This window comes from Felis catus, chromosome E1 (genome assembly GCF_018350175.1).
Source record: "Felis catus isolate Fca126 chromosome E1, F.catus_Fca126_mat1.0, whole genome shotgun sequence".
NCBI classification, from domain to species: Eukaryota; Metazoa; Chordata; class Mammalia; order Carnivora; family Felidae; genus Felis; species Felis catus.
Genome location: NC_058381.1, coordinates 47,967,946 through 48,195,566, shown reverse-complemented (window position 1 = coordinate 48,195,566; position 227,621 = coordinate 47,967,946). Strand labels below are relative to the sequence as shown.

Sequence of the window (227,621 nt, the reverse complement as noted above, 5' to 3'; positions counted from 1 at the left end):
CAGGGGCTCTGCTGCTCCTCCTGGAGCCTGGAGGCACCAAACTCTGAACATCCAGAAGGTCTTTCCTGGTCCCGGCAAAGGGAGGCCGAGTGAGCCACGTCCCCGCTCTGGTGGCTGCAGGAACCACTCCCCGCATGCCTGAACTTTCTCCCCTGGCTTTTTTCAACGTTTATTTATTTTTGGGACAGAGAGAGACAGAGCATGAACGGGGGAGGGGCAGAGAGAGAGAGGGAGACACAGAATCGGAAACAGGCTCCAGGCTCTGAGCCATCAGCCCAGAGCCTGACGCGGGGCTCGAACTCACCGACCGCGAAATCGTGACCTGGCTGAAGTCGGACGCTCAACCGACTGCGCCACCCAGGCGCCCCCTCCCCTGGCTTTTTAACCCTCTTTCCTACCACCTGAGATGGGCCTGTGGGGAAAGTGATGTCCCAGATGCGCTGAGCCACCGGGTCCCAGGGCCCAGCGAGCTCAGCTCCACAGCCCCACCCACTGACCCCCTGCTCCAGCCTGAGCCGTTGCCACCCAGCACCAGCCCCGCGTGCCAGAGGGACTCTGCCTCCTGTTTGTTCTCAGCCCTCAGGAAACTCTGGCTCAGCACAAGCTTTGCAGCCGTTCTGGGGGGGGATCCCGTGGCAGTCCGAATTTAGGGGCAGGGTACGGCCTCCAACGTGGGGTTCACGTGGTCCCGAATTTCCGTCAAATAAAAAACTCGGTCTCCCTAGTTTGCAGAGTTAGATCCACAAGAACTGACACAGAACCGGATGTTCTCATTCCCTAACCAAAATGCCCCCCCCCCGAGCCCCGCTCCGGCCCGGGAGCCCCCATCCTTGCCTTCACTTACGCTACTCAGAGTAGGCGAACGGCATTACCAGCAACGCCCAGTCCTAGAGTGGCTTAATGCAACGGAAGTTTACTTCTCACTCATGTAAAGTCCAATCGACTGGGTGCGGGACGGTGGGGGGGGGGGGAGGGTGGCGGGGGGTCCTGTGCTCCACAGCGTCATTCAGAGTTACAGGCCCGAGCCATGGGAGCTCATTCATCTTCAATATCGGCTGCCAAGGTTGCCCTGGCATTGACATCCAGGGGGCCGAGGGGGAAGACAGAGGGCAGGCAATTGATCATGAGAGTAGGGGAGTCTTGTGGGGAGTTTTAAGTGACTTTCCCTCCTGCTCATATGCCGTTGGCCAGAATCCAATAACACGGTCACATCTCTAAGAGCCGGGGAAGATACGAAATGTGGCCTGGCCCAGGAGGAAAGGAAAACAGTTTAGGGAACAGCTGGCCAGTCTCAGTTCCCTGGTCTATGCCTTTCAGCACCGTCCTCTTTTCCCTCCCCCATCACCCACCAATGTTCTGGGGAGTGCCTACGTGAAACCGGGACTCTGTCTGGGACTGCATCTACCTGTGTGGCCTGAGCCCTCCTTCAGCTCCTGCGGGATGCCCAGCCTCTTCTCTGCTCCGGATGCGCCATCCGCAAAACGCGTCTACGCTCCCTTCTCTGTGGACTTGGAAGAACGGGCTTGAGCTTGTGCCTTGACCCCAACAAGAACCAGAATCACTGGACCAGAATCAGCAGGAGCGGTAGGTGCCGTAAGAATCATCCCATTTGCTGGACTCATCCTCGAAGAGGGATAAGCCAAAAGAGGGAGGAAGGGATTAAGGAAGAATAAAAAGGGAGGAAATATTTTCTGAGGATGTTCACAGCAATCATGAAAGGGAGATGCCACTAGCCCAGGGGCGATTTTGTTCTCCAAGGGCCACTTGCCAAGGTCTAGAGACATTTTTGGTTGTCACACTCGGAAGGGGGTTGCTCTTGGCATCTAGCGGGTGGAGGCTAGGGATGCTGCCGAACATACTCCACCCGCCAAGAACGATCTGGCCCCAAATGTCACTAATGCCGAGGCTGAAAAACCGTGCATTGGCCTGACTTTACGGTGAGGGAGACGAAGGCACAGTGAGGTCACTGGTGCGGGGTCACACCCGGGCTTCTGACACTTGCACCTAGGCTGTGGACATGTTAGGAACACCCAACTGTTTATTCCCAGGATTGCCTGTCCCTGCAACTCTTTCTGATTTTTGCCTTTTTCCTCTGCTTTTGAGCCAACAGTTTTGGAAAGAGAAATTTGTCACTGCAAGAGGAAACGGGAAAATGGCCACCTGGCCTGGGTGGGCGCAGGGGTGCCTGGGTTTGGGGGCAAAAGGCTGACTGAGTTCAACCGAACGGGTAACGGGAGATCAAGCCCAGAAACCTGGCCCAGCTTGAGGCCGGGGCTCCACACCTGGGGCGTCCTCCTCTGCCCGTGCCCCTGTCGGCAGCTGCAGGGACACGGCCCGGAGCCAGAAACACCGATTCATGAGCCAGCAGCACTGGGCAAGCCCCCCAACCTCTCGGAGCCCCCGTTCCCTCCTCAGTCAGATGAGGAGGTAGCACTTCCCCAACCCCCAGGGCTGTTGGGAGAATGAATGAAACTTGAACTTGAAGGAAATGTTCGTAAATACCTGAGCTCAGCAACGAGCATGAAGAGTGAACTTTCGGGAGTGTTCGCTGACCAGCAACACGTAAGGAGTTTCCAGATGGATGGTTCTAGAACAGCCTTGGGAGGTGGCACGCTGAGGGTGTGGTTTGGGAGAAACCTGTCATCCCGCGGATCCAACACGGGGCAGTGCTCCCCAGGGAGGGCTCCTGCCCCAGCTGCTTCTCTGGCTGAAGCCCATTCGTTTCCACCCTCTGGTCTCCAGGACACCGGGTGGCAGTGGTCACGGCTGCCCCTGTGGCTCCTGCCTTCTTAGCAGGTCTTGCAGTCCCGCGAACCTTCTTCAGGCTGGAAAGGCTGCAAGAGCCCAGTCCTGACCACTTTCAGGTGCCCTGGGAGCTGGGCTGCACGGGAAGGTCTGCGTCCCTAGCGTGCGGCTGGCACAGAGGAGAGGCCTGGGGGGCGGGGAAGGGAGGGAGCTCCCTGCAGGGAGCTCAGAGGCAGCACGTGACTTCAGCTCCCTGCACTGGTTCCTAATATAGCACCCCTGGCCGCCCAGCCCTAGACCTGAGGGGTGGGGCGAGGGACGGAGGGTAGGAGAGGTGCTCAGGGAGCTCAGAATCCAAAAGGGGAGATGATGCAGGTTCACCCGATACAGGTATTTTTAAACTTGCAGCTCCCAACAAAATTGCCAGTACAACCTCAACCTCGGGAGAAGTCTGTGATGACAGAGGGTTACAGGTGCTTTTTTTTTTTTTCCCTTGTGCTCACAACTGCAGGAAAGGGTCCCTGGAAGGACCTATTTCCTGACCTTTGTCCCCTGATAAGTTTTCTGAGACACACTAACCCCCGAGGGGGTCTCCAAAATCCACCAATTAAATTGCAAATAGCCAGGTCCTTTTTAAAACAAATAATACTACATTTTCCTAATTCTAAGAGTATTCCATTTTGCCTTTTTTTAAAAAAAAATCTAAAAATACAGAGAAATTAAAGAAGAAAACACTATCAGCCAAAAGTCCTACCGCCCAAGACATAAACCCAGGTATAACATTTCGGGGTACCCCAGTGTAGGTTAATCCCCTGCCTCTGGTCACCACTTTCATCATGCCAATCTTCCCATGTCTGTACATATTTCTCAAAGGCACAATCTGTAATGGCTGCATAAAACAGAGATGTGGCCATTTATCTAACCAATGTCCCCTGGCTGCACAGAGTCTATTTGCTCCCTAGATCTTCAGTGGTGTCTGAATGGGGCCAAAGGGCTGGGAATCTCAGGATGCGTTTGGTTAAGATCCAGTGACTTCTCACCGTGAACTTCTGGCTCAGCTCTATCCTAGAGGCCGATGAAAAGATAAGTTCCTTGTCCACCCTGAAACGCACTCAGGATCTTGTCTACATGCACACCTGGGTGTCTGGGCTGGGGCGAGAACAGCTCCCCTCCCCAGGAGCTAGTAAGCAGCTCCGTGCCAAGTTCCTCTTGAAAGGCTGGGGCTGCTTCATCCCACCAGGCTTCACGGCTAGCCGCCCTCCGCCAAGCTAAATGGAATCCCTTCCACTTTCTGAGTGTATCAGCTAGGAGGGCTGTGTAACAAATTACACCAGAACTTAGTGGCATTAAACGACTGTTAGACATGATCGTGGATTCTTATCTCTGCTTGACAGAGACAGGATCGGGATGGCTTATCTTGGCTCCACAGCATCTGTCTGGGGCCTTGGCTGGAAGACCCAAGTGGGGGGTGGGGGCTGGAATCATCTGGAGGCTAATCTGCTCGTGTCTGGCAGTCGATGTGGGCTATTGGCAAAGACTGTAGCTGCAGTTTGCAGCCTGAATGTCTACACACGGCTTCTCTGGGTGGCCTGAGGCTCCTCACAGCATGGTGGCTAGGTCCAAGGGCCAGTGTCCCCAGAGCAAGAGGGAAAGGTAGAAGCCTTAGAAGTCACATAGCATTACTTCAGCTGCACTCTGAGGGTGAAGACAGTCAAAAACCTGCTTGAGTTCAAGGAGAGAGGAAAGAGACTGCACTTGTTGATGGGGAGTGACAAGGTTCTGGAAGTATATGGGGACACAGAAATGCTTCTGTGGCCACTTTTGGAAGATGCAATCTCCCCTCCCCCACTTCCAGCCCCTCCCCACCCCACCCAGTCTCTCCAGTACCTTGTGGGGCTCTCAGCTTCTTCTCCACCCACCAATCCTCTCTTCCGTCCTCTGTATCCACGGTGCCTTCTGGAACTCCCCGAATCTCCACCTCCTGGGACACGTGAAACCATCCTCTCTCCTAAGGACACACCTTTCCCTGGTCCTCCTGGTGAAAGCTGTCCCTTCGTCCACTGGGGTTCCCTGCCCAGGTTCCCAACAAAACATTCCTGGCTGTTCAGCCCCATGACCCGTCCTGAGAGGTGTGGGGCTGCAGAGAAAAAGGGATCCAAGACACCTCAGGGTCCAGAGGAGGGTTGGGGCAGGTACACTGGATACTTGCAGCTTCCAACAAAACTGCCAGTACAACCTCAGGAACAGAAGTCTGTGATCAGAGAAGATTATGAACGCATGTCCTTGGACTTGTCATAGCAAGGCGGGGGGCGGGGGGGGTGGCGGTGCTGACACCTGCAAACCATTATTCCTCCACTCTCCTGGGGAGGAGCCTTCTCTGAGGGCCAGGGGTCAATCACCCCAACTCCCTGTCCTCACAGCTCCCCTGCCTTCTTGCCTCCGTTGACCTTTGTCTCCAACCTGGATATTGGCATCACCCTGGTCTGCCCCCACTGTCATCTTCAGGGACAGCGTCCTCCTCTCTGACCACAGCCGCCAGTGGTCCAGCCCCTTCGCTGCCTTACCACCACTCCACCTGTTCTCAAACCTCACCAAGTCCCCCAGGGCCTTGACCTCTCCAAATTCTCCCAATACATCGACCTTCCCGGTTGTAGGACCCTCGAGAGTCATCATTTAAGCTCATCCTTGCCAATGTCTCCATTGCCTTGGTCCCTCTGCTTTCTAGCTTTTTCCTCCTGGGAGAACCCAACCCTCCTAATCTCACCTTCCATCTTCTCCTGAACCTGAGCTGCAGGATGATGCCAGAGAAAACCAAATTGGAAATCAATGTATAATGTAGGCGGATAGTGGCCTCCAAGGATGCCCAAGTCCTAATCCCTGGAACCTGTGAGTATGTCACTTTACGTGGCAAAAGGGACTTTGCAGCTGTAGTTAAAGTAAGGATCTTGAGATGGGGAGCTCTTCCTGGATTATCGGGGTGGGCCCAGAGTCATCACAAGTGTCCATAAAAAGGAAAGAGGGAGGTAGGAGAGTCAGAGAAGGAGACACGATGACAGAAGCAGAGGTCAGAATGGAGCAATCGTAGGCCTTGAAGGCAGCAGAGTTCGGGGTCCCCTGGGCTCACAGGATGGAATTGGGAGCAGCAAGCCTGATGCAACAAAGGGTCTGAGTTGAATGGCACAGGGAGGCAGATGAAGTGGGTGTAAAGAGGTTGGACCCACTGGGTGGCACCGTGCTTTTTTTTATAGTATCTTAAGATGAAACGCCCAAGGCCATTGCGCAGCCTAATTAAGGCTGCGCTCAAAATTAGATCAGCATGTTGCCAAAGAGGACTTATTCAGCCCCTCCCAGGCGTGCCCTGGCCCCAGCTCCGAATGAGGTCCACCTCTGGGGGATGTTTCCCTTCCCCTAGTCATGTCTGGTCCTTCTTGGGAAAACAGCAGTCACTTGGGACAAATGAAAACTGGTTCATCTGGACGAGTAAAAATATAGACAAAACTCCCAATTAGCTGAGTGCGGCATATCTAAGGAGTGTGGAAAATGTTGGCTTCAGGATGCTGCTTCCCTTTGAACTTGACTGCAGAGGTAGTGATGATGCCCTCCCGGGGTGTCCCTCAGCAGCTTGAGGTAAATTAGCCATTGCTCTCAGCTGTCCTGGGTCTGCCCCAGCTGCCATTTCTAATGTCCCTGTGGCCTCGAGCCACACAGAAAAGTCCTTTGGATCATCTGGTGGGGCAAGGTATTTGAGCTTCTGTCCCTTTCTTCTTTCAGTCCATCTGTCCATCCAGCCAGCCATCAGTCATTCAACAAACATCTATGAAGATCCCACTCTGGGCTCAGATCTAGGGGTGTCCTCTGAGGGCACCCAGGACGAGTACATAATAGTCTCACTGTCTCTACCCTCCAGAAGTTTATAGCCCATAAGAGAAAGCTGGTCCATCTGTGCTCTGTAAATAATCATAACAGCACTAGCCTCCCCGAATCCATTGCCTACTGTTAGCTCAGGCCACCATAACAAAATCCCATAGACTGACTTAAACAACAGAAATTTATTTTTGCAGGGTGCCTGGGTGCCAGTTAGTTGGGCGTCTGACTTCGGCTCAGGTCACGATCTCACTGTCTGTGGGTTCGAGCCCCGAGTCGGGCATTGTGCTGACAGCTTGGAGCCTGCTTTGGATTCTGTGTCTCCTTCTCTCTCTGCCCCTCCCCTGCTTCTGTGTGCGCCGTCTCTCTTTCTCTCTCAAAAACAAATAAGCATGAAAAAACAAAAACAAAAAAAGAACTTTATTTTCACCTGGCTCTGGAGGCTGAAAGACTTAGAACAGGGGACTGCACGGTTGGCTTCTGGTAACAGCCCTCTTCCCGGGTTTTACCTTCTCGCTGGGTCCTCACGTGGCAGGGAAAAAGAACAAGCCTTCTGGTATCCCTTCTTTGAAGGATGCTAATCCCATCAATCCCATCACGGGGGCCCCCTTCTCATGACCTCATCTAACCTAATCACTGCCCAAAGGTCCCACCTCCAAATGCCGTCACATTGGGTGATGCGTCGACATGTGAATTTAGGGGGGACATAATCCTGTCCACAGCACCTAACACGGGCTAAGCTGGTAAAGAGCATTATCTCTGATGCCTGCCAGCTCCCCAGCCAGCCGGCGTTGCCCTCATTGATAGATGCAGCGGGGCGGCTTAGAGAGGCTGATGACTCCCGGGAAGCCGGGCTCAGCAGAGCAGGCTCTGAGCCTGGGCTGGCCGCTCCATCCCTGGCAGGCTGGTGCCCGCTCCCAGGAGACCCTCCTTCCCCACGCCCTGGGGAGGGGAGGGCCCGCCAAGAGGGCGCAGGTGTCTCCCAGCCCTGGCTCCCCAGCAGACACCGGCATCCACGGAGCCCCTTCCCTGGCACCGTGAGGGTTCCCGAGAGCCACACAGGCAGCGTGACTGTGGCCCCAATGAGCAGAAAACGTCTGAAGGAGCTTGGAGGCAAGGCGATGGGACCGGGAGACTCGCCCGCAAACCCCTGGAGTCGCCCACATCGTGGCAGATTTACACAAAGAGGACTTCAAAAGGAAGAGGCCATCCATCTTTCGTGCTCTGAGGCCGGTGGAGGACTCAGGGCCCCCCGCCCCCCGGCTGCCCAACCCCCTCCTGCCTCCCCCGTCCCCGCCGAGGGAAGGTGCAGCCCGGCCTCCGTGATGGGCCTGCTGTGTGGTCCGCGGTTGCCGGTGATGCTGAGCGTACCCCACGGGCCAGGCCCCACTCAGCACCCTTCCCAAGACCTTCGGCGGCTCCCGCACCGGAGAGCTCAGGAGGCCCACCCCCACCGCACCCGGAGATTCAAAGTACACCTCTGTTTCTTCAAATGACTTCCTATCTACCTGTAGTGCTGAAATTAAGTTGTAATATAGTGCTTCTTTCTAGATATTCTGTCCTAAACCACCGGAACCTTCTTCTCGCCCCCTGACTGCCGCTTTGCGGGTGTGCCTGGCACACGGTGAGTCTGCCTCGGGCTACCCCACGTCCCTCCGAGGACCCCGGGCACCTGGCACTTGAAGCTGGGCCCACGGGCCGTGCGAGGGGCTGGGGTCCTGGGCCAGGCCTCTGCTCCGGGGAGCTCCCCCTGGAGAGGGCCCACCTGCCCGGACACAGAAAGGCACTCTCAGGGGGCCAGTCCCCTGCGGGAACACAAGCAGGGGGCAGGGAGAGAAAGGGAGCACAGATGAGGGGGGATCTCTCGGGAGGTTATAACCGGAAGGGGAGGCTGGTTTGCAACACAGAGGTGAGCTCTAACTGCCCAGGCGCCCCTGTATGTGTTTCTCTTGTTACGGGAGCCCGAGCCAAGAACTTGGAAGGGTAGAGGAAAAGGAAACTTGTGCTCACCAGTAGTCACAACAGATCTTGGCCATTCCTCCTGGCTCCGACCATGGCTTCGGAGGTTGGGCTCTGGGTTTTGAAGCTCAAAAGCCCGCTCGGCTCAGGGGTCTATTCCCGGCCACACATCAGGCTCTTGGATCGGCCCCAAAAGGGGCAACTGGTAAACCCGGAAAGGGAGAGAGGTGCACAATGCGGGAGGGGGGTGGGGGCTCACGGGCAGGCAGGACTCTCCGAAGGCCGGCCGGCTTTCCTCTGTCCCCTGCTGTATCCACGCACCCATCAGCCTCTTCGTAGTCACCTGTGGAACAACCTACTTCTGTCCTTTTTTACTGAAATGCATTTGTCTCGTCAATGAAAACGTACGTGGCAAATCTTTAATAGAAGTAAAATGAAACCCGTAAGATAAAAGCAGAACTACAGTCAGGTCCCGCCGGATTCTTTGCCCTCTCTGGGCTTTTCTTTGGTTTGCAAGCATCAGAAAGGTGTTCGAGACTCGCCAACCCCAAACAGAGCTTTTCTTCTGGACCCAGCTGGGGGGATGGGAGGAGAACCGAAAGGGAAATAGTGTTCTCACCCCGGGCACGGTGCTGGGCAATGCCAGGCCCAGGAAACACCTGAAATCTTCCTGCAGTTTGGGGATGGGCTAGGGCTTGAGGCTAATGCCTGGGAGGGCGGATCCCCAAGATGTCCCTGGGCAGGATCCTGGGTCCCCCAGACTCCCAGGACAAGGACCCATTCATCCCTTCCACTGGTGACTGGTCTGCACGGTGTGAGAGCACAAGGGTCCCCTGTGTCCCCAGGGTCCCCTGCCCTTACCCAGCAGTGTCCCCTTATCCTGCAGCCCAGAGCAAGCAGGTGCCCCCTGTGGCCTGCCCCTCACTACCTCCAACTCAGGTGTTCGGAGCTGCCAATCGTGGCGATCTCTAGTCACCATCTAGAGCCTTCTTTCCTCGCCTCTCCCAAAGGTATTTCTGGTCCCAAGAGGGAAAGAAAGCCCTGAAACCTGAGCAGAAGTTATCCTTAGTGACACGCCTGAGCAGTGCATTAATAGAAGCCTCCCTCAGGCCCCTGACACGTCTGGGCAGCTGCTCAGTCCCGTCTGGTGTCCCTCAGCCCCAAGGCCAGCCCCCTCTGGCTCAGCCGGACACACTAAACTTAGCTTCCACCCCCAGCTCATAACCGCTGCCACCTCCCAGCCTGGCTGCCACCTGCCCGGGAGCCACCGCCACCAGACCGCGCCGAAGGCGCCCGCTCCTCCGCCACCAACATGTCCCAGACCAAAGCGCCCAAGGTCCGCGCGACCCTCTTCTGCATCCTGGCGGGCATCGTGCTGGCCATGGTGGCCGTGGTGACCGACCACTGGGCGGTGCTGAGCCCCGAGGTGGAGCACCACAACGCCACCTGCGAGGCGGCCCACTTCGGCCTCTGGCGGATTTGCATCAAGCGTATTGTCACGAGTGACGGCAAGGACAAGACCTGCGGACCCATCTCCCTGCCTGGGGGTAACGTACCCACTCTCTGATCCCGTGCCCGCCTCCTGCCCTCCCTCATCCCCCTGGAAAAGGTGCCTGTGGGAAAGACCAGGAATAGCGCCCAGCCCCCTGTGCCCAGGGAGGAGGATCTGGATTGCATGTGTCATCCCGGAGGCCGGAGCTGCCGGCTTGTAAAATGAGGGCGTCTGTCTCTAGCTATTTCTGTCTTGCTGGGGCCTCGGGCCGTGCGCCCAGAGCAGAGGGCTGCGCAGGTGGGACCAGAGGCTCACGAAAGAATCCGTGGATCCATCAGACTAGAGGCTCCCAGCCCAGCAGCGGCCACTCTTCTGGGTGTGCCCGGCCCCACTCTCCCCCCCGCACAGACAGGCTAAGCGGCCCTACATCCTCGGGCCGAAGGGACACGTGCGGCCGGCACGGTCGCTCCCCAGCCTCCAGGTTGGGTGTGCGACGGGATCGGCCGCGACACGTAAGGGGCGTAGCGCAGAAGGAAAACGCGGGGCTCCTTGCCATTGTCTTTAAGAATTTCACGACGGGGACAGCGAGGCCTGGAGCCAAGCGGGGGTCCCTTCTGTGTGCAGGGCCTTGGCCGACCGCGTCGGTCACACGTCCGTAAAGCGGGACCCGGGTGTAGGTGAACCACCCACTTGGTACATCCCCTCTGAGCTCAGACCCCTTCAGAGCCGGGAAGCGGCTCCTCCTGCTGCGACTTAAGCGCACTCCTCAATCTCCCACCATGTGACTGAGCCGCACGTCAAAGGCGAGCTCCTTGTGAGGATACCTGGTAGCAGGGTGACCGGTCCATTCTGCAAACGTGGAGCCTTCCACGCCCGTGGCAAACAGCACACGCCGAGGAAAGAGCCCTGTGTGCAGAATCGAAGGTCTGGGCTCCAGTCACGCGTTGCCCACGACGCCCCGGTGACCCTGGGGGCGACAAAGGATATTGTGACTTCTGCTTGGCGCTCGGGTTCAGCAACGTGAGTCCCTCCCGGGGCTCACGAACAGCACTCTGAGGTGGCAGTGGACCGGGCCGAGGGCGGTCTCCCACCTGGTTTTCTGAGGCTTTCCCTCTGCTATCAGACTGGGGGTTCCCTGCACCCTGCCCTTCAGAGAAGTCAGTGCTAAGTCCCTGGAGACCTCGCAGTCTGTGTGTGGGACAGAGGAGCCCAAAGCCCATTGCCCCCACTTCTCTTTTTCCTCCTCCTTCCCCTCCCGCTGGCTCTAGGAAGCCCCTGCCTTGCTCACACCCCCCTTGAAATGCGGAAGACTTGTCGATACCCAGCTGTCCTGGAAACACCGAGTCCTGGGGCTTTAACAGACGTGGACATGTGCTTGAAGGGTATCACATGCCCACGTTCCTCAGCCACGGCCGAGCACACCCGTAAACAGATGCCTCATGCAGCCAATTCCCCCCGGCAGGGCAGGGCAGGGCAGGGCAGGGCGAGGCCGATTCTCTACGGACCGTGCATGGGAATGCACGTTACGGTCCCGTCCATCTGTCCTCAGAGGCCCTACCTTTTAAAGTCTGGGGAGTTTACAGAGCAGATGAGCGGGGAGGCGAGGCAAGTCCATACAAGGAAGAGACAAACTAGCAGAGGACCAGCAGGCATGGATTGGCCTCGAGCCCGACAAGACAGTCCATGTGTATGTCTCCTTGCTCTGGCCCGGAGGGACTCCTGCCTCCCACCCTTGCGAGCCGGGCCCTACCCCAACAAGCTTCTAAAGTATGTTCCTGCCTCCTCCTCTCTCCTTTCTCCGCAGATGCACGCACCTTTTGCCTTCCCCAGCCACCTTTCCTGTGCTCTGTGGGATTACTCTTTTCTAGAGGGAGGAACAGAGCTCATCTATGTTCTCTCATTTATTATGAATGGCAATAATAACCACCACAAACACAAACGTAGTACCATCCGCCAAGTATTGTTTCAAGTCCCTTCCCTATTTTAACTTTGTAAAAAAAAAAAAATGTTATGTTGATATTTGAGAGAGAGAGAGAGAGAGAGAGAGGCAAATGCGAGCGGGGGAGGGGCAGAGAGCGAGAGGGAGACACAGAATCTGAAACAGGCTCCAGGCTCTGAGCTGTGAGCACAGAGCCTGACGTGGGGCTCGAACCCACAAGATGTGAGACCATGACCTGAGCCGAAGTCGGACGCTTAACCGACTGAGCCACCCAGGCGCCCCCCCCCCACCGCCCATAGTTTAATTTTGAATGACATCAGAAGAAATTACAGACCAAGAATCTCCAAAAATCCTCTTCTCCTTAAATACAATGACAGCTCGAGGATGGTGAGCTTTGTGGCACTTTAACTTGCTCTACTCCTGTTCCCCACTCCCCAACTCTGTCATAGCCTTGAAACCCAACAGCCTGCAAATAGTGAAAATTTAGCAGCCTGGACAGGCTGGGCTGGGTCTCTTTCACAGCCTCATTCCCAGAGAACTGTCATTATTTGATCTGTCTGGTGGTTCCCTGGAAGCCCCCACTCGCAAGGCTGTCTTTATTTGACCCGACGCTGAGCTCATCCGGCGGACACGGTCTTTTTCCAAGGGGACACTTGCCAAAAACAATTAGAAACAATTGTTTAATAGCGGAACTTCCCGAGGCAGTGGACCACGGCGAGGCAGACGATAGGCAAACCAGAAAGCTGGAGTATGAGACATCCACAGGGGGCTTGGAAAAGCTCCATCATAATCCCGAGAATTTAGAAGGCCGCGTGCATGCGTAGTGCCGCAGAGTACAGAGGAAATCCCTGAAGAGGTCCTAAGCTCTCACCTCGGGCTGCTCTTGAGGCTGTGGGCAAGCAGAAAGTCAAGGCTAAGGCAGAAACGTAGGCTGCTTCGTGGAGCACTTAGCTCTCTCTGCTCAGCCCCTCAGTAAAGGCTGGGAGGCGTAGGAGTTCCCAGCATTTTGCCAAATGTGAGCTGACTGCCGAGCTACCTGAGCGGAGATTTCAGTGTCGACACGTGACAAAGAGTGCAGCCTTTCCACAATTAATTAAGAGAAGTCGCTAAGCAAACAACAACAAGCAGCGACAGGAGCAAACCCTGGGGAAACGGGAGGACTCTGATTTCCAGAGGCGTTCATTGTATGATGCACATTTTCCAGCTTTAAGTTTAAATTAAAAAAAAAAATTTTTTTTTAATGTTTATTTATTTCTGAGACAGAGAGGAACAGAGCATGAGTGGGGGAGGGGCAGAGAGACAGGGAGACACAGAATGGGAAGCAGGCTCCAGGCTCCGAGCCGTCAGCGCGGAGCCCGACGCGGGGCTCGAACTCCCGGACCGCGAGATCGTGACCTGAGCCGAAGTCGGACGCTCAACCGACTGAGCCACCCAGGCGCCCCTTATTTTATTTTTTTGATGCTTATTTATTTATTTTGGGAAAGAGAGAGAGAGGGAGAGGGAGAGCACAAGCAGGAACAGGGGAGGGACAGAGAGAGAGGGAGAGGGAGAGAGAGAGAGAGAGAGAGAGAGCATCCCAAGCAGACTCCTGCACTGTCAGCGCAGAGCCCAACGTGGGGCTGGAACTCACAAATCAAAGAGTTGTTGAGCTGGAATCAAGAGTTGGTCGCTTAACTGACTGAACCACCCCGGTGCCCCTAAATTTAAATTCTAAATTAAAAAAAAAAATCATAAGACATGTAAAGAAATAAAAAAGTATGGCCCATACATAAGGGAGATAAAACCAGTCAAGAGATCTTTAAGAAAGCCAGATATTGGACTTAAAGACTTTAAATTAGCTATTTTAGATACGAAGAACAACAAACAACAAAGCCTAAAGGGCTAAAGATGAAAACGATGTCTCATGAAATAGAGAATATCAATAATGAGATAGAAATTATTTTAAAAGGACCCAGTAGAAATTCTGGAGTTGAGAACTACGATAATTGAAATGGAAAACTCAATAGCAGATCTGAGAAGGGACAAAAAGGAGTAAGTGAACTTGAAGATAGACGAATTGAGATTAGCTAACGTGAGGAATAAACGGGGGGAAAAAAGAATGAAGAAAAATGAACAGAGCCTCAGAGACATGTGGGATAGTAGCAAATGAAGCAATATACACATAATGCTGGTGTATATTAAGAAGGAGAGGAGACAGAAAGAGAGAGGAAGGAGCAGAAAGGATGGGTGAAAAATAATAGCTGAAAAGTTTCCAAATTTGACGAAAAACAATTAATCTACAAATCCATGAAGCTTCAGGAATTCCAGTAGGATAAATCCACCCCGAGACGCATCATAATCAGAACGGCTAAAAGATAAAGACACAGAACCTTGGAAGCAGCAAGAAATGACTCATCACATACAAGAGATCCTTAATAAGATTGACAGCTGATATTTCTCCAGAAACCATGGAGGCCAGAAGGCAGTGGGACAACAAATATAAATATATATACAGTCATCTAATTCTCACAAAATCCTCTATAAGGTCCATACTATTGTCATCTTGGCTTACAGATAAAGAAAATGAGGCACAGAGAGGTTAAGTAACTTGACCAAGGTCACACAATTACCATGGGAGAGCAGTCAGAGGTCATACCCCTAAAAGTCACCTTCTTGGTCACTACATTATACTACTTTATACCTGTCATTCTTCAGGTGATTCGCATCCTACACGTGGGAAAACTGAGGCTCAGAGTGGCCTTCCCAACGCTAACCATCTCACAAGGAGAGCTTCAACACCCAAGCCTCAAATCCAGACCCCCCTTCCTCTCCAGTCCACTCCCATAGGATGCCCCCCACCGTGCGTACAAACACAGCCCCTAAAAGATGCTGATCCAGGCAAACACAGAAGAGGCCAACTTTTGACACGGCATGGTTTAGTAGAAGCTGGACCAGGAGCTGGTTCAAGAGAGACTTTTCAAGGTCCCACGCAGCCATATAGATTGCTGATGGCTCTAAAGATCGTAAATTGTCTAATTTGGTTTTTCTACTGACCCAAAGAGTTCTAGAAGGACTGTCATGCACAAGACTGACATCTGAGGTCAATTCCAATGCCTTTAGAATGAGAGTAAGGTCTTCTTCCTTTGTGAGGAGAGGCCGACTGCCTGAAATCCCAAGTGAGTCATCCCAGAGGGGTGATCCCCTGCCCCTGGGCTAGGGAGAATGTTATTTCTCTCGGGCTCTGTCTCTTTAGGCTAAGGTAACAGACTGCCCCAGGACCCCACTGCCCTTATGGCCCATCTTCTCTTCCAGTGCTCGGTGCAGGGACTGGAACCACATGAAAGAACATGATGGTACAGACCCCAAGAATTTCAGGGGCTTTCTTTCTCCTCCACATGAGCCCATGCTGGAGACCCAGGCTATAACTAGCCTTCCCCCACCCCCCACCATAGAACAGCAATGCTCTGACACTCTGGGGTTGGGTCTTGAGGATTTCTCCAACCCAACTGTCAAAAGTCTTCCATCAGAGGGGCGGGTACTCCATCAGAGCACAGAGAAACCACTGCCAGGAGCACCAAGAACTTCTTTTACAAAAAAGGGTCAAGACAACCCTGGCATTGATGCAAGTAACAAGTAAGTGAAATATTTTTTCCGACCCCTAAATCGCTAGTTCCCTTGGTTTTGTATCAATTAACAAGGTATTTTTTAAAATATATTAAAGTCTACATCAACCAGTAATGGGTACGCTGAGACATTCTGGGTGAGAACCCAGAAGCATCCCCTAATCGTGTAAGTTAGAGAATCAGAGAAATAAATACCTGCATTAACTCAAGTTCAGGTTGGAGTTAAATGTGACTTCTGTTCCAGTTCTTTGAAATCGGCACAATTAGATATGGTTCTGTGTAGTCACTCGTTTAACCAGAGTGCTTGGTGAGCCAGAATATTCCAACCCCGGTCAAGTTCAATAGCTGAGTTCACCATATTTTTTAAGGAACAGCCCACTCAACTTTTTAGACCCACTGAGTCTTATGACTGTTCATGACAAGACATTTCTGAAGGACAGAAAAACAGAAATACAGTATTTTTTCAGCTTATTTTTGAGAGAGAGAGAGAGAGAGACAGAGTAAGAGAGACCGTGCGCGGGAGAGGGGCAGAGAGACAGGGAGAGAGAGAATCCCAAGCAGTTTCCGTACTGTCAGCACAGAGCCCGATGTGGGGCTCGAACCCACGAACCGAGAGATCATGACCTGGCCGGAATCAAGAGTCACTCTCTTAACTGAGCCACCCAGGCACCCCCAGAAATACAAATACTAACATCACCACGAGCCATTTGCAGAGACAAAGGAGGCTGGAGGACCTCAGAGTTCTTAATGATCGGTTCCGGATCATCACCCTGACACTGGATCCAAAGCACTTGCTTCTTCTGCCCCGTGAAGGGCCGTAGTCCTTCAAGACGAAGCTATAAGCCCTGAGCTTTGTGTCGTTGGGATGGGAGCCGGGGAAAAGGCAGGCAGATGCCCGGCTTGGTTTTTCCTGAACGAGCGTCTTGTTGGTGCTGGACGTGTCCGGAGTGACGCTTGGGTCTCATGGTGCCCCCACCCCTGCTGGAGTCATCAGGGACCACAAGGGGGCTCGTTGTCCTCCATAGACAGCCAAGGGGTCCCAGAGCGGACGTTACTCCCGGGTTCAGGGCAGAAGACGTTGGCCTTCCTCGCGTGCTACGTTCAAGAGAGGGGACAAGGCCGGCCCATCCGTTCTCAAGCCCTCGGCTCCACGATATCAGAGAGAAGTTGACACTTCCAGACGCCCTGAGTGGGAACCCCACTCCCTGGGGAACCTCCATCCCCCGCACGTGACATCATTTAATGGAGGAGGAGAGGGAATAGGGCGGGGTACCTGGGCCACTGAACGGGAAAATCTCCCCCAGAAAATCCACAGGCTGGCTTCCCCAGACAGACAGCATCCCACTATGGGGCTGAGCTAAGACGGGTTTTACGCAGGCAGCGGTCTGTCCGGAACGGAGCCTGTTGTTGACCTGGCAGAGGCTGACACACAAACACTACCTGCGTGTAAGAGTGGCCTCAGCAGCCCAAAACGGCCAAAGAGCTACGCTTTGGCCGGGCTCTGATGGGCCTTCATCTCACGGCCCTCTACTCCGAAGGCTTTTAACTCACAGATTGCGAGCAGTCAGGGAAGCAGCTGAAATACACTTGAATTCAGTCGATTCTTTTCAGGGGGTTTTCAGTGACAACCGAAATTGGCCCTTAAGGAATGAAACAGAAATGTTCCTTTGTCCAGAGGGAGACACGCGGAGCCTTACGACATAGCCCGAGCCATTCTGAAGCGGTGATTCAAGAGAATCTATAGCTAATAATCTAAGAAATCGAAGAGGGTTGCACTGTGCTTTAAAATAGCACCGGAAGCCGTGAGAGAGAAGACAGCGGCATTACTTCTGACATCACCTCCAGCAGTCAGACACCCCAGGTAACTCCGCTCGAAAGGAAAGTGATTTAAATATAGAAGCTCAAAGAGGAGGCTGTTGACTGCTCAGAACATTTACTGCTGCTAAACCAGGCGCATCTCCAGGGGTCACTTCCTTTCTCAGCCAGGGAGCAGCCGTAACACTGACATCGGGGGAGGGGAAAAGAGTGCCAGGCCATGGGCTTAAGTGGCAATAAGATGATTTAGGTCAGACAGAAGAAAGCCTGAATCCCAATGAAAGCTATGACTTTGGAAACACCTCAGGTCCACTCCCACAAGAAACCAGACGCCAGTAATCATCTTCTCATAATTTACAGGTAGCCCGAAAGTGAAAAATTGAATGCACACCAGTAGATGCCATCTAAGCTAGGAGTGGAGGGGTCACGGACCCACAGGAAAAAGAAATCATTGAAGGGCACCCCACAAGTAAAAAGCAACCTAATTTGATTTTTTTTTAAGAAACAAACGATTTAAAAAAAAAAAAACCATTCACCTACTTCCTAAAGGAGTAAAGAATATTAAACTGTATTCAATAAGCAATAAGAACTCGTTTGATTTTAAAGAATGTCAAGTTACAAGAGAAACTGAAGGAGAAAAATGGAAGAGGAATTATGCCTGAAATTATATTTAAAACCAGCACGAATTTCTTTGTTCTGAGTCCTTCCACTGCCCCGCCATCAAATCCAGATTTTTGGTCCCGTTGTCCACAAATCTTCCGTGGCTTTTCTAATGCTTATGATGTAGAACACATAGCTCACCACGGAGGTTTTTCTGGGCTGCCTCTTTGGTCACAGGTGCCAAGGGTCCAATGAAATGACATGATAGTCACATTTGGCCCTTGAATGGAGGTGCTCTACCCTGCACCCAAGTCCTTCCAGATGACCTACTCAGAAGAGCTCTTTGTGGGGCATTTTAAGGGAGCAGGGCTTCCCAAAGTGGCTGAGCATCAGAGTGTTCTGGAAAGCTTTTGAAAAACATCCTTCCCCATCAGTCCCAGTGCATCAGGATGGACGTAGATATTGATAGAAAACACAGCCCTAGATTTTGGTGTGACCAGGCTTTCTCCACCTCAGCCCTACTGGTACATTGGGGCGGGTCAATCCTGTGTTGTGCATGGCTGTCCGTAGCCGTAGGATGTTTAGCGGTATTCCCGGCCTCTCTCTACCCACTAGATGCCAATAACACGCCTGCCAGTTGTAACACCAAAAATGTCTCCAGACTTTGCCCAACGTCTCCTGGGGGGGGGGGGGGCGCAGAATGAGCCCCAGTTGAGAACAACCATTTGGCCCTTTGTTGATGGTGTTCCCTGCACCCCCTGACAAACCGGGTGCTCAGCCTCAGTTATCCCATCTGCCTAATGGGCTCAGTACCCACAGTACTATGGTGCCTGCTTGACAAGATCAGCCTTTGCTTCCTGAAGAACTCTTGGCTTCTTAAAAAAAAAAAAAATGTAAGTTTATTTATTTATTTTAAGAGAGAGAGAGAGAGAGAGAGACCACACGAGCAGGGAAGGAGCAGAGAGAAAGGGAGAGAGAGAATCCCAAGCAGGCTCTGTGCTGTCCCAGGGGCTTGAATTCACCAACCGTGACATCATGACCTGAGCAGAAACCCAGAGTTGGACGCTTAACCAATTGTGCCACCCAGGGGCCCCAGATGGCTTCTTAACCCCCTTATCCTCACATTTTGGTCTAAGGGTCCGAGAAAGACGTTCGTTTCAGCCCCGATTCAGGGTTTAGGGAGATGAGGGCCGGCCAGACCAGCGGGGTCACACCCACCCTCTTTGCCTGGAGCCTCTGACCAGGCTGCAGGCCCCGTCTCTCAACTCACAGGCTGCCTCCCTCCTTTGCAGAGAAAAACTGTTCCTACTTCAGGCATTTTAACCCAGGCGAGACCTCCGAGATCTTCGAAGTCACTACTCAGAAAGGTGAGCCCCTGGTGGAAAGCAGGGAGGGTCGGGGAGAGCGACCACTGTCACAGGCTGCTGAGCCAGAAAACCATCTGGCACGAACGACGCCCCTGCTTGTGCTGGAAGGGAGCTCGTCCTGGTCCTGATGCGTCGGAGCCGCGGCCTCCTCACCCTCCGGGAGCGCAGCACCCGGGCGGCCACCCTGAGCTTCCATCATCAGGGCTGGGGAGCGCTTGCAAAGACGCGGTCCCCGGTAGGCGCCACACCTGCAGAAGGAATGCGTCTTCCCACGAGGCCGAGGGTGACCGAGGGCGGCCGCAGCGACGGGAAACAGAACAAGTCCTCGGAACCCCTGCGCTGGTTTTCAGGGCTGGTGGGTCAGCCGATACCCTCCGTGACCCCGCTGTCACCCCCAGGGAATCAGGAGAGCAGGGACGCGGTGCGGGGGAGAGGGGTGCAGGAGAAGGGGGCGCAGGAGCACGTGCGCCGGGTGGGGCCTTCCCGGAAGCACATAGGCACGTGTGCGAAGGACCCCCGTACGGGGTGTGAGCTCGCACGCTGGCTCTGAGAGATCCTCACGTGCCACACACGCACCCACACGCACACGATCACGCGCGCGGCCCTGCAACAAGCCACCCTTCCAGCGCCGCTTGGCGTCCCCGGACAGACCGCCCTCCGCCCTCTGGCCCGTGGCTCGCAGGAAGCTTTCCGTTTCAGAAAGTTCTCCGGCCACACGGCTCCGGCGGGCGTCGCAGGCCTCTGCCCCCCCCCCCCATCCCGGGGTTAGGGCCCCACGCGGGGCGTGGGAAGGGCAGGTCTGTTGCCATCCCGGCCCCACCCCTGACCCGCCACGTGACTCCGGGAGAGGGGCTTCAGCTCGGACCCTCAGTGTGCTCCGCAGTGAAATGGGTACAAGGACGCGCGGCCCTGCCCCCCCACCCCCGCTCTCCCTCGCCCCCGCCGCCGCTGAGCCGCTGCACCGCACCTGCCCTCCCGTCCCGCAGAGTACAGCATCTCGGCCGCCGCCATCGCCATCTTCAGCCTCGGCTTCATCATCATGGGGACCATCTGCGCGCTTCTGTCCTTCAGGAAGAAGCGGGATTACCTGCTGAGGCCGGCGTCCATGTTCTATGCGTTCGCAGGTAGCGGCTGGGGCTGGGGGCCCGGCCCGCGTATCTGGCACAGGGGTGGGGGCACCGGCGACCACGCCCTTTACTAAACACCGCGAGCGAGGGAAGAGGCGTGGCCGGCGGGGGGAGGGGGGGCGGGCCCGGGAAGGGGGCGGTCTGGGCAGAGGGCCCTGACGGCCCCCGCTCGGCCCGCAGGTCTGTGCATCTTCGTGTCGGTGGAGGTCACGCGGCAGTCGGTGAAGCGCATGATCGGCAGCGAGCACACCGTCTGGATCGAGTACTACTACTCCTGGTCCTTCGCCTGCGCCTGCGCCGCCTTCGTCCTCCTCTTCCTCGGCGGCCTCGCCCTCCTGCTCTTCTCCCTGCCTCGAATGCCCCAGAACCCCTGGGAGTCCTGCATGGACGCCGAGCCCGAGCACTAGCCCTCCGGGGGCCCCCGGCCACCCTCAGGAAGCCGAGCCTGGCCCAGAACGTTCTAGAGAGGAGGCGGGAGCTTTACCTCTCCCCGGTGCCACCTACCCCACGACAACCGCTGCTGCTTCCCTCTCTGAGCCCTTCTTTGGGCTGTGACAGGCTCCCCCTGGGAATCCAGCAAGTGGACCTGATCCAGACTTGCCCAGGTGGGAGGGAGGCAGGCAAGGCGAGCAGGTGCACAGGTGTTTGGTGAGGGAGACCTTCCCCTGGAGGTCAGAGTTGTCCCGACCGAGCCAGTTGTCTTTGATAAACTGGGTCCAGTTGTCCTCTGTTAGCCCCGTAGGGACGCCCTGTGCTCATATACCAATTCTGGGCATCTGCCAGAGCCAGTAGCCAACCACTCCCACCTTCTCCTGGACAAGATACACCCTTTCCAGTGAACTGAACGTTCCCTCCTTGGTTTCCAAGATGCCTGAGGAGCACTTTTTTTTAACTGGGTAGAACCTGACTGTGGTTTGAAATAAAAGCTCTTTGAAAACTTCTTTTTTCCTTGCACCTTGCACAGAAATTGCTTGGATTCCTGGCCACGCCCCAGGGGCCCCATGACCCTGAAGAAGGAAGAATGTCCCTCCCATCACCCCCTCCCCACCGGGAGGGGGGTGAATGTTTAGGACTTTTGTAGAGAGCTGTAGGGAAGAGGGGGTGATGAGGTCCTGTTTACCAATAAAACTTACCAATAAAGGCTGAATTCCAGCTTGGATCTCTGGGCCCTGGGATCTTCTTTGGGAGAAAGCAGAGACCATCTGACTAGGCAAGGGGTTCAAAATAAAGAGGAGTTATTTCCAGAGCCCCAGCTAGCACAGCACTCGAGCTCCACAGCCACACGTGTCTGGTTTCAGATGCTGGATTTTTGTTACAAGGAACATCAGGAAGCAGGGCTTAGCAGTTAGACACTTAGGGCCACGCGGAATGTCATAATTTACACTCTTCTGCCTTCCAGAATCCCACCATGTCTACCCAGCCCTCAGAAACGTTAAGTCAGACACAGTCGGCAGAGAGATTCTGCGCGCTCCGTGCCCCAAACACACACCAGAAGGGCCGTGTAGCGTTAATTCTTCTGCAGCAGGGCTTGCAAACTACAGCCTGCGGGCCAGACCCCGCCCACCGCCCGTTGCACAGCCCGCAGGCTAAGAATGGCTTTTTAACAATTTGAAATGGCTTTTAAAAATCAAAAGAAGACGAATATTTTATGACATTTGACAAGTATTCCAATTTCAGTGTCCATAAAGAAAGGCTTACGGGAACCGGCGAAGAAAAGCAAAGTGACTCAAGTGGCCGGGGCAGATTTTAATCAGTAATCTACTTTTTCAATAGGGGAGAGTCCAGTATGAACTGTGACAGACTGGCTCGCACTACCTGGCCCTTTGTGGCAAAAGTTGGCGGAGCCCTGTTCCGGAGGAGTTGTACGCTCATCAGGCAGACTGTTAACCCCACTCTGTTCCCACTTGTAATGTGAGAGAAGAGAGACTCGTTCGTTCTATTTAGAACAATGTAAAAGGAAGACGTGTGAGTCTGGGGGCATCTGGGTGGTGGCTGTAAGTGGGACTTGTCAAGATTCTTCTCAGGGGCACCTGGGTGGCTCCGTCGGCGGATCGACTGACTTCAGCTCAGGTCATGGTCTCACAGTTTCTGGGTTCGAGCCCCGTGTTAGGCTCTGTGCTGACAGCTCAGAGCCTGGAGCCTGCTTCAGATTCTGCGTCTCCCTCTCTCTCTGCCCCTTCCCCACTTGTTCTCTGTCTCTCTCTCTCTCTCAAAAATAAATAAAACATTTTTTAAAATTAAAAAAAAAAAGGTTCTTCTCTGGCATCTCAGGGGTTTGGGCTGGATTTGCAGGCGTGGCTGAGGAACCCGGGGGACAGAGAGCACAGCCCAGCCTGCTTTCCAGCCAGGAAGAGTGCAAATGTCTGGCATGTGGTTATGAAAGCAAAAGGGTCAAAGAGAGCTGGTGACATAAATGTCATGAACCCAAAGTCTGGGAGCTGCAGAGAAGGGAGGCTGGCAGGTGACCTCATCCCCCAAACTCCATGTTGGAAGTCAGTGCTATTGTTTATTATTATTATTATTATTACTTTGACCAGAATTAGGCTGGTATGCATTGCATATTCCCACATGGGTGCCTGTGTTTGCTGCACCAAAGACCACCTCTGAGTGCAGCAGAATCCATTTGGTTTCCCAGAGTTTGAACCCTTTCGAGAGAGGTGGGCCCGAAACTGTTTTGAAGACCAAAGGGTCGGAGGGAAGCTGCCGGAGGACCCGCTCATGATCTGTGCCCGCTTCTGCTGTGGAGAAAAACACACCACCATAAAGCAAAACAGAGCTTAATGCCAAAAGAGAAACACATCAACCAAACCAGTGAAGGAAAATACCTTTTTTTCCTCAGCCCACTCGCCTCCGCTTGCCAGGAAGGCCGTCCGGAATGGGCACTTAGTCAGTCTTGCTCTGCTTGGGTGGTAGGCATTCGAGGCGTCCACCGGACCTCGGCACCGGGCTCAGCCAGGCCACCCTCCGAGGGCCCGAAAATGAAACAACCACGCAGGGCTCCTGACTCCTTGCCTGGGTGGGTGTGAACTTAACGGCCATCGGACCAAGATTTCCCAACACCTTCACTGTCGCAGCTTTTTAGAAATTGCTGGATTCCACGAGGAGCCAGGGCTAGCAATTCAGTCATCCAGATAGATATTTGAGTGTGAGATTTTTTTTTTAATTGTGGTGAAATAGACACAGCATGAAATTTACCATCTTAACCATTTTTTTTAAATTTTTTTAACGTTTATTTATTTTTGAGACAGAGACAGAGCATGAACAGGGGAGGGGCAGAGAGAGAGGGAGACACAGAACCGGAAGCAGGCTCCAGGCTCTGAGCCATCAGCCCAGAGCCCGACGCAGGGCTCAAACTCACGGACGGTGAGATGGTGACCTGAGCTGAAGTCGGACGCTTAACTGACTGAGCCACCCAGGCGCCCCACATCTTAACCATTTTTACGGTCGATAACGTTGAGTACATTCGCCGTGTTATGCAGCCCATCTATGGATTTGGCTACTCTAGGGACCTCGTGTAAGTGGAATCTTACAGTACCTGTCCTTTTCTTTTTTTCTTTTAATTTTTTTTAACGTTTATTTATTTTTGAGACAGAGAGAGGCAGAGCATGAAGAGGGGAGGGGCAGAGAGAGAGGGAGACGCAGAATCCGAAACAGGCTCCAGGCTCCGCGCTGTCAGCCCAGAGCCCGACGCGGGGCTCGAACTCACGAACCACGAGATCGTGACCTGAGCTGGAATCGAGTCGGATGCTTAACCAACTGAGCCACTCAGGCGCCCCGAGTGTGACATTTTCTAAATCAAAATTATTGCAAAATATCCGCGATGAGCACAGTACCAAAATTTTACATGAAGACAGGATCTGTATTATTGATTTTTCCTATTGTGTCATGCTCCCATGGCTTGGCATGGTGGCGGAAAGTAACCACGACCATCCCCAGGGTACAAAGAAACCTGAAGGGGAGGGAAAGGCTTGCTTCCTGCGACCTTGTTCCCTGGCACCAGAGCAGGACTGAGAACCAAGACTGTCTAACCAGGGGGACCTTTACCAGTCAGTCCCCCCACTTGACCTCTGCCCAGTGACTACGGGGGCAGGGGGGCAAAGACACATCTCACCCTGTCTTTGGCTGACACACAGTGAGTAGGTCCTAGCCAATGGTTTGGTTCTTACTGGCCCCTCCTTGAGACCAAAACTTTCAAGGATCTCTGTGTAACTCCATTTTTCCTGGCTGCTTCAATAAAGATAGGTTTTCGTCACATGCCTACGGCAATATTTCCCCCACCAGTGTGACTCGTCCCATTTTGATCAAATATTTTATTTACAAATTCATTTCTAATGTATTCCCTGCCCACTTTCAGAAAAGATCTGGAGCAGAGACAAGGTATTCATAAACCCCGTGACGTGGGACATATCTATCACACCAGTGACCGGTGATCGGGATGCAGCTGCCCACGGTCCCCTCTAGCCCACATTTCGTGGTGTCACTCCTTTGCAGCCGCCGAGGCCATAAATTAATCCCCCCAACGAGGCACGATTCCTGCATGGTGAGGAAGGTTGAGATCATTGCCATCACAAGGGCTGATACTCTCTCCTTTGGCCTGAACAGGAAAGACCCGACAACCTCTTGGAGATGTTTGTTGATTTGGGTTTAGGCTCGCCCACCAGTGGCGTCACCAGTGGCCCTGGTAACTCCACGAAGGAATGGAGGGTGGGGGATTTGCAACCATTTGCAGCTGAGAGTTCTGGGCTCTGAGCCTAGGGAGCTCAAAACTAAATTCCCAAGTCACTGCCTAAACAGCGGACACCCTTCCCACCCCACTGCCCCGGGGTGCTATGGCTGCAAGCAAATGCAGGCTGTATTTCGGAGGGTCTCAGGGCCACCAAGCTCTACGTGTTTCAAAGCCCTAATGAAGCTGATGAAGTCAAGGATGCAGTTGACCTGAAGTGTTCGAGAGGCAGGGAGGCGCCGGTGTATATATAATCCCCTCGGTCTAATGGGGAGGAAACTGGAGAAGGGCTCCAGGAACACCAGAGAACCACAGCTGTGTGGGTTTCACAGAAGTGAAATTTACCTCTGCGGGCAGACGCGGGAAAGAACACGGTTGAAAGAAGCTTCTCCTTCTCACCTTCTTCAGATAGAGGACATCTCGAGACCAGAAAGACCTGGCTCCATCCCTTCGCCCAAGGAGCCCCCGTGGCCTCGATGGCAAAGGCTCTGTTGACACACGTCACTCTTTGTCATTTCCCCGTTCAAGATCTGCTTCCAACACAGGCTGAAAGCTTGCGAAGAGCAGAGCTGGCCAGGGTACCCATTGCTGCACCGGAGGCCCAGTGCACAGTAGGCTCCTTAAAGGAGGCAGCAAGGAGGGAAGAAGGGACAATAAATTGCTTTGACAGAAGCAATGCAGGTTTGCGAGTGGGGTAAAGAACACGGGGGGGGGGGTTGCCATTTGAATCAATTCCATTTGAATCAATGAGGGCGCTGAGCCAGTTTCCCACACTGAGGTATACCCTCAATTACCTTCATCGTTGAGGCCCTACTATGTGCCAGACCTGGGGTGTGATGGTGAGTTCTAGACCAGGGAAGCTGTGAACTTTCTCAGGGCCTCAGTTTCCTCACCAGCAAACAGTTAGACTAGCTCATGTTGGACCAGAGTCCCCTCCGGTTCTACTGTTCCCTGGGGCTACACATTATATGGTCCCTCACCTCAGGAAACATGACTTACACATTTAAAAATTCACTGTAAGGGCGCCTGGGTGGCTCAGTCGGTTAAGCTTCCATCTTCAGCTCAGGTCATGATCTCGCAGTTCTTGAGTTCGAGCCCCGCATCGGGCCCTGTGCCGACAGCTCACAGCCCAGAGCCTGCTTCCGATTCTGTGTCTCCTTTCTCTCTGCCCCTCGTCCACTAGCACTCAGTCTCTCTCTCTCTCTCAAAAATAAACATTAAAAATAATAAATAAATAAATAAATAAATAAATAAATAAATAACTAGGGTTCTATTTAGATATGAGACCGTACCTTTCATACATTCTAATTTCAAAGGCCCGTGTTCCTCAGAATGTCATGATTGCTCTAATGAATTGATTTTACAAGAAGACGCCATTGTAAATTGTATTGACAAAAGGAATTCATAAAAGTAAAATGCGGACTTTACATGTTACATATATATTCAGGTTCAACTGTAGACTGTTCGAGAAAAGGATTCTGTTGCTTAAAATGTTTGGAAACCTTCATTAGAGGATCTTTACGATTCCTTCCAACTACATTCAATGAAGCGAATCATGCATCCATACCTGGGAAAAGTTCAAGAAAGAAAGAAAGATCTCCTTAAAATAAAGTTTCCCTGGCTCATCTTCTGGACGGCCAGGGAGCGTTTTTGAGGAAGGACGTGCTAACGAAGGCAAACCCCTAGGGGCCCCGAGGAGAGATGTCTGAAGGGCAGGGATTGCAGACGGGGGGAGAGACAGCGTTAGGACAGCAAGCGTCCCTCCTTCCGGAATCTTCCACACCACCTTCCATCTCCTGTCAGCTCACACGTGTCCTGAAACAATTCTTCATGCGTCACTTCTCCAGCCATGGCGTCCGTCTTGCATCCTGGAGGCCACCCGTGACCTCCCCATCGCCAACCACATCCTACTAGACCCTTTCCATAGCATTTTGTACTTCGGGTCTCTGTTCCCTCGTAAAATTCCCCATATTTTCCCTTCGTTCTCTTTCTTTTTACAACGTTCCTGTTTTTACCTGCCCCTTAAGCTTGGGTGTCTCCAAGTTCCCCCATCTTTGGTTCCTCCGTCTCACATCACGGTTTCTAAGACATATCACTCCGGGGGCGCCTGGGTGGCTCATGCGGTTAAGCGTCCGACTCCTGGTTTGGGCTCAGGTCGTGATCTCACGTTTCATGAGTTCCAGCCCCACGCTGGCTCTGTGCTGACCGTGCGGAGCCTGCCTGGGATTCTCTCTCTCCCTCTCTCTCTCTCCCTCTCTCTCTCTGCACCTCCCCTGCTCGCTTTTTCTCTCTCTTTCTCAAATAACAAATCAATCAATAAATAAACATAAAAAATAGTTTAAAAAAAAAAAGAGAGAAGAAAAGAAGTGTCCCTCTTTTCCAGGGCTTCGGCTCCCTGTGACTCCCATCCCAGCCCATGTCTCCAGCCCGTCTCCCCTTGCAGGTGGCAGTTCCCACAGGCACCTGCACCCGGGGTGTCCCAGGGCACCCCAGACACCTAAGTCCAGACCCGACCAACCTCTGGCTGCTTACCCAAACCTGTTCCCTCCTTTTGATGGGACCTTATCTGTCCATTCGCTCAAGCCGTAAGTTGCTGTAGGTTGGTTGACGGACCCCTCGCTTGCTCACCGAGCCCGACCTCACAGATTCTGCCTCTGAAATGACTCCCAAACCCGCGCCCTTGTCTTGCTCCCCTGCCGCCCCCTGCGCTGCCCGAGGCCAGCCTCTCTGCCACTTGTGTCCTGCTCACCGGCCACCGAGAGAAAAGGTTTTCCAAACACAACTAGCCGGTTCCCATCTTTCCCACAAGGGGTGTCCTTCGCCTAAGCAGATACGTGCTTTTGATTACATTTATTTCCTTTGGACGTAACAAATCACACAGACTTAGTGGCTAAAACTAACACAGATTTATTCCCTTACAGATCTGGAGGTCAGAGGTTTGAAATGATTCTTATAAGGCTAAGATCAAGGCGCCGATGGCTCCTCCTGGCGGCTCCAGATGCGAATTTCCCAGCTCCTAGAGACCGCCTACCTTCCCGGTTCGTGTGTCCTCTGACCTCTCCTTCCTTCATCACATCTATTTCTCTGACCCTCCTGCCTGCCTCTTATTAGGACCTTTGTGATGACATTGGGCTCATCCAGATAATCTGAGATAATCTCCTCATCTCAAGACCCTTAACTTAATCACATCTGCAAAGTCCCTCTTTCCACAAAAAGTATCAGGTCCCGGGGATTCGGATGTGGGCATATTTCACAGGCTCTGAGAATGTGGACACCTTTGGGGGACCATTATTCCTTCTGCCTCACTGAGGATCAGCACTGCATCCCGGACACTGTGCTAAACCAGGGCATAACGAGGCCCTGTCCCTCAGGGACTTGCAGTTCTGTGGCGGATGATTTACCACTGAAGTGCTGTGTTGGGAGCCTGGGTGGCTCAGTCGGTTAATTGTCCGACTTTGGCTCAGGTCACGCACTTGCCTTTTGTGAGTTCGAGCCCCTCGTCGGGCTCCGGGCAGACAGCTCGGAACGTGGAGGCTGCTTCGGGTTCTGCATCTCCCTCTCTGTCTGCCCCTCTCCTGCTCGCACTCTGTCTCTCTCTCAAAAATAAAGATTAAAAAAAAAAAAACCCAAAAAACTGAAGTGCTGTGGGGTCTGGGTGGATCTTGGCATCACAGAGGGGCATGTGACCTGCCCCCTTGCCCGAACCTGCTGAAGTCCGACTTATTCCTAGTGGAATAGTGGGGCCCAGCTCAGACATCACAAGGCGACATGTCCTCCAACCCCTCATGCAAAATTCATGCTTCCCTCCTTCCTGTGCCCTTGACGCTGGGCTCACGTTCCCGCTACTTACCCCACTGGGAGCAATTCATCATGTCTTCGTGCCTTGCTGGATTATAAACTCTTGGGAGGGAAGGGCTGCATTTTCTTCAGAATTATCCCAGCAGCTAGAACCTTCCCCACACCAGCCTCCTTTTTCCAAACTCTCCGCACAGCAGCCCGCACACAGTGCCCCGGGGACCCGCTGGCGCGTTGAGCAGGTGCACGAGCTAGAAGGAGGTGGAGGCAGGAGATGGGCGGGGAACGACCGGGGAGAGCAGTGAGGCCTCTAGAAGCGAGAGGGGGGCTTGAAAGGGCTCTTCGGCGAGCCGGCGCCCTGGCCTTGGGTGTCCGCAGCCAGAGGGGCTCGTCCCTGCACTCGGCCTGATTCGTGAGACCCAGCGAGCTGGGCTCGCTCTAACAGAGCACGTGGTGGCAGGTCTTCCGGGTGGGGTGACTTTCGGGGCTGGAGCACACCAGCTGACAGGCCGTAAGAACAGATTTCCAGGAGTGTTTTGCTGGAAGGCTCAAAACTACTCTCAAGTGTGCTAGATCACAATGTCCCCCCCCCCAAATAGTTTTACCTTCCCCCCTGTTACGGAACCAGTCCAGGAGGAATCACGTGGGTCCTCAGAGGCCCAAGGAGTCGTCCTGAGGAGGGTTGATCCATCAGATCAAGACTGTTTGCTTACCCACCTTCTAACGATCCCCCCGTTCTGTCTCGGGGTTACGTAACCAGCTTGAAGCCTGGTCACGCAGCTCAAAGGATTGCATCCTCAAAACTTTCTCTTAGAAGAAGAGCCTCAGCCTAGAGCAGCCGTTCAGCTTCGTGAAAACCCGGGCCCGTCTAGCTTCCAAACGGATGAAAGACCTGACTGGCGAGTAGGTGAGAAGAACAGGCACAGAGACAAAGCACCCACTCGGCGACTCCAGCCCCTTCCCTTGCGGCTCCCTTGCGCTTCTGTACATCAAGGGGACAAAACGCTAAACACTAATTAGAACATTTCCGAGCTTCCCTCGCAAGGTCCCCAAACTTCCAGGCAGTGGGCTCACACCCAGAAGGCTGATCATCAGACGCCTCCGATTACGTTTCTGTTCAATTCGTGAGCAAACAGCACCACACCACTGGTTTCCTCTGCAGGGGAGCCTGGAGCGTGCACCCTGCCCCCGCCAGCCACACCCACCTTCCAGAGTCCTTTGCTGGCTCCTCTGAGCACCTCACCAGAGCCACTTTCTTCTGGGGGATTAGCGGCTTCCTGAAACAGTGCTTCCAATCAATTTGCAGAGCACCCGTTTTAATGAGCTAAGGAGTGAGATAATACCACGGATTTTGCAGGCTACAGCTTCTGTTCAATTTAATTACCTCCCTCCGTGGATTTCCAATCAACCAGAGCTGGCTTCAGACAAAGGGGCATTTCATCACTTTCCCGAAACGCTGCGTGGTAGGTATGTGCCTACAGACCGGGACGTGCTGAAGTAGGCAGCATCCATCAAAATTGACATAACCATGGTGAAACTGTCAAACCACGGGCTCCAGCAGTAACACCTGGCGAGACACAAAATACCAGTAAATGCTAATGCTCTGTCACAGCTCAGGGAGCTGTGTGGAGCGGGTGGGGGCGTCACCGCACAGAACTTGCTCCTCCTGGGGCGCAAGGCCATCACACCCGCCCAGTTGCCGTCCGGCCACACTGCACTGGCAAAGGACGGCAGTGGGAGGAGAAGGTGAAGTTTGAAGTTCCTCTCTCAACCCAAGCTTGAGAACCGGCCAGTTCAGCAAGCGTCCGGGGGCCTGCTATGCAAAAGGCATAGGGCCAGTAGGTTTAGAGGTCGTAGGACATGATCTCTGCCACCCAGAAACTCACAAACTCCTACCTGTAATACACAGTATGCTGAAGGCATACTCCAAAAAAGTCAAGGACTCATCCAGGGAAGGAAGGGCGAGCGGCCTGATTTAGTCTGCTGTGTGCAGTACTTGGGGATAAGACTTGCAGGGGGTAAGAGGGGTGCCTCCAAAGTCCAGCTAAGAAATTCAGGATGTGATGGGAAAGCACTGGGGGTGTCTCAGAAAAAAAAAAAAGTGACATGGGGGCGCCTGGGTGGCTCAGTCGGTTAAGCGCCCGACTTCGGCTCAGGTCATGATCTCCCGGTTTGTGAGTTCGAGCCCCGCATCGAGCTCTGTGCTGCTGACAGCTCAGAGCCTGGAGCCTGTCTCGGATTCCGTATCTCCCTCTCTCTCCACCCCTCCCCCGCTCGCACGCGCGGGCGCACCCGCTCTCTCCCTCTCCCCCTCAAAAATAAACATTAAAAAAATTAAAAAATAAAATGATGGGGTTCCTCAAACCTGAAGAAAGGGATTTCCATCCACTAGGGAAGTGCTTTGTTTGGACAACACGAAATCAAGCGGCAGAGTCCATTTCAGAAGGAGGGACCTTCAGCTGCTTAAAACCAACCACAGGGGTATTTGGATGCTGAAGTGTAACCAGCCCATTCCAGCTCTCCCTCCACCAAGCCAACTTTCCATCTTTGTGCCTGACCTGCACTCCACACACAACGGCCCCACCTTGCAGTTTGGATGAAATTACATGTTCTCACCAACTTTCCTATCATTCTCAGAAAAATGCTTTGGGGAGCACCGATGTGGCATAGGGATTCACACCTGAGAGTCGTTTCCATTTCCCCAGTGAAGATGGAGCCTGGGTTACTTCATCTAGAGCAGACAGCAGCTCAGGGAGTCCTCCCAATCCATTTGATTTATATGTAAAGAAGCGTTTCTCTTTCCCAAACCCAGAGATGATGTATGTCATATCGTATCAATCCAACTCAAAGAAACACGATCCCTAGCTTAAAAACTGACTCGCTGCTATGAGGAAGGATTATGCATTGTCCTTAGGAAAGGATGATGGCCCTATCCACTTACATTTACAAACTTCAGGCACAGTATATTCGTTAGATTTATGGTGCCACATTAACAGGATGTTAAAAATAAAATAGCCAGGGCACACAAAACATTCTGTGACCTGCTAATGCTTCTCAAAATCACATCATGGCAAATGCAAAGAATTATTTCCCCAACAAAACTAAGACCCTGACTCAGGGCAATTTTCTGCACAGCCAGCATTTTGGGGTTGGGGGTGGGTTGAATTAATGCCTGTCACACCACTGTGGGGTGTGTTATTATACCCACACAGTGTACTGACATAAATTAGGTTTACGAGTTCCGAAATAAATTCTGGGCTGCACAAACCCAGCAATAACAAGTGACTTTGGTGATTTTTTTCCCCGATTACTTAAGTCTGTGTTGACCTGCAACTCGAGAAGGGCACGTTTTCTCATCGATCCCTTGCAGGTAACACCTTAAGCCTTTAGGCCTTTACTACTGCTGGGGTTCAGAGATTTAAGTGAAGTTGCAAATTTCTAGAAACTAGTTTGAATTTTACAAATTAACACTGAGTTGTTACTCTGGGCTAGTTTCACTGATTAGTATCGTAGATAAAGGCAGAGTGCTGCGCCTAACTGCAGTCAGACCTTTGATCATAAAAGTAAAAGGAAGCATGGGGCGCCTGGGTGGCGCAGTCGGTTAAGCGTCCGACTTCAGCCAGGTCACGATCTCGCGGTCCGGGAGTTCGAGCCCCGCGTCAGGCTCTGGGCTGATGGCTCGGAGCCTGGAGCCTGTTTCCGATTCTGTGTCTCCCTCTCTCTCTGCCCCTCCCCCGTTCATGCTCTGTCTCTCTCTGTCCCAAAAATAAATAAACGTTGAAAAAAAAAAAGTAAAAGGAAGCAGAGAAGTGCAATTCACATGTAATAAACAAATCTCCAAATTATTAAAAAGGCATTTTATTATAAATACATTTTAGTTGTAGCAGTAAAATACATTTTGTTACCATGAATCTTTTAAGACAAAAGAACTTCACTGAGACAATGATCACAATGTAAGAACTGTAGCCCCCCCCCCACCCCGCCCCCAAATGGAAAACTTGTTCTAAGGAACCAAAGTAGCTAAAGTAATTCCAAAACCTGGTTAGAAAAGAAAACGATTGGGAAAAAAAAAAAAAGAAGAAAGAAGAAGAAGAAAGTAAAGACCCTAGAGAGTGGGTTTGGGGTTATTTTATGGTACAAAGTCATTTTTACTTTTAAGGATAAACTCTTTAGGTATTAGAACCTCTCAGATGTGAGGTATTGTTAACTGCGAAGAAAAAAAAATAATTGTTATAATTTTTCCAGAAATTATGATTATTCGACAGTTGCACAACTGGTCCTTGGAAGAGGTGGAAACAGACCATCTCATATCTAGCCTCCCTTCTGGAAGACCTGACAAAGTAAGACCCGGTATGAATTTGCTAAGTAATTGATTGTATGAAGTTAGCTGAACAAGAACTGTATTTTTGAAGCATTAAAAAAAAAAAAAAAACCCACCTGTCACTAATAACAGGACCCATTTAATAAAATGCAAAACCCATTACCTTTATAATTTAGAGGAGAGGTATTTTAATCACCATCTTTACCTAGGATACAACTACTACATATAACCAGTACCTTCATGGGTTCCAAAGAATCAGGTCAGATGACTGGCACAGAAAGCGAATACAGTACAATGTCATATACATGGATTGACAGGAAGCAGGCATGGTCTGGATATATGGAAATCCAAGACCTTCCTCCATATGGTGGCGGGGGGGGGGGGGGAGACTGAGAAACATGTTCAGGTGGAGCCCACACGTTGGGACTTCAACCTGGACACAAGAGCCCTCTGACCTACTGAAAGACAGAAAGAGGTCTTTGTAGACAAGGCATCGTGCAAAGCAAAATGTAAATAAACCGAAGCTCCCTGTGAGTTGGAAATGGACAGAGTAACCTGTGCTGAACGTAGAAACAATCCCCACTGAAGGTAATCGAGCCTTTCAAGGAGGAAGTGCTGTGTTTGAAGAATTCCAAAGCTGTGCGCTCTGGGAAGCTTATCATGTGCGCTTCTACGTCTAAGCCATTCTATAATTGCCTTAAAATATCTTTTCTCTTTCTAGTATCTCAGTTAATTCAAAGCCAAACTAAAAACCAGAGGCAGAGCCCGATACCCCTCAAGCTGCAGTCCAGGGGGAATATTAACAACAACGACAGTAATATATGAATTTTAGAAAGACTTGTCAGATTTATTGTATCATAGACAGTTTCTTTCTCAAAAAAACTTGTTCATACATGTGCACCTATGGTTTATGACTAACTCATGCTGTGTAGCTGGTAGATTCCCCTAGACTGTTTTTGCAAACATATATGGATTTTTTTTTTTTAAGTAGCAAAGTAATCAGAAACAATCATCAATTTTCTGCCATATACAACACTTCAGGCTCCCCTAACACCTGCCGGCATGGCAGAGAATCCAAAATAACTTTGTTAACCTGAGAAACACATAATTTGAAACGCAAACCCTTTACCTTCATCCCCCCGCCCCCAACCAAAAAAGCCATAAAAACTACGAACCTATTATTTGGGGATTATCTATTGCTTCCCATGCTCCATGTCACTGCCATCCTAAGACAGGGCCTCCTGTACTCGGTGCTTCTTGTGACGTTCTGATGGCTTCCTTTTACAATTCTCATCTCCACATGTACGATCAAGAACAAGTCTAAGCACACCAAACAAATGCACAGCTTCTAGAACAAAGCCCAGGCTGCAGGGTGCACAAGACCAAACTCGCCCCAGAAATGAATGAGGGCCTGCACCCTGACGTGGACAAGTATGCACAGACCTTCAGCGGGGTCGGCAGTGGTGGGGGGGGGGGGGGGGAGGTGGTGACAGCCACTCCAGAGGCTCTCCTCTCTCCTTAGAAATCTTTCTCCATGAATGTTCCACTCACGGCATCAGAATTATTAAAATGTCTCAAGTGATCGGTTGTTTACGTCGAGGAAAGAAACGCATGGTTGGAAAGACCTTCGGGCTTTCTCTAGACCAGCGACTCTCAAACTATGTGGTTCTTGGACCAGCAGCATTGCCTGAAGATTTGTTGAAAATGCAAATGATCAGGCTTCAGCCTGGGATCAGAAGCTCTGGGGTGGGGTCCAGCGATCTGGATTCCAGCAAGACCTCCAGGTAATTCTGATGCCGGCTGAAGTTTGAGAATCACTGCTCTCCCCTGCTCAAACTTCTAAAATCTTAAAATAGGATAGATATTTAAACAGATGCTATTGGGTGACTTCTGTGTTGAAACTATGTAACTTGCTACCCCCTTTTACTTCTCAAACATCAAAAAAAGTAGTAATGAAAAAATTCATTTCAAAAACCCCATTTTTTTAAAAAGTAATATTGATTTCCCCTCCTAGACATAGTTCTAAGGCAGGCAGTCACATGCTAGTATGCAAAATAAAATACAGAAGAGGCCTCCTATATGAGGTGTAGAAATAGCTAAAAAGACACCCCAAGAACATAATGAAAATTCCATAATATTGTTTAATGAACTCATAGAATTATATAAAACTTACTATGCTTTATGCTTAATATTTGTATCAAAATAAAATCTCTCTGTTGAACAAATTGCAAATAAAGTCTGGTCTAATACTCTGATTACTGAAACTATACGTATATGAATGTCTCTGGGTTTTCTTCATGCTTCAGTTTTAGAAGCTTTAGACTACTGTATAACTGGGTTTGGGATTTAACCACAGCTCACATTACTAAGTCTAGATTCTTCTATCAGGTACCTCCCTTCAAAAAAATTTAAGAAACTCCTGTGACTGTTTCCTGAAAGTTTATTCCAAAGTAGATATTTCCCATCATTTCTAAAATTTTAAATGTTACACTAAAAATGTCTCCTTTTTAATGTCTGGTATTCTAGTTTAAAGTAGTAACATTTGCTGAATGTGTCTTAGAAGAATGTTTAACGTTAGTAAGATTCACTCCTTTTAACAATGGTCTTGAAATTGCTAATTAAGCAGATGTATGAAAGTAGTAAGTGTGAAGTTAGCAGCTTTACAATAAAATCTCAGCAAATAAATATCCAACTTCAAGTAGAAGGGAAATTCGAGACGCCTAATATAATGAGCACTTTGAAGACGAGCATGTCACTTACTCTTTCATGGCGGCCCGTATCTTTATAAAAAGACGACATCACCATGTGATATTCTGAACAAGAAATTGTAGAACATTATCCATTATTTCTAACGATTGTGGCAAAGAAGGGAGAGAAAAATCAGATCTATTAACACATTTACTTTGAGATTTAGGAAGACACATATGGCGGTGGTAGAAATTAAGGGTTTTCGTATGTTAGGGGGATGGCTCACAAGAAATAATTATAAATCATGGTAAATCATAAAGGACAAATCACTACCTTTGTGGGGCTAGAAGAAAGCAAGAAGTGGATGGTAGCCTAAACAACACTTTAAGGCAGCAATCTGTATCTATCAATATATTTAAGGTTTCAATCATGTATTCTTAAACTTTTTCTGGGATTACCTTTTTAAGGACAACTCCAATATGAAACGTTATCCAAGTATAACAGGTGTCTTTTTAAACAACTAGTTCAGTCAATCTAATTTTCTCTTTATCTTGAAATTGTTTGTTCACACCCTGGATCTCAGGCATGGGTGGCTCTCTCTAGCCAAAGTAGCTAGAGATACATTCTTATATGCTTATAGTTTCGTTGCTCTCGAGATGTATATACATGAAAAATATTAAACACGTAAAGTAACTACACTAGAACAAGATACTACTACTACATGTTACCTATCTCAAAGCGAGGAAATTCAGTTAGCTTTCTCAGCAATTTCAATGCCTCCATCAACAAGGAAACTATTTTTTACAAATAGGTCTTGGAGATTGCTATGTTGAATCAGATAATGCTTATTCAGTGGGAATTCTGCGTGTTTTACTTATTCTGCAATTCTTTGAACTGAAAAGACCAATTGATGTTTACACTCAACCTGAACTTATTCTAGGATCTCTCATGAAAAAAACCACACAAAGCAGTTTGTTATTTCGCATATACAAAATGACCTGGATAGAAAGCGTATCTGTCTGAGGAAAGGAACATTAAGGTCATGTTAGTTTAAATGGTCAATAATTAACTACTGATTAATCACAAACAAAGCTCTGCTATAACAGTTGGGCAAAGCATGTACCAAAATGTCAACCAAAGCCCCTTTTAAAAGCAACACCAGAAAATATCCACATTACACTGAATCATGAGGTTTTTCAAATCTTAAATAAAATCATCGTTAGATCAGGAAAGGAAAAAAAAAAAAAACTTCAGCACAGACACTCTACAAATTCTATCAGCCAAAAGAATTTCTTTAAGGTAAAAAAAAAAAAGAAAAGAAAAGAAAATCTCAAGCAGCACTGAAATGAAAAAGCAAGATGAATTAAAAAAAAAAAAAAGTTCTGGCAAGAAAAAGGAAACACCTCAGAGTGATACAAAGAACAAAGAAGTAGAAAGACATCATGTGAACAATTAACTTCACTTAAAAGAAATCAGAACTAGAAGAAAAGGAAGCTGGTAATACTTGGTATCATCCAAGAGCTAACATCAGGGTTTCTTCAAAAAAAAAAAAAAAAAAAAAAAGTTCCGTCTGAACACTAAGGATGAAACTAGCACTTAAGCTCTTTTCTCAGTCTGCTTTGTGTGCATTTGCTAACTACTACCCAGGCAGCATGAGCCACGCCTCGTTTCTACAGAAACTTACAAGGATTCCCCAGGTAAGACTCAATCAGGACCATTGCAACACTTTACTCGCGTGTAAATGACAGATTCAAAGCTCAGCTGGAGAGATGGCGTGTAAATGACAGATTCAAAGCTCAGCTGGAGAGATGGCAGTAAGTAACACTGAGGAAGAGTAAATGTGTTAGAAGACACATTCAAAACTGAATCTACGAGGGCAGTAGATGGAAACAATATCCAAATACTTGACCGGTTGTCAAGAACTATCAGGAAAGGAGGAACACTGGGACACAGCAGAGCAAGGAACTAATAAGTAGCTATTGTTTTTAGTTTTTTGGAAGTAACTTCTTAGAACAGGGGTGTCACGACAACTCAGCAGCTTCCTTATCCCAAGCTTCCAACATCAGTATATGTATATAAAGTGGTGGGGTGTGCACCTGACCTCTTTAAATATAAATACAAATAAGTTAAAACTGATATTTTTTAAAGGTTCAAGTATGGAAAACAGAAAATTCAGCAATGACTCCATGACAAGGGATTAACTCAAAGCCCTGACATGCCAGTTCTGTCTTCGTAATTATCAAAGTGCTCTGACACATTTATCTGACTTGCATTGTGGGGGAGAATCACGGATGAAAAAATTATTGTTCAGAGACATCCTCCCGTCAGGAAGATCTGATTTTAATTTGGGCTCTATCTTGCCTTTCGTCACTGAGTCGAAATACAAAAACTTCTTGTGACTAAAGTTCCGTTGAGCAAAATGTGACACGGTTAAAGGTGGCGGTCTGACATCAGCCAGAGAAAACGTGGTGCTGTAAGTTGCTGGCTCTGTTTTCCAACTGTGATTTATACTAACCATTAACACGTCTACAGTCCACAGGTCTCCATCCACTGCCTCACATGGAGACTCACAGCCCATAAACGGAAGCCGCAGACAAATGATGTGCACCCACTCGGAGCAGAAAGAGCTGAAGGAAACAGGTGTTCTCCTTTTCCTGCAGGCTCACTAACCCTTAACTAAAGGCGTTCTCTTCTCCTAAATTGTCTAAGGATTACAGGGAGTTGGAGCTGGCCAACACCAATAAAACTCCAGTCATAGAGGAGATGTGAGGAGTTTTCTTTAACCCTGCCACCACTTTTCAACCCCATTTCAAAAATTGTACTGTGAATACAGGATGGCCTATTCAAAAGTAGTCCTCCAAAAAAACTATTTTTGAATGGATCATCAGGATTCACTGGTTCATCAGCAATGTTTCTGAACCTTACGTTATTTAAAAACGAAACCAAAACCAAACAAAACAAAAAGAACAACAACAAAAAAGTTATGTTGTAGTTTCAAGATTTCTCTGAAGTATAAAAAGTAGGACTACCCAATCAGGAAAACAAGAAGGACATGCATTGTTTTCAAGGGTTGTTAGAAGACCACAAGTTTTAAGAGGGTAAATGTTTTGCTTTGGATTTTACCCAAGTTCACTGAAAACAATTTTTAGACTGTAGAATATTTAAGATGGCTAGTTAAATTTTATGTTTTTATACAAGTTCAGTGGGATTATAAGAATCGAAAGACATGAAAAACAAGGGTAGTTTTTTGCCCCAGATTTCGATGAATTTTGATACATGTTGGACAAATATCAGATTTCTTTTTAATGATGTTCCTCAAACAAAACAGTTAGAAAATATTTGAATTGCCATGAATAATGTCACATTTTAATGTAAACATCAAATAAGGTACCAAAATTTTTACTGGAGGGGGGAAAGAAAAAAACAAACCTTAAAGCGGCACAATTCTTTATACCACTGGGGGAGGGGGGGGAGAAAGCCAGATTACAAACATTTACACATGCATAGTGAGAAAAAAAGGATTTTACTAAATTCACGCATTTTTAAAATAGTTATCAAGTCTACTAAGCACCAACAATCCTAAAAATTTTTCAGCTTCATGATTTGTTTAAAAAAAAAAACACACACACACACACACACACACACACACTATCAAATTAACGTTAAAAACAAGCTTGAAGTACAGCTTGTCCAAAAAATAACTAACTATGCCAATGTTTTTTCATGTTACAAAAAACAGTGGCATACAAGATACATTTGCAAAGAATGCCTTTAACTCTATCCTACAGTGGATGGAGATTACAACAGCACATCATACAGAGTCTAAAACTATAAAAGTTTTAGAATGCAGCATCTTGTCACAAAAAAAAAAAAAAAACTGATAAAACTTAAAGTATTTAGAAGATGCTGCCCCTTTATTTTAAAAAATTTTAAATGAATTTAAGCAAAAATAACATACATTTGTACATCAACTGGCCATTTCTGGTACAGAAACCCAGCATATGGTAATATTATTGAATAAATGTAAATGCTACTTACAATTTTTTTTCTTTTTAAATACATTTTAGACAAAGTTTTTTTTTCTTTTTTTTTTTATAGTTGCACAATTAACTCTTAGCTGCTAGCTTGATGCAAACATATGTAACAATACACAAATTTAAAAATATTTTTTATTCTACATAAAAGCTGTCAAAAGACACGTCAAAAATGCAAAATAATGGAATATACTTTTAAAAAATTAGTTGCAAGTCTAGCAGCAAAGCAATTAAGTGAGAACATATTTAATATTAAAACAAAGGGAACTGTGCATCTATAGAGGAAGTCCAACTATCTTAATTCTATTGATATAAACAGAAATCAAAACATTCGCCCTGGAGGGGGAAAAAAAAGTGATTATTTAAAATAGGAGTAAAAGCCATTGCTGCCTGATGAGCTCCCCAGGCTGAGTTCCTGGAACAGAGACAGAGGGTCGCTACTCTTCTTGGCCTGCTCAGGCTGGGGCCTGGGCTTGGGAGGGGCCCGCAAAGCGCTGGCGTAGGACATGGCGGGCTTGCTGCCCCCCGAGCTCTGCTGGCTACTGCTGCTGGCCGACTCCGCGATCTGCTTGTTGGGCATGAGTGGGGGGAACTGGCCGAGATGCTGCAGCACATTATAGTTGAAGGAACTGGACACCTCGAGGCTCTCGGACTTCAGCTGATCCTCAGGGGGTTTGACGGTCTTGGGTGGTGGAACTAGAAGCGGAGAAGAGCGACACGGCTTTAAGGGCACGCCTGGCAATGCTGACGCATCTCGTTAGCTCGGCGTGTCACAACTGGCTCTCGTCCCCAGGAGCTCCGTGACGGTACAGCCCTGGGGACAGTCAAGTTCTGCCACAGAACGCTGAAGTCACAACACATCGAATCAAACTTCGGAATCTTATCAACGCTTGCAAAAGAACTGACTACGTGAACTGGAGTAGCTAACGTATAAAAACGGAAGGTCAAACCTGAAGATCTGCTTCGCAAAACTAATTTCATAATGGCACACCTCGACACTTAATATGTTAACTGCTCAACTTTGAATATGGGAACTTACACGTTCTTTCTTAAATAAAAAGGAGCTGTGTATGCTGACTCCTGGTCAAAATACCTTTTATTTTTAACCTAGGTAATCGTAACACTCGATTCCATTTCTCAAAAATGCTCTCTTTTCTTGTAATATATAAATAAACACAGGGTAAGGTAGGGGAGAAACAACTGTAAATTTTACTTCACGTTTCCTATATGTAATCTAATTTTTAACATCCTTTAAAACTTGACCCCACTCAAACAGAACTACCCTGCGACCCAGCAACTAAAACTACTAGGTATTTATCCAAGGGATACAAGAGTGCTTTTTCAAAGGGGGACATGTACTCCAATGTTTATAGCAGCCCTATCGGCAATAGCCAAATTATGGAAAGAGCCCAAACGTCCACTGACTGATGAATGGATAAAGAAGACGTGGTATCTCTACAATGGAGTATTACTTGGCAATCAAAAAGAATGGAACCTTGCCATCTGCAACAACGTGGATGGAACTGGAGTATATTATGCTAAGTGAAATAAGTCAGTCAGAGAAAGATAAGTATCATATGACTTCACTCATATGTGGAATTTAAGATACAAAACAGATGAACATAAAGGAAGGGAAACAAAAATAATATAAAAACAGGGAGGGAGATAAACCATAAGAGACTCTTAAATACAGAGAACAAACTGAGAGTTGCTGGAGGGGTTGTGGGTGGGGGGATGGGCCAAATGGGCAAGGGGCATTAAGGAGGACACTTGTTGGGATGAGCATTAGGTGTTATATGTGAGTGATGAATCACTAAATTCTATTCCTGAAATCATTATTACACTTTATGTTAACAACTTGGATGTAAATTAAAAAAAACAATAATGGCGCCTGGGTGGCTTAGTCGGTTGAGCGTCTGACTTCGGCTCAGGTCAGGATCTCGCGGTCCGTGGGTTCGAGCCCCGCGTCGGGCTCTGTGCTGACAGCTCAGAGCCTGGAACCTGCTTCGGATTCTGTGTCTCCCTCTCTCTCTGCCCCTGCCCTGCTTGTGCTCAGTCTCTCAAAAAGTAAATAAACATTAAAAAAATAAAATAAAATTTGACCCCACTCTTCCTAATTTTATTGTCCACTAAACCATGACTTAACTCTCAAACACTGCCTTTTCCAATCCTTTAAATGTTTAAATAATTTTCCCTCTACTCTTCTAGGTTCTTGTCTGAGACAGTCCCTACAGTAAGACAGCTGAACAGGAGAAAAACAAACGTTTAATAAACATGTATACCTTCTGTATACATGAGGGAGATCCAGGAAAACCGAATAGCTCCCTGAAATGGCCCAAACCAGAACTAAAATGACATGTCCAGCTAAAGACAAAAGATCTTGGGTGTGTGAGGCAGTTACGTGAGGATACCAGGAAAAGCACAGTGAACAAGGTTGTTATGCAGGGTAAGTTAACTTAAGGGTAAATTGTTTTCTCCATTGATAGTTTCTAGAAATTTAGAACGATCCTCTTCCTGGTGCAGAGAGGGAGACATTCTTACAAATAGAGACCTCCCTTGTAAATGTAAAATGTCTCTTACCAAACGGTAACTTTCACCCAGTTTTCAGAGCTTCTGTGTCTGTAGTTTCTTAAAAATAATCATCCTGAAATAATCTTTATGCCAAAGAGCATGTTTGGGGACGGTAAATTCTGTTCTCCCTAACTGACATTGTACTGGATTGTAATCATAATACGCATTCACTGAGGATAATTTGAAAGTTACAGAAAAGGCCAAAGAGGAAAAGAAGTCAGTTATACCAGAGATAAGCCTTAAGTTGGTGTTTTTTCCTAACCACATCATATAACACAGATACTTCATAACTTATTTAAGTAACCTCTCATTTTTATTTTTTATTTTTAAATGTGTATTTATTTATTTTGAGAGAGAGAGAGAGAGAGAGAGTGAGTGAGAGAGACCAAGCAAGCATGTGTGAGCAGAGGAGAGACAGAGAGAGGGGGAGAGACAGAATCCCAAGCAGGTTTCATGCTGTCAGCACAGAGCCTGACATGGGGCTGGAACCCACAAAACTGTGAGATCGTGACCTGAGCTGAAATCGAGAGTCAGATGCTTAACCAACTAAGCCACCCAAGTGCCCCAAAGTAACCACTGTGGAGCCTGCTTGGGATTCTGTCTCCTCTCTCTCTGCTCCTCCCCTGCTCGTGCTGTCTCTGTCTCTCTCAAAATGAATAACTGAAAACACAACAAAAAACAAAACAAAAAAACCTTTAAAAATTCATAAAATTCTTCAAAATTAGTTTAAACTACCTAACATCTTTCTAGAACATTTACCACTTCTCCATCTAAATGTCATTGATTTTTGTGGGGGAAAAATGCTTTTAAAAGCACTCGTTTAACAAACATACCATGATGAATCATTAAATTCTACTCCTGAAATGTACATTACACTGTATGTTAACTACCTAGAATTTAAATAAAAACTTAAAACTTAAAAAAAGAAAAACCTCACCAAATATTTCAATATAACAGCAGACTGTACTGTCTAACACAATACATAAAATAAACATCTTATCGATTGTTCAAGAACTTACTATTTTTACTTACTTTACTAAGATTTATTACTTAACCATGTTCTCATTTTCATAACAAGTAAATATTTTCAACTAAATAATCCATACAAAACAGTTCTAACTTAATGCCTACATTCTTATTTAACCATGAGTTCAAGATTTTTATTAATATGACTTACCACATATATTCCAGATAAGAGAAACTATTCTTTAAAACTATTACTAATCTAAAAAAAAAAAAAACAAAAAAAAAAAAACTATTACTAATCTGACAACCAATGATGTTATTCAATGTTGTCTATCTCATCTTAAATTTTCATCTGTACGTTAATAGGGAATGTCTGATAGAGTACTACGTACGGTCCCCAAGATAAGTGAAAAGAACTCAAACACATCCGTATGTTGGGAGAAGTGAAGCCTATCCGGCGGCCCGGTTGACATCACCAGGTGTAAAGGCTGAGCCGTGTGACTGGACCACCCACAACCTCATGGGCACAAGACCTATTTTCATTATCTCCTTAGTCAGCAGGCATTCACTGAGAACTTGGAGGTGCGATCAGTGACAAGATGGGAAATCCAACGTTCAAGAAGGTCAAAGACGTGGTTCTTTGCTCTCGGGATGAAAATTGAGAAAATATGGCCATATCGGACACAATGACCACTTTTAAATTCCTAATCAAAATGACAAAACAGTTTTCTTCAGGAAGTCTCAAGTCTCAAACTTCAGAAAAAAATTTCCCATGTGGTAATTATTCCCCTTCTGAGCCACGACAGGCAATGGCTGCACTCCTCTAAAAATGAATCGATAAATGAATACTGATAGTTGTGCTTCAGAAGACTTGTGGTCTTGAGCTCATTTTTTAATACTTTGTTACTTTCAACAAAAGAATACTACAATTTGTCTACCAGTAATGACAAAATAGTAATTGTATATTTGTGGAAAAGATACCATAAAATGACATGCACTTTGGACAGTTATTTAGGAACTTTCTACCTTATCAGCTCAAGTCAGGTTTTCATTGATTTTGGCCAAAAGTTATCCTAAAATTTAGGTGGAAAAAAAAAAAAGAGAGAGAGAGAAAGGATGTTGTCTTTAAAGTAAGTTATAATAGGGGCGCCTGGGTGGCTCAGTTGGTTGAGCATCCGACTCAGCTCAGGTCACGATCTCAGGGTTCATGGGTCTGAGCCCCATGTCGGGATCTGTGCTGACAGCTCGGAGCCCGGAGCCTGCTTCCGATTCTGTGTCTCCCTCTCTCTCAGCCCCTCCTCTGCTCACACTCTGTCAGTCTCTCTCTCTCAAAAGTAAGTAAACATTCAAAAAAACTTTTTTAATAAATAAATACAACAAAGTTATAACAAAACAACCAAAAAGTAACAAGGGCCACCTGGGTGGCTCGGTCAGTTAAACTTCAGACTTCATCTTAGCTCCGGTCAGGATCTTGTGGTTCGTGGGATCCAGCATGGAGCCTACTTGGGACTCTCTCCCTCTCTCTGGCTCTCCTCTCCCCCACTTGTGCACATGCGTACACACTTTCACTCTCAAAATAAATAAATAAAACTTCAAAAAAAATTCCTTATTACTGATTTTGTAAATGAGATGTTTCTCAATAAATACACGGCAGGTATTAATGAATGTCTTAACAATTAAAATCACAATGTGTCTTGCCAGGAAACAAAACCAAAATCTTTTTAATGCTTTTGTCCTACCAAGTCTATTGTTCTAAAAATATGTTTGTATGGTACATACTCAAAAATGGGCCAGCTGCAGAAACAATAGATTCACACGCTAAGAATGAACAAAATTAAATCCCAATACAAAGATTAAGGCTACCAGGGCAGAAATTCACCCAACAAAGATCACAGGCTTATTCACAAAGATCAATGTCTACAGCCTACAAAGAGAAGGCTACAGGTTAGAGAACCCAAACAGTATCATTTGTTTCCGTACATTTCTTTTAAAAAAGAGGGAACAGAGAAAGGATAAAAGTGCATTTATCTGCATTCAAGGCTAAAGACTTTAGACTTCCTACCCAACAACATAAGAGCCTTGTCCATTCCAATGCCTTTCTATGCCTTTTTTTTTTTCCCCTCTTGAAGCTTTAGATTTCTCAGTTCATTAGAATATAAGGAGATAACACAGGATTTCTAAATCTCAACATGCTGGACTTTATTGGTTTCTCTCGTGGCCAAACTCTATTGTATAGCAAACTGTCAATGACTTTACTGACAATAAATCCTTGGAAACTGATGTTGACCCAACCAACTCCCGCCCCTAATCCTGGGGAGAAAACAAGCAAGCAAACAAAAAACAAAATCCAGAAAACAAACTTTTCCCAAGCAAAGGTGATTCTATTTAGAAATTTAAATTTAGAATTTAGATTAAATTAGAATTAGAATTAAATTTAGAAATTCAAATTCCATTACTTCTTTCATTTATGCGCACAGGTAAAAATGATCCAATCGATGAGCTCCCCAGAGACAGATCTACTTCCCTCTCAGACCATAAATATGGACAACACTGTATGGCCTGAGACACACCTACGAACTCTGAGCATTAAATATGATTCAAAGATAATAATATAAATGGGGGGGGGGGGGGGGCGCGGGAAGAAGAAGAAAAACTCCATAAATATCCAGGAGCCAAGTAGTCAAAAACTGCAAGTTTTAACAAGGCACCAATTCTGTCTTACCTATCAACTCTCTGGGTTGAGCTGTCCTGCTGGGTCCATTACACGGAATGTTCTGATAGGGGGTAGATGAGGTGGTGTTTACCCAGGACTCCGGGGATGAAAAGTTGAAAGAAGATTGGCTACTATGGTCCTGAAGCTCTTTATACTGAGCAAGACTGTCTTGAGGAGTGCTTACTTCTTCAGAACAAGGCTGGACTGAGCTAGATGAGATTCTTCTTTGGTACAAGGGCCGACCAGGTCCTCTGGGTTCATACTACACAAAGAAAAAGGAGAGTTCATGAAATAGTGGAACTTACACCTCCTCCCCCTTCAGTACACAGCAATCCCACCGTATGAAACAGCAGTTCTCAAAGTACTCTCTTCCGTCACTATCACCCCTCCCCACCACCCTGCCCCAAAAAGCCGCCTGCACTCTGGACACAGTGTTCAGGAGACCTGGGTTTAAAACTCAGTTCGGGGGGCGCCTAGGTGGCGCAGTCGGTTAAGCGTCCGACTTCAGCCAGGTCGCGATCTCGCGGTCCGTGAGTTCGAGCCCCGCATCAGGCTCTGGGCTGATGGCTCAGAGCCTGGAGCCTGTTTCTGATTCTGTGTCTCCCTCTCTCTCTGCCCCTCCCCCGTTCATGCTCTGTCTCTCTCTCTCTCTCCCAAAAATAAATAAACGTTGAAAAAAAAAATTTTTTTAATAAATAAATAAATAAATAAAAAATAAAACTCAGTTCGGGCCTTTAGCAGGTAGTCCTATGATAACACACATCTAATTTCTGGTTCTGGGGGCACCTGGGTGACTCAGTCGGGTAAGCATCTGACTTTGGCTCGAGTCATGATCTCACGGTTCGTGGGTTCGAGCCCCACGTCAGGCTCGGTGCTAACCGCTAAGAGCCTGAAGCCTGCTTCCGATTCTGTCTCTGTGTCTCTCTGCCTCTCCCCTGCCCCAAATAAATACCTATTTTAAAAAATTAAAATAATAATTTCTGGTCTGTAAAATACGGAGCTGAACTACCTGTCCTCAGTTCTAAAACTCTATTACCGTCTTAGGGAACATTAGATTAAGAATGAAGAAACGTATCTACTCAATATTAAATGGGGGAAATTACAGTCACAGTCAATTAAACCACGGCCACCTTGAATGGCAACCCATTCTAGATTTCTCTCTTGTGCCAAATCTTCACAGCCTCCCGATTTATTATTCCTCAGACTTAATGGCAAGACAGGACTCCTCAAGCCCAACGTGAAGTACTCCTGATCTGGCTCACTGCGTGTGTGTCCTTTCAACACAGTCTTCAATGGACACAGAACATTACTTTCTTCAAAGCAATCCTTTATAGGTTTGAAACCCAATTAACTGACTGCTGGTATTTTCTCCTCCCTGAACCGCACAACCCAGATCCCTTTAACCCTCTCAACAAGACCCACTGCCAGCCATTTCAAGACTGTTGACTGTTCCCCATGCCCTCCGACCGCTGTGACCGATATTCAATCTCCATTCTGGTGGCAAGGCTGTATGAGTGGCAGTTTTAGGTATGCAGCCTCAGCCTAGAGCCAGACTATCTGGGTTAGACCTCAGGCTGCATTTACCAGCCAGGCGTCGCCTGGGCAATTGACCTTAACTCCTGGGAGCTTTGTCTGTAAACATGGCTTTGTTACCCACAGGACCTGCCTCTCAGGATTGTGGTTAAGAATTAAATGAGTTCAGCATGTACAGTATTGAGAACTGTTCCTGGCACCCAGGAAGGGCTTGCTGTCATACAAGTGCTTTAATGTAACTTATAAAGATAAGATTCCACGTAGATCTTAAATGACAGAATGAGATGGACTTTTTATTGCCCCCTCCCCCTCCTTCTCAATAGTAATAATTTATTAAGTTTGTGATCATTATAATTCTGATGAACCTTTTTTATTTTTTTATGTTTGTTTATTTAAAAAAAATTTTTTTTTCAACGTTTTTATTTATTTTTGGGACAGAGAGAGACAGAGCATGAACGGGGGAGGGGCAGAGAGAGAGAGGGAGACACAGAATCGGAAACAGGCTCCAGGCTCCGAGCCATCAGCCCAGAGCCCGACGCGGGGCTCGAACCCACGGACCACGAGATCGTGACCTGGCTGAAGTCGGACGCTTAACCGACTGCGCCACCCAGGCGCCCCTATGTTTGTTTATTTTTGACAGAGAGAGAGACAGAGCATGAACAGGGGAAGGGCAGAGAGAGAGGGAGACACAGAATCCGAAGCAGACTCCAGGTTCCGAGCTGTCAGCACAGAGCCCGATGCAGGGCTCAAACTCACAGACCGTGAGATCCTGACCTGAGCTGAATGAAGTCGGACGCTCAACTGACTGAGCCACCCAGGCGCCCCTGAATCTTTCTTTTACCATTACTGTTAGCAATAACTGGAAATCAGGAACTGAAAATGAGATTACAAAGAAGAGAAAGAGATGAATTAGCACAGTAATAGCAGTTTGTTTGTTGGGAATATAAACACAAACAGATATTGTCGGGCCAGTTAAACGCAGGAAGGTGTGGATATAAGCACTGTGAGGAGAAAGTCTTCCTAGATGAACCACTAGAATATAAAGCAAGGGAGGGAAGGGGTCTGGACTGGCTGCCATTATTCAGAAGGGTAGGAAAGGACGGGAGGAGAGCAATTTTCTCACTATTAAACAATGAGCACCCAAGTCATTTCTTCATTTCCAAAGTTTTAGCTACTGAATAGAAAGGAAAGAGATCCATCTAGTTAATTCTTTTCATATATTTTTATTCTTCTTCTGTCTGTAAGCATAATATTGAAATTCACCTTCAATTTTGCTCTGCCTTAAAAGCAATTTTTTCAGGGGCACCTGGGGGGCTTAGTTAAGTGTCCAACTCTTGATTTTGGCTCAGGTCATGGTCTCATGCCCCAGCTGACAGCATGGAGTCGGCCTGGGATTCTCTGTCTCCCCCTCTTTCTGCTCCTCCTGTGTGCTCTTTCTTTCTCTCTCAAAATTAAACAAATATTTATGAATGAATGAATGAATGAATGAATGAATGAATGAATGAAACTTGTATCAATGATCATTCTGAATTTGATTCTGGTTTTTCTAGAATATTAGCCATCCTGTCAACTGTGAGTTTAATCAGCACATTTGAAATTTCTTTGTCTAGGTCATTGAATTACGATGCTGAGTAGAATAACCTTTCTAAACTGCTTTATGTTCTCTAAGGCTAGGCAATCCCTGAATGATTGATCATTCATTGATCATGATTGATCACAACAGCGTGTGCAGTATGTCTTTTTTATCAAGGTTTGTTACGAAGATCATCAGCTCCTAGAATCAAAATGAAGTGTTTCTTTGTGTTACCATGCCTTGAGTGTTTAGTAAACAGAGCCACAATGTGTGGGAAATCACATTCTAAAGTATTTACGTGTGAATATGAAAGTAAAAACAACTAACATCTGTTATGGGCTCAGAAAGAACAGGTTATAATAAATTCCCTGGGGATACACAACATTAAGGATATTCATATGAACTTCAGGCATTAACTTTATAAGCCTTTTTTCATTAAATAATAAACATACGTGCACTGGTAGTATAAACAATACCTTTTTACAATGAATAGACACATAGACCACAAGGGGTGCCCAGGTAGCTCGGTCGGTTAAGCGTCTGACTCTTGATTTCAGCTCAGGTCTTGAGCTTGTGGTTCTTGAGTTCGAACCCCGTATCGGGCTCCCCGCTAACAGCGTGAAGCCTGCTTGGGATTCTCTCTCTCTGCCCCTCCCCCACTGTGCTGGCTCTCTTTCTCTCAAAATAAATAAACTTTAAAAATCTTAAAATAAAATGAGGAAAACTAAAAATCGCAAACCAACAGAAAGGGTGATATGAAAGGAGGCAATATTCAATTAAGGTTTTTAAAAGATCTGTATCATTTGTATCTTTCGACTGAAATTCAAAAATCAATCACACAGTTGACACGCAGAGCAGGAGTTGTGCAAGTACTGGGTAACATATTTATAATGGTTCCTAAGCGGCTATTGACAAAGATAAATGTGCAGATGGAATATGAAATTCAATTTCAAATCACATCATGAATGTGATTGATCCTTGATGTCAGAAAAAGAACAAAAACTTAAAATTATTTTTAAAAAGGCTACTGGTACATCTATTTCATACAACATGGATGAAGGTAATGTACGAAAATATGATTTGCTTCTTTGGATCTGTCCTGAAAGGAATTTGATTAAAGGCAGAGAAATCTTGAAGACAACTGAAAATAAATGGCTTATATACCAAACAAATTACATTTTAGCGGTTCTGCAGTTTTCAGCATACGAATCCTGTACACGTTTTGTTAGCTTTAAACTTATTTCATTTTTCTTTGGGCTATTTGTAAATGGTATTGGCTTGTACATTTTGGTTCCCAATTATACATTGCTAATATACAGAAATGACATCGATTTGTGGGTGTTGGCTGTATATCCTGTAACCTTGCTATATTCATGTTAGTCACGGGATTTTTGTTGGTTTGTTTTCTGGATAGATTCCTTGGGTCTTCCTACATTGACAATCATGTCATCTTTAAACAGGGACAGTTTTATTTCTTCCTTTCTAATCCTTTTGTCTTTTATTTCTTTTTCTTGCCTTACTGCTTTGGTTAAGATTTCCAGTACAATGTTAAATAGGAGTGTTGAGAGCAAACATTTTACCTTGTTCCTAGTTTTTTTTATTTATTTATTTATTTATTTATTTATTTATTTATTTATTTATTTTAGATGTTTATTTATTTTTGAAAGAGAGACACAGCGTGACCAGGGGAGGGGCAAAGAGAGAGGACACAGGGACACAGGATCCGAAGCAGGCTCCAGGCTATGAGCTGTCAGCACAGAGCCTGACGGGGGGCCCAAACTCACCAACCATGAGATCACGACCTGAGCCGAAGTCAGATGCTTAACCAACTGAGCTACCCAGGCGCCCCTCTTGCTCCTAGTTTTAAAGAGAAAGCATTCATCTCTGCCATTAAATATGATGGTAGCTGTGGGATTTTTTCAGGTGCTCTTTAACAGGTTGAGGAATTTCCCTTCAATTTCCAGTTTGCTAAGAGCTTTTATGCATCACGGACAAATGTATGTGGCTTTCTGGGTTTTTTTCGGGGGGAGGAGGGGCATGCATCTCTTGATATAATCATGTGATTTTTTGCTTTACACAGTATGGTGGATTATACTTATTTATTTTCAAATACTGAACCAGTTTTGCATTCTGGGAATAAGCCCTGAAATGGTCATACTGCATTATTCTTTTTTATTATTTTTTTATTAAAAAAATTTTTTTAATGTTTATTTTTGAGAAAGAAAGAGATACAGAGTGTGAGCGGGGGAGGGTCAGAGAGGGAGACACAGAATCTGAAGCAGGCTCCAGGCTCTGTGCTGTCAGCACAGAGCCCAACGTGGGGCTTAAACTCACAGACCACTATATCATGACCTAAGCCGAAGTCAGATGTTTAACGGACTGGGCCACCCAGGCTCCCCTGTATTATTCTTTTTTATATACTGAATTCAATACACTGAAGTTTCGTTGAGGATTATCTGCATCAGTGTTCACAAATATAAGTCTAAAGTGATGCCTGGGTGGCTCAGTCTGTTGAGTGTCTGACTTCGGTGACTTCAGCCCAGGTCAAGATCTTGTGGGTCATGGGTTCAAGCCCCACATCGGGCTCTGTGCTGACAGCTCAGAGTCTGGAGCCTGCTTTGGATTCTGTGTCTCCCTCTCTCTCTGCTCCTCTCCTGCTTGTGCTCGGTCTGTCTGTCTCTCTCAAAAATAAAAAAAAATTTAAGTTACATATATATATATATATATGTGTATGTTTGTATATATGTATATATCTGTAGTTCTTCCCTATATGTACTGGATTTGTCTAGTTCTGGTATCAAAGTAATGCTGGCCATATAGAAGTATTTCCTTCTCTTCCATTCTCTGGAGAAGACTGCGTAAATTGGTGGTATTTCTTAACATGTTTGGAGGAATTCAAATAGTAAGCTATCTGGGCCTGAAGAATTCTTCTTTGGTAGGTTTTTAAACTACAAATTCAGGGTCTTTGATAGTCAATAAATATTTAACAAAAGAATTAAAATGTTGAAAGTTGAATACCGTATTTTCTATTTAATTTTCCCAAGATTTGAGGAAGAAATTCTGGACTTTGCACTCTTAATGAGGCACTACTTACTTCAAATTAGGTCCTCATAAGGTTATCATCTTTTGTTTAAAGCAATGTGCTATTAGTTTCATAGAGAGGTACAGAGTAACCCAGAAAGAAAGAAACTAGAAAAGAGGGAGGGGAGGAGTATCCCTGCTTCAGTATCCCTGAAAACAATCAATATTGGGACGCCTGGGTGGCTCAGTCGGTTCAGCATGGGACTCTTGGTTTCGGCTCAGGTCATGATCTCACAGCTCGTGAGTTTGGGCTCTGTGCTGGCGGTGCGGAGCCTGCTTGGGATTCTCTCTCATATTCTCTCTCTCCCCTCCCCCCCTTACTTGGGTACACATGCTCTCTCTCAAAGTAAATAAATAAACATTTAAAGGAAGAAAACAATCAATATTAGCAAGCCGGGAAAAATGTGAGGGATACGCTGTAGTTTGCAACAATGTCTATGGGTTCGTGTGATGTAAGCTATAGAAAAGTACTTGATAACTTACAAAACAGTATTTTTTTAAAAGGCATGATGTCCAGTTAGTGGTGGAAACTGGCCCGAGACCCCTCAGAAATAATAATAATAAATGAATATAAAAGATCTACAACAATCAAGACTGATGACTGGTCATCAATAAAAGACCCATTTCTGGAATATATGGAGAGACTCAATGGAGGAATGGTGTCTGTGGAAGAAGGACGGAGTTGCAGGACCAACTAAGATGGGAACCAATCAGCCCTGCAGACTGAGCCCTGAGGCTCAAGCCTCAGCAACACCAGCCACAATGGCAAGCGAAGCGATAAAATTGGGGGGTTAAATGAAAGTCTATGCAGGGAACAGCTGGTCTCTCCCTGTATTCCCCCCAACAACCAGAGGAATTCAAGCATTAAAAGGTCCCCAGGGAAAAAGCCTGCCAGGCAGTAAAGTCCTGGGATACATACAAAACTCCCCAGTTGCTTTTTAGTGATACAGATAACTGAAGGTTACTAGGCATTTAAAAAGAATCTCCACCATAAAAGTTGCTCACAGGTAAACAAACAGGAAGGGGGGGTAACAATAATGTTTTAAAAATATTTTAAAAAATTTAAAACATTGTTTTAGTTCCTACAGAAATACTAAACCTATTAGATCAAACCCTCAACTGGTTTCCTTGGGGGGTGGGGAGGGTATGTTACATTTATAAAAATAAAAATAATCAGTTATGAAAAAGGAAAAATTTGAGAATAAAGAACTCTTGGAAATTAAGTATTTGTGGCCTCAAATCTAAAATGCAACAGAGGGGCGCCTGGGTGGCGCAGTCAGTTAAGCGTCCGACTTCAGCCAGGTCACGATCTCGCGGTCCGTGAGTTCGAGCCCTGCGTCAGGCTCTGGGCTGATGGCTCAGAGCCTGGAGCCTGTTTCCGATTCTGTGTCTCCCTCTCTCTCTGCCCCTCCCCTGTTCATGCTCTGTCTCCCTCTCTCTCTGCCCCTCCCCTGTTCATGCTCTGTCTCTCTCTGTCCCAAAAATAAATAAACGTTGAAAAAAAAATGTATTAAAAAAAATAAATAAATAAAATAAAATGCAACAGAAGGGTTTGTAGGCAAAAAAAAAAAAAAAAAAATCTTTCAGAAAGTAGGAAAATACACAAAGATATCAAAATCTGACAGGACCAAAAAGATTTGGAGAATCCAGGAGGTCTAACAACTTATCAACAAAAGCTTTAGGAAGAGAGAAACACAGAAGAGAGATGGTAGAACAGAATCAAAGAAATAATGTAAGACAATTTCAAAGAGCTAAAGGGTAGGAGGCTTTCTCTAGAGAAATGCTACCTCAAAGATCTTTCTGTGATGATGGAGATGTTCTGTACCTTCACTGTCCAAATGAAATGTGGCTAGTGGAAATAAGAAACAGTATTTTATCTCATTTCAATTATTTTTAAAATAAAATGCATGATCTTAGGCAGAACTTTAAAGATGACTTTAACGTCACATTAGGTTCAACAGATTCAATCATAATGATAGGTAAATAAGAATTGGCCTTAATTTCCAAAACCGTGGTACATTTATTTCTGGGTTTTGTTATTGTTTTTCTTAAAAGAAGGGTATACTGAAATGAATGTGACTTTGCAGCACAGTGTATTAAAATCAATTTAGTTCTAAATAAAGAAAAATACCATTTGAAGCAGCTCATAGGCAGGGGCACTTGCAATTTGCAAATAGTATTTTTCCCACTGAGCAATATTATTTTCCTACATCCAAACACAAGGTAATAGAGGAGATACTAGAATGAATGCAGTATTATATCTAAGAGAGAAATGTCAGATTCACTGCTGTGACATTTTGAGCTACCCTGAATCTATCTGGCTCTCGTTTACTCTTCTTGAATGTGAAACAGCCCAGCTCCATTAGAGACCACAAAGCCTCTTACAATGAGAAAACGTCAGTTTGGGTAGAAAAGAAATATTACATGGAAGTTTGCCCTCAAGCTCCTAACGATTTGCATTCTCTCTGAAGAATCATAATTATCATAATTAAATAAATTTCCCAGCTTTAAAACACAGGTAGTGCCAGAGAATCTTTGTTTTATTTTTAAAGAACATTGAGAAATGAAGTACATTCCTTATAGTTAATTTTCTGGTGTCTGAGATCTCTAAATTAATCATTTGAACAGTCGAACATTTAGCAGCTGGAACTAGACAGCTTTTAAGAATGAAGAATTCTAAAATGAACCATCAACCCCCCAGCCTCCCCGCCAGAAAGGAAAACTTTATACATCTGAAGACCTCTTTGGTCCCAGGAATATAATTTGGTTTCCCCCAATCTCCACCCCCATATCTACTTCACGCCAACTGCCATCGCTTCTTGGTTTGCAGGAAGAAACCTTACTTGAGGCATAAAGAGCTGAGCAGTGTGAAACAGCGTAGGGCTGGGAGTCCGGAGTCTCAGCTCCACCTTGATTAGTAAAACTGTGTTAAGCTGCAAGTCTCTCAACATCTTGGTGCCTCAGGCTCCTTTAAAAAGGAGGAGTGAGGATAAATGATCTTCAAGGCCTCGACTACCTCCAAAGTTCTCGGTTTTTTAAAAGAGCCTTCAATAAATCAAAGTCTTTGTCAATGAGAATATATTTAAACTCTGTTTTATTAAAATATCCAAATATGGGAAGGGAATAGAGGGAAAGTGCGAATAGCAATACAGAGAAATATATGGGGGTAGTAGAAATGTCCAGTGTGTAGATAATGGTTATGTTTTCATGGATTTCTTCCATGACCAAAACCAATATATTGTACAATTTAAATATTAATTTCAATAAAGTAGTAAAAAACTTTAAGTTAATGCTAAAAAAAATAAATAAAAAATAAAATAAAATATCCAAATATAATCCATTAACAACTTTAACAATCATCAACAATTTGCTGTATCTGCTAAAATAATTCAAATATGATACAAACCTATTTAAGTCATTTAAATTCAAAACCTATACAGCATGCTGACTACAATAAAATGCGTTTCAGACAATGAGTTTAAAATTTCAGATTTTTCTTCCCACAGAGGGAAATTTCTATGAAATTTACACTGAAAGACAAGGGCCTGCAACTATAAATTTCAGAAGGTAATAAATTTCAGAAGAAGATCCCTCGATGCAAAAGAAAGCTATTTCCAACAAAGAATGCCCTTTGTATTTCTACCTATACTTCAGCACTATGGACCCCTATGCTGTTTAAAAGTATCAACTAGGGGCGCCTGGGTGGCGCAGTCGGTTAAGCGTCCGACTTCAGCCAGGTCACGATCTTGCGGTCCGTGAGTTCGAGCCCTGCGTCAGGCTCTGGGCTGATGGCTCAGAGCCTGGAGCCTGTTTCCGATTCTGTGTCTCCCTCTCTGCCCCTCCCCCGTTCATGCTCTGTCTCTCTCTGTCCCAAAAATAAATAAACGTTGAAAAGAAAAATAAATAAATAAAAGTATCAACTATACTTTTTTTTTTCGACGTTTATTTATTTTTGAGACAGAGAGAGACAGAGCATGAACGGGGGAGGAGCAGAGAGAGAGGGAGACACAGAATCAGAAACAGGCTCCAGGCTCTGAGCCATCAGCCCAGAGCCGGACGCGGGGCTCGAACTCACGGACCGCGAGATCGTGACCTGGCTGAAGTCGGACGCTTAACCGACTGCGCCACCCAGGCGCCCCTCAACTATACTTTTCTTCCCTTGTTTCCTGACCATGTTTTGTTTCCTGTTACTTTACACAGTTCTCACTTTCTTTCACGAAGAGACTATTCCTTCCACATCTGTCTCCTGCCAATCAGATTGTCCCTTTACTTTTAGACAGCAGCCCATCAGTGTTTGACTCTCCAGTTTCATTTTGGAGTCCCCGGGTCTAAAATCATTTCATTATTTATTGCTTAACAGCTCATTTTACTCTGTGAGAGATCCTTACTTCTAGGTTCAGTATCAACTCCACGCATGTTTGTGTGTTTATAAATATTCATTATGTTGCTAAACATACGCTCATTTTCCAAGAAATCAAGGGCTGTCTTTCTAAATATCAAAATAGAATACTAAAATTTCAAAAGCCATTTCAGGAAAAACTAATTGACTAAGTTCACATATAAATTTGTATTTGTTAAAGATGGGTTGTCAGTGTAAGTAAAAAATTCATCATCTGCTTACCATTACCATTGTCTTATAAAGTATACCTCTGATGTATGAGGTTACCAAGCCATTTTACATGTATACGTATAAATAAGTAACTGGGGGAAAGGTCAGAAACTAAGTTAATTAGGGCTCTATTTATAATTATACTATCAAATCTAATCACTAAGGAAGAGCTAAATGCTCTACTAGAAATTCCAAGTCTCATTAACTACGGTGCCAGAAATTTTCATTAAAATAGAACACCTCATTTAAATGATTAGCTTTGACACTTTGAGCATGAACGGAGGTGCAATTTATTAATCTGTTGATCACGATCTCCGTTATGTGCATCAGATGGTTTATTAGATACCATACATCAACCATCCCTCTGCGAAGACCACCTGGCTGTACAACGTAAGTCACAAGCTCTCCTCACCCTCTTCTAAAGTAGGACAGACAGAACATGTCAAGCAGCCCAGAATATACTCTTCAAGTTACACTCGTACAATACTTTGCATCCAAGAAGGGAACTTGGGGGCGTGGGGTAATTAGACAAGACTCAAATCAAAACTACCAACTAACTTCAAAACTAGAGTCCTTTGAAGGGAAAAATGAAAACTAACAGATGAGTCCAAAGTGTCTTTGTTCAAAAACCAACACGTAAGACCTATTTCAAAGCGGCTTCACCACAGAGGCGTCTCTAAGATGCCGTCAGCAAGTGCTGCTTTGCTGAAAGCCCCTCAAATTTTTTTTTTTTCAACTTTTATTTATTTTTGGGACAGAGAGAGACAGAGCATGAATGGGGGAGGGGCAGAGAGGGAGACACAGAATCGGAAACAGGCTCCAGGCTCTGAGCCATCAGCCCAGACCCGACGCGGGGCTCGAACTCATGGACCGCGAGATCGTGACCTGGCTGAAGTCGGACGCTTAACCGACTGCGCCACCCAGGCGCCCCATGAAAGCCCCTCAAGATGAGTGACTTACGGGCACCCACTCCCCCTGGAAGGCCATTGCCACAACACCACCGCTGCGACACAAGAACGTGTAGCTTCAAATTCTGAGGCTTTTCCAGTGGAGCTTTTAAAAAACAATTTGCCGTGTATTACTCATAAGCACTTTTAATCAAACTGTTTTACGGTGAAATACATCTTAAATGGCAAAGGCTTTGTTCTGTACTAACTAGTGTCAGAATTGCTGGCTCTATGGTAACGTTTTTAACGTGGTGAAACTATGCCCACTTCAGAAGAATGAGGATTTGTCTCTCAAGATAAAATAACTGGAAAATATAATGGGAAAAGAAGGCCCCATTCAGAACAGAAAAAAAACAAGGGAAAAATCAACGTAAGAGGAAATTGAACCAGTAATAAAGCTGCTACAGAATTTTACAGAGGAACATTCAGACAATAAAAAAGGGAAGGAGGGAGAGAGGCGGGGGTGGGGGGGAAGAATGAAAATCTTTGCACCAATAAAAGATCGTACCGGTTCCTAAATCGAGGTTTAATATATTGGCAAAGACAAAGTTTCTCCCAATTTAAGGTATATGTTTGATGTAATTAAAAAAAAACAAACAAGAAAGGCTTTTCTTTGGGAGTGGGGGACGGTGTGGGAGGGGGAAGAGTTCACAAAGGTATTCTAAACTTATAGTAGAAAAACCCAATGACTTTTTCCCTCGACCTCTACAAGGAGAAAAAAAGCAGTAAGGAAGACTTTATACTATCAAATTAGAACACTACAAAGGCCTCAAAAATTAAAACAGTGCAATTCTGGTACAGGAACTATACAGACAGAGGAGGAGAAAAATAGAAAGTCTGGAAACAGATCCAAGTTTACACCAAAGAACAGCATCTCACTCAGAAGTTAAATTATAAAGTTGTCATACAAAGTGGAAAATCTCATACAGGAAAAATTACCCGTGAAAAATTGCGAATCATGCCAAAATTACCAGAAACTGAGCCCTCGGAAGCTCTGAGGCCAAGAATTAACTTCTACTGTTTCTCTTCACGCTTCCTCGCTCCCCACTCCCGCAGCAGTCGTTGGAATGCAAGTATGAGACAGTGCTGCTGTAAAGAATTTAGCATTTTCGTAAGAAAGCTACTATTCTGTATGGTGATAATGCAATAATTTAGTGAGTATGAAGACAACTGGCTAAATATTTAGAGAAAAATTACATCATAATCCCAAGCTTACCCTGAAATTTAAAATCCAATTGGAGCAACTGGTCGATCTATTTCCAATCAGGAACGGTCCGTAATGTGGCCCAGGGCAAGGATGGCACCTGTGCCATCGGCTCCCCTCCTTGCCCCGCCATCAAAAAGAACTAGAAGTGGAAGGAGGGTGCTGGCACCACGGCCAGACCACAGTGCCCCGGCCTCATCCCAGCAGCTGAGGGCCAGGGCTTTTGCTACATTTAAGGTAGGGTAAGGAAACCCCATGGACTTACGCCTTAAACAGCTAAATGAGAATACTCTGAACATGTTAAGTAGCAAAAAATGTTACAGAATAGGATCAAGATCCCATTTAGGTTCCGTGACTGGTGGAAAGAAAGGTTTGATGGGGTGATATAACTGAGCACAGCAATTCGGGGTGGGGGGGGGGGGGCTGGGAGTGGGGGGTGGGGAACGGTTTCAAGTTTTCCCAACAAGTAATGAACCAAATGTTCCTATTTAAGAATGCTATAAAACCACATGTTCATCTCTATGAACGCTATGAAGAGCCAAGTGTTGCAGTAGCTATCTTGGTATCGTGAAATTAGAAATAATTTCTCTAACTGCTACATTTTCCATGCTGACGGTGTACTTCATTTGTCAAAAGGAAACCAAAATTATAAAAAAAGAAAATACTAATGAAACAATATGAAAAACCATCTCTGTTCAAGTTAACTGTTAAGCTAACACCTAGATGTTTTCACCTCACGTAAGATTAATCTACCAAGGTTTCTCACAATAAAAGAATTCATAGTACGGAAGGAAACAAGACACTTTTCTGTATTGTTAATGTTAAAGAAACTATTTTAAAAGGCTGGAAAGAAACGGCAAACACAAACTATTCATTCCATGAGATGATTCATATAAAAATCATTTTGTACCACATAATGCACAAACACTATTATCCCAATGCACTGAAAATGTCAAATCTGCAATGCGGTAAAAACAAGATTTTCCCTGTCGAGGTATTTTTTCCGTGTCGCAAGACAGTCATCATTAGTGAATCTCGTGCTTCGAGATAAAGGTGACTAAAAGTCTCTGCAAGAGTAATTTCATTCTAAGGACCCACTGACAATCGAGGGCACTTACACACAGCTTAACAGTACTGTCAAACATTAAGAGCTTGAAGGTGCAAAGAATTTAAATTCCAAGACCTAGGGATATTTAAAGGACATGAATCACTATTTGGAACTATTTAGTAAAGTATAACTCTTCAAAGAAGCTGGTAAAACCTTCGGCACACTGGTCTGTCCACATGTTATGAACTCGTGTGGCAGGTTAAATCAAAAACATCACAAGAGGTATCAGTAAAGACAGTGGAGTCCATCGCTCCACAAACGCAATGAAAATACTGCCGAAAACCGTCACCATCAGCTTTCTTGAAATTCGGGAGACTAACGCCTACAGCAACCAGGGGAGCATTTCATCAAGAAAAAGAGGGAAACTTCAGCAAGGATAGTGAGCTCTGCAGTATTTTAACTTACTCTATCTAGTCCCAACACCCTCCTCTCTCGGGCTCGGTGCCTCAGTGCATTTCCAGCACCAGCACCAGAGGGAGCAGAACAGGCCCCGTTCTCAAAGAACTGTAATTACTTGTTGTGACCTGTCTGGTAGTCCCAGGAGGAGTGGCTCAACAACAAACAAACAAAAACACCTGCCTTATCTTGTCTAATTCAGAACTTAACCAGTAATAATAAGGCCGTATCAAAAACATTCGAAGGCAACTGTTTTTTAGTCACTGCTACCTGAACCAAACAGCAGACTAACCAAAAGCTTTGGAGGCAAGTCTGAGAAAGGAGATGCTCTGCGAAATAAGGGCTTTGAGGAGCCACTGCGGGCTGATCCGGAAGTTGTGCGGCAGCAGGAAGTGAGGGCTAAGGCAGAGATGTCAACTGCCTGGCTGAGCACGGAAGGGGTGCCCAAAAGCACAAAAACTGAGCCTCTGAAAAAACTGGGCCGTGGTTTTAGTCCCAGGCGTTTAAGGAAATCTCCATGCAATGATTAGCTAACAACATAAAGACTTCAGAGGTGACACATCACAACCACAGACTTTAAAAAATTAATTCAGCATTTTACAATTAGTTTAAAATTATTTTTTAGCTGATCAGAAAAGTCACTAAACAAACGACAACAAAATAAAAAAGCAAAAGGATGAGAAAAGAGATTCCATGCAAACCGTAGTGAAGAGAGAGCTGTGGTGGCTGCACAAAGATCAGGGAAAAGAAAAAAAATATTTGAAGATAACAACTGTTATGAGAGAAAAAGAACATTATATAATGGTGAAAAGGTCAATCTGTCAAGAAGATATAACAATTATAAACATACATAAACCTAACAGCAAAGCCCCAAAGTGCATGAAGCATCAACTGAAGGGTCAGAAGATTCAACATTAATAGTTGAGAGATTGCATTCAATACCGTACCTTCACTAAGGGATATAAAACCTAGACAGATACCTAAAGGAAACCAAAAATTTGAACAACATATAAACCAAATAGACCTAACACTCCACCCAACAAGAACAAAGTATTCATTCTTCTCCAGTGCACTTGAAACATTCTCGAGAAAAGACCAATGTTAGGCGGCAAAACAAATCTGAGTAAATTTTAACAGATTAAAATTATACAAAGTATATTCTCTAACCACGATAGAATGGCATTAGAAATCAAAAACAAGGAAATTTTAAAAACTCACCCTAGATACACTTGCTTTTCTCTAATTTGCCAAATATTCACCTTAAACGTCATACTAGGGGTTCTGACCAGGGCAATTAGGCAAGAAAAAGAAATAAAAGGTATCCAGGGGCACCCAGGTGGCTCTGTCGGTTGAGCGACTCTTGGTTTCAGCTTGGGTCACAATCTCGAAGTTTGTGAGTTCAAGCCCAACACTGAACAGAATCCCCTGCTTGGGATTTCTACCCCCCCCCCACGCCCTCCCCTGCCGCCTCTCCCCAGCTTCTTCCCTCCTTCTCTCCCCCCACCCCCGCCCTCTCTCTCAAAAAATAAACACACACACACACACACACACACACACACACACACACACACACACACACAGATTTTAAAAGGCATCCAGATTGGAAAGGAGGAACAAAAATATATTTGTAGATGGCATTTTCTTCTATATAAAAAACCGCAAGGTATCCACAAAAAATCTATTAGAGCCAATTAAGAGTTCAGTAAACTTGCAGATATATAATCACTATATTACTAACTGTATTTCCACACACTATTAATAAACAATCCAAAAATGAATTAAGAAAACAATTCCATTTACAACAGCAGGAAAAAGAATAAAATACCTTCAGGACAAATTCAACAAAAGAAGTGTGAGATTTATACCTGGAAAACTACAAAATGCTGTTGAAGAAAAATTTCAAAGGACCTACACAAAAAGAAAGATATCCCATGTTCAGGGCCAGAGGGCTTAATACTGTTAAGATAACAATACTTAACAATACCCCAATTAATCGGATTTAAAGCAATCCCTTTTAAAATCCCAGCTGACATTTTTTTTTTTTTTTTGCAGAAATTGACAAACTGATCCTAAATTTCATATGGAAATTCAGAGACCTAGAGGAGGCAAAACAATCTTGAAAAAGAAAAACAAAGTACAAAACTCACTACAAAGACACAGTGTATACAAGACAGTGTGGTAGAGACAGAGATCGTAATGAATAGAATTGAAAGCCTACAAGTAATCCCATACATCTATGGTCAATTGATTTTTGACAAGGTTGCCAAGACCATTCAATGGAGAAAGAAGTCTTTTCAACAAATGGTACTGAGAAAACTGGATAACCACAGGCAAAATAATGAATTTGACATCGCTGCATGTAATACACACAAATTAACCTAAAATGGATCAAAGAACTCAATGTAAAAACTAAAGCTCTTAAACTAGGATAAGTAGATATAAATCTCCATGACTTTGGATTAGACAACAGTTTCTTAGGTAGGACATCAAAAGCACAGCAACAGGAACAACAATAACAACAAAGAACAGAAAAATCGGACTTTTTCCAAATTAAATTGAAATTCCAATTTCATGCATCAAAGATACTATTAAAGTAAAAAGACACAGAAGGAGAAAATATGGCAAATCATATATGTGAAAGGAATCTAGTATCCAGAATATATGTAAACACTTTTTTAAAGTTTATTTATTTTGAGAGAGAGAGACAGAGAGGGCACAAGTGGGGGAGGGGCAGAGAGAGAGGGAGGGAGAGAATCCCAAGCAGGCCCTACCCTGTCAGAGTAGAGCCTGACCCAGGGCTCAAGCCCGTGAACTGTGAGATCATGACCTGAGCTGAAATGGAGAGCTGGACGCTTAACTGACTGAGCCACCCAAGGGCCCCCAGAATGTATTTAAAAACTCTTACAGCTCCACAACAAAAAGGTAACCAACCATGTTTCAAACTAGGCAAAGGATCTGAATGGACATTTCTCCAAAGAAGATACACAAATGGCCAATAACCACATGAAGCGATGCTCAACATCGTTAGTCATTAGAGAAATGCATGGCAAAACTACAAAGAGATGCCACTAGATACCCACTAAATGGCTATTTATATTTTTTTTTAACAAAGGAGATACTGGAGCCCTCATACAACAGTACTGGGAATGTAAAATAGTACAAGGCACTGGGGCAAACAGTTTAGCAGCTCCTCAAAAAGTCAAACCTAGAGTTACTAGAATGACCCAGGAATGCCAGGTACATAACTAACCAAGAGAACAAAAAATATGCTTTCACGCGAAAACTCGTTTGGCAGAATTATTCATAATAGCAAAATAAAAGGACACAAACCCAAATGTCCACCAGTTGAGGAAGAAATCAACAAATTGTGGCATAGCCATACGATGGAATATTACTCAGCCATAAAAAGGAATGAAATACTGACACATGCTACAAAGTGCATGCACTTCGAAAACATGACACTAACAGAAAGAAGCCAGGCCACATTCAGTATGATTCCATTTATATGAAATGTCTCCACGGAGGCAGAAAGTAGATTAGTAGTTACTAGAGACTGGAGGCATGAGGTGAGTAGGGAGCAACTACTTAATGGTTATGGGGGGGGGGGGGGTCTCTTAGGGTGACAACAATGTGCTGGAACTGGAGAGTGGGGGTGGCTACATGATATTGTACATATGTTAGAATCTACTAAATTGTAGTTTAAAATGATTAAAAGAGAATTTTTTGTTATATGAATTTTATCAGAAATAAATACAGGGGTGCCTGGGTGGCTCAGTCGGTTAAGCATCCGACTTCAGCTCAGGTCATATCTCAGGGCTCGTTGAGTTTGAGCCCCACATCCAGCTCTGTGCTGACAGCACGGAGCCTGCTTGGGATTCTCTCCCTCCCTCTCTTTCTGACCCTTCTCCACTCTCTCTCTCTTCCAAAATAAACTTAAAAAAAAAAAGAGAGAAATACATACATAAGTACATAAAACATCACATAACTGAAAATGACATTACTGCACAGTTGTTAAGCCTTTCCATTACATTTTGAAATAATGTCAGATATGTGTCAATTCTTTAAAGGTATGGTTCCAAATTTCTAGATCCTCACAATACATATATACAGATACCAATTCATCCTATGCTTATAATTTATATTAGGAACCTGCGATAGCAATTAAGTTGTTTTCATCACAATAATTATATGACACTAGCCAATCAATGTATACTGGAATGATCTGAACAAATTACATCCAAAACTCTACAAATTAGATATAGAACCATGCCTATGAAACTGGACTTTATAATCAGCATACACAGCAGAAAATTGGCAAAACATCTGAATTAATTTCAAAGCCCTTAGAAGTCACCAAGGATGGGGTGCCTGGGTGGCTCAGTCGGTTGAGCGTCCGACTTCGGCTCAGGTCATGATCTCACGGTTCCTGAGTTTGAGCCCCGCGTCAGGCTCTGTGCCGACAGCTCGGAGCCTGCAGCCTGCTTCGGATTCTGTATCTCCCTCTCTCTCTGCCCCTCCCCTGCTCCCGCTCTGTCTCTGTCTCTGTCTCTCAAAAAAATTAAAAGAAAATCACTGAGGAACTGCCAAAATGAAGCTATTGTCAAAAAAATATGTTTTCAGATATTAAAATAGGAAATGTTTACCCTGTTTTAATAAAAAGACATCTGTGATTGATAATGACCACAACCAGCTTTGTAAATTCTTACCTTTAATTCCCACAAGCTTAAAGAGAACAGCTAGACAACGTTTTTATAGTCTACACCAATGGTACCATTTTGTAAGTTTCATAACCCGGAATTACTAAGATTTTCGTATCAGTGAAGGTCCGCAGAGATTCTTTTTGGAGATACCTAAGTATCTTAAGACAAAAGCCCAGTTTGCCATAAAATGTTCAGCACTGCAGAGTCAATCCTGTACTACACGCACAGCCCAGTGACACCCGGGAACGAGTACTGCCACGGGTCAACCGCCCCCACCCACGAAAGCACCAGGAAGGGTGACAAGAGACGGCACAGCGCTAGGAATTCACCGCTGGCTGCAAAAGCCATCATCTATGGAAAGCTTAATTAACAAATTCATAACTGACACACGTAACGTAAGTGAAAAGATGAATCACTGGAAACCATTTCCCCAGATTAGACAGAACAAAGCTGCTTGAAGGAAGGGCCTCCTCAGGTCAGTCGGGTGTGAAATGTTCCGAAACAGCAGTAACAGACTCTAAGGGCATGTTTCAACAATAACGGACATTCTACAAAGCCTGAAATAGCACATAAGAGGGGAAATTAAAAGTACATTCCAGGAAAAGATTATCTTTAATGACTACTAAATTCACGAAGATCTGTCCACCGCTCTCATCAAATCAATAAATACTAGCATTTTCCACAAAACTTTAATCCCAAAAGCAAAAAAAGGAAAAGAAAGACATTTACCTCTTCTAAGCTAGGGAGCGAAGAAGAAGATACTGTTCGAGATGACAGTGGGTGAAATGGCTCTTGACCAATAGCGTGTTGATGATTCTGTATTTGTACAAAAGGGTTCTGCGGTGGTCTGTGAGGCAAGGGAGGTAGGCCGTAGGGAAAACCCGGCCCCATTAGGTGACTCTGTTGTAAGTTAGCAAAAGTCCACGCTCCGTCAGGCGCCAGGTATTTCAAGGGAGGAGGGGCAAGGTGTTCGGATGGCAATGAGAACGGTGAGCTGAAGAGCTGGGGCGGCAGGCGCTGCGGAAATGCTGGGTTGTTGGCTACTTCGATGTCTCTGCTACTGTCATTAAAGTTAGAAAAGTGGCCACTGTGGTCCGTGCTGGACGGGGGAGGCGGGGCTGCTGGCGGGCTCCTGCTCTGAACTTGTCTATATTGCAAAAGTCTTGATTGAGGTGGTGGCATTTCAGCCAGTTCCCGTGTTTCACTTTGATCACGATTAGACAGTTCTCTGATTAAGTCTTGAAACCTACATAAAGACGATGAAATACGAGGACAAGAAAACAAAGGAAAAGTTCCATCACATCGAGGAGAGCTTAGTCAACTACATGGGTTAATTTTTACAGACAAAAATGAGAATACTTCATTAGAACTCACGGTAATTCATCTCAAAGGTGAGCATTAACACTCAACAGATGTGGAATCGAAGACACTAAATATGCCCCAAGTATCTGATTTCTTTCTTTTCCCTTGGCATTAAAACCAACTGTCCTGTCTCTACGTGTCTTCGATAACTGGCAGTTATAAAAGGTCACCTCCCCCCCCGGGGGGGGGGGGCCTGGTGGCTCAGTCGGTTAAGTGTCTGACTTCAGCTCAGGTCGTGATCTCACGGTTCGTGGGTTCGAGCCCTGCATCAGGCTCCATGCTGACAGCTCGGAGCCTGGAGCCTGCTTCAGATTCTGTGTCTTCCTCTCTCTCTCTCTGCCCCTCCCCTGCTCACACTCTGTCAATCTCTCTCTCAAAAAGTAGATAAACATTAAAAAAAAAAAAAAAAATTTTTTTTTTTTTTAAAAAGGTCACCATAATGGTGGACCTTTTATTCAGAGGGATTAGGAAACACTTTGTTGCATCCACATGACACTGGCCATAAAAACAAGTTTAGAAGGAGGACTGAACCTGCATCAAGGTCCGTAGTTCAAAGCAGATAGAATTCTGTGCGGCTAGGAAAATAAACTGATGATAAATTTATAAACTTTAACTTTCCACCTAATTTACTTCTGTATTCATTCATTTCTTGCATTACTACTGAGTACGAAAAGGTGCTCACAGTGATGGTACATTTCTTTTTCAGGAGAGCCACAAAGCATGGGGCCACATTAATTTTCAATCCCCAACACAGTCCCCACCCAGACGTGCACTTCTAAATGGATTCTCTCTAGCATCTTCTAAAGTTACTTCTAAATGGATTCTCTAGATTGTAGAGTCAATCCTAGCACCGTGAAGCACGTGCCTAGAAGGCCAGTATCCAATTTCTTTGGGACAACACCGCAACTTGAGGCTAAAAGGGCGGTATCCAAGAGAGAAGGCTGCGTGGGGGAAGGGGAGCGGTCCCGGTGCGAGGCTATTCGTATTCCGCAGGGATACCTGGAGTCTGCGGTTTCCGCTTCGTCCTCCGCGCTGCTGGGGAGCTTCCAGTCTGCTCTCACTGGCGGCTGAGGAAGATGCTGGAGGTGAGGATGAGGATGGTGGTGAGGGTACGGAATACTGCCCTGACTCAGATAGGCGTGATGCTCATTCCACTGCTGGAGCCGCACCTGCTGCTGCCTCAGTGTTTCCAGAGCTACACTCCCATGCATACGATCTGCAAAATATTTGGGAGAAGATTCAGTTTTCACGCATCTGGGGTTTCAAGTTAACTCTTCCAAGAATCTCTGCAACCAGATTTTCTTCACAAAAACAAAGAAATGCCTACGCTTTGGGGTTTGGAGAAGGCAAATGTCTTCTAAATTTGCCAGTAACTAAAGTTACGGTAACGGTGCTGATGACTGTTCCTACGTCATCATGTAAAGTGGCACCAACGGGACGCTTAACATTACAGAGCATTTGGAACAAGATTCTGACTGTTACACTAAGTGACTGATGTCTGCTGCCATCACTTGAAGAAATGAATCGATCCTGACCCAAAAGAACGCTGCACAGGACATGTCGATTTAAGGAAATAATCTCTGAATTTGTCACACCCAGCAGTGACAGGAGAACTTACCTAAAGCCTCCCCGATTGGCAATCCCGGGGGAGTCTCATCAGTGAAGTTATTCAGATGGGAAGGAAGGAGGGGGCCGGGCTGTGCGATGGCCCGGAGAGGGCTGTGGCCTTCCTGCAGCATGGGAGGGGGCTGCTGCTCAGGAATCACAGCCTCTGCAGGAGGGGACTGGGGCCGGTGAGAGACCGCACTATTAAAGAAAGCGCTGTTGGGCCCTGCCTGATAGGCAGGGGAAAGTTGAGGAGGTGGCTGCTGAGTCAGCTGATTCAACGGATTCTGTGGCGGGACTACCTGGTTTGGTTGGGGCGGCAACTGATTTGGTTGTTCAGGCAAATTATTCTGCTGCTGATTTAACAAGGCGTGCTGCTGCGGAATTGGAAATGGTGGTCTTGGTAGCTGGGGAAGGGGATGAAAATGACGATTGGGGATTGCATACTGTGCGTGGGGAGCAGGGAGAGGAAGATTTATATGCCTCGGGTTGAGATTATCTTTGCGATGAAATTTGGTATTGGGATAAACAACACCAGGACGCGACTCAGGACTTCTGTTCTGTGGATTTGATTCCAAATCAATCTAGAAAAAAATAAGAAGTCTTTCTTAACTGCGGACGATCTGGGTCCTGTGGCTCTCCACCTTTTCCCACCCCTAGCACATCTGAAGGATATGATACATTCTTATCAGTAACAGCCAATGCTACGTGCCCAATCACTTTCTGACAATCAAATGAGGGAATAAACATTTTTTAGACCAGGAAAGATGAAATAGAAAAACCCGTACTATATTTGAGTCATAAGAAGACATATTGCCATTTTATTAACACATCCACTTTAGTTCCTTTAAAAGCATGATTTTTAATTTCACACTTTCTTCCTCAGAAAGACAACCATTTATTTCCTTCTGATATAAATCATTATAATGTGTCCTTTCCTACCAATTTTATTGTTTTTTATACATCTCTTTCTTCAAACATATCGATATTAATTTAAAAATACTTGTCTCAATTTAAACAACTTTGAAGTGGACAAATAAATACTTTATCACCTTTGTATAACCAGTTTCGTTGTCAATTTTTGCCATTAGGTATTGGTATTTCTTCTCTCAACAAACATTTACTGAGAACCTACCAGGGGTAGTGCCGGAGATTAAAGGACAGTGAGAAGACCGAGTCTGCACCCTCAAGAGCTTACAGCAAGGGCTGGCAAACTACGGTTCCCAGGCCATTTCCAGCCCACCAAACTTTGACAAATAGTTTTCCTGGAACACAGCCACCCTCATTCGTTTACGTATTGTCCACGGCTGCTTTCTGACCACAGTGGCAGAGTTGAGAGACTCCAACACAAACCATATGGCCCATTAAGCCTGAAGATTTACCATGTGACCTCTGACCTTTTGCATAAAAGGTCTGCTTAGAGGAGGCTTCAAGTCCAGCAGAAGACACAAACAAGGAAACATAAAATTAGGTGCTGTAAAAGGATGTGATAGAAGGTCCTAGTGCCTGACAAAATTAAAGGTGGCTTCACAGAGGCTAGGACATTTGAATTGAGTCTGGCACAAAGATCTGGAATTTTCCAGTGAGGGAAGGACATTCTAAGTAAACGTAACAGCCTAACCAAGGAGGGACAGGCGGGGAGAGGAGAAAGAGTAAGGCAGATTTGAGGAGCAGGAGAAGTTCTGTGTACATACAGCTACAACATCACTTGTTTATATGTTCGTTTTCCCCTTCTTGACATCAGATAACACTGCGAGAGCCCAATTATACAAGACCCAGGATGATTCAATACTGAGTATAAACATTTTTAATCCTGTAAACTGTGGTAAGCTACCGAAGGTTTGTAAGCTATGGAGTGCTGGCATCCTTCTGCAACCTATGTTTGATCACAAATGGTGACAATGTGAAAAATGAAAGACAACGTGGAAAGAAGCTATCTTTCTTTCCCCTCTCTGTCAAAACACTCAATAAGCTGCTTCGGTACATCAATCTCCTGTTAAGTTTCAATGTGGAAATAGTCACGGAGTACTGCAAAGTACTCGCCTCACCAAAGGCTCTCAAGCTAAACACAGAACCGACCACTCTTGAGAACCCAGAACAAACAGCCTCTTCCTGAAATGAAGCCGTGGGACTCCTGGCGACCAAGCTGTTGCGACAATGTTTGTTTGCAATGTACCAATCGGGCCTCAAGTACCTTTTCACCTCTAATCACCAGTTTAAATGGATTGCCACTTGAATTTGGCCAGTAATGTCCCTAAGATTACTGGGCGTTTATAAATCATCTATAAAATGAATGAGAAGAATGACACCTCCATCCCAGTCTCCCAGCAGCTGCAATGCCTGCTCTTCAAATGTCCCAGAACCTGTTACCCAAAACGGCATTACAAATATGGGCGGTCTTCAATAAAGAGTTGTCATTAACTGTCTAAATCATTCGACTTTATCTGCAAAATAAAAGTTTCAGAACCTGATAAAGGCTCTTTATAAACAAACATGGTCCCCCATGAATCTTCATCTTTCTGAGACTGATGTCACATTCAGCTGGGATATACTTTTTTCCATAAGACTTGATATTCACACACAGATCGCATGAGGGAGGCCGTGATTAGGTGTCAAGGTTGTTTGTGGATAAGCTGCCTCCTTCACTTCTGACTTTGACATGGAAAGGAAGCTAGGCCAGTCATAGGAGCCTAATCAATACAGTGCTACTCTTTGACACTACAGTGGGCTAAGCAGGATAGAGGGAGCCGGAGAATACTATTATCAGAATGTGATCATCCCACGTCACTCTCCTCTTCATACTGAGGCACTGAATCAAGGACAGCCAGGAAATGGTTTTCCGCGAGGCCCCAGGACAAAGCATCAGAGTGGAAAGAAATGAAACGTGTCTATTAGGTTGCCTAGTTCCTGGACAGGGAAAGAACAAAAGAGAAATTTAAAAACAACTCGAGAGAGGCTTCACTCTCTCAGCTTCGGTTGCTCCCATAGCACCCAAGGCTCTTGCGGACGTTTTGTCCTGTGCTGCCTGTGACTGCACGGGCTGCCACGGCATCGTAGCGTGCCATTTGTTCCCTCTCGCACCCCTTTCCAAACACACAGAACTCCTGTTTGCACTGCAGCTCCCTCCAGACTCAATCAGGAAGTTCCACTGGCGGCCTCATTTGCACTCCTCCAGTTGGTAGTAAGTCCTTTCAGTTGTAGAAACCGTGAGTCAGAGCTGCTTATGGAACATAAGTCACTGAGTACGGAGAACAGTTGCTTAAAGCAAGCTGAGGTTGGGAATACAGATTTGGAAGTCATTATCATGCAGCAGAGATTGAAAACGATGGAACTGACCTAGTTTGTACTAAGAAATCACAGGATGCTGAGAGGTGTAGGACAGTGACAGAACCCTGGGAAACCCCAACATTAGGACGAGGGACAGATGGGAAGGGGGGGGGGCACGAACTCATAAAAGAGGCAGGTCACGTTAGACGGGGTTGTGAAAAGTAGGAATGTGGGGCAAAGAAACCAGAAGAACAAGATGGTCAAGAAAAATGAAGTAGAAAATAGAGCCAAATACCAGAGAAAAGACAAGTCGGACTACAACTGAAGTGTGCTCGTAAAATCTGCTCACTTGAAGTGCGACGGTTTTCAGTGAATGTCAAAGTCGAATACGAGGCTGCATTGGTTCGGGGCCAAATAAGAGATGAGGTGGAAAGGTGAACTTGGGGAAACTATAAAGGAGACGAGGGTTAAAAAGAAAATGTCTTTAAAAAAAAAAACGGTCGATTGGTCAATTTATTTACTGGCTGAGAAGGAAGAACTAGCAGCTGGAAAGAATTTAAAGAATTTAAAGATGACTGAGGAGAACGGACTAGGCCTATGAGGTGACCAGAAGAGGAGAAAGTAGTCTCAAAGGAAACTCCTTCTCTTCTGCCAGACTCTTATGTGGTAATAAGAAAACAGGGTTGTTAAAGGAGAAAGGGGCAAGTCTAAGGTCTTAAGTTAACAGGGTGAAATCCTGATGTGGCAACTCTAAAGCAAGGTCATCTCCTGAGCATAAGGATAACTGTAGGTGGAAGGTATCAGGCACGAGAAGAGCTGCTGAGAAATCGGGCAAAGGGAGCCAGGTACATGTAACGAAAGGCAGAGGAGCCCCCTGGGTTCCCTGAGATTAGAAAATATTAATTTCCACTGGCACTAATTCAACCAATGATTTGATTTTCCCTAACTGGTCCACAACCACAGAAGCAAATAAAGGAGAAGAACGGGTGAGTTAAGAGTTCAGCATTAGTTACGAAATGAATAAATCATGGGGATAAAAGGCACAGCACAGAGAATACAGTCAATGGTATTGTAATAGCCTAGTACGGTGGAAGATAGTAACCGCACTGTGATAAGCATAGAACAGACAGACTCATTGAATCACTATGTTGTATACCTGAAATTAATGTAACATTGTGTGTCAACTACACTTCGATCTTAAAAAAAAGTTAAGGACTTACACAGTAGATGTGATGAGAGAACAAGGTGAGCGACATAAGGAAGTTAAGTCTTCCCTATTCACGAGAACAGTTCTTTCCATTCTGAGATGATTTTCAATGACACGTCTATATATGTGTCTCACTTACTACTTTATCATACAAAGATTCTAAATTCAAGTCTATCACTGACCAACAATTTGAGAAAAGTATATGGATAAAGCAAACAATAGCCAAAGAAAAGGTGAAGGGGATAACACGACCCAACAGGTCCCCATGAAACAATCAGCATAAAAGATATACATAAAAAGAGAAAATTTTCTTTAAAACATCATCATTCCAAGGTGATCAATCAGACTAAAATCCATTAGGATAATGCATTCACTACATGTAAGCAGCATACCTGTTTGGATTCCATAGGCTTTTTCTCTGGTGTTCGAATCTTACTAATTTCAGGTCCAGGATTATTTGTATCACTTTTACCTAAGAAAATATTTTTTAATTCTTATAAATTGTCTCCAATGGATGTTACATTTCCAATGACTAACCATTATTAGACAGAGCAGAATAATTTGAACATTTTTCATCTATTGTATCAATTTATATTACTGCTGGGGTTTTGTTTTTAATAAAGTTTGAGGGTTGTAGTTTCCCTGCAAGAAAGAAAATTTATAATTAAAGCAAACCTCATTATCAATAAAAAAGATTAATAAAGGAATAACCTTAAAACATGAAATAATTTCAAAGATAATTGCCCATTCTCCAGGAATTTGTAGCCTCGTTTTTCCTAAACCAGTCACAGAAAAGGTACTTAAATTCTTACTACTTATAAAGGCTCAATGTTTTGGCCATTTACAAATATAATTAAGCAAAAATGCAAATAATATATCAATCCAAATTAATAAAGAAATCTAAACTGAATAAAGATATTTTGAAAGGGGTGTACTTATACTCCTTAAAAGTAACAGAGAGCAAACTAAATGTAAGTGAATGAGGAATAGCAAAGGAAACAAAATTAAAGTGTTTTTAAAAATCACAATTATAACAGAATTAAAAGATGCTATTTCACACATGTGAAAGGATTTTAATCTATAAGAATTAACTGCTGGATATTTTAAATTCCTTGAAAAAAATCCTTGATTTGGGTTCTTGTTTGAAAACACTCTTTTAGGAAAGCCACTGGAACTCTCTCTGTAAAATGAATTCTCATGCCAAAATAGCCTTACTACTAAACTTCAAGAAATGAAAACTACAATGTCTGAGGATGAAAAATACACTAGGTAGAACTAACAGATTAGACACTGCAGTATGAAAACTTAATGAATTGGAGGCATAGCAATAGAAATTACACAAAATGAAATGCAAAAAGAACAAAAGAATTTAAAAAAGGAAGTGCATCCATCAACTGTGGGAAAAATTAAATCAGCCTAATATTTGGGTTGTTGGAATTCCTGAAGAGAGGAGAGGCAAGACATAAAAATATCTTAAGAAATAAAGGTCAAAAGTTTCCAAACTTGATGAAAACTATAAAACCACAGAGATCCAAGAAGCTCAACAAACTTCAAACACCAGAGGCATGAAGACAACTACACCAAGGAACAGCATAATCAATCTACTAAAACCAGCAAAAAAGAAACTCATAAAAGCAGTCGGGGGGGGGGGGGGGGGGGAGGCACATTACATATAGAAAAAACAAAGACAGGATGACATCAGATTTCTCACTAGAAATAATGCAAGCAAGAAAACAGGAGAGTAACATCATTAAAATGCTTAAAGATAAAAATTGTCAACCTTGAATTCTATACCTTGCAAAAATATCTTCTTTCAAAAATGAAAGTGAAACAAAAATATATTCAGGCATACAGATGCTGAAATAATTCATCACCAGTAGATCTACACTATGAGGAATGTTAGAACTTCTTCAGGCAGAAGGAAAATTGTATCAGATGGAAACATGAATATACAGAAAGAAATAAAGACTACCAGAAATGCTACCTACATGGATAGATCAAAAAATTATTTTTCTTATTATTTAAAACTCTTTTATTTATTTATTTTGAAAGAGACAGAGTGCGAGCAGGGGAGGCGCAGAAAAAGAGGGAGAATCACAAGCAGGTTCCACGAAGTCAGTGACGAGCCCATACAAGGCTCAAACTCACAAAACCATGAGATCATGACCTGAACGGAAATCGAGTGTCAGACGCTTAACTGACAGAGCCATCCAGATGCCCCTAAACCTCTTTAAAAAATTATTTGGTTGTGTAAATAATAACAATGTTTGGCCTTATATGTAAAAGTAATATGTATGGCAATAATATCATAAAGGCCAGAAGAGGATAAATTGAAATACTGTAAGGTTCTTTGTACATGAAATGGTAAAATATAAATTGGAAAGGAGTCTGTGATAAAGATATATACTATAAACTCTAAAGCAAACACTAAAATAATAAAGAGTTATAGCTAATAATCAAAAAAGGAGATAAACTGGAATCATAAAAAATATTCAACGAATCCAAAAGAAGACAGGAAAAAAAGGCAAGGGGAAACAAAAGAAGATTGGACAAATTCGAAATAGATAGCAAGATGATAAAATCAAGCCTAATTTATATAATTAATTATAAATGCTCTAAACACCTCAATGAAAAGGCAGAGATTGTCACACTGGATTAAAAAAAACATCAAGGGGTGCCTGGGTGGCTCATTTGACTCTTGATTTCCATCCAACTCTTGATTTTGGCTCAGGTCATGATCTCACAGTTTGTGGGATCGAGCCCCACGTCGAGCTCCGTGCTGGCAGCACAGAGCCTGCTTAGGATATATTCTCTCCCTCTCTCCCTCTCTCTCTCTGCCTCCCACGCCCCCCGCTGGCTCTCTCAAAATAAATAAACTTTTTTTTTTTTTTAATTTTTTTTTTCAACGATTATTTATTTTTGGGACAGAGAGAGACAGCGCATGAACGGGGGAGGGGCAGAGAGAGAGGGAGACACAGAATCGGAACCAGGCTCCAGGCTCTGAGCCATCAGCCCAGGGCCTGACGCGGGGCTCGAACTCCCGGACCGCGAGATCGTGACCTGGCTGAAGTCGGATGCTTAACCGACTGCGCCACCCAGGCGCCCCATCAAAATAAATAAACTTTTTAAAAAAATCAAGAGCCAACCATATGCCATCTAAAGGAAATGTGCTTTAGGGTCGCCTGGGTGGCTCAGTCGGTTGAGTGTCTGACTTCAGTTCAGGTCGTGATCTCACGGTTCATGGGTTCGAGCCCTGCGTCAGGCTCTGTGCTGACAGCTCAGGGCCTGGAGCCCGCTTTGGATGCTGTGTCTACATCTCTCTCTCTACCCCTCCCCCTTCCTCCCTCCCTCCTTCTCTCTCTCTTTCTCTCAAATAAACAAACAAAAATTTAGAAAGAAATGCACTTTAAATATAAAGACACAAATCAAGGAACCTGGGTGGCTCAGTTGGTTAAGCATCCAACTTCATCTTGGGTCATGATCTCACAGTTCAAAAGTTCATGCCCCGCATCGCGCTCTGTGCTGACAGCTTGGAGCCTGGAGCCTGCTTTGGATTCTGTGTCTCCCTCTCTATCTACCCCTCTCCCTACCCCCACCTCAAAAATAAACAAACATTAAAAAAAAATTTTTTTAATAAATAAAGACACAAAAAGATTAAAAGTAATAGATCAAAAAGGAAAGAAAAAGGTCAAAACAGATATACCATGCTACCACTAGTGAAAATACAGTTAAAGTGGTTACATTAGATATTAACAAAGTAGACCTCTGAGCAAAGACTATATTACCGGGGATAAAGAATGTCATTCAAAAAAAGACAGCAGAGTTAATTAATCAAAAGCACATAATCCTAAATGTTTATACTCCTAACAAGAGAACTTCAAAATTAACCAAGCAAAATTTAAAGGAAAAATAGACAAATACCAATTGTACTTGGAGATTTCAATATTCTCCTCCCAATACATATTTCTTTAAAAGAAGACAGAAAATCGGCAAGAATATAGTACACGTGAACAATTCTATCAATCAACTTGACCTAAGTAACATTGATAGAGTACTCCATTCTTCTCAAGTGCACATGGAACATTCACAAAGATACACCATATCCTGGACTGTAAAACAAATCTCAGGAAGTTCAAAAGAAAAGAGTTTGAGTCATACAAAATACGTTTTCTTGCCACAGTGGAATCAAAGTAGAAATCCACAACATAAAAATTCTTAGAAAATCCTCAATAACTGGAAACTAAAACTCACCTTTCTAAATATTCCATGGATCCAATTTCAAGTGAAATTAGCAAGTGTACTTAAGGGGTGCCTAGGTGGCCCAGTCGGTTAAGTGTTTGACTCTTGGCTTCAGCTCAGATCATGATCACAGTTTGTGGGTTCGAGGCCTGCACTGGGCTCTGCACTGACAGCATGAAGCCGGCTCAGGATTCTCTCTCCCTCTCTTTGCCCCTCCTTGGCTCTCTTTCTCTCTCTCTCACAGAAACATAAGTAAATAAACTTTAAAAAAAAAAAAGTGTACTCAACTAAATGAAACAAAAATACATCAGAATGTGTGGCATGCACTACTGAGGAGGAAAATCATAAAACTAAGTAAGAGAAACTGAGAAATAGGGTGTCTGGGTGGTTCAGTCAGTTGAGCCTGCAACTCTTGGTTTCAGCTCAGGTCATGATCTCAGAGTTCATGGGTTCAAGCCCCGCACAGGGCTCTGTGCTGACAGCATGGAGCCTGCTTGGGATTTCTTTCTTTCTCTCTCAAAAACTAAACAAACATTAAAAACAATTTTTTTGAAGTGTGTCCTTAAAACAAAAAGAAACTGAGAGAGATATCCTGTTCATATAACAGAAGACTCAATATTGTTGTCAATCCTCCCCACATCGGCCTGTAGATTCAACACAATCCCAATCAAAATCCCAGCAGGATTTTTTGTAGAAACGGACAAGCCGATTTGTAAAATGCATGTGGAAAATGCAAAGGACTTGGAATAGACAGTTTTGAAAAAGAAAAACAACCTTGTACTCATAGTACCTGACGTCTAGACTTTCATGAAGCTACAGGAATCAAGACAGCACATTTGGCACACATATGAACGTGTGCATCAACAGAACAGAACACAGACTTCATGTATGTGGTCAACTGATTTTCAACAAAGGTACCGAGTTAGCTTAATTCAGGAAGGACAGTGTTTTCAAGAAATAGTGCTAAAACAAATGAACATACATAAGCGAAAAGAAAACAAAAACATTCTTACCTCATAACACATATAAAACTTAACTCAAAAAGGACCTAATGTGAGAGCTAAAAACACGACACTCCTGGGGAAAAAAAAACACAGATCCTTGTGATCTTGGATCAGACAAAAATTTCGCCAACACCAAAAACATGGCTCAAAAAAGAAAAAAAAAAAAGGGTAAACTGAATTTTATCAAAAGTAGAAACTTCTAGGGGCACCGTAAGCACCTGACTTAACTCAGGTCATGATCTCACAGTTCAAGTGCCAGGTTGGGCTCTGTGCTGACAGCTCAAAGTCTGGAGTCTGCTTCAGATTCTGTGATCCCTCTCTCTCTCTCTCTCTCTCTCTCAAAAACAAACATTACAAAAGAGAGACAGAGAGAGAGAGAGAGAGAGAGAGAGAGAGAGAGAGAGAGAGAGAGAGAGAAGAGAGAGAGAGAGGGCAAATGACCCCATGAAAAGATATTCAACATTATTAATCATTAGGAACATGCAAACTAACACCACAATCAGATTCTATCAGATACCTCCTAGCAAAGGTAAAAGTAAAAAGACTAACAATACTAAGTGTTGATGACAATGTGCAACAGCTAGAGATCTCATACATTACTAGCTGATGAGAAAAACGCATTAGCCACTTTGGAAAACAGCACGGCAATTTATTATAAAGTTAGCTATGTATTTACAACATACTCAGTAATCTTACTCCTGGGTATACACCCAAGAGAAATGAAAACATATGTTCACAGCTGCTTTACTCATAAGAGCCAAAAACCAGAAATAACTAAGGTGCCCGTCAACTGATGGATAGATACAAACACTGCAGTGCAACCATATAATAGAATACTAATCAACAGTCAAAAGGCATAAACTACTGACATAGACCACATAAATGAATCTCAAAAGCATTAAGTGAATGAAGCTGGACACAAGGAAGCCATATACTCTGATTCCATTTATATGACGTACTAAGTATAAAGACAAGAGTACAGAGGCAAAACGCAGATCGGTGGTTGCCCAGGGCTGGGGGTTGGAGAAGACAGACTACAAAGGACTATGAGAGAATATTTTGAGTTACGTAAACACCCTGTGTCTTGATTCTGGTGGTGGTTAACAACTCTGTTCATTTGTCAAAATATGTCAGCTGTACATTTTAAAAGTAAATTTTACGTTATATAAATTATACCTCAGTAAACCTGACTTTAAAAACCAGACTGAGTGCTGGGGCGCCTCATGGCTCAGTCGGTTGAGCATCTGGCTTTAGCTCAGGTCATGACCTCACAGTTCGTGGGTTCGAGCCCCGCGATGGGCTCCGGGCTGACAGCTCAGAGCCTGGAGCCTGCTTCTGATTCTGTGTCTCCCTCTCTCTCTGCCCCTCCCCTGCTCACACTCTCTCAAAAGTAAAAAAAATGTAAAAAAAAAGAAAAAAAAAGTTTTTTTTTTTTCTTTTGAAAAAAACAGACTGAGTGGGGCGCCTGGGTGGCTCAGTCAGTTAAGGGTCCAACTCTTGATTTTGGTTCAGGTCATGATCTCATGGTTTGTGGGTTTGAGCCCCAAATCGAGCTCTGTGCTAATAGCACAGAGCCTACTTGGAATATTCTCTCTCTCTCTCTCTCTCTCTCTCTCTCTCTCTCTCTCTCTCTCTCTTTCTCTCTCTCTCCCCCCCAACCCCTCCCACTTGCACACACGTGCTCGCTTACTCACTTACTCTCTCACTCTTACTCTCTCAAAAACAAATAAATAAGGGCACGTGGCTCAGTCAGTTAAGCGTCCAACTTTGGTCACGATTTCATGGCTCATGAGTTGAAGCCCCTCATCCGGCTCTGTGCTGTTAGCAATTCTCCCTCTCCCTCCCTCTCTGTTCCTGTCCCGCTTGCGCACACGCATGCTCTCTCTCTCTCTCTCACTCAAAACAAATAAAACCCAAGAATCTTTAAAATATATAATAAAAAATAAAATAAACAAACAAACTTTTTCCTTCAATTACACAGGAGATTATGATTCACAGAAGATGTAACTACTTTAGGTCAACTATTGCCACATTAGCATCTACATTTAGTGTACCACAAAAATAATTTTGGTCAATAAATATATTTAACAGGAGAGGATTTTCTGTCTCGATTTTAAATAACTATCGTTTAAAAACACTCTAAATATTAAAATTTGGTGTTCTGTCAGAAAATTGGTAATATTGATTATACCATGCATTTTCATTTGTGCACATACTTGTGTCTTCTGGAGAGAAGATCCATAGTTTTTGCATCAGATTCTTTCTCAAAGGGGTCTATAATCCACGAACAATTTAACAATCATATTGTTAAAAGATACAAGCAGGTGTATCAACATTTTAGGATCTTGATAACGGCAAAGCAGCTCACCATTTCGACTTGGCTCATGTTGATCCTTCTCCTGATGCTGGCTTTGTGGCTGCCCTATGCTGACGGGTGGGTGGTGCCCAAGGCCATACGGTAGGGGAGACCCCCGTCCGTGTGTCTGTAAGAGGTTCATGTTGTAGGCCATCGCTGCTTGGTGTGTAAGGATCCGAGGATCGACTGCGAACCTGCCCTGGTACCCTGTCCATGGTACCTACGTTATCACAAGAAATGGAGTAACTGCATTAAATACATTTTAAAATGCAAACTGCTATAGTGCTACTGAACAGGAAAAAGCAAACACACACATGTCAATTTTATCAAAATCAGTAACTACAAAGTCAATGCTAGTTATAACAACTGGTAGAATTATTGCTAGAACTGAACTAGTCAAGAATTGGCTTCCAAAAGAAAAACTGGCTTCCTGAATCTTTAGTGTGTAGGGAAAATTGGTCATTTTTCAGGTTAGGAAGAAACTGAGGACATAAAATTGGTAATTATTCCTTGACGCATCAACTTATTTTATAATCCTAAATCACTTCCCTTTAATATGAATGTATATATGTCATAGATTATCAAGAAAGTTACCCTTTAAAGTTATAACTGCATAGTTACATAGTTTAATAGACTAAATGAGAGAACAAGTGAAAAAATTAAAGAATTTAGTCTAAGGAGTCTCAACATAAAATATACACACTCCAGGGTGCCTGGGTGTCTCAGCTGGTTAAGCATCTGACTTAGACTCAGGTCATGACCTCACAGTTGGTAGGTTCGAGCCCCGCATCGGGCTCTGTGCTGACAGTTCAGAGCCTGGAGCCTGCTTTCGATTCTGTGTCTCCCTCTGTCTCTGCCCCTCCCCTGCTCATGCGTTCTCTCTCTCTCTCTCTCTCTCTCTCTCTCTCTCTCTCTCTCTCTCTTACTCAAAAATAAACATTAAAGTCCCTCTCTCTCTGACCCTCCCCGCTCATGCTCTGTCTTTGTCTCTCTCTCTCAAGAATAAATAAACATTAAAAAAAAAATTTTTAAACGGTGGGTGGCGGAGGGGCCTGGGTGGCTCAGTCAGTTAAGCGTCTGACTTCGGCTTGGGTCATGATCTCATGGTTCATGATTTTGAGCCCCACATCAGGCTCTGTGCTGACAGCTCAGAGCCTGGAACCTGCTTCAGATTCTGTGTGTGTGTGTGTGTGTGTGTGTGTGTGTGTGTGTGTGTGTGTCTGACCCTCCCCCACTAACTCTCTGTCTCCGTCTCAAGAATAAACATTAAAAAAGTTAAAAAAAAAAAAAAAAAGAAATACACACACTCCAAATTTACATGAATAACCAAATCACTTAATGTTCATTGATTGTAGGCAAAATTCAGATAGGTCATTAGTTTAAATTAACTCTTTTGATTAATTCAACTCTTCCCTTAAACCACAGAAAAAAAATATTTCTTTAGGTATGTCTAAATACATAATCTCTGCATACTGACATAAAAGGATAAATACTATGACATCTGAGCTACTGCCCCTATTATCTTATTATAGTGTAACTGTTAAATGCAGACTCTTAAAAATCTTATATAATAAAAGCCTCTCTGACCTAGTAAAATGAAATATAAATCCTAAGGGACTTCCTATTTAAAGAAAATGATGTATGATGTTGCCAGGCTGTCTGGGAAGAAATAAGTCAGCTAAAATTGAAAGTCTTTTGGGGAGTGGGCATGAATCACATATTTCTTACCAACAGCTATTGGCTGTTGTAACTGTAAACTCTCATGAGCAATATGGCTGAGCAAGGTGTACAGCTGGGCATTTTTCCATCTTGGGGTGTGGAGGTGCCAAAACCCCTGGCAGTAATCACCTCTGCCTGAAATTACAGTATTTGCCTTAAATGCAAGAAATATTTTCTAGGATAAAATTTCCGAATTTGGAAATATTAGTAAAAAAAAAAATTTTTTTTTTACCAAAATAGTAAAAAATCTTAAAGGAACAAAAGTGGGTTTTACACAAGATGGAAACCCTCTAAATATCTATAGTCTCAGAAAACATTTAATAATGATTTTAAGTGCCAGTAAGATTATGAAAGGATTGAAATTTCTCAGATAAATTCAGATCCAGAGAGCTAGACTAATCCAAGCTTCTTTGCCTCCTCCAAAAAACTGTATTTCCTAGGAAGGGTTAGTGAATTATGTAAGAATAAAAAAGTAACAGATAAAATAAAAGTATCACTTTACAAAACAAGAGACCAATTTACTAGCTCTGTTTAATGTTCAGGCCAGTTTTCCCCAGCAAAAATATTTTTAAGGGAATACAAAGTCTTCTCAATCAAAACATCCAATATACAAATTTCTTCATAACAACTGACAATAAACAACAATTCATATTTCTCTGGTCATTTCACATTTTGAAGGTTAAGGAAAGAGCTGCTTTAAAAGAAGCGTACAGGCATTGAAAAGTAAAACAACAACAACAACACTACTTGGGACAGTTACTAATTTAGTGAAGCCTATTTTATCTTATTCAATAAACGGTATTTCAAATGTCCACTTACAGGTAAAGGCACCGACATAACTACATTCCCTCCATAGACAGCAGGTACATAAAGAATACTTGTCCCAGTGTGAGGATCTATTCTTTGAACAGGGCTTGGAGATTTCCCCAAATTTGGGTGAGGTCCAAGGGGGGGTGGAGGAGTATATGCTCTAATAGGATTGCCAATAAGTACAGAAGGATTGGGCTGAACTGAAAAATAAACAGAGAAAGGACTCAACTTAGTAACTGTACACATTCCCCTGGACAAAAATGATTTAAATCACCAACAGCAAAACACATTTCCCAGGTTTGCCATGAGATAAGAATTATCAATGTGGAAGAGTAAAGCACATTAAAAAACCACAACCATCTTACAACCTTCCCTAAAATTATTTTGAGTTATACAAAGTATTCTCTCTGTAAACTAGTATAATTTTAAATGTCTTCCAAGGAGGTAAAGATGTGTCTTTCGAGACAGAAAATCATACACACTCAATAAACATTCTTCTGAGACTAGGAAAATATACACAATATTTTTTCACAATAAAGTTTTGGCTTGCAAGATAGTCACAGACAAAATGAAGGTTAAACAATTAATATTTTAAAAGCATAATTCTGCAACATTTTAAATCATTGAAGTAAACTTTATCTTGACATTTCAATGATCCAATATTTGTAGGACATAAATATGTTCCCAAAACTTCTGTGGCATATGCTTAAATGGTTTTTCTTCATAACTTATAAATACATAAACCTTGGTACCTACAAAACCATCTGTTTTCAGAAATGTCATAACAAAGCATTCACAAGACCAGATGTGCTGAATAAAAGAGGTTAAGTGAGTTCCAAAGTGTGTGTGTATCCCTCTCCCCATCTTCTAGTGATGAAATTTAGAGTAAACCTCTTATACCCTAAAAGCAAGTTATCACAGGGCTGATTTTCCACTTACCAATTCCATCATTCTGGAAATGATCATTCTGGGTATGATGGAGGCTTTTCCCCTTTATAGAAAAAAACAAACGTATAATACTATAAATACATTTAATATGAGGAAAATATTACTTCCCTAATCCTATGCAAATTAAATATATTCAGCAACAATTACAACTTAAAGACTGCAAGTGTGTAATTAATAACCATTAGACTGCTTTGAGCCAACTTTCTTTTTAAATATTAAGTCATGGTGCTAGGCCTCCATTTTTCTCAGCCTCAAATTAAGAGTATGTAAAATTCTTTGTTTAAGTGATTTTTTAGGGGAGCCTGGGTGGCTCAGTCGGTTAAGCATCTGACTCTGGATTTTGGCTCAGGTCATGGTCTCACAGTTCATGGGATCGAGCCCCACACTGGGCTCTACACTAACAGTGCAGAGCCTGCTTGGGATTCTCTCTCTCTCTCTCTCTCTCTCTCTCTCTCTCTCTCTCTCTCTCTCTCTCCCCCTCCCTCCCTCCCTCCCTCTCCCTCTCTCCCTCTCCCTCTCCCTCCCCTCTTCCCCCCTCTGCTCCTCCCCTGCTCACGCTGTCACACTCTCACGTGTACACTCTCTCTCAAAATAAACAAACATTTTAAAATATAAATAAATGATCAAAAAAATACATAATCAATGTGACTGGACCCTAAATTCTATTCCTTTGCAGCTTCTCTACACATTTTCTATTAATTAAATGACAAAATGAAAAGTTGTTTTTCAAGGGAAAAACATCAGTCTTGACGGAAGTGCAGTTCCTGAGGACGAGGACTTTAAAACAATAATATGGATGTAAATATGGTTTGAGATTTATGTTATTTTGGGCATCTTTAACATGTAAAATTTACTGGAGGAACAAGAAAAGACACTGACTGTCATAATCTGCTTCAGAAAACGTACAAATTGGGAAGCCTGGGTGACTCCGTCGGTTAAGCATCCAACTCTTGGCTTTGGCTCAGGTCATGATCTTGCAGTTTGTGCAATAGAGCCCTGAGTCTGCTCTGTGCCGACAGTGCGGAGCCTGCTTGGGATTCTCTCTGTATCTCTCTCAGCTCCTTCCCTACTAGTGCCCTTTCTCTCAAAATAAATAAATAAATAAATATTTGTTTAAAAAAGCCTGTCTCTAAAAAAAAGAAAAACGTACGCACTTTCTAGAAAGCAATTTGGCAATACTATCAAAAGCATCAAAAATGTACATACACTTTAACCCAATAATTACACTTCCAGGAATTAATCGAAATGAAGTAATAATGGACTTGGGCACAGATGTTCATCACAGCATTGTTTATACATGTGTTAAATGTTAACAACCTCAATGTTCATCAAATGAAGATTTATTAAATAAACAATGCCAGATTCATATACCATTAAATGGGATGACTTTAGCACTGAAACAATATTTTAAGAGACAATGGTTCTGAATTTCTGGACTTCGAAAAATGTCTCTCTCTTTCTATTGGCTAAATGGTAACACAAAGCCATGATACAATACAAGTAGCACATTATACAACTTACCCTTAGACACACACAAATCTGTTGTTTGTACATAATATCTGAAAATTACAGGGGGGGAGGGGATGATATCTACAGCAGAAAGAAAGATTTATTCTTGACCAAACCGAAAGTACAGTGATGCTTCATTTACGTCCCTGTCAGCAAGGTCACACACTCAGGTCGGCGCTAAACATCAAAGGCATGTGGTCAGGTTAGCCGTGAGCAGGCAAGGGCAACGAAGCTCCAACTCTTAAAAAGTCAGAAAAAATAGCCAAAAATGAATCGCAGTTGGTCCATTAACCAGAAGAGAATGTTCCCAGTGATTGGCACTAGCTATAAAAAACAAACTTCCGAGGAACAGAGAAGTGGTAAGGAAGGCAGGGCACAAGAAGAAAGAGCGAAACGGTGACAATGGTAGAGGGCAGAGACGCCAGAAGTGGGTGGGAAGATGAGAAGCAGAAGTAATCAGAAGTGACCAGAGCGGCCGGGACACGTACACTGACGGAAGAAAGGAGAGCCAGTGACTCGGACAGAAGATAAGATCGTTCCAAGAGGGCAGCAAACTCTTTAGATTTCTTAGCCTCGAACGAGCCGTCAACCAGAGGCAATCGTGCAGAATGAGGAGAAAACAGTGATGTGGTCAGACTATGGTACGAAGAACAGCCCCTGAGAGATGTCCACACCCTGATCCCTGGAATCTGTGACTATGTCATGTTATGTGGCAAAAGGGTCTCTGCAAAATATAATCAAAGTTGTGTTTAAAATAAAGAGGTTATCCTGGATTATCGGGGTGACCCACTCTAATCACATGAGCCCTCAAAGCAGAAAAGTTTCCCCAGCTGGAGTCAAACAGATGTGGCAAAAGAGGAAGTCAGACACTCCATGGGAGAGAAGGATTCACTGTACTGTTGGTGGTTCTGAGACATAAAGGTCAAGTGCAAGAATGGAAGAGAAGCCTCCAGAAGCTAAGAACGCTACCCGCTGACAGCAGTCTAGGAAACAAGGACGTCGATCCTGCAACCACAGGGAACTGGATTCTGCATGAACTCAAAAGCAGATTCCTCCCAAGCTTCCAGAGAGGAGGCCAGTCAGCCAACACCCTGATTCAGGCCTTGTGAAACCCAAAGCTGACAAACCAACCGAGGCAACCTGGACGTCTGACCCAAAGAAAGATGAGATAATAAATTTGTGTTGTTTAAGTCACTATGTTTGTCCCAATTTATTGCAGCAACAATAGGAAACCAATCCAAAGAGTAATCACAGTCTAGGGTAATCCAATACTGTAAAGCTGGAAGCATGCCAGGCAATGACATCAACCCTCTGGGTTGTGGGATATGCTAAACCGAAAAGCAACTTGGGACCTATCATGTGAAAATATGGCACTTCTATAAGCGTAATTCAGCACACTGTACAGTTCAATATAGGAAACACTTTTCCAGGATGCTTGCACTTAGCATGCAGCTGTGGAGCAGTAAGGGTACTTGGTCCATACAAAATCATACAGCGTTTGGTAGCTTATAAACAAAATAATAATGTAGCCGTAAGCTAGCGCTATGCATAAAAGTCATTCCATAGTGACAAATCCCAAAGTTTGCTAATAAATCTCAGAAAGGATGTACACCTTTGGTAGAATACCAAAGGTATTTTTATAAGCAAATAGAGTTCATAACACCTTTCTTTTTTAATTTGAGAGACAGAGTGAAAGGGTGAAGGCGGGGGGGGAGAGAGAGCAAGTGAGTGAAAGCACGCGCAAGCGGGGGAAAGGGGCAGAGGGAGACAGAGAGAATCTTAAGTGGGTTTCATTCATGCTCAGTGTGGAGTCTCATGTGGGGCGCAATCCTACGACCCTGGGATCATGACCTGAGCCAAAACCAAGAGCGAGACATTGAACCAACTGAGCCAAACAGGTGCCCCATATCACATATTTTGTAAGGACTATTTTTTTTACTCCACTATTTGTTTCTTCAAATATTTATTTTTTCACTCATTCTTTGTTTTCCATTTACTCATTCAACAAATGTTAACGAGGCCCAACACCTGTCCACCCCTAGCTGGGCACTGAGGCTACCAAAGGACAAAGACGGACACGTTTTCTGATGTCTGGACAGTGAGACACAACACAAGCAGCAGGAGACAGATGATGAAGACAACTCACAAACTAAATGCTACAAGATAATACTACGGTCTTTCCAGAGAATCCGTTTCTGAATATTATCTATCCTCTGACCAGTCTCTATAGTGCGTAATGTGTGTAAATGACTTTGTTCCATGTTAGCAAAGCTTCCAAATGTTGCTCCCAGCAAATGCCCTAGGAGGAAGCAGAATGAAGACAGGCAAACGGCTTTTCTACATGCTAATCCTGCAGGTGCCCACAAAACAGGCCCTTTGCTATAAATGATGCTTGCAGAAAATGAGGCAATGGCGGGCCAACCAGGACCACCAGCTCCTGGACCCCCTAACGCTCTGTACCTTCTCTAACACCAGCACAGAAGTGACCTGTTCAGAGAATAAAGTTATATGACTGCTAAACGGCACAGGGTGTTTTGTTGCCAAACACAGCCCTGAGCAAGCAGGATATAAAGTACTTTTAACTGTCGTCCAGTCTTCTGATGCTTTTATCCACAAGAAATCTCATTGGGGTTTAAATTGTAGTCTAACATTAACAATACTAATTTTTAATATTTCTTATGCACAGAATTGTGTTACAAGTTAAACAGTAAGGAAAACTCTAGGAGAAATTGTACGGTTCAGTATCACATTTTCAGAAATAGTATTCTTTTCTGGCAATAAACCCCACTTCATCCAAAGGCTCTAGCACATGATATAAAATATCTGTGATTTGTTTCAAAATTTTTCAGTGTGCATATCTGGTGGGGGGCAGGTGTGGTCTGTAGATGAGACATGATTAAGATTAAGTTGCTAACTGGGGCACCTGCGTGGCTCAGTCGGTTGAGCATCCGACTCTTGGTTTCAGCTAAGGTCATGATCTCTCGGTTCATGGGATGGAGCCCTGCGTTGAGCCCTGCCCCAATTCTCTCTCCCTCTCGCTCTGTATCTCCCCCGCTCAAGATCTCCCCCTCTCTCAAAATAAGTAAATACATATTTAAAAGAAAGAAAGAAAGAAAGAAAGAAAGAAAGAAAGAAAGAAAGAAAGAAAGAAAGAAAGAAAGAAAGAAAGAAAGAAAGAAAGAGAAAGAAAAAGAAAGAAAGAAAGAAAGAAAGAAAGAAAGAAAGAAAGAAAGAAAGAAAGAAAGAAAGAAAGAAAGACAGACCAGGAAGATGGCTGCTTTGGCCTTTACACAATCCTCTCAATTATAAGAAAAAAGCCATGCTACACTCTACTGGATGCATCATAACCATTATTGATTTCTCAGATACTTACTGAGCACCCACTATATGCAAAGAGTGGGGTAGGCACTAGGGGCCATAAAAAGTATATAGAACAGGATTTTTGTCTTCAGGGAGTTTATGGTTTTAGAAGAGCAAGTGGAATAAACATGTATTTTCTTCACCTTTCAAACGAAAACAAAAAGCAAACTGCAGGGTCTTGCTTAGGGTCGATACACATGCGGTTCCATGGCTTCAATTTAGCTGCACCTGCCGTACATAAGTTGATTCCTACATTCCCAAGTCAGTAAGAAGAGTTTACTCTACTGTAGTTAGGAATGTGCAAAGGGTATAATGATTTTGCAATGTTTTAATTAAAAAGAAAAAGAAAAAAAAAACCCGGAAAATGTAAAAGTTTCGACCTGGGTTCCCTACTCCCCACACACCCTATACTCCTTGCTGGTCCCTATAGAACCTGTTCTCTCATACCTCTGGTCTTTTCTATCAGCTCTTTCTTAAGCTTTATTAATTCATCCAAAAAATACTTATAAGCCACCTATGAGGAGCCAGATGTTGTTGCAGCACAGAGGCTAGAGCAGTAAATAATCCAGGCAAAAATCTCTGCCGTAATGGAGCTTATATTCTAGTTCTTGAAATGTCTCCCCAGTGGAGCACTACCCCCATCCACTCGGTGGATTCCTAAAAACAAGATCTCTGTGGTGGAAAATGCCTTGAATCCACCCCTCTCCTCTGACCACTACCCACCAACATCTTCTCCAAGAGGACTCGGGGGCTTATGTGCTTATCTATGCTTCTCCAGTACTGAATATACCAGCTGGCGCACAGAAGAAACTTAACTATTTGATAAGTAAGTTGATTATTAATTTATTATAGTTTAAGCTTTAGAAACCTAGAAGATTCATTTATGCAAAATGCTTAATCCCCTGGAAATCCCAAATCGCTAAAGCATTATTGCACCATAGGTCCATTTTCATTAAATTAATAATAATCAAAGTATAGTAACACAGAAGTTCTCTTCTCAGCTTAATACCTATTTAACCAAGAGAGTTTCAAGATATTAAAACATTAACTATTGTTTACTTAATTACTGTTTACATTAGGATTTACTTTTTAATTTTAAGTTTATTTATTTGAGAGCGAGCACACATGTGAGTGGGAGCAGGAGGAGGAGCAGAGAGAGGAGAGAGAGAATCCCAAGCAGTTTCTGTGCTAAAACTCACAAGCCGTGAAATCATGACCTGAGCCAAAATCAAGAGTCAGACGCTTAAATGACTGAGCCACCCAAGCGCCCCAAGGTTTTACGCTTTTAAAATGAAGCCCCAAACTGACATGTTCTTTTAATTCATGTCAATAAATTTAATACCATGCTGATGACTGTGAATATAGCAAAACAACAGAACAAATACTAAACGTGCCATTCTCATAACTTTCTTTTCTATGGTAAGTGCAAGCATTTTTTTTTCAGGCACTGTAGCAAATAAACCAGCTGTCTCTGCCCAAAATAGCTATGGTTCAAAAGTAGAAATGGCCCTGGCTGACCCACCTCCATTCCCTCTGATGGACTACTTCTTACACAACAATACGGGTCAGCAGATCAGTTAAAGTAATCTTCAAGAGGCCAACCAAATCTTCTCACTGTGTCAAATAGCACTTGAACTGGTCACCAACAAAGGATTAGAACTATTTGCTTTCTACAAACAATGTTATATAATAATATTCCTCATAAATAATATGCCCTAAGGGCATGCTTTTAATGAGCGAGATAGTCCTTTAAACTGCTTTGTTTTATTCACATCTTACTAAAATCAGCCTACCAGCAGGGAGGACCGGGAGGCTCTATTATGCACAGGACTCCAGAAGCAATGAAGTTCTTGAAAACTTTTTGAGAAGCACGATGACATTAAGCACGGCTAACGGCCACATGTTCCCTTACGTGTCCAAACTAGACAAGTTCCTTGCAGAAACTACTTGCTACCAAATATAACCTTCGTTTCCAGTACTTGAAGTAACTTGCAGCCCAACAAACCTTTACCCTTCTGTGCTGTTCTCTCCCTTTAACCTCTTCAAGTCCATTAACAGGCTTTACCTTGGGGGGTGACTGCTGCAGTTTGTTGGTATTTCCTGAATGCTGCAGTCTTAGAGCCCGGGGGATAAATTCAGGTGCCAGTGGATTCAACACATACGTCTTCTTGAGTTCTAGAGCCTCTAGCTGAGCTTTGATCTGTTCAAAAGTGATTCCGTGCAGGCTATTATTTTCATGACACAGGGCAATAAACCGCTCCCAAAATTTCCTACAGAAAAGATTTACAAGATCATTTTACAATTTCGGCGGATGAGATCACAGAAATGAACATAAGCAACTAAAGAGAGCTTCAAATTCCCTCTTCCCACCCCAAATCCTCAGATCCAACGTTCATCTGGCTACGATTCAGGTATAACCTTTCCACCAGATCACAAGACTCCAGAAGTTTGATTGCACAACTACAGTCATGTCTAATATCGTGGAAAATACAAATTATGCTCCCAATTAATTTTGGCCGATCAATGCAAGTAATGTGGTCAATGCTCAATTATCCACACTAATCCAAAATGACAGTCTTGTTATCCACATAATAACTAGGGATTTCAAAACTGACGCCAGCTCATTTCACAGATGATTTGTACTTCTAGACATAGTCATGCATTATACACATACACAAATTCAGACACATACATAAATTAGACTAATTTGAATTATGGGGACAAAGCAGCCTGGTGTTGGATGACTAAGAAAAGCCAACTCAGGACATAAATCTGAGCCACAAAGTAGATATTCCTCATGAAGATTCTTAAGAAATAACTAGCTATTCCTATATTTTTCTCTTACTCAACAGATGCTTGTCACAAGCACAACTTACAACATTGACTACGAGAGTTAAATTAAGTATGAAAAACAGAGGAAGTTGGAATGCTAATTTTAATATTGATGATTCATTTCCGAATCACATTAATAAATACTAAAGGAGAAAAATACACTCAAAACTTGTTGCAACTGTGTGACTATTTTCCTACAGGTTGGCAATCTGATCTCTGAATATTAAAAATAATAAATACATATTACAAAAGACAACATAATTTTTAAACTTTAAATGACTATAAATATGCATACCTATCTTTAATATGAGGTTCAAATAATGTGTTATTATGCTATGAAAGATATATGATACGGTTTCTTCCCAAGCTGGTATCCTTGTGGACAGAAGTAATCAAGATGGCTTCAAGAAGCACAGATGAAAAGGTTTATATTATAAAAGTCAGTATGTGAACGGGAATTGGGTTATTAATATATTCACAAAACTTTGCAGAGTTTAATTCTGGACTATGTTTCTCTTACGTATGCCCTTTCTACTTTTTTAAAGGTAAGTTTAAGAAATGGGTCCAGAAAAATTTCAGGCCTGCATGCCAACAACAGAAAAAGTACAAGTGCCACAAAATATGAAGTATATATTTTTGACAGTAAGACATAAAGGTTAAAAGACAGTCATTCATTTGCAGGAAGTATGTGTTGCTAAGAAATGCAAACCAAAAGCTACCCTTTATTTTTATTCCTAAGAACACCTCTGAAGGAATCAGAAGGCTTTTTTCTCACAGTCTAATAGCTAAGGAAGGATCTTTAACATAGCCCTCAGGACCTAAAAACCCAGGAGCTAAAATCCATAAACTTTCCCACCCTTTCGATTTAAAAAGCCACAATATTCAACTCTATGAATACTTTCAACATGATTCTACATGCTACATTCAAAAGAAGTTTCTCTGATCTAATTGATAAAGTATCCGTTTCATAAAATGGCATTTCGTCTTGGGTTGCAATTCAACACAGAGCAAAACAAGGAGTGAATGGATTGGCTTTTGCTCTCAGTTTTTAATACCAATTTTTTATAACAATCGCCATTTCCAGCTTATGTACCCAAGATGCTAGAACTCGCTCTATGTTTCAGCTCCTTTTTAAACTCCATACCCTGTTCCTTGACCACTGTCACTGACCTCAACTGCACTGAACAGGAGCTGAATTAACACTGAGTTGAGCAGAACCTTCAAATGACCCCACAGTTCACGAGAAACTAGTAGCTCAGTGAGTCTTTGCCTACAAGATCCCAGAGATCTCAAAGAAACAGTCTGAGAGCTAAAGGATACCATTTCAGAATCCTAAACACTTACAATAAGCTAATCAAGTCAAAGCAGCTCCAAAAGCAGCCCGAAATCTCCATTTTAAATCTCATTCATCCTTTGACTGACATGGCAAAGTGGTCAAGCGCATGGATTCCAGAGCTAGACAGCTGGGCTTTCAGTCACGGCTCTGTCATTCAGGAAATCAAATAACTTAATCTCTTTGTAGCTCAGATTCCTCATGTGTAAAACAGGGCACCAATAGAATTTATACTTCCTTCAGTTTCTCACTTTTAAACTTTGAGAGTATTTCTTCCTTCAAAAACTCTTAAAGTTAAAAAGTTTCCTTTCCTGTCTTCATGAAGGCTCTTTCAAAGACTATTGACACAGCCCTTGAACTCCCAATACTTCAGCAAAATACGAAGTATGGACGTATGAACACCTAAGTGAAAGATCACCTGAGAACTTCCAACTACTCTCAGAATGAAGATAGAGGCTCTTGTTATTTACAGATTCCACTGATTCTTAGGCGCCTCCCTAAAATTTTCACATATTATTAACAATTTGGGTTAGAAAACCCAAATATGTCTCTATATTGTTATATAATTACAAGTATTTCAAAGAACATAACCTTACTTTAATCACTGCATGAACAAAGTATGGTTTTGTTTTTATGCTAACTTTGCTTCTAGGATCACTGATAAAAAAACACTGAAAAACCACTTGATATCCTCAGGTTATACAGTATGTGTACATGCATGTGTACATACACCTCTACATAAATATGAAATATGTTTCCATCTCACTGAGTAAATGGAATTTGTTAACGAAGTAATTTGGTTCAAAGGAAGACCTTCTCTGAACACCATGGTTTGGAGAAATGTACAAATCTTCTCTGGCTCTCCCCACTCAGTGTAGATTTATACAAGCATATTCATCACTTTCTGGGAAAGGCAGGGTAACCTACCAAGAAGAGCTTGGGTTTTGAAGTCAATGCGACATCTGTTTGAGTGAACCATTTAACAGCTATACGACCTTGGGCAGTAATTTAAACTCTGAATCAGGCAGCCCATTTAAAATGCAAATAAAATTCCCACATTGCAGGGTTGCTGGGATGACTGAACAAGGCTAAGTGTGCAAAGCACTTGACCTAGCACCTGGCAAGAGAAAGCTGTCAATAAACAGCAGCTACTATACTAACACTCATTGGTTTGGCGAGTTGGGGAAAGGGTAGTTCACTACCTTCATTTCAGGTTAATAGAGAAACTCTATTTAAAAATACAACAAAAAGGGCACTGGGGTGGCTCAGTCGGTTGAGCCTCAGATTTCAACTCAGGTCATGATCTCATGGTTCGTGGGTTCAAGCCCCAAATCGGGCTTTGTGCTGACAGTGCAGAGCCTGCTTTGAATTCTCTCTCCCTGTCTCTCCCCTCTCATGCTCTCTCTCTCTCAAAAATAAACATTAAAAAAATTTGTTAATAATTAAACAAAAATAAAAATACAACAAAAAAGATTATATAATGGTTGCCTTCTAAACTCGTATACTACACGCAATAATCAATCCTTGGAAGCTTAATCAATATTTGGAAATATCATTAGTTTTTCACAAATACTGAGTGGGACGGGGTAGGGGAAGGGAGTCCTGATTAACATAAACTACAAAGAATTCACTCCTCTGTGGTCATAGAACCTAAGAATCATCTATGTCCTCCAAGTTTACTTGTATTGTGAGATTAAATTAATTTCTAATGAAATTAGAAAGATTAAAGCTCAAATACCCATGCACTTCAACTATTAGCTCTTGGACTAGAACCGTGATTAAACTGTCCAAATAACACAGATAATCAGCAGTCCAAATTAAGTCACATGATTTTTGTCTCCCTAAACAATATACTTAACCTCTCTGAAAATATTCTGCCTAGCTTACAAATAATTTACAGTCCTTAATACACTCCAGTTGAGTAGTAAGAAATAAGCAACCAGAAGGCCTGGCTTCAAGTTAAAAACTATCTATCCCTAGATTATTCTGACAGCCTGGCCTCAGAAAGAATTATTTACCTATCTGCTCTGAGAAAATAACAATTTATGTCAGAGAAGGGGTGAAAAATGCTGATGTCATGCAATTCACAGCATAATACAACTCTACAGAAATGGATAATGGCTTTAAAAAAATAACACTCACACTGGTAAAGGTTTGGAGGTATTTATAAAGAGAGCCCAAAACAAGTTTGGCTCAAGACTATTTTTATACCTATTTATTCCCCAACACAGTGTTTTCTTAAATACATGTTACCTTATTTTATATGTGTTTTAATCTATTAAATTCCAATCAAACTGTATGTGATTTTTTCACATCTTTCAAATGATAAATATAAACAAAAATGGTAAAATATCACAGCAATATTCTAGCCAAATACGCTTTTAACAAATTATAAAGTAACTAAAATTCTCAGGAAAGAAGTCAAATTATTATACCCAGTTTGTTCACTTGTAACTTGGAATTCATATATTATTCCCTTATCCAGCTTTTTAGTGGTTAAAAATGGATGTCAATCAAATTTTTAAATATGAAATTAAAGATACTTTACAACAGGACTGTTTAGCTATGCATAAGTAAGTCATGGACCATTCAAGTTTTGTGCCTTTTTGTAAAATAAAAGGTTATTCTTTATAACCTAACCATAAATTAAAACTACTCGATTCCTTTGTTAATAGCTTTCCCCTAGGGGCGCCTGGGTGGCGCAGTCGGTTAAGCATCCGACTTCAGCCAAGTCACGATCTCGCGGTCCGTGAGTTCGAGCCCCGCGTCAGGCTCTGGGCTGATGGCTCGGAGCCTGGAGCCTGTTTCCGATTCCGTGCCTCCCTCTCTCTCTGCCCCTCCCCCGTTCATGCTCTGTCTCTCTCTGTCCCAAAACTAAATAAACGTTGAAAAAAAAAAAAATAGCTTTCCCCTATAAAGTATATTAACTTCTTTGGAAGTCTTAAACTTGAATACATGCACATGATGATTATGGTTATGATTATGATTATGATTATGATTATGATTATGATTATGATTATGATTAAAGGTCCCAATGGTCTCCCTTCCTATAGAGAATCCTTTTTGTTCTTTCCTGTTTGCTGAAACAGGAAAACAGACAATAAAATGCTGCCATGTCTATATCGCAATAGAAAAGTTGGTTTAAAAAGGCCACTGCCGGGGCGCCTGGGTGGCACAGTCGGTTAAGCGTCCGACTTCAGCCAGGTCACGATCTCGCGGTCCGTGGGTTCGAGCCCCGCGTCAGGCTCTGGGCTGATGGCTCAGAGCCTGGAGCCTGTTTCCGATTCTGTGTCTCCCTCTCTCTCTGCCCCTCCGCGGTTCATGCTCTGTCTCTCACTGTCCCCAAAATAAATAAACGTTGAAAAAAAAAAAATTAAAAAGGCCACTGCCTAACAGCTCTGTCTACTTTAATTCTAACGTATCAAAGAGAAATAATGACCCAGGGCATAATCAGCACTGTCTATATCTCTATTGTCTGAATTCACTGTGACAGATCCCAGAGTACTTACACAACTTTAAATAATCCCCAGTGTATTTCTTTTTCATAAAGTATATATTAATTTCTGTTCAACTGTCTGTTAATAGTAACATAATTTTCAATACTACAATGACAAAAGTCTTCTATTACCAGCTTCAAACAGTTAAAATTCCTATTAACTGGTATATAACTTTTAGTTTTAGTAGAAATAGTTCCTTATGACTATAAGCTAAGGACTACTAGCAACACTATCTAAAAAACAAGTTATAACCACTCCTAACCCCTCTAAATTTTAAGATCCTCTGGATTAACCAGACACAAAGAACATTTATACTTAGAAGGCCCGAGAGAAAATAAGTAGAGAAGGAAAATCATCAAAAAAAGTTAACACAATAACCAAGGGAAAAAAATGAAGTAGCAATTTTATAAAATTCAGTTTCCATCAAAGATACATACGTACACAAAACCACCTCAGGACCCTTGCACAAGCTGCTCCCTCTTCCTGGGGCATTTTCACCCCAGATATCCCACAGAGCTCACTCCTTCACTTCAAAGTCAGCTTCTCAGTGAGGGGTGCTCTGACCATGCCGTGTACAATCACAACCCAGCCCACCGTGGCACCCTTCTGATTTCTCTATTTTTCTTCCACTGAACTTACCATGTAAAAAACGACATGGTATTCTTACTTTATTCTCATTCTTCCTCTCCTCCCTAATGAAATGTAAGCCCCATAAAAGCCAAGATTTTTATTCATTTCGTTCACTGAATCCTCAGTGGCTAGAAGAGTGCTTAGAACATAGTAGGCGCTCAGGAAACATCTGCCGAATGACGACTAAATGAACGAATACGTAATTATGAGTACAATGAATAGACCCAGAACAATATATGTTTGTATTCCCACTGGGTATGAGGTAAGACTGAACTTGATTTTAATTAGCCAAGAGGTCAGATAAATAAATGTACACATAGGAATGCAAATCACTCTACATTTGCCCCCTTTAATGTCTTAATCAGGAACACATAATTACCTGCATCTTCCGATAGAGCACAGGGCGATGGGATCACCCACCACAGCAACCAGAGATTGTGCTCTTGTGATGGCAGTATTGAGAAGCTTGTAGTTAGATAAAAAACCATAATCTAAATCCTCTGTGGAATCTTCCAGCAGTTGCTCTTTCTTTTTAATTGGTGTCTGTTTGTGTTTACAAGTATGCCTTGTACGTACTGTGCTAAGAAACAAAACTCTGAACTGCTTTCCTATAAAAAATAAATAAATAAGACGCTTAAGATTGTTATTTTGAGCCACTGATATAATAAAAGCATTTTAGTTTCTAAACGTTATTGCTAAATAACAGGTGTCGGTGAAGATGTGGAAAAACTGGAACTCTCGTGTCCTGCAGGTGAGAATATAAAATGGCATGTAAAACACTACGGAAACCAGTACGGCAGCTCCTAAAAAAAATTAAACATAAAATTAAAACACAGAATTAAAATTAAACATAGAATTAACATATGATCCAACAACTCCTCTTCTGGGTATATACCCAAAAGAACTGAAAGCAGGATCTCGAAGAGATATTTCCTAACAGCATTAGTCACGGGGGCAAAAGGTAGCAGCAACCCAGGTGTCTGGCAACAGACGAATGGATAAACAAAACGTAGTATATACGGACCATGAAACACTATTCAGCCTTAAAAAGGGCGGGAATTCTGACACATGCTCCAACATGGATGAACCCTGAAGACACGACGCTAAATGAGACAGGCCGGTCACAAAAGGCCAAATACCATATGGCCACACTTATAGAAGGTACCTGGTGTAGTCAAATTCATAGACAAAGTGGAATGATGGTTGCCAGGGGCTCGAGGGAGGAGGGAGGTAGAATAGGGAGAAGGAAATAGGCCAGAATTTCAGTTTTACAAGATGAGAAGAGTTCTGGAGACGACGGCACGGATGCCATTCACAACAATGTGAATGTACTTAATAGCAATGAACTGTGGCATTTTATGTATTTTTAAACTGGAGAGACACTTTCAGAATGAACACATAAAACATAGTTAAAATGGTACATTTTATTGAAATTTAATAAAATATTATTGCTGGAGCCAGCCTTAGGGACGATCTCATCGAAGGTGCCATTCAATACAAGGATCGTTCTTTGAAGCGGGGTCATCTAGCCTCTCACAGACCAAGGCAGACACAGCTGATGCCATAAGGAAGCCCTGTTGAGTCTAGTTTGCACAGCATTTTTTATTATGCTCTTTCTTATAGCAACGCATCTATTCCCTCATTCTGTGACAAATCTCCAAATCTCCGAATACAGATTTAATACCAATCTGTACTCTTCTCTTCTCTGGGCCAAACAACCCTAGTTCTTTCAACCATTTCTGACTCCTAAGTGGCAGTTTTTAGACCATTACCTATCCTAAGTCTCCTCTGGGTGCATCCTAGCTTACTGGTAATACTCCTAAATGCACACCCAAATTCTGTGGGATTTGGACAACACATGGTATAGTGGAGCTATTTTGTCCCTAGACTCTAAAAACTGTTATTCCCATGAAACCTAAAACTAATTGTACTGACCTTTTCCAGCACCCATCTGATACTATTGCTTCGTATATTTCAAAGCAGAAACTCTACAGCAAATGATTACATGAAGACAATTTAAATGAGCTGCTGGTAACTATTCACTTAGGAAAGTCTATGGATAAAAACGAACTGTGCCTTGGGGCGCCCGGGGGGCTCAGAAGGTAAAGCATCCGACTTCAGCTCAGGTCATGACCTCACCACTGGTGAGTTCAAGCCCCACGTCAGGCTGTTCTGACAGTTCAGAGCCTGGGGCCGGCTTCCGATTCTGTGTTTCCCTCTCTCTGTCCCTCTCCTGCTCATCCTCTGTCTCTTTCTCTCAAAAATAAATAAATGTTTACAAAAAAACAAAAACTGGATTTAAAAATGGATGTATACAGAATGTGCTTGATGGGTACACGTTTTCAAAAATCTTTACGAACAAATCAGTCCTCCGCTACAGTATAAAGACAGTAGGTGCCATACGCTCCTGTGACTGTGACGATCACATACAGATATAGCGGGTGGCATTCACACAACTATGGCCACTGGAAATCCCATTTGTTCCTACTTCTTTTATTTGGATATGAAAATGTAATAAACACGTAAATGAGCTTGACCTTTAACTGTCAAATTTGGCATTAAAGAACTCGGTATGAAATAAATACAGTTGCTTGTCCAGAAAAGAGATCTTGGGGATTAAAAATCAAATGTGTACACACTTTGGGATTTAAGCATCTGAATAACTTAATTCATTTCAATTAATCCTTACCTTGAACATTTAGCACCCTTTCTACATTAACATCAGATAATCTCTTTTTCCGAAGTTCAGCACGTATCCTAAACACTTGATCAGCGTACGGAGTCACCACGCCAATACTGCCATCATCCAACTTCCCCCATGCTACCGGCCACTTCCGTCTCAACTCTTCCACACGTTCCACCACTTCGAAGACCTTTAAAGAAACACACAGATGCATCTAAAGCTATGAAGTGTTTGGAGGAAAGAATACAGTAACTGAAACAGGTGTATAAAGGATGCCATTTTAGCCAATGTCATTTAAAAACTACCTCTAAACAGGAGTAATGCTTTGCTGATACAAACACAGAAAGAAAATTTTTATGTACATTTCAAACAGTAAAATTCTACAATAATGCACCCAGTGAAAACATGAATATCAGAGACAATGTAATGGATATGTGGCCCTCACCCTTCAGTCTCCATTCTTTTTTTTTTTTTAAGGTTTATTTTTTATTTATTTGGCGAGAGAGAAAGAGTGAGGGCACAGAGACAAGGAGATGGAGAATCTCAAGTAGGCTCCGCACTGTCAGTGCAGAGCCCAAAGCGGGGCTCAATCCTATGAACTGTGAGATCATGACCTGAGCCGAAATCAAGAGCTGGACGCTTAACCAACTGAGCCACCCAGGTGCTCTTAGCCTCCAATCTTAAATGGGGACAGGTTCTATTTCCTATGTAAACAGGAGGACAGGGATAGGGCCATGAAACTAGCAACCCATCTAGGGAATCAGAGAACCAAGTCCCAGTATTTCTCAGTCCATTCACTCCAGGTCAGGTCAGTGAAATTAACAGCCAACCAGAAGATTCCTAGAGTCAGCACCACCATTAATTCTCAGCAGTACAAGACCTAGCACTGTCCCCTTCCCCCACTGATACGACTAAGCAAAGCAGCCAACAGCTAACATCAAACCACAGCTGGGACTAAGACAAATCTGGATTGAAGAGACACTTTGACAACTCACTGCCTTCCAGTAGTACAAGTTTGCCCAAGCCATTTCCTTAACCTTGCAATAAAGTAACACCACATTTTACCCAACTGAATTTTCTGGACTCTACTTATTGGATTATTAGTATGATTTTTAGTGTAATTCAATGTATTTTAATACAACAAATTGATCAGACACATTCAATGCTTGGCAAAGTGGGAGATACCATGATTAATAAAACATGTTCCCTGCCTGCTAAGAGATTATTGTATATTTAGAAAACAGACTCTTAAAAAATATCATATGTGTGTGTGTGTGTGTGTGTGTGTGTATATATGCGTGTGTGCGTGCGCACGCATGTATATGTGTACGTAAATGGTAAGCTCAACAGAGGGTAATGCAAGACTCTAGGGGCATAGAGAAGAAAGTTTTTTAATTGCCTTTTAAATACATTATTTATTTACTATTTGGCAACAATATCTATTTAAATTTACAATGTGAAATGTGCCAAATAAAATTTGACAGTTTTTACTCAAGAATTTGAGGGTATCAGCCAGGAGGCAGTCCACACTGCCGCATACAAAGTCAATGAATGCCAGAGATAGAGACTAGAGTCTCCCATTGTGACAACGATTTAATAGCAAGTGCTTCAGATGTGCAGATGGTCCAAGGTTTCTGAAAAGTAAACTAGACTGAAGACCTAGACTAGACTCACTACAAGGAGTAAGAAAGGCGGGCCGGAGTCTACCGCAATAAGGAATAAGGAAAACCTAGGTTTACCCATTTGGTTAAATACGGGGGTAGATGAAAGCTGCGGAGACACGTCTACCACCCACTGCCAACCCCAAACACATACACAGAGTTCCTACCGCTGAGCAATACAGAACCATTTCCCCACTTCATCCCTCTGTGAAGGGATGCATAAAACTGCAGTCAAAATACACAGACTTGGAACGGTGATATGAGGAGCTGGGGAAACTTCTATCCCAGACAGACAGCTGTTAAGCTGGTCAAAATTAGCAGACAATCATTCATAGTCTCTGGAGACTGATTAACGAGTTTATAAGAAATTAATTGAGAAGCCTTTATTCAACAAAGTCTACAGACACTAAGAGGGAGGCCAGGGCATTCAAGCTAGGGACTGCACCCAGCCTCCCACAGCTCCGTGTCACAGAAAAGGCTGTCTTAGCAGCTGAGGGGCAGTTCCCATCTCCTCTATCGAGCTCCCTGGTATGAAAAAGTTAGTCTAGGCGGTTTTGGAGCTGGTGACCATCAGATCCCATTTGCCACAGCTCCATGCTGCAGAAGGCCTACACTGAACAGTTAACAGCAGTTGACTTTCTTGTACTGACTTCTAACTATAGACCTATGATCAATTTTTAAAAGGAAAGATGAATTACTATTACATAGTAAGACCCATTTCTGTGTAAATAAAATGAGTAAAGCATGGGACTCAACAGAAGAAAGGGAAATGGAGATCATAGACCAGAAACCTTTCTTCTAATGACCAACAAGCATATGCCCTCCTCTGGGTTTCCTGAAGTCCAAGACCCTACTCCCTCGTGACAACCAGAACCTAACCCAAGGGTCCCTGGCCTGCTGGCCCTAAAAGTCTTCACCAGGTTTTAGTCTGCTGCCTGATCTGACCATATTACCCACATTCTCTCTGCACCTAAAAAGTCAGAAACTGTAAGAGAACCATACAAGTTACATAGCACCTAATAGCTTAGCAACACTGTCATCGGGGCCTGTGTGATCTCCCTGGAGATCCTGGAGCACATGACTCTGCAATTCAAGTCTGACTTGTTATTATTATTATTTTTTAAGTTTATTCATTTATTTTGAAAGAGAGATTGTGTGCAGGCACACGAGTCAGGGAGGGGCAGAGAGAGGAGGAAAGAGAATCCTAAGCAAGCACCAAGCTCAAGGCAGAGCCTGAGGCAGGGCTCAGTCTCACAACCTCGAGATCACAACCTGAGCCATTATCAAGAGTCAGATGCTTTTGGGGTGCCTGGGTGACTCAATCCGTTGGGTGCCCAACTTTGGCTCAGGTCATGATCTCATGGCTTGTGAGTTCGAGTCCCGTGTTAGGCTCTGCGCTAATAGCTCAGAGCCTGGAGCCTGCTTCAGATTCTGTGTCTCCCTCTCTCTCTGCCCTTCCCTGGCTTGTGCTCTGTATCTCTCTCTATCTCTCTCTCTCTCTATCTCTCTCTCTCTCTCTCTCTCTCTCTCTCTCTCTCAAAAATAAATAAACATTAAAAAAAAAATTTTTTTTTAAGTCAGACGCTTAACTGATTGAGCCACCCAGCCACCCCCAAAATGATAACTCATTTGAGGAGCAAATGGATAGCTCAGTCAGTTGAGCATCTGACTCTTGACTTCAGCTCAAGTCATGATCCCAGAATCGTGGGATCGAGCCCCAAGTCAGGCTTTGCGCTGACAGCACAGAGCCTGCTTTGTTTGGATTCTGTCTCCCTTTCTCTCTGCTCCTCCCCCTGCTCGTGCTCTCTCTCTCTCTCTCTCTCTCTTTCTCTCTGCCCTTCTGCCCTGCTTGCACTTACCCTCTTTCTAAAATTAAAAAATAAATAAAAAATAACAATGACTCATCTGAGTATGTACTATGAAATATAATCATAGTCTATTTGAGATGGCTAACTAATAATTATATGAAAATAATATTGGCTTTTCTTTTAAACAAAGTCATATATTTTGTATTTTGTCATAAGAAATGTAAATCAAAGGGCGCCTGGCTGGCTCAGTCAGTGGGGTACGTGAGTCTCAATCTTGATCTCTGGGTTGTGAGTTTAAGCCCCACATTGGGTATAGAGATCGCTTAAAAATAAAATCTTAAAAGAAATGTAAATCAAATGTAATCAAAATGTAAATCAGTTTTTGTTTCCCACAGGGGGTTCATCATGAACAAATCAATGTTATACAGAAAGAATAAACGTCCCATACTACTTTCATGCAAATAACACACAATAAGATGTCAACCCCAAATCTTAAACACTCAACAAGAACAAACTATGTAATTAAGAAAATGTTAACAATCTGCAGAAGAACTTAGGTACCTCTGCATTATTATAAAAAGCTGTGCTATTTTTTTCTTGTACATCTTCCCCTCGTGCTGTAAAGAAAGTTAGTGGGTAGAAATCCTTGTGTGCTGGTTGCTTTCCACTGGCCATCAGTTTGCCCTCATAGAAGAGCTCAGAGGTGTAACTGCGAAAAAAAAAAAAAAAAAAAAAAAGACCAAAATAAATACATACATACATACATTCATAGTAATTTATCATCAAAATTAATTCCACCCATAAAAAAAATTATCAGTCAATTCTAATAATTTTGCTTTATGTCCATAATTAATTTAACACTTATGAGGGCAAGATTTTCTCCAAAAGTAACCACAGCAGTAACAACAGGGTAGGCTCCTGGTATACCATTGCTAAATGAATTGATCTGGCAAGGTATGAAGCCAGGATACAGAAAGAAAAGGAAGAAATGACAATAGTTCAATACTAGATGAAAAGCTTGCTCTATGAGGAAATTGCAAGCTAGTTTATTTTCTTGGTTAATACGTATTTTTATTTATATGGTTCATTTACTTACACATGCAAACACAAAGACACATAGACCCCGAAACACAGAATTGAAGGACACTCAAGTCTTCAAATGTAAAATGAATACTTTTTCCTGCTGAAGATAGCAAGTATTTGATTTATTACTGACTGAAGAAAATGACTGGCAATAATAAAAAGAGAATCACATTTTAAGACATTGATAAAAGATATACTCAAGTCTAAATTTACTTTTATATCTTATTGTTTTCAGAGAATCCTAAAAATTGTTTTCACTGACTCAAATAATTTTATTAAACTTTAAAACACAAGGTTTTGGGTGGGGTTAATGACTGAAAAGGAACACAAAGGAGCCTTCCAGATATTCTGTTTCTTGATCTGGATGCCGGTTACATGGGTGTGTTCAGTTTGTGACTGTTCACTGAGCTGTCACTTATGATATTTTTAGTTTTATAGATGCATACTACATTTAATAGAAAACCTTTAAAAACTTTATGACTAAGTTTCATGGTTTTTCCTTCCTTCCTTCCTTTTTATAACAGATTCCTTGTATAACATAACCAGACATAAAAGCAAATCAGTATGTCAATATATCTGTTTACTACATGACATAGTTTTACATACGTATTACATATTTAGTCACAGAAAAATATCATAACTGGTAGAATTTAAAGTTGTAGTTTCCAATAAGAGACTCTTAAAAACTGAGAACAGGGGCGCCTGGGTGGCGCAGTCGGCTAAGCGTCCGACTTCAGCCAGGTCACGATCTCGCGGGTCCGTGGGTTTGAGCCCCGCGTCAGGCTCTGGGCTGATGGCTCAGAGCCTGGAGCCTGTTTCCGATTCTGTGTCTCCCTCTCTCTCTGCCCCTCCCTCGTTCATGCTCTGTCTCTCTCTGTCCCAAAAATAAATAAACGTTGAAAAAAAAGAAAAAAAGAAAAAACTGAGAACAAACTGAGGGTTGATGGGGGGGTGGGAAGGAGGGGAGGGTGGGTGATGGGTATTGAGGAGGGCACCTGTTGGAATGAACACTGGGTGTTGTATGGAAACCAATTTGACAATAAATTTCATATTTAAAAAAGAAAGAAAGAAAAGAAAAGAAAAGAAAAGAAAAGAAAAGAAAAGAAAAGAAAAGAAAAGAAAAGAAAAGAAAAGAAAAGAAAAATAAATAAATAAAGTTGTAGTTTCCAGGACTGCCCTACTTTGTGAAAAATTGCAGCTGACTTTTGAGGTATTCTGGTACAGAAATAAAATTTAACATAATTTCCAACACTGGGGACACCATATAACTGTGCTGGGAATAGACTGTCCCTAGTAACGGTGCCATTTTGAGTTCTCCTCTACTACACCACAAGAAGGGTGACACAGAAGGGGCAGTTCACACCTACTTGATGATAGCTTCATGGGAGCGGTAATTCTCACACAGGAGGATCCTACACGGAAACTCGGCAGGGTAATGCTCATAGAGTCGATCAAGTAATGACACATGAAGGTTTCTCTCCCTGGCAAACTCGCTGTAAACAAAAGGACTGAGCTGTAACAGACAAACATACAGAGAAAATTTAACTAAATACACAAGTAGTATTTGTATAACCTACTTATAAAAAGTCCATTATGCTGAAACTTCTGATGTATTACATCTCAATGCTGGAATAAGCAGAATCAAAAATATTTTCTCTAAACAATTTTACTACTGTACAGAACTTGGCTAAAATTTCTAACTTTTCACTTCATTCTATCAACAGTAGCCTATAGTCAACAAAGGGCTCCTCCAACATAATAATAAACAGCTACTACTTCTGGAACTTCAGGGATACAACCCATTGCATCACTGGGGGGAGTCAATGAGTTATTTCACTAAAATTGATCAGCTATTTAAAATGGTGAGCTGAGGGGCGCCTGGGTGGCTCAGTCGGTTAAGCGGCCGACTTTGGCTCAGGTCATGATCTCGCGGTCCATGAGTTCGAGCCCCACGTCAGGCTCTGTGCTGATGGCTCAGACCCTGGAGCCTGTTTCAGATTCTGTGTCTCCCTCTCTCTCTGACCCTCCCCTGTTCATGCTCTGTCTCTCTCTGTCTCAAAAATAAATAAACGTTAAAAAAAAAAAAATTTAAATGGTGAGCTGGAAGGATACACAGCCTCTGACTAAAAGATTTTTAATAATTAGTGAAATAACATTTTTTTCTCTCATAAAGTATAAGGTTAGTCACTCTTGATCATCCCTTTGATCGCTAAAGAACAAAATTAAACTACTTTTGGCAAAGAAACAAAACAGAATTTCTTCCTCCACATTCAACTCTTTCCTGGATGTCTTCATGGCTACACCACTATATTGGTTCAATTTCAACTGCGGCAGAAGAGAAAGAACTTCAAACTGCAACTTTGTAAAACAGGTATTAATAGAAAAAGTGTACTTCTCTTTCATATATAGGTATTGAAAATTAGTCACATTCTTTGAGATTGGGACTATTATTTTGAATTAGGTGTACTTTGTTCCCTATGATGGCGGAAAAAAAAAATCAACCCTTCATGAAAACAAATGTTAGGGACAAGAATTGGGGAACTGTAGGAAGAATCATTAAAATTTATTTTATAAAGAAAAGAATTCTATTCTATTCTATTCTATTCTATTCTATTCTATTCTACTCTATTCTATTCACCCTATAGAAATCTGAACTTTAAATTCAAAACATGAAAATTATAAACATTGATAGACTCCTCCATTCCACTCCAGATCCAAAACAGTGGGATGAAGTACTTAAACTGTAATGGATGGCACAATTTCAAGGGATGTTTTAGAAAACAGAATATTAAACAGGAAATTGTAATTAGAAGTCCCTTCACGACGATGACGCAGAGGGCACGCACCTGCATGTGGTCACCAGCCAAGACAATCCGCGTATTTTTAGCTGCTAACGCTAGAGGCATAATGGTTTCACACTCCATGGCCTGGGCAGCTTCATCTAACAGAATGTGTGTAAAAAACCCTACAAAGTACAGTATAAACACAGTAAAGCAGATTTAAAACAGCAATAAAGGTAGCAGGAGTTCTGTTCTTTTCTGCTAAGGAAAGACTTCAGTGTGCTGATTTCAGAATCAGGGGTACTTTTAAGCCAATCCTGAATTTAGAAAATCGTCAATTTAAATCATTATTTAAAGAACAGAGAGGACAGGAAATAACCATTTTACCCAATAATAGATATGAAATGGTATTTGATGCTAAGGGCCCCAAGATTAACAGTTGATGGAGTATATATAAAAAAGATGTTTAAAGTACAAGACAGCAGCTTTTCACCAAAAAGAAGGACCAGCAACTAAACACTGATAGTCTTCTCACTATTTATGTGGTGAAACATCGAAACTAAAATAATGGTAGTTTATAAGTAATTCTAGCTTTACCATGCATATTAAACATTAAAATAAAGAAATCATACCTAAAATCTAATATAAGGGAGAAAGTTATAATCTAACCTTTACTGAAACAAAGGGGAGGGGGTAACTGATTAGCAGATTCACTAATTTGATTATTTAGGTTTGTTTCATGTGTTTATATATGTGGCTAGACAGACTGATAAAATTGTTTAGTCTTAAGAGCCTACCCTGGCTGGGGAGGGGGAATCACTAGTGTGCAAAAAGTGAAAGGTGAATGTCAAAAACATATGTTATCTAATGTCCCCCAGATGCAAACCCCACAGTAGGAGACATCCCACGTCTTGACTGCCACCGCCACTCACACTGGGGCACAGGATTCCAGCACAGAAAGGAAGAGAAGTCCTGTTGCCCCTAAGGACGGAAAGAGGCAAAAATCTCCTCACGGTCTTAACGTGGAGAAGGAAAATGTTCTGCCCTACTGTCAACACACCGAGGCAGGAAGAAGGGGGTCTTCTTTTTATTAGCATAGCAAAGAAACAAAATGGTTTCTCAACAAGATGACAAGTTATAAAACTTGCTGGGTTAATTAGCTAGCTGCCTATGAGGAGGGCCCAAGAACCTAACCTCTATTTCTATGTACACCAGCAAGTTCCAAACTATCTTTTTATGCAACTTTCTAACGCAACTTGCTTTTAGGTTGGGAACTTTCTAAATCGTACTGACCGGCAGTAATAGCCACCCATATCATCCACTCATACAAATGGCTATGGTTGATAGTGTATGTATCAATCACTGTTGTCTATTTCCTGACAGTGGCCTAAACATGATACAGGGCCCTGTTAAGGAGACTGTGCTTTTTTGTCCTACAAAACTAATTACTTGAAAACTACTGTTTTCATTAGATAACGTTTTAATTAAACAGAGGTAGGCTTGAATCAGCAACGGGATAAATCATGAAACTGTTATAGCTATTGCTAAAAGCTAGTAGAGGTAACTTGAATTAATCAAATTAATTGAGCCAGAGCCTTATCTATAGAAGAACCCACCCTCCACAGGGCTGAATGAAATGAAATCAGGTATAAACACCCAGAACAAAGCACACAGGCAACCTGTAAGTGTTCTTCTACATTCTGGCTCTTCAAAGCCTTTCTTAACTTTCTCACAAAACTCTACTGCCTCGGAGGTTTGGGCATTTCATCTAAGCGGCACACAGGCAGAGTAGAACCATAAAGTAATGAGACTGATTGTTAAATAAACATACCAAAATTTACATTTCAAATAAGTGTTGTTCCATTCAAAGAAGTCAGTTGGGAGGAAAGAGAACTCATTCCAATGATGCAGTCACTTTTCAAAACATTTTTGAAACTCTGCTTTTGTAACTGCCCTCACCAGCCAGCTATGAGCTGCGTGCACAAGAAAATAAGTCTCATTACATGAGAGGCACGTCTCTCTCTCTCTCTCTCTTTTTTTTTTTTTTACCCCTAATGGTATTGCTCAGTTTGATCACCTACCTTATTTACCAAACATGTCTCAGAAAGGTTTTGAAGCTCTTCTAAAATTAAATCTACCCTCAAAAAAAAAAAAAAAAAAAAAAAAAAGTCTGGCCACCATTCATTCACTTTAGATAAACAGAGGTTTATCAAGGGCCTCCAGGTGTCTATACCCTGGGCCAGATGCCAGGGATTCAAGGTGAAGAGAACAGTATCTACTTTCCAGGGACTTGAAGGTTCATAAGAATCTGTCACTGGCTCTGAAAGCAATTCCAAAAGGAGAGAGCAAAAAAGTGTTGAGCAATGTCGACCATGATAATATGGCAGCAATAAATGAATATCCTTCCAAAGCAAATACCTTAAGGTGGTACCACTTTTTGATGGTTAAGTTCTGCCATATGTATCGGAATTACTTGTCACCTTGTATCTGTACTTCATATAATATTAGCTTGACTTTACAGATTCCTGTACTTCAATATAATCTTAATGGTATGTCTAAAAAAAAAATCTATCATGATTGCTGTCTCTACACTATGAAAGTATTTTACAACAAAAACTTGAGAAAATTGTAAAAAGCACTACTATCCAAGTTTGAATTTTTCACATGACTGGAAGTAAGTAAATCCCATCTGATCAGAAAACAAATAAAACAGTAGTCACTCAAAAGTCTAAACTAGGGGTTGACTTTTTTTTTTTCCTTTGTAAAGGGCCAAACAGTATATATTTTAGGTTTTGTTGGCCATACAATCTGTTTCATCTACTCAATTCAGCTGCTGTGGCACAAAGGCACCCATACGTAATACACAGTTAAACAGGCATGGCTGTGTTCCATCCAATGAAACTTTATTTATAAAAACAGACAACAGGCCAGATTTGGCCCACAGGCTATCGTCTGCCAACCCCTGGTCTAAACTGAATGCAGAGGCCCCACGCATTCAGGGACACCTTATCTGTGTCTGGAGTCAGCATACCAGGTTCAAGGTCCAACTGACAGAGGTACTGGGAAGTATTCAATGTAACAACCACCACTCGGTGTTTAAGAATATCTTCTTTCTGTGGCATCTGAAAGGTGGAATGTGCGCTTGAGATCAAACAGTACTGATGCACAACTGGGTGGACAGTCTTAACCCAGCGATTTCTGAAATATACCCTATAAAAGAAGACAATATTTCCTATTTATATTTATTAATATCTTACCAGCATTATAAAAAAAAATGACATTATCATGTGAAGACTATGGTATCTGGAAATTCACAAATAAATCCGATAACCATTAACACTCTACCGAATTAAAATTTAACATACAACTGTGACTTTGTCCTACCAAAAAAGGATTCAAGAAGAAAGCATATGCACGATCACAAAATAAGTATTTATTTTTAAGCGCTCAGATTAACCTTACAGCAGAATGATACACAGTTTCATAAGCACTATAGTTTTTAAAATTCGAAACATTCCGCCTTGGGAGTTATTCTTCTAGAATATTCTTATAAAAATATACTTAACTCATATTACAATTATCTATGCTAACAAAAAACAGTGAGCTGTGCACCTACAGTTATCTGCGTTTCCCATCAGAATATATTCTTACACCTATATGTAAACAGACCTCTATAAAGTTCTAAAGGACATTTAAAAATAAATTTAAATTATGGACAACCGGAAAACCTTAAGAAAGATTATCTCGGGGCACCTGGGTGGCTCAGCTCAGGTCATGTCTCAGTTTGTGAGTTTGAGCCCTACATTGGGCTCTGTGCTGACAGCATGAAGCCTGCTTGGGTTCCTCTCTCCCTCTCTCTCTGCCCCTCCCCCTGCTCCCTCTCTCAAAATAATAAAACATTAAAAAAAAAAAAAGAGTATCTCTTCCATTAATTGCAAAAGAAAAATAATGGGCCTCATGCAACAGACTACTTAAATGGTACAGAAACGACTCATCCATCCATCCATCCACCCACCTCCCACCACCCATCTCTAACCGACTCACATACAACAAAGATCTATTGGTGTCTACCATGCTGGAAGCACAGAGGCAAATCACATGATTTGCAAGCTTTCATAAAAGCTTTGATTTACTGTGATTTTAATGGAAAGCTATCAGAGAGTTCTGACAGGGCAGTCACATAATCTGACTTATGTTGTTAAAGGACCACTCTATTGCTCTATACAGAATATGTTGTTTGGGGAGGTAGTTTGTAGGCCAGACAGTGGGGTGCTCATAAACGCTGAACAGCCAGCTTGGAGGGTGGGGGTGGAGCTGACGTGTAGTGTTTGCTGACTTTTGTGGTATAAAATCTACTACCAGGGCCAATTTCAAGCTAGCAACATGATGTCACTGAACATGAACTTGGGAAGGCACGTACATGACTGGCTCTCACAAGCCACTACAAGCGGGCTGCAATACACCACTGACCGGGGCAGAGGCACCGGCAGGGGAGAGAATCAGGGAGACCAGTTAGGAGGTTGTTGCAAGGGTCCGGAAGAGAAAAGAGGGCAGCCTGGCCCACGATGATAACAGTGAAGATGTGAAAATGGCTGGATTCACTATACACTTTGAAGGTAATGCTGACAGGACTTGACTGGTGAACCAGATGTGCAATTTAAAAGACAGTATGATTCTGTGCCTTTGAAACTGGATGAATGACAGTGGTGTTTACAAAGATGGTGAAAGTTGAGGAACAGATTTGAAGTGGGAACTGAGAATTTGGTTTTGGACAAATTCAGTAGCAGACATCCACAGGGGATGTCCAATAAGCAGGGGGATATAGAAGTCTGAAGTTCAGAAGAATATCTGGGACAAGACCTATACAATTGGGATACTATTTCAACCACGGAACTACATGAGATCAGTTGGAGAGGAAGTGTAGCTAAAAAAGAAACTAGTTGGGAGAATTACTGATGGGAAAAGGAGAGGGATACGGCAAAGGAAACTGGCAAGAAGCAGTCAAAGAAGTAGGAAAGAACTCAGGAGAGTGTGGGGTCTGATCACGGGACATAAACGTCCATGTCACTAAATCTTCCGGACACTCTCCAGGCCCATCAAGGTACTTGATGTGTTAGCAGCAGCCAGCTCTGTGCTCGTTCCCTCCCCACAACACTCTCTTCCCTCAGCTTCCATGACTCAACCTTTCCTTGCCTTCCTTCTTCCTCTCCGGGTTAGGGCTCCTCCAGGCTTAGTCTTCACATACTCCTCTTCTTGGCCTCTGTTCTCCCCCTGACGATCTCAGGCCAATGGTTTTGATCACCACCAATAAATACTCTAATAACTCACATTTTTCTCTCTCCAGCCACGACCTCATCTCTGAGCTCCAGGATGCTATCCAACATTTTATTTAACACTTGTCTCCTTTAGGATATTTCAAAGGCAGCTCAAATGTAATATGCACAAATCCTAATCTCAGGATCTTCTAAAAGGTGTTCTTTATGAAACACTTAGAACTGGTTATTGCTTTTAAGCAAAGCAAAGCCCCCCCCCCTAAAAAAAAAGGTATTTAATAAATATCCTAAGTATAAATTATAAGAGAAAAGTAAAGAAATATATTTTGGGACGCCTGAGTAGCTCAGTCAGTTGTGCATCTGACTTGATTCTGGATCAGGTCATGACCCCAGGGTCATGGGCTCGAGCCCCACACTGAGCTCCACGCTGAGCATGGAGCCTGCTTAAGATCCTCTCTCTCCCACTGCCCCCCTCCCCTGCTCATGTGCTATAAATGAAATATATATTCATTATATATATATATATATATATATATATATATATATATATATAAATGAAATATATAAATATTTCTATAAATTAAAAAAAAGAAATGTATTTTAAAAACATTACTCTGGGGGCACCTGGGTAGTTCAGTCAGTTAAGCATCAACTCTTGGTTTTATTTAGCTCAGGTCATCATCTCACAGTTCATGGGTTCAAGCCTCACATCAGGCTCTGCAATGACAGTGCAGAACTTGCTAGAGATTTTCTCTCTCTCTCCCTCTCCCTCTCTCTCTCTCTCTCTCTGCCCCACCCCAACGCACGTGCGTTCTCGCTCTCAAAATAAATAAATAAACTTAAAACAACAACACATTACTTGGATAGGAAGGACTATAAACTGGGTAAGAGTAACCAATATCACTTCTAAAATATGCAAAAATGTTCAACAACATATTTTAGGTTTTAATAAAAAATGTTTAATCAGATGAACAAAGCAGAATTTACTTTTAAATATATGAAAAATCTCATTTTACAAATTATATAAAAAATCATTTACAAATTCTGATTCCATTAATATTAACTAAAATACGTGTTTAAACACATAAATTACTAGAAACTAAACTCCAAAATGTTATTAGTATTTATCTCTGTGTGGTGAGATTATAGATAATTTTTATTTTCTTCCTTATTTTCTAAATTTTCCATACTTTCCATGGTAAAATTGGAAAAATGGTTTTTCAAATTATTCATCAAAACTCATACCAAGTACCACTTCTCCCTCAAAGAAAAAATAAAAATTGAAGTTCTAAGTCTCACTACTGACTTTTTTTGCAGTTACCTTGGAAAGCCACCTCATGTTGAAGCTAATAAAAAGACCAAGTTTGATCATGAGGCCTGTATTTCCTTAAAAGTACAATATTCTAGTGCTGACTTCAAAACGATTTAAACATTTTCTTGGTACTTTTATTTTGCGCAACAGTTAAGGTGGACACTGTCTATAGGATTATCTAAAACACACCTAACAGGGGCGCCCAGGTGGCTCAGCTGGTTAAGCATATGACTCTTGGTTTCAGCTTAGGTCATGATCTCACGGTTTGTGAGTTCGAGGCCCGCGTCGGGCTCCACACTGACAGTGCAGCACCTGCTTGGGATTCTCTCTCTCTCTCTGCCCCTTGCCTGCTTGCATCCTCTGTCTCTCTCTCTCTCTCTCTCAAAATGACTAAACAAACTTTAAAAAAATACACCCAACATTTTCAAAACTGGAGAATAGTGACAAGTGACATATTCAAGCTCACAGGATGCAATATGACACCAATTAAGTAATTTACAGACTTCTAGAAACAAACCATCTAGAGATCCCACATGAATTATGTGCAGCAGGAGACTGTCTGGTAATACATAATCTTAATTCACTGAAATTTTATTCATGGTTTAAATTCATATGCAATAAACAACCCAGCAAAATGTTATTACTCAAGACACTACAGAATCAGAAAGACTTGATCCCAGAATAAATCTATTACTTTGAAAATCTATATAAAACAATAAATACCTTCCACTTGCCCAGAAAGCAATAAATATACACTTTCCATAGAGGACCTCGATCTACTAAGTAATCTGCCAGAACCAGATACTGATCAGCAGAACCACACACAGATACCGTGTTTTCCTCTCTCTTCCATCTTAAAGTCTATTAATTCTAATGAAGTAGGAAATAAAAACAAAATGTAATCTAAAATGGTTTCTAAAACCTCCATCCCCAAATATCTTAAGCTCAACTCCTGGCACGTAATACTGAATTTTATACATTTCAACCATAAAAGTGTGTTATATTTAAACATACTGACTGAGGGGCGCCTGAGTGGCGCAGTCGGTTAAGCGGCCGACTTCAGCCAGGTCACGATCTCGCGGTCCGTGAGTTCGAGCCCCGCGTCGGGCTCTGGGCTGATGGCTCAGAGCCTGGAGCCTGCTTCCGATTCTGTGTCTCCCTCTCTCTCTGCCCCTCCCCCGTTCATGCTCTGTCTCTCTCTGTCCCAGAAATAAATAAACGTTGAAAAAAAAAAAATTTAAACGTACTGACTGAATTAAACGATTTAATGCTTATGACTATTTCCACACGTTATGGCATTTACCAGGGCCCGCTCTAGACTACGCAGTGCAGAAGACAAACTCTTACATCATAGAGACAGCACATCTTCCAAGTCACACACAGACACTTGGTGCCCTCTTGTGTTCTTTCCCCTGCATCCTGGGACAATTCAGATAAAGCTAATCTCCCCAGAGCGCTCAGCCATTCTAATGCCCTCTATCCCATCTCCCAAAGCTCTCGTGTTTGAGGTCTAGCAGGGCAATTGTAAACTAATCTGAGTTAATGTAGTAACAGATGGCACTAATAAATTTTAATTATTCAATGCATTATCCTCCTAGGAACTACATTTACAAGTTAACACCATTCCCAAAGAGAAAAACTATGGTGAACATGTAGGGCCACAAAAAGAAACTATTAGGAAAGTCAAGACTTTTCTTATTTTATCCCATTTACTAAATAAAATAATTTGAAATTTATATTTAGATATTTTTCAAGCTTTTTGACTGAACCACTCTTGAGATGTGTGTGGAGAGGTGAGATTTTCTGCTAGAGGCAAGTTTCTGTTTGTGGACCACTACAACTATACAGACCCTATTGAAACAGAACCTCTTATTCTACATATTTCAATGTACTATGTGGATTATAACCTCCAAAACATTACTTTACATGAGAAAAGCTAAACACAATGCTAGTCACATGGTGGGGCTCTTCTGCCCCAAATATCAAATGACCTATCCTAGGTCAATCAAGATTCCAGGGGGCTTTCCTCCACTGTTTCTAAGTCAAGTACACCATGATAATTGAGGTTGTCACCATCCCCATATAACACATACATACACAAACATAAACAGACACACACACCAACAATAAAAGCAAACAAAACAAACACCTCCATTAAAGTAAGGACACTCAGAGCAAAACTGCTACTCACTACTGAGTTTTCACTTATGACTAAAAAAGATTCAAATCTGAAACAAAATAGGTACTGATGAACTTATCCACTGATAAATACCACATTTTCATTTTCATTTAGAGTGATTATATATAGGCGATGTTTTCTTATTAAATACAACCGGGTTCTACTGGATTATTTCTACTCTAATTTATCTTCCAGAGTTGAAACAAAGTATGGCATAAAACCCTGTGTTAGCAGGTCACACCACATTTTTCTCTTTTGTTCTTTTTTATGCAATTGTAAAATCTTTCAAATGGCTTTGGTTGTGCTTATTAAGAATTAAATAGCATAATCTCATTTTTCCATGCCTGGACTCAACTAGAAATAAAAAGTTAGTGGATTATGATTCAAAAGTGTGGTTAGAAATTAACTGATAAACAATAATTGTATTCAAACAACACAGGGCATGACATATTAGTTTGTAAAATGGCAAAACTAAACATTAATTCATATAACAATGAAAGCAAATGGTGTAATAAACAACCATTTAATGATTCTTTATTGTTTTCTGAAGAAAAGGATTTTATTCCCCCACAATCTGTGTTTAAGTACATTTTATATCCATATACACTCAAAAGGACCTTTCTATATCAACGTGAACGTTTCTTCTACACTTTGTCTCTTACATGATAGCAAAAAGTTGTAAATACCAGTTACATTTTGTTACAGAGATCATTTCAGTATTTCATGCGTCTCTAATGGGTAGTTCCTATGAAATTACCTGCATGATCACAGTCAAAATCTTATGACCACTGCATGACTACTGCCATGCAAACTATGCTAGAATTTTAATTAAATTTGATTTAAACAAATCATATTTATATTATTTCATCATAGTAGCTTTTAGAGGTACACATCAAAATCTGCTCAACATTTTTACATACAAAACTTAAAAAAGGATGTCTTTCTCTTTGCTTAATGTTTACGAAATGAATGGTCGAAGATTTTTAAATTTTTCCTTAATTTTAAATGGCTTCTTCAAAAGGCATAACCTCCAAATGCCAATACACAGTTCAAGATTTTGTATTCTCGAAGTTACTAAAATCTTTACAGACACCTTTTCTTAAGAATAACAAAGTATGATACAGATACATAATAAGCCTTAAAAAAATACCTGAGAGGTCTTGCCTGGGGATTGCCTGCTTCTACATATGGATGTAAATAATCCTTTATGTAGAGATCAGCAGCACTATTAGAATGGGTGCAAATGAGAATCCTGCTGAAATAAACGGTGCAAATAAAAAGAATGATAAAACACAAAGCTATTCAAGCAGTAGAATACCAAACAAAAGCAGCGGCCATCTTAACATTACACATTCCCCTCAGCCTACTCAGTCTTGTCTACATATCATTCAGTGATGTTTTTAGGAAACTGTACTACTCTTTAAGCTGTCAAGGAAACTGGTTCCCCCAAATCATTTTTTAAATCTATGACACAAAATGTTTTTTGTATGCCCAACTCTTCTGGCTCCAACATATATCACAATTCCTTAGCAATCTTGGAGCTTTGATGGCTATTTAAAAGCTATCATTCTCTACATTGCCAATTTTTTAAAACAGTGTATTTTGAAAGAATTCAAATTTTAGTCCTTTGGGGTTTTGGTGTGGGTCTTTCTTTCTTTTTTTTTTTTTTTTTTTTTTTTTAATTGTCTTAGCTTTGCATTCACAACAAGAACAGAGGTCGTGCCCTCCTAATGAAATCGGAGCACACATAGCACCATCTCACCTCGTCTCCTGCTGCTGGAGTATGTGCTTGACGGCCTGAGCTAGAGTGAACGTTTTGCCTGTCCCATAGGGTCCGATGATGAGGACGGGAGGCAGCTGGATTGAAAGAGGAGTTGTGATGGCCAGAACAGCCTCTTTCTGTTTTGCATTCAGCCGAGGATCCAACTGTTCGTCCCACTGTCTATAGGAAATAAAAATTTATTTTAAACACATGCATCTTTTAATAAACAAAACACAAGAGGATGCTTAATTTTATGGAACCACTAAAAATACTAAAGAAACAGGGGCGCCTGGGTGGCTCAGTCAGTGAAGTGTCCAACTGCAACTCAGGTCACGATCTCACGGTCCGTGAGTTGGGAGCCCCGCATCGGGCTCTGTGGTGACAGATCAGAGCCTGGAGCCTGCTTTGGGTGTGTGTGTGTGTGTGTGTGTGTGTGTGTGTGTGTGTGTGTCCCTCTCTCTGCCCCTCTCCCACACATGCTCTGTCTCTCAAAAATAAACATTAAAAAAACAACAACTTTTTTTTAATACTCAAGAAACAGTGTCTGTAACAACAAATGCTTATTCTATAACTTCTTTTTAGAAAATTACCCAACAGAGTTGGCACAGGCTGTTGATCAAAACTCACTTTAATTACTTTGTCCTATTCCAAGTGCAGAAAGATTCTGATAACTTTAGAAAGCACACAAGTCTAGCTGCTGCCATGTCTATAAATAGTAATGGCAATGAATCAAAAATGTAATTTCCCTGTTACATAAAGGTATCCGAAAACTTTTCTGGTAATAAAGAAGTATTAGTTTCTTCACATTAGCAAGTAAAATGCAAAAAGGAGACGAACCGAATTTCAAATTCTAGTTCACGGAAAGATTTCTTTAGTGAAGTTTAAAACAAGAGGCAAAGAAAAAACTTCTATGTCCTTGGTTGAGAGATACTCAAATGTCACAAAGTTCTGAATTCAGAAAATAGCAGTTTTTTAAAAAAAGATATCAAAAGCCAAACAATACGAATTGTTTTCTAATATTTTCCCACATAATGTACATATGTCCTACTTTGCAGGGTAGAGAACACCTGTCATGGTAGCACAAATGGCTGCTGTAATGAGATCCATCTTATGAGCGTCCCTTCTACGACTTGGCTAAGTTTCGAAGATTTAAATGGACAGCAGATGCTGAAAGGGATCAAACCAAGTAGAGAATCAACAGCATTCTTTCTCACAACTACAATTAAAATACTAAATATTGCAACAACTATGGTAAAAATGCTAGGGATGTGAACCAAAATAGGACGGGCATGTAAAGAGACTCTTAGAAAATTTACAATCAAAGTGCCTACAAAATAATCCTGCAATAGGAGACCATGGTTTAGAGGAAAATTCCTTCTCTCAGAGGCTATACTCTACTTATATCAGAACCGAGTTATTCATGGAAAATCTTAATACTTTCAGTTTTAAAAAATTGTAACTGATGATGTATTCGACAGATTATTTCAAACAAATGAAGGTCTCCTAGGAAATGTAAAACCTTAGGAAATAAACGTTGACTATATGAACACATCACTACTTACTTTTCCGGAATTTAAAATTTTTAAGTAAAAAACAAAAGAACTCTGACCAGTGGCACTAGTTTTCCTGGCAACTGTCCACTAAAGCTCAAGCTTTTTACTCCAAAGAATCTCTCATCATTAAAACAGCTTAGTGACTCATAATTCTGCCAGAACATAGCAGTGTTCCATTTTCTGTAAAGAGGAAATTACTTTTGGTGATCACTAAGCCCAGATCCAATCTAGAGAGAGAACTGTGCAATGGTTACCCCAAACCATCCATGGCATCCCCTCTGCCTTCCTCTACTGCTGAGCCTAGACAGCTAGGACACTCCATTCCTCAGCCTCCTCTGCTAAATATCCAATTCTGCCCAATGAGATAGAGGAAGAGGTACCTCAGAAGGGCTTCTGTACTCAATAGAACACAAACAAAGCCTCACCAGAAGAAAGCCCTTCTTGCTCCTCTGCCTTCCTCCTTCACCTGGCTGGAATGAGCTCGTGGTAAGTAAAACTGTAGCTGCCATCTCATAATCAAGAGGTAATGGACATCAAGAAGGAAACCAACATGCTCTATGGTGCAGAGGAGGTGAGACCTGGGTCCCTGACGGTACTGCAGAGTCCTTGCAAGTCCTAGACCACCTACCTCTGGGCCTCTATCTCTACTTGTTTAAGCCACGGTTAGTTCAGTAAGCTGTTACTTGCATTCATACCTGACCCCAATGGCTCCGTTATCTATACAGGGAAATAATGACATGTGCATCAGATGGTCATTCTAAGATCAAATGAGAATACGTGCAAGCTGTTTAGGGAAATAACTGAGCAATGAGTGCTCAATTAACGTTAGCTTCTATTACTACGTTTACTGAGAGATGTTACTTGGCTAATACACACTTTCAAAACCAAACAAAAATTTTAAAAACACCCTCCAGTTCTTCATATCTGATGACTTCAATGACCTTATAAATAAGACAAACAGTAGGTTAAATAAAAAAGTATAAATCTGAGGGATTAATGACAGATTTATGGGTACAGTTCTCAAATACAATTCCTCTGTTTTTTATTTATATAGCCCATTCTACTCATCAACTGCTTTAGTGTAAACAAATGCTTCGTGTCAGATGAGAAACCATCAATGTCAGTCCCTTCTACAGTTTCTGGTCATGAATGAAGAAGGCCCATGAGTCCAACAAGTTGTCTTTATTACACCACCTGCTCAATAAAGGGAAGAGGACTTACAATACACATGCCAATTATCTCTGATTTTCACAGTTTAAAGGAAGACAGTCTATTCAAGTTTATTCTGAATAAAAAATACTTAATCCCTGAACCAAATTAATCCAATGTCCTTTTCCCCCTGGTCTGATGCATTGTTACATTTACTTCAGAGACCACATGCTCAAGAATAATTTCTCAACTTCATTTATCTATATTCCACCTTATCCCAGAAAAGATTTTAAATGGCTAATGGCTTCTGAGTATGTTCCTACCCTCAGTTACCGTTTAGTTACTATTTAAATTACAGTGGTATGGGGGGCGGGGGGGTTGCCAGGGTGGCTCAGTCGGTTAAACGTCTAACTCTTGATCTCGACTCAGGTCATGATCTCAGGGTTGTGGGATCCAGCCCTGCATCAGGCTCCATGCTAAGCATGGAGTCTGCTGAAGATTCATATTCTCTCTCTCTCTCTCTCTCTCTCTCTCTCTCTCTCTCTCTCTCTCTCCCTCCCCCACCCCACTTGTGCGATGTATCTCTATCCTCTATCTCTCCCCCTAAAATAAAAGTTAAAAAAAAAAAAAAAAGTCTAGAGAGCAAGTTTTGTGTTATGTAACTTTTACAATTTTTTTTTTAATTTGTAAGAAATTAAGCATAGGGCCAATTAAACAAACTTCAAAGCGATTCAATCCAGCTAGAACATGGGAGTTTAGAGGGAGAAAGGAGGTGTCAAGTAGAAAAAATAAAAGAAATCTGAAGCTACTGTTGGAAAACCCTGCCAATGGAACCACATAAAGGGTTGGTGTTCAGCTGCTCAAACTATCAACATATCAAGGAGATGCCTTCAGAGATTTGTAAGCAGTGAAACGAAATGATTATTTTAGCAAACTAACTGGAAGAAACGTGTGGGCTGGACCAGAGAGAACGGAAACACAGCCAGCAGGACAGACGACCGACGAGAAGGCTACTGACATAGTCCAGCTCTAAATTATACACTGACTGTAAGAATGGATGGAGGGGGAAGGGTAGAGAAAAGATGAATCAAATGGGAATTGAGAAGACTGGACTTTTACAACTGGTAGATCACTGATTACTTTCAGGAGAGTGAGGAAGGGAAAAACAGAGATTACAGGGTAAGTATATAAGAATAGCAGAAACATATAAACGACTCCTGCTTGAGAATTTTGGCAGTAAAAAAAAAGAATGGGAAAGGGATAGTGAAGGTAAGCAAAACAAGGGAGAAATAATTTTGTGTGTGTGTTGTGAGGCATGGTGTGCTTTGTTCTGTTTTTAGAACCAAAAGAAATGGAACGTGAGGGGAAGAGGTATATGCCACTTCTAGGCCTGGCCCGTAAAAATGTCCCACATGGTCCTGTGCTCATTCTCTCCCTGCCTGTCAGCTGGACGTCAACATGCAGGGTGAACCCTTGGAAACCACGTACTGAAGATACCAGATCCTCCATCAGTGATGGAACCGGGCTGCCCAACCATGACTGGATTGACATGAGTAGTAAATAAATACACTTCCATTGTGGAGAGCCAATGAGATTAAAAAAGAAAGAAAAGGGAAAGAAAGGTAGAAAGAATAGGGCAGAAGCAGGGGCCAGGAGGATAAAAATCCAAGGAAAAGGACGAAGAGAAAGATGCAGTCATACGTCTGTCACTGTTCGTATGGAAACAAATTAGAACTATCGCTATAAAGATATTTATGAAGGGGCACCCAGGTGGCTCAGTTGGTTAAGCATTCAACTCTTGATTTTGGCATGATCTCACGGTTCATGAGATTGAGTCCTGCATCGGGCTCCACGCTAATGGTGCAGAGCCTGCTTGAGATTCTCTCTCTACCTCTCTCTTGCTCCTTTAGTTCTCTCTCTCTCTCTCTTTCTCTCTCTCTCTCTCTCTCTCAAAATAAGTAAATAAAAAGATACTCGTGAAGATGTACCAAAGTGAATTTAAGCAGGAAAATATTTATACAACCATTAACCTGAGAGCAGTTTCAGAAATATTATCTTCTGTGATACTTTCTCCATTTTCTTAAATTATAAAAAGGCCTCCTATATGAAAAAATCATTTTAAATTAACTGCTTGAACCACTTTTTAAAAAGTCCTAATTTTCCCACTCAACTTCTACTCAAAAATATTCCTGAATTGCTTGGCATGCTGTCAAATTAAGGTTGTTGAGAAAAACGATAGAACTCATTTAGACACTGAGAAAAAGTGAAGAAAATACATGACCAATCCCAAATGTTTCCTTCTAAGGGCTCTTTTACTCTCCTTTCTCAACTAAAACACGGTGCCTGGAGATTATAGCAAATTCACTTATAAAACTATATTGACATTATTTGATACAGATGTTCAACATAAGATTAACATAACTTCCTTTAAGGAGGCATCTCCTTTTTTATACCTGTTGGGACTCCAAGGTATGGTTGGAGTCATAGTGATGTCTGGAAACAAAACCCCATTGTCCTTGATCCTGTCTAGCGCATAATGCATTTCACAGAGGGGTAATCGATTTAATTGAAACTGAAGTTCAACCTGAGACACAAAATAAAATTAAAAAAAAAAACGCATTAACACAAACAAACAACCATTAATACAAACATCAATACTTGCACCTTGCTTGCTAGAAAACTTTGTGGAGATAACCTTTAAAGGGAAGCCAAGTTTAGATATTCTTTTAAATGTAATGAGACTTTAATAAATTATTATGGCTAATATTTGCTTTACTATGCACTTTACATAAATGATCTCATTTAGTAGTACCAATGATGTATATATCATTATTAACCTCATTTTAACCTCTAAAGTGAAGCGCTTGTGAATTACTTCATATCTAAATAAAGGTTATCTGCTTCTACCATATTCCTATTAATAACATATTTGATAAAATCAGTAGAACATATGTGAAATATCAGCTTTCAAGTGATAAAAACCAAGCATAGGACACTATCAATTTACTACAAATAAATAACATTCACCAAATTTTATGTTTTAAAAGAAAAAGGGGGTGCCTGAGTGGCTCAGTCAGTTGAGCATCCGACCTCGGCTCAGGTCGTGATCTCATGGTTCATGCCGCGTTCGGCTCCGTGCTGACAACTCAGAGCCTGGAGCCTGCTTCGGATTCTGTGTCTCCTCCTCTCTCTGCCCCTCCCCTGCTTGCGCTCTCTCTCTGTCTCTCACAAATAAGTAAATGTAAAAAAAAAAAAAAAAAAAAAAAAAAAAAATTTAAATAAATAAAAAGGAAAAGGAAAGAAAGGAAGAAAATTTTAAAAAAGAGGGGCGCCCGGGTGGCTTAGGCGGTTAAGCATCGGACTCTTCACCTCAGCTCAGGTCCTGATATCAAACTCTTGAGTTCAAGCTCCGTGTTGGGTTCCACACTAGGCATGGAGCCTACTTACATAAAAAAATAAATGAACAAATGAATGAGTGAATGATTAGCTTTCTGGTTAACTAGGGCAGAGTGAACACACGTTCACCAAAAAAACCATACAGAGAAGAGAATATGAACCACCTCAGGTGAGAACTGTCCTCAGAAACCACCTCGGGTGAGAACTGTCTCTGGATGTAGCTTAGCTTCCTTTAATTTGTTCTTCTGCCGATTTAAAATTCCAGGGTTGCCTGGCTGGCTTAGTTGGTAGAGCGTGTAACTCTTGATCTCCGGGGTTGTGAGTTCGAGCCCCACACTGGGTGTAGAGATTACTTAAAAATAAAATGTCCATTAAAAAAAAAAGAAATACATAAAATACAATTCAGGGCGCCTGGGTGGCTCAGTCGATTAAGCGTCCAACACTTGATTTCCACGCAGGTCACGATCTCACAGTTCATAAGCTGAAGCCCCACGTTGGGCTACACGATGACAGTGTGAAGCTTGCTTGGGATTCTCCTTCTCTCTCTCTGTCTCTCTCTCTGTCTCTCTCTTTCTCTCTCTCTCTCTCTCTCAAAATAAATAAACTTAAAAAAACATATAAAATAAAACAAAACTCTAATCAGAAAGTTTGGCCTTGTATAAGACTGGAACATTATAGATGTTACTTAGATAAAGACAACTGGTTTTAAGGTCCAATTCTCCACCCGCCACTATAACACTTCAAAGTCAACTGCACTTCTCATGACGGCAGAGGAACGAAAACAAGGACACTAAGACAACCACAGTTAAGTCGCCCCACATCAAAACACACCTGTGTGTCATAATCAGGCCGAAGATTAAGTTCTTCACAGCATTCCCTGGATATCCTTAAAAATATATATTCTTTTGTTTTCTCTTCAATAGTAGCTTCATAAACCTTCTCTTTGGTTCCCTGGGTCTGTACTAACTTCTCTTTAGGGACTGGTAATAAATAAACAGCATTGACTTTGGTCATCACCAGCCGTCCAGCCAAAGTATCTTCAGAAAGTGTTTCAGTAAGCTTAAAGCGACCAAAAAGTTGTCCATTCTGAGCATACTTTGCGCCTCCAGAAACTCCCGTGAGCATGAAGCTTGCTAGAATCTGCAATTGCACTTTAAGGTTGAACCTAAAGCATAAGGAGAAAAGGAGTTTGAATATTTTATATATCAAAAACATAAAAACTAAAAGAGTAGAATAAATCAAATTTAAACATACAAAAACGTAAAACTTCATCATTATCAATTCCACCCCATCAAGCTACAAATTATATACATATACTACTTATCTGCCTTTAATCCGTGCTGGAAACAAAACTTTCTTTAAGCGAATAAACTCTCACCCAAGTTACATCAAGACACGTACTTAGTTGAAGAATACGAACATTCTTAACACCTGAACATTTAAGATAAAGCTAACTATATTTTAATAAAATGAAGTATTTTATATTAATATGAAAATCTGCTTAAACATACCATAGGGGCCACTGAAACTAAAATCACCTAAAGCCAGTAAGAAATGTGCTATGTGGGAACTACAATGGACTTTTTTTCTTTCAGTGCTATTAACAAATACAATCCAGAAGAAACTTTCTGTTCATGACCACATTGAGACAGTTGTCAGGCAGGAATTATGGGAGGAGAGGGTAAAGCCTAGCTTATTACACAACGGCGAGCGCACTCGCTTGCACTCCCACGTCTGCACGTGAGCGTGAGAGAGAATATGTGTGTCAAATAAGGGCAGGGAATCAAGATCTACATGGTCAAGAAATAAGTGAAAGAAAGATCTGAACTGACAGCTTCCTCCCTTGCCATTTTGAAACAGTGCTGTGAGAGAGAAGACAAAGCAGCAAAAGAGGGAAGGACATTTTCTACTTATTCTTAGGAAAGTTTAAAATATGTGAATAAAAAAATTGTTCTAGAATCTATACATCCATTTTTGGAAAAAGCTACTTTTTAATGGTACTGCTGAACTGTTTTCTTTTCAAATCTTCTTTTGAATACATGATGCCGAGAATGTCTTATAAATTCTTAAGGAAAAAAGGAAAAAGAAACTTTTTAAAAATATTGAACATCTCCTTAATGGAAACATCTGCTTACAATATTAGGAAAACAAATCTAATTAAAACACTGTATTAAAAATTTGAATAGTGGGCCTCCTGATTGGCTCAGTCACTTAACGTCTGACTTTGGCTCAGATCATGATCTCCCGGTTCGTGGGTTCAGGCCCCGCCTCAGGCTCTGTGCTGACAGTTCAGAGCCCGGAGCCTGCTTTGGATTCTTTCTCTCCCTCTCTCTCTCTGCCCCTCCCCCACTCATGTTCTGTCTCTCAAAAATGAATAAATGTTAAAAAATTATTTTAAAAATTTGAATATCCATTTACATACTTTAAAGTTCCAAAGTATAAGGGAAGAGAAATATTGTTAGAGAAATCTTTAAGAAAAATAACACATATGAATAGCTATTTGTGCATGTAATAAATAATAGGAGTTTACAAGTTCCAATAGTAATTTAAAAATAAAAAACAGGGGCGCCTGGGTGGCGCAGTCGGTTAAGCGTCCGACTTCAGCCAGGTCATGATCTCGCGGTCCGTGAGTTCGAGCCCCGCGTCAGGCTCTGGGCTGATGGCTCAGAGCCTGGAGCCTGTTTCCTATTCTGTGTCTCCCTCTCTCTCTGCCCCTTGCCCGTTCATGCTCTGTCTCTCTCTGTCCCCAAAATAAATAAACGTTGAAAAAAAATAAAAATAAAAATAAATAAAAAATAAAAATAAATAAAAAACATAAGGGGAGGCTGGCTGGCTCAGTCAATTAACGTCCGACTTCGGCTCAGGTCATGATCTCACAGTCCGTGAGTTCCAGCCCCGTGTCGGGCTCTGTGCTGACAGCTCGGAGCCTGGAGTCTGCTTCAAATTCTATGTCTCCCTCTCTCTCTGCTCCTCCCCTGCTCATGCTCTCTCTCTCCTTCAAAAGTAAATAAAAACATTAAAAAAAAATTTTTTTTAAATAGAACACATAAGACTACACAAACATACGTAACTACATACTAAAGTTAGTATTCAAAAATGTGGCTTTATATGAATAACAAATGAATTCTAGCAGAATTTGCCATGTGCATGTGTGGAATTATTAAAAATTACATTATATTTTTCTCATTCTCTACACATTTCACTAGATGCAAACTAGAAAAGTAGGGTGATAACTTAAAGAAATACAGTTTGTATGTTAACTAGTTACATTTGGCTCCTTAAAGACTAGAACGTGCAGTAAGATTCACATAAAAATCATTCCTAAAATAAAAATAAAAGTATACTACACTCTCTAGTTTACATAAAATCTATGTTCACCTGTCCTTTTTTTCTTTTTATTAACAAAACAGGTTAATATAACAACCATAATATAATATGGCAGACTGGGAAAGTATCCTTAACAGAACCCAGAAAACAGTGCGTGTTTGTTCCTCCTTACCTTTTTTTAAATCGGCTCTCTGGAAAATAAAAGTACTAAGAAATATAGCTCTTCCCACAGAAGGTACATCATATGTTCAATTTTTTTTAATGTTTGTTTATTTTTGAGAGAGACAGACAGACAGACAGACAGAGTATGAGCAGTGGAGGGGCAGAGAGAGGGAGACAGAATCTGAAGCAGGCTCCAAGCTCTGAGCTTTCAGCACAGAGCCCAACGTGGGACTCGAACTCACGAACTGTGAGATCATGACCTGAGCGAAGCCAGATGCTCAACCCACTAGCCACCCAGGCGCTTCCCTGTTCTATTTTAAAGCATATGTCTCTCTAAAACGACATAGACTTTCTAGTAGAAGTTACAGCTAGTAAGATTTAATTTTCTAAAAAATTAACAGGCTAGGGGCACCTGGGTGGCTCAATCGGTTAAGCTTCCGACTTCGCCTCAGGTCATGATCTCAGGGTTCATGAGTTCGAGCCCCGCATCATAGTCTCTGCTGTCAGCATGGAGCCCGATTCGGATCCTCTGTCCCCCTCTCTCTGCCCTTCCCCCACTTGTGCCCACTCTCTCAAAAAAAACAAAAACAAAAACAAAAAACATTTAAAAATAAAATAAAATATCAAAAATGGGTTTTATTACGTTAATAAAATGTATTTTGATGAAGTTACGATAGTAAGCTTTCTTAGGTATTTAAAATAACGTATTTTTAAGATTGAATAATTCAGAAACACCTTAAAAACAAAATATATCCTACAATTTAAAAAGATATTTCTTGGCGCCTGGGTGGCGCAGTCGGTTAAGCGTCCGACTTCAGCCAGGTCACGATCTCGCGGTCCGTGAGTTCGAGCCCCGCGTCGGGCTCTGGGCTGATGGCTCGGAGCCTGGAGCCTGTTTCCGATTCTGTGTCTCCCTCTCTCTCTGCCCCTCCCCCGTTCATGCTCTGTCTCTCTCTGTCCCAAAAATAAATAAACGTTGAAAAAAAAAAATTTAAAAAGATATTTCTTAATAAAAAGAAAACCCATCTTGCCATTAATGCTTGCCACATTTTGAAATCCACCTTAAAGCTTACACACTTCCTCGCCTTTTGGGAAATGGCAGAATAGCAGGCATGCAAATTTTGACCAATTTCACATCACACCTAGCTACAAGAAATACGGCTCGATCAATCTTAGCAACAGTTCTCTCTCTTGAAAAGAAACAGCTGAAAAGAACAGTTCTCTCTCTTTCAAAGAATTTCAGTGCTATTCAGAGAATTTCACTTTACACGATTTCCGACTAAATGAATGATAACAAAAATCAACCAAGGTAATAAGCCAATACCTGGGTTTGCTGAGGCGAGCCCAACAGGCGCCTCGCCTCGTCCATCTGAACGATGAAATGTGCGTCCACACACCAGGCCTGTCGTGCCAGCTGCCAGCACTGAGAAGCCACAACAACCTGATCAGGCTGGGCCCGCACACACTTTCATGGGCACAATTACGTTGGCCAAAGCCAATTTCTTTTGAAAATGTTTATCTAAGAATCAAGTGGATTCCACTTCAAGGCAGAATCATAACTCAATGAACGCATATCAACACGGAGCTGAAGACAAGAGAAATACTTTGTTTTTAATCTCGCAGGAACTCGGAAGCATTTTCCAAAACTTAACTGAAACGAAGTATTATCCTTACCACCTCCACACAACTCACACTAAAACTTAACATTAAAAGAAACCTTAATTTCTGGACTGCTTTGAAAAACCATCCCTTTCTTTAAAGTAAAGAAAATAAAAAGATAAACTTGATTACTACATCCAAACGCAAGCCAAAATATATCCTGTCTAATTTTGAGAGGCTTCATTCAATCCTTTTTCAAGGAAGGAATGTTAAGGCGACCATGTAGAAGTATAGTCCAATCTTTACAATTAAAATGTACACTATCGGTGTGAAGTCCCTCGACACTGCTTTCGTGATTAGCACTATTCTGCTTAAACTGTCAAAGTTCGCAAACGACCAATATATTCTCGGTGACCTTAGGAAATATTCTATCCATCATGTGCTAGGTCTGACTACATCTAAAGAGGCACGTTCCTGAGCATACCGAATACATTATTACCATCAATACACATCCAGGGTATTTAGAGGGAGTCTATTTACCCAAACCATTGTGTTCTGGCTTTAAGGGGAGTCTCAATTCACAATAAAACATTCTTCACCATTCTAATGGTGACTTGGGTTTGCTTTGATGACTGGTACCGATTGAACCGACAAGTAAAATGACCCAATCAGACACACTAGAGCATGGCCCAAGGATCAAATCCAACCTTCAACCTGTTTTCTGGAGAGCCCTTGACTAAGAACGAACGATTTACAAGAACAAAACAGAGAAGCTATGCAACAAAAACTGTATGAAGTCCACAAAGCCTTTAATATTTACTTGCTGGCCCTTTACAGAAAAAGTGTGCTGATAACCTATGCTACAACAGAGTTTAGTAGCTGCATACAGACCTCCCCCAAATCCATTTTTTAAATATATCTGTCATGTTATTTGTGCTTAAAGAATGATCAAAATGTGAATTAAATTCAAGGCAACATGAAAACGTAAATAAATGTCACGTTTAAAGGGGAAAGAAGGAAAAAACAGAAAATGAGCTTTCGGAAGCACCATATACAAAACTTTCTCAAAGATTCTTGAAAATCCTTCACTTATGTCTGTTATGGGGCCCTTGTCCATCTGCTTACAGATACCCGCTGAGAACTCCATCTACTAGTAGGATTTGCTTCTTTGTATGTGTACCACTGCTATGCTGTACTTCACAAAATTTTACAAGCCTGTCAAATTCAGAAGTGTAATTTACCAGCCTTCACATCCAGGGTTACCTGTGGGTGAGAGAATCACTGAAAATTTTCCAGAATTCTCTGACGCAGTAACTATCTACTTGTCACATTAGACGTGTAGCAATAAATTCTCATCTCTGTCTTTAAGATCCTTCAAACTCTTGTGCAGTTAGCATATGTAACACATAAAAAGTGACCCTACAGACTTACATTCAGGTTGTAAACATCGCTATCTGAGTCAATAACTATTTTAAAGATCTAATTTTTAAGACTAAAAAAAAGAGAGAAAGCTCAGATGTTCCTATAAAAAGACTACTGTATACAGTCTTACCGCGGTCTTACCACGTTATCTACATTCTGTCTTAACTACAATCTTTCTTGTCATACCGGAGGGCGATTTTACACCTTGATCATCAAGAGCTGCAACTGACATCATTCTAGCTTCCTTCCCATTTCTTTGCTTTTTTCTTAGTATAGTAGTAATAGGAGGTCATGGCACAACATTTCAAAAATAGAGAGAACCACATCAGAACATAAAACTCACTTGTAATTTCACCAGCCAGAACACTTTGCTTTAACTCTTCAGTATTTTTATATACAAATATATTCATATATGTGTGTGTACATACAAAATCAGAACTGCAGTGGCTGCTTTTGTAACTAACATATCTTCCCCTTTATATTGTATCATGAGCATATTTACTGACTCAAAAATTCTTCGAGAACATAATTTCAATACAGTAGTCCCCCCCTTATCTCCAGCACATATGTCCCAAGCCCCCTAGCAACTGCTTGAAGCCATGAATAGTGCCAAACCCTACACACACTATGTTTTTCCCTACACATACACACCTATGATAAAATTTTATATGTTCACATAGTAAAAGATTAACAATAGCTAATAATGTAACAGTTATAACAATATACTGTAATAAAAGCTATGTGCGTGGGGCATCTCCCTCAAAATATCTGATTGTACTGCACTCATGCTTCTTGTGATGATGTGAGATGATCAAAGGCCTAGGTGATGACATGAAGTTAGTGAGGTGAAGTGAAATGAAGTGAGGTGACATAAGCATAGTGTCGCAGCATTAGGCTATCGCTGACCTGATGATGTATCTCAAGCAGGATCATCAACTGGACCACAGCTGACCACAGTTAAGTGAAACCTCAGAAAGTGAACCGCGGACAAGGGAGAACTACTGCAGTTTCGGATCATATGGCTATTAATTTACTTAACGTGCTCTTCACTACTCTTGAAAGACATTTGTTTACAAGCATCTTTAATTTAAGAATCTCCTGTTCTTTCTTCAGGATGATTCCTCATAATTACTACACCAAAAGGATCAAACCTTCTAAAGACCCTTAAAACAAACTGCCAAAAAACAGATCTACCCTATGACCCAGCAACAGCACTGCTAGGAATTTACCCAAGGGATACAGGAGTGCTGATGCATAGAGGCACTTGTACCCCAATGTTAATAGCAGCGCTCTCAACAATAGCCAAATTATGGAAAGAGCCTAAATGTCCATCCACTGATGAATGGATAAAGAAATTGTGGTTTACATACACAATGGAGTACTACGTGGCAATGACAAAGAATGAAATAGGGCCTTTTATAGCAACGTGGATGGAACTGGAGAGTGTTATGCTAAGTGAAATAAGTCATAGAAAGAAAGACAGATACCATATGTTTTCACTCTTATGTGGATCCTGAGAAACTTAACAGAAGACCATGGGGAGGGGAAGGAAAAAAAAAATGGTTAGAGAGGGAGGGAGCCAAAACATAAGAGACTCTTAAAAACTGAGAACAAACTGAGGGTTGATGGGGGGTGGGAGGAAGGAGGAGGGTGGGTGATGGGCATTGAGGAGGGCACCTTTTGGGATGAGCACCGGGTGTTGTATGAAAATCAATCTGACAATAAACTTCATATTGAAATTAAAAAATAATAATAATAAAATAAAATAAAAACAAACTGCCAAATAAGTAACTTTCCTCCAGAAATATACCAACTTAGTTTGCCACCAGTGTTCGTTTCATGTTGCAGATATTTTCAAGCCTCTTCTATGGGTTTTAGAAGCCTTTGCAAGGTGCTCTCAGAGTGAACTTTCATCCACTTAGTTTTTTTTTTTTTTTTTTAATTTTTTTTTTCAACATTTATTTATTTTTGGGACAGAGAGAGACAGAGCATGAACGGGGGAGGGGCAGAGAGAGAGGGAGACACAGAATCCGAAACAGGCTCCAGGCTCTGAGCCATCAGCCCAGAGCCCGACGCGGGGCTCGAACTCACGGACCGCGAGATCGTGACCTGGCTGAAGTCGGACGCTTAACCGACTGCGCCACCCAGGCGCCCCTCCACTTAGTTTCTTGATCAGAATCTGACCTCCACAATTTTGTAGGGTTTATTCTTTTATCTAATCAAATTTCCATTTAAAAAAAATTATTTTTAATGTAATCATCCACAAGTTTATTGGTCTTTAGTTATAAGTTCTGAGATAATATATATGGAATGATTTTTAAACCTGAATATTAAACAAATAATTTTTTCTGAATTTCTATTATGGTACTCCAAAGTAGTCTCTTAAGATTCTGGTAAGCTTCTAAACTCTATTTCATCCCGGGGCACCTGGGTGGCTCAGTTGGTTGAGCAACTGACTCTTGATTTCCACTCGGGTGGTGATCCCAGGGTCATGGGATCAAGCCCTACATCAGGCTCCACACTGAGTGTGGAACCTGCTTGAGATTCTCTTTCTCCCTGTGCCCCTCTCCCTCATTCGCGCATTCTCTCTCTCTCTCTCTCTCTAAGATAAAATTAACAGGGGCCTGGGCTCAGTCAGTTGAGAGTCCAACTTCAGCTCAGATCATGATCTCATAATTTGTGGGTTCAAGCCCCATACTGGGCAGGGCTCTGTGCTGACAGCTTAGAGCCTGGCACCTGCTTTGGATTCAGTATCTTCCCCTCCTTCTCTGCCCCTCCCCTGCTCATGCTCTATCTCTCAAAAATGAATAAATGTTAAAAAAATTCTTTTAATAAAAAATAAGCTATTCCATCCCAAACTTTATGATTTTATCAAAGTGTTCTTTACTAAGGAAAAGGAATCTATGACCATGTAAATAACATATATGCACAGTAATAATGTGAATATACATGTTACAAGCCACTGTCCTTGTTATTTAATAAGTGACTATTTCATTAGAACTGTATATAGACAGGGGCGCCTGGGTGGCGCAGTTGGTTAAGCGTCCGACTTCAGCCAGGTCACGATCTCGCGGTCTGTGAGTTCGAGCCCCGCGTCGGGCTCTGGGTTGATGGCTCAGAGCCTGGAGCCTGTTTCCGATTCTGTGTCTCCCTCTCTCTCTGCCCCTCCCCCGTTCATGCTCTGTCTCTCTCTGTCCCAAAAATAAATAAACGTTGAAAAAAAAAAAAATTAAAAAAAAAAAGAACTGTATATAGACAGTCAGTGAAAGTCTTGTAAGAGGGACACCTGGGTGGCCCAGTTGATTAAGCAACCTACTCTTGATTTCAGCTCAGGTCATTTCACGTTTCATCAGTTAGACCCCTGCATCGAGGTCTGTGCTGACAGTGTGGAGCCTGCTTGGGGTCCTCTGTCTCCCTATCTCTCTGCCATCCCCTACTCATACCTGCTCTCTCAAAAATAAATAAAGATTAAAAAAAAGAAGAAAAAAAGTCTTGTAAGAGCCCATCAATGGCCATGATTTAAAGTCCTTTTTTCTTTTATGTTTATTTATTTATTGTGGGAGGGGAAGACAGAGAGAGAGGTAGAGAGGGAATCCCAAGCAGGTTCCATGTTCATATGAAGCCCAATCGTGCAAGGCTCGATCCCAGGAACCGTGAGATCACACCCTGAGCCAATATCAAGAGTTGGATGCTTAACCAACTGAGCCACCCAGGCACCCCAGCCATGATTTAAAATCTTAAGGGTAACAAAAGTACACTCTGACTTTGTAAATTTTACATGCGTGTAATTTGAAATTAGATCTGTTCCAAAAGTCAGATCATATTTAATCTATAAATAGAGTAACACAAGGTATCTTTAAGTTATTACTTTTCCTTTTCTAAATATATACCTTAGTAAGGGTTCAGTATCTATTAATAATTAATGTTAAGGTACCAATAAGGCAGCCCAGAAAAAAAAGATTGGTTAGGCTATATTCAAAGGGAAAACTGCTTACAAAAATATACTCATGTATCATAACTGTGGTTCATTGTTTAAAGCTTGTTCCCATTTCATCTAAAAAGTGGAATGCTACTACCAAACATACCAACCATTTCATTAATATCTGCCTTCATTCAAACTTTAATTTCTAGGATTACTTTTCCTATAATGATTCAAATAAGCTTTGGGATTTATGCTTGGACTTAACTTGTGGCATATGGATAAAACGCAAAATATGTTAAAGCTTTTGTAAGTGGCTATAGAGGTATTTCCATTATTATCAAATAGTTTCCCTGAAGATTTAAATCATTTCATTCTTAAAATTGCATTCCAAGATACGTAGTAGTCTCTTTCAGTTTCTGTACATTTATTCAACCAATATTTACTGAATGCTCGCTCTGACTACCATTCACAGAAACCTCCGGTACGGCAGGGACCACATGTTTACACACCTAGTACGTGGCAGAGTCTTATGGAAATGAAATACATACTAAACACTAGGGATGCCGAGATGAACAGGACACGGCACAGAAAGAAAGCTACTGAATAACAATCTTTACTACCTGTCTTCACTTTGGCAAACCTCCATTTTCATTTAAAAATGAAAAATACCACTGAAAGGGGAGTTTGTTTAAAAACAAAAGAAAAAAAAAGTATTCCTAAGGTAACTTACTTGCTGACTTCTTTATACTGGGCTATCTCCTCAATATAAAGAAGGTCATGCAGCCGTGACTGATAGTTGGTCTTGGTCAATGATTTGTCTAAAACCGACTGGGTAAACAGCTGGTCAGCAGAGAGAGGAATTTGGTATCTGATAAGAAGGCTCTTCTCCAAATCAGTAGTTTCATTAGGTTCAAAATCTATAATAGTCTTAGAAGAAGAATCCCAACGCTTAGCTGTGGTTACTAGCTGTTGTTTTGCATGCATCAGGTATTCAAGATCTAAATGGAAACAAAAAACACGTTTATAAAGAGCACAACATTAAAATTCTCAAATACATTACACATTTTGGTAGGAGCATTTTATATGCTTGAGCTAACAATTCTTAAAAACAATCCAAAAACCCATCTAACAAAGAATTTTTCCCATATCAGAAATGTGTTGTCTAGGTTAACAAAAGAACATAAATAGGAATCCATGTGAAAGAAAGAAAAAAAAAATGCCTCCTTTTTAACACCAGGCTAAGACATACCAGAAATAGTTATTAACATTTTAAAATGCAGATTAACATTTAGAACTTAACTCTTTAGTCCAAAGAAATCTGAACTGCAAGAAGAAAATACAATAAATTCCTCATAAGATAAAATCTATTGGATGATAAACACTTTCTTCCTCCTACTAACAATACCTGCCCATTATAGAAAAAAGACGATCAGAACACTACGAAAGGTTAATCTTTTCGTATGTGGTAAAGCACAGTGAAACTCTCTGAAAGTCAATTTATGACAAACAAAAATCTTTTAGAAAATACTCATGTAAAAACACTGCTAATTCCTCCTTGAAATGTGATACAATGTGCCATTCAAATGCCCTATCAGAAAAATCCAGTTCAGCCTCAGTTAAATTATACTGTAAGTAGGGCACAATGTCAAAATGAATGACTGTTCAAGTTCTGACATCTCTGAAAAAAAAAAAAGGTAGGACACTACCAGCACAGGGTGAAATATATTGGAACATGAATTCTTTTTTTTTTTTTAATTTTTTTTTAAATGTTTATTTATTTCTGAGACAGAGAGAGACAGAGCATAAGTGGGGGAGGAGCAGAGAGAGACGGAGACACAGGGTCAAAAGCAGGCTCCAGGCTCCGAGCTGTCAACACAGAGTCCGACACGGGGCTCGAACTCACCAACCGCGAGATCATGACCTGAGCCAAAGTCGGTCCCTCAACCAACTGAGCCACCCAGGCGCCCCCGGAACATGAATTCTGAGTGCTGAGTAGGCTTGCTCTATTTGCAGGACATACTACTTTTCTATTGGGTGGAGCATACATAGACCTATAAATATGAAACTTAACCAAAAGGGGGGGGGGGGGGGAGTTGCTTGACTGACTCATTAGGCTGATATCCAGTTTTAATGTAATGTAACTGAAAAGATGGCTTCACAACTCAGGTTACAATTTGGGGAAGAAATAAAAAAAAGTTTAAACAGAGACGAGTTAAGTGTCCAAAGTACAAAAATAAGTTACCCTGTACTATCTTTACAATGAGAGAACAATGCATAATTGCCATGTAATGCTTAGTGAGAGATTTGCCTACATTTAAATGTTACATATAAATTATAAACACCTAAGTATAGTCATCCAAAAGACATTCTCAATACTAGAAAATAGTTTATTCTAATGTCTTATTAAAGATTCAAATGCAAAGGCCCTAATTTAAATGTTTTAAAAAATTAAAAAAGGAAAGGCCCTAATTTCTTGCCGTTGCTCCTTGAAAAGGTATTTTTACATGCCAGTTCTACTATATCTCCAATGGAGAAACAAATACACCTATAATCATCAAGGTATAAGGCTGGTCTGCATTCTTTTTTTTTTTTTTTTAATTTTTTTTTTCAACGTTTATTTATTTTTGAGACAGAGAGAGACAGAGCATGAACAGGGGAGGGGCAGAGACAGAGGGAGACACAGAATCTGAAACAGGCTGCAGGCTCTGAGCGGTCAGCACTGAGCCCGACGCGGGGCTCGAACTCACGGGCCGTGAGATCATGACCTGAGCCGAAGTCCCGAAGTCGGACGCTTAACCAACCAAGCCACCCAGGCGCCCCCAGGCTGGTCTGCATTCTTATAATACTCTGGATTAGGCAGGGATGGACTGGCTTTGCAATAGCTTCGAAAGGATAAGTTTCATAAAGTAAAGTAACCAGATTTTCTGCCTCAATCATCCTAAATTGGGCCGTGCCTTTTCATTCATTAAATCATAGCTACAAAAAATATTTAAATTACACACACTCCAACATTTCTAAAGCAGATTATACCATCACTAAAAGTCAGATGACAAACATTATCAAAATAACAAGGATGTACATAATTTTTTCTCTTAATTCAAAAGTCAAGAGAAACAGCAATAGTATAGTGACAAACCAAATAACCCAGCTCTTTAAAAATAAAAAAAAACTAGGGGCGTCTGGGTGGCTGAGTCGGTTAAGCGTCCAACTTTGGCTCAGGTCATGATCTCACACCTCGTGAGTTCGAGCCCTGCATTGGGCTCTGTGCTGACAGCTCAGAGCCTGGAGCCTGCTTCGGATTCTGTGTCTCCCTCGCTCTCTGCCCCACCCCCACTCACACTCGGTCTCTCTCTCTCTCAAAAATAAACATGAAAAGAAATGAAAATGAAAAAAAAAAGTCTACATAATATCAAAGAATCTCTGTAATATATAATAAAAGGATGTCTCTTCTTTGGAAGTAGGAGAGTTATATTTCATAGTTTTATTTAAATAAGAAATTCAATCAGACTATGCCTAGATCAATATTATGTTCACATTCTTTAAAAAGTCACTAATTGGGGCATCTGGATGCTCAGTCAGTTGAGCGCCTGACTCTTGAACCTGGCTCAGGTCAGGGTCCCAGGGTTGTGGGATCGAGCCCCACGACGGGCTCGGTGCTGAGCATGGAGTCTGCTTGTGCATTCTCTTCCTCTCTCTCTACCCTTCTCCCCTGCCCGTGCACTCTCACTCTCCCTTTAAAATAAAAATAAACAAACAGTCACTAATTCTTCCCAGCCAATATTTATGTAACTGGGATAGTAAGAAGCCTGAAAACAATAGACCTTTCCATTTAAAAAGATTTTTGTTCACCTATTTAATGTGCAGAGCAAACTATACAGAAAGTCATTCTGGGAAAAGCGGCATGAGAAACAGTATTTGTTTTTCTCGTCTATATAGTGCCATGACTGCCACCCTGGTTTTATGAAATTATTAAAATTAGTGTCTTCAGCAGGTAGCACAATTTCCAAGCAATTTCCAAACAATGTTAAATTTTATTCCACTGTGGTTTCTTTAAATGACTATAAACACAGTACAGGAGGGGCATCTGGGTGGCTTAGTCGGTTCAGTGTCCAGCTCTTGATTTCAGCTTAGGTCATGATCTCATGGTTTGTGGGTTCAAGTCTCATGTCAGGCTCCACCCTGACAGAGGGGAGCCTACTTGGGATTCTCTGTCTCCCTCTTTCTGCCCCTTCTCCACTCTCTCTCAAAATAAATAAACTTAAACTGGGGGGGGGGGGGGGGGGCTACGTTGTGGGGGATGGGCTAAATGGAGGATGGACATTAAGGAAGGCACTTGTTGGGAGGCACACGGGCTGTTACATGTAAGTGATGCATCACTAAATTCTATTCCTGAAATCATTATTACACTATACGCTAACTAACTTGGATTTAAATTAAAAAGCTAGGGGTGCCTGGGTGACTCAGTCGGTTAAGTGTCCGACTTCAGCACATGATCTCACGGCTCGTGGGTTTGAGCCCTGAGTTGGGCTCTGTGCTAACAGCTTAGAACCAGGAGCCTGCTTCGGATTCTATGTCTCCCTCTCTCTCTCTCTCTCTCTCCTCTCAAAAATAAACAAACAGGGGCGCCTGGGTGGCGCAGTCGGTTAAGCGTCCGACTTCGGCCAGGTCACGATCTCGCGGTCCGTGAGTTCGAGCCCCGCGTCAGGCTCTGGGCTGATGGCTCGGAGCCTGGAGCCTGTTTCCGATTCTGTGTCTCCCTCTCTCTCTGCCCCTCCCCCGTTCATGCTCTGTCTCTCTCTGTCCCAAAAATAAATAAACGTTGAAAAAAAAAATTTTTTTTTTTAAAATAAACATTAAAAAAAATTAATTAAAACAGAAAAACTCAGACTCAAACACAAAGAATCAACGAATGGTTTCTGGAGGGGAGCAGGGGTGGGGGTGGGGGTGGGGGTGGGGGGGCGGATGAGTTATATAGGTGAAAGGGATTTTGAGTACATGTATCATGATGAACAACTGAGCAAAGTATAGAATTGTTAAGGGGCGCCTAAGTGGCTCAGTTGGTTAAGCGTCTGACTCTCGATTTTGGCTCAGGTCATGACCTCACAGAGCATGTAGTTCAAGCCCCGCATCAGGCTCTGCACTGACAGTGCGGAGCGGAGCCTGCTTGGGATTCTCTCTCTCTCCATTTCTGCCCTTCCCCTGCTCGCTCGCTCTCTCTCTCTCAAAATAAATAAATATTAAAAAAAATAAAACAGGGGTGCCTGGGTGGCTCAGTCGGTTGGGCGTCTGACTTTGGCTCAGGTTTTGTGAGTTCCAACCCCCGCGTCAGGCTCTGTGCTGGCGGCTCAGAGCCTGGAGCCTGCTTCAGATTCTGTGTGTGTGTTTCTCTCTCCCCTTCCCCTTCTCACACTCTGTCTGTCTGTCTCTCTCTCAAAAATAAACATTAAAAAAAATTTTTTTTTAATAAGATAAAACAAAGAAACAAGAAACCACAGTACAGGAGAAGGGAGAGAGCTGGGGGAACAGAAAAAAGAAAACTTAAAAAAAAAAAATCCATGTGTACCAACACCAGAAAGTCTGCAAATTACTGATCTCAGTCGTCAACTCAGACATCAAAAATGAACCGTGGCCGGTGGCTACCGAGGACATAATTTGCCAAAACCACTTCTCTTTCCCTGCTTCATCTGAACTTGAGACAAGCGTCTGCTTCCAATCCTCTCTTACAATAAGCAGCTGATTAAGCCTATTCAAATTCCCACCTAATTTACAGTTGGCAGGTCTGCAGAGTCGCTGTTCAATGGAGGAGGGCGGGGAGGTCCCCGTGGGGACCTGACTACCACTGGGCCTCATCCCCCCGCCTTCCCCCAGCACATGTTAGCACCTGCTAACATCTAAACCACACACGTATGCTACTCAGGGCAGCTGAGCCACCTCGTCCCCGGTACGCACTTCTCTTCAACCTAGAATAGGCTAGAATGAAATACACTCCGGAAAGACTGGAAGTGAATAGGTTAGGATCAATACTCACAAAACCATACAGGGAGAGTTTATTAACCAACTCTTAGAATAACAAATCTCCAATCTGTCAAATCTGACAGAAACTGTAAACCTATAAATGTTACCCGGAGATGTGGTAGGCAGAAGCTATAAACATATTTTAAGAGAAATTCACAAGAAACAAATTAAAGGTCATTAGAATGCACCTAATTTCTTTAAGATAACGTAAGGGAAGAGCTGCTACTTCCTTCCACAGAGTTCAAGGTTGGAATAACTAGTCGGACACAAGATATGCTTCCCAACCTCCCTGGCCCTGTGACCGAGGACAGCGGCGGCCTCGGCGTTCAGCCACACGGTTACCAGTCTAACGAGGCATCCAAAGGGTTGGTTTGTTTGATGAAGAATATAATATGGCAGACTGGGAAAGTATCCTTAACAGAACCCAGAGAGCAGATTTAAAACAAGGTAAGGAGGAACAAACATCCAGCGCTGTGCGTGTCTAGCAGAAGGGTGGACACAGCACCAGCACACGATGCACGCATGCTACATGTGGAACATATTTACAACAGCTCCGTCTATCTAGGAGTTGAAGAGAAGGAGATGAAACAAGCCTCAGTTCCGACATCGGACACACCACGCTCTTCCTGCCGAAGCATGCTGGTCGGCGCCTTTACAAGTCTGGACTGCCCAAATTAACAACAAAATTACAAATCTGAAAGTAATCCTAAACCACCATTTCGGCTATTCATTCCAGTACCATTCCCGTCCCCAAAACTGCCAACATGGAAGCAAGATGAACATCTCTCAGTTTACCCATACTGTCGATCCCAATTTTCCACCTCTTAGAGAGGATAATGAAAAGTTAAAACGCGAAATAACAGCATAGGAATGTCTCACTATTCACATGCTTCCATTCAATGATATTTTTTATTGACAAAGGCATTATTTTTTAAATCTATTTTTCTAGTACTTTTCTGATCACATAATATCAAATATTTTATATAGCCTTAATTTACCAACAACCCTGGAATTTGGAGATAATTAAGTCACACTAAATTAAAAAAAAATTTTTTTTTTCAACGTTTATTTATTTTTGGGACAGAGAGAGACAGAGCATGAACGGGGGAGGGGCAGAGAGAGAGGGAGACACAGAATCGGAAACAGGCTCCAGGCTCTGAGCCATCAGCCCAGAGCCCGACGCGGGGCTCGAACTCACGGACCGCGAGATCGTGACCTGGCTGAAGTCGGATGCTTAACCGACTGCGCCACCCAGGCGCCCCAAGTCACACTAAATTTTAATGTTAATGTTAACATACACTGCTAGACTCAAAGTAATGGATACTATCAAGTTTTCAAATTAAACACATAAGAAATAATTTTCAACATGTAACTTCCAGATACTCAGACTTCAGCTCAGGTCATGATCTCATGATCTCATGGTCTCATGGTCTCATGGTTCATGAGTTCAAGTCCCATATCTGGCCCGCTGCTGTCACAAAGAGCCCACTTCAGATCCTCTGTCCCTCTGCCACTCCCTCGCTCATGCTCACTCACTCTCTCTCAAAAAGAAACATTAAAAAAATTTTTTTTTCATTAATCAAAGCTGTGGGGTAAAGTGTATAATGAATACAGTTTGTTTCCTAAGCAAAGGGCAACTCACTAATTTTGTTCTTTTGTAGATATCTTTTGCCACACATTTTTAAAAGGCACAACTCTTAGGGGGTCTGGGTGGTTCAGTCAGTTAAGCGTCCGACTTTGGCTCAGGTCATGACCTCACGGTTTGTGGGTTCGAGCCCCATGTCTGACTCTGTGCTGACAGCTGGGAGCCTGGAGCCTGCTTTGGATTCTGTCTCCCTCTCTCTCTACCCCTCCCCCACTCATTCTCATTCTCATTCTCTCTCTCTCTCTCTCAAAAATAAACATTGTAAAAAAAGAGAAAGCAAGACCAGAGGCACATCTTTAACCCAAAATTTCTTAGTGCATACAGTGTCTCTTGTTGAACCTGAACCTCACCAACAAGGGAAAAGAATTGAAAACAGCAAAATTATTAAAGTTATACCTATTTCCTAACACTTTGCAGAACTGCCATATGACTACTAGAGGGAAAAAAATTCACTCATGGTCTGCAAATAGAAAAGGTTTGAATGCTTTACATATCATAAAAATATTTTTTAAAAATGTGGGAATTTTCCCCCAGTTCAAACTGAATTAATTAAAGTAGAATTTTGAATTTGATCCTGAACAATGAAGTAGAAATGCAAATGTCTGCTGTGTAACTTGATTTTAAGTTCCAAGGAGTAAAGCACTAATATAATTAAGTTCCCGGATCAAATCAGTTTGACAGACACTGAGCCTTTAATTACTGAGGTGCACTGTGAATCTCTAAGGGAAAAAAAAAAAAGCATGCACCATTTCCAAACATATTTTCAGATGGGATTCTTTACCTATTATTAACATAACACCTATTCATTTCAGTAGAACACAGACCAGCATGGTCCAAATATGTAACTTTATGGAAAAGAAATGTATGTTGCCAGCATTAATTTCAGGACAAAAACTTGCTTAAACAATGAACAGCCAATCACATGGAAGAAGTGTTGAAGATATTTTCTATTCAAATTCTAGTTTCATACCATCACTACATTTCTTTGTGTGTGCAGAAACCAAATTATACTATGGTATCATTTATACTGTTATCAAAACTATACGGAAATATGATAAGGCTCAGATCTAATTCAACCACCCAATTCCCAACCGCACTTGGCCAACTTAAATCTGAAAGGTTTTCTCCTAATTCTAGAATAAGGAAGATCAAATAGTGAACTGGCTGCGGCTGGGGGTAAAATCAGCCAGGATGTAACACTGTGTGTCCCCAATTTAACAAAGAAGTTCTCTTGCTCTCAGTGTCTCTGAATGTTATCCACACAATATGCCAGAAACAGATACAAGTAAGAAACTGACATTTTTACATTTTTATTTTTGAGAATCTTTTATAAAACTGTGATTTCACATAAACAAATCTTTTCCCCTCAATTTTTTTTGCTGACAAACATCTGCTGTAATAATCAAAAACACTAACCAGCACTAAGACAGAAGCAGGAAACAAACACACTATTTACATCCTGCTTTCATTTCTCCAAAATTCTTTTGAGGTCCTGTACACAGTCACAATGAAACAAGCACAGTCATGCAATAAAAACTTAAGAACTTAACAAAAGCGTCAAGATATTGAATGACATCAATTTTACGAGGAGGGAAAATACCAAAGAACTAAAACTCAGCACAACAGGTCAGCTCACTTCAGTAATGGACAAAAAAAAAGAAAAAAAAAGTCAGCCAAACGTCACCTGGCTTGCCTAAACCTAGCTTTTAAGTTTTTCTGTTTATACTATTTCAAAATCTCCTATCACAAAATACATTTTATAATGGTCCCTTTTATATTTATTTTTCTTGTCCTTGAAAAATTTCACTATGTGAAATTGTCTTAATGTTTCCAAGTTAGTTCAAGAAAATGCTTAACTTTTATTATTTTCTACAACGTAACAGCTTAGAGGTAAAACTTTATAAAGAAAAATAAGCAAAGATAACAAACTGCAAAGTGGTCAGCAAAAAGAAAAAGACATAAAGAACAAAGGGGGAAGGCATTTTATTAGTTCCAAATCAGAGGATATCCTTGACTGTATTAATTCCATCTACTATACCTCAATGAATACAAAATTCATTATATTTTCAAACTAGTATATTAGAAACTTAATAAATGAAACACTGGGGTGCCTGCCTGGATGGCTGAGTTGGTGGAGCATGTGACTCGTCATCTTGGGGTTGTGAGTTCAATCCCCCCACACTGGGGGTAGAGTTTGCTAGGTAGGAAGGTAAGTAGGTAGGTAGGTAGGTAGGAAGGGAGGAAGGGAGGAAGGAAGGGAGGAAGGGAGGGAGGGAGGGAGGGAGGGAGGGAGGGAGGGAATTCTATTTCTTCCAGTGACCACACTTAAAATATCAGTCATCTTGGACAACTTGTCTTCCACCAACTTCTCTTGCCTTCTCTTGTCAAGATTCGCAGGTGCTGTGGCTTTAAGGGCTCAGGTCTTTATCTCGGCTTCTTAGCCCCTCTTCCTGCATGCACCCTAGAGCCCCTGGTCCACACTTTTTAAAATAAATTCTCCTTCTCTCTTCCTACTTTCTTCATTCTACTTGTAAGTCAGAAGTTATTCTAACCATGGCTCATGGTAAAAACAACGGCTACCATTTGCTAAGTGCTTACCATGTGCCAGAAACCATACAATGCTTATTTTGGTTCCCACAATAATCCTCTGAAATAGATATTACTAGCCCCATTTGACACATGAAGTTCAGAAATGTCACACGAGTAAGGAGAAAACTGAGACTCAAATCCAATTCTATTTGACTGTGAAGTCTGTTCACTGGTCTTTTTCTCCCACTAGAAAAGTGACACATGCCTGAGGCAAAAGTAGTCAAAGTACCCTCAATCTCTCAAGCCCATGTGAGGGTGCCCTAAAATCTACATCATCACCTCCTTCCCGCATCAGTCTTAATTAGCATCGTTTTCTCTTCTTAATGCAGACATGTAGCATTTTATATAATTAATTAAATAGGCTTTCATTAACTAGTACAGATTTTGGACAACTCTTAAAAACTTACTTCTTTTTTTTTGTTTGTTTTTAAAAACTTATTTCTATGGGGAAATGAGTTGTGAGTTACAAACCATCCATCTAAAAGCAAACTTTTAAAATATAACCCACATGTGGGGCACCTGGATGACTCAGTCAGTTAAGCATCCAACCTGATTTCGGCTCAGATGGAGCCCTGCTTCGGGCTCGGCACTGGGTATGGAGCCTGCCTGGGGTTCTCTCTCTCTCCCTCTCCCTCTTCCCCTCCCCCATGCACACAGTCTCTCCCTCCCTCCCTCCCTCCCTCCCTCTCTCTCTCAAAAAAAACAACTTAAAAAATATATATATTTCTATATGTACGTACACGTACACACACACACACACACACACACACACCACACTTAAGCCCAGAACATTCTATGAAAATTATACTTGCAAGTGGGAAATACGTGGTGGTCTCTCTTCATGATTTACAAAAGGCGCCTCCTAATAGTTCTCAAGTTCTAGTCTCTAAAAGCAACTCACTAGGACAGGGGCAGGCAAACTACAGCTACTTCCAGCCCGCAGTTTTTGAAAATAAAGTGTGACTGGAACACAGTCATGCCCTTTCGCTTCCATATGGTCTCTAGCTCCTTTATCATCACAGCGCAGAGCAGCGCTGTCCCAGCAAACACCATCTGCCCGGCAGCACCTGAAGGATTCACTCTCTGGCTCTTAGCAGGAAAAAGACTGCCAAAGAACTCCTACAGCGGCAAATATAAATTAAGTATTCTTACTCTGTCAACTGTATCTACTTGGCTATCGGATTTAACATACTCTATCTTTTTTTTTTTTAATGTTTATTTATTTTTGAGACAGAGAGAGACAGAGCATGAACAGGGGAGGGTCAGAGAGAGGGAGACACAGAATCTGAAGCAGGCTCCAGGCTCTGAGCTGTCAGCACAGAGCCCGACGCGGGGCTCGAACTCACCCACCGTGAGATCATGACCTGAGCCGAAGTCAGAAGCTCAACCGACTGAGCCACCCAGGTGCCCCAGGATTTAACATATTCTAATTCCAAAGAGTATGGAGAAGATGAAAATCCAAAATACAAAAGAATAAAAACAGGTAACAGAGATCAAAGTAAGTGAGAAATAAGCCTCAACTGAGGTCTAAGGAAGTCTGGGTGACACTGGCACACACACAAGAAGGTAATGCCTAATTGTTCAATCTGGGCCCAAATGTTGCTTTAACCTTCCCAGCAGATAAAGTAAAGGAGACAGAACAATTCCACCTGTCACTGCATCCCAAAAATCAAACCCTAGCATTTGCTCATGAACCAGACTTTAGGTCTCACAAACGAGACACTGTGGTACAGAGCAAAAAACATACTCCACAATAGGGTCAGTTATAGTCAATACAATAGGAAGTTTCACATGAAGTCCCTCTTAAATAAATATTTAGTGCTCACTAAATAAAACAAAGCACCTATAAAAATCCAACCAAGAGCCAAGAAAATACAGGGTAATGTGCCCCTTCCTTGTCCTGTTGGATCTCGGCATAAAATTTAGCAATAGGCAGTAATGTAACAACATGCAAAGTAATTATCATCTTCTGCAGGTGCTCACACGTTGAAACCAGGGACCTCTTTCCCAGGAACACAGAGCAGATCCTATTAAAGGCACCCTAGGGGCGCCTGGGTGGCTCGGTCGGTTGAGCGTCCGACTTAGGCTCAGGTCATGATCTTGCGGTCTATAAGTTCGAGCCCCGGGCGGGGCTCTGTGCTGACAGCTCAGAGCCTGGAGCCTGCTTCAGATTCTGTGTCTCGCTCTCTCTCTGCCCCTCCCCTGCTCATGCTCTGTCGCTGTCTCAAAAATGAGTAAAACATTTAAAAAAAAAAAAAAACAGAAACCAAGCTAAGAGACCCAAACAGACCTGATCGTCTACTCAGACAAGTTTGGGGAAGCTCAAAGCAAGTTTGCCTAATGACTCCATAAAGAGACCAGAGCATAATATGAACCATTCTCATCTCATTACCCAATAAATGAGTCAATTGCTTTGGGATTTTTTTTTTTTTTTTTTTTTGCCTTATCGTTCATTCCCTCTCCAGGAAATATTTAGAGGCTAATACGTATCTTTTAATACTGCCATTATAGTGCCTTTTAATACATTGTATCGGGGGGGGGGGGGGGGGGGGGGGGGAATCTAAATATTACCTTCTGTAGAAGCCGCATCAATCATTACTCTTTGCATGAGTACCGGTTCCAATCCAAAGTCGAAAACTATGGTTTGGCGAAAAGTTCCAAAGATTTCTGTGTTAAATGCTATCCCGACTTTATACACGTAATGATCTAATCCATTTTGGGCCATCTTCCCTCCTATCCATTCTTGACAGTTCTCTGGGACTTCCTGCGATACCTGCGTAGTACTATCTCCGGCAGATATTGCAATGATACTAAAATGAGGACGATGTGCATCATAGAGCAACGCTACCCGACACAGCATTCTTGCAGGCTGCAAGGAAGGCAAAGGAATTCATTGAGTACAAGGGGGTGAAAAGTCCAACTGTCACTGGGTTCTTCAATGAAAATATTCCCATCAGGGACTTTTACTTTCCCATGCTTCTAAGAGACTATGTTAAAAATACAAACTGTACTCACAAGCCATTTAAGAAAAAATCAGAACGGTTTAAAACAAAAATCCGTTGTTAAAATCATTTATTTATGATGTCACTGATACCTCAGCAAGGCTGAAATTTTTAAAAACGACAGATTTCTCCGACATCTCTAACCACCCTGCTCTTTTCATGACACACTCCTCTTTCTTTGCGGTGAAAGCTATCATCACCCTGTATGACCACCGAACTCCAACTTTCCATACCTTTGGCCTAAGAAAGTTTTATCTGGCTTTAAGTAGGAAGTCTTCACAGGAGGGCAGTTACCTCTGAAGGCAACGGATTGGGTTCAAGGCCGAAGCTAAATGTTCCCAGATTTTTCATCCCAAGATGCGGATGGTACAGTAAAAGAAATGCCACCAAAAAGCACACAAAACTTTTCCACCGCACATATTCACAGAAAAGTTTGACTTCGCTTTATTCTAAAACTTTTAGTACTATATTCAAGATGGAAAGCACTGCAGAAAACGTCTCATATTAAAAACCCATTATTACAGAATCTATGATTTCATCAAATCAATTATACAAACAAGTTGCTACTGTTTAAATATCCTAGAACTGCCAGATTAAACAATTCGATTTTTAAATAGTTAACTCTGAGCCACGAACCCCATCCTATGTTCTGACTTTGGAAGACGATGTATCAAAGACCTCTTGATCAAATTAATAAATTAGCAAACATCTAAATATCTACAAAGACCTTTATCTCAAAATCTAAAAAAATTATACCTTTAAGGCAATACAGAAATACACTTTAGCACAATACATAACCTACTTAAGAATGTATTTAGATGAAAACATTTTCAATGGTCTCACACAGGGATTTAAAGGTCAGGGAAGCTTTAAGAACATCAAAAAAAAAAAAATTACATTCTTCAATTAACACAAAATTCATACCTTACAAGTAAGAGCAAAGGTCCATGTCTGGTGAGACTTTTTGGTGTTGACAGTAACCGACAGATCAGGATTATGCTCAACTTTTACTCCCTCTATACATTCGCTAAGCTGAAAAAGACAACAATTGGTGTTACGTTTTTATTCCTAAAAGCACAAACAAAACTTTTGGCATGGTAAATAAATAAATATCAACGGTGAAGATGTGGATGGAACTGTCGACAAAGCAAGACATTTTACACATTAATTTTATAAGAACAAGATATAATAAAGCTTAGACAAGACATAAAAAAATTAAGGACAACAAAATGGCAGTAAACGCTCCCTGAACGAAGGTTCATACAATACCTGCAGATCTCCAAACAAATGCCTTGGCTCTGCTCTTTATTTTAGCAAAAGAGTCTGATTTTGCTACAAAAACACTTCATCAAGAATCGAGTTCTTCATATAGAGGATAAGGAAATAAACCAAAATATAGCACAAAATAAAGTCAAGACTCCAACAAAGTCATTGTTTTAAACAAAACAGAACAATGCAGTTTATTTTCCTCACCACTTTCTCAGGAGATAATGAATTCATCCACTTTTCTATCAAGGTCTCCATGTAACTGCCTGAGAGCTGTTTATTCTCGTTTTGCTGTTTCAATTTTATCAGCCGCGAGGCGTATCGTTTCTGCCATTCCGCTAGTTCTTCCTGGGAGTGCGCTGAAGTACACTGGGCACCGTACCTACAGATGCCTTGTTCTAAAAATCTAAGTAAAATAGGAAAGACTGTTTCATCATACACTTTGTTGGACCATTTAGAATACAAACTTCCATCATTTGCCCTTCGACTCTTCAATAACAAAAACAAAACTTTATCTCCTGAAAGGCCGTATTTATCACACTGACTTGCATGGAGGAGGGAGAAGAGGGTTCACGAACATTTACAACAGTTAATCGCTACGGCAACTTCCCAGACTCAGTGATCCCTGTTTTGGAATAAGGGGGTGCTAAAGCGAAACATAATCAGTCATAACCACCCCACACCCACAAAACCAACATCGAAACGGCAGTTTCCTTCATGATGTAACAACTCTATTTAGACAATTCTTCTTAGAGCAGAATTTTCCTAAAGCAACACTGACATCAAGTGGATCGGTGCATCAAACACAGGAATGCCCTACTTCCCAAAATGATATTCTCCTCAAGAAAAATGCTCCACATACTAAGAATTTCATTCGGAAAAAAATGTTAATGTATCATTAAAGTATAACCTTAAGGGTTCTATTCCTCACCTTCGAACGTTAAGCCTTTACCCTTTTCTCTGTGACCATTAACCTATATTTCATTGAAAATACTGGACTCTATTCATTTGCTTGAAGTTTTGAATAAACTAAGAATAAAAGTTTTATATTAGAATCACAATTAATTCAATAGATTAAATTCTTCAATGGTAAATTCATAAACGTTCACTTTAAAGGACAAGAGTTAATGGTTTCCCAGTGTTTATGACTCTGAAAATTCAACTGACAATAATTCGGTGGTCAAAACACATAAAAAGGCAAAACTCTGATTATTAGTATTTTTTTAAAGTTTTAAATATCGTGCAAAATTCGGGGCCTAGCCAATTTTTAAACCATTGAAACGTCAAAAAATTAAAAAAAGATCTTCTGAGAGAAAAAATGAAAATTAAACTATAAAGAGCAAAATAGAGATGAGAGGTGTTATATTATGGATAATTCTTCAACTGAAAAAAATACAGGCCATAAGAAATACAACACAATGTAAATTATCAAACGGTTCACCCTATTTGAAAAGATGACTGTATTTAAGGCTTTTCTTGATGATACATCAAGTTCTTGAACTTAAATTACACTATTAAGTTCTTACGTTTTTTAAGATACATTTAAAATCATGCATTTGTTTCTCTTAAGTAGATCTTAATAAGCCAAATATTTGTCTTTCTATTGCTTTGCTTTAAATTATTTCTTTAAATATATTAGAGGCTGATAGTCTCTCCTGGCCTTAAATTTTCTCCCATTTCCTCTGCACACGACTGTGTTTTTCCTCTCCGACGACAGGATGCCACCAGGATTTCTGCAATTTACTACTTCGTTTCTTTATTTCTACATAAAATCATATCTGATATCTTAACTATTCAATCATCAAAACTACATATCTAGTTTTCTTCATTACCAAAAACAATCTATAGTAATGAGACTTTATTTCTAAAATATCACTAGTTACTAGTTCTTACGAAAAGAACCTTTCGAAACGTGACTGCAATAATTCTGTCCAGCTTAATAACTATTTTGAAAGGTTAGCCCTTCAAATAGAAATTACTCATAAATTATATAGAAGGATAACATGGATAGATATTTTTTAGAAAAGTTATTAAAATAATTTAAAATTTCTTCATCTACTTTATGCTCTGCTTCAGTTTGTATCATTTCAATTTCAATCACCAAAAGTTAGGTAAATTTCACATAAATAAGAGACCAGAATTAAATTCAGTCCTAATAATTCAACTGGTTTTATAAAAGATTTCTACACAAAGTCTTAACAATCCCCATTTAGATCACTGTTGTTTGTAATTAATAGAAGGCTCACTGGTCTGGCTTTGACTTTTCTTATTTAATGATAATGACCATTATGGCTTCTGTTTCCAGTTGAAAATAAACCACTTAACTCAATCATTATACTTCTTCCTTCACATGTTATCTTCTTTAGATTGGAATTACTACTTTTCAGAAAGTGAAGGAAAATTATCTATCCTTTGAATAAAGACATGTCATTGGTTTAAAAAAAAAATTCACGTTACCTTTTACACAAAGTATATTCCTCGCTGCTTGTGATTCCCCTAGGTGGTGGGCGGAAATGCCAACCATTACAAGATCCTAGAGAGTAATCAGGATATAGTCGTATCATTTGAGGCTTGCTAATAATTCTGATATTTTCATGTGTAAGAAATACTATAAACCCTCCACACACATCATCCCAGATGATGTAAAAAGGACATGACATACTTGCCTCTACCAATCAAATGAGTGAAATTCAATTAACCACATGAAACTTCAAATCACTGAAGTAGTTACCCAACAGCGAAATCAAGTCGATGACCCTGACTCTGTCCTAGCAACTGGTGGACATGTTTCCAATGCAGTCTCTTCCCTAACAACGGACAGGGGAAAGGTTGGCATGCTTGTCATTTCTTAAGTCATCTCTTAAGATGCGTCTCTATCAGGAATTATTTCAGGAATGAGAAAATAACTGCATCCTGGAAGGAAATTTTTAGAGCAAATTCAATACTGCATACTGGGTAAAAAGTTACCCATTAGCACCCATGCTCCTTAGGGTTTGTCTGACACATGTAATCATATAAAGTAAGCCTTTTTTACAAGCGAAATCAAGTTCAAAAAGTCGAATTCTGAGGTAGGAGCTAAAAAATAACATTTGTTTACTTCTGAAGACAATGAGGTTTGATTCGTTTGGGTAAAAGATTCCAAATAAACCAAGGAAATAAGGCTTAAGAGAGAAAAGGCTAGAGCAGTAGAGGTTGAGCAGCAGCAAAATTTGAAGGACCTTACAGCCATTTTCTACTCCCTCACAAATCACTGTGCCCACACTCCGACAACAGCAACAACAAAGACATTCAGCCAGGCTGAGTTTAAAGCTGCGTTTCATCCCTTTCCAGCTGTGTGACTGGGAAAATCACTGAATTTTAATAAACACCAGTCTCATCACCTCTCAAAATGATGGGAGAAGCCAATACGTGTTTTTGTGAAAGCCACCGAGTACGTAGTACCCAGCAAGCACTCGATGAATGTTGGTCCCCTTCCCCTTTTGTGGGGCAAGAGAAGAGCAGGTCATGGATTTTAACCGTGGCTGGAACAACTCAGCTTACCGATCGGGACTTCCAAAAAGTAAGAACTGGACTGGCCTGGGACAGAGAAAGAAGGCTTCCCTCTAGCGCAGAATGTAGCAACTCGACATTGCTAACGATGAGGCTTGCGTTTGGAGCTACGTGGAGGCAAGAAAAGGATACCTCCTGCCTCCATTACTCCACGCCGCTACAGAAAGGGGCCCGTAAAACAACTGCTTCATCCGCACCTACTTCTTAGAATTACATTTTTATATCCTCTCCTGACACCTCCACTTACATGTACCATAACTCCGTAAATGTCCTCCCAGTAATCAATAAAAAAGTAATGCCTGGAATTACAGCTAGCAGAAGTAACACAGAATTTGGTACTTACCCCCTTCCAAGCCTTCCACGTGATATCCAGACAGGACGTTACTAGTTGCTGTCTGAAATTTTTCAAATGAAAATGTTCTTATAATAAGAAATACCCAACTGAGTTGTATTAAACTTGGACATTTTCAACATTTCTCAAAAAGGCTGAGTTTGAATACTTAGAAATGTTAATGTTAATAAACAATATCTTGTGCTTCCATCTCTGCTCTACATTAAACTACGTTTAAATATGGAAAAGAAGTACTTATGTGGCCCTCATCAAGGAAACTGGTAAGAGATTCCCTATACAAAAATTACCTGGTAGCAAAACAAAAAAGTGTACGTCCCCAGTTCTGAACCCAAAGGAGGAGCACCCCCATCCCACTTATTCATTTCACTCTCCTCTTGCTAACACCCAGAGAAAGACCAGCTGGCGAGGGGCCCTTTCTCCTGCATGGGGTACAGTGCCACCACTCTGGGGCCTGGGGCACATCCTGCCAAGTCCCCCTCACTCCAGGAGGAGCCTTCCTCCCATGATGGAGCTGAGGACCCATCACGCTGATTTCCTGGATTTCCTGACTCCCTTGGGGCACGTAACTCCCCAGCCTGCTCCTCTGGCTCTAATTTGCCTCTAAATTCTACACCCCCATTTCAAGGTAAGTGCCAGCCATAGCACGTTTTCTTATTTTTCTTAACTATTCGACAGCATTTTATGTGCTGGATCATTCTGTCAGCCACATACAGACCCACTGCCAACAGCCTACAAGTGCCTTTCTGCATTCCCACACCTCACAGAGGACTGGGAACATAACGGGTGCCCAGTAAGCACGGGATGGAGGAGATGGGGGGATGCACAGATGATCATCCAAGCACTTTAAACAAATATATCCAAACCAAATGCATCATCTTTATCCCAAATCTCATCCTCCTTCAGTTGCTCCTCAAGTTAATGGATCCACATCCACAAAGAGAGCAAGGCTCAAATTCCAAAAGCCGTCTTGAACTGCCTTCTGTCCCACTGAGTAGTCTCCAAATCTTGACCAACTAGGTCTAGAACGACTCTCCTATGTGTCTCCTACTCTACTCCCACTGCCACTGTCCTGGTTGAGGTCCTCATCTGCCCCTGAACCAAATGACCACCAATCTTACCCTGTACCAAGTCACCTCTGGGTCTTTACCCAACACCCCCATCCTTTAATCTCAGCCCCCATACTCCTGCCTTCCTGGTCTCCCCGCAGACCGCTCATCTCGTTTTCCTGCTTGCACTTCCGCTCCAGCACTTCCTGACCACAGGCAGCCCGCCCTGCAGCTACATCAGCTACGTGCATCTCGGACTGGCCCCGACAGATTGCTTTCCATAGCTATCTCAGCTTTCCAAAACCCAGAAAACCTTGAACAGCACAGGTGCTCAGTAAATGTTGAGCTGAATCAGAGGACGTGGTATCCCAAGATGAAATTTGGAATGTTTTGTACCATACAAAGCATGTCGTCTAAATGCTAATTAGATATAAAAACGGTATCACTATAGCCTATATGTCGTTAATTAAATTGGACCTTCTAGGTTGGACTGGAACTAAGTCACTATGATACTGTTTCTACAGGAAGGTAGAAACTTGATTCTCAAACAACTTACTAAAAAGTTTTTAAAGACAACCCATTCTTTTTGCAAAATGAGGTCTGAATATCAGAATATATAAGCTAAATTGGAAGTAATTGTTCACATTGTAAAGATTCTATGCTCACAAAGAAGATACATTAAAAGATCTCTGTACATTCTACAAGCCAGATCTAAGTGCCATAATCCCACACTAGCTTTTAATATGATTTCATCTACATCAAATTTACAAATATAAAACCTAAAAATTCACTTCAATCATAAATTTAAAATACCTCCTCTAAAATATTTATTAAAATAAAATTTACCAGATATGCAAGGAAAAAAACGGGAATAAAATGTTTTAGTCCTATAATAAAGCTGAAAGCATTTCTAAATGTTAGAAGGGAAAAATACATGGTGTGTTTCACGAGTCAGCACCTGCCATGATGTGCAAATGAGCGGGCGCATCTGTGCTGACACCCCAGCTCTCAGGCTGGCAGGGTCTAGCGAAAGACACATCTGCTGGCACAGAAGCTCGGCCTGGGCTGCGTATCTGGCCACCAAAGCTCTCAGGTTCCAACGTGTTGTGTTTGGGTTGGGTTTTTTTACTTGTTTTTCCTTTTATTATTTTAGGCAGAAAGAGCATGAGAGCAAGGGAGAGGGGCAAATGGGGAGAGAGCGAGAGAGAGAGAGAGAGAGAGAGAGAGAGAGAGAGAGAGAGAGAAAGAGGGAGAGAGTGAGAGAGAATCCCACACAGGCTCCACTCTCTGCACAGAGCCCAAAGCGGGGCTCAATCTCACAACCCCCTGAGCCAAAATCACGAGTTGGATGCCCAACAGCCTGAGCCACTCAGGTGCCCCGGGTTGTTTGGTTTTTTTTTGAACACCTTTTTATTTGCTCAGACCCAAAGCAGAAGGCCAATGTCAATTAGCTTATGATCTGCACGCAGTTTGTACTGACACCTTCAGGGAAAGCAGACAAATTTCATATTGCTACAACTTCTATAAATTTACAATCAAATCTATTGATTTTTGACATTTTAAATCTTACTAGAAACATACTCTTTTTGTTCCCATTAGTCAGCCTTGAGCTCCATGCCTTTATCCTCATCCACTAGCACTTCAAGTTCAATACCAGCTAAGCCCAATCTTTAAATAACAAATTGTTTCTATTTTTAAGTATGTCATGCACAATCATAAATAAGGGTCCTTTGTTTGTTAGCTTTTCTTGGATGGATTTTTTTTTAATAGTATCAGTTCATTAGTCAAAAAGAATACTACTTTGGTTACCTAGGAAAGTTGATTAGAAACAACATTTAGGTCACTTCTTTCAAAAGTACAGTCGCAAAACAAGACCCAAAGTGATGTTTGTGGCCTTACATGTGACAGGATTATAAATATTAAAAATAAAAATTCATATATATATAAATACATAACATATATATCTCTGTGCATGATTATCAGGTATAAAGCTAGTAATTCAATTAAGGCAATAAAAAACAAGAAAGCCAAAACTTAAGAAAATGATTAAAGTCATCTTATTTTACATTCTCATGTTAAAAGTCTAAAACATTTTAACTGTCTTCCTTTAAGCCTTAGGAATTCACAAGGCTACATATACACAAGAAAGGAAATGGCTTTTCAGTTAATTAGAGGTTACTGATTCTCAGTTAATTCACAATAAGACAAAGAAAATAACATTTTCTTTAAAGCCTATCTAACTGTAGCAAAACAAACAGTATCCTTATTCAGCTTATGCGAATCATGACGGTCTTCCCTGCTTATTTGTTGGTATGTGTGACATGTTACTAGATTTGGAACAGGAAAGTAATCTACAGGAGGTCAAGGTTTACACCTGCGCTTCTGCTCATCTTCCGACTGTCTGGAGCGCCCTCGGTCTCAATCTCCATGACACTGGCACCTTCTTAATCCTCAATTCCTTGCTCAGCTGTCTCAGCCTCGGACCACCCAATCCAGTTATTTTTCCATCACAGAAGGCTTATTTCTTTCCCTCATACCACTTTCCTCAATGTGAATTATACCTATAGCTGTTTAATTAATTTATTTGATCTCTGTCTCCTACCCTAGACTTTAACCTCCCAGACCACAGGTGTCTGTATTCCTAGCACCAAGCACAGGACCTCACACATAGTACATGCCAATTTTTTTAAATAAATAAGCCAATCAATCACTTTACATGGCTTCCATTTAAGATAAAAGCTGACAAAAATGGCTGGTTTTAAAATGGGACATCTAAGGGGAGCCAGGGTGGCTCAGTCAATTGAGCATCCGATTTCAGGTCATGATCTCACGGTTCGTGAGTTCGAGCCTAGCATTGAGCTCACCTCTGTCAGCACACAGCCTGATTGGAATCTTCTGTCTCCCTCTCTCTCTGACCATCCCGTTTGTTTTTAAATAAACATTTTTAAAATAATGATAAATATGGGGCGCATGGGTGGCTCAACGGGTTAAGCAGCTGACTTCGGCTCAGGTCACGATCTCACGGTCCATGAGTTCGAGCCCCGCGTCGGGCTCTGTGCTGATGGCTCAGAGCCTGGAGCCTGTTCCGGATTCTGTGTCTCCCTCTCTCTGACCCTCCCCCGTTCATGCTTTGTCTCTCGCTGTCTCAAAAATAAATAAACGTTAAAAAATATATATATTAAAAAAAATAATGATAAATAAAATGAGACATCTAAATAAAAACACTTTATGTGTCTATATGAGGAAGAGAAATTTGAGACTTACAAAGCTATGGGCATAATACATACCCCTGCTGTCCCCTGGCCTTCTACATGCCCTTCAAGTGCTTCATCAGAGCACATTTTTGTTCACCATTTACCCTGATACACATTATTTCCATCTCCTAACCTCCATTCCCTAAAAACAGTCCTTAAATCACACACTTCTTAAGTTGGTTAAAAAAAAAAAGGGGGGGGGGTGCTTGAGGGGCGCCTGGGTACCTCAGTTGGTAAAGTGTCCAATGCTTGGCTTCGCCTCAGGTCATGATCTTGAGGTTCACAAGTTCGACCCCTGCATCAATCTCTGCACTGGCAGCATGGAGCCTGCTTGGGATTCTCTCTCTCTCTGCCCCTCCCCTACTCCCTCTCTCTCCCTCAAAATAAATGAACTTAAAAAAAAAAAAAAAAGGAAACTTATAAAAAAAAAAAAAAGAAAAAAAAGGCTTGACATTTTTAATGACAGTGTTTTCTTAACAGCCAGACATATTTAAGCGCTAAAATTTCCCAACCATCCTTCCATTTGCTGGCCACAGACTACTAACAAGAATTAGGAATGGAAGACCCGAGGTTCAGAGGAAACATGAGAAGCAGCAGGGTTCCTGGGATGTGACCAAGCTGGGCTCCAGAAGAAGGCCAAGGGGATCCACTACCCCACCTGTAGCCTTGTTCTTGGCCGATGCCCAAAGATTGTCCAATATTAATACAGAACACTTACTAGCCAGATTGAGTTAATCTCTTTTCAAAGAAATCCACTGAAATAGTCTTACCTCTGTTTCTGTGAGAAGTGTTTTCAGTCTTGTCAAATCTTTTGTTACCATCCCATTCTGAAAAAGGTGAATGAAAAAGGCAAATCCTAGTTAGTATATTAGTTATTTGCTCTGAGGGCATAAGTCAATTCCTCCACTGTTTCTAAGGTTTATCTGTAAAAAGACAATACTATCCTCATCTGCCAACCCACTACCATTAGTTATAATAAAGCTAACCAGCTACAAGGAAGGTTAAAAAAAGTTAACAGGACAAAATATACAGTGTGGCTAATAAAACACTGTATTCACCTTGTATGAGTTTAAAATCAATTCAATAAAGTATTCACAACGGGCATCACCAGAAAGCAAGATTCCATGAGCAAAGAGAAAAATAAACCTAAACTTTTTTTGAGCTTTTTACCCCCTAAAACTAATGGACTTGTATTTAAAAAATGGTGAACTCGATCAGTTACCCGTGACTCAGATTCACACAAAATGATCACAGCACTTTAAAAATAGTTCATTAATAAAGCAGTTGAAGAAAAACAGGCAAAATATTCACTCTTCTGAAGTTCAAATTTCACTTAGATACAAAAGCAAATACTTCTACCCACAGGTTAAACTGTGTAATATGCTAAACTTATACAGAAAACTTCCTTAAGGATAGAATTACCTTAGATGAACATAAGGGAAGGGAAGCAAAAAGAATATAAAAACAAGAAGGGGGACAAAACATAAGAGACTCTTAAATACAGAAAACAAGCAGAGGGTTGCCGGAGGGGTTGTGGGAGGGGGGATGGGCTAAATGGGTCAGGGGCATTAAGGAAACTACTCCTGAAATCACTGTTGCACTACATGCTAACAAACTTGGATGTAAATTAAAAAGTAAATAAATAAAAACTAAATAAGAAATGTTTTTAAAAGGATAGAATTACCTTAATAATAAGAGATATATTCTTTATCATCTATTTAGAACTAAATACCTACACAATTTTGCTGGATTAGTAATACAGTTTAGCTTTATATCCACTTGTAAATTTGGTGAAATCAAAAACCAATGTTAAACCAATTAAACAATTCACTGCACAGTAATCCCTCAGAAAAAAACTCTATTACCTCCTGAGATGGGTCATTACATTATACTCAGCAGTATACCAAGTACTTTCCTAATTTCTTTTTTTATCCCAGCCAAATATATTTATTTGCAGTGAAAACACAACTTTGCTCTAGGTTTTCACAATATATATCGATTTAGATGACTAAATGAGGTACAGAGAATTCACGCTGGCTTTCACTGTTTTGCACTGATTTCTCAGAAATATCCACAAATTTTATAACAGTAACCAACTGATGAAAAAAAGTTTTAAAATATTTCTTCCAATTTCTATACATTGGGAGCTCTAAAGTTCCAAAATGCTGTCTTTCAATTATCTCAACCAAAACCAAACAAAAACTCTAGAAAATGCTACATAAAAAATTTATCCTGAGTGGCTGGGTGGCTCCGTTTGTTAAGCGTCAGCCTCTTGATTTTGGCTCAGGTCATGATCTCACCATCTGTGAGATCAAGCCCCGTGTCAGGCTTTGAGCTGATAGCACGGAGCCTGCTTGGGATTATATGTGTCTCCCTCTCTCTCTGCCCCTCCCCTGCTCATGTGTGAGCTCTTTCTTTCAAAATAAACAAACTTAAAAATAAAATTTATCCCAAAGTCTGAATAGAATTAGATCATTCCATCAGAATGGTCAGAGTGGAATATTAACTTACACACATGAACATCTTCAGAAATAGAATTATTACTTTAGATAAGTTTAAACATTTTATAAAACAAATGATTGGATTTAAGAACCCTGTATAATCACAAGTTGACAGAAGCATTTTAAAACCCCAAAATAAGGGGTGAGCCTGGCTGACTCAATTCATACAGCACATGACTCTTGATCTCACAGTTCAAGCCCCACATTGAGCCTAGGGCTTACTTAAAAAATGAAATGAAATGGAATGGAATGGAATGGAATGGAATGGAATGGAATGGAATGGAATGAAATGGAATGAAATGAAATGAAATGAAATGAAATGAAATGAAATGAAATGAAATGAAATGAAATGAAATGAAATGAATCGAATCATCCCCCAAATATTCCCAGGTTTTATTAAATTATATCTTTAAAGAAAATCATCTGGGGGTGCCTAGCTGGCTTGCTCAGTGCAGCAGGTGACTTTTGATCTTGGGGTTATGAGTTGGAGCCCAACGCTGGATACAGAAATTGCTTAAAAATAAAAAAAAATCTAGCTTTGCGCAGTGGCAGTATCGTAGCCAATGAGGTTTATCCGAGGCGCGATTATTGCTAATTGAAAAATAAAAAAAATCTGGGGCGCTTGGGTGGCTCAGTTGGTTAAGCATCTGATTTCAGCTCAAGTCATGACCTCATGGTTCATGAGTTCAAGCCCTACATTGGGCTCTGTGCTCTGTGCTCAGAGCCTGGAGCCTACTTAGGATTCTATGTCTCCCCTTCTCTCTGCCTTCCCCTGCTCACGCTCTCTCTCTCTCAAAAATAAACATTAAAAAACAAAAACTATCTTAAAAAAAAAATAAATCTTTAAAGAAAATCATTATCTTATAGTTTCAGTTTTAAAAAGTACCTGCAATTCTTATATATAGTATCACAAATTACTACAAGAATACAATGATTAAGCATCGGTTTGACAAACAAACTTTGACTTCCAATAGGAGGAAGTAAGAGGAAAGCACAGACTGAACTGCTTCTTCCCACCACACGCCTTAGGAGTTAAATGAATGGATCCGTTTCGGACATTCAGGATCGGAGCTCATCAACGTACCAGGGACTCTCCTGTCAGCGACTTGGCAAGAATGTTGGATACAGGCTGGAGCTTTCCTTTCAGCTGCATGCAGCAAAGCACTGCCTGGAAGGCACCATCTCCCGTGGCCAGGCCTTCCCCCAGCACTGTCAGGAAGAAATAGCCAGCGTTAACCACGTAACATTCGATACATACATTTTCCTGATTATAATGTTAGCACCCTATCACAAGGATGACTACTTATATGCTAAAAGAACAACTTCAAGGGGCGCCTGGGTGGCTCAGTCGGTTAAGCGTCCAACTCTTGATTTCAGCTCAGGTCATGGGTTTGAGCCCCACGTTGGGCTTCGTGCTGAGAGCTCAGGGTCTGCTTGGGATTCTCTCTCTCCTTTTCTCTCTGCCCCTTGCCTGCTCTCTTTCAAAATAAATAAAAACTTAAAAAAAAAAAAAAATTCAAGTACTAGAGGAAAGCAGTGATGTTTCTGTTCTGTCCAAGACATGCATAAAGACAAGAACAGAGGGACTTGGGTGGCTCAGTCGGTTAGGCATCCAACTCTTGATTTTGGCTCAAGTCATGATCTCACAGTTCATGGGATCAAGGCCCATGTCAGGATCAGAGCTGACAGCATGGAGCCTGCTTGGGATTCTCTCTCCCTCTCTCTCTCTGCCCCTCCTCTGCTCGTGTGCCCTATCTCTCTAAAAATAAATAAATAATTTTCTTAAAAAAAAATAAATTAATGAAAGAACATAAGACAGTCCACATATCTAACTCACTCCAGCCTACAACCAGTAGGATCACACCAAGAATCACAGGCAAAATTAACCTCAAAGCTCTCTCTCGAGTGAAAAATACCCGTTCAACCTATGACAGCTGGGTAAATGAGGGATATTAAATGGCAGAAACATTCTCTGAATAAAATTTCCACATTTTCCACAGTGACACTTAAAATGCATAAGAACAGAAACTACAAAACTCCACAGGTGGTACTCCTAAGCAGGTAAGAATTCGCTTTCATCAAAACCAGCAAGATTAACTAAGAACCCAAATGTCACATGGCCATAGCAAATGCTAATCAAATTGCTTGCAAGTGCTTACAGATTTAATACAATCACAAGAGCACATATTTAGAACAATACAGAATATACTCATTTTTATGCCACGTCATTTGAGATGATTTCTCACAGCAACTGTAATGGCTCAACTAGTAAAACAATCTGTATCTTTCTCTTCACTGCTAAGTCCAAGACTCTATTTTTAGTTTGTACACACTTTAGTTTCCTTTGCAAGAAAATAATTTGCTGGAATAAAATATTTTGGAAACTGCATTTTTTTCTAATTATCTCCAAGGAAATGTTTAAGTATCAGTATAATATACTACATATTTAAAGTCTATCAGGTCTGCTCATAATGTATTTATTTTGGTTGTACTGAACATATCTTTTCGTTACATTGTTCAGTTTTTCCATTACAACAAATAACATTATAACAACACTAATAAAACTCTACATAAAAATTCCCCATAGGTCCATCACTCAACTAAACAGACTGTGTTCACTTACTTACGTTCTCTTCCAATTTTTATCAATATTTACATAATTTTTTACATGATTATAACTGATATAAACATAACAGTCTGTATTCCGCTTTATCTCCCCTTCACATATTCAAGATCTTCCATGTTCTGAGGGTTTGTGTTTATCATATTATTGTCCATCCAGTGTTCCATCAAGTAGATTTATCAATTTATTTCACTACTCCCTGGCTCCAGAACAATTCCAATTTTTAACTATTGAAACTAACACTGCAATAAACATCCTTATGCCTATACTTTGATTAAAGCAGATTACTAAATTGAAAGTTGCAGTCTCTCTGTAGTTAGGCTTTCATTCAATTACTTTTAGTGCGGGCCAACCTGTTGTCTTGCTCCCTCCACATTACAGATCTACTCAACTGTCCCTGGGTAATTCCTCTAAGTGGTTAACTCCAACAGAGTATCGTGAAGAATATCTTGAACATCTTGTAAGATTCCCCAGTAAGTCTATGTCTCCCTCAGCTCTTACTATTCCTAAAACTATTCAATTAGGACCATTGGGAGTGAGGGAGGCAAACCACAAGACACCCTTAAATACAGAAAACAAACTGAGGGTGGACAGTGGCGGGGGGCGGGGGAAGGGAGGAATGGGCACTGAGGAGGGCACTTGTTGGGCTGAGCCCCGGGTGCTGTATGACAATTGGACAATAAATTATATTTGAAAACGAATAGGACCGTTGGCAAAGGCACTTTAGCTCTCTGGCCCTCAGTGCGATCACCTGTAAAACAGAAACGGGTAAGTTTGTTGTAAGGATCAAATAATACACTGCAAATATAATGCTCTGGAGAAAAGTCAGTCCTGCTAAGGGCTGAACTATTTACCTTCGCCAAGCCTGCTTCCTCCCCTGTAAAATGGAGGTGACGGGAGCTACCTAATAAGGCTACAGTAAAGATGAACTGTGTTAATTATGTCAAGTAGGAGACTAGCAGTCTCCTCGTAAGAGTCCCCTAGATGTTACCCTCCCCTTGTAAAAATTATAAAGCAGTACTGAGTGCTGCTAAGGAAATATCCTAGTTCCTTTCCAGTAATTGGGTCCTAAGAAACTAGTTGTCAAAAGCTGAAGAATGTTTCAGGAAAACGAAAAATCTGTAAGAGTATTTCAACCTCAGGTGATTATGTCATGTTTAGAGAATATTAAATCACATGATATTTTACAAAGCCTTTTATAGATATTTAGTTTCATACAAGGTATTTGCTGAATTTTACTGTGCAAAAGCTCTTGCATTGCACTCATGTTTGAAGGCCTCAATATTTATCAAAATTACGTTTCCTTTTTTTCTTTCTCTCCCTTTTTTAGACAAGAATCAGTACTGATGTACTTTTTTCTAACTGTTGCCCTAAAATGCAATGCAGTTTGTCTTGCAGGATCCCACATAAAGAACTGTCGCAAAAAAACAGTCAACAATTCTACATAAAAAACTCTCCTGCTTTTGTATCATATAACGAGATTAAACTGCAATATACCAACCTGGTCCCTTATTATCTGTAATATCTTGAAAAGGCTTGAAAGAAAACAAAATACAGCCTCATGTATTATTATTAAACTTGCCTTAGCTATAACAATTGAACTTGCCAAAAAAGAGAACATTAAGAATGTAATCTAGGGGCACCTGGGTGGCTCAGTCAGTTGCGTGTCCACATTCAGCTCAGGTCATGATCTCACAGTTCGTGAATTTGAGCCCCACATCAGGCTCATTGCTGTCACCCGCTTCGGATCCTCTGTCCCCCTCTCTTTCTGCCTCTCCCCCGCTTGCGCTTTCTCTCTCAAAAATACATAAAAATTTCTTAAGTAAAATTCATTTTTAAAAAGTGTAATCGGGACGCCTGGGTGGTTCAGTCAGTTGAGTGTCCGACTCTTGATCTCAGCTCAGGTCATGATCTTGTGGTCCCTGGGTTCGAGCCCCGCATTAGGCTCTGTGCTGACAGTGCTTGAGATTCTGTCTCTCCTTCTCTCTGCCCCTCCCCTGCTTGTGCTCGCCCTCTCTCAAAGTAAATAAATAAACTAAGAAAAGATTAAAAAAAAAAAAGTGTAATCTAATCTTGAGCAATTGTAAATATGTTACAACGCCTTGCAGAAAAATTCTCTTCCCGCCAACTATCTGTAAGATTTTACTGTAAGCACACAACTGTTCCCAAACTGGACCACTCCTTCCTGTCTACTGAGTTACCAAGGAGGAGACCTGAAAGTCTTACCTCTGCTGCTATACTCGGGTCTCTACCCCCTTCTCTATCTTTAGTTTCTGTAATATGTATTACTTGAAATATTTTAGACCAGAAACTAATATTAAAGGAACAGTCATTCACCTGTTTCCGCAAAATAGCCTCTGGCTATCAAAAGGAGACAATCAACAATTAAAATGTAATGCCCCTTCTTTAAATTACATACAGTGAGAAAGGTGATTTAAAATAAGCCTTAAGTACAGTAAGTGGTATGATTCTGTATGTTTTCAGTCACATCACCATATCAGGGTGTTTCATCAAGTCCTTAGTTATTTTTAAAATCTTTGGGTGGCTGGGTCAGTTGTCAGTTGACTGTCCGTCCGACTTTGGCTCAGGTCATGATCTCAGGGTTCGTGAGTTCAAGCCCCGCAGTGACCTCGCGACTATCAGCACAGAGCTCACTTTGGATCCTCTGTCTCCCTCTCTGCCCCTCCCTGCTCACACTCTCTCTTTCAAAAATAAACATTAACTAATTAAATCTCTTATTGAAATGCTAGGCCTAATCAAGGTATTTTTCCAAAATGTTCAGTGTATACCAAAGGAGGCAAGAATATACAATGGGGAAAACAGAGTCTTCTTCAGTAAATGGTGTTGGGAAAATTGGACAGCTACATGCAAAAGAATGAAACTGGACCACTGTCTTATACCATACACAAAAACAAACTCAAAATGGATTAAATACCTAAAAGAAGTGAAACCATAAAACTGTTGGAAGAAAACATAGGCAGTAATCTCTTTGACATCGGCCTCAGCAACATTTTTCTAGGTCTGTCTCTTCAGGCAAGGGAAACAAAAGCAAAAGTAAACTATTGGGACTACACCAAAATAAAAAGCTTTTGCACCGCAAAGGAAATCATCAACAAAAAGAAAAGGCAGGGCGCCTGGGTGACTCAGTCAGTTAAGCACCCCACTCTTGATTTCGGATCAGGTCACGATTTCACGGTTCGTGAGATCAAGCCTTACATCAGGCTCTGTGCTGACAGCACAAAGCCTGCTTGGGATTCTCTCTCCCACTCCATCCTTCCCTCCCCAGGTTGGATGTGCTCACACTCTCCCTCAAAATAAGTAAACTTTAAAAAAAAATTATGATTCTAATTTAGTTCTTGGCTTGGAGATAAATCAGCCATAAAAAATATTTTGGGGACAACCAAGTAAATTTGATTAGAGAGTGGGTTTTAGGTAATGTTAGGGAATTACTGTCAATTTTTAAAAATTTATTTATTTTGAGAGAGACAAAGACAACATGAGGGGAAGGGCAGAGAGAGAGAGGGAGAGAGAAAATCCCAAACAGGCTCTGCACTGCCAGCACAGAGCCCAAAGCGAGGCTCAGCCTCACAAAACCACAGGGAATTACTGCCCGTTTTATTTGTTAATAATAATAACATTGTGGTTATGCATTTATGGCCTTATTTTTTAGAGATGAATACTAACGTGGCTAGGGGTAAATATCACGATGCCTAGCATTATTTTTAAATATGTCAGAAAAAAGTGAGTATGGTCAAATGTTACAATCTGAGAATATGAATGCTTATTAAACTACCTGTTCTATTTTCCTATGTATTTTAATTTCTTCATAATACAAAACAACTTTTCATGTTTTTTAATTCTATAACCAAGACTGCCTGCCTGCTTTCCTAACCCTGTCTGAGAAAGTGAAATCAGAAGGTCAGAAGCAGCAAATGGAAAGGGGGAGGAGGTAGTTACAACAGGGCACGTTGAGAGTCGCAAGGAATGCAAACTGACAGCCTCACGGTAAGGGAACAGATGTCAAAACAATATGGCTCAGTCAGTTAGGTGTCCGACTCTTATTTCAGCTCAGGTCAGGATCTCCCAGTTCATGGCATAGAGTCTCGCATGGGGCTCCACACTGTCCGCTTGGGATCCTCTGTCTCCTTCTCTCTCTCTCTGCCCTTCCTCTGCCCGTGCTCTCTCAAAATAGATAAATAAACTTAAAAAAAAAAAAAAAAAAAGATACACTGTATTACGTAATACTTACGACGGCAAACGTAAGGTTGGGGCCGCTAGGATACGAACAGTTCTCCGGCGTTACAAAGTAGTATAATAATTAACAGACTGAGGTTCTTGACTTGCTTTTTATTACTAACTCACTGCCTGACCATGGTATTTTATTTTACATAATGTTACCAAAAGTTGAAAAAGAAAAAAAAATTCATCTAATAGCAGAACTCTACAACTAGCAACACATACATATAAACTTGGCTAATCTTCCCGAATGTCTGTTTCAAGTGAACAACTATATACACTGCTCTGGCATCTCAGCAAGCATTTTCCATGTGCTTCCGTATCACATAGATGCTAACAAGGAATGCACAGAATTTCATTAAAAGAACTCCTCCATTACTGGAAGCTAACTGATTTTTCACTTTTACACACAGCACTGCAATGAACACCATTCCACATACAATCTCTTCTTTCTTTTGGATTATTTACTTGGGACAGCATCCCAGAAATGAGATTAGTGGGTCGAAGGGTATAAGCATATTACCAAGCTGCATTCTGCTTCACACTCCACCAACACAAGAGTATATTTATTTCATTACGACTTTATCCTAGACATTGGTTAAAGTTTTTTCCCCCAACATCATAGAGGTGTGATTGGTATACAAAAACTGCATATAATTAATGTATACAATCTGGTGAGTTTGTATATATGTATTCACGCATGTTACTATCATCACAATGCAGGTAGTAAACATATAAACATATCCACCACCTCCAAAAGATTGCTGGTTAAACACTTATTTTAGTAATTCAGTAGTTGTAAAGTAGTATCTAACTTTAAAACTGCTAAATGATGGGGGGTGGGAGGGAGGAGACGGTGGGTGATGGGTATTGAGGAGGGCACCTTTTGGGATGAGCACTGGGTGTTGTATGGAAACCAATTTGTCAATAAATTTCATATATTAAAAAAAAAAAAAAAAAACTGCTAAATGAGGGGCGCCTGGGTGGCTCAGTCAGTTAAGCGTCCGACTTCAGCTCAGGTCATGATCTTGCGGTCCGTGAGTCCGAGCCCCGCGTCGGGCTCTGTGCTGACCGCTCGGAGCCTGGAGCCTGTTTCCCATTCTGTGTCTCCCTCTCTCTCTGACCCTCCCCCGTTCATGCTCTGTCTCTCTCTGTCTCAAAAATAAACGTTAAAAAAAAATTTTTTTTTTAAAACCTGCTAAATGAAACAACAGAAAAATGCAACCTTTTCCGTATGCTCCTTCACCAATAGCATTTACTCTCCTGTGACTTCTCACAAGCCATTTAACCTTCTGGGATTTTGTAGGTCTCCAAGATGAGAAGACTGTATTCCACCTCACTAATCCTCAAGGGAGCGAAAATTAAAGAAAGAGTGTCCATTTCTCACACGTGAGGTTGGCAAAACATCAAGACTGGCAGGTTCCAGTGTCCGTGTGATTACACGGCAGGGCCATCCGCATGTGCTGCTGGTGGGTGTGTGCACCTGAACTAATCTGACAGCGTCTGTTAAAACTGTAAGTATACAATTTTAACCCAGACATCCAACTTTTAAGACTCCTTTACCCAGACATCCAACTTTTTTTTTTTTTTAATTTTTTTTTTCAACATTTATTTATTTTTGGGACAGAAAGAGACACAGCATGAACAGGGGAGGGTCAGAGAGAGAGGGAGACACAGAATCCGAAACAGGCTCCAGGCTCTGAGCCATCAGCCCAGAGCCCGACGCGGGGCTCGAACTCACGGACCGCGAGATCGTGACCCGGCTGAAGTCGGACGCTTAACCGACTGCGCCACCCAGGCGCCCCCAGACATCCAACTTTTAAGACTATCCTACAGAAACTAGCAACACTAAAGAAGAATAAGTTTTTATTACAGGATGGATTATAATGACAAATGAGGACACAAGAACCACCTGAATGCCTACCGATATGAGAAGTTTTGAGGAAATAGGAAAACATTTATAGTATGGAATATTAAGCAGTAATTGGAACTGAAGAAACTTAGAAAGATATCCATGACAGGTACCCAGGTGGCTCAGTCGGTCCAGTGTCCGACTCTTGATCTTGGCTCACATCATAATCTCACGGTTCATGAGTTCGAGCAACATATCAGGCTCTGCACTGACAGTACGGAGGCTGCTTGGGATCCTCTCTCCCTCTCTTTCTCTCTCTCTGCCCCTTCCCCGCTCTCTATGTCTCTCTCTCTCTCAAAATAAATAAATAAATAAATAAAAGCAGAAGTTAAAAAGAAGAAAGGCACCTATCTATGATCCGTTGGTATGTAAGAAAGCAATCTGCTTTGTACTGATCACATGAATCTTTTTTAATTTTTAAAGGAAAACCCCTATCTACATATTTTAGGCATTTGTGTTTATCACTATAGAGAAAGATACCAAAGATACAACAAGGTAATAACCATGATTTCTTCAGATGGGATAAAAAGGGGAAATGATTCCCTTCTTCATATTCCTCTATATTATCTGACTTACTGTTATTTGGCTCCCTGGTAATTTTATTTTTTGTTGTTGTTGTGGGTAATTTTAAATGTCCAGAGATAGTAAAGATTTTGTTAAAGGGCGTTCACATTCTTCAGTGAATGGTTAAATTATGTCCAATATGCCACAGGAGTATGTCAGATAGTTTTTAAGGTTTACAACAAGAACAGTTAATACTTTTAAAAGTTTTGATACAAAGGAGTAATAAAAAAATTAACCTCTGTTTAACACCTCAGCACCCCTCCCCCAAATTCTGGATCAACGAAACATTCTATTATTCAAATCACAGCTGTGATTGAAGCAAAACTTCCCACCACACACTGTACCCCTTCTCCCACTCACTCGGAGATTCATCCCAGTGAACTGGCAGGAATCACGAAGAAAAGCATTCCTATTCTACGGGTACCCAAAGAGCAAAAATCTTTCTAGTTAATTTCTCGCCCAAAGAAAACAGAAATAAAGCACTAACGAGCATGCCAGTCAGGCTCTCTTCTCTAAGGGACATCTACTGAAGGGAAAAAAACATTCTAGGACGGACAGACAAGCCTCTCAATTTATCCAAGCTTAACATCTTAATCAATGTGTGTTACAGGTCTTAAAATTTGGCTCTTATTGACTAAAAATACTCACACAAACTTTAAAAGGACACTATCAGTGTTCCCACTCATGACGATGAACAACGTTCAGATGTACATCCATCAGAGCAGGAAAGTCGTCATCCACGTTAGTTACTAGTAACCACAGTGAGGGGGGTTTCAAATGTTTTAATCTCTCTTGAAATTAGCACATAAAAAAATCAAATCTTAAACACTGCTCAATTTAAATAACTCAAAATTTTCAAAGCAGAAAACAGTCCCATTCTTAAACATACCATGCCTACAATCTTCATCAGCTTGCCCATAGTTTTTCTGCAAAATAAAAGATACAAGATAAAATTAAGTCGTTCAAGGGCAGCTTAAAACAGATTTTATCAAAAACAAAAACAAAAACTCAACTTTGTTTCAAAGTGTGATTATTAATGTTTGGAATTTAATATTCACAGAGCAAAACTAACTCATGTGCTCTACCAACAATATAATGTCCTTCCCTGTCCATTACTCACACTCCTTCTCACCTTCTCTACTTCCAAACCACCAGAACCTCCTCCCTCACGATCACGCTCAGCTAACGACTCCCCTGAGAAAACAGAGCCCTGAGAAGAGAGTTCCCGAGGACTGTCACCCCATGTCTGCCCGCTTCCCAGCGCACTCTCTGCCTTCCGCCTGTTACCAGGCCAGCCTCCAGGGCCCTTTCTAGCGTACCGCTGGGGCAGACCTGCTCTATAACCCGCTCAAGAACATCGCTCCGGCAAGCCGCCTCTACTCCTATATCGCTGACTTTTTTGCTTTCCATTGAAACAAACATGGGGCTACTTCACCCATCTTAAAAAAATCCTTCTTGTGACCTCACTTCTCCCACCAGTTACCACTCTCACTTTTTTGTGCCTCTTTGGGACAAAACTCCCCGAGAACTGTCTCTACTCATGTACTTCAATTCCTTCCCGGTGACCCTCGAACCGTCTTTAGTCAGATGGGCACCGCCACTCCACGGAGGCTGCTCTCGTGCTGGTCTCCAGTGACCTCCACTGCATCCAGCCGGACACGCGGTCTACACCGACTCGTTCCCATTCAGATGCACTGTCACATCTCCGTCGCCTCTCAATTCTCACTACTACATTCACAGCAACAGACACTGCTGACCACTCTCTCACTTGGATCCACTTTCTTCACTTGGCTACGGGTTCACGGCCCTCCCTTAGTTTTCCTTTACGTCAAGGGTTGCTCTTCAGGCTGCTTTGCTGGTTCCTCTTCTTCTCCTGCACCTCTTCACACTGTAGTGCCATTAAGACTAAGTCCTCGGTCCTCTCCTCTTCTCTATGTACACTCGTTCATTCCCTTGGTGATCTCACCCAGGCTCAAGACTTCAGATGTCATCTACAGGCCCCCAACTCTTAAGTCTGTATCTTTGACCCAGACCTCTCTCCCAAACTCCACCCCTGCCTATCATGACTGCTTCCTCAACATCTCCAGCCAGCTATCTAAATGACATCTCAAACTCAGGATGTCCAAAACTGAACTCCCAACTTGCCCCACAAAACCTGTGCACCACCGACAGCCTTGTCATCTCAGTTGAGGAAACTCCACTTTCCAAATGCTCAGACAAAGCAACATCGGAGTAATTTGTGACCGCTCTCTCTCTCTCTCTCTCTCTCTCTCTCACTCCCTGCATTCAATGTATTAGGAAATTATACTAGTCCGACCTTCAACTTAGAACCAGAATCAAACCACTCCTCACTCTCTCTGCGGCCGCCATTTTGCCTGAGTCACTATCATGTCTGCCCTGGATTATTCCAACAGCTTCCCAACTAGTCCCCCTGCCTCACTTACCCCTCCAGAGTCTACCCTCAATATAAAAGCCAAAGAATCCCTGCCAAATCAGATCATGCCATTCCTCTGCTCAAAACCTAACAAGAGCTCCCCAACTTAAGTAGAAGAAAACCAGGTCCTTATAGGGACCTGGAGGGCCCCACAGGAGTCAGCCCCATTGCCCACTCCGCCTCACATACTTTTCTCCAGCACACTGGTCTTCTAGCTATTTCTCAAATATGCCAGGCAGGCTTCTGCCTCAGAACCTTCGCACTGACTGTTGCCTCTGCCTGTAATATTCTTCCTCCAGATTTTGACATGGCTCGCTCCCTTGCCTCCTTCGTATCACCTTATCAGCAAAGCCGACCCTGACCACTCAATTTCAAATTGCAACCCCAACCCTAACCCTATATCCCCAAATCTCCCTTGCCATGACTTTTTTTTTCAGCAGACTGCTACCTTCTAACACTCTCAAGTGTCTACTTATGTGTAATATGTACTGTCTAGGGTCTGTCCCCCAGCTAGAAAAAATACCGTGAAGATCATTTTTTTCCACCAATGTCTATCAAGTACCTAGACCAGTGTCCGGTACATAGTATACACTCAATAAATATTTGCTGAATGAGTGGATAACCCAAAATGCTACACAACAAGTTGTATTAAACAATTTTAAAGGTGTAAAAACAGTTGTTGCTGTCAAACACGTTCAGCAATCACTAGCCACATCAGCCCGGACTTAGGTGATTGTGGCCAACAATTTTCCCCACTCAATGAAAAAGTCCATTTTTCACGGCTCAGCATTGGCTTATTGACAGTGTTTACCCACCAGTTGCAAAAACGAGGCGATTCTGTAAAGAAGACTCTCAATTTTGATGCTTTCTATCTCCAGTGGACATGGCCCTGTGAAGTCGGCCATGGAGTACTGGCCAAGAGAAAGGAGGGCCTCTGTGCAGTGCTTGAGGGTCATTTCATAGTCCTGCCTCTTAAGTGATTCGCACGCTTGTTCACATGACTTCTCAGCTCTTCTGTCTTCCATGACTCAGGGACAAAAATCCTAAAGACAGAAAGAAAGGACAGGTCAGAGAAGGTTTTAAAATCTCACTCGTTTTCAATTCTAGTCTCATTCCTACCTCCGTTGGTTTAATTATCTCTCGGAATAGTTACTCTCAACCAGCCTTCTGATCAAGGTCACAGCTGAGCCTGTGATGCTACAAAATCTATACTTCTCTTTTACATTTTATGAAGTCTTTACTAAGATCCAAGCATAACGTCAACCGTAAGTCGAGATCACACAACCAAGCACCAAATGTAGAAATGAGTCAAATTGATAAAGGAAACATGACTTTGAGTACTGCAAGGTGCAACAAACCATGAAGGCTGTTTTGTGTGTTTTTTTTAAACCAGAAGGTACAGAAATGCTTCATATCCAAACCTCCCAATTTCAGTATTGTAATTCTGTGACTGGGATCGCAGAGAATCAAGACCTATACCGTGCAGGATTTTTCCCACCAACATAAAAACCAGTCTAAAATGCCAGTCTGAACCGCCTATTCATTCAATTCGGCAAACATTCCCCGAGGCCGGGCCCTGTGCTAGCGGCCCCGAAGTCCACGATGGAGCACAGCACGGCTGCTCTCAGGCAACTCCGATTCTGCCAAGAGCAGCAATTCCGAGAAAGACTTATTCCATCTGCCACAAGGCATGAGCTGGCCTCGAAAGGTGAACGGGAGTTCCCTACACAGAGATGGCAGGGAGAGCGTACGTGGGATTTTCAGAGAGAAGAGTTCAAGCGAAACCACCAAGAGGAACAACCGCGTGACCTAAACTCCAGGTGTGTCAGGGAAAGCGGAGGAGCCGCGAATGACCTCAAGGGCCGCAAGAAGGGAGGGCTTTATGCCACAGGCGCTGGGGCGTGATGGGCTGTCACAGGAAGAAGGAGGCTCTCCCTCAGAAGTGCCGTAAGAACAGGCGAGAAGCGGGCACGGCCATCAGGAAGACACCACCACGGCGGTCCGAGAAGGAGAGTCTGCGAATGCAAGCCCGGCCTCGCCCCAGCTGGATGGCTCACGGCGAGAGCACGACGCCTGGGCAGAGAGGACCTCAACCCCGTGGACTGCCGATCACGACACTGCGTCGCGGGAGCACTCTCGCGGACCGCCCGTCACCAGCTCGGTCAGGCACGCAGAGTGCGTTTCCTGCCCCCCCCACCTCGCTTGCCGGCCCTCCTGCTCTTCCCCACCTTCCACCTGACCCACCGGCCCCAGGTGCTCATCGGTCCCTCTCGCCTCCTCTCCTGCCGCAGCCCCGGCGAGCCTCCTGCCGCCTCTCCAGCTCTGACGGCCACCTGGCCCCAGGCTCCCCTGCTCTTCTTCTGCCATGCGCCGCACACAGCGAGAGCTGAGGGGAGAAAGCCGTGGACGGGCACCCAGAACACAGTGGCAGTGAGTTGGGCGTGATGACAGACGTCTGCAGAGGTCCATCCAGGCCCCTTCAACTTGGAGATACTCGTAGGTCAAAAAGTGCAGGGGCACCTGAGTGGCTCAGTCGGGTAAGCACAGGACCCCTGATTTCAGCTCAGGGCATGGTCTCGCAGCTTCTGAGATCGAGCCCCACACTGGGCTCATGCTGACAGTAGGGAGCCCGCTGAGGATTCTGTCTGTCTGTCTCTCTCTCTCAAAATTAATAAGTAAAACTTGCAAAGTGAATGACTTGCTTTAAAGAAAGGAAGACAAAATAGCGACACTACAAGATAATAACTGATTATAGAGACCTCAGATGATGCTACTGACACTTTGGTCCGAGTAGGTCTTTGCCGAGGGAGAGCTGTCCTGGGTGCTGTAAGATATTTAGCAGCATCTCTGGCCAGTGGCACCTCCCAACTTGTGACAACCGAAAGTATCTCCAGACCGGAGCAAATGTCCCCTGGGGGGGGGGGGGGGGGGGGGGACTCATTCCTGATTGACAACTACCGATACAAACGAGCTTCTCGCGTTGGCTTGCCAGACAATAGCAAAAGTAGATGCATAAACCCATGGACGCCAAAGGCCTCAGAATTGGCAAATCTTTCCTGTAAAACTCTCAGCCGCATCTAGAAAATATTACAAAAGAAGTGAAAAGAAAAGAAAAACTAAGAATGCACAAGCTAAAATCTTTCTTAGGGACAGAACAGAGCACAGGGAGCCAGAGCACAGACGCAGAGCCAGAGGCCTTGCATTCAAAACTCACCGGCCCCCTCACCCACCGGCCCCCTCACTCAGATACTCATGAGCTACACAGCCTGGGGCGAGTGACTTAACCTCCAGTATCCCACCCAACTTGCTCACCTCAAAACTGGCAAACAACTACTGCCTACCTCCTATGGTTAATGCAGGATCAGGTGAAGTATCGTGTGTAGAACACTTACGAGAATGCCTAGCACACAGTAAGTGCTCAGGAAGCGTCAGCTATGGCTATTTCCCCTAAAATTCCAAATTTTCAGTTTACATAAAGTAGAATCACTTCACTGATCTCAACATACAATACTATATTTACAGTAAACAAAATAACACTCTGCGTAACTACCTAGTTAACAGAGCAATTATTTTCATCCATTTTACCCATCTCAATAAACTGATAATGATTACGCAAGAATGGCCGCTGGAGAAATAAGTACATTTGTGTGTCACTGATATACACAAGACAACCCCTAAAACTGGCTACAAAGGGAGATCACAAAGACTCCTGTCAACATCAGCCACCAAGCATACTCCCCAGGGATATCTCAAAACATTAATATGTCAGCAGATTGGGGACAGAACTATTAACTTCAGCAGCTCCAGGGGGAATTAACTTGAAGAGTTCATGTCTGATTCATTAGGTTCAAGTGCCTATCTCAGAAGAGGATGTGAAGGTTTCTACCACACTTACCTTTGTTAATCAGGTCTTAATAATTAGTTTCTCCCCAAGTCCTACCTGAACCTCACCAGGGGTACTTAGCTGTAGTGTGGACCTCAGTACAAAGCAGGTCTTATTCAACTATTTTCTCTGGTTTTTCAGAAAACAGAAGGACCTAGCTAAACATCCTCCTTCTGAAGAAGTTAAAAAAGCTTTCTCATGGGTAAAATAAAAACTGCCAAAGTGAGACAATGTCTCAGCCATGCTAAAATGGACTATAGAAAATACACAGTAAGAGATCTAAAACTACTACTCCTGGAAGAGGCCAGCACCCAGATACACCTCACTGTGTGGCTGACACTCTTGTCGAGGATACAGACACAGCTGTATCAACACCATACAATCCTACCGCCTGCCCAGAACAGCCTGATCCAAGGGGAAACAGTGACCAAGCTCTAAGAGTCTCTCCCCTGGGGACAGGGAGGCCCAGGGAATGGAGATGAGTCCCGTGAATCACACTGATACAGGAAGAAGCATCACATCCGCCCATTGTGAGATCTACCCCCATCAGCCTTGATTCTTTCTCTTCCTGTTAAAAACAACCAACCTGCATAAAAAGAATACAAAACACTGTATGTAACTTTCTACAAACTCCTCCACCTGTGGGGAACATGGGCTTGGGAGTGTGTGACTTCACAGGCAAGGGAAACCAAGATTCCAACCCAAATCCATTAACTCCTGCAATCTGCTACTGACCTATAAGAGACTAATATCATTAGTTGTTTGGCCACCCAGTATCCATTCCTTTTCCTGCTAACAAAAGCCCACATTTTCCCTTTGAGAATTCACCTCACCCCTACTCTCAGTCCATATGGTTCCTGAAGAGCAGACCGCATCAAGGAATCCAAGGGTGTCATGTGACCACAACTGGCTCATAGCCCCAAACACAAAGACGGGCTCAGGTAAGACATGTGACCCCATAAGAACCAATGAGACACGAGACTTCTGCTGAGGCTTCTGGGAAAAAGACAGGTGTTCTTTCCCACTAAACCTAAAGTGTGAGAGGCTCCCGGGGTTGAATATGCTGCGGCCACTTTTCTAACATATGGCCCCTACAACTGAAGTCTGTACAGGAAAAGGCAGAGTTGATCCATAGGGAGAAACAGTCCTGATGACATCACTTGAGCCCCAACTCCAGCTAACTATGCCTGGACTTTGCAGTTAAGTGAGCCAAGAAATTTCTTTCTAGTTTAACCCAGGCAGTTGGGGCTAATTGATATACATGTATGTCTGATTAGCACCTCCCAGGATGTGAAAAACTGAATGAGCTGATAATTGTCTTATAATATATATACACACGATTATTAGTAACACTGGCCACAGTTATTGATTGCTAATAACCGTAAATATAAAGAAGAAAAAAGTGGGCTTGGGAGAGAAATGGCTTAATGTGATACTTGGTTATTCTGCCTGTTAAAAATACAATTCTAGGAGCGCCTAGCTGGCTTAGTCAGTGAAGCACACAACTCTTGATCTCCGGGTTGTGAGTTCGAGCCCCACGTTGGGTGTAGAGATTACTTAAAAATAAAATCTTAAAGGGGCGCATAGGTGTCTCAGTCCATTAAGCTCAGGTCATGATCTCATCGTTCGGTTCATGAGTTTGAGCCCAGCATCCAGCTCTGCGCTGACAGAGCAGAGCCTAGTTTCCATCTCTCTGACCATCCCTTGCACTCGCTCTCAAAAAATAAACATTTAATAAAAATAAAAATAAAAATAAAAGAAAGTGTGAATGAAAGTCTTCACAAACCTAAGCCAATCATCTCCTATGGTGAAGCAAAAGTCCCATGCGTCCCTAAGACTAAGGATAAGGAGTATTTTAATTAGCACCACCTTTCCAAGAAATGATAACATTTGCACTTTCCACAAGTCAACTTTATAAGAACATCGCTATCACTAAGTTAGTTTTCACTACTTTTATAGAAAAGAAATTTGTTTTAAAATCTATCCATCTTAGTACAATAAAAAAAAAAAGGAAAGACACTGATAAATTGGACTTCATCAAAATTACACTTTGGCTCTTTGAAAGACACTGTTAAGAGAACGAAAACTAAAGACTAAGAAAAAATTATCTGCACATCACATGTCTGAAAGAGGATTTGTGTCTGAACACAGAAAGAAGTCTCAAAACTCAACAATAAGCAAACAACCAAATTAAAAGCTGGATAAAAGATTTCCACACACACTCCAAAGAGGGCATAATGATGGCAAATTAGCACATGAAAAGATGAGGCTTTAGTCATCAGAGAAATGCAAATTAAAACCATGATTAGACACTACTACATACTATTAGAGTGGCTACATTACAAACATTGATAACATCGGCGATGCGGAAGAACTGGAACACTCAAGACATGGCTGGTGGGAATACAAAATGGTACAGCTACTCCAGAAAAAGGGCTGACAATTTCTTAAAAAAGTTAAACACATACTCACTACATGACCCGCAATCCCCTCTCCCCAGACAGCTACCCTGGAGAACTGAAAAGACACGTTCACACAAAAATCTATACACAAACATTTACAGCAGCTCTATTCATAACTGCTAAAAACGGAGATACATCCAAATGTCCCTTAATAAGTGACCATGGAAAACTACTCAGCAATAAAAAAAGAATACATTTGCAATATATGCAATACCTTACATGACTGAAAAAGTAAAAGAGCCCAGTCTTAAAAGCTTACATATTGTACGATCCCATTTGTATTATATTTTCGAAAAGCCAAGACTAAAGGGATGGAAAAAGGTCAGTGGCGGGAGGGGTCATGGGGTGGGGATGGGTGACTATGAAAGAAGAGGGTGAGGACATTGCTCTGTATCCTGACTGCGGTGCTAGGTGCACAAACTATACATGTAGGAAATTAATACAACTATACACCAAAAGACAAAAGCCAACTTTTACCGCATGATAATTTTAAGAATAAAACTTTTAAATTGCTTTTAAAATAGGAATCGGTGTCATAATTAATATGGTTATTGTTTTTTAAAGTTTATTTTGAGAGAGAGAGAGAGAGAGCGAGCACGCGTGCATGCACATCCAAGCAGGGGAGGGGCAGAGAAAGGAGGACAGAGAAATGCCCAAGCAGGCTCCATGCTAACAGCACAGAACCCAACACAGGGCTCGAACCCACGAATCATGAGATCATGAACTGAGACGAAATCAAGAGGTCAACCGACCAAGCCACCCAGGGGCCCCTAACATAGTTTTTAAAAATTGAAAAGAAACAGATACAGAAGGATAAGCGTGTTGTTAATAAATGGAAAACCTATACATTTCCTCTTCCGTGCATGTAGGTTTTAGAGGCAAGAATGGAGCCTTCAGAAAGAATGTCTCCAAATAGAGCAATCATTGAGTTCACTTGGCACAAAATATAGAATATTTTTGAAGAATTCCATCATCACTAGGTAATTTGTCTAGAACCAAAAGTAAATATTGGAAGAAAAATGAAATCAATAGTGCACCACAGAGGCGGTAGGTAGACAGGCCTGGACTAAGATATTTTCAGTAACAGATGAAAAAAAGGAAGGTGATTTTTAAAAGCATCATTCTTTGCCCACTGGGGACTTCTTTCTAAAACAGTATGAGAATAACCATCAGACCACCATGAAATCAAGGCATGAAATGTATTTTATTGTTTAAAAAAAAAAATCAGTTATGGGGCGCCTGGGTGGCCCAGTTGGTTAGGCGTCCGACTTCGGCTCAGGTCATGATCTCATAGTTTGTGAGTTCAAGCCCCGCTGACAGCTCAGAGCCTGGAGCCTGCTTGGGATTCTGTGTCTCCCTCTCTCTCTCCCCCTCCCCTGCTCGTGCTCTCTCTCTCTCTCTCTCTCAAAAATTAATAAACATTAAAAATTTTTTTTTAATCAGTTACCTTCCTTAAATTAATTTTTCTTATTAATGTAGGCATGGCTCCCCTTTATTTCAAAAGAGCTAAAAATCTTATTTGATTAAAGACAGACTTCAAAGAACAAAAATAAACTGTGATCAAACAGCAGGAGCCCATAGTAGCAAATAAAATTTCTTCAATCTAAACCGAAGATGATTTCTGTATCTCTGTCTTAGACGTTTGTCTCCATCAGAAACAAAAAAAAAATTATCTCCCTCATGATTGACTTGGGTGGAATGAATCAGACTGCATTTGTAAAGATCTCGTAAGACTGAAGAGCTGTGCTAAACATTACCACTATCCACTCTGACAGCAATTACTAAGAGCCATAATCAGGACTTGATTGGACTCCAAGTTATCCTCAATTATTAAGCTATATAACAATAAAACCATAGGAAAACTTAAAAGACAAATACAATAAAATACACAAGTTTCTTTAAACAACTAACAAAACAAAAATGTAAACAAAGGAAGAACTGCCAGAAAAAAGTTGTGATTCACTTTTTTTTTTTTTTTTAATTATTTGCCTTTACTCTGCCTCATGCATTATTATTTTCCCTGTGGAAATTCTATTATTCTGAAAACAAGACTCTACTGGAAAGTAAATGTTGTGACAAAAGAAAAGCCAGACTGATACATTAAAATAAGCCCCGTGACCTAGCCCCATGGGGGAAGGACACACCCCCTTCTCCCTCCTGAGCTCGGGAGTCAGGCTTCCTCAAGGGGCAGAGCATGAAGGGCCAGGCCTCTGGAGGTGGCAAGGAGCTTCGGTACTAAATATCCAGGCCACCCACAGTCTGGCTACCACCTAACTAACTTTCCCACCACAACCCACGGGCAGTCGGGCTTCCCAGTCTCTGACCCCATGCCCTCTGCCTGCAGTCCCTGCCCTCCTCTCTCTCTGAACCTAACTCCTACTCACCTTTAAATGAAGGCTTCCATACCTACTTCCCTAAGATGCTCTCCCCAAACCAGTACTTCCTACAGAATCATCTATTATTTTGGATTAATCATCTATTATTTTGGATTAAATATATCATATAAGATGCCCTATCTGCCCGACACAACCATCTTATAAATCGGGGTCATATTTTATATCATTTATATCCCGAGACAACCATTCAATTCACTAAAGCCATTCAATAAAGACTTTAATTGAATTTCCCAAAGAGATGGCCTAAAATAACCTGAATGCCAAGCATTCCAAGAACTGTCCTGTACCAAATTAAATACTCATTAGAATTCCAAGTCATAAGGAGGAATGTTGTGTTATCTTTAAACTTATCTGCTTTTATCCAAAACTGGAATCTGCGATGGTTCTATGAGATACACAGGCAAAATATTCTGCAAAGCAAAAGTTTTATTCATTCGACTGTGTTTAATATTCACTCAGTCTTGCTCGCACTTTTCTCTAAAACTCTTATAAAATCTCTGAGCATGCAAGAAGCATTAGAAGAGAGACTAAGCCTATTGAGAAGAAAACTAGAAACTAAGATCATCAATCATATTCCATTTTGAATAATTTCTTTCATAAAGAGGTAAATTCTCCTAAATTCCAGAATGAATGGAATCACATAGCAAAGTAAAATGTTTTAAATACATAAAAGAAATACCCTAATGGACCTTCCACCATCTGTTTTAGTAATTAAAATGATAGAAACAAGAAAAACTTTTAATTTTTTTAAGTTTATGTATTTATTTGGTGACGGGGGGGGGGGGTGGGGGGCAGAGAGAAAGAGAGAGAGAGAATCCTGAGCAGGCTTCACACTGTCAGCGGAGAGCCCAATACAGGGCTCCAACTCACGAACCGTGAGATAATGACCTGAGCTGAAACCAAGAGTTGGACGTTCAACTGACTGAGCCACCCAGGTGCCCCAAGAAAAACTAAATTTTAAAAGCTGTATCAGCAGCTAAAACTGAGGGGTTTTTTTCCATCTACTAGTTTGGCTTTTCCTGACCCATATTTTAGAATTGCTAGCGATTCTGGCAATAGCCTTCTTTCAATAATTCCAAATTATTTCTTGAAAAGTTTGAGCCTCCTCCCAAATCATTTAACATGCTTACTAATCATTAAAAGTATACATATTTAAAAACCCACATTTATGAAGCAATCAAATTACATTAAAAGACTGACTTTCTAGAAAAGGTTGCTGCTTGCCAAGAAAACTTTATGACTACAAAAATTTTCTATTTGCATTTCTTCATTTTCCCTTTTAGATTATCTGTGTAGACTTGTAAACACATAATCCCAAACAGTTGAGCTTTTTATATTAAACATAAATCGATTTTTAAAAAGCCAACTGCATAATTAAAACAGTACCACCAACCACCATCATCCCTCTTAAAAGCTGTCTTTAATTTACCAACAATCTATGTTCTAAAAATATATTTTCAAATCAGCGTTTGAAACTCAGTACAGAGTTTCCTGCTCCCATTTGGTTAAGTAAAAACAAGTTGATTATAAAACAATACAGTATAGGGGCATCTGGGTGGCTCAGCTGGTTGAGTATCCGACTTCAACTCAGGTCATGATCTCCCAGTTTGTGGGTTCGAGCCCCGCACTGGGCTCAATGCTATCAGCCTATCAGCACAGTGTCAACTTTGGATCCTATGTCCCCCTCTCTCTGCCCCTTCCCTGCTTTCGCTCTTCTCAAAAATAAACAAACACTGGGGTGCCCGAGTGGCTCAGTTGGTTAAGCGTCCGACTTCGACTCAAGTCATGATCTTCCCCGTTCATGGGTTCGGGCCCTGTGTCGGGCTCTGTGCTGATGATGGCTTGGAGCCTGGAGCCTGCTTCAGATTCTGTGTCTCCCTCGCCTTCTGCCCCTCCCCCACTCACACTCTATTGCTCTCTCTCAAAAATAAACAAAACACTTTAAAAATTTTTAATAAATATTTTTTAAAATCTTAATTAAAAAAAAAAAACCTGTTATTTCATGTACCCTAGTACACACATAGCTCATCTTGAGCCTAAGATCCAGTATAGACACGTTTGCCCAAAACGCCACTCTCTGGTTGAGAAAGAAATGTAAATGCTAAGGCATAGAACATCCTTTGCTGTCAACTGCTAATTGGATTAGAAATCCTTAATAACATTTCTAGTGCTGAAATTCTATTATTCTATATAAAACAATTAAAATAGATATACATTTGTGGCGCCTGGCTGGCTCAGTGAGTAGAGCATGTGACTCAATCTTGGGGTTGTAGGTTCGAGCCCCATGTTGAGTACAGAGACTGCTTAAAAATCTTAAAAAATAGGGGCGCCTGGGTGGCTCAGTCGGTTAAGCGTCCGACTTCGGCTCAGGTCATGATCTCACGATTCGTGAGTTTGAGCCCCACGTTGGGCTCTGTGCTGACCGCTCAGAGCCTGGAGCCTGCTTCAGATTCTGTGTCTCCCTCTCTCTCTGGCCCTCCCCCGTTCATGCTCTGTCTCTCTCTGTCTCAAAAATAAATAAACATTAAAAAAAAATTTTTTTTTTTAAATCTTAAAAAATAAATAAGTTTAGGGGCGCCTGGGTGGCTCAGTCGGTTAAGCGTCCGACTTCAGCTCAGGTCATGATCTCACAATTAGTGAGTTCAACCCCACATCGGACTCTGTGCTGACAGCTTAGAGCGTGGAGCCTGCTTCAAATTCTGTGTCTCCCTCTCTCTCTGTTCCTCCCCCCAGCTCAAGCTCTGTGTCTCTCTCTCCCTTTCTCTCTCCTTCAAAAATCAATGAAAACATTAAAAAAAATTTTTTTTAATAAATAAGTTCACATTATCATTTCACACCCATTAGGATGGCTACTATAAAAAAAAAAAAAAAAAAAAGCCCAGAAAATAACAAGTGTTGGTGAGGATGTGAACAAATTGGACTCCTTGTACACTGCTGGTGGGACATACGATGGTGTTACTACTTTGGAAAACATTAAGTACAGAATTACCACAAGATCCAACAATTCTACTTCTGGGTTAATATCCAAAAGAACTAAAAGCAGGGACTGGAACAAATATTTGTACACCCATGTTCACAGCAGCATTATGTCTAACAGCCAAAAGGTGGAAACAACCCAAGTGTCCATCCGCAGATGAATGGATTAAAAATGTGGCATTTACATACAATGGCACATTATTTAGCCTTAAGAAGGAAGGAAATGCTGACACGTGCCACAACATAGGTGAGCCCTGAAGACACCACGGTAGGTGAAAAAAGCCACGCACAAAGGACAATGTATGATTGTACTTATATGAGGGACCTAGAATGGCAAATTCATAGAGACAGAAAATAGAATGCTGGTTGCCAGAGGCTTGCAGGAGGGGGAAATGGAGAGTTGTTTAACAGCTACACAGTTTCGGTTTGGGGCAATGAGAGAGTTTTAGAGACAGATGGTGGAGGCAGTTCAACAACACGATTGTACTTACTGCCGCTGAAATGAATACAAAAATGGCTAAAATGGTAAATTTCTTGTCATGCATATTTAACCAAAATTTCTAAAAACTACAAGTACACAAGCCTTGATAACCTCCTTATAAGCAGTGAGGCCCATGGCTTAATCCAGAAACAAACTTAAGGACTCCTCATGGTCCATTTCCCAGTATGCCCTACCCATGAAGAAGGACTAAGAGCAGGGGCGCCTGGGTGGCTGAGTTGGTTAAGCATCCGACTTAGGCTCAGGTCATGATCTTGCAGTTCTTGAGTTTGAGCCCCGTGTTGGGCTCTGTGCTGACAGCTCAGAGCCTGGAGCCCACTTTGGATTCTGTGTCTCCCTCTCTCTCTGCCCCTTCCCTGCTTGTGCTCTCTCAAAAATAAATGAACATTTAAAAAAAATTTTTTTTAAATAAAAAAAGGACCAAGAGCCAGAGTCAAAGGTGAGACATTAGTCCCACTAAATAAACTCAGAAAAGCCAAAACACAGGACCGAGTCCAAGGTGGTTGGCGAGCGGCAAGCTAGGAAAGAGAAGGCGGGGGGGGGGGGCGGGCGCCTGGGTGGCTCAGTCGGTTAAGCTTCCGACTTCGGTTCAGGTCATGATCTCGCGGTCCGTGAGTTTGAGCCCTGCGTTGGGCTCTGTGCTGATGGCTCAGAGTCTGGAGACTGCTTCGGATTCTGTGTCTCCCTCTCTCTCTGACCCTCCCCCGTCCATGCTCTGTCTCTCTCTATCTCAAAAATAAATAAACGTTAAAAAAAAAAAAAAAAAAAAAGGAAAGAGAAGGCGGGAGGCAGGGACTCTCTCAGGACATGGCCAGCTGATGAGACTGGTGAGGACAGAAGAGCGGTGAGAACAAGGCAGAACAGAGAGCAGGAGAGATCGGAGAAGGGAATTGCCCCTAAGATAACAAAAGGGAGGGGAGTGGAGGCAAAGGTAAAAACGGTAAAAAAGGTAAAAAATCAAGAAGGGGATTCATTCAAGAAGAGATTCTGTCCAAGTGTCAGCAGAAAAATTACTTCCTTCCATTAACATGGCCATTTGTATCTAAAGAAACCAAAAAAGTTGATGAAGCCTATGAAAAGTTAGGGAGAAAAATTTTTTTCTATGAAAGACTACTACTGTGTCACCATCCCCAGAGAACTAACATCATTTTTCATGGGTTTTTGTTTTGTTTTTTTTACAAGAAAAACTTATTTGCTTAGAATTAATTTCGATGTGGGCCTACCTTTTCTGTTATTAAACATTAGTATACCATGAATGAATTTAAAATGTTCTACAGAACAGGAGTTAAGAGTATGCAAGCTTGAGGGGGTGCCTGGGTGGCTCAGTCGGTTAAGCACCGAACTTCAGCTTAGGTCATGATCTCGTGGTTTGTGGGTTCAAGCCCCACATCGGGTTCTCTGCTGTCAGCATCAAGCCCGCTTTGGATCCTCCGTCCCCCCCCTCTCTGCCCTTCCCCAGCTCATGCTCTCTCCTCCCTCTCTCTCAAAAATAAACATTAAAAATTTAAGAAAAAAAAAGAGTTTACAAGCTTGAAACCAGATCTGCCTGAATTTCAATCTTGGCATGGCAACCTGAGACAACCTACATAACTCTGCCTCAATCTCCCAATCTGCAAAATAGGGATAATAACAGTATCTACCTTGCAAGCCTCTTGCAAGAATTAAATAGGTTAAATTATAAAAGTACTTAGAACAGTGTCTCGCCACTGTTATAAAAGCATCAGCTCACTATTACCCCCCAGGTCTAGAATATGAGCTCCATGGGAGGTGGGATTTTGTCTGCTTTGTTCACTATTGAAGCCCCAGGTTCCTGACCTAAGTATGTGCTGAAAAATAAAAATTTGTTGAATCAGATACACTTTATGCCAGCAACACAGAACCCTGAAGTTGAAGAGCACGACTTTTTTGTTACTACTGACAACTAAAACCCGCATAATAATTTAGCCCCAAAGTTTAGAGTTCATAGAGGGTTTTGACATACCTTGTCTCAAGGCATTTTACAAAGCTGATATTATTTATCTCCATCTCACAAACTAAGAAGACTTCAGGGGTTTGCCCAAAACACAAAGTCTGAGGCAGAACAGGAATTCTGAGCATGGAGTCTGCGGGGATTCTCTCTCTCTTTCTCTCTTTCCCTCTCCCCTGCTCGCTCACTCTCTAAAATAAAATAAATAAAAAATAATAAAATAATTTTTTAAAGTTAAAAATAAAAAAAGCAAGTCCTCATTCCCCAACGTAAACTCCGCCACTCCCAACTTTCTACTGAGTACACCTGAATGTGAGGACAACAGCCAGATGACAACCTTCAGCTCTTGGCAGTGAGGGAGGGAAGGGGACACTGGACTGGGAGTCAGGAAGCTTCATGTGTGCCTGGTTTTAGTAAGTACGAGACCTCTCTGGTTCCTCTAATGCCTCTGGGCCCTGAACTTCCTCATCTGTTCCTTCTAGGACTAAAATTCTGACTTCGGCTTTCTCCTAGCTTCTGGAACTCAACAAACAAAACCAAATTCATCTTTTCTCTATTCCAAACCCCTAAGACGTGTTCTTGCTTCTGATGTCCCTATTCCTGATGCCCATTCTGCCAGCCACCCAAGCATAAACACCTCAACATCACCTCTGACTTAGAACTGACTGTTTCCTTCCCCTCCTGCCTAATTAGTCACCACAACCCTGTTCAACCTCCAAAATATCTTCTGAATCTGTCACCTCCTTTCCATCCCCAAGGCCATCGACTCAATTCAGGCCCTCGCCTGAACTATTGCCATGAGCACAACTAAGTCCCTCTCTGTGTCTCCTCACGGCCAACCCATCATACTCGTCCTCGGTTTGGCACTCAACACCCTCCAAGACCCAGTCCTGACCTCTCTGCGGCCTCATCTTCCACCGCCTTCCGTGATGTCTCCCCGGGTCCAACGAGTTTAGATGCACAGTTTCCTGGCACCCACCTCATTCTGGCACCAACCCCAGCCTCTGCCCAAGCTATCCTTCCCTCCAGAATGCCTCCTTCCATCGCTTCTCCTCTTCGGGGGGGCCAATTTAAATGCCGCTTCTTCAACTGAAGTGTTCCCTGATATCCCCAAGGGGACAGTATCACTCCCTCTACTTAACCCCTAAGCACCTTGGTGGAACCTCTTTTAGAGCACCTATCAAACTCCTAGTAGTCCTTTCATTTTCTGGTGCCCCTGTTCTCCCTACGAGCGGATTCGTTCCTTGTGAGTAGGAAATAGGTTTTATTCATCTTCGTATTCCTCACAAGACAGTTTCTCAAAGACTGTGTGAAGACATGATGGTATGCCATGAATGAGCTACAGATATTCCACACGGTGATCCCCTCGGCCCTCCAAGCAGCCACAAAGCGACTTCGGCAGCCAGAGTCCCCACTGGTCAAGTCTCAAGCATTCTCAAGTAGCCTCCGCCTCCAACCAGGCAGATGCCGAGACGACGACTTGAGAAGCGCTCAGAGGACGCACGTGGCACACTGTATAAAGTGGATGCCCAAGAAACATTTGCTGAATTGAATCTTGGAATAATCCATCTGTTCCCCCTCAACCACTGTCCCCAAGATTCCTGACCATCTAGACCTCTTTGAACGTTTTCACTGAATTGGTTCTGGTTATTTTTTATTAACTACCTATCATCACCTGGTTATACTCGCCTTACTATCCAAAGCTTACATTGATACTGTATTGCGCAAAACAGCAGAGGATACGCACGATTTACCATGAAGAGATTCAAAGAATGAAATTCAACGCCATAGAACAAAGAAAAGCAGGGGCGCCTGGGTGGCGCAGTCGGTTAGGCGTCCGACTTCGGCTCAGGTCACGATCTCACGGTCCGTGAGCTCGAGCCCCACGTCGGGCTCTGCGCTGACAGCTCAGAGCCTGGAGCCTGCTTCAGATTCTATGTCGCCCCCTCTCTCTGAGCCTCCCCCGTTCATGCTCTGTCTCTCTCTGTCCCAAAAATAAATAAACGTTGAAAAAAAAAATTTAAAAAAAGAACAAAGAAAAGAAAATGCCATTTTACACTACCAAATGAGCAAAAACTTTTTTAAAAAAATTTTTTTAGGGGCACCTGGGTGGCTCAGTCGGTTAGGCGTCCGACTTCGGCTCAGGTCACGATCTCACGGTCCGTGAGTTCGAGCCCCGCGTCGGGCTCTGCGCTGACAGCTCAGAGCCTGGAGCCTGCTTCGGATTCTATGTCTCCCCCTCTCTCTGACCCTCCCCCGTTCATGTTCTGCCTCTCCATGTCTCAAAAATAAATAAACATTAAAAATTTTTTTTTAAATATTTTTTAATGCTTATTTATTTTTGAGAGAGGGAGAGAGACGGAGCGTGAGCAGGGGGCAGAGGTGCAGAGAGAGAGGGAGACACAGAATCTGAAGCAGGCTCCAGGCTCTGAGCTGTCAGCACAGAGCCCGACGCCGGGCTCGAACCCGCAAACTGTGAGACCATGACCGGAGCCGAAGTCAGATGCCCAACTGACTGAGCCACCCAGGCGCCCCAGTGAGCAAAAACTTTTAAGGAAAAAATGTATTTCTGTCCAGTTATGGTAAAACAGGTACGTCCGTGTTTCTGCTAATAGTACAAACTGGTACAACATTCTTGAAAAACAGCGTGGCAACACATATCAAAAGTCATAATAACATTCATTCCATTTAACACAATACACTCAGGGGGAGCCTGGGTGGCTCAGTCAGTTAAGCAACCTACTTCAGCTCAGGTCATGATCTCATGGTTTGTGGGTTCGGGCCCCACATCAGGCTCCGGGTGGACAGCTCAGAGCCCGGAGCCGGCTTTTGATTCTGTCTCCCTCTCTCTGCCCCTTCCCTGCTCACACCCTGTCTCTCTCTCTCAAAAAATAAACATTAAAAAAAAAAAAAGTATAACACAACACTCAGAAATGTGTCCTAGAACTATAATTAGTCAAAAAATAATAAACATCTACAATAATGTAGATTAAAGTATTAAGTGAAAACCAGGGAGCAACATGTTTAACCTAACATTAAAAAATTTAAGTAAATTATGGGAGCATGACTTGATGAAATATTTTGCACCCTTTCAAAATGTAAGCATATAAATTAAAATTGTGACACCTATAACATGAAAATGTTCCATGATCTAACAAGCAGAAAAAATTCCAATTACATGCACTATAATTAGACACGAATAAAATATATATATATGTACACACATATATACATGTAAATGCTTGTATGTGTACACGTGTATACATACATATATAGTTTTTAATGGAACACCAAAAAGAAAATCAACGATTTTATGGTAATAATCTAAATATTTAACAATTTAATATCCATTCCTCTTAACTTAAAAAAGAAAGTCCCCCCATACTCAAGAAAGAGGGGTTCCAGGATACAAGCTTGACAGAACCTCAGGAAAGGTCCAACCTATCACTGAGCATTTTGGCCTTACCTGAGAACTCATACATTCCTTATCACAATGACCTCTATATGACAACCCCAGACCATAGCTTTCCAAGGACCAACGAACCATCTCGAATGGTCTTCAGATCACACCCATGAACCCATGAATCATGCAAAACAAGCATAGCCTCAAAAACAAAGACTATCAGCAAAGAGCCAAGCCCACATTCAATTATAAAACCTGAAAGGATACAGTAGCGTCACATTCAAGTTTCAGGTATTCTCAAAGCCAACTTGCTGCCTCAGTGAGGGACTGTATCACATTTAAAAAGCAGTCTGAAATCATGGACAAATCAAAGAACTAAGGGCCAAGAGACCAAGGTACAGTGAAAGGGAAAAAGAAAAGTTATTCCAGCTACAAAGAACAGAAAACTGGAAACTCCAGCTGAAAGCAGATGGGTAAAAAGTAGCTGGCCATGTCTTGTAAACCAGAGGCCAGAGGCCATAAGGCAGGATGGCAAGATATTTTATCAACAGACGAAGCTTCCTTGAGCTGGTGAGATTTAAAAAAGACTAGCACTGAAAATGTATCAAAACATAATTTTAGCACTGACGCCCCACAAGGACAGTATCAAAACAGTCTTCTAATTGTTTTTGCTGTAGTATCACCATTGTCCGAATTTAAAATGAAAGACCAAGATGCTACAATGGACCAAGAAAATTAGTTCTTGTGAATTACAAATAGTGAAGATTAAATGGCCTTTCTTAGCAGGGCATTTCAGCAAAAGACAACAAATATGAAGGACTAATTAAAACAACCAGTAGGAAAGAAAGTTCAGCCTTTTGTTTCTATTGCTGTGTTCTCACTATCTAGATGCACAAAAATGCAGATATATACAGTCATCCGTGACAACACACACACAGCAGATAACAGGAAAAACAAAACTATTCAATACTTCCCCAAGTTCATGGGAGCACAGGGGGATTACCACTCCAGAATGCTGACTCAGAAACTGAAGGGCCTCTCAAGTTCTAATCATATGCAGATAGGAGTCGTCTCTGTGCGGTTACTCAATCAGAACGTAAGTAGAAGATTAACCTACCCTGGCTTCTCTTCAAACACACTCTGGCAGAGCGGCCCCCGGGCTCCTCAGAGTATGTTCATCCTCATCCAGTCTGTTCCAGAAGCAGCCAATTCAGTCAGGACCCGCATCTTCAGGTTTCCACAGCTTCCCTACCATCCAGCATCACTGCACCTTGTCCCAGCTTATGCTTCCTGGCCAGACACTCTACATTTAAAGTCTCTCCTCGCTTCCTCAGGCATCACCAAGTTCTTGTTTTCTAAATAAAGCTCTCCTAAACCTTACTCACCTGCAGTTCACTGCACTGGGTATCACCCAAATAGCCCATCAGAGCTCTTTATAATTTCTGAAAGAGAGAAAAGGAAGCTTTTCAATACATAGTAGGAAACACCTTTGCTGATGTATCAGTTCTGAAGCGTTTGTATCCAATATTCACAGCGTATGGTCTTCTGGTCCGTAGTATTTCAGTAAAATGTAGCCTGATCAGCCAGGACCAAAAGTCCTGAGATAAGAGACCAGAGATAAAAGTTTGGTTTATTGTTGCTATTGCTTAGCTGTGTGACCTTGGGCAAGTCACTTGACTTCTGCAGGCCTAAATCTCCTCATCTGGAAAATCAGACAGACCAGGGATGAGCAGCAGAGCACACTGCAGTGGGAAGAGCACAGGCCTTCCAAGACAGGCCAGCACCACAAGTTACTTGTCATCATGACATCTGTTAGCTAGTTGTTCACATTTGGCCTAAATCTCCTCCTGGGCAAAACAGAAATAACAACAAGTATCTTCGGGTTGTTCCGAAAATTAAAGGAGAGATGATGAGTTATAAAGAGACTATAGTAAACACACTGTGTGGTTTATCATAAAATTCTACAGGTGGTAATTACCACCATTACCCCCAGCCCTAAGGTTATATAAATTCAATTCACAAATATTTTTTTTTTCCTTACGGGATCAACAAATCAAAAGTGTACCATCCCGACCATGGAATTAACCGGGTGTCTCACTAACAATTCAATTACAGTTATCTTAAACTGATGGTACTTTACGATTATCAGTATTACTTAACATCAGCAGGAAAGAGATGTTAGCCCCTGCATAACATCTGAACTGGTTCAGTGGCCATGCCTTCCGTGACTTCTCCCTCTGCTTTCCCTACTACTAGTATAAATACCCAGTAACAGGTCTTCCAAAAGCCAAATGACACCAACTGCTTTCCATGGTCAGCTCAAGGGAATACAACTAAAGATGGAGGAAAAGGAACAAAGGCTTTTTTTTTTTTCCATCTTTTTTAACTTTACACACTTAAGTACTGTTCAAATTTGTTTACCACAGCATGCGTCAGTTTTGCATAAAAACAACTGTTTAAAACTATGTTACTTATACATTTTGCCTAGTGACAGGAAGCTCCCCTTACAGGAATATTGTCACCACAAGGAGAATTTCCACAGAAGAAAGCAAAAAGGCAAATTCAGATGTGCTGAGAACACCTAAAATATGGCACCAAAATAACAAAAATCACAAACATTCACACTTCAGAATGGTTCAGTCAAAAAAGATGCCATGCATTCTCTGAAGATCTAATGATGAATCGGGGGTTTTTTTGGTTCAAAGCAGGATGAATATATAAACGTTGGTTTTACCAGACAACTTCCTGCTCTTAGAGAAATGACCCAGTACAATTTATACAAGTAAACAAGTTAGTATGACTCTGAAAAACTGTCAGCTAGTTTTAGACAACTGACAGCTTTTAAAAATTATATTACATATAGAAATTAAAAGTCTTCACACCACATCTACAATTTGTTAAAAAAGGAATAATAACTCTATTAAAATTCAGGATTACTCAGAAGTATTACCCCAGCCACTCCTGAAGTGACAAACCACTGTGTTTTATGTTGCTTCTAGCCAATGCTACATAAATCCTGACTACACCCATCAATTTAAATGAACTGTAAGCTGGTGTGTCCACATTCTCCACACATAACATAGTTCTTTCCCAGAAAACATTTCAAAATATTACTTAGAAATCAAACTGTATTTGCAGGCACACTTATCTACGTTTATGAGAATAAACAACCATAACAATTTGCTCGTAATTTTTAAGTAGCCCCTCCCCCTACCTTGTTTATCAACAAGTTAATAAACTTGGCCCAAAATCTTCTATGCATTTGAAACAAGAGGCCAAGGATGTGATTTCTTGTGCTGAGCCCGTATTTGGATCTTAAATATAGTCAGACAATTATAGACTAACTTGCATTTAATATTAATACCAAGCCTACCTCTTAAACAGGGGATAAAAATGCATGTACAAGATCTGGTCTACTTATTTGTAGGTCCCTCTGCAATATTCTTAGCCTTTCATGAATATGCTGTGTATTTTTAAACTACACAAGGCCCTCTGCCTGATGATCTGTCCTGTTGTTTTAGCATCCCTCCCCTCTCCAGTAAAACACTGGCCGGTCCATAAATGTATACAGACTTTATAATGATGCAGACTGAATATTTTTGATATTAGAAAACGAAAAATCTTGCTAACAGTGGCAAAAAACAAGTTTGCCACCTGACAGAGAGGTACTTAATGACTCCCCAAAACTACAGCCTCACCTAAAAATAGTGTCCTAGCTTCTCAGCCAAAAGGATAGACGAAAAAAGCTGCCTTTATGCAGCTAAAAGACAGACTTCTACTTTGCCTCAACCTTTAAGACGAAGGTACTTCTTATTTTAGAATACTTTGTGTAACAACTTGTTTGATGGCCAACCACTAACTTCACTTTGAAGTGACTACTGACAATTTACATGGTCTACACGTACGAAAATTGTGGAAAATGTCTTGACACAATGCAGGCCAAACAACACTAGCCACAAGAGACTACCTATGTCTAAATACTCAATTTTTTTAAGTTTTTCCTTATTTATTTTTTTAGCATTCTCTACACCCAACATAAGGCTCAAACTCATGACCCCAGAGATCAAGAGTCTCATGCTCTTCCAACTGAACCAGGCAGGTGTCCTAAATATTCAATTTTTCAGACCACAAACAAACATCTCCATCAGCCAAGACATAGATCACTGGCTCCTTTCCACAAAGTAATCTGCAAAATTAAATAGATAAATAAATAAAAATAAAAGGTCTTGATTGGGAGGTCTAAGGCATGAATATGCCCCTATCTGTAAGCTGAAAATAAATTTTAAAATCCACATTTGCTCGGCAAAGAATAAAAATAAAAATCTATGGGGGCTCCTGGGTGGCTCAGTCGGTTAAACGTCCGGCTTCAGCTCAGGTCACGATCTCTCGGTTTGTGAGTTCGAGCCCGGCATCAGGCTGTGTGCTGACAGCTCAGAGCCTGGAGCCTGGAGCCTGGAGCCTGCTTCGGATTCTGTGTCTCCCTCTCTCTCTACCCCTTGCCCTCTCACACTGTCTGTCTCTCAAAAATAAACATTAAAAAAAAACTTTTTTAACAAAAAATAAATAAAAATCTATGTAATACACACAAGTTTCAAACACAAGCAAATGTGGCCTGTGCACTTACAGAAGGATGATTGATTTATGTCCACCTTCCCCTCCCAGGTTTTTGTGTGTACGGTTTTGTTTTGTTTTTGTTGTTTTTGGGGTTTCCTTTTTTTTTTTTTTTTTTTGGTAAAGCAAAATGTCAATAGTATGCCTCAATCTGGAAAAAAAATAAAGCACAGCTTATTCTTCTTAAATAGAGATTGTGACAGATAGGAAGTTTGTGACAGGATCTCAAAATCCAAAGGCTACCCAGATGTGTTGGGGAAAAAACACACACACACAGACACAAACAATGACCAATTTCCCATGATAACTTTACATTTTCTCAATAAACCATAACAAAATATTTTTAAAGTTGAGAAAAGTGCTTGTGAAAAATGTAAAATTAGCAAACTTCTCTCCTCCTCCTTACTGAAATATAACTGTTCACGAACACTCTATCAATGTCCTTTAAATCCAAAGCATTCTAAATTAGATTAAAGCAACACTTCCAATTCACATATCACATATGACCAAAAATTGACAGACCAGTCTTAGCCCTAGTAAGCTAAAATCTCAACACCCTTGTTTTTTTATTTCAAAATAACCACGTGACAAGTATTATTCCAGTTTTTATAAAACAAAAGGAGAGACTGATGCCTAAAATAAATCTTTCCAAAGGAAAGGTTATATTTGACAAGAGTCCCAGGAACTGTGGACACCCAAAATCCACATAAACAATCACTAACGCTCAATGTGGAGTATGTGATGGCTCCCAATACACACAAGAAATTAAGACATCCAACTGAAATTACACAAGGAAATTTAAATATAATGACCCCTGGTGAGGATACTGATCAAGGAGAGTTGCAAATAACATTTGGCTGTGGATACGCTCCACTATAGCTGAGGATGTTCGACAACTGGAAAGTTTGGTCCACAGGACACATTTCTCCTTTCTAAATGGAGCCCTGCCTATACACCCATGTGATTGATTGAGATGTTTGGAAAATAAAGATGGTTATTATGGTCAATTTAGTTTCAGCCTCACCCTTATGCATTAGTTAAAATAAAGAAGGGGGAAAAAAGGTAAATCATTCTTAACTCCAGTCTCACCTTACACATCTCATCAGCACTGTAGTTCTTTAGTGATCAATTACTTCATCCAATTCCTGAGGCAAATAGAAAAGTAAAATGCGTCTGTACACCACCAATAACAGGCATCACCAGTAGCAAATAACTTTATCAGCCCCAAGTAAAAGGGCTTCTAAAACTTAAATGGAAAAAGTTACCAAAATGGTACAGTAAGCAGTTTTGTAAATGATGGTTTTAGTTTAAAATAAAAGCACTTCTCCTTTCTGTGTGATGGCAGAATAGACTATAAAATTCTCTTAAGATCCAAAATGTAAAAAAAAAAAACAAAAAAAAAGTCATCTCTTTCAACACTGACTGATTTTACTTTCAAAGAAGGAAAAAAAAAGAAATAAAGGACAAGAAACCTCATTAATGTGAGTTTAAGACAGGGCAAAATTAAGAACAAACTAGCCAGAACAACTCCTCCCTCCCCACCCACCCCACCTCCCACCCACACCCGGCATCCACTGTCTCTGGAATTATACATATTAACGATTTGCCCGAAAAGTCTAAGTTGTGAAGGAGAAGGAATAACAATTTTGAGTTTCAAACAAAACCGGAGGATCCCAATCCAAGAATCCTAAGACCCTTGGCTTCCAGCCCTGTCTGAAGGATCCTCAGCTAAGGGTAGGGTGCAGAAAGCTCAAATAATTTGAGGAGAGAGGAATCAAAGTTCCCTAAATAAAACTGCAGTCCCTTACCCCGAGGAAAGGGGAGTCTTAAAAGAATCTCCAGGAAAAGATAGTCTTTTTTTTTTTTTGATAGTTTTTATTTTTGTTGATGCGCTTGTGGGCCAATGAGAATTTCCGAGGAGGGGGCGGAGAAAGGGGGGGGGGAGAAAAGTGAAGCTCGGGCAACAGCCCCGGGCGGGGGAGGAAGGGGGCGCACCCCTGACCCACTTTTGCCGACGCCCACCCTCGGCCCCCGCCCCACCGCTGCAAGTCCGAGCCCAGAGGGGGCGATCGAGCGGGGCGTGGGAGGCCCGCACGCTCCCCACCCCCAGCCGCGACCCGGAGGAGGGCAGCGTGCAAGGCGGCTCGACCCCCCCCCCCCACCCGAGTGCCCGCGGCTGGAGAAACCTCCCACAGGCTCGCGGCCCAGGTCTGCAAAGCCCCCTCCACCGCCTGGGCCCCGGGCGCCGCGGCCCCCAGCGGAGGGGAAGGGGACCGAGGAGGGGAAGAAGCTGTAAACAGCCCCAGCGTCCGGGCCTCGCCTCGAAGAGCCCCGCTTCCCAGGCCCCGCCGCGGCCGCCTGAGTCCCCAGCCCGTCCGAGGGACGCCCCTCCCGGGGCCTCGGGGACCGGAGGGGAGTCAGGTCTCCTCCCCAGAGGGCTCCGGCAGCTCGCGGAGCGGTCCCAGCAGCAGAGAAGGGGGAAGTCAGGACTTACCTGTCATTACTTTCTACGCCATCTTGGATCCACTTGTCAACGTCCCCACAAAGCATTATGGGTAAGAAAGAGCCTTTAAAGTGACTCCCCCCCTCGGCCCCCGACTCCCGCCTCCCGCCTCCCGCCGCCGGCGCCGCCCCTCCGGCCGCACCTCCCGCCCGGAAAGTTGCCCCGGCAGGCGGGCCGGCCCGGGCGCCTGCAGACCGGCCCCCTCCCCTCCTCCGGGCTGTTTGCATTTAAAATTCACCCCCATTTTTAAAATGTGGCTTTGGGTTTTCCTCTTTGCTCCTGCCTCTGGGCTCCCTTCCCCCTACCCCTCGTCTCCACGCCTGTTCCCTTTGCCCCGCCGCCCTCCTGCCCTGGCAGACACCCCACGTCTGCATTTAATCAGCCCGAGGTTTCCCTACTGCTGGCAGCAGAGAGCTGCTCATTGATTTATTTATGCGCATTTATGCGTCTGTTACTGCTCTAGATCCTCGGTGCCCGGCGGCGGGCTCGTGGCCGGCTCCCTGCCCCGGGGCATCCGGGGGTCGCTTGCAGGGCCCTGGAGCCCCGCAGCCCCGTAGGCGCTCTGACTCCGGCATCCGCGGGTGGAAAGGTGCTTCTGTCCTAGCAAAGCGCTCCGAGGCCCTCGGGCTCCAGGACCTGGGCGGACACTATCCCCGGCGTCAAAGCGTGTTTGGGGGTTGGGGGGAAGTAAGAAGCTGAATGCAACTTTTACCCGTCTGCTCTCCCTTCAGCTGTCTCCTCCCCTCGGCCGGTAACGTGATCCGTGACCCTCTAGGTGGGGACCCCTCCCCTAGGAATGTGGCTTTGGGCACTGCCGTATCCACCCATTTGCAGTCCCGGCTGAGAGTGGACTGTGACTTCCTGGGGCAGGTAACTCGGGGGCGCAGGCTGCGGGCTCTGGCCCGGACGGGGAGGCGCGCCAGGGCTCCGGGAGAGTCCTCGAGCGGAGAGAGTCCAGGGCTGGGAGGAGGGTGCGCCCACCCGGGTCCACCTGCCGGGTCCCAGCGGGGCGGCGAGCCCGGGAGGCAGAGCTAGGGGAGGACCGCGGGCGCCACTCCCGCCGGGGGGTTGTGGGGGGACGTCCGGAGTTGCCCGGGTTCGCTTTAAGGAGGGGGCTACGAGACGCGGAGCGAGCAACCCTGCAGCCCACGCACGCCGGAGGGGCCTCTGCTCCCGCCCGCGGATTCTTTGTAGGGCGCAGAGCTCTGCCCGATACCCGCCGCCGGCTTTCGATTGAGCGCGGCGACCACACCACGCGTCCTCACTCAAGCGCAGTGGTCCCATACCCCCTGAAGCCTCGTAGTCAGTCCCGCAGCTCTTTCCCTTTACGGCGACTCTGGTTGCTCCCCCCCCCCCCCGCCCCATCCCCCACCAAGCAAGCGTTTACAAAGAAGTGTCCAAGGGAGAATCCTCTAGGACATCAGTGCTTGTGAAACTGTGTTCCCTACCAAATGCTGTTCAAGGGCTCTGAAATTAGAAGAATGCATGGGCATTAAAGCCCTCTTCGGGGCACGGGGAGTGCCTAGGGCCTGGGTCTACTCTAGGGTTTTGCTCTGTTCCAGACCCACAGCCCTCTCTCGAGGAACCTAGATGGTTGCGGACACGAGCCCTGCCCCAGGGAGCAAAAAAAAAAAAAAAAAAAAAAAAAATCCACCAGGCAATTGTCCCGGCCAAATGAGTAGAATGAGGTGTAGACTCATTAAGGGATTGGCCCAGGGTCAGCCGTGAGGGAGGGAACAAGGTAATGAGTCACTCCAGGCAAAGAACAAGGCGTGCTGGGGAGGGACCTCCCCTGAGTCACCCACTTCTCTGAGCTTGGGAAACTGAAGCCTGGAGCCAGGTTCTTAGCTGTTGGGCTCAGGCATCCACATGGGGCCTGTGGACAAGGGGGCGTGGCCCAGAGGGCCCTCTGTTGCTGCCATCTGAATAATGGCCTTCCCCTCCCATCTAAAGGAGGCCCCCAAGGTTTTTGGGCTGATGGGGGGCTCGTGGGGTCCAGAGCCAAGAAAGAATTCTTGAAGACGTCTTTGGTGCAAAACGTGATTTTATTAAAGCTGGGGGACAGGATCCATGGGCAGGAACAGCTGCACTGCAAGTTGGGGAGGGGGGGGTGACCATTTTATGGAGTCGGGGGAGATAAAGTCCACAGGGAGTTTCCAAAGAGACTTTCACATGCTAAAGACTTACTTAAGGCCTAGCTATTGTCAAGCTAAGGTTGTTTTTCCCTCTAGCAAAGCATTAACATTAAGACTGTAGGGAGTTCCTGGACTTTAGGCCAGTGATAAGATTGTCTTTTTCTTGTAAACTATGCAGACTCATTTGTTTTTTGTCCTTTCCTGTTATGGGGTAGCTGGGAGTGTCCAAGGAATATCCTACATGTCCCCCCCCCCCACCGGGGGTGGGGGAGGTATTGCTGTTAGCCTGTACTGTGCCCTCAGCTTGCCCCATGCTCCCTCATCACCCTCGTCCCAATACCCTCACTTGTTCCTTTTCCATTTCTCTTACACTTGCTTAGATACCCCTGTGTACTTACTTAATGGGTGCTTTGTGTTTACATAGCAGCACTTCAGGTGTGTGGTCTGAGTTTCCTAAAATTAAACGCTGAATAAAACGCCAGCAAGGACTGTGCCTTTCCCACGTTTCCTTGGTGGGTACCTTTCTTTGCCTTGCATAGGCCTTGACCCAGAGAGGCACACAATTTATTCTGTGACTGCCTGACCCATTCTTCCACTCCAGGCTGCATCCTGCTTTATCCCTGTCCAAGACACCACCTGTTGCCTGACTTAGATGGCAACTCTTCTCCCGGCCTCCACTCGGCCCCCTGTGGTCCATTCTCCCTCCACCCGACCAATCCTGTGGCCTGCCTGAAATGTTCATGGAAATACCTGACTCTTCTGCTTCACCCCATCAAAGGCAGCCCCTTAACAGTCGAAATAAAATCCAAATGCCCAACTGTGGCCCATAGGCTCTTGTGTGAGGTAGATCTTGCCTCCCTCCTTCACCTTGATCCCGCACACTGGCCTTGTCTCCCCCTGCAGCACCTCAAGCTTCCTTCCACTTAGGACCCAGTTGCCCCAGATCTGATGACCATGATCTTTTCAACACTCAGCTCTCAAATGTCACCTCCTCCACCAGGACTTTCCTGATCCTCTTAACCAAAGCACGTCACTCTATTCTCTTACCCTGCATTAGAAATGATGGTGCTTGTCGGTTATCTGCCCCAAACCCCATTAGAGTGTAAGCTCCACAACCGACACATGCTTCGTCTGGTTTGTTCACTCAGGGTCCAGACCTGGGCCTGCCACATAAATAGACGCTTAGCAAAATATTTGTTGAATGAATGGCCATACATTGATTTTTTTTTTTTTAAGTAATCTCTACCCCCAGCGTGGGGCTCGAACTCACAACCCGGAGATCAAGAGTCGCTTGCTGTACTGACTGAGCCAGCTAGGGACCCCTGAACCACACGTTTATCAGAGTAGGGTGGTGGTGGTGAAATAGTGCTGAAGTATGGAATAGTGGTGAAGTATGGAAGGAAGGGCTGAGGGCCCGCCATCCCATCTCTTCAGGCCACACTGACCACCCACAACTAGAGATGCACAAATAGGAATGAAGTTGGGGGGGGAAACAGACCCCCTGGCCAACATTAGTGGCACTTCATTGTGATTCTGATCTGATGAAAACACTGCTCCAGCCCTTCCTCCCCATCCCCCTCACTGGCTACACTTTCTTTTCAATCCCAAGCCTCTGTCCTTGGGTCTCTTGTTTGCTGCACTCCCCTGACCCCCCCCCCCCCAATCTCCGTCTTAAGGCTTTAAATACCATCTTTAGCCTAAAGTAGGGCTTCCAACCTACAGCTCGAGTCCAGGGCTTTCTCCTGAGCTTCAGACTCTTGGCCTTCCCACTTCGATCTCTCATAAACATCCCAAACTCCTTGTGTCCAGTGTTGCATCCACACGACTCCTGAAACAGAATGCTACGGGCACCAGTGACAGTCACAACAAAATTTAGTGCCATGAGAGGCAAAGCCAGCCGATTGGGACCGGCACTCTTGACCAGAGTGCGGTCTCAAACAGCCGGGGTACAGGGGTACAGAGTTTTTATAGCTGACCACATCATCTTGTCATCACCTGGGGACAAAACAAAGAAATAGTTCCCAGATGGGGGTGGAAACAGTTCAGACATTTCCTTGCCCCAGTCCAATCAAACACTAAACCAGTTGATTTCCCTTAAACTTTTGTTCCCTTGATTGATAGGACAAGGCTGTTATCTCTTAATCTACAGTGTTAAAACAAAGCTGTTACTTCTTAAGGCTACAGGTTAGCCCTACACTACAATTTAACCCTTACATCCAGAACCAAATTCTTGATTTTCACCCACAAACACGCTCCACCACGGTCTTCCCCAGCTCCCTTCTTGGCAACTCCATCCTTGAAATTGATCAGGCCACAGTCTCTCCTAACTTCCTGCCAAACTCCACCTTCAGTCCATCTGCAAATCCTGCTTTGCCTTCAAAACGTACCCCGAATCCTGCCGTTTCTCATCACAACCATCATTGCCACTTTGGTCCAGTCCACGGACATCTTCTCCCCTTTGATGCCTTCCAGGGCATTCTGAGGGTAGCTGCGACAGCTGGTCTGGCTAATAAAATGCATATCAAATCCTTTCTGTCCTCTGCATGTGACCCTCTGATTTCCTTCCTCTCTTGCCATTCGGAAAAGAAACCAGAGTCCCGCACCATCAGCCTCTTTGACCCCATCGCCCACCTCTCTCAGCCTTGCTCTGCCTCAGCCATGATGGCCTCCTTTTTTAGTGTTCCCTCCTCCAGTAATATGTCCACATGATTCGCTCCCTCCCCTGCTTCAAGCCTTTGCTCACCCAAGTGAGTCTACTCACTATTCTGTGAATTTCAATATTCCTCAAACACATGCTGTATTTTTTTTTTTAATTTTAATCATTTTTGAGAGAGAGCATGAGTGGGGGTAGGGCAGAGAGAGGGGGACGGAGGATCCGAAGCAGGCTCTGTGCTGACAGCAGCAAACCCAACGAGGGACTCTAACTCAGGAACCCTGAGATCGTGACCTGAGCTGAAGTCGGGTATGTAACCGACTGAGCCACCCAGGGACCCCACGTGCTCTGTATTTCTTCCCATGCTTTTCTTCCAAGGCATTTACCACCTTCTAACATAAAAAGTAATTGGCTTAGTTATTCAGTTTCTTGTCTGTCTCTCTCCATGCGAGGAGTCAACTTGCTGATCACCAAAGATGTCCGTTTGCTGCTGAGAGCAACATTTCCCAGCTATGCCCTTGCAGCTGGCTGGGGCCTTGTGACTAGTTCTTACAAATGGACTTAGAGCAAAAGTATGACTATGGAAATCTGCCTTATCAAAAATACATGCATCAGAGTCTAAACTGAGCAGACAATAGACCTTTATTACGGTTGATCCATTGAGAACTTGTCCATTTGCTGTAGCATCCAGCACCTAATGATTACACCAAGATTCCTACAGCCCGCTAGCACGCGAGTTCAATGAAGGCAAGGATTTGCTTATGCTTTCTTCATTTACTGTGTCTATCCTTACTGCCCACAACAGAGTTTATCATACAGTACTTAATAACTACTTGTTGAGTAAGGGACTGAATACCCTTCTCCACAACCAGTCATGAAAATCAGTAAATGGTTGACAAAGAAAGGATGGGGCGCCTGGGTGGTGCAGTCGGTTAAGCATCCGACTTCAGCCAGGTCACGATCTCGCGGTCCGTGAGTTCGAGCCCCGCGTCAGGCTCTGGGCTGATGGCTCGGAGCCTGGAACCTGTTTCCAACTCTGTGTCTCCCTCTCTCTCTGCCCCTCCCCCGTTCATGCTCTGTCTCTCTCTGTCCCAAAAATAAATAAAAAACATTGAAAAAAGTTTTTTTTTTTTTTTTTTTTTTTTTTTAAAAGAAAGGACAATGGTGGGAGGGGGGCGTAGTGCTGGGTAGCTCAGTTGCTTAAGCTTCTGACTCGATCTCGGCTCAGGTCACGATTTCACAGTTCATGGAATCAGGCCCCACATCAGGGGCCCCACATCATTGACAGCATGGAGCCTGCTTAGGATTCTCTCTCTCTCTCTCTCTCTCTCTCTGCCCCTTCCCCACTTGCTCACTCTCTCACACTCTTTCTCTCTCGCTCTCAAAATAAATAAATAAATAAATGAAAAAAAATGAAATGAAAATGGGAAGCAATTTACTTTTTATACAAAAGCAGAAACTGTGGGTTGCTAGAGCATCGTTGGCTACAAGGCTTTGATAAAAACTAAAGAGAATTCCATAGAATTTTATTCTTCCCTGTTTTCACCTTTTTCTTCTTTTCTTCCTCCCACATTTCCACCTCCTCCGTCTCTATTCTGCCCAAATCCTTCTTCATTCTCCCCTTCTCCCTTTCTCACTCCTTTTTCTTTCCTGGATTTTGTCTTTTTCTTCTCACTTAATCTAACAAGAATTTACTGCCTAGTCTGAAACCATACAAAATCCTATAAGAGAGTACAGGCATGAATGTCTCTGACATCAGCCATGGCAACATTTTTCTAGATCTCTCTCCTGAGGTAAGGGAAATAAAAACAAAAATAAACTATTGGGACTACATCAAAATAAAAACCTGCACAGTGAAGGAAACAACAGAACTAAAAAAAACAACCTACCGAATGGGAGAAAATATTTGCAAATGACACATCCAATAAAGGGTTAGTATCTAAAATACATAAAGAACTGATACAACACAACACCAAAAAAACACAAATAATCCAATTTAAAAATGGGCAAAAGAGGGCCATCTGGGTAGCTCAGTTAATTGGGCATCTGACTCTTGATATCACCTCAGGTCATGATCCCAGGATCATGCGATCAAGCCCCACATCAGGCTCCACACTGAACATGAAGCCTGCTGAAGATTCTCTCTTTTCTCTTCTCCCTTCCTCTCTCCTTCTGCCCCTACCCCACTCATGTGCTCTCTTCGTTCTTAATAGCAACAGCAAAAAAAAAAAAAAAAAAAAATGGGCAGAAGATTTAAACAGACCCTTCTTCAAAGAAGACCTACATATAGCCAACCAACATGTGAAAAGCTCAAAATCACTCATCATCAGGGAAACACAAATCCAAACTACAATGAGGTAACATCTCACACCAGTCAGAATGGCTAAAAAAAAAAAAAAAAAAAAATGTGTTGGGGAGGATGTGGAGAAAAAGGAACCCTTGTGCACTGTTGGTGGTGCTGCAGTGGAAAATAGTACAGAGTTTCCTCAAAAACTTAAAAATAGAACTGCCTTACAATCCAGTAATGGCACTACTGGCCATTTACCAAAAAAATACCAAGTTTATTCAAATGTTTATTGCAGCATTATTTATAATAGCCAAATTATGGAAGCAACCCAAGGGTCCATTGATAGATGAATGGATAGAAAAAAAGGTGGTGTATATATATATATATATATATATATATATATATATATATGCAGTGGCATATTATACAGCCATAAAGAAAATGAAATCTTGCCATTTGCAATGACCTGGATAGAGCTAGAGAGAATAATGCTAAGCAAAGTAAGTCAGTTACAGAAAGATATGTGTGATTTCACTCATGTGGAATTTAAGAAACAAAACAAGCAAAGAAAAAGAGACAAACCAAGAAACAGACTCTTAACTATAGAGAACACACGGTTTACCAGAGAGGAGGTAGGTGGGGGGGGATGGGGGAAATAGGTGATGGGAATTAATGAGTATACTTATCGTGATGAGCACTGAGTAATGTATAAAACTGTAGAGTCCCTATATTGTATACCTGAAACTAATACAATGCTGCATGTTGGGGTGCCCGGGTGGCTCAGTCGGTTGAGCATCCGACTTCGGCTCAAGTCATGATCTTGCAGTTGGGGAGTTCGAGCCTTAACATTGGGCTTGCTGCTGTCAGTGCAGAGCCCACTTTGGATCCTCTGTCACCCTCTCTCTGCCCCTCCCCTGCTTGCGCTCTCTCAAAAATAAGTAGACATAAAAAAAAAAAAAAAGCTATGGCAGTTCCTCGAGATCAAAAAGAATGAGCATATGACCTTGCAACTCCACTACTGAGTATATACCCAAAAGCAAGGACTCAAACACGTTATTTAGTTGTAGACCCTTGTTCGTATGAGCGTTCTTCACAATAGCAAAAAGGTAGAAGTAACCCGAGTGTCCATCAACAGATGAATGGATTAAAAAAATGTGATCTGCACATACAATGGAATATTATCCAGTCTTGAAAAGGAAGCGAATGCTGACACCTGCTACAACGTGGAAGGACCTTGAGCACATTGTGTTACTTGAGATAAGGCAGGACCAAAAACACAAATTACATATGATTCTACTTATATGAGATACCTAAGTTAATCAAAATCATACAAAGTAGAGGGTAATTGCCAGGGCCTGGTGGGAGGGCAGATTGGGGGATTGTTGTTAAATGGGTACAGCTTTCAGTTTGGCAAGAAAGAGTTATAGAGAGAAATCACAAAACATTGTGAACGTACTTAACACTCCTTAACTGTATGCTTTGAAAGTGATTAAAATGGTAAAGTTTATGTGTTTCTTACCATAAAAAAAAAAATGTTTTAGGGGCGCCTGGGTGGCTTAGTCAGTTGAGCATCTGACTTTGGCTCAGGTCATGATCTCGCGGTTCATGAGTTTAAGCCCCGTGTCAGGGCTCTGTGCTGACAGCTCAGCCTGGAGCTGGCTTCAGATTCTGTCTCCCTCTCTCTGCCCCACCCCCATTCCTTCTCTCTCTCTCTCTCTCTCTCTCTCTCTCTCAAAAATAAATAAAATAGCAAACTTTTTTTTTTTCAAATTTTTAATGGTTAAGATGGTAAACTGTGTGTTAGGTGTATTTTACCACTATTTTTTTTTTAATGTTTATATATATTGAGAGGGAGTGCACAAGTGGGAGAAGAGCAGAAAAAGAGGCTCCGCCTTGTCAGCCAGAACCCCACGAAGGGCTCAGTCTCCCCAACCGTAAGATCATGACCTGGGCCGAAATGAAGAGTCAGACGCTTAACCACCTGAGCCATCCAGACACCCCCATGATTTTTCAAACAAAAACAAATTTGAAAAGACACAAACTATGCAAAAACTAACCAAAACAAAGCGGGTTTACTGCAAAAGGCATTACTAGAAATTTTTATGAGGGACACATCATAATGAAAATATGCTTAATTCACCAAGAAGATAAAACAACTCTAAATTTGTCCAAGCCTAACACACATATCCTCAAAATCTGCAAAGCAAAACCATGGGCAGAATTGCAAGACGATAAAGACAAATCTACAATTCTAGCAGACGATATGTGTATCAGCAACTGTGAGAACACACAGATGTAAAACTAGTAAGAAGTAGATTTGGATAACTGGACAAGCAAAGCTTTACCTAAGAGATATAGAGAGAGAGAATACTGGGCTCACAACCGCAGATCACAGATTCTTTTCACGTGAACACGGAATGTTTATGAAAAGGCCAGGCAATATAGCAAGTCTCAACAAATTTCAAATGCTCTGAATTATACAGAGTACATTCTCAGACAATGATGCAATTAAGGTAGAAAAACGAGAAGAAAAAAGGTAAGTAAAAAAATACCAACATATTTGAAAGCTGTGTATACTCCTGAATAACGCATGGATGTTTTTTTTCTTTTGAAATCACAATAGGGGGCGCCTGAGTGGCTCAGTAGGTTAAGTGTCTTGACTTCCTGGGTTCGCACCCCCGCAGGCCTGGAGCCTGCTTCAGATTCTGTGTCTCCCTCTCTCTCCGCCCCTCCCCCACTCTCGCTCTGCCTCTCGCTCTGTCTCTCTCTCAAAAAATAAATAAATCTTTTAAAAAAATGTTTAATCACAATAGGAATTAGAAAATATTTTAAGCTGAAAAAATTTTCAAATGCTACATTCTCAAATTAAGGTGCAACTAAAGCCATACTAACATTGAAAGTTATGTTTCTTCATAGAAAATAAGACAAAAATAAGCCAAGTATTCTTCATGAGAAATTAGAAAGAGAGCGGCTAATTAAGCACAATGAAAGTGCGAATAAATGGAAACGTAGTCAAAAGTTCTTTCTTAGATGAGACTAATAACATTATTAAGCCCCTGGTGAGACTAATTTTAAAAAGCACAAATAATGCCAACAAATTTGAAAGGCAACATTTCTACAGATTTTCAGTCGTTACAAATGAGATCCTACTGAGCTTTATGACAATAAGTCTAAAAATTTGATTAAAAAAGACAGGTTCCTTGAAAATACAGTTTACCAATAAGAAATACAAAGGTACATAAAAATAAGAAACATAAAACCTAAATAGTCCTGTATCTACTGTTTAAAATGAAGTCTATAATTTAAAATCTTCAGGAACGCCTGACTGGCTCAGTCAATGGAGCACATGAGTCTTGACATTGGGTTTGTGAGTTCAAGCCCCACATTGGGTGTAGAGATCACTTAAAAATAAAATCTTTTCGGGGCACCTGGGTGGCGCAGTCGGTTAAGTGTCCGACTTCAGCCAGGTCACGATCTCGCGGTCCGTGGGTTCGAGCCCCGCGTCGGGCTCTGGGCTGATGGCTCAGAGCCTGGAGCCTGTTTCCGATTCTGTGTCTCCCTCTCTCTCTGCCCCTCCCCCGTTCGTGCTCTGTCTCTCTCTGTCCCAAAAATAAATAAACGTTGAAAAAAAATTTTTTTTAAATAAAAAATAAAATCTTTTCAAAATAATAATTAAATAAAATCTTCAAAGAAAACTCCAGGCCTAGATAGTTTTGTCAGGGTGTTCTATTTAATGAAGAAATAGCACCAACCTTAGATAAACTTGAGAGAATAGGAAAAGGAAATAATCCCTAACTCATTCTGAGGCCAACATAATATTGATACCAAAACCTAAAAAAGACATTACAGAAAAAGGAAAATAGACTGACCTCACTTATAAATGTAGACACCAAACTCCTAAACAATCAGCAAAATGAATCCAGCAATATATAAACATAATACATCATTGCCAGTCTGGACTTTTAATTTTTTTATTTTGGGAAAGAGAAAGAGCGCAAGCGGGTGAGGGGCAGAGAGACAGAGGGAGAGAGGATTCCAAGCAGGCTCTGTGATATCCGTGCAGAGCCCGCCAGCATGGATTTATTGTAGGATGTTAGCTTGCCTTCACATTTGAGAAATTGATCTGTGTAATTCACTATCTTAATGGACTAAAAGGGAAGAATCACATGATCATCTGAAGAGTTGTAAAAAAAAAAAAAGAGTGTTGAATACATTCAACACCATTTATGATTTTTTTTTAAATATATGTGCTAGCCAAGTAGGAATGGAAAAGAGTTTTCTTTTTTTTTAATGTTTGTTTTTGAGAGAGAGAAAGCGTGGGGAGGGGCAGAGAGAGGAGACACAGAATCTGAAACAGGCTCCAGGCTATGAGCTGTCAGCACAGAGCGGGCTCGAACCCATGAACTGGTGAGATCATGACCTGAGCTGAAGTCTAGCACTTAACCAACTGAGCCACCCGGGCGCCCCAAGAAAGGGGTTTTCTTAACTTCATTTAAGGTTGTACAAAACCTTTGACAAACAAAGTGTAGGTATACAAAAACCTACAAGCATTACACCAAATAGCCAAATATTAAAAATTCTCCCTTTAAATTGGCAACAAGGATGCCTGCTTTGACCACTTCTGTTTCTTTTTAAGTAAGCTGTATGCCCAACGTGGGGCTCAAACTCACAACCCCAAGATCAAGAGTCACATGCTCCACCAACTGAGCCAGCCAGGTGCCCCTTCTTTGACCATTTCTGTCCAGCATCCTTATGAAGGACCAAGCCAGTGCAGTAAGTAGGAAAAAAAATAATAAAAAAGTAAAAGATGTAAGTCTGAAAAGAAAGAACTCTCATTGTTTACAAGATAACCTGATTATGTATGTAGAAAAATCCAAAAATGCATAATTTGGATTAACAAGTGAGTTCAGTAAGGCTGCTAATATCAGTAATAAAATGTATTTCTAGGGGCTCTGGATTTCGGCTCAAATCATGATCTCATGGTTCATGGGGCTGAGTCCCAAGTCAGGCTCCACACTGATAGCGTGGAGATTGCTGGGGATTCTCTCTCCCTCTTTCTCTGCCCCTCTCCCCTACTCACACATGCTCACGTATACATCCTGTCTCTCAAAATAAATAAACTTTTTTTTTTTTTTAAATAGGGACACCCAGGTAGCTCAATCGGCTAAGCCTCCGACTTTGGCTCAGGTCATGACCTCATGGTTTGTGGATTTGAGCCCCTCATTGGGCCCTATGCTGACCCAATGCTCAGATCCTGGAGCCTGCTTCAGCTTCTGTGTCTCCCTGTCTCCTTCCCTTTCCTGCTCGCAGTCTCTCTCTCTCTCTCTCTCTCTCTCTCTCTCTCTCTCAAAAATAAACATTAAAAAATAAATTTTTAAAAATAATAAATAAAAATTAAAAAATGAAGCAATGATCACGTTAATTCTAAAAAGCTTAAAAAGATGCTACAATGTCAAAATACTGAGTACACAGGAATAAATCTAATGAAACATGGCAGACCTCGATGTAGAACTAAACACAGGAAGGAAGGAAGGAAGGAAGGAAGGAAGGAAGGAAGGAAGGAAAGAACTTTGTGCCCAACCTCCAGCTACCAGCTCCTTCAGGATCTGTCTCAGCTGCAGCGCTGCCTTGGTTGAGGGCACATGGGGCCCAGAGCAGCACACGTGCAGTGACCGAATGAGACAGGAACATGAAAGTGCCGTTTCGACCTCATGCAGGACACTCCAAAGCCCTGGAGACAGAAGGCAACTTCCTGCCACATCACTGACCGAAGCTTTGTTGGGCCAGCGTCGCCGTTTTCACTCTCCTTTGCGTGATCTCGCTGCCCCCAGTACCGATACCTATAAACATCTTGCACCCCACACTGTGTCTCTGCCTCTGGAGAGCATCACCCACCACAGCTGACACCGGCAGTTCCAGGGAGCGGGTGACAAGATGGGTGTGGAATAGGCCGACAAGGAGGTCCCCTTCACCGGCGGTAAGTTGGTGGGTCTCAAAACAGCCCTTGACGTAAGGTGCTGGTTCAGTTGCTCAGAGCCTTACTGTTGGTGCATGAGAATGTGTGTCTGGGTCCAAGTGAAAGCACACACTGAAGCAACATATCAGGCACTTGAGACTTTTGGAGGAAATGGTTACTATAGAGATCAAAGATTTCGGTGCTGATCGATAATTACCACGCGTGTTCTACAAGAAGATGATGAACAGCGGGAGGTAATAAGCAATGGAAAGCCAAGTGTCAAAAACAGACCCCTTGGTTGCATCTAATGAAGTGCTCAACTCCTGCAGTGGCAAGGCAGAGAAAGCTAAGGACCACGCCAAAGAAGATTAAACACCCAACAAAGTCAGGTCTGTTATGTCAGGACCCTAGATGGGATAAAGACCTATGGACAATAGCTCTGAAGATTACTCCCTCGTGTCCTGTGAACCTTCTGATCCTGCAGAAGTGGTCCATCACCCCCTAACCTCCCAAGTGGGAGCCTCTCCCTGAGAAGAGTATAGGCCCCTCTGAGAATTCCCCCTCCCCCGCCACCGTGCCTATAGCGTAAGTCATGGCATATGCCAGCAAGGACATGCCAAGGGATTATACCCCGTAAGAGGGCTTCAAGACGTCTCCAGTAGGCGCTGGCTGCAGCCAGGGACTGGATTCTAAGCATGCTTCATCAAAGGGGCCAGAAGATTAAACTGGGTAACTCTGTTGACTTGGGAGTGCTCTGTTGAGATACGGGATTTAGTAGTTCTGTTAAGGATCCAGAATTGCCATGGTAGAAGGTGGAGAAGTGAATGAAAAGGTTTAGGGTAGTAGGAACACTGAACAGCAGGACCCACTGGATATTTGTTAGGTTTCACAGAAAGGCTCAAAAGACATACTGTTTATCAGGCCATAAGGAATGTGCTGGTTCGAAGGGTACCAGCTCCACCAAGAAGTTCAATAATGGTGACTCTCCTAGAGAATGCCAAGGCTGACAATAGGGCAGGCTGTTACAGACCCAGGGACTGAATTTTTTTCTTCATTTTATTTCATTTTAATTAATCTCACTTAAACAGCCACAAGTAGCTACTATATTGAACAATTTAGAAGTAGAAGATAATACCAAAAACGATCTCCACAACCTGAGAATAAGAAGAACTTCTTTTTTTTTTTTTAATTTTTTAAACGTTTATTTATTTTTGAGACAGAGAGAGACAGAGCATGAATGGGGGGAGGGTCAGAGAGAAAGGGAGACACAGAATCGGAAGCAGGCTCCAGGCTCCGAGCTGTCAGCACAGAGCCCGGCGCGGGGTGCGAACCCATGAACCACAAGATCATGACCCGAGCCGAAGTCGGACACTTAACCAACTGAGCCACCCGGGCGCCCCAAGAAGAACTTCTTAAACAGAACAACAACAACAACAACAAAAAACACACACTAACCAAACAGAAGACAATAAACTTCACTACATAAAACTGTTCTCATAAAAAAAATAAGTAAACTGCCATACTCACGTAATGGCATACCACATAGCAATGAGAAAGAATGAACTACTGTTTCATTGAACAACATGAATGAATCTCACAAACTGTGCTGAGCCAAACACAGCAATTACAATACAGTCTATACTGTGTAAGTCCATTTATACAAAGTTCAAAATGCAAACAAAACCCTAGTGTTGACGAATACCTCTGTTTACCAAGGAGATGATTGTCTTCAAAAGGAGGTAGAAGGCGGGAGTGAGAGGTCTAAGTTGCTTGACCGAATGTTTTGTGATGTGGCTCTTTCCATAAAACAATGAGCTGAACATTTCCGTCTCCTATGTGTTTCCGGAAGGGTGTTCTATTTCACAATGAAAAAGTTTAAAACAAAAACTTGGGGGCGCCTGGGTGGCTCAGGTGGTTAAGTGCAGGACTCTTGATCTTGGCTTAGGGAATGATCTCAAGAACACGGAGATCGAGCCCTTGGAGAGCCTGCATGGGTTTCTCTCTCTCCCTCTCTCACTGTCCCTCCCCCCCTCAAAATAAATAAACATTTGGGCCACCTGGGTGACTCAGTCAGTTAAGCGTCCGACTTCAGCTCAGGTCATGATCTTACGGCTCATGAGTTCGAGCCCGGCCTAGGGCTCTGTGCTGACAGTTCAGAGCCAGGAACCAGCTTTAGATTCTGTGTTTCCCTCTCTCTCTGACCCTCCCACCCCGCTGCCCCTCACACTCTGTCTCTCTCTCTCCTTCAAAAATAAATACACATTTTTTTAAAAGTTCAAAATAAATAAACATTTATAAATAAAACAAAGTTGTAAAATATGGGGCTGGATATTTGGTTTTATAAATATATAAATATGTATATAAAACCAATATTTGGTTTTATATATGTAAATATTTGTATTTTTGTATTTTTTGTATTTGTATACAAATATTTGTATATTTGTATATATATAAATATTTGTATATTTATATATAACTAAATATATATTTATATATATAAATATATATAAAACCAATATTTGGTTTTATATATATATAACCAATATTTGGTTTTATATATATGTATTTGGTATTTTGGCACCTTTTTTTTTTTTTTTTTTTTACCATGGTCTTTTCATTTATTTAAGCTTCAGTGATACGCTACTGGGGGTCCTAAAGCTTATCTATTCATGCCCGGCCAGAGCGTTTGGATGGTGTTGAAATTCTGGAGTTCCAAGAGGCCCAGGCTGCAGCAAGAGACCGTGCGTGTGGGTGGGCACGGAACTTCAGTCCGGCCTAGAGAAAGGACCAACATCGGTGCAACAAAACCAGCACTGGCCACGGGTGTTCTCCCTTTCAGCCTCAGTGAAGGCAGGACAGGAGAAGCAGTCCCTTACTCCAGTGTTATGGTCCTGTCACCCACTCTTCCCAGCTGTCTGTGGGGGATAGAGGAAGACGGTACTTTCTGCCAACTCACTAGGCATTTTAAAAGTTTCTACAGTTGCCAAGGGCTGGGGGCAGGAAAGAACGAAGAGCAGTTGTTTGACGGATTCGGCGTTTGCTTTTGGAGTGAACATGTTTTGGAACTACGGGTGGTAAGTGTAATAAGCCGTGTACTAAATGCCACTGAATTGTACACTTTAAAATGGTTCCTCTTAGGGGCGCCTGGGTGGCTCAGGCGGTTCAGCGGCCAACTTCGGCTCAGGTCATGATCTCACACTCCATGGGTTCGAGCCCCACGTCAGGCTCCGTGCTGACAGCTCAGAGCCTGGAGCCCGCTTCGGATTCTGTGTCTCCCTCTCTCTCTGCCCCTCCCCAACTCGGGCTCTGTCTCTCTCTGTCTTTCAAAAATAAATAAATGTTAAAAAATTTTTAATAAAAAATAAATAAAATAAAACAAAATAAAATGGTTCATCTTAAGGATACCTAGCTCACTCAGTCAGTGGAGAATGCGACTTTTTTTTTTTTAATGTGTATTTATTTATTTTTGAGAGAAAGAGAGAGAGGTAGAGAGCAAGCAGGGGAGGGACAGAGAGAGGAAGACAGAATCCCAAGCAGGCTCCGTGCCATTGGCACAGAGGCGGATGCGGGGCTTGAACCCACAAACCATGAGATCATGACCTGAGCCTAAACCAAGAGTTGGACGCTTAACCAACTGAGCCACCCAGGCACCCCCATGTGACTCTTGATCTTGAGGTTGTAAGTTTGAGTCCCACATTGGGTGTAGAGATTACTTAAAAATAATATCTTTTTTGGGGCACCTGGGTGGCTCAGTCGGTTAAGCGTCCGACTTCAGCTCAGGTCACGATCTCGCGGTCCGTGAGTTCAAGCCCCTCATCGGGCTCTGGGCTGATGGCTCAGAGCCTGGAGCCTGCTTCCGATCCTGTGTCTCCTTCTCTCTCTGCCCCTCCCCCGTTCATGCTCGGTCTCTCTCTGTCTCAAAAATAAATAAACGTTAAAAAAAAATTTTTTTTAAATAATATCTTTTTTAAAGATGGTTAAACTTATGTTTAACAGTTCTCCCTGTCTCTGTGCTCCCCCCTCACTCGTTCTCTCTCTCTCAAAATAAATGAATAAATATCTCTTAATATATTTTTTAATGTTTGTTTATTTTTGAGAGAGAGAGAGAGAGAGAGAGTGTGAACGGTGGCAAGTCAGAGAGAGGGAGACACAGAATCCGAAGCAGACTCCAGGCTCTGAGCTGTCAGCACAAAGCTCGACGCGAGGCTTGAACTCAGTGGACCGCAAGATCATGACCTGAGCCAGTCATATGCTTAAACAACTGAGCCACCCAGGTGCCTGTAAATATTTTTTTTAATATTAAAAAATAAAAATAATGCAAAACTCATTGGGCATCTTTGACAAACAAGCAAAAGACTATGTACTTTTCTTTTGACATAAAGGCAGAACATACCTTTCTAAAAAGAAATAGACTTTTAAAGTTTCTGGCAACCCTTCTCGCTCAGTCAGAAGAGCATGCAACTCTTAATCTCAGGTTCGGGAGTTTGAGCCCCACATTGGGTGTAGAGATTACTTAAACATAAAATCTTAAAATAGTAAAAAATAATAAAAAATTTAACAATGAAAAATAAAGTGTCTGGCATCCCTAAACCTATCAAGTTGCTTCTTTTTTTTTTAAGGTTGCGCAAGGTGATTTTTTAAGGTGTACAATGTGATGATTTAATACGTGTATACCTGGTGAAATGATTATCATAATCAAGTTAATTAACGCATCCATCTGCTTACATAGTTTACTTTTCTGAGGGGTGACTTAAGAACTACTCTGCTCGCACATTTCAAGTATACAATATAGTATTATTAACTATAGCCACCACACCATTCATCAGATCCCCAGAGCCTTGCCATCTTAGGAAACGTGAAAATTTGTAGCCTTTGACAAACATCTCCTCATTTCCCTGATCCCACAGTTTCTGGCAATTACCATTCTACTCTGGTTCAAGGATTTGACTTTTTTATTTTTATTTAAAGCAATTTTTTTAATGTTTATTTTTCAGAGTGTGTGTGTGCGTGCGTGCGTGTGTGTGTGTGTGTGTGTGCGCGCACGTCACTGGGTGGAAAGAAAGAACAAAGGATCTGAAGCCAGCTCTGTGCTCACAGCAGAGAGCCTGCTGAAGGACTCAAATTCACAAACTGTGAGATCATGGTCTGAGCCGAAGTCGGACGATTCAACTACCCAGGCGCCCCTGGGTAGTTTTTTTTGTTTTGTTTTGTTTTGTTTTAAGAGAAAGAGAGAGCACAAGCAGGAGAGGGGCCGGGAGATTGGGACAGAGAGAATTGCAAGAAGGCTTCTCACCGTCAAGTGCCAGGAGCCCCGTGTGGGGCTCGAACTCATGAACCGTGAGATCACGACCTGAGCCGAAACCGAGAATCAGACGCTCAACCTACTGAGGCACCCAGGCTCCCCAGAGGAGTTTGACTTTTTTAGATTCCACATAGAAGCGAGATCATGCAGTGTTTCTCTTTCTGTGTCTGGCTTATGTCACTCGGCCTAACGTCCTCCAGCTTGAGCCATGCTGTGTTTGCTTTTCAGTCCTGTACCCACCACCTTTCCTTCTCTCTGCCAGTTAGATATTTTCAGTGCGTCTGTGTTTGTGAGCATGCACAGGCACCTCTGTGGTTTGCCTTTGCCTCAGTTCTCTGACCTTTCGCAGGCTCTCCTGTGGGGAGCGTGCTTTGCTGAGTCTGCATGTCTACAGGCGGTCCTCAAACTGATCGCCAGAGGAAGCCAGGCTTCCTGGGGTCCTGAATCAACAGAGCAGGAAGGAAATAAAAAGGCCACAGAACTGTCGAAGAGGAAGAAGGCAACTTGAAGGCAGAATCTGTACCTCTAGGGACAGGTCTGAGAAAAAGAAACCATGTTATGCCCGGAGTCCCATCATCCGCGAATAGAGGCAGAGGCTCCAGAGCAAGGCTCCAGCGATGCTGTTTCTTCCGATCAAACGACCCTGAGTAAGTCCTTTGCCTCTCTCCCTCCTTTAGTTTCCCCATCTGGAAAATGGGAACGATAAAACAGCCTTTCCCGTTGGTTGTCGTGAGGATCCTAGGCATCTGAAACCAGAGCTTGGTGAGAGTTAAGTGCGTAACGAGGTTACCTCCTCCTACTTTCAAACGTTTCAGTTTCAAAGTCGAGAATTGGAAAATACCCATTTATTTTCTTCCTGCCTTTCATCTCTTGTGTTCCAGTTAATAACGAACATCAAATGAGCAAACCAGTGAACAAACCAGAAACACCCTGCCAGCCTATTTTTGGCATCTGCCATGGAACCAAGATTTCTTCCACAGGCACAGGGCACCCAAACAGGGTGAAGTCAGAGGAAACTGTCATCCTGGGTCCTATTGCCATTGGAACTGAGGGCCACAAGTCCAAATCCCATATTCTAGCAGTGGAAGGTTCAGAGTGGATGCTTTTCTTCAACAAGCACAGCATGAAATACACAATTCAGGGATGAAGCCTTACATGGCAAACCTCATCTTTACAAGTATCAGGATTGGGGTGCTTGGGTGGCTCAGTCAGTTAAAGCGTCCGACTCTTGATCTAGGCTCAGATAATGATCTCATGGTTCCTGAGATCGAGCCCCTCATCAGGCTCTGCTCTGATAGGGCGGAGCCTGCTTGGGATTCGTCTCTGTCTCTCTCTCTTTCTGCCCTGCCCCAGCGCGCTCTCTCCCTCTTTCTCTCTCTCCTCTCAAAATAAATAAACTTTAGAAATGTTAGGATGTACCAGGAAAAGTGTTTAGGTCTTGAGCGGCCATGAGACCTGGGCCTTACTGCCCATCGGATTGGGGTTGTTGGAGGGGTGCCTGGCTGGCTCAGTCAGTGGAGCATGTGACTTGATCTCAGGGTGGTGAGTTCGAGCCCCACGTGTAGTGTGGAGTTTACTAAAAAGAAACAAAAAATAGTCGTGAGGGTTTTGGCTAAGAACCAGCTTGAAGGGGTGGGAGAACAGTGTTTTAATTACAAGTCAAACTTCACTTTCAGGGAAAAAACAACCCTAAGGCTTTTTCTGTTCTATTTAGCTTAATTTTAATCTTTCTCTCCAGCAGGTAACTCTTCCGTAGAAAGGGTCAAGGTTCCTCACAGTTTCTATCTACAGGCCAGTTATATACCAAAGACTCCCCCTCTCCCAGAAACTGATTTCCCATTTTTACATAAAGTCCTGCAAAGAAACTCTCCCTGTTCAAGTGCCTTGAGTCAATTTCTTCTGCCATTTCTGATGCTACAGGGTTAATCCGGTATGAAGAGAGTGACAAAGTGCAGGGGGTTTTTGTTTTGTTTTGTTTTGTTTTTTTAGATTCCACATTCATAACCAAGTACTTGGCAACCGGCCCTCTCATATGTTGCGAAACACAAATGTGTTGCCTTCAGTGTGTTTTTAATAGGCCAAGCAGTTTATTTGATCACAGTGCTTGGGTCTAGACTCAGAGACACCAGAACTTTCCCACTGTGTTGTCACTGCTTTGGTTAGTATCTTGGTTTCCCTTTGTCTTTCTAAAGAACCATTTGGGGACTGGGAGAGTGATTTCCTGGGAGTAGCTACAGGCCCTTGACCACGACCTAAACTCTTCAAAGGAATTCGCATCCAGGCTTGCAAAATATTTTGCAAAACTTGCAAAAATTCACCAGTTCTAGATTTTGAAATTACTGGCACAGGCAAGCGTCTGCGATCGTGAAATTCTCATGAGTGGGGCAGAGCAAATTTCTATAAACAAAGTAAACTCCAATCTCTGCAGCCCTTTGTGGAAATATTTATGCCCAGCGAAAAGGGTCCCTTTCAGCTCTAGGATGCTATAATATAAACATTTACTATAAATGAAGTGCTTTGTGAAAACACCCATTCCCTCAGAAAGCTTCTAGTACCTAATTTTACCTAAACACCTCTCTTTCTCCATAGGTTTGGCGGAAAGGTAACTATCCCTTGTGATTCTCCGGACAAGAAAGGAGCCAAATGTATATTGGATGTAAGTCCGTTTTATTAAGGAGCCTGAAAGTATAAACAACAACCAAAAAAACCTTACAGACCCACGAGCCTTGTGACCCAGCTTTCATGGAACTCAGCGGTCCTCCTCAGAGCCACAACCAGAGGCCCTCCCATAAGAGTGAACCCCGGTGTCCCAGAAGACAGCAGCAGGGCCAAGGGTTGATTTATCAGCCGTTATTCAAATCCCCACTTGCACACAGCCGGATTTCTTTTCAGCGCAGCCTAATTATTTTTTGCTGGCCCTTGTATCACGTCCGCTCGCCTGATTTACTTGAATAAAGGCTTGTGTGAAGTGAAGAGTCTCCAACCAAATGACCACTGGAAGTAGATAGTGGTTCAGTCCTGGAACTCTCCTTCCAGAAGGGTCAAAAGCCATAGCCCCGGAGACCAAGGAGCCAGCCTCAGGCCGACGGGAACAGCTGAGCTTTCTCCCCTGCCATTCCCGACCTCTCTCCCTTGCTTGGCCCATCTCGTGCTTTCTTGCCTGCCTCTTTCCTTTTCCTGTTTTCCTTCCCTCCCCTTCCTCCCTTAGCAGCCGCAGTCTGCTCTTAACCAGACGTCTTACTGTCCTTCATCCTCCTTTCCGGGGCATCTTTGGACTTGTTCCTGTTTTCTTCTCCTCTTTCCAAACATCTCCTGTCTCCACGTACGGGGCCCAGGCCACCCCCACCCAAATCTAGCGTCTTGTATGCCACCAGTCCCGATACTGTCCCCGGAGTCAGAGTTGTTAAATTGTCCTTGGTGATTACTTCCTTCTGGCTTTTGGAATGCAGGCTTGTCACACACCCCAATAGCCATTTTTCTTCTCCTCCACTTTTGGATGGAACATGGCTGCCCAGACTGCAATTCACAGCCTCTCTGGCAGCCAGAAGTTGCCCTGAACAAAGAGGTGACCCCAGAACTGCCGTGTGGAGTGCCTAGCAAACGTCCTTAAAGGGTAACGTGAAGCACCCAAGTTCTTTGCTCCTTCCTAGTTCCTACCGACTAGAATATGAGTGTTGTCTGGAGGTTCAGTAGCCAGCTTAGATCATGAGGCTGCTCACCGAGCCACAGAGCAGTAAGACCGGGGCGGGGTCTCCGGTCTCTTGATTCGAAGGCCTCCGTACCAGCCCTGGACTGACTGCCGAGTTCTGTTACTGGAGGAAGAAGCTAACCTTCCATCACATTTAAGCCACTATTGTCTTTGAAAGATAGATGTAGCCAAATGTACATTCTAACATGGAATGTATAAAATCATATGGCACATAAATCAAATTTGCTGAGAGCCATGCCCAAGGTTGGGCCTTGCAAAGAGAACAGACATAAAGGAAAGAAATTCTAGTTACTCAAAACCCTGGTGACCATTTTTTCATAGGTTTACCAGATTCCCTCAGTGCCACAAATGATGAGCAATAATATAGCCTTTCGGTCCAGAGGCAGAAGATATTTTAATGTTCTAGAACTTTGGGGGGGAGGAAGAGGAGACTGCAGTCTTAGCAACAAATTGCAAGAAGACCACAAGGAAGGGGGCCGCCTGGGTAGCTCAGCCCGTTGGGCGTCCGACTTCGCCTCAGGTCACGATCTCGCGGTTCATGAGTTCGAGTCCCTCGTCGGGCTCTGTGCTAACAGCTCTGTTTAGCCTGTTTCGGATTCTGCCTCTCCCTCTCTCTCTGTCCCTTCCCCGCTCACGCTCTGTCTCTCTCTTCCTCAAAAAATAAATAAACCTTTAAAAATTAAAAAAGAATAAGGAGGGGCTTAGTCAGCAGAGCCTGTGACTCTTGAACTCAGGGTCTTGAGTTTAAGCTCCACGTTGGGTATGCAGTCTACTTTAAAAATAAATAAATAAATAAATAAATAAATAAATAAATAAATAAATATTAAAATAAAAAAAGAAGAATAGTGCAAGCAGTTCCCATACAATCTTTACCCGCATTCCTCAAATATTAACATTAAAAAAAAAGAAAGTTACCATTTTACTGCATTCACTTTATCACTCTCTGTTACCCAATGTTTCTCTCCTGAAACATTTGAGAGTACGTTACAGACACATTGGCCCTTCACCAAGAAATACCTTAAGCATGTTTCCTAAAAATAAGGGCTTATATGACACCATAACCACAGTAACATTATCCAAATCAGAAAATCAGCCCTCATGTAATGCTATTACCTAACCAAGAGACTTCTCTTAGTTTTTACTGGTGGCCCAGATCGAGTCCTTGACTACAAAAGATAATCCCAAATCACATGTTGCAGTCTCTTGCGTGTCTCTCTATCCCTCTTCAATCTGGAAAAATGTGTCTTACCCCGTCTTTCATAGTCTTGACATTTTTGAAGAGTTGGTTATTATGTAAAATGTCCCTCAGTTTGGGTACATCCAATGGTTTTTTTATGATTAGATTCAGTTTGTGAATTGGGGGCCAGAATACTCCAGAACTAATGCTCTGTTGATTCTCAGTGCATCCACCCTATCAGGAGGCATATGGCACCAATTTCTCCTGTTAGTGGTGATGTTAACCTTGACCATTGGTTAGCTTTGTGTCTGCCAGGTTTGGCCATTGCAAGGTTATTGTTTTCTCTTTGAAAAATTAATAAGGGGGCGCCTGGGTGGCGCAGTCGGTTAAGCGTCCGACTTCAGCCAGGTCACGATCTCGCGGTCCGGGAGTTCGAGCCCCGCGTCAGGCTCTGGGCTGATGGCTCAGAGCCTGGAGCCTGTTTCCGATTCTGTCTCCCTCTCTCTCTGCCCCTCCCCCGTTCATGCTCTGTCTCTCTCTGTCCCCAAAATAAAAAAAAAAAATAAAACGTTGAAAAAGAAAAATTAATAGGTATCTTGTGGAGAGATACTTGGAGGCTGTGGAAATATCCTGCTAATCCTCCAGCTTTTACCCACTAATTTTAGCATCCATTGATGATTCTTGCGTGAATCGATTATTACTCTACTGGTTGCCCAATAATGATTTTACTTACTATCATTATTATTTTTTAGTGCTGATTTATTTTTGAGAGAGGGAGCGGGGTAGGGACAGAGAGAAAGGGAGGCACAGAATATGAAGCAGGCTTCAGGCTCTGAGCTGTCAGCCCAGAGCCCAACACGGGGCTCAGACTCGTTAACCGTGAAATCATGACCTAAGCTGAAGTCAGACGCTTAACCGACTGAGCCACCCAGGCATGCTCCCCCCGCCAAAGTGATTTTATAACAGTTTTTCATTTCTAAGGAGGATCAAATTTTCTTCATTTTTTAAATTTTTATCTATTTGCTTCTGAACCCACTTGATTGACATATAAGATTGAAATTTAGAACATGAAAGCAAAAACCCAGGCAGGTGGTGATTCTCTCCATGAACACTATAAATAAAAATGATTTACCCGAGGGCACCTGTCTGGCTCAGTAGGCAGAGCATGCAACTCTTGATCTGGAGGTTGTAAATTTGAGTCTCACGTTGGGTGTAAGCATTACTTAGAAGTATTTTTAAGGTCGCCTGGGTGGTTCAGTCAGTTAAGCATCCCGCTCTCGATGTTGGCTCAGGTCATGGCCTGACGTTCATGAGTTCGAGCCCCGCATGGGGCTCTGCGCTGACAGTATGGAGCCTGCTTGAGATTCTCTCTCTCTTTCCCTGTCTCTCTGCTCCTCCCTGCATCTCTCTCTCTGTCTCTCTCTCAAAATAAATAAATAAACTAAACAAAAAAAATTTTTTTTAATTTTTAAAAAAGTAAATAATTTACCCATTAAGAAATCTCTTTATGAGGGGCGCCTGAGTGACTCAGTCAGGAGTCACTCAGTCAGGAGTGAGCATCCGACTTTGGCTCAGGTCATGATTTCACAGTTCATGGGTTCGAGCCCCACATCGGGCTCTGTGCTGACAGTTCAGAGCCTGGAGCCTGCTTCTGATTCTGTGTCTCCCTCTCTCTCTGCCCCTCCCCCGCTTGCTCTCTCTCTCTCTCTCTCTCTCTCTCTCTCTTAAAAACAAATAAATAAATAAATTTTTTTAAAATTTAATTAAAAGAAAGAATTGGCTAGGTGTCAGCCTTCCCATCCCAGTATCTTCATGGTCCTAGCACCTACCTGGGGAGATCTCACCCGGCATTGTACCAAACATGAAATACACCCACATCCTGTAATCACATCAATTCATAGGTATCTGTGTTATATTATATGTGTCGGTTTTCACTGGTTAGTTGGCCTATTTTGTCAGCATTTGATTAGTTGTAGTAAGTTTTGAGTGTAAAGGCAATGCATTTTCTTGAGGTCTCAAATCTTTTTGTAGGCTTCTGCACAGCTCATAGGACTAAGGGACCACATCTGCAGTACCTAATGAATTTTAAGTTGCAAGAAGTTTTATTTACTTTATCTTAGAGACAAATGTCCCTGAATTAATCAAACTTACTTTTTTTTTAATTTTTTTTAATGTTTATTTATTTTTGAGACAGAGAGAGACAGAGCATGAATGGGGGAGGGGCAGAGAGAGAGGGAGACACAAAATCGGAAACAGGCTCCAGGCTCTGAGCCATCAGCCCAGAGCCCAACGTGGGGCTTGAACTCACAAACCGCGAGATCGTGCCCTGAGCTGAAGTCGGACGCCCAACCGACTGAGCCACCCAGGCGCCCCTCAAACTTACCTCTTAAAAAAACAGACAACAACAACAACAACAACAACAAAACGGCTTTATTGAGATTTAATTTCCATACCATTAAAGTGTACAATTCAGGGCATCTGGGTGGCTCAGCCATTTAAGCATCGGACTCTTGGTTTTGACTCAGGGTGTGATCTCACGGTTTGTGACTTCCAGCCCCGAATCGGGCTCTGTGCTGACAGCAAGGAGCCTGCTTAGGATTCTCTCTCTCTCTCTCTCTCTCTCTCTCTCTCTCTCTCCCTCCCCTTTCTCTCTGCCCCTCCCCTGCTCACACACACAGACACACACACACTCTCTCTCTCTCTCTCTCTTTCTCAAAATAAATAAGCTTAAAAAAAATAAAAATAAAGTGTACAATTCAATGGTCTTTAGTGCATTTACAGACTTATGCAATCATCAGCACTATCTAATTTTAGAACATTTCATCACTCCAGATAGAAACCTTGTGCCCACTTAACGTCACTCCCCCATCCTTCCCCTAATCCCTGGCAACCGCACAACTACTTTCTTGTCTCTATAGATTTGTCTTTTCTAGACTTTTCGTATAAATGGAATCATATAATATGTGGTCTTTGTGATTGACTTCTTTCAACGTAGTCTAATGTTTTTGAGGTTTATCCATGCAGTAGCATGTATCAGTATTTCATTCATTTTTATTACTCATTAAGTATTACTTAGTATGGATGGAACACATTTCATTATCCATTCACCGGCGGCTGGGCACTTGGGTTGTTTACACTTTGGGGCTATTGTAAGCCATGCAGCTGTGAACATTTTGTGCAAGGCTTTGTGTGGATATATATTTTTGTTTATCCAGGAATGGAACTGCTGGGTCATGTGAGAACATTTAGGGAAATTGCCAAACCGTTTTCCACAGTGATTGCACCATTTTCCATTCCTGCCAGCAGTGAATGAGGGTTCCACTTTCTCTACGTTCTCACCAACACTTGTTGTTCTCTTTTTTTATTCCAGCCATTCTGGTGGGTATAGAGTAGTAGATCATTTGGGGTGGTTTGTGTTTTTTTTTTTAAGTTTATTTATTTTGAGAGAGAGAGACAGAGAGAGAGATTGTGCACACGTGCAGACTCTCACACGGGGAAGGAGGGAGGGGGGAGGGGGAAGGGCGCAGAGAATCCAAAGAAAGCTCTGTTCTCCTGGGGCTCAAGCTCAGGAACCCTGAGATCCAGACCTGAGCTGAAACCAAGAGTCAGGTGCTTAACCGACTGAACCGCCCTGGTGCCCACCATTTTGGTTTTACTCTGCATTTCCCTAATGATTAGTGATGTCAAACATCTTTTCACGTGTTTATTGGCCGTTTGTGTATCTTCTTTGAGACATATTTATTCAAATCCTTTGCCCATTTATTGTATTTCATTTCATTTCATTTCATTTTTAATTTGAGAGACAGTGTGAGCAGGGGAGAGGGGCAGAGAGAGAGAAAGGGAGAGAATCTTAAGCAGGCTCCACACTCAGCATGGAGCCCAATTCGGGGCTCAATCCTACAACCCTGGGATCATGACTTGAGCTGAAATCAAGAGTTGGACACTCAACCGATTGAGCCACCCAGGTTCCCCTGCCCATTTTTAGTTTTTAAGATTTTAGTTTTAAGTAATTTCTACACCCAACATGGGGCTCGAGCCCACAACCCCAAGATCAAGAGTCCCATGCTCCAGCAACTGAGCCAGCCATGTGCCCCCGAATTCTTCCTTTTATTGTTTGTGCTTTTGGTGTCATATCTAAGAAATCATTCCCCAAGCCAGGATCATGAAGATTTATTCCTATGTTTTATTCTAAGAGTATTATAATTTTGGGGTTGTCTGGCTGGCTCAGTCAGTGAACAGTCGACCCCTGATCTCGGGCTTGTGAGCTTAAGCCCTGCGTTGGGTGTAGAGATTACTTGAAAATACAATCTTTAAAAAAGAGAGAAAGAATTTTAGCATTTTACCCTTCTGTGATCCAGTGTGAGTGAGTGTTTGTGCATGGTGTCAGATAGGAGTTCAATTTAATTCTTTTACAGGTAGGTATTCAGTTGTTGGAGCCGAATTTGTTGAAAAGACTATCCTTCCTGGGGCGCCTGGGTGGCTCAGTCGGTTAAGCATCTGACTTCGGCTCAGGTCATGATCTCGCCATCCCGTGAGTTCGAGCCCCGTGTCGGGCTGTGCTGATGGTTCAGTGCCTGGAGCCTGTTTCGGATTCTGTGTCTCCCTCTCTCTCTGACCCTCCCCCGTTTATGCTCTGTCTCTCTCTCTCTCTCAAAAATAAATAAATGTTAAAAAAAATTAAAAAAAAAAAAAAAAGAAAAGACTATCCTTCCCCCCATTGACTTATCTTGTCCTCTGAATTTTACAACGGTCCTAAAAGTCTTAAATCCAATGGCAGGATCTGAAAATTAGGGAAAAGTGGTTATTTCCAGGTCTGATGTGACTGCTGGTACTTGAACCTGTCCTGGAGACCCCTCAGATGGTAAGCTTGCTCTTGCAAGAAAAGTAATGGCCTTCTGCTTCCCAAGGTGGCAACAGAGATTTCTGGTTATTTATTTATTAAAGTTTATGTATTTATTTATAGATTTATTTCGGTATTTTATTTATTTTATTTTTTTTTAATTACATCCAAGTTAGTTAGCATATAGTGCGACAGTATCAGTAGATTCCTTAATGCAGCGGACCCATTTAGCCCATAGCCCCTCCCACCACCCCTCCAAAGTTTATTTGTTGAGAGGGAGAGAGACACAGAAGGAGAGAACGAGTGGGGGAGGGGCAGAGAGAGAGGGAGACAGAGGATCTGAAGCAGGCTTTGTGCTGACAGCAGACAGCCTGATGCGGGGCTCAGCCTCAGGAACCGTGAGACCATGACCTGAGCCAAAATCAGACACTTAACCGACTGAGCCACCCAGTCGCCCCAGATTGCTGGTTTTTTAGAACACCGGTGGTGTTCCAGTTTTACTGGCTTTGTGCATGGGGGTTTCCCGTCCCATCAGCACCTAGGTGGTGATCATAGCAATGGAAGCTAAGTATTACCCACAGAGCAGCGCCGTGTATAACTGTCAGGACCTGGCTCCATTAGGTCCAAACTCAGGTAGCCAACGTGGCCACCATGACTGCTGGTGACTATGCCTAAGGACCCTGGTATTTCCGGAAGTGATTTTGCAAACATAGGCGAGGCTACTATAAAGGATTGAAAAAGTGAGAGCTCATGGGAACTGAGATTTGGACATTTATTTAAATGAGGTCCTACGTATAGTCACAGGCCCTGCCTGTGCACTGTGTGTGTGTGTAACAGTGTGCAGTGGGGGCCCAATGCATTCTTCCCGGTGACAAAACTTGTCCAGACCTAGGATCGGAACAGAGCAAGAAACCAGCCGGGCACACCGAGATCAAGAATTTGGAGCTGGAATCCGAGGCCAAAGAGCATAGATGGGCCAAAGCTAAAACCAGGAGTGAAACAAAGATCTTTATCAGGAGCCAGACGTCAGGATCCAGGAAGGCAGGATACAACAGAGACATTGAGTGTGGACAAGAGTGTGGTAAGAATGAGACACTCGAGACAGAAACCAAGGATCACGTTGTGCCTGGGAGTCTAGGTAATCTTGTAGTTGGATTTAGAGGAAAACTGGGTGATTTTCCCGCTGACCAGCCTTTTAGGAACTGCAGAGATGTTCATTTCTACATTCCAGACAGGTGGGTTCCTGGCATGTGCATGGCGAGTGCCTAGGATGTGTCTCATGTGGCAGCAGGTACATTTGGAGGTAGAAGCGACTGTCAGAGTATAAGACAAATCCTGCTCTCAGGAAGCTGAGAAGTCGGCTGGCTTAGACTACTTCCAGGGTGGGGGTGCCTGGCTAGCTCAGCCGCCAGACCACGCAACTCTTGATCTCAGGGTTGGGAGTTCAAGCCCCACACTGGGTAGAGAGTTTACTTTAAAAAAAAAAATTGAGGGGGGTGGTACACCTGGGTGGCTCACTTGGTTAAGTAGCTGACTCTTGATTTCAGCTCAGATCATGATCTCACGGTTCATGAGTTCGAGCCCCACACTGGGCTCTGTGCTGACAGTGTGGAGTCTGCTTAGGATTCTCTCTCTCTCTCTCTCTCTCTCTCTCTGTTCCTCCCCCACTTGTGCTCTCTCTTTCTCTCTCAAAATAAATACACTTAAAAGAAATTTTTTTAGGGGTGCCCGGGTGGCTCAGTCAGTTAAGCGTCCAACTCTGGGTTTCGGCTCAGGTCACGATCTAGAGTTCAAGTCCTGCATCACACTGTCTCTGACTCTCTCAAAATAAATAAATAAACTTTAAAACAAAAAAATGCTTTAATAAAATAAAGAATACTTCTGGACTGGACACAGGTCCTGGGGCTGTGAAGTCTCCATTCAGCTTAACCATAATGGCAAACAATGATCAGCCCTAATTCATGTCCAGGTCAACACAGCTAATAAACGGAAGAGCCAAGATTAAAATTTAACTTTCTTTATTCTCCAATGGGGCTCTTTCCTTCTTCTGCACCAAGACTCAGAGGCACAGTAGAAGGAGAGAATGAAAAGGGCTGAAATTTGATTATTTCCGTAGGGAAGAATGATAAGAGAAGAAAGTTAAGAAGGAAGAGACAGTGTAGGGGAGAGGGTTAACAGGAGGGCAAGCAGTGAAAGAGAAGGGGAAATGTTAGGGAACTTATTAGTTACGGTTCTGCAGAGAGATGGAACCAGATTATATAATGTATGTAACATACTTAGTACACACACACACACACACACACATACATATACGTGTTCATAAAGAGATTGATTGTAAGAAATTGACTCACAGAATTACAGAAGTTAAGGGGCACCTGGGTGGCTCAGTCAGTTGGGCGTCCGACTTTGGCTCAGGTCATGATCTCGCGGTCCGTGAGTTCGAGCCCCGCATCGGGCTCTGGGCTGACAGCTCAGAGCCTGGAGCCTGTTTCGGATTCTGTGTCTCCCTCTCTCTCTGACCCTCCCCTGCTCATGCTCTGTCTCTCTCTGTCTCAAAAATAAATAAATGTTAAAAAAATTTTTTTAAAGAATTACAGAAGTTAAGAAATCTCAAGATCTGGGGCACCTGGGTGGCTCAGTCACTTGAGTGTCCAACTTTTGATTTTGGCTCAGGTCATGATCTCGTGGTTCCTGGGATGGGGCTGCATGCTGACAGCACACTCTGCTTGGGATTCTCTCTCCCTCTCTGTCTGCCCCTCCCCTACTCTCCCTCTCTCTCCCTCTCCCTTTTTTAAGTTAAATAAACTTAAAAAAAAAAAACACCTCAAGATCTGCAATCAGCAAGCTGGAGACCCCAGTCCAATGCCGTAGTGCCATCCAAGTTGGAAGACCTGAGAACCAGGAGAGCCAATGGTGCAAGTTATAGTCTGCGAGCAGGAAAAGGCAGATGTTCCAGCTCAAGCAGAGAGGCAGGTCTCTCTTACTCAGCCTTTTTGTTCTATTCAGGTCTTCAACAGATGGGGTGAGGCCCACCCACATTAGGGAGGGCAATCTGCTTTACTCAGTCTACAATTGAATTGGTAACCTCATCCAGAAACATTCTCACAGATATACCCAGAGAAATGTTTGACCAAATGTCTAGGTACCCCGTGACCCAGTCCAGCTGACACATAAAATCAACCATCACAGGGAACAAGGAAGTATCAATGCATCGATTTCCAATGGATCCCAAAGACCCAAGCTACTGGCTTCATCCCGTGGTGGGGAACTTTGTAGGTAGAGAAGAGATTCTCTGAGAGGCTGGTACTACTCCCTATGAGACTTTTGAAATCTGTACAGAGTTTTTCTTTTCAAAATCAATGGGGAATTTGCAAAATCAAGTTGGAAACCAGGCATGCCAGACATCCTGCAATACACATGGTAGGCAGCACAGGACTTTCAAACATCCCACTGGATGTTCAGAGGCAAAAATTATCATTTAGGTGTGAATTATCATATAGGTTTTATCTCAGCCTAGAACCTGTTTTACATTATAATCTTAGAGTCTTACCATATTTTCATTAAACATAAACGTTTGGGGGATCCAGCTATCATATAAATTCAGGGACAATTGTGCTTGGTTTTGTACACGTGCGTCTTAGTCCATTTGGGCAG

At 42.6% G+C, this 227,621-nt stretch overlaps 2 protein-coding genes, 1 long non-coding RNA gene and 1 other non-coding gene across 11 annotated transcripts; 2 read left to right on the top strand and 2 right to left on the bottom strand.

The window, feature by feature from the left end:
* Positions 1 to 9,726: 9,726 nt before the first annotated feature.
* Positions 9,727 to 21,451, top strand: CACNG1 (calcium voltage-gated channel auxiliary subunit gamma 1). Its single transcript, XM_003997076.6, has 4 exons — positions 9,727 to 10,115; positions 19,309 to 19,383; positions 20,370 to 20,507; positions 20,691 to 21,451. Exons 1-4 carry the CDS (start codon positions 9,881 to 9,883, stop codon positions 20,915 to 20,917), a joined length of 675 nt encoding a protein of 224 aa, XP_003997125.2. The 5' UTR covers positions 9,727 to 9,880; the 3' UTR covers positions 20,918 to 21,451.
* An 11,419-nt stretch (positions 21,452 to 32,870) lies between these two features.
* Positions 32,871 to 195,971, bottom strand: HELZ (helicase with zinc finger). Of its 8 annotated transcripts, XM_045044966.1 has the most exons (34): positions 195,900 to 195,939; positions 194,495 to 194,550; positions 190,180 to 190,236; positions 185,407 to 185,582; positions 172,025 to 172,252; positions 169,665 to 169,701; positions 160,525 to 160,649; positions 157,710 to 157,766; positions 152,631 to 152,682; positions 151,196 to 151,271; positions 148,946 to 149,144; positions 148,397 to 148,504; positions 147,042 to 147,339; positions 134,952 to 135,219; positions 124,621 to 124,954; positions 122,847 to 122,977; positions 117,692 to 117,871; positions 117,080 to 117,184; positions 110,197 to 110,375; positions 107,232 to 107,350; positions 105,753 to 105,898; positions 103,864 to 104,011; positions 99,840 to 100,023; positions 97,530 to 97,758; positions 90,924 to 91,128; positions 83,981 to 84,032; positions 83,051 to 83,241; positions 80,525 to 80,732; positions 73,306 to 73,385; positions 68,453 to 69,023; positions 67,834 to 68,050; positions 66,202 to 66,718; positions 46,331 to 46,583; positions 32,871 to 40,767 (listed from the first exon to the last, which is right to left on the bottom strand). In XM_045044966.1, the coding sequence occupies exons 5-34, from the start codon at positions 172,232 to 172,234 to the stop codon at positions 40,430 to 40,432; spliced, it is 5,817 nt and encodes a 1,938-aa protein (XP_044900901.1). In that variant the 5' UTR covers positions 172,235 to 172,252; positions 185,407 to 185,582; positions 190,180 to 190,236; positions 194,495 to 194,550; positions 195,900 to 195,939; the 3' UTR covers positions 32,871 to 40,429. The 8 variants fall into 8 exon arrangements, with proteins under 8 accessions (XP_044900901.1, XP_023100087.2, XP_023100091.2 ...); XM_023244319.2 differs by lacking the exon at positions 185,407 to 185,582 and having other exon boundaries at positions 195,900 to 195,971; XM_023244323.2 differs by lacking the exon at positions 185,407 to 185,582 and having other exon boundaries at positions 117,080 to 117,181; positions 195,900 to 195,943.
* Positions 140,849 to 145,784, bottom strand: LOC123382020. Its single transcript, XR_006589774.1, has 3 exons — positions 145,551 to 145,784; positions 141,476 to 141,478; positions 140,849 to 140,862 (listed from the first exon to the last, which is right to left on the bottom strand). It is a non-coding gene; the product is annotated as an uncharacterized LOC123382020 (long non-coding RNA).
* LOC111557949 lies at positions 159,975 to 160,116 on the top strand. The gene has a single exon (XR_002738353.1). It is a non-coding gene; the product is annotated as a U4 spliceosomal RNA (small nuclear RNA).
* Positions 195,972 to 227,621: the final 31,650 nt, after the last annotated feature.

Bases quoted from the DNA above. Each gene is read 5' to 3' on its own strand.
- CACNG1 (XM_003997076.6), top strand. From the start codon at position 9,881: ATGTCCCAGACCAAAGCGCCCAAGGTCCGCGCGACCCTCTTCTGCATC. The intron at 19,384-20,369 runs GTGAGCCCCTGG...CCCGTCCCGCAG, and splicing joins CGAAGTCACTACTCAGAAAG to AGTACAGCATCTCGGCCGCC. The intron at 20,508-20,690 runs GTAGCGGCTGGG...CTCGGCCCGCAG, and splicing joins CATGTTCTATGCGTTCGCAG to GTCTGTGCATCTTCGTGTCG.
- HELZ (XM_023244319.2), bottom strand. From the start codon at position 172,234: ATGGAAGACAGAAGAGCTGAGAAGTCATGTGAACAAGCGTGCGAATCA. The intron at 147,340-148,396 runs GTATGAATTTTG...CCTTCCTTGCAG, and splicing joins CCTTTGCTCTTACTTGTAAG to CCTGCAAGAATGCTGTGTCG. The intron at 46,584-66,201 runs GTAAATGTCTTT...TTCTTTGTGTAG, and splicing joins CGCTCCCTAGCTTAGAAGAG to TATGAACCCAGAGGACCTGG.